This window comes from Heterocephalus glaber, unplaced genomic scaffold, assembly GCF_053883595.1.
Source record: "Heterocephalus glaber isolate CG9 unplaced genomic scaffold, H.glaber_assembly_v1.0 deba00001457, whole genome shotgun sequence".
Lineage (NCBI taxonomy): Eukaryota > Metazoa > Chordata > Mammalia > Rodentia > Bathyergidae > Heterocephalus > Heterocephalus glaber.
In genome coordinates, this window is record NW_028258305.1 from 30,349,270 (window position 1) to 30,637,627 (window position 288,358).

The window sequence follows — 288,358 nt, forward strand, 5'->3', positions numbered from 1 at the left end:
TATGTTTTTGAGACTTTTAAACAAAATGCTCATTATTTCTAACACAAAAGTCATAAACTTGGTATGGGAAGGAAAGGGATTTAGCCAAACAATGTGTACTAAACACTTGTTGCTTGACTCTTTAGCTTCTATTATTTTCTTCCTATATCCCACATTTCAGTTTGGGGATCCATGTCTCTGTGGAATCTGATTCCACCAGGCCTCCATGAGTGTAATTTGTAACCCAGATCAGCATTTTTGTCTCCCCAGGCATCATGATTGGTTCTGAGTAGACATGTGACTAAGCATGTCTTTCCATCACTTGCAACAAAAAAAGATTTCTAGCTTATTCAGGGAAATTGTACAATAATTACCAGCACAGAACCAAGAAAGCAAAGACCACCATCTAGAGCCTCCTCTATGCCAGCTAGCTGCAAGAAATTCAAGTCCTTTGTCTTTTCTCTAGGCTTCAATTTTGTTTCTGATGTGCAGAAAGGAAGAAGAAGGTTGGGCTTGGTACCTGCTAAGATCTGTTCCAGCTTGAAGATTCTTTGAGTTCAACCTTCTATTTTTCTTTTTTTATTTTTGGTACTGGGGATTGAACTTGGGACCTTGCACTTGCAAGGCAGGTGGTGGAACCACTGAGCTAACTTCCTGGCCTCAACCTTCTTTTTGATCCACTTCAAACTTCTCCCAAAATCCATCTTCCTTGAATCCATCTTCCTTACCCCTGCTAGATTAATATCCTCAGACTTCGAAAACTTTACTGGATTCTCCACTAAGATAAAACACAGTCTACACTGCACAAGAAGGCATTCTATGTGCACCTTTCCTTGTAGCTTTCATAACTCTTTAACTTGAACTACCTGTAGGTTTGACTGAAACATAGAAATGGAATGTCTTCTTTGGAGGTGAGCCCTTTATATATGAACTATTTTATAGTCTTTTCCAAGGAATTCTTAAAAGATTTGTTGAAGGCTGACAATAAATCCATTGATGGACCTTAGTGGTAGAAAGTATGTACTGGTGAATGCCAGAAGTCTAGTGGCCTTAAAGCTAACAACGTAGGCCTCATAAGCACCAGGTTCTAGGGAAATGAGTAGCACTTTCAGATATTAAGTATAATTATTAAAGCAAGAAGTACATTACATCTGGTCACTCTGAAACAGGGACTACTTTAAACACCTGTGGATTTAACATAACCAAAACAGATACTGGCTAATGTCTGACTACTATACTCTTAAGATATATGCTGATATATTAGCTGTATGTTTTATTGGGCTATTCTTCAGTAGGAGATCATGGAAAAGTGATTGCTGATGTATTGTAACCTTGGAATTAGTGTGGGATTGTAAGGAGACATTTTCTATTTTTTTTTAATTGACAGAATTCCTGGTCCTTGAAGGGCTGTGTGCTATGAGAGAATGTGCTAGCCAGCCTTGTTTTTCTCCCGTTTCCCATGACAGGGCACTCCTCCCCATACTCTTGCCAAGTCCTCATGCATGTTGAGTCAAAAAATTTGGACATGAGCTCATCACATGTGAAAAAATGGGTTTAAACAACAGCTCCACGTGCAAGTGTACTGTGGGCTCTTTCCAGTTAATGTTTCATTCAGTTCAAGTTTTGTGAGGACTGGAGAATTGTGTGTATTTGTGCAATATCTCAGCATTGCCCCCAGACTGAAATGAGGCCATTGGCTTCCTGATATAGACTAAACAAAGGAATAAAATGCACACCATGTAGATAGAATATCTACAACTTTAGACACTGTCTGTTTAACTGACTGACTTGGAAGTATATTTGTATATACAATGGCCCATTGTGCTGATTCAGTGGTTGAAATAAGAATTAACATTCATTAAAACCAGCTTAGCTGGCCAATTTTGATTTGGTAGAAATTAAGTCAGCTGAAATATCTAAAGGAGAATTACATACAGTTATTGTTTTTTTGTGCGTTCAAGGAGGAAGCGGGGAGGAACTAGGAGTGAATGAGGCTTCTTTTGGGGTCGAGAAAAAACCAGTTGAGAATGTAGAAGAATACAGAAATAGTTTGGGAAAAGGACCCAGAGAGGTGAGTGATGAAGGGGTGGATCTCAACTGCTTTCTCTTGTCATAGATGGGATATTAGCCCCTAGGTGCCATTCGCCTCCTCTCTCTCAGGAATGTTTAACCCACAACCTAGTGAGCACCCTAATCAGGTCCTTATGTGTTTGGTGCTTGAATAATTGAATTTGATCGTTCTGTCTGACCCTAACCTGACTTCCTTAAGTATTGATGATAGGATTGTGAAGAAATATTGCTGGAGATGATCCAAAATTTCAAGAAAAGTAAAGAGAAGAAGATAAGAATGGATAAAGATGAGAGGAGGTGATTCAATGACCAAGGATTCAAACAATATATTCAGTTTAATAGTAGATAGGCTATTCAGTAAAGTAGCTGGATACAAGGTCAACACACAAAAATCAATAGCTTTCCTCTACATGAACAACAGACTCACTGAGAGAGAAATAGGGCAAACAATTCCTTTCACAATAGCATCCAAAAAACTGAAATACCTAGGAATCAACCTAACAAAAGAAATCAAAGACCTCTTCTCTGAAAACTATAGCACTCTGAAAAAAGTGATTGAAGACGATATCAGAAAACGGAAAGACATCCCTTGCTCCTGGGTAGGAAGGATCAACATAGTGAAAATGGCCATAGTTCCAAAATTGCTATATAGATTCAATGCAATTCCAATTGAAATTCCAGCAGCATACTTCATGGACTTTGAGAAAACAATCCAAAAATTCATTTGGAACAAGAAGAGACCTAGAATAGCAAAAGCAATTCTAGGTAACAGAGACATGGTAGGGGGTATTACAACCCCCAACTCGAAACTATACTACAAAGCTACTGTGATAAAAACAGCACAGTACTGGCAAAGAAACAGACCAGAGGACCAGTGGGACAGATTAGAAGATGCAGAAATAACGCCAGACACACTCAGCCACCTCATCTTCGACAAAGGAGCCAAACACCCTCACTGGAGGAAAGATAGCCTCTTTAATAAATGGTGCTGGAAAAACTGGGCTTCAACTTGCCAAAGATTAAAACTAGACCTATATCTCTCACCATGCACTAAACTAAAATCAAAATGGATTAAAGATCTAAATATTAAAACAGAAATGCTGAACTGGCTGGAGCAGAGGTTAGGTAGAACTCTTGAAGACATTGGGGTAGGAAAAGACCTTGTGAACAAAACCTCAGTTGCCTGTGAACTAGCACAAACAATCAACAAGTGGGATCTCTTTCTACCAAAAAGCTTCTGTACAGCAAGAGAAACCACCAGCAGTGTGAAGAGACAACCCACAATGTGGGAAAAATTTTTCACTAGTGGTCCCTCAGACAAAGGTCTACTATCTCGAATCTAGAAAGAACTTTAAAAAAATCACACCTCCCAAATGAAAAGACCCAATCCAAAAATGGGCATCTGAAATGAACAGACATTTCTCACACAAAGAAGTAGAAATAGCAAATTAACATATGAAAAAATGTTCAATATCACTGGTCATTTGACAGATGCAAATGAAAACTGCTGAGATTCTACCTCACCCCAGAAAGAATGGGTGTTATCAAGAAATCAACCAATAACAAATGCTGGCAGGGCTGTGGGGAAAGAGGAACACTGCTTCACTGCTGGTGGGAGTGTCAACTGGTGCAACCACTGGAAATCAGTATGGAGATACCTCAAAGAACTAGGACTGGAAGTCCCATTTGGCCCAGCTATTCCCCTGCTGAGTATCTTCCTCAAAGAATTAAAAGAATCTTACCACAGTGATATATGTGCACCCATGTTCATAGCAGCACAGTTTGTAATAGCTAAAACTTGGAAACAGCCCAAAAGCCCATCAACTGGAGACTGGTTCAAGAAAATGTGTTTTTTTAAATAAAATGGACCACTACTCAGCCATCAAACATGAGATATTAGAGACATTTTTTGCTAAATGGATGCACATTGAGGTGATACTCTTAAGTGAAATAAATAGGACTCACATATGTAAATACCAAATAGTTTCTTTAGTGTGAGAAACTGAAAGTGTAAATAAGGACTAAAAGGTATAATAGATAATGTGAAGTAGGAAGAAAAGGGGCAAAGGGAAAGGGGAAGTGGGAGGGCTAGGGGAAAGGAAAGAAAGGAAAGGAATTAATATGAGAAAATGAAAAAAGGAAACAAAGTCTATAAATAGCGAGGGATGGCAGGGTTGAAGGGAGGGCAGAGAAAGGGGGAAAAATAAGAACCAAGAGAATATGTAAAGGTGCATATCTCCAATGATGAATGTCATTATATTGTACACCTAAAATGTACCAATAAAAGTACATAAAAAATAAATAAAATAAAATAACAAAAAAAATAGTAGATAGGCTATCAACAACATATTTGGTTTAATATTAGATAGCACATACAGGATATTTTCTTCTGAGTCATACATCAGTTTTATATAGATACTGATTCCTTTTGCCATATCTGAAATTTTATTCTCTGATGAGACTTTGAAAAAGTATTTCTCGGTCATAGTTGAACAAGTTCTTGAGTTAATTTTGGAAGAGAGGGATCTGCCCTTCAGAAGGCAGACATGAGCTCAGAACAATGTTGCTTCACAGGTGAAAAGTCTATGAAAATGTGAGATTCCTGGAATATACTATGTATCCTTTGCAGCTTTCAGAGGGAAAAACAAAGTCTGTATTATTTTAGTAACTCTGAAGCAATGCTTATTTCCAAGGTTAGAGACTCTCTTCTGGATACTTGTAGATCTTCCCACAATCTTTGGGAGCTCTGTGTGGCTAATCCTCTTCCAGATGGAAGCTCATAGGCTGAGTCTTCCCTAGGTTATGGAACGTGGTGCATGGAAGGGATGTTTGGCTCTCTGATGCCTAGGTCTCACTTTTAGGTTGAAACTAGATCTCATCTCCTAATGGGAGAGACTGCACACTGAGATGGGCTTTCCAACCTCTGGGATCTCTTCATCCAGACCACATTTACAATCCTCACTGACCTGAGAAACACGTGTCTTTTTATTCAGTCCTAAGCCACCTTCCTAGACAAAAATCTGCTTTCTTGTCTCTCTCTTTCCCAGAATAAACAAGAAAAAATAAACAGCCAATTAGATGAACATATCTTTTCCTGCCATGTTATACAGTTTTCTGAATCATAGTAAACATTGTGGTCTGAATGGTTGAAAGGCAGATGAAGCTTTGAAATGCTTGGACATATTGAAAATTATGGGAAAAAACCATTGTTTGACCTCAGATATATATGCAGTGGTATGAGAAGTGTCCTTCCTAATCCTACGTTAAGGTTCTGGTCTGCTTGCTTTCATGAATGGAGAGATTTGTGTTCAGTGTATTTCTTGTCCATATGTAAATATTTACTGCTAAAATGTCTGAAATCATCTTATCTTCCTGAGTAGTTTAGAATTCCTCTTGTTTACATTAATGTTGACATTATACAACTACATTGTAAATTCTTTTGCTGGCACAAACTTCAGAACAATATGCCTCCAATTCATTTAACACATTTACTGAGGACTGGATTAATCAGACTGTAGCATGGATTTTGAATTGAGAAGTTAAATTCTCCTAAGGAATATTTAGAAGGAGCAAAGCAGAATCAAGCCATTCAGCAAATGTTTGTTTAATCTTTCTCTTTTGTGTCCAAACAAGACTTGATGTAGTAAGCTGGGGTAATATGAGTGCAGTAGCTAAAAAATCAAACCAACCAAACAAAAAGTACCCGCACATTCTACAAACTACACGTTAGCCACAAGCGTGACTTTACCTTTCGTATACCTTAGCCAAAAGACCAACAGAGGGTAGAATAAAGTGTTCTGAATTTCACTTCCTTTCTCTTAGTCTTTCTGGACAGTGGGGATCGGGAAATCGCAGGAGGTAGGAAGGAGAGAAACAATCAAATGACCACAAAACCAGTTGGCTTTCTAAAGCAGACCACAGGAAAAGGAAACTATTAAAATATTTTTATCTGTGTGTGTGATTCTTTCTTTGAATCCCACTTTGTTTTAAAATTCTATCCTGCCTCTTTTTGCATGTATTTCCTTGCTCATCATTCCCTCCACGTCTTGAGTAGACCTCACATTAATCTTCTGCAACAGCTTTTGGACTTGAAACTCAATACTTTTTAAAACTCATCTGAGCTAAAATTGCCACCACTCATAATATTCTTTATATTCTTTACTGCAGCTTCTATTTTTTCCAGCTTAGAGAAGTCAGTCATAACTTCTAACTTCTGAACTCTGTCCTTCCCTTCCTCTCTAGTTTCTCTTTCTCATAGCTCAATTTAGGTCTATTCCTTATGGTATCTCCCTTGCTCATTCTCTCTGTATATAGAGAGATTACTTTTTATTTATTTTATGTTTTGTTTGAAAAACTCCCTCCAACTTTATTGGAGTATAACTGATGGTTAAAATGTATATATATTGGGGTAGTGGTGTAGCTCAGTGGTAGACTGCGTGCCTACTATGCCTGAGGCCTTGGGTTTGATCCCCAGAACTGCCAAAAAAGAGTAAATATTTAAGATGGGCAACTGGATGGTTTTATATACAGATACATTGTGAAATCCTCACAAATCCAGCTAGTTAACATTATCCGTCACCTTGCATAGTTAATGTTATTTTTGTGTTGAAGACACAAGATCCATCCTTGTAGCAAGTTTCAAGTTTGCAATATTGTTAACCCTAGTTACACTAGATCCCCAGGACTTACTTTTCTTGCACAACTTAAACTCTGCATACCTTCATCAAGATTTCCTATATTCCCTTCCCTCTAAGCCCTAGTATCACCATTCTGCTCTATTTTTATGAGCATGGCATTTTTAGATTCCAAGTGTGATTGAGTTTTGCAGTATTTGTCTTTCTACATCTGGGTTAGTTTACCTACCATAATGTCTACCGGATTCATTCATGTTTTTGCAAATGGTGATATTTTGTTTTTTAAGACTGAATAATATTCCATTGTATATGTGTATGTATATACATATCTCATATATGTATGTATATACATATTCATTTATCCATTGATGGACATATAGTTTGTTTCCATATCTTGGCTGTTGTGAATAATGCTGAAATGAACATGAGAAGGCAGGTATGTCTTGGAGATTCTGATTTAAATTCCCTTGGAAATAGAATTGGGATTTCTGGATCATGAGGTTATTTAAAAATTTTTTTGAGAAACTTTAATACTGTTTTCCAAAAGCACACAATAGGGAAAGACAGTATCCTCTCTAAGGGGTTTTGGGATAACCAGACATCTACATGTGGAAGAATAAAATCAAACCCTTGTCTCACACCATATGCAAAAATTAACCCAAATGGATCAAAGACTTAAATGCAAGACCTGAAACAATAAAACTATTAGAAAAAACAGAAGAAAAGCTTCTTGATGTTGATCAGGGCAATGATTATCTGGATATGAGACCAACAGTATGGGAAATAGAAGCAAAGTAGACAAATGAGAATGCAGAGATTTTATCTTTGATTATCCATCTATGGAAATTACTCTGACCCAGAAGTGGTACTATTCCTTCCTATCTCCTCATGGCTACCCCCGTAGCATTCAGGGTCTCTGCAGGCTCTGATGAACACATGGACACACTATTCATCTCTGCTGTTCACATCGCAAAGCAGGTAGCAACTCCCCTTATTAATTTTGGAATTAAAATAAAAGATATTTCCTCACTGGGTCCTGTCTTTCTAGGACAGGAATAAACGAGGTACCAGGGCCCCAATGTCTTCACAGTTTTCCTTAAGACCACTCCTATCAAGCACGTTAACAAAGCATGTGGCTAACACTGTCATATGAACACATACACAAAATAATTGGCAAAGCATATGATTAAAATTATCAGGACCGGGGATGTAGCTCAGTGGTGCCACACCTGCCTTGCAAGTGCAAGGTCCTGAGTTAGATCCCCAGTACCACAAAAAACCCCCACAAAAAACAAAAAGCAAAACAAAACAAAAACAAAATTATCAAATAAAACTACATTTTAAAAAGAATCGACAAAGCATGCATTCAAAAGCAATCATGCTGTAATTTGTAGAAGGAAGACTTCGTTACTAGAAAACGGACTGTTTGAAAGGGAAATCGTGGGCCAGGGATTTAGCTCAGTGGTTCCGGCGCCTGCCTCGAAAGAGCAAGATCCCGAGTTCGATCCCTGGTACCAAAAAACAAAACAAAAAAGGGGAAATCGTTTAGATTCGATTCTACCAAGTCCATGTAAAAAGCTCTCCATGGATTTGAATTTGTGGTGTTGGTTGAGTGGGCCGGCAAGCAGGTCAGCACCTGTGCGCAAAACTTCAGCTGAGCAGAGGGCTAGCTCCCCACACCCTTCTCCCTGCCCTCTCATTTAACCACTCTAAAAGAGAGCAAGGCAGGGGCACAGACCAGGACTGGGGACTTGAGCCCTTAGAGGAGAGAAGGCCTCTGGGATCACTTGAATTTCTACTGCTGCTGCTGCTGCTACTACTGCTCGACATTATTTTATTTTCGCCTATCTCGGGAACTTTACCTTATCTATAACTCTTCCAATAACCTTATAAGAGAAACTTTCTTTTCCCTATTTTGTTGAGCTAAACCTCAAAGTCAGACAAGTCCAAATAAAATCCATGTCACATAGCTGGTGAGCTGTAAAGATCTCACAAAGATGTCTGCCCATACACCGGATCCCTGCCTCCTGTACTCATTACTCCTCAAGGATGGTGAAGGGACCTCGGAACCCAGAGGATCTTTGCAATCGCCGGGTGACTTGTGACAAATTTGAACATATAAAAATATAAAATAAACATATAACTCCATCTGATTATTCAGAGATAGATTCTTATTTCCCTTTGAAGGTACAAAAGGCCATCCCCGTGGCCCTAAGCAACACTGCAAGCTCCTATTGGATTTCCTGTCCCTGTGTTTCTTAGAGCATTTATGGCTCATCTCTGTGGGTTTTTCCATTGATATTTATGCTTTGTTGATTTTTCTCCAGATGCATTGAGGGCACTTGTCCAAATTAAATATCATTTTATTACTTCCTGTCTCTTATTTTAAAATTCTCTTTGTCTTTTACTCTACATGGGCTTTGCATTATATTCCAATTAATATCTATAAATCTTGGCCACAAGCTATTAAGTACACATCCATGTCACTAGGTGATAAGCTCAAGGCACTCAAGGCTACCTAGGGATTAGACCTTGATCATAGGTAATGCTTGAAATTAACCATGGAGCCCCGCATCTAACTTTCAGCTTAAACACCCAATTCACCAACAGCAGCCCCCATGCAGGCCAATAGACAGGGAGGGCATAATTGTCTGTAGCTCATAAATAAGAAAATGAAGGTCAGCGAGGTTGTGAGACTTGCCCAGGCTCATGCAATGATATGACTAGGACTATAAAAGATCAGAACCATTCATGCCTGAAATACATTTTATGTAAAAATGATCGACACTTAAAAAATTAAATTGCACTTTGTTTGCTGGCCTAAAAACAGCTTTTAGGTTTTGATTTTAAGTGAGTTATGCTTTTGTTGGAGTGGATCCGGGTAAAAGGCTGACATCAGCTTTTTAGTGAAGCATGTTTTCAGTGTCTGGGGCTTCTACTTTTATCCCTTATATCATTTCAGTCTAGCACCACATTCCTCTAGAAGATTTAGGGTCTCTAGCTGCTCTTGTCCTCTCCCTCCCAACACCATCTCCTAGGCTCTGATTTTGGAGTTCTGGCCTCTTGATGCTTCTCAAATCACAGCTTGACTATGAAAATCCTTTTCCCCTGAAGTCAAAGGTCTAGCTCTTGTAGATTTCTCAGTCTGGTGTATTTAAGTTCAAAGTTCCTTTAGCAGAGAACAAAGCTTTCATTCCTCAATCAAAGCTGAGATACAAGCATGTGCTTAGGAGAGGTGGCACTTTAATTTAGAGCTATGTGAAGAGGTCTGTGACTGATGCTATATCTGTTCCTAAACTGGTTTTAATGAGCATAGAAAAGGAAAGTATCATCAAGGGCTGGTACAGAAGGATTCCCCTAAGAGCATGGAGGAACACAGAAAGGAGCTGGGAATACTCATCTCATGACTAGTGTCAAAAAAAACTTAAAAATTGTTGCTGATCTTACAGTTACACTGAAGGCAATCTCCCACATGGTATACACTTCTCACATTGATCATTCTTCCCAAGAATTCTCGGTTTTGACTAAAAAAAATCAAGTCAGTTATTCATCACTGAGAGGGTGTGGAGAAATTGACAGTGAAAGTCAGCATATCCCTTTGAAAAACAACTGTAATTTAGGGTGAAGATCATGAAAATATCTTTTCCCTTTGAATCAGTAATTACTCTTCCAGGAAGCTAGCCTAAGGAAAGAATCCCAAATAGGGAACATGGCATATAACCTGCACACCTGCTCTACAATGTAAGAGTACAAATACTAACACATGTTCTAGTTAGTCATTTGAACTTCAGTGCTTTGTTGGCAGCCTAGTGATGACTTTTGAGGCTCTTGCCCAACCACATATCAATCCAATACAAAGAGGATCAGAGAAAGAAGACAGTCAGATTAGTCCACAGTAGAAGCTGCAATTTCCATAACTGTTGCTTCTGCCACTACCACCAGATTCACCATCGAAAGTAGTGCAGGTCATCTGTATCTACTGCCATACCAAAGTCACTGTTAGACTCAGCAAAAGCCACAGGAGACCTTTGAGTCCTCAGGGCTAAGTTTATTAACAGTCTCCACATTTTGGCCCCCAAGTTTCCAGGTCTGAGGTCTGTGTTGCCATGCTTTGCCATTCTTCCAGGACAAGAGCTCTGTGCCAGGGTGGTTGGATCCAGAGAGGCTTCCAGCCTCCGCTGTACCATGGGTCTAATCATCTACCGTGTTCCATCAGGTCTATAGCATGAGTCTTCCTTTCCTCAAGTTTGGTATTTATGAAGTTCCTCAGGTGTTCTTTGTCATGAAAGTATCTTATTTCTCCATCGATTTTGAAAGATAGTTTTGCAGGGTACATCAATCTGGGTTGGAGGTTGTTTTCCTTTGGGGCTTGAAATACTTCATCCCAGGCTCTTTCTTGACTTGAGGGTTTGTGTTGAGAAGTCTGCTGTGATTCTGATGGGCTTTCCTTTGTACGTGATTTGTTTCTTTTCTCTGATTGTAGAATTTTGTTCTTCTTTTGGGTTTCTGGAATCTTGACTATTACATACCTAGGTGTAGACTTTTTTGATAATGGCTAGTTGGAGTCCTGTGCACCACAATTATCTGTATGTCAAGTTCTTTTCCCTTGCTTAGGAAGTTTTCTGCCATTCTGTGAACAGTATTTTTTTAATGTCATTTGCGCCATCTCTTACTTTTTCATTGACTCTGATCGGACTTATGTTATTCTCTTTGCCTCATCTAGCAGCTGCTGGATTGATTTCTTGTGGTCCCTTGCTATTTTTAAGAAATCTTTCTTTTCATTGTCCCTAATTGCAATCCTGTCTTCTATATCTGATAGTCTTTCCTCACATTGGCTTGTTTTGCTGGATAAAAATTTGGAATGCTTCATGAATTTGCATGTTGTCCTTATGCAGGTGCCATGCTAATCTCTGTATCATTCCAATTTTAGTGTATGTGCTGCCGAAGTGAACATCTTCCTTTCCTCAGGGACTGTTGTGTCAAGGGGCATGACCTTTCCTGACCATTGGACCTAGAGAGGGTGGCACAGTGCACTTCTTTTGGTTTCTCTTGCTTTGAGCAGAAGGAAGTAGGTTTTGGATATTGGTTTTTTTGTCTATGATAGGATCTTCTCCTTAGGCAAATTAACCACCTACTCCGTAACAATAAGCTTTGTACTCTGATGGCTTTCACAGAGTGACAATTTTGGTAGAATTCTATTGTACCTGTACAACAGAATAATGAATACCTATTTCTCACTTGTTGTGTAACTAAAACAGCTGCTCAATGATCTTTTCTATGACAACAATGACAAAATAAGTTTCTCTAGTTGAAAAACAAAAATAAAGCAACTATATATCCATAGAGATATACATTGAAAATTATAAAAGTCAAGAATGAGAAGAATCCAAAGATGTAACATCAGGAGGATTGGGTTTTAAAGTAAATTAGGATATAACTACTCATTGAGACAATGTGTAGCTTTGAAAACAATAAGTATGAAGAGTATAAGAAAACATGGGCATTTAAAAAAATTTATCAAGTTAAAATGAGCAAAAGACTCATGAAATCAACTGTTTACATGGAGCTTTCATCAACAAGACTTGCTATGATTTGTTTGGGAAAATGAGGGAGAGTGGTCTTAAAGATGACTTCTAAATGTTTGGCTTGAGCTATGAGATGAATATTGAAATTGTTTACTGACACAAGGAAGGACTGGGGTAGATATTGGGAAACAAAACCTTTATCTCTACCAAGTTGGAGAAACTTCTTAGCTATTCACAGAGTGATAGGAGCAGGAGTGGAGCATTGGAACTTGAGCCCAGGGGAGAGTTCAATGAGATCAAGATTAGAATTTTTAAAATTCAAGAGTCACTCCTAAGTAAACACAGGACCGAAAGAATTCACTTAGGAAGAAGGTATAGATGAACAGCATGAAGCCATCTGGAACTGAGCCTGGAGTCATTCCAACATTTACAGACTCAAGAGAGAAAGGACGAGGGTGGTGCCGAGGAACCAGAGGCAGTGCAACCAATTAGGAGAAAGGAGAAAGTGATGCCATGAAACTGGGAGAGGCCTGTGTTTTATGGAGGATGAAGTATTCAATGAGGGCAAATGATCTTGAAAAGTTGGGTGAGATGAGGACACATTGTGACCACTGGGTTAGGTGAAGGAGGTTGTTCATGACATTGAAGAGAGCAGATTCATGGCCTGGAGGAAAGGCAGGCCTGCCAGAGTTGACCAAGGAGAAACAGTGAGGAAGCATGCAGTGACTGTAGACAGCTCTTTGAGGAAGCTGTGTGTACTGTGAGAGTTGAGAAATGGGCTTGTGTCTGGAGGGGACATGATGTCAAAGGATTCTTTTTTCACGAGACAATAGAACACGTCTGATCGCTCAGGCAAATGATCTAGGAGGGAGGAAGAAATTCATCATGCAGGGCAGAGAAGGGTTAATTGCAGGAGAAAAGTCCTCCAGAAGGACAAGGGGATGGTATCCAAGGCACAAGTGGAGAGACTGCTCTTTTATGAGCTGGGCAGGTTTGTTCTGTGGAGCTATGGAATCTTGGTGTACATACAAAGACGCCTGGCAAACATATTAACTGCTCAGCAAGTGTTTGTCATATTATTACAAGTGTCAGGCTCCTTGAATGACCATGAAGAATACCTGTTGGCTGGCCCAACTCATTGCTCAAAAGTTAAGCCTTGAATGACTTGCATTGGTAATTAGCATATCCTAGACAAAGAGGACAATAATGAACTGACAGTGTGACCCTCCCTTCTTTCCTACAGCTCTACTCAGATGGAGTATCCCGCTACATGCGGGGCACTGAGAGGTTATGCTGGAAAGATGGAAAGACCTAGTAGTGAACATATTACGGATACAATGTTGAATTTGTCATTTCTCTTTTCATTGGCTTGTGTTTAGCTATTAATAATGCTCTTCAAAGCTCCAGAGAGTGGCAGCCTGGGGAATGAGGAATGTGGAGAAAACCACAACCTCCAAACCTGTTATTGTGCAATTGAGATGAAAACTGCTCTCACTGTTGAAACACATACCCCAGAAGAATCATTTCACTGACTCTTGCGGAGAATTCTTCGCCAACTTGGGAAACACTCTAAGGGGACCCAAGTTAGAGCTGTTGCTCCAGAAAGTTCTGTATGTAGGCTAGGAACTCAGTGCTTTATCTACGAAGAACGTTATTTGTTATCATTAGACTTCACTGTTGAAACAGAGTAAGTTGATGTTCCTTGCCAAATAGCTGACGAAAATATCCTTGTCCTCAAAAGTATTGTTAAAAAAGGAAAGATTTGTACAGAAAACACAAATCCTCCACCACTGTTTTAATCAACAAAAAGCTAAATAACCCAATAAAAATTTCAAATAAAAACAACAGTGTATCAGACAGGATTCTTAGTTACAAACAGAAAACAGCTGTAACAGATTTGTGCAGAAAAATCATTTCTTAAGAGAATAGTGGAAATGATCCCAATGTTCATTTAAATAGAATGACTAAATGAGTTGTGATATAGTCATATAATGAACTGTATAATAATGAAAAAAGAAAAAAACAACCAGTACACACAACATAAACATATCTCACAGGCATAATACTGAGTAAAAGAAGCCAGACAGTATGTACTGAATCCATTTATAAAGTTCAGAGACAGGCAAAACAAGTTTGAGGTGTTACTGTCAGCATAGTAATTAACTTTTGGTGACAGAAAGGCTGAAAAGGGACACAAGGAGGGATTCAGAGTGCTAATTACATAGGCGTGCTCAGTTTGGAAAATTCATTGAACTGTATATTTTTGATTTGGCCTCTTTGTAAATAAAGTCACACAGGAGAAAACAACAGAAGTCTTGTTAGGTAGGTCAAAAATTACTGGTAAGTGCTGGAAACACAAGTTTGGGGCTCTAGGTCCAATCATGCTTTCCAGATCCGTCACTAGACACTGCAGCACTGGGTGCTCTTTGCTCTGTGGATACACACATATCATAGCCCACATTTGCTGATTTTATTCCTCCCCAATTGGAATGTGAGCTGACTGCCGGCACAGAGTAGGTCCTTGTGAATATTTATTGAGTGTGGTTGCCTTGTTCACAACTGAGCAGAACTCCTCTTCTTGTGGTTACATTCTTTCTCTGGGTATGTTAATCTCATCAACCAGAGTCCAGCCAAGCCCGCTGTCCCAGGAACACACTTATTGTTTAAAGTGATTTCCTGTATTTCTTCTCTGGTTTATCAGCATTGACTTAAAATTTGATTCTCGGAAGGCAGTCTTATTTCCCATAATTTCAAGTTTATAGCAGTGGAGTTATCCCATTGTAACCCCGCCCCGCACATTCACAACAGAAAGATATAGTATCTTGGTGAAGGTGCTGTTTGACACAAAAATTCACAACCACTGGAGCTGCGGGAAATTATGAGGAAGAGGGTGAACGGGGGATGGGACTCCATCAGTGAAGAGCGATGGGGTGCTTTCCTTGACCTGGACGAGGCCGCACAAGCTCCATCTGTTTAGTTTTCACTTTCAGGCCCACTGACACCATATCATTCATTTTAGGGCCGGTTTCAGAATTCAGCAGTGGAACTGTGCCCTGCGGCCGTGCTTTCTGTTATTTAGGATGTTTTAGGAAATAACTGAATCAATCCCTCAGACGCAGAATCCAAGGAGTGTAGACTACCAGCTCTGAGTCTGGGCTTACTCCTAAATGAGGTGCATGTCTCCCTGGCCCATGTTGGTCCCCGAAAACCTTCCCTGGCCAGCGATAGTGGTGGCTGTCTGGTAGACTGAGCAGGCCTTTGTACTCATATCTTATTGGGGGCGGGGGAAGGACAAAGCGGAGAGGGAGTGGGCTGCCTCTTGTGACTTTACTTAGAATCCTCACACTTCTGCAAAAGTTGCCTCTCTTCCCGCGGTTGGGAAATCAATTATTCTACATAACCATTTTGGTTTTTAAAAATTAATTATGTGTGTCCTATTAGTACACGTTTACAGTACATAATGATTCCATTTATTGATTATACGTGTACATAACACATCTTAATTCCTTTTTGTTCCCTTCCCTTCCCTCCCTGCTCCCTCAAACTCTTGATTCCCTTTCCATTTCCTATTTTCTTCCATTCTCTTCTTTTTTTTTTTTTTGGTATTGGGGATTGAACTCGGGTCCTTGCACTTGCAAAGTAGGCGGTGAAACCACTGAGCTAAATCCCCGGCCCCCTTCCATTCTCTTCTTAAAATTCCTTTTTCCTTTCCTTCCCTCCCATCTCCATCTCTCGTTCCATTTCCTATTTGAAAAAGATCTCCCTACTTCCTTTCCCATATAAAAAAACCCATACAATGTTTAAACTTGTATGTCTGATTTATTTCACTTAAAATTATGGACTCAAGGTGCATCCATTACCAACAAATGCCTCAAGTTTATCCTTCTTTATAGCAAAGTAGTACTCCATTGTATATAAATGCCATGCTTTCTTTACCCATTCATCTGCTGATGTAGATATAGGCTCTTTCCAAACTTTAGCCAGTATGAATTGTTCTCCCATAAACACAGGTGTGCATGTATCACTGTATATGATGACTTTAACTCTTGGGAAGATTCCTAGAGGGGAAATAACTGGGTCAAATGGAATTCCTATTTTTAATTTTTTTGAGGAATTTCCATACTGATTTTCCTAGTGGTGGTACTAGTTTACATTCTCACCAACAATGTAGAAGTGTTCTTTTTCTCTGCAGCCTCACCAGTATTTGTTATTATTAGATTTTTTTTTGTGGTAGCCATTGTTTCTGGAGTAAGATGGTATCTCAGTGTTGATTTAATTTGCATTTCTTTAATGGCCTGGGATATTGGACATTTTTTCACGTATTTATTGGTCATCTGTACTTCTTCTGAGAAATGTCTATTCATTTCGGATACCCATTTTTTGATTGAGTCTTTTATTTTGGGAGGTCTAATTTTTTGAGTTCTTCATATATTCTAGATGTTAGTCCTCTGCCTGAGGAATAGCTGGCAAAATTTTTTCCCAGTCTGTAGGCTGTCTCTTTACTCTGTTGGTTGTTTCCTTTGCTGTTCAGAAGCTTTTTAATTTGACAGGATCCCATTTGTTGATTCTCTGTATTATTTCTTGTGCCATTGGGTTTCTGTTCAGAGAGTCCTTGCCTATGCCTACATCTTCAAGAGTTTTACCTATTTTATCTTCCAGTGGATTAAGTATTTCTGTTTTTAACGTTTAGATCTTTGATCCATTTTGACTTTAGTTTAGTTCAGGGTGAGATATATGGATCTGGACTCAATATGCATTTCTGTGATCATTTTGTAAAATTCTATGCTATATTTCTCCATTTCATTCTTGAACAGGAGTAGATAATTTGGGAGTCCATGGCTGATAAAACTCAAAAGGTGTCTTTATTCTGAGTTGAGAGAAGTAAAGAAAGATCTGGGGTGATTTTCTTTCTACCCTCCTTTGCCTATGTACCCTTCCACTGTTGACACAACATATCCATTTCTCTTTCCAGTTCTATCTCCCGTCCTGTAGCAATGTGGTCATTTTTCCCATTGGTTGAGCAAAATACCTGACACCCACAACTTAGAGGAGGAGAGATTTATTTGACTCAGGGTTTTAGAGGTTTCAGTCCATGCTCAGCTGGCTCCAAGGCAGGACCATCATGGTGGAAGGGAATGGCGGAGCATAACTGCTCACTTCACTGTGGCAGGGAAAGAGCACAGAGGAGAAGAGTGCCAGTGAGAGGTGTGCCCTCCAAAGGCACATGTCCAGTGCCCATCTACAACTGGGCCCAACCTCCTAGCAGCACACTCAGCTGTAAACATCAGTCGATTCATCCACTGATAAATATCATGTCCCCATGATTCAAGCACCTCTCCAGGAGACTTCTAATCCAGTCTTGTTGATAATTGAGATTAACTGGCACACCAGCCAAAGTACATTTCCCATTACCAATAGAAAATACATTTACCAGGCCGTGGCTTTAGCTCAGTGGTGCCCCTGCCCGCCTTGTAAGCACGAGGTCCGAGTTCGATCCCCGGTACCAAAAAACCCAAAAAAAGTACATTTGCTAATGCCATCTCAAATTCGACATAACTAAAAGCAAATTACTAATATTTTATACCATGCCAGGTCATTCTTCTGGGTTTTTATTCAGATTAGTGATAGTATCATTCTTCTTACCCAAGTTCCAAATCAAGGAGCGGTGTAGGTAATTGTTTATTGTCTTGCTAATCCTAGTTCTCAAGTGTTTGATCCCTTTTTTCATTACTAGCATCACCACCTGCCTATTTCAGACCCTTCTTACCTCCCACCCACTCCAGCTCCCTTAAGCAGCAGCCAAGCATAGTGACTGAGAGGGCTAAGTGTATCTAGATGAGAATACAGGCTTGACTGCCTTTGCTGTATGAATTTGGGCATGTGGTTCAATCACTTTAAGCCTCACTTTTCTTATTTATAGAGTACAATAATGATGTCCCTTGCTGTGAGAATTTAGTGAGATCCTGTGTAAGACAGCATGGCAGCTGCAAAGTGCTCAGTGTTAGTACTGACTGTTCCCAGCTATCCCCTCATTACTCCAACTGATTGACTCACCATTGCTAGATTTACCTTCAATAGGGAATCTCTGATTACGTTTTAAAAACTCACAGTAACATATCAGTAAAAACCCCTTAAGTTAAAAAGAAAACCTCTTGATATCTTCACCTGGTACCTACCTAACAAGTAACATTCCCATTTGGGAACCCCAGATTTTTCCATTCATCTTCCAACTTCTTACTCCCTAATCTTTATTCAGACATTGCCCCCCTCCTGCTCCTGCTCCCCACCTTCTCTCTGCATGGCAGACTCTGTGTATTTGGTTATTTTGTATCTTCTTTCTCATTCTCCCTCACTGTCTTTCAAGAGCTGACTCAAGTAGCTTCTTTCTGATGATGAAATGTCTTTTTCGAACATTTCTGCACATAGTTGCACCTGTCTGACATGGTGGCTCACTTCTTCCTAGTCCCGTGTATTCACCTTAACTATCTAGTGGGAAGAACCTCTGTTCCTTGGCCTCAAGTCTCCATATGTTAGGGTGAAAGCTGAAATATGCAAGCAGCCTTTTCCCCTGCTTGCCAACAAGATGCTAAGTAACCAATTTGAGCAAATTCTCCACTAAGCCAGTTGGCTAGATCAGTGTTTGATACACAAGAGCTGGCTTAAATGACAGCCAAAGCTGCAAGAATAATTGTGAGCATGGGGCACAGAAAGGATCTGATTGTTTCTCCTCAAGCAATATTGTATTCACCCAGCCTGTTTCTCTGCTTCCAAGCTTTCTATTGTAGCGATGAGCAATGTAAAATTGTACATATAGGATGGGGTGGGTCAGTGGCAATCTCTTCAATGAAATTCTTGCTTTTAGCAGCAATTGGATACAAACATCACCTCTCATTATTTTCATTTTTCTTCTTTATTGGAATATAATTGAAAAATAGAAATTGTATATTTTCAGGGAATATATATATATATATATCTTGATGTTTTGATATATGTATACACTGTGAAATACCACCATCAAGCTAGTAAACTTACCCCTTTACATATTTGCTGTGTGTGTGTGTATTGAGAACAATTAAAATCTACCCTCCTAGAAAATTTCAAGTATATAATATAAGATAGCTAACTATCATCACTGTGTTGTGTTTGTCCACCAGAATTTGTCCATCTTGCAGAACTGAAATTTGTACTCTTTGGTCAACATTCCCTCATTTCCTCCACACCCCAGTCCCTGGCAACCATCGTTCTATTTACTTTTGTTAGTTTTACTATTTTAGACTTCACACATAAGTGAGATTGTACGTATTTGTTTCCAGTGCTTTACTTCTTTCACTTAGCATAGTGTTCTCTGGATTCACTCACATTGTCACAAATGGAAGGATTTTCTTCTTCAAATATCAGTTCCTTTAAAACCATTTGAGGACCCTGAGAAAGTTTGTTTTCCACTAGTTGTTTTTTTCAGAATCCATGCTAATTTCTTGAACTCCCATGTATGAGTAGCAGTATTTTCCTCCAGACACTGGCCACTGATCAAAGGGTGTGGGAGGAAAAACATGAATCCCGCCAGAAAGCAATGCTTTCAAAATATGGGCTCAAATTCCATTTTCAAAAGCTTTTAACCCAATTTTCCTTCTCAATTCATACTATCTTTCACTCAATTCAAAGTTTTTAATCTGCCTTAAAATTTTTTAAATAAACAAGCTATTGCCAATTTTAAGAGCAATATAAACTTAGGTAGGAAGTATTTTATGGATGGACCCAGGATAGTCTGGCTTACAGGATGATAAAGTGTAGAAATGTTTGTGTGCACAATCTCACTTTTATTACTTTAATATTTTGCATTGAAACATACCTCCCACTACACTACTGACCCATTGTTCCATGAATGGCACTCAAATATATCACATTTGTTTGATGGGCTTACCTGTTGACAAAATATCTTTTATTATTCCTTTAAAATATAGTTCTTTGATTAGCTTTTGCTTTTTCTTAAGATGTCATGAATATATTTGTATTTGCTTTTATCTCTTTTTAAAAGAATTTTCCTAGGAAAAATTTCAAGCATAGACAAAAATAGGGAAAATAATCTAATTAACTTCAAATATCAATTGCTCAAATTCTAGAATTATCAGTGTTTCTCACTTTTACTTCTATATCTTTTTCTTTCCTTCCACTTTCTTTTGGCTTTATTTTTTTTCTTTTGGTATATTAATGTAAATCTCAGAATCATGTCATTTTATCCCTCTGCATCTAAGCATGTGTTGCTAAAAATACAGGTGTTTTCTTACATAACCACAATATCATTATCACACTTATCAATACTAACAATAAGTCATTAGCATCATCTAATATATAGCCCACATTAAAATTTCCCTCATTGTCTTCAGAATGGTACAGTTGGTTTATTCATATATGAATCTAAGCAAGGACAAGGTACTATATTGTTTTCTTCAGGACTGGAGAAGAGTCTTAGGGTGTGGAAAGCCAGAGCCTTTGAAATAGGTGAAAATCAAGAGAAGATTGTGAGCTGGAAGAAAGACTTTTGAAAAGTGTTACCTGAATAATGATCTTTGAGAGGTATTCATCATGATTGAAATAAATTTTACTTATTATTTAGCTGTTAGATAAGATCCCACAAATTTCAGTCTAAATTAAAGAATATAATCCCGTCTATAATCTGAAATTTGTGGGATCCTAGGTCTACTCTTTTTATGGATGTGACTTCCAGGAGAACTGCTCTACCTCTTTCCTTTCTTTCTTTCTTTCTTTCTTTCTTTCTTTCTTTCTTTCTTTCTTTCTCTCTCTCTTTCTTTCTTTCTCTCTCTCTTTCTTTCTTTCTTTCTTTCCTTCTTTCTTTCTTTCTTTTTGGTACCACGGATCGAACTCAGGACTTGTGCTTTTGAGGAACCACTAAGCTAAATCCCCGGCCTTCCATTCTTCTTATTCTAGGAAATATAGAACATCTTCCCAAGGCCAAAAAGAAAATATGCACCCAGAGTAAACATTTTCAAGATTTTTGCTGGAAAACCATTACAAAATTATCTGTCCTATTTCCACAGAAATCTTATGTGTGATCCAGTCTATTTACCTACTACTCTATTCTCAGCAAAGTAGAAATTGTGCTTGATAGTTCTGAAGTTATTCTGTGTTGATAATAATAGCTTCAGAATTTGCTAACCATACCAGAATATATCTCAGCACTTGTGGTGTTAATAAAATAGCCCATAAAAAGCAATTCTAATGCAATTTTGGTTGTGCAACTTACCTGCTCATTAATATTTCATCTGTGGATTCTAGCAAAAGATGGGCCGAATTTAAAAGGTGCAGTTCAATATATTTTCTTTGGCATTGCAGACAAAAGTCATTGGCAGTAAATGTAGAAGGGGCAGCTTCTGTCTATGCACTCCGGGAATAGAGGAAGAACCCTTACCTCCCTCCTACGGCTCTTCCCAGCAGACTTCAAATGAATTTTTTTTCATTTAGCTGCAAGGCCTCCAGGCTCCTAGTCATCAACCCAGTGGAATCTTCAGTTGCTGGGAATTTCATAAAGCAAAATCCCCCATGGAGTTTCAACAGAGGTGCTCAGAAAGCCAAAACCCCACTAGCTTTTTGGCCCAACTCAAAAGCCCAGGTGCAGAATTGCTTCCCACACTCTCGGGTCCTTGCTGCTCAAGGTTCAGCACTTGAATTTTTCTCTTGGTGTCAACTCCAGTCCACTGCAGAGAATGGCAATGGTTTAGATAGGTGTGAGGATAGGGAGACAAGACTATCCCAACCATTGACCACCAAGCCACACATTACTGTGGCACTGTACAGTTGCAAATTATATCCGTGAGTATCATGGTGACCTTACGAGGTAGGGATATACAGACTCTTTCACAGTTTTATACATAAGCAGACTGAGGCTCACTGAAGTTAAGGGCCTGTCCAATGTTCTATACTTGGCAGAGCTGGAACTAAAGTATTGATCTTTCCTTTAGCTCAAGACTTTGTCCTCTTTCCCATAGGCCTCAGCATAAGCTTGGTTTTGCAGACAGTCTTTGACAGGGCTTCTTAACAGGTGGACCCACATCACCTGTGGGGATTTGTCAAGCCTGTGTAGACCTAGAGTAGCCCAGGGGAGCAAACTTTGCTTCAAATGATCTAGTTCTTTTACCTCAGTTCCATAAAGTTTTCATTTTCTGTGTGCATAATGACATGAAAAATGATGAAAATCACAATTTAAAGGAAAGTTTAAAAAATGTTCTCTCCGCTGAACTTAATATCTGAAAGCCAATTAATATGCCTGAGCCTGAAAAGTCAAGCCCATCAATTAGAAGTAGAAAAATAAAATTTAATTTGCCTTTATTCAGTGACTTAAAAAAAATCTACATTTCCCCCAGTGAGCCCTTTGGAACATGCATCGTGAGTCACAGTGATATTTGAATGCTTCTTCAAAATGTTCTGACTAATTGCTGTGGAAGAACTTGCTTCTTTTCCCTGTCCTCTGGTGGAATAATTAAGCTCCAAATCCCTCACCCCCAGTATACATGGGCCTGATTCCATAACTTATACTTCATTTCATGGTATTTAGTTCTGAAATAAAGTGATTTAGCCCCATTTCATGGAGTAATTTCACTGTTTACACTTCAAATCGGATTAGCTCATGTCATTACTCTCACTTGGGTTATTATGAAAAATTTTTCTTCTCTCCGTGGGTTCTGTTTTTATTAGCTTTTTCAATTCTGCTATTCTTGATTAAAGTCCAAAAGCCAATTAAAAAATTAAGCTGTTCATTTTAAATAGCCATCAATTCCTTGTCTCTTCCCCTAGTCCAGCCTCTTAAGGGCCCATTTTAGCATACGCAGGAACCTGCACCCTAAGCTTCAGACAGTACCTGTCTTCCCTCATACAGCCTTTGTTTTCATATTAGAAGGTCAATCCACACTAACTTATATTTATCTTACTTCAAACTGAGTAGTTTACTATATGCAAAGCTGTTTCTCATGGGTAGACAGGATTCTGAGATTAGGATGCATAGCAACGGAGAGCTGTTTTTGCATCAATCTGACCCACAACAGAATCTGGGCAATCCTTTTTGCATGAAAAACCATCCAAGGATCATGGAAATAATCTTGCATTAATTCAGACTCTTTCTATTCAAGTGACAGAAAATCAACTCAAGTGGATTAAATAAAATTATATATTTTCTCACGTAACTGAAAAGTTCACTAGTATGCTTGAGTTGTAGCTAGATCAAAAGTCTCACATGATATCCTGAAAACCCAGTGTCTCTCAACTTTTGCCTCTGCTTTCTTCCCTGTACGTTTTCTTTTTTCCTTCCTTCTGGCCAGGTGGCTGCCAACAGCTTCCTAAGTCCAGAAGTATACAGTCTGAATCTTATCCATTTCCTCAAAGACACTAATGAATTTGGATTGACTTTATTTGGTTCCCACTCACCATCTTTAAGCCAAGGCTAAGGAAAGGTATCATTCTGAATGCCATGTCTGGGTCACATCTTACATCGATTTATTACATATGGATTAAAAGTGGGTAAAATTATTCCCTAAAACACAATCAGATGCTGGGAATACAGAAAGCAATTATTCATCTCAAGTGTTAATGAAAACATTCAAATAATGCTATAATTTAGATCTTAATGTCCCTCTAAACATCCATGTTTTGGAAGCTTGGCCTTCAGAGAGGTGTTTTTGGTAGTTTATGGACACTTTAAAGAGTTTTTAGGTCCCTGGGGGTATGTCCTTGAGAGGGATTGTGGGACCCTGGTCCCTTCCTTTTTCTCTCTTTTACATCTCAGCCATAAAGTGAGTGGTTTTGCTCTGTCACATGTTCCTGCCATGATATGCTGCCTCGCCACAGACCCCAAAACAACAGGATCAATCTGTCATGGATGAAAACCCCAGAACTGTGAGCCAAAATAATCCTTTCTCTTTATAAGTTGATTATCTCAGGTATTTTAATACAGTAACAGAAAGCTGAAGGACACAGACAGTTAGTCTATGAAGAGTATGTCTGGTCAAATAATTCATCTTGAGGTGAGAGAGAACAAAGAATGATGTGTCATAGATTTTATGTGTCAACTTAACCAGATTAAGAGATATCTGGAAAGCTGATAAAACATTATTTCGGGGTGTGTCTATGAGGGTGTTTCTAGGAGAGATTAGCATTTGAGTCAGCAGACTAAGTAAGAAAGATGATCCAATTCATTGAGGGCTCAAGTAGAGCAAAAAAGTGAGGAAGATGAGTTTATTCTCTCTGCTTGAGTGGGACATCTGTCTGCTCCTGCTCATAGATGTTAAAGCTCTTGCTTCTTGGGACTTCAGACTTTGGACTTACACAGTGCTTCCTCTACATCGCAGTTCTCAGGCCTTCAGACTCAGGCTCAATTACATCTTTCCTGGGCCTCCAGCTTGCTGATGGCATGTTGTAGGATTTCTTGCCCTTTAAGTCATGTGAATGAATTCCCATAATTCATCTCCACTTACGTATATTGAGGTATATTCTATTGGCGTTGTTTCCCTGGAGAACCCTAATTAATAGGGGGTATTTAGCAGACCTATCACTTTCAGTGTTCTTGGTACCAAAAAAATTCTTATCCAACCTTTGAGAATGTCTTTTAAGTTTGTGGTTAGGAACACAAGTTCACAAAAAGGAGGAGAGGAGAAAAGAAGGTAACTGTGAGGGATCTGGATGCTTTATTTTTGTTCATGATATCAGAATGCTGTAAAAAGACTGGAGCCCAAAAATAATGTGTTTGGGACCTAATTAAAGAATTGTGTGTTGGCTTGGCAAATGCCTCTCCTATCTGAGGGAAAACAGAACCAGGGATGAGGTGAACAAAGTAGTGTTTGAAAATGTGACTCAACACAGAAAAGTATCGAAGATGTTCTCTGGGTTCAGGGCAGTGGCGGCAGCAGCAGCAGCTGATGCAGCTGCTGCTAATGCAACAGAGCACAGCAGTTCTGTGCGGCTCTGATTCCAGACACACCTTGACTCATTCCCTCACACTTCCTAGTTGTGTCAGTTTGAGGACATTCCACCTTCTGTCAATAAATGTGCACTAAGGAGAAGGGATCCTCCAGGAGGAAAAATCATTTGCAATTCAGATTTATTAGAGTCTGATGATCAGAGCTGGCCCCAGTTGGAGCAATGGGACAGGGAAGAACTACTGATCAATAGAGAAGGGGAATATGAACTGATGACTTCCAGCTTAATATCACAGTCTACCAGCTCAATGAAAATGGTGCATCTTAGGGAAAATTGTGCATGTGCGTGTGCGGGTGCTGAAAAAACTAAAACTAGGAGCCATAGCACTCCTGACTCAGTTTTACTCTGGACACGTGGGGCCTACCTAGCATAGAAGGAAGAATGACCTTCATCACAAGGAAGCAGCACAAGATAGGGCTGGAGTGGAAAAGGATGGGGGACAGGCACCTCCTGGTTTGACACGACTACAGATGTGATCAAAACAGAGGAACCAGGTCTGTCTCACGTTACTCTTCTTCCTTTAGCAAATGAGGTCAGACTTAACATTTCTTACAGCTCTGAAGGTTGGGAAGACCAAGATCGAGACGCTTGTATCTGGTAAGGGTCTTCATGTTGTGTCATCCCATGGCAAAAGCAGGTAGGGAAAAAGGTGGAGGCTGAACTTGACCTTTTGTAACAAATCCATTGCAGAGGTAACAGCCTTAATTTATTCACAAAGGCAGAGCCTTCATGGCCCAATCAAAAAAGGAAGGCACATTTGACCTTATAATCCACCCAAAGCCAAATCTGGGAGTCAATACCAAATGATATTTAATAGTCGCAGAACAAGAGTCTTTTATGAGTCTCTAACTGCAGCGGTGACATATTAACAGTCATTATCAGTTATAAAAACAGGCTTGAGGACTGTTGACTATAATTAATATTTCCAGTGCTGTACTGGCTCTGTAACTAAATTTCAGCGACTGAGACGTCTGCTAATTAGAACACAATGGTTTCCAGCTTTCTGTTGCTTCTTTGACCCATGCATACCACATAAATAAAAAGTTGGAAAAGAATAAAAGCTAAAATTCCTGTGCTAGAACAATATTTAGAAACCTCGGGAAGAATCAAGATAAAAACAAACTTGATGGAAGGCCAACAATCTTCCTCAATAGGTCTAGAGTTATCTCCTTCGCTCTCTTTACTCCCACAGTGCTGAGTAAATGATGGCTGGGAATGAAGTCATGATGAGAACCAGGTTGAATCCTGCCCTTTTGCCCTGCACCAGTCTGAACTGACTCCCACCCTGCAAGCTCAAACTTTTGGAAGTAGGAATAAAACTAGAAGCTAAAAATAAAGTATGGGAGAAGTTGGGGATGTATTCTAAATCCGTGGCACCTCGGAGTAAACCGGGAGTCTTAACAAATATGGCTGCTGGGTCTTACCAAAAACGATTCTGTTTTCACCGACATGGGGTGTGGCCCGAGTATCAGGATTTTGTCAAGCTCACTGGGGGATGCAGCCAAGGTTGAGAACCATTGTTTTCAATTACTTGCACCTAATCCTGGTGAGAGAAAGGGGAATTAACTTATGGTTAACTTATGGTTACCTATTATCTGCCAAGATTTCTTTCTTTTTTTTTTTTTTTTTGGTACTGGGGATTGAACTCAGGACCTTGTGCTTGTGAGGTAGGTGGCAGAACCACTGAACTAAATCCTCAGCCCGTGGCAAGATATCTTAATGGTAGTGTTTCTTCATTTTGTGTGACTATTGAAATGTCTTATGGAATTTTAAAAGTATGCAATGCTAAATTCCCACCACAGTCAAATCATCACAGTACTTTTGAGAATTTAGTGTGAGCAGAGATATTTAAACATTAATTTTCCCATGAGCCAGAGTCGAGAGCCATTGCTAAAGCAATGATTCTCAAACTTGCTGTGTGCATAGGAATCTCCTGGTCAACAGTATATATTCTCATGTCCTATGCTCTGAGGGTAGAGCCCAAGAATTTTGTTTTTAATAGATCCCACAGGTCATTTTGATATAGTCATTAGTTCACTCTCATCCATTGTTCTGGTTGCTTTCTTCTGCACTTTGCTCAACACAGTGCAGCCCTGCCACTGGGTCTTTGGTGAGTGTGGATTGAAGGAGCAGTGAAGGGAGGAGATTAGACGTGAGTGTCTTCTAACAGTCATGACTGGAGATGTAACAGATATTTGGTTAGCAAATGCCAGGTATTCCAAACAGTTCTGAAGCATAGAATTATCCTGTACCAGATATTAATTATGTTTCCAGTGAGGCACTGGAAGGTAGAAAGATTTGGATTATATGTAATTTTAGGTATGAAGGTATAGACTCTGGCAGCAGATGGTCATCAAAGTCGATACACATAAGATGTGAAGAAATGTGTAGAAGTTCAGGAAAATAAGACATACAATAAAGTTTATCTCCCAGCACCTGTATTTCTCTTTTCCCCTTGTCTTTCAAAGGGGGCGATACCAGGACACATCAACCACTCCCCAGTCCTGGCACAACCTCTGTTAGGGTCCCAGAAATGAAGTTGATAGTCTTACATTCATTTTTTGTGAGATCACAGCACAAACCATTTTTTTGTGCTGGCCCCCAGACCCTGTCATTTCTAGCCAGGTATCTTTGAGCAAGTCACTATTGAGCAGGACCTGGAGCCTGGATTTCAATAATCAGCATGTTAACTTGGATGACTTCTAAAGCCCACTTATTTCTGACATGATTTTATTCCAGTCTAGGAATTTTTAGTCTGTGTAGAGAAGTGCCCCAAAATATTATAGTTCACAGTGAGAGCTCAGGCTTACACTGCTATTGTCCTAGAGAAGTGTGACTTCCTCCTCAGGATCTAATGACTGAAACAGGGTCCTTACTTGATTCTGTGAAATATATTCATTTCTTTTGCATTCATTAAGCAGTAGTAAGTACAGACTCCTTGTTCTAGATCAAGGTTTCTACCCTTGGGCCAGATTATCTCATGCGTAGGAGGATGTACAGCAGCATTCCTGGCTTCTATTTATTCAGTGTTAGCAGTACCCTCACCCAGGTATGACCAGACATCTCCAGGCAATTCCAAATATCTCCTGGGGGGCAAAGTCATTCCTAGTTGAGAGCCATTGTATTTGATGTTGGGAATGTGATGAACAATATCCATTCCCAGGTCTCAATGATCTCAGTCTGTGATGAGGAGAGAGCCGTTGCTAGTTACTGTGTCTCAGGCAAGTCAGTCATGCTGCTACCCATCATGGGGTATTTCAGGAACAGAAAGGGCAATTAGGCAAAGAAGAGACTCCTTGGACTGATGTTTGTGATGAGTAGGAGGTAGCCAGGTGAAGCAGAGGGGGAGGACATTGAAGTCTTCTAAGAGGTGACACAGAAGCAAAGCCCCACAGGTGAGCAGAAGCTTGGTACTTGGAAGGATGTCTTCCTATGCACAAGGTAGTAGGCAGGCAGATCAGAAAATGAAAAGACAGAAGGGCTTTGTAAGACTTCTCAGATGTCTTCTTTTGGGGAGAAAGAGTCAGAGCGAGGTCAGTTGAGGAGAAACATGGCCAAATCTGCACTGTAAATATTTTGGTTGCACTGCCGTGAAAAACCTGGGTTTGCACAAGACAGTCCTGGAAGCTGCTGGAGTAGGTAATCCGAGGAAGGAAAATGAGGGTCTGAGCCCAGGCAGAGTGAGGGCTGGAAAGGAGGGAGGAACAGGGCCCTAGGGGAGGTAGAGTGGCCCATTGTGCGAGCCCAAGGCAGGCCATCCCTGGCCAGAGTTCTCAGGAAGGCACATAAATCCTCAAGATTGAACAAACATGTACCAAGAAAAAAAAAATTGAAAATAAAATCAATAGGGGAAGTATTCAGTGAATACTTTTGATTCGATCATACACATCTGTGTCCACAAAGGAACATTTTGAGTTCAAAACCATGGAGCAACAAGAAATCCTAATATTTTGCACCACATCCTCAAGGCCATCTCAACTTTAGTATGTGTAGGTCCTAGGTGAAGGCCAGTTCCAGGCCAGGTTTAGAGAGTAGAACCATTTGCCTAGATATATTCTTTAAAAAGTGGTGCATTTTTACATTCTCTACCTTCTCCTTTAGTCCATTTCATATTCTTCAACATCCTGAAGGTGTGGGTCTCGTCTCCTTCATCAGCAGCAAGACCACATAACTTGGCCAAAGTCACAGCTGGAGTTTCTTTGTACTCAGTGTTCTTCAGAGACCAACTACTTAGCAAAGTGCAGGATGTTTTTTAAATAAGAATCATTTTTATCTCTTGCTGAATGCAGCCAGCACAGTGTTCAGCTGCTTCATGAAAGTTGACTATGTGGCTTAGGTCACTTTTGGGCCTCAGGCTGGAAATCTGGCCATGCTTGCACATGTTATTTTTTATCTATTTATTTTTTCTGGTACTGGGGATCGAACTCAGGATCTTGCGCTTGTGAGGTAGGTGTGGGGCCACTAAGCTAAATCCCTGGCCCCCGATTGTAGATGTTATTGATCAGAGAAGGGCTTTGGTTATTGGACCTTGGACTTGAATAAGGCGACAGTCCATGCCTTTTGGATGCACACAGCTTACTGAGAGCATCCTCAGGTTCCAACATGATGCCCACCAGAAGTCTGTCTGTCAAGCTTGGCAGAAGGCAGACAGAACTACAAAGTGGGCAGCTACAAGATAGGCCATGAAGATTGAAGGTAGAGATAGGAAAGCCAAGGTGACAGATTTTGATTCTTTTAAAGTCAGGAAGGCAAATCCTCTTAAGTGAAATAAATGGGAAACACATGTGTAAATATTGAATAGTTTCACTGGTATGAGAAACTAAAAGTGTAAATAAGGATCAAAATGTATAATTGAGGGCTGGGGATTTAGCTCAGTGGTTCCGCTGCCTGGCTCGCAAGCACAAGGACTGAGTTCGATCCCTGGTACCAAAAAAAAATGTAAAATTGATATTGTGAAATAGGAAGAAAACGTCTAAAGGAATAGGGGAAATGGGAGGGATAGGGGAAAGGAAAGAAGGGAAAAGAAAAAATATGAGAAAAGGAAAGAAATGGAAACAAAGTCTTTGTAAATAGGGAAGGGTGGAGGGGGTGAAGGGAGGGCAGGGGAATGGGGAAAAAATAAGAACCAAGATAGATTATGTAAAGGTACAAGATCCCAATGATGAATGTAACTATATTATATACCTAAAATGTGCCAATAAATAAACTTAATAAAAAAAATAAAGCCAGGAAGGCAAAGCAAATGAGGAACATAAAAATTCAGTATAAAGTTAGGAAACTTCAAAGGGCAGATGTCCTGAAAGCTTCTCCCAAAAGAGCACCCATTGCCAAGGCGGTAGCTGCAGACGCTGCACGACAGTTTCGGCCCAAGATGATCACTGTGGGCAAGAAGACCCTACTTCCAATGCTCCTGCCCAGAGAGCCACAGGACATTAGGCCCCCTCTTCTCTGAAAGCTGAGAAGAGGTAGCAAACACCAGTCTAAAAAAGCACCTGTCCCATAGGCATCTGGCAAGAAAGCCTAAGAGGCTATTATAGAAGTAACGCAAGTTCTTTCTGAGATGTCGACAAATCTAAAATGAAAAAGGGGCCTTTTAAAGAAAGGCTTCAACTTTATAGTAAGCATTTGACCTGCTTTACTGCCAAGAAGATGGGTTGCAATGGGCAGCATTTGGCAGATTCTTGGTCATGTTAGCTTTGTCAGGAAAGGCCTTCTTCACTTTCAGCTTTACTGAAACCTTAGTTCTTTTGCATTCCCCTCCAGAATGGTTTTTTTTAGGTCTACTCACCATGTTGAGAAGAATGACCAGCAGCAGAGTTGGAATCACTCCCAACCTTCCTCAGCCCCCTGCCATGCCTTGCTTGGCCTCCACGATTTTCTCTGCCCTCCAATATCACCATACGTGCATTGGTCTTGTATCCTTCCAACCCCTCGCTGGAGTTAAAACCATGTAAAGCACTGCTGGGCTTATTGCCCACACTTGGCTTCATCAGTGTAGTCATGCTCCGCCAAAGGAAGTAGCAGGGAATAGAGACCAGCAAGAGGTTTAAACAATCGTGGGTTTATTCCTTTTTGAACCGGAAAGCAAACCCACCATCTGTGTCCACAAACACATTTCCAGGAGCCTCAGACATAAGTTCTCCAACTTTAAGTTGGCAATGTTATATGCTTGGCGAGGTTTCTGCAGCTTCCACGGTGAGTAGGAAGCTCTGGAAGACCTTGCAGTATTGCACGTTACCCTTTGAATAACCTATGCATTGTCTCCAACTCTTGGCTTTTTAAGAGGAATTCATTATAATTAATTCCCCATTCCCTCCCTTTTCTTCCTGCTTCGTGGCTGGCTCAGCTCTGCTCATCATGCTATCCTAGTCATCTCAGCTCTTCTGCCTGCAGTTTTCTTTATCAGTCACTATTTCCTGGGGCCAGCTGCTATCACTGAAGCTTTTATGTCAATGTTTTTCCCACACCTGAACTTTGCTTTATTTTATTAATAAATTTTTATTTGAGATTCAATGAGAGAGCTGAGAGGGTAGAAACTGCTTTCCCGAATTTATGTCCACTCCTGAAAAGAGGAACTGGAAAATTTACCAGATAGCTCAGTTCCTAAAACAATTTTTATCCTGAAATAATGAAAAATGAGCAAAATGTACAATGTGAAGGTGACTGAATTAAACAAGAAATTGTCTCATTTGCCATTTTCTTTCTGCCTGTAATGAAAAAGAAAAACAGCAACCATTTCTCCATCTGGACTCCTTCATGTTGACCCTATGTTTAGAATGTGGGGAAGTTTGGAGGTTGGAGTGGGGGAGGCCAGAGAAGTTTCCCATGGAAAAGTTTGCTTTGGATCAATGCACAAATAACAAGAAAATTCAGATCTCCTCTTAAATTCCTGGCATCCAGGCTTTGCCTCATGATTAGGTTTTATAATGGATCCACTGCTTGTGGTATTCTGTGTTCTCCAAACCCAACGCAGTTTTGTCAAGGAGACCCTGTGTGATGTTCTTCTAACATGGACCATGTAACAGTCCATAACCACATAACACAAAACATTCCCCCCATCCTATCATCAAATCCTTGCCATTTCTCCAAGAGCCAGATGCCTCCCTCCCCAGAAATGGCAGAGGCATAGGAAGATGGGGCCTGGTACAGGTAAAGGTGCCACATTTTTCTCCTTTGGGGGATATTGTACCTATGCATGGATCTCTGAGCAGCGAGATTTCCTGTGAACTCTCCAGTCTGCGATCGGTGTTCATGGCTTCCTTTCAGCAGAACTTCATGGTGCTCTCGACACTACAATTTCTGCTGTACATCACACAGCTGCTGAGGGATATCGTGCCTTTTTTCTTCCATTTACTCTCCTCAGAAAACCCTATGCACCCTGTGTTTGTCACTTTCCTCATTGCTGAGACACAACACCCAACACCTATAACTTAATGGAGGAGAGGTGTATTTCTGCTCACATTTCAGTCCATAATCAGCTGGCTCCAAGGCAGGACGCCATGACAGAAGAGCCCAGTGGAGGAAAGCTGCTCATGGCATGGTACCCGGGAAGCAGGGAGTCAAGGGAGGGGCCGGGAAGGGAGATACACCCTTCCAGGTCATGTCCACAGTGACCGGATTCCTTCAACAAGATCCCATTTCCTAACAGCAAGTCAGCTGTAATGCTCCCATAATCCAGTCACCTTCCAGATGCATGAAGCCTTGGGGGCCATTTTAGATCTAAACCACACTCCCCCCAACCCCAAGTCTGCCTTCTTTTGCTCTGAGCAGATGAATCTATTCATTCTGCAGGTCAGGTAGTCACCTAGTAAAGTACTTTGACCTTTGTAGGAATTTAATAAGCTCTAAATGGAATTCATTAAATGGCCAATTGTGGTCCTTGAACAACCAACACAAAAAGAGATTGATATAAGCACGATTTAGTCTTACTTTTCATCAACTTGGTTTCAATTCATCCTTAAGTCCTTGCTCATATTCCCGCATCACAGGACTCTCAAATCATTTCCTTTTGCACCTTGCCTGGTCTATAAAGTTTTCTCTCTCCTTCTACAATAAATTACCAGGGAGCTGCACCTACAGAGCTTAGGTGTTGATGGCTGATGACAGCTTAATTTTATGAGAGCAGTGCATCTTACCTGATGTCTGCATATCAAAACAGAGCTGGTGGGGGAGATTTAGGGGCCATGAAGAGCCGCTGAGGAAGCGGCCTTTGACCAGCGGTAGCTGTCATCAATGATAGCACTTTTATTTTTTGGAGGTTCATCTCTACAGTGTGTGCACAAAGGTACGGCTGAGTGACTCAATGTTTTCTGATGTTGAAAGACAAGTATTCCAGGAGCTGTGTCTACAGAGATCAAACCTGCCCCAGTGGTTGCTCCCATCAGAGAAAATCAACCAAACTAGTCATCTGAGGAAACTGACCTGCTATTAGCAATTCTGAGACAAAGTTCATTGTCAATGATGAGCCAGTGAAGATCAAACCAAGATTTAAGAGTCTAGGACTTGTCGCAGGCAACAGACAGATCAGACCCTCTTCCTGGGGACACAGTCTTGACTTAGCTTCAGGGATCACACTTTGCAGTCTTCTTTTTTACCCCTCCCTCCTCTTGACCCCCATGTCTCTGTGAAGAATGCTCACATTTTAATAGTCGGCATTTGTTTTCTGGGGTAGCTGTAAGAAATCACAAGCTGATACCTTAAAACAACAGAAATTTATTCTCTCACAACTGTGAAGGCCAGAGGTACAAACTGAAGGCATAGGCAGTGTTGGTTCGTGCTGGAGGGTCTGAGGGACATGCCCAACTCCTAGCTTCTGGCAGGTGCTGGAAATACTTGGTGTTTTTGGCCTGGGGCTACATAACTCCAGTCTCTGACTCTATCATTGTATGTCTTTCCTTTCTGGGCTTCTGGGTGTGTTTCCTCTTCTCTTATAGGGGTAGGAGTCATTGGATTTAGGCCCCCATTGCCACTCCCTTAGCACTAGGATGATATCATCTGAAGATATTTTATTACACCTTCAAAGACCCTGTTTCCACATAAGATCATATTCACACATACAGTAGGAGATTTTAGGACATGGTCATATCACAATTCAACCTATTCTTTAGTCTAAGGGAGGCAGTATGAAGGGAAGGTAAGAGAGAAACATGTAACCTTGGGGACACCTATTCCTGGGTTAGGGTCTAGTTCTCCTATTGATTAACCCCGTGGACTTAGATGCTGTACCACTCCATGCCTCATTTAAAAAAGGAATGAAAACCTATTTTTATAGAAGTATGAAGATTCTTTTTCAGAGTATATGTGCTGCCGAAGCAAGCATGATTCTTTTTCATAGTAATAGGAAGTGGTGAAATGTTCTAGCACAGAGGAGTGACAACCAACTGAAAGATTCCTTCCCCCTTCCTTTGATCTTATCCACCCAGCGAGTGAAATTTCATAGAACTCTTGCATCTTGTACTCCTTCAGAGCTTGAGGTCTGAGCCACTCACTGGGTACTCATCCTGTTATAAATTTTTTCCTAAGAAAATATCATATTTTCCCAACCTTATTGTAAGCACATATCTAATTCTCTCTTGCATATTTTATGATGATTTACAGTCAGTAACATATGCATGTTTGTTAATTATTAAATTATTTTATGCAAATTTCACGTTTAAAGAATTCCAGGGAAGGAGACAATGAAACCTACTTGAGAAATTCTTCCTTTGTGTAGGTGAAAAGGCAGGGCTGACAATTTCAGGAGGTTGATGTTCCTCTCAGTTTGAGGAGCATTTTGCTTTCAGCATGTGCCATTTCGGGCTGCTAGGTATGAAGTGACTAGAACCAAATGGTGTCAGCACTGAGGCTGATCAAGATAAGGTACAGGCAGCAGAAAAAGCATGCAATGTGGTTTGGAGTCTGAGGAAATGTGTGCAGGAACAAGGACAAGAAGATTTGGAAACCAAGTGTACCAGAAGCCTGTAGTTTTCCAAGGGACTTTTCCATCATATTTTGCTTTAACAACTCTTTGGGGTAGATTTTTATGCTTTTCTATGCTAAGATCATGTTAATGTGCTTGTCTGATCCATCTGGCCCCCTCCTCCCTGAATCAGCACCAATGCCCTGTGTTCAGGATGGCCTGGGAAGCCTGCAGAGGGCTGGAGACCATCATGAACCTGGGCTTCAGGGACCATAACAACCATCTCTGGGTTCCTCATGCCCAGGCCATCAAGGCACCTAAGTTGCCTCTGAGAAAGTCCCTCAGGCCAGACTTTCCTGTCTCCTGAGAACTGGCTGTGTACTTATCTTCTAAATGCAGCATTCAACGACATCACATTAATAGCTTGAAATCAGCCATGGTGAAAATATTTTTATCATGAAAATTGGAAAAATTTATTAATCAGGGTTATTTTCTCCCTGCTCAATACTCATTTTTTTTCTGACTTCTGGAGATGATGGCACAATTGATCACTCTCTCTTTCTAGAAACATGTCACTCATCTTCAAGAATTCCACACTTCTCAATCTCTTATGCCATTGAAGATCTCTTCTCTGGTCTCTTAATACCGGAATCATCCAGGAGTCCATTCCTAAACTCTTCTGTACCTTTTTTCATTCCATGGTTCTCATTCAGTTTCATGCCTCTACATTCCACCTGTGCTGAGGACTCCAAAACATCTATGACCCCTTGAATTTCTCTGAGTTCTAGCTCTGGACCTCCAGTTGCCTGCTTTATATCTCCACATGGGTATCTAGTAGGCATCTCAGCCTAAAGTGGTAGAATTGAAGTCCTGGTATTCCCTCCCAATCCTGTCTCATATGCAGGTTTATCTATCTTAGATCATAGCAACTTCATCCTTCCAGCTTCTCAGGCCAAAAACTTCAGGGTCCTGTCTGACTTCACTATTTCTTTCACAACTCCACGTCCAATTCATTAGCAGCTACTGTTGACTCTGACTCTGGTATATATCCAGAATCTGACCATTTGTCATAACTGACTAAAATTATCCTCCAAATCTAGATTTTTATGATCATTTTCTAATTGTTTTTGTTTCCAACCTACCTTCTTAGAGTCTCTTATTCATGATGAAAATCCCAATCATTACAATGGACTACAAGGCCCCATGGAGCTGACACTATTACTCCTCTGACCTCATCTCCTACTGTCTCGTGAGGCTCCATTCCAGCAAAAAACCAGTCTCCTGGTTTTTACATGTTTTAAAATATCTCATGTAGCTCACTACATGTCAATGGAATAGAAATAGACTTCTCATATTGTGTACATAACATTTTATCTGTCTTGTGTATTTTTCTCCCCTAGTATATTAAAAATTAAAGCCAGATACCTTCCTTCACATTACATCTAAATTCAAGGCCATAACATCAATTTGATTTAGAGAAGGACCAAATTATATGAATGTCTTACAATGAAATTGTTACTGAATTTTGCTGTTGTTGTTCTGTCATACCACTAGTTTCTGAGGATTTTGCACAGTGTAAAATGACATAATCATAGATTGCTATGGTTTAGGCTGTATATACAGTAAAAACTATGGGTTTCAAATATTTGGGGAAATTCCCAAGGAAAAAGAAGAGACATGTAGAAGAACCTCTAACAAGGTTAATGTGCATGCCCAAGGTCTTTTGAGATTTCAGTGTGTAAATTTCCTTTTAGGTTACACAAAAATAAAATAATTTAAAAGAAACTTAAAAAATAAATTCAAGGCTATAGAATCTGGCTGAAGGGAATATAGGTAAGAGATGAGGCTGAAAAGATGAACAGAAGCAATATCTTGGACCTGTGGGTCATAAGAAAGATTGAACTTCTCAAAATTCAATGGAAATTCATTGAAAGAGAATGATATGATTATTCACTGTTTGATGACGTTAACTGGATGAATTGTATGGAGCCAGATGAATGTAAGGAGGCTGTTTATTAATCCAAGAAAAGATGATGGTGACTTTGACTTGGCCTAGGTACATGCCAGAGAGGATGGAAATAAATGGGTGGGGTGTGTGTGTGTGTGTGTGTGTGTGGTGTTTGCAGTGCTAGAGAGTGAACCCAAGATCGTGTACATGGCTAGGCAAGCAGTCTACGTGAGCTACACTCCCATATAGAAATGGATAGTTATTAGGCATATTTTGGAAATAGACCTGAAAGAATTTGGGTTGAATGTGAACTCAGTTCAGGCTTGAGATCTGAATAAGCAATCATGCCATTTATTGAGTTGGGGAGGAGACAGAATCGAGAGTTTTATTTGGTGTTTCATGTTAACAGTGCCCGTATGATATTCAAACGGGATGGACCATGGGCAATGGGACAAATGATTTTGGAGGTCAGACCAGAAATTTGAGATTTGAGATGCTATTTAAAGCCACAGAAGTGACCTAGTAAGGCAGTATAGAAAAAGAATAGATGAGAAGAGAAGCCAAATAGAAAATCTCTAACATTGGGAGGAGCCTGCCAAAGGACAGCTCTGCCAAGAGTAGTTTACCTAGAATAGCGGATAGAGGCAGGGTAGAAGGAATCATTCTTTGTCCTTTGAATCAGAATTACATTTTGACTGTACTACGAGTTCATGAATAATATCTGTGCTAGGATACCATTCAGGCTTCTTGTCCAAAAGCCCTGCTCACGTGTTCTTTCCTGTTTTATCTTGTTCTTCTGACATTGACCTGAGTCTATTGTTTAGAACTTTAGTAAGTCACTTTCAGTGTTGCTTGATTCTTTGGAACTCAGATATTAAGAAGATATCTTTTTGTCCTCTGAGCAATTTTAAAAATTTATTATTTTATTTTTAAAAAATAATTTTTTTTTTTTAGACAGAGTTTCACTATATAGTTCAGACTGGTCTTGAACTCACTATGTAGCTCAGGCTGGTCTCAAACTTAGGGTGCTTCTCCTGCCTCAGCCTCCCAAGTGCTGGGATTACAGTTGTGTGCCACCACGCCTGGCTTAACAATTTTTTTAAAACACAACCTTTGGCTGTGCTATGTCTTGAGAGCTGCTGTATCTACTGACCAGTTCTTTAAGTGCTGGGCCAGTGCTAGGTGGGTTACAGACATGGAAGGTGGCAAACTGAGGAAAACTATTTATTTACTTTAAGCCTTTCTTGGGAATGGCACTAGTTATCTAGTCTGTAACATGGTAGTTAATGTTTTATAATATTTAAAAACAACCTTGGAAACAACTGAAATATGGTCACCTCCTAGTTATTTAATCTGCTTTGAATCCAGTTTTTACTGAGTTAGGTAGTTTGTTTCCACCGATTTCTATACGACATGTCAGGAAAGCCATGAGTCAGGAGCAAGAATGGGAGTGAAACTCAGATCAGCCAACAGCTATTTATTGTTTAGCTTGTCCTCTCTGTTCCTTGAAAGGGAATTTTTTTGTTGTTGTTTCTGAACAAGAAGACCCAGTTCAGGGGCTTTTAGATGTCTGCAATTTTATTCCTCTTTCATTAACAACAAGTATAACAGCTGTCTATTTCTGTTTCTTTCCTTGAATTTCAGGCTGGATGACTATGGCACTGTCTGATTAGCCTTGAAGAAAAACAGCTCGACTGTAGCATTGTGACATCATCCTTCATTGATCAACTTTTTTTTCCCCCCAATAAACAGTCTCATTGTGCCAGGGGAAGGCTGTGGAAGGACAAAGAGTTTCTCAGGCAAACATTTTTCTGGGAAATTCCAAGAGCAGTAAGAAAAACTCCAGGTCAAAGCCACCCAGCACCAGTTCTAGATCTTCCCGGCCATGGAGGAGCAGAGGAGGCCAGGGCAGGTCACAGCTCACTTAAAGGTTTGGGCTCACAGGAGCCCGGGGTCCTTTTCTGATATCTCAGAAGGACTTATTTCTTGCTGGCTCGGGTCAGCCCTGCATACTAGTTAGCTCTGGGTCCAATAGACTCAAAGAATGGTCTTTGGAAGCAAGAAGAGGTGATCAGGATCCTAGTCAAGCCCATGACTCTGCAACTGAGCCCACTTTGTGGAGAAAAATAAGGATTGTTTAATTTTGGTTATTTGCCTCAATGTGACACATTAGGCCTAGGACTTCCAAGTTTTATGATTTCCAGGTAATTTTAAAGTATTTTTGAAGTGCTCTTTCTGTATGAATTTTAATGATGGGACTTAAATGCCAGGTAAGATGGTCCACCCCGTAGCACCACGGTGAGCAAAAGAAGAGGTCAGAATCTGGCATGAGGCTGAGAATCATGTTAACAAACTCCAGAGGGGCAACTGAGGTTGGGTCTGAAGGGAAAAATATATTCTGTTTATCCAGCAGAGAGGAATCCACGGGGTTCAGCTGCTGACTCTGGGAAGGCGTTCAGAAGCAGCATCGGGTGCTGCTGGGCAAGGATAAGGGACATTTCACCACTGCGAAATAAACACGCTCCTATTTGAAAACGTCAGCCAAGGTCACGCTTATGAAGCAAGGTTGGCTTGGAATATCACTGCAGTTGCCCGAACTTGGATGAAATCAAGATAATTCTCTGCCATCCTGGAGACAACCAGCTCAGGGACGGGGAATAGGTGAAGTGGGGATTTGGGGGTGTTTCCCATGTCCACTTTTAGGGACCCTAGGCTCCCCATCTCACTCCTGACCCTAACTTCCTTAGTCTTCCTTCTTCCTCTCTCCCGTAGTCCCTCCTTTTCCCTCCTCACCTCACTCTTCAAAAATTTATCGCGCACACTCTGTGCGCTGAGGGCATGGCAGAAAGTCTCCTTTCCCACGGGTCCTAGATGCTAGTCATTTCAGCCGTACTACAAACAAACATACCACAAATCATATCAAAAAGTAAAAAGTGCTGGGCTGGGGATTTAGCTCGTGGTTCCAGCGCCTGCCTTGAAAGTGCAAGGTCCAGAGTTCGATCCTCGGTACAAAAAAAAAAAAAAAAGTAAAAAGTGCTACAAGTAAAGAAGCAAGGGAGCAAAACACACAACTATGTGGGGGTGAGAACAGGAAGGGCCAGGCCTTGAGATAGGAGCAGTTGGAGAATCAGTGAGAAGGCCGGCGTGGTGGCAGCAGGTCAGGCAGCAGCAGGTCAGGCAGCAGCAGGTCAGGCAGCAAGGAGAGGGGAAGAGACAGAGACAAGTCAGAGGCAGCGAAGGGCCAGACGGTGTGGTAGTAGTTGGCTCTCTCTGAGAACAAAGGGACCCCTCAGTCCCAACAGTAGATATTTTTTTTGATAGTGGTTTGTAGTTTTTCTTCCTGAGATCAAAATATCAATATTAATTCTCCAGTTTTATTTTGGAAGGCAGAAGCAAGGGAAGCTGATGGCAAAAAATGAACTTACTTTATTTCTGTGTTACTTGATTTTCTTGCTGCCTCAACAATTTCTTCAGTATCTTTCTCTGGTTAGATCATTTGCTTAAAAAGGGAGAGACAGAGCTAAGCATAATTATAACACAGAAGCATAGAAGAGCATTTTTATTCATAGTTCACTGGTTCAGTAAATATTTATCGAACACGTACTGTAACTGAGACTATAAATACAAGATTGAGCAAAACTAGACAAAAGCCTCGATTTTGTGGCGTTTAAAATTCAGAGGAGGGATTATATATGAGTGATATTGTTATGGAAAGTAATATATAATTACAAATGTTATAAGCACTACAAATAAAAGGTATATTGTAAAATTGTGTGCATAAAAAAGACAATTGATTTCAGATCTGGAGGGAGGGAGAGAGTTAACTAGGTGATGAGGACAGGAAAGACAATTTCATGCAGACGGAATAGCACAGGCAAAGACTAGAGGCAGATACACTCCAGGAAATCAAGAATGGAAGCTGAAGGGCTGAGACAGGACCAGGCAGCAGAGACACAGAGCAAGAAAAATATGGTAAGATGAAGCAGGCAGGGAAATTCATGTTAACATTTTTGTTTTTATCCTAAAAGCAATGGGAAACAATTGAAGCCTTCTTGTAATCTCCTCTCTCAATCTCTCTCTCTCTCTCTCTCTCTCAGAGGAACTGGATTTGGGATTATTAGATTTTCAGATTTTTATCTCAAAAATATCATCCTGCCTATGATGTGGAGAATGGACTCTCTCCAGGCAAGATTAGATGTGTGCAGTGAGTTAGGAGCTAGTAATGCTGGTGAGTGGTGGCGAGAGTTAAAAACTGGGTAGAGACAGAGATGGGAATAGTGAGAAATGGAATCATAAAATCAACAAAACTTCTGGGTGGAATGTATTTGGGGGATAAAAGAGAATTTTCAAAGGCCTATATTTCAAATATACATAATTGAAGTAATGTGGTATCATTCACTGAAATGTATATCACAGGAAGAATATCTCAGTGTGTGTGTGTGTGTGTGTGTGTGTGTGTGTGTGTGTGTGTGTGATCTGTCTGTCTTGGATAGAGAGATCACAAGACCAGTTGTGGATATAGTGTATTTGATGTGCCATTAAAAGAAGAAGCAATTAGCCTGGTATCAGTCAGTGAGAGTTCTCATCTGAAATTATATGGTTTTGAATCATCAGTGTGTAAGTAGTAATTGAAGCAGAGGGTTTAGTGTGAGAAAAGACAAGGCATGGGCTTGCACCACGAGGCTTTGTAGCATTTCAAGACCAGGAGAGGATAGCAAATGTTAAAGAAATAGAAAGAGATAAAAAATAGAAGTGAAAAAACAGAAATAGAAAAATCCAAAGATTATTGTGTCACAGAGGCCAAGAAAAGAAAGTTCCAAATATCTATGATGACTGGCATACATAAGCAATTAATAGACATATGCATTAGCAAACAGTGTTTGTCATCAGTAAAATAGTATTAAGTGCTCAAATGTGAATGTAACTGGAGTCCACCATCCCAAAAGAGTATAGAGAGATTGAGATAAAAAATGTTGAAGAAATGATAGGTATATTTTTCCATATTTGATAAAAAATATCAACATAGATCCAGGAAGTTCAATGAACCACAAACAGGAATGGAAAATAATGGTGGCTACCTGATTTTGAATCTCTCCAAATAAGTTTTAAAAAATACTTAGATTTTATAAAGATGAAAAATAGCACCATGCCTTCAGCATTACTAAGATTTGGAGAATACTACAAGTTCAAATTCTTAGCAAGAAGAAACATGAATCAAATTCCAACACAGTGGCCTTTTGCCTACTGCTTCAAGCCTGTGAGTGTGAGAAGTGGGGTAGGAGACTATTAAAGCACGGTATGAAAAAGAGTATGAAAGACTTTCATGAAGCTTTCACAGTCTCAAGAGAGCCTACCTTATTGGAAGCACGATTTGGGACTGGGTAGTTCACAATACCAGCTACAGGGAAATGAATCGGAAGTGAGCGAAACCAGAAGCAGTAGACATGGAGAAGCAGTGCTTCTTGGAGACAATAAGAAATAGAGGAGTGGTGGTGTTCCTTGGAGACACAGCGATACAAAGAAAGACGCGAAGAGGATAAAATTAATAATCCTGGGGACAAAAGGGACATAGCAGCGCCTTTCCCTCTTCCTGAGTTCACCATCCATATCTTCTATATGAGGAAATGCACAGAAAAAGGCAGAGCGGACAGAAATCCAGGAACCTTGTCCTAGGAACTCTTTCTACAAAATAAATAGGAATAAAGAAAAAGGTATCATATCCCAACAACACTTTTGTTTAAAAAATTGTGAATCTCAGCAATTCCTCTGAAGAAAATATTCTCCCCCTCCCTCCAAAAAACTTATGAAGCTTAGGAAAACTGTAACATAAAATTGCAACAAAAGCTAATTCACTTAAAAGAAGAATGTGTGTGTGTGTGTGTGTGTGTGTGTGTGTATAAACATTTTGAAACATTTAAAACCCCAACACAAATTTACTCCAAAAAAGAAAAAAGGAGAAAATGAAATGGTAGTTTTTGAATTTAGAAAGAATATAAAACAAAAGACAAAAGCATCCCAGGAATGCAAACTAAATTATAAATCCCAAGGAAGAATAAATTTAAATGAGAATTTAATAATAAGCACTAATGAAAATAAGAAAAAAAACCCAAGAGAGCAAAAATGGGGTAATGAAGTTAAAAGGCTCAGAGGGAAGGGATTGAAATGAAAGTCAGGCAAAGGCTGTATCACTGGATGACAGCAAAACGAGGGAACAGAATTAAGACTTAGTGTTATAATCCAAGAAAACTTTACAGAACTAAGTCAAGAACTGACTCTACAAGTGAAAGGATCCACTTCCAAAAATAGACCTGTGATGATCATCTCTGAGATGCTTTCTAGTAACACTGATAGACTTTAAAGAAAAAGAAAAAAATCCACAGGGCCTCCTGAAGGAAATGGGAAATAATTTGAAAAAAAAGAGGACTGTACTGTCATCAGATTTCTCAAAAACAGCATAAAAAGCAACACAAGATTTTGAAGAAACTTAGAAAAGAAAATGCAAACTAGGGACTTTATACCCAGCATGTTGTTCTTCAAGCATAAAGGATACAGAAGAGCAGGGGTTTTTTGGTACCAGGGATTGAACCTGGGTCTTTGAGCTTGCGCAGCAGGCTACGAAACCACCGAGCCAAATCCACGGCACTAGAAGGGGAGTTTTGAGTGCACAAGAACTGAGGAATACTGTGTGCACATGCTCCACCCGAGGGGCCCACTAGAGAAGGGGCTTCTTCAGCACCAAGATGTGTAAGGGCACCGCAGCTGGAACACTGAGGGTGAGCACTTCAGAAATTTGATCATAGGCTTAGGACTAATGCAAGGCTGGAGACATGGGTACGTAAACATCATACATTCCAACAGAATAGAAATAATACAATATTAAAATGGGTTTATCACTTACACCTGTAAGTGATATGTGGCAATGAAAAGGCACCATTGGAAATGAACAGACCCGATAGTATGAGATTAATTTTTTAAAAAGGTAACAATTAAACAAAATTTAAAAAATTTCCCTAAATATGAAAAGAAATTTTCCAAAAAGGAAAGAAGGTATACCAATAGAAAAATGAACTTAGGGGTCGGGGATTTAGCTCAGTGGTTGCACTGCCTGCCTGGCAAACACAAGGACCCGAGTTCGATCCCCAGTACCAAAAAAAAAAAAAAGAAAAGAAAAATGAACTTAGTAGATATGACATAATGTATGGAGCAATGACAATGTAAGCTAATATGCCAAAATTGGATCCAAAAAGAACAATCACTTCAATAAATATGGAAAAGGTTAATTTGCACATTAAGAGAAAAATAAAAGATATTTACAGAGTAACAGGAGCTAGATTGACCCTTCTGCCTTTATTATTAGAATACTGGATTAAAATATATGAGACAATGGTCCAGGGATTTAGCTCAGTGATTCCACTGCAAAAAACCCAACCAAAACCCAAAAAAACATATATGAGAAAAATATTTTCAAGCACAGGACAACAGGGAGCAAGGGACTGAAGTCATTAAGGGGAAAAAATGAGGGGAACCCAATGATCCCCTCTGTTCCTGCCTGGAGGTGGTTTACCCTTCCAGGCAGGGGGAGGAAGAGTGCTAACAAACAGAGCTCTGCCATGTTGCTGACATGAGCAGACAGCCTGAAATTTGGCCAAGCCAAGGAGTATTACCAGAGATTAAGGACACCAGCAAAATTGTGTTTCACAATGATAAAACTGCCAATGAACCAGAACAATATAACTTTTTTTTCCACCATTAAGTTTATTGGTACATTTTAGGTATAAAATACATTCACATAATCACAGGGATCTTGTACCATTACATGAGTATCTTGGTTCTTACTTTTTTTCCCCTTCCCCTGCCCTCCCCTCCCCACTTGCGAAGATCCCGTTTCCATTTTTTCCCTTTCTCATATTTTTCCCCTCTTTCCCCTCCCCATCCCCCTCCCCCACCCCCCTAGACCTTTACTTCCTATTACACAATATCAATTACACATTTTAAAAATTAAAATATCAAGACCCAGGAGACATTACCACAGATTTTACGGAATTTAAAAGGATATAGAAAGCATATTACAAAAATCTGTTTTGAAATAAATTTGACAACTTCTAAGAAGTACCTTGGAAGACAAATTAATGAAACTAACTGTGGAGGAAATATAAAATTTGAATAACACCTATTAAAGAAAGTATATTCCTAGCTTGAAAACCTACCTATATGACAACAGCAGGCTCATAAACATTTTAACTGATAAATTATATCAAACATTTAAAGCAGAAAAAAAAGGAACACTTCTCCCCTCATTTTAGGAAACCAACATAAGAACAATATAACTTTAAAGATGCTTGCTACCAATGACAGAGCTTCAAAATCTGTGAGGCAAACCTTGCAGAACTTAAAGGAGAAGTAGACCCCAGGAGGGAGGGAGACCCAGGAGTGTGAGAGAATCCTGAGGTGCAGGCAGCAGAGCTCAGGCAACAGTCTCCCTTGCAGTAGCAGATATTGAAGTCTTTTTTCCCTGATTACTCTCCTGGCAGTGCAGATGGTGAGTGTGGCAGCAAATCTAGGGGCCTTATAATGGATACCGTCTGCCTCTGTAATAGTGAACAAAGCTACAGGTGTGTCACCTGCAAGAGCATGCTCATGACCTCCATCCTTCTTTCTTCTGAAGGCATCGTTAATAGGCATCTGTCGGAAGGATTGAACTTTCCCACCAACTCTCAAAGCCCAGCATAGGAGGAGGAGAATTAAAGATGGTGATTATAGGCAACAGAAGTTTTGCTCTACATACCATAGAAATACTTGCATACCCATGTTTATCTTGGCACTATTCACAATAGCCAAAGAGTGGAAACAGCCTAGATGCCCATCAACATTTGAAAAAAATAAATAAAATGTGGTATGTATACACAGTGGGTGTTATTCAGCCACACTGAAGACTGAAATCATGTCATTTGCAGGAAAATGGATGGAACTGGAGATCATTGTGTTCAGTAAAATGCACCAGACTCAGAAAGACAAGCAATGCATGTTTACTATCATCTGTGGAACCCAAGAAAAAAAATGATATGAAAGTAGAAAGTGACCTAGTAGAGAAGGGGAAGGGGACCAACAGGAAGGGAAGAGGTGTGAGAGAAGGCAGTAGTAAGGATGGATACAATCAAAGTATATTATATCCATCTATGGAAATGTTACGATGCAACTCATTAATCTGTACAATTAATATGAGCTGATGATTATAATAATAAAAAAGTTTTGCTGTAAAAAGAGTAGATAAATGAGGCAGAACCTGAACACATTCTTCAAGATGTGTGTTTGTATTTGGTGTTCAAGGACTGATAAGTGGCATCATGGGCATATTTTGTTAAAAATTTCAGAGACTTCCTGAAGAATAACTTAGACACTGTGAATCACAAAAGCTAAGATAAAAAGGAAAATTTCTAGTGCCACGAAAGACCCATGTGGGCTCAACCTCCCGGGGACAAGCAGATTTTCACTGTGCCCTTCCTTTGCCCTCCATCTGCCTCCTCCAAATCCAAATGTTTGAAAAAACAACTTCTAGGCCCCACATTTGCAATATAATTGGATTTAAACTAAAAGGATGAATTTTCCTTTTTGAAATCCAAGAAACCATATTTGTCCACGTGTTTATAAAGAACATTTAAAAAAAAGGTTTAATGATGAAATTCTGCTACAAAAAAAGAGTTCATTTTTCAGTTAGTTTTATACAAAACAGAAAAATTCAATGGAAGTGGTAGACTCCCACACAGCAAGAGTTCAACCTCTAACGTTAAAACAGCCCTGGGAAATCACTTGTATTTTGCTCACACTACAGTCAGGTAGATCTAATAGCATAGCAGTTCTAGATGAGGGATTGGCCACACGGAATGACATCAAAGCATTCAAACAGCAGCGACTCTGTACCAACCACCTACTATGTCCAGCTGCCTGCTGGTCACTTTATAGTAAGCCTCTTGCAGTTCTGAGAAGCAGATATTATTTTGATAGACAAACAAATAGAAACTCATGGATGTTAACAATTAGCAGTAGATCACTTCACTATAAGTGGCAGAACCAAGGTTTAAGTATAAGTGTGTTTGATCCCAGGGCAATGGCTCTTTGCTGGTACATTGTTTTCATTCCTCATTCCTTTTTTTCACAGCCCAAAATAGTGGCCATTTCTGAGCTATTCACCTCAAATAAGGAATTCATAAATATTAAGTGAATTGTGCACCTGTAGCTAACCCCATAAAGAGATTAGTCAGTCAGCTCTGAAGAATAAAAATTTCAGAAGAGCCAAAGCCCACTTGCCAGCCTCAGCTGGTCATTAAATGAGATCCCACAGGAGGCTTGGGAGTTCAACAGCTGAGCTTTCTGAAATCCCCACCTGTAATTTCAGGCTTTAACAACTGCAGCACAGTGAGAGTCAGCAGAGGGCATGCTGGGCTCCGGCAGCCCCCTGCCGTGTTAACATATTGAGCCAAATCAGATCCCGGGCAATTCGGAAGGGGCTCTTCTGCCATAACTTGTTGACCAGAAGTTGGAGAAGACCCCAGCAGAAAGACCATCCAGCCTGAGCCTCAGACTCTAGCTCCATTCTGTATTCCAAATGTTGCTGGGTGTCAGATCTTTGACAGCCTTTTGGGCATATTCTAAATCCATTTTTCTCCCAGAGATCTCTGATTTCCTTCAGTTTCTTGATGTTATGATGCAAAGAGCATATGAGCATACCCTAACAGCAAATGTCATACCTCTAAAAAGATCACATGAAAACCCATGTTCTCTTAAAAACCAAAAGATTGGAATAGGAGAAGGCATTAGAAGGAAAATTTTTAAAAGAAGCTGACAATTGCATCATTTACAGGAAACACTCAATACTATATAGGTACTGGAATAAGGTCCCTGAACTCTGCACGATGGTGAATTGCATTTCTTTTGGCCAGTCTGCCTGAAATCTTGAGATCCTTGGTTTATGGGGATTTGCTGGATTTTGAAGGCAGATTGGCATTTCTGACTCTTCCATGCTGACATCACCTGGTGTCTTTAATGACCCTAGATTCTCATCTGGTGAAGATTCTCAGAGCAGCTTCACATTTCTCAAGCACACTGCTGTGTACACATGCTGAACTCCGAGGCCTCGAGTTAGTTTTGTGTGCCTCCCGCCCCCTCCAGGCCTTTGTGCCTGCCCTGGCCTCCACCCAGCTCTGATGGAGGCTCCAGCATGTTTGCCACAAACCAGACAGGCTGCAAGAGTTTGGCAAAGTGTCTTGCACACATAGCTTTTGCGTCAGTAGCACCCACCCATGCCCCCCACGCCCAGCATCTGCAATGTTTTGGAGCCCACTAATGGAGTAATGCTTCTTACATATACATAATCGTGGCGAATTCATGCACTAAGAAAGCTTATTTTATGTCTTTTCCAATTTGTTCTCCCACTGGGTGGTTAACCAGAGCCCTGCTGCAGCCTCCTACATTTACTGTGTCAGGAGGGTAGCCAGCCAGGGGAAGGATGGGTCCATATATTGTTGTCTGCACAAACAGCACTTTGAAAAGAAATAATGAGCTTGAAAATGAAGTTAGAGGGCAATTTACAACCTCTTGCATCATTCCTCTAACATTACAAAGACTCACAGTATTTATTGCATCCCTTATATACTACTCACTTGAATGCCACTTCTGCAACCTGTTTGGAAAGGGTACATAATGAAAGAACACACTGACCCCTGTAAAACTTCAGTTTTAGTTTTGGGGCTTTCCCTATGTTATAATCATTCCTTGGCATCCACTGAAGATTGGTTCCAGAACCACCCCCCCCACACCCCCAGATAGCCAAATCTGTGGATGTTCAAGTCCTTTATATAAAGTGGTATAGCATTTGCATAAAACTCATGCCCCTCCTCCTGTATATTTTAAATCATCTCTAGATCACTTGTAATTCCTAATAAAATGTAATACTGGGTAAATAGTTGATACACTGTATTGTTTATGGAATAGTAGCAAGAAAAAGTCTATACATGTTCCATACAGATACTTCTTGTTTCCCAAATATTTTTAATCCATAGTTGATTGACTCATTGGCTGTAGAACAGGTGGATATAGAGGCCCAGCTGTGATAATGAAGAAATTCAACCAAAACTTGCTAAAATGTCTTAGAACATGATAGCTTCAAGGGCATTCTTTAAAAAGAATAGCCTGGCCTGCATGCTGGCTACTTTGTTGTTCTTTAGAACTTGGGAGAAGCCCCGGAAGAGAGGTTTTAACCAGGGAATGTGCCAGCAGTTCAGATAGGAGTGAGAAAGGCAGCCTGAACACAGGGCCCCATGGAGTCATAGGGCTCTTGGGGACTGGTGAGCAGATAGGGTCAAGCAGATTGAAGGAGAGGCAGGAGAAAGAACAGTTGCCTGAATGCAGTAATGCCAAGATCATTCTTTCGTTGCCTGAAGCAGGAGAGGGTCATAGCTTTTCTCTGTTAGAGAGGATAATAATTTGCATCTCATGACATAGTGAAGAAATATAATATTTGAAAGTTGGTGCTCTTTCTTCTGTACTAGCCATATTCTAAGCATCCAAGTGACCACCTTTGCTCATGGCTACTGCCAGGCTCACCTCCAAGCCAGAGGCTCTTGCTTCAAGCTAGAGAACTGAGGATGCTGTGATCTGCTCGTGTGCCAAGCTGGAGGTGGAGGGCTCTGAAGGGCACCTGGTACTCATTCTCTAACTCTCAATCCAATAGTCCTTTCCCTCTGGAGCCAACATGTGGCCTGGACCTAAGACCTTTCTAGAAACTGGGAATAAAAACCAACACAGGCATTTAGGAGGCACGCAAGAGCAAACATGCAAAATTTGGCTTTTCTTATTTCTGGACCAGGGATCAAACATGGAACTCTAGTTCATAACGGGCTTGACTTTCACAGGAGTCAGTGCACTAAGGTCTGTTGGTCAACCATTTGCATTTTGTTTAATGGCTGCTTGCAAGTAGCAGAGTTGATTAGCTGGCTGCAGAAAACAGATTTTTCTTCTCAAAAGTCAACTTCTTTAGATTACACTGATCCTAAAAGAGAATTCAGGAAGCAACTCTTAGATTCAACTTTTTCTGTTTATTGCTACCACCACACTCCCCCAGCCATATGGCAAAAGTAATTTTCAGTGGAAGGGGAAACCAGAAATGACCCAGAGTGCCTTTCTTACCTCTTCCCCATCCTCATCTCCGTGGTAGCCTGCATGGTAGTAAGTGGCCCAACAGGAAAGTCCCCATGTCTCCAGGTATTCTCTGGACCACGGCTTCGGGGATCACTTATCCTTCTCCAACTGTAGCTCATTCTCCTTCTCTCTCCCGACTCCCACAAGGATGCACTTTTAGATCAAAATTTCCCCCATGAGACAGGACCACATGGTTGGCATAAATCCAGCCATGGAAGAAAATCCAGCTGGAGACAAATCAAGGGCAAACCAGAAGGGGGACAGATATTGAGAGCAACCTGGGCTGCCTACAGCCATTATTTCCTCTGTACCTTATTCTAAAACCTTACCTTGCCACTGCTCTTGAGGGGCAATCACATGATCTATGCCTGGGCCACAGATAACTGAATCAAGACAGGACACGTGATCCACTTTGCACCAGTCAGACCTTTTTATCTAGAACTCGGAGTTGGGTTACTGAGTTGTCTGAGTGTGCTGTGCCTGTGGCCCCAAACTCAAGGCAGGTGGTTGTCTTAAAGCTGTGCACAAACAAAAGGGATGGACTGAAGGAGAAGTTGGAGCAGATGCTCAGAGACAAAGACAGCAAAGAGACACGGAGGAGGAAAAGCTGCTGCCAGGGACTCCAGCTCTTCAGTGACCCAGATGTAATTCCCCAAGCTTGGTTTCATAGCATCGCTTTATAAATGTGCAAGTAATCCCCACTTAAGTTAGTCTGTGTGGGCTTTGGTCTTAGCAACTGAATACTCCTCCTACCCTAAGATGAGACAGCTGGGGTGGAGGTGGAGTGGGAAGGACAATAAGGGAGCCAGGAGGACTTTTCTGGAGAAAGTAAATCTGAGTCCAAGTACACATACGATATCCATTCATTCCACATTTTATGAGACAGTCTTGCTTCAAGTGTGTCAGCTTACCCTAATGTCTGTCTAAACAAGTGTAGTTTGTCTTTTTAAATATATGATATTAGCATTGGGAAGGCCTTCATTCTCAATAATACAAATCTGGAAACCATAAAGAAAAAAAAATGGGCAGCTGAGACTACCCCTGAATTTTAAATTGTCTCTGACGAAGGACACCGTGAGCAAAGTCGAAAGGAACCACTTGTATCTAAGTGACAGCTGGGGATGCCTGAACACTGCAAACTGTCTCCCACTGAAGACCAGACACTCATTTGAGACCTCGAGGCAGGCTCAACTCTGGCTTTGTGACCACCATGTCTATTCACAGCATCACAACTGCTGGCAGCAAGACCACGACCTCTCACTGTCCCAGAATGAGGAAATGAAAGAGAAGAAAGAGGAAATAGGATGGAATGAAAAATGGATGAGAACAATAGAGGGAGCAAGGGATGCTGAGAAAGATGAAAACGAAATGAACTGTTTATGTCTCCTCTGGGCTCTCCTCTGTGCTACCCCAGTGACGCATTAGCTCATCTAAGCTGTTGTTGTCTTAGTCAGGGATTTGTGAGGTACAGTGGAGTTGTGGAATCCAACATTAAGTGAGGGGTCAAAACGGTGGTTCAAAATTCAAACTCACATTCCATCTGCTCTCAATCCTATGCTTAGACAAATGAAACAAATCCGTGGATTAACCAAAAAGCTTCTGAGTAGATTTTTTAGTTTAACATTTCCTTCCCTTTTTACCATTTCCTTTTCCCCTAAATAAAATTCCCTTTATTTTTATCACCCACTAGAAGGGACAATTGAAATTAAGTTCTTTTACTTAATAGCTTGCCAAACAATAAACAGCTCTCTCAAACTAAGCCACATCTTATCTAGGGAGAGGGCAATAAAAATACTGATTTATGTAGCCAAGAGTACAGCGAGACATTTTTATAGCATTACAGATGGTTTTCCAAATTACAGAGCAGCTTTATTTCTTTCTGTATATCTCAATTTCTCAGTCCTTAATGTGAAAATAATAATAGCTATTCCTTTCCTACTTCTCCAGTGACTTAGAGAAAAGAATAAAATGGTGAAGTCATTTCAGTTTTCCATCACATGGGAAGTGAATGTAATGAGAAAGCTAGACATATAGCAATGTTTATGGGGAAGCGATCAGAGAACTGACTTCCTGCAGTATCGAGCTGCTGAAGTGGAGATGGGCATATGCAGGGTACCGTATTTCAGGTGTACATTTGATACCTCTGAAGTACTCAGTGGATGTACTTAAAGGATGGGATAGTAAGTGAAATGAGATCTGCAAGTTTACCTTACTCCTCTTACCATTTTTTAAAACAAAACTCCTTGACTTAGGTTTTCCTCATGGTCCCTTTCTGGCTCCACACACAGCCTCTGTTCCAAGTTCAGCCTTTGAGTGTACATCAGGTCTATTCTCAGTGTACCACCTGGGCCCTTTCCCTTCTGCCCAAGTCAGGAGCACTGAGTGCTTGAGACGTGATGACTCAGATCAGAGGCAGGGCTGTGCAGTTTTGAGGACACGGGGCCGTGGGAGGAAGCCTGACTGTGTGTGAATCCTAACAATGGTCTCTGGTGTGGAAAACCTCCTCATCTGTAAAATGGGCAGGCTGCTAATATACCTATTTGCAGGGATCTTGGGGCAATGAAATGAGACAGGGTCCACAGAGCACTTAGGATCCTGCTAAATAAAAGGAATGGTGACACTAATTGTTATAGTGTGTTGTGGGAAACACGGTGGGAAGGACAGGGTAGAATAACTGGATTAGTGGTTCTCCCAGACACTGCACTCAACTTTTTCCTTTGTTCTTATTTATCCTTCTTGCAGCGAATTTTCTCTTTTAAATTTTGGCCAAATTGGAACTGTTATTTATGGGTTTACAATTTACATGGTTGAACGAACATACCTTTGATAGTTTCATTATGTTCCTGATTGTTACAAAAAAATCTTTGTTCTCTTCTGGGATTTTAGTGCACTGCATTAGAAAATAGACATTACACTGATACGGGACTGAGGCCATGACATATATCTTCTAAAACCTATCTCTACATTCTTACATTATAATCCCATATCCTTGAACTTAGGGCAACCATATTACTGCATCCCAGGGTTCTCCAAAAATAGAACATAGAAATTAAATACGTACTGAACATTGCCCACAGGTAAGTATTAAGTGCTTTTCATGAGTTATTTCTTTCAGTCTTGAACATTGTGAAACAAACGCTGTCATTAGCCACATTTTACAGATGTGGAAATGGCCCCTTAGAGAAGTAAGTAATTGTCCTATATCATCCATCTAAGAGATAATGGTGTCAAAATTTGAAGCAAAGACTTCTGTACTAAAAGCCCATATTTTAGCAGTGTTCTGTGGGCTTATGCATCAAAATGTGGCAGCTGCAGGCCTGCACAGACTAGCCTTGGACTCCAAAGAGTAGCTCTGCCATCGCACGGCATCTGACAGGTTCGCATGAGGACGTTAGCAACTGGTGCCAAGGTACGAGGTGTGTGTCTGCTCCGACTCTGAGGCTGGTAAAATCTGTGACCCATGGAAGAGATGAAGAAAGATCCAGTCCCTTGAATGTGTATGTCAAGAATATATCTAGATATTTAAAAGTGTATGATGCCCAATTTTCAAACAAATTCCACATGCAAAGAAAACACCATACATTTCTTTCAGTGGGAATATAAGGTAGTTAATTCTGACAAAATGCTTAGAATTTGCTCAACAATGACTTTTATCATTAAATAAAAATGATCAGCATTAAACTTCTCATCTGCCACCTTCTTTGTTTCTGTTCTTGTCCCTTAAATTCTCATCCATTCCCATCACTGTCTTTGCTTCTTCTCTCACTCTACTCCTTCATGAGAATGTAAGCAACTCATTCAAAAGTCAAGAAAAATTTTTTCCCCTTGGATGGAGGTCTCTTTAGTCCCCTCCATGACTGGATGGGCTTGTTATCTTTGAGTAATAATTTGGCCAGAGATGTTGGAGAAGAAGGAGGTGGCATTTCTTCCTAGAAATCCATCCTGTGTGATATTTACTATCTCATGCTGGTTTTATAACGACTCTCCGGAACAGAGGTCTATGCCAGCACAGTGATCTTGCTGTTCCAAGGTCACTAGTAGATAGCAAATTTACCCAAGTCTGTCTGAGCCTAGAGCCTGAGCTCTTAGCCACTGTACTATATTGTCTTTCTAGCCAAGGTCAGGCCCTTTAAGTTTCTCCAAGATGGCTTTCTCTAGGATTGTAGGCATTCATGATGGAGACACTAGGTGTTACCTGCTGTAGTTTTTAGAAGTAGTGCCAGATTGTGACTGGGATTTCTGTTCCTAGGACAAAGAGAAATGAAGGTGACATGGAAGATTTCATTTTTATAGGCTGAAAGAATAGAAATCCCCAAGATATAGGAAGAATATGATCAAGTCTATGGTCTTCTGTCATTGTATTTTAGAACTAGAATTTAAAGATGATCTCCTCTCACCCCTTTATTTGCTGTTGAGGTAGTCAAGGATCTGAGAAGTGAATTGTCCAAGCAAATACAGCCAGTTATAGACAGAAACAAAGCTGAATTTTTTGGATTCAGAATGAACTGCTTTTCCCATTCCACCTTCATTCTACTTGAGGTATGCTTATTTTTAAGAAGTCTCAAATATTAGAAAATTGAATCATTTTTAGCAACACAATTTCATATTGTGCAGTTCTGCTAAAACTAATTATAATAATAAAGCCAGCAGTTCTCCTAAATCTCCGAGTTACAAAGTGTTCTGTCTTTTACTAAGCTAATATATAGAATTCCAGGGTCATATTAACACCACATAAAATTTCCAAAGAGCTGGGCAATTTCCTGTAAAAACTCAGTTAAGTACAGATTGCCAAGTTGGGAAACTCAGGATTTCCCAGCAACTCCCACTCTCTTGTGCTCTGGGGAATGCACATTTCTCAGCACACAACCTCTACTGACTTACCTCCTCCACCAGCAGTCACGATCAAGTCCCAACAATCCCTCTGTTCTTGACTCCTTTGCTCATCACTTTCAAGGCCCTACAGTCTTTCATCAAATTCTTATCAGCTGAGTAGCCCCTCCAAGAAAACCTCCTAGGATGAAGGATTTATACACACTACATGGAGTTTTGGACTAGAACTCAGGAAAATTCACTTCCAGTCCTGGTGAAAATCCTAATCTGTTCTTTAAATTTCTTGGTTCTCAATTCCTCATAGATAAAATATGGACTACTCCCCGTTTATCTTTCAGGGTTGTTATGAAATAGCCCTGTTTTAAGAGGTAGAAATCTTGGAGACAGAATTATGTGAACAGACTAGGCCTGGTGAACCACTCAGCAACTCAGCACTAGAGTTGAGAAGGTGGAGTCTCAGTGGTGCTGTGATTCCTTCAAGGCCAACAAGGTCCTTGAGGTCCTGATCAATGACAAAATCAAAACCAAGTTTCACGTCCTCCCCAGAAATTCCTCACTAATCTGTATTGCCTGTGATGATAAATACCAAAGCATGCTTAAAAGTACAAATTATGACACAGAGGCAACATGTAATTATTTAGGTATTAGTTAATAGACCGTACATTGAGTCAGAACTAATCAAGATATTTTTCATGCCTTAACATGGCTATAGATTGTCAGGTATTTCTGAAGATGGCAACAATTTGAAGACAAATTTTTTCTTTTCCTGTAAGTGCAAAAAACAGGATGTTTAATCAGAGATATTTAAGCTCACTTTCCTTTAACAGGCATCGCATTACCGTATTACAAAAAAACTATTGTTGAGATATAACTCATATACTATAAAATGGGTTAAAGAGTACATTTGAGTGGACCTCAGTATACACACAGTATTGTGAGACTGTCACTACTCGAATACCAGACCATTCTCATCATCCTGTTACTTTTCAAACGTCAGTCTTGTCAGGTTGAATGTAATTCTCCTCGAGTTTGTCTCCTAGTCCAGGCACATTATGTCTGGCCCCTTGTGTAGAGTTTATCTTGGCTGGGATGATCAGATATCCCAAGTTCAGCCTCAGTTTAGACAACTGCATGTCTACTACAGGTCTGACTCCCTCAAGGATGGGCCAGGAGTAGAGAAGAGAGGGGCAGTAGGCCTCAGAATAAGCCTTGGTAATGAGAATCGGAATCTAAAAAGCAGAACTAAACCATCAAGGGTGATCTGCAAGGAGGAAATTTCTTGGCCCAAGGGTTTGTAGACCTTTAAGTGGAAAGCACGGCTGGTTTAAAAGTGGTGGAGAACTCTTCGGAGTCGTTCTCTCTTGCCTCAGGGACTTTGTGCATAACGAGTCATGCCCTAACCCCACCATGCCCCCATTTTTGCTTTGTCTAAGTGTCCTGGGTTCCCCGAGCACCCACTGTAATAGATGCTTCAATTTCCCCTCCCATACTCCATCTCACCTTGTGCATGCTATGATCACCCAGTGATGACCTACCTGAATTTCCTAAATATACTGCAAGCTTGGAAGGGGTGGCAGCCCTGCCTTTTTGGTTGCCAACCTGCCCTTCATCATCTGGCATCATGTTCAATAAAGATTTCTTGAACAAGCTACTAATTTGACCATATGCACACATTTCTCTTTATATATTTCTCAAATACTCCAATTACAATTGGGTACTACAACTATACCCAAGCACCGCATAGTTCTTCACAAACTAATAACGATCTTGGGTCACAGCTACTTGCCGATAGCTTTCACAAAATACTCCTAGTTCTGGTTCGAAGACCAAGAGAGAAAAAAAATCTTTATTCTTTTCTCTATGATGATCTTTAAAGAATTTGAAATGAATCTCTGTATCTTTTATTTTCTGGGTTAGCCATTTGTTTTCCCTTCAAAAATTATGAATAAAATATGGACTACATTCATTCAATACATTTTTAATGCAGATTCTCTGTATAAGTAAGGCACTGAGCTGGGTGCAGTGGGGACAAGAAAGGCCATGACACAGACTGTGACCTAAAGGCATCTACAATTTGTTCTGGCCGTGCTGCTCCCATTCTCTGGCCTTTCTCTAAAAGGTTAATGTTCCTTTCCAAATGTGGTTTGCAGAACTTGATACTGTATTTCCAAGTGGTCTGATCAGCCCAGAGTTTAGAAAAACTATGACTCACAGTATGAACCCTGGGCTTCCTAGAATTTTTGAACATTCATACTGTTCAGGATTCACTCACAGTGTGTGCGCGCGCGTGTGTGTGTGTATGCGTGTGCACTATAAGAAGACATTTTGTAAGACTGTATGCTCTTTTTTTATTAAACCAAATGTGTAGTAGTATTTTTAGCTATAAAAGTTTAAGTCAAATACATCTTTATTCTAAGCCTCCCCTCTCCTCAGTACATAATAATCCATAAGAGGGAGCAGATTGCAATCTGTATCAGAGTGAATGCATAAGGATTTATAGACTTAAAAAGAAAAACAATCCAGGACGTTTCATACTGTCACTAATAGTTCTTTATGATATTTCTGAAAATAATTGGAAGGGAAGTGTGGATATCTGGCATGCGAATAAAACTGCTTCTAATTACAAGGGGCTGTTTGTCTCCAAAGCAGAGCAGACACTGGGGTGTCCGCAGATGTGCTCTTTCTTGGTTATACTTGCTTGGGACCTGCAGCCTCCCCCCTTTACCTATGGGAAGCATGTTGGAGTGGGCCACCCCTCATCTTCACTTCTGGTCCCAATACGTTTAGTCCTTAACATTTCTTCAGACGTTGGGTTTTCTACTTTTGGATTTTGCTTTGAAGATGAATATGTGAATTTTTCTGGTTATGCTGTTTCTGGGTACTTTCCGTATGTTCAGGAGACAGAGTCTTGAGAGGTCACCAGAAAAGAAAGTGCTATTCCTTGGCAACAACTGGGGTAGATGCAGGAGGGGCCTGCTGGTTGTGGGTGGTCAGGCTACCCAGGAATGATTCCAGAAAAAGCAGAGCATGTGAGAGTCACGCTGTTCTCTATGTCTAATGTAACTTAGAGAAAGCATTGTGCCAAGTATTTATAAATTGGTCATTTTGCTGTTCAATAGTTTCAAATAATTTTCTTGACCCAATATCTCTATATTTATTTAACCAATTAAAATTGGTTAAATTTATTAGTGACATTTAGGTACAATTGATGGGTGGAATTTAGTAGGTAAGAAATATATGCCAGAAACTTTAAACGTCAGGGAAAAAATATTCTTTAGTGTTTTTTAAAGAATCTTTAGGGCCAGGGATTTAGCTCAGTGGTTCCAGCGCCTGCCTTGCAACCCCAAGGTCCTGAGTTCAATACCCGGTACCAAAAAAAAAAAAAAAAAGAATCTTTAATTTCCTATTCTCCACATGATCCCTACAGCTCATACTGGACCTTCCTCACCACCACAGATACTGTACCAGTCTGGGAAGGAAGAAATGTTAGAAACCTCCCAAAAGGTACTCCTGGCCCTAGGATTTCAAGGTGTGGAGCACAGGAATTAGGAGGCTCTTGCCATGACCTCTCAACTCTCATTTGCAGAAATCCCTCCTGGAGCTTCATGCTACCTATAGCTATCTCTGAAGAATCAGTGTTCTTGGCAGAAAGAGACTTACTTAGTCTTAAACATATTTTTTAAACAAATGGTTTCTTTTGATTCTAACATTTCTTGCCAAAGAAATTCTTCACTATATATTCTCACCAGACAAATTAATAGAGACAAACAGCAAGTGGGAAATTAAAGTTGTCTGCAATTCTACGATGCAGGGAAAGTGGCTGGTAAAATTTTGGTGTGTTCATCTTTTCATCTATTGAATTTGTTTTTATTTTAAATTTTTTATTTTATTGATACATTGTAGGTATACAACATAATGACATTCTTCATTGGAAATCTGCACCTTTACATACTCTCTTGGTTCTTATTTTTCCCCCTTCCCTTGCCCTCCCTTCAACTCTTCCATCCCTTGTTGTTTAGAAAGACTTTGTTTCCATTTTTTCATTTTCTCATATTAATTCCATTCCCTTCTTTCCTTTCCCCTACCCCTCCCACTTCCCCTTACCCTTTGCCCCTTTTCTTGCTATTTCACATTATCTATTGTACTTTTTAATACTTATTTACACTTTCAGTTTCTCATACTTGAGAAACTATTCGGTATTTTCAAATGTGTGTCCTGTTTATTTCACTTAAGAGCATCACCTCAATGTGCATCCATTTAGCTATAAATGTCTCTAATTTCTCATTTTTTATGGCTGAGTAGTACTCCATTTTATATAAAAACCCCACATTTTCTTTATCCAGTCTCCAGTTGATGGGCATTTGGGCTGCTTCCAAGTTTTAGCAATTACAAACTGTGCTGCTATGAACATGGGTACACATATATCACTGTGGTATGATTCTTTTAATTCTTTAATTCTTTGGGGAAGATACAGGGGAATAGCAGGGTCAAATGGGACTTCCAGTCCTAGTTCTTTGAGGTATCTCCATACTGATTTCCACAGTGGTTGCATCAGTCTATACTCCCACCAGCAGTGGAGCAGTATTCCTCTTTCCCCACAGCCCCTCCAGGAAGTAACCCTTCGACCACGGAGGTGGGGCCTCGACAGTGGTGTATTGAGGTCCCCCACTACTATTGTATTAGTGCATATATGACTTTTCATGCCTGATAGTATTTGTTTTATATAGTTGGGCACACTAGTGTTTTGTGCATAGATATTTATGATTGTCATCTCTTCCTGTTGGATTGTTCCCTTTACAAAGATGTAGTGTCCTTCTTTGTCTCTCTTCATCAGTGTTGGTTTGAAATCCACTTGATCTGCAAAGAGGATAGCTACTCCTGCTTTTTTTTTTTTCACCCTTTAACTTTCAATCTATGAGTTTCTTTCTGAATTAAGTGTGTTTCTTGTATGCAGCATATTGTTGGATTTTGCTTCTTGACCCATTCTGCCAGTCTATTTCTTTTGATTGGTGAATTGAGACCATTAACATTGATGCTTATAACTTAAACGTATTGACTTATCATTGTCATGATTTTTTCTTTTTGTTGGATTCACCCCCTTTACATTTAATTTCTTGTTGCGCCTGATAGATTCATTCTGCTGTGCTTCCTGGGGTTGTGATCCTCATTGTCTGTTCTTAGGATATTATCTAAAATTTTTGGAGTGCTGGTTAGGTATTCATGAAGTTCCTAAGGTGCTCTTTGTCATGAAAGTATCTTAGTTCTCCATCCATTTTGAAAGATAGTTTTGCAGGGTACATCAATCTGGGTTAGAGGCTTTTTTCCTTTAGGGCTTGGAATATGTCACTCCAAGCTCTTCTTGCCTTGAGGGTTTTTGTTGAGAAGTCTGCTGTGATTCTGATGGGCTTTCCTTTGTATGTGATTTGTTTCTTTTCTCTGACTGCTTGTAGAACTTTGTTCTTCTGTTAGGTTTCTGGAATCTTAACTATTATATGCCTATGTGTAGATTTTTTTTTGATCAAGGCTGTTTGGAGTCCTATGTGCCTCACTTATCTGTATGTCAAGTTTTTTTTGCCTGCTTGGGAAGTTTTCTGACATTACTTCTGTGAACAGTTTTTTAATGTCTTCTGCACTCTCTCATGTTTCTTTGTTGACTCCAATCAGTCTTATGTTATTCTTCTTTGCATCGTCTAGCAGCTGCTGGATTGATTTCTCATGGTCCCTTACAATTTTGAAGCAGTTTTTCTTTTCCTGGTCACTAATTTCAATCTTATCTTCTATATCTGAAATTCTGTCCTCACATTGGCTCATTCTACTGTGTAGACTTTCAGTGCAGTTTTTAATCTGGAAATTTTTTTGTAATTGTTTTATGGATTCCATTTGTTTCCTATGTTGGGATTCCATCATGTTCCTCAGCTCCTTTATTTTTCTTTGTCCACTCTAGATTTATTAATCATGTCTTGCACTATGGGCACAATCTCTGCTGTTATCTGAGAAATTATTTCTGATTTCATTTTTTCGAGATCCTCTTTTGTTGCCAGTTCAAGGAGTCCAGGTGGTTGAGCATCAGAGTGTTCCATCTCATTTCCCTTTTGGATTGCTGTAGGTGATCTGGAAGTCTGGTTTTGAGTCTTGTTTATGTGTCTTCTCATTTCGATGTGTGTGTGTGGGTGTGGGTGTGCTATTGGCACCCATGTGGCTCACCTCCTCTGCACTGGGAGTGGTGGAATGGTGGCCTGGAAGCCCCTTCCTCTGGTCTGGAAGTGGTGGAATGGCAGCTCAGAAGCCCCTTCCTCTAGTGGAGCAGCAGCCCAGAAGCCCTTTCCTGTGGATTGGGAGTGGTTGAATGCCAGAAGCCCCTACCTCTGGGCTGGGAGTGGTGGAACCTGAATTTGTTTTTATAACAATAGTTTTACAGTGTATATTTTATGTAACAATATATTGTGGATGTTTCTGTTACTTTTTGTACAATTTAGTTATAATAGCTGAATGATAATCCATTATATTTATGTACTATCATTAATTTAACCAATTGTATACTACTAGACTTTCATGTTATTCACATTTTTTTGTACCGAGGATCGAACTCAGGACTTTGTGCTTGTGAGGCAAGTGCAATGCCACTGAGCTAAATCTCTGGCTAGTCACATTTTTTCACAAATGTGTCCATATGTCTGTCTATCATTATCTGTCTATCTATCTATCACCTATGATATAGAGATCCATAGATAGGGACAAAAATGTTTATCCATATTGACATACATATGTATTTTTGTTTATAACTCTTCTTTCTTATTCATTATTATTTCTGTTATGGTTTGTGTCTAGATGCCCTCCCAAAGGCATGAAGTCATAGGTTGGGCTTTTTCAGAGGTGGTTGAACCTTGAATATGTGATGCTGGGATTAAGGGTATGTGATTACTAAATCAGTCCACTGATTGGTTTGATGCCACCCTAATCCCAGTAGCCTAGATAGAGTATAAAAGAAGCACAAAGAAGGTGCTCAGGCCCTTGCTTGCTTGCTTTTTCTGTCTTCTACTTACCATGAACTTCTCCTTTTGAATGCTCTTCTGCCAAGCCATCTTGCCTTGGAGCCAGCCAATTATGGACTAAAACGCCTACAAACTGTGAGCTAAATAAGCCTTTGCTCCCTTACCTTGTGGGTGTTGGGTATTTTGTCTCAGCAATCAGAGAAAAATAACTAACAATTTCCTTATAAATCCCCAGATATACACTTTCTTGGTGAAAGATAAGCCAAAATTTAAATTTTTTGAAATGTATTTAAAGAAGCTGTAGGTTCTAAGTAGTAAAATGTTTGTCCCAAATTCTAATGGACTGGATGACCCTGAGCTAATTAATGACTCCATCTGTTAAATGGGGAACAGGGTCACACATCCCATTGTATTTCAAAAGATGATTCTGAAATAAATGTGGTGACACTTTTGAAATATAGCATGTGATGGGCTGAGATGATTGTTTGCCCAGCAGTCCTTTTCCAATAAACTGTGATTTTTTTTCAGATACTTACTTTTCCCTCATTGCAGTCCCCTTACCTCCGGGTAGGCCTAAATCATTGAAGCATAATCTTATCACCCTGTCACTGGTAGGTTCATAAAAAAGCATGTGAAAAAGTTAAGTTTAATGAAATTCAAGGGGAACTTTTCTGAGCCTTCTGGAAAATTCCCCACCCTTAAGTGACAGCCATAGGAAGAGAGAGTCTCTCCTTGGACATTGTCATTTATAAAGGTTAAATTTGGCCATATTACTGCAATACCCATATTAACTGCAGCCTGAGATTCAACCAAATATGGTCAAACCAGAGCTGAGAATCACAGAGAAATGGGGCTGGAACCACTAGGTTAGCCCAACTTGAGACTTGCCGTGTCTCTAAACTTCTATCTATGAGAACTATTTCTGGTGGATATGCTTTTAGAATCAGTTAACTTTAATTTATAACTCCAGTTCGTTTTCTTTCTTCACTACAAGAAATGGGTTTTATTAGTCTCCTTTAGGCTTTCTCTTTCAACATCTTTTATCCTCTCCTTTCCCACTTTTAGGAAAGAACAGTTGCCTTAAGGAAATACTTAAGTGAATAGGAGAGTGTTTATTTCAATAATCCAGAAAAAACTCATTTAAATCTACAAAACTAAAACTGCCCAAGCTAGCCCTGCTATTTAGTCATAGAATCGGAAGGTTTTTCAAGCTGAGAGGAACCTTGGTACTCAACAATTCTGATCCTATTTTGGAGATGAGGAAACTGGGGCTCGGAAAGTTATGATTAACTCAAAATCCATGACAGCTGGGTGCTCTCCAGGCTGCAGCTGCAAGATACTCACACAGTACCTCACCTTGACTCCTGCCACATCTCAGTGGGGGAATGTGAGCCAAAATGTGTCATAATTGATTCTTTGTGCTCTTTGTTTTCTTGTAGATCAAAACTCCCCATCTGCAGCAAGAATCCAATGAGCTCTTGTCCATCACGCTGGAAGTGCAGGCTTCTTGCACTCTTCTCCAGTGATTATTTCTGAATGTCACTAGGATGGAGTCCCACAGATAATCCACACTTCTCCTACAGTGCTCTTAGTCTACATTCTTTCTTTCCTTCTGCTACTTTGACTGTGAATTTTCTGTACTTACTCCTGGGTTACAATTCCTGCTGCTGCCCAACTCCACTGACTCTATCTCTATTCAGCTGCTGCATCATTGTGCGTGTTCTGCAGGCCATACATGCATTGCCAACTATTTCTGCTCTCTGTCTCCAGGACTGGGGTTCAGAGAGCAATACCCCAAAATATGGCACTTTGGCATGCTGGTAGTTTGAATGAAAAGATATTGGAAGGGCTTCAGAGGTAAAGTGTTTTTCTAACCTTCTCTCTACCCTTCTTTCCTCCTACTTCTCTTTCTCCCTCAAAGTCAGGCCATAGAAATTTGAACTCCTCTCACCCAAACCTGGCCATAAAACCTCAGGATAGTATTAGGATCTTCTCTGATTTACTGTGAAAGGGGTGGCTTTTTAGAAATTCTCTGACCTAGCTCTGATAGTAGATCAGGAGACAAGACTTACATTTCAGATGCAGTGTTGTTCCATACCCAGGAGAAAGGAAGGCCAAAGAAAGGCCAGGAAGAATATGAACATACAGACCTTGCTGGATTTCCCTCGCTCAGTCTATTACCATTAGATCATATCCTTCCAATCATAATTCTACATGGCTGTCCATCCCATCTGATCTAAGGTAAAAATGGACAGTTTTGGTTTTCATTTCTGAAGATTCCCATGTCGTGCACAACTTGATTAAATGTTTGTTATGCTTTTCTCTTATTAACCTGACTTTTGTTATAGGAGTGTCAGCCTCAACTCTTATTATGGTCAAGGAAAGACATCACACCTCTGCCCCACACCAACCAATAAGACAACTCTTGCTTTGTATGGCTGCTGATTCTGAGTGGGTTCCCCAGGAAACCTGGGCCTCTCCTGGGTGATTCTTTGCTCTCTTACCCAGCATGCTCCTCTGGAAAATTTTGGCTGTGGCTGGCTCCAACAGAGCATTAGATGTTGTGTAGGGTTGTATCTCTCTCCAGCATCCAGCCTGACTCTGCTCTGCTCAGCTGCTTCTTCACATGTGGTGTTTTTCAGGAAACTCACTTCCACAATATGGGCTGGGACTAAAGCACAAATTCTTCATCTATGATGAGCTGCAGGGTGGAGGGTAAGGTATCCATGAACTTTAAAAAATTACCATATATTCAAGCTATTTAAAATAGCATTTTATGAGACAAAAGCTTCTAACTGGTATCACTGTGGCAAAGGGGTCTGTGTCCCTACAATGGTCAAGGACTACTGTTCTCTAGATGGTCTCTGAACTAGTTGGTCTCGAAAGTTCTTTAAGTTAAAGTGTGTTGTGACCTTGAGATTTTGTAATACAGTCTTGTAGCAAAGGTACCAAAAGCAAAAGTGTTCACTCACTCTTCCAAAGAACTCTATTATAGTCCTAAGTGAGTACAAGATTGTCTGTAAGAGTTTTAGCCGCATCAGCATGGGAGATGCTATGTTACTTTCAAAGAATAACAAAGGATTAGTGCTGACATTTTTTTCAGCAAGGGGTTAGTATTTTACTCTCTATACAACAAGATTATTTATCCCAATCCCCTAGCACTACAAATATTGGGAGATTTTTTTATAGCAGCAAGATTTTGGAAACTATACTGAGTGGAAGGATGATGAAGAAGAATGGTGTTTAGAATTCTTGCTTCTTTTTATAGTTACTTATTCTGTGCAGCAGTAAGAGGCATGGGAAACCTAGCAGTATTATCTTCTCTGTGTAGCTGGTAGTTCCACAGTTGGCCCCTAGAAGGCATTCTTGGGTTAATAAGAGGGATGATAACCAAATTCAGGTGAGCTAGAGGTGGCTGATGGCTAAAACTGTCAATTGAACAGAGATCAAAATCTTCCTATAATACTTATAGTGATCTTTGCACTAGTACTGAAAACATGATTGAAGTGTAATAGTTACAGGAACTTGTCAATTTTTAATTTATTTATTTTAATTTTATTTTATTTTTTTTTTTTGAGACAGGGTCTCACTATGCAGTTCAGGCTGGTCTTGAACTCATTATGTAGTCCACGTTGGCTTTGACCTTGTGAGGATCCTCCTGCCTCAGCTTCCTAAATGTTGGGATTTTTTTTTTTCCCATTAAGTTTATTGGTACATTTTAGGTATACAATACAGTTACATTCATCACTGGGATCTTGTACCATTACATGAGTCTCTTGGTTCTAATTTTTTTTTCCCTTCCCTTGCCCTCCCTTCACCCCCTCCACCCTTCCCTATTTGCAAAGACCTTGTTTCCATTTTTTTCCTCTTCTCATATTTTTTCCTTTCCCTTGTTTCCCTTTCCCTACCCCTCCCAATTCCCCTGCTCTTTTAGACCTTTTCTTCCTGTTACACAATATCAGTTATACATTTTTTAAATTACAATATTAAGATCTAGGAGACATTACCACAGATTTTACAGAATTTAAAAGGATATAGAAAGCATATTACAAAAATCTTTTTTGAAATAAATTTGACAACTTCTAAAAAGTAACTCAGAAGACAAATTAATGAAACTAACTCTGGAGGAAATATAAAATTTGAATAGCACCTATTAAAGAAAGTATATTCCTAGCTTGACAACCTACCTATATGACAACAGCAGGCTCATAAACACCCAAATGCTGGGATTATAAGCATGTGCCACCATGCCCGACACTGTCAATTTTTTTAAAAAAATTAGTTGTAGCAAGATAAACATAGCATAAAATGTGCTACCTTAACAATTATATATAATTGAGGCAAAATACACATAGCATAAAATTTGCTACCTTAACAATTTTATAAGTGCATAGGTTTTTAAGAGCCAATCGTTCAGCTCAGTATTGATAAATATATTCACACTTTTGTGCAACTAATAAGAGAAAAAGTCTGAGATCTCTGAAATTTAGTTGCAGGCTGGAGGATGCAAGAGAAGAGAGATTAGATAGCTATTCAGCTCATTGCTTTGGGCCAAATCAAGAAAACAAAATAAGAACAGAAAACTGCTTCATATTCCTGAGTGTATGTTGAAACCCTTGACTCAAAACCTCAGGAGGATGATCAACAAGGGCCTAACACATTTTGCTTACAACCCCAGCCCACCAAGAAGCAATAAGTACTTGTTGTCTATCCTCCTATCGCAAACCTTTGCCCAGTCTCACTGCACAACAGCCCCTCTCACCTGGAGCCAATGAAGAGTCAGTGTAAGTGTTTATGCTTTCTTCTCTCCAGATTTGCACTATAAAATACTTGGTTTTTAAAGTCCAGTGGACATTTTTCTAACTGCTACCTAGCCACGCTGCTGGTGGCTTAGGGGACAAGTCCCAGGACTTACTCTTTCTTTCTGATGACATTTATTATGGCTGAACAAATCCTTTGATTTCAAGGATCTCCTCATCTCTAGAATTTTTATTTAACACAACTTCCAGAATTTTTTTATCTTGCAAAACTGAAACTTTGTACCCATTTTATAACAGAAACCCAGCCCCTCCTCTCCTAGTCTCTGGTTGCCACCTTTTTATGTTTATGAATTGACTACTGCTACTATAGGTACCTCATATAAGTGAGAAAGAAAAAATATTTATCTTTTTTGACTAGTTTATTTCACTTTGCATAATATCTTCAAAAGGGACTTGCCAATTTTTACTTCAAAATTATTTTTAAATTTGTTTAAAAAACAACCACAAATTGGTAACTAATTTTTAAAATGTGACTGGAATGGACTATTATCTTAGGTTCACGGCTTCACAAACCAGTGTTCTCATTCAAACCTCTGAAAGTCAAAACCTCCACTCACAAAGCCCTTCAGGAGGTCTCCATGGTTCTGTTAAACATGCCAACTCACCAGGCTGCCTAGGTCCTCCCTGGGCTCCAGCTGACTCAGAAACATGCCTAATCCAGGATGCAGGGCAGGCCAGCAGCCCACAAAGCCATCTCCACTGAAGGCAGAAGCCAGGTGATTGCTCAGGTGTGAAGAAATGAGTCACATCAGGAGGTTGTGGAAGCCACCTGCGATAGTTTGGATCTTGGTTGTTCCCCAAGGGCTAATATGTTAAAGGTGTTGTCTCCAGCTCATGGTGCTATCAGGAAGTGGTGGAACCCGGTGGAAGGAAGCAAGGTCGCTGAGAGTATGCCCTTGGAGGAGACACTGGAATGCTCTTCCTCTCTCATTTTGCTCCCAGGAAGTGAAGAGATGTCTTCTACCATGTGCTCCCCACCACACCACAGGCCCAAAAGCAAGATAGCTGACCAACCATGAGCTGAAACCTCTGAAACTGTGAGCAAAAATAAATCTTTCCTCCTATGTTGATTACCTCAGGTATTTTGTTACAGCAACAAAAAGCTGACAAACATATAACCTCACACATACTCCACAGCAGCTAATATCTTTTGGAGGTACTTCATGGGCATGGTTTTCATGAACCTCACAGGACTGTGTCAGTCACAAGGGTCACTGCACTTCAGAAAACCTAACAATGGGACTTCTTTTTTTTTTTTTTTTTTGGTACTGGGGATCGAACTTGGGACCTTGTGCTTTCGAGACAGGCGCCGGAACCACTGAGCTAAATCTCCGGCCCAAACAATGGGACTTCTTATAGGTACAGCTGTCCCAATCAAGATAGGACCTGCTAGTCAAGGTTCATTTTTACTTTGTTTTATCAGGTTTCCAGAGGAACAGAGCCAGGAAGTTAGCAGAAAAATCAAATGCTCACACAAAAGTGAAAAAGGTTTTTCTTTAATTCACAGCCCTTCAAATGATTACATTACAATTTCTAACAAAACATTTGGTTAAATAGAAAGGGCTCAGAAAGGCAAACTGATATGAAGAACTAAATTACACAATAAATTTGCCACTTCTTACAGTAGCTTTGATTTTCAAAATAGAGGGAATTTGCACAATGCCTGGCTACTCTCGGGAAAACCTTTCCACTGGAAAACTTTCTAAGAAGATAAAGTATTTTTGGGGGGTGGATTTACAAACAGTTTGGAGGAGGGTTTCTCTCATAAGTAATTTCTGTAGAGAATACTAAATAAAGGGAAGAGAACAGGTAAAACCAACCCTAAACTCCAGGAGGAAGAAAGTTGACTGCCAGAGGGATGGTGATTCAAGAGAAAGGTGTAAGAAATGGTTTTGGGGAGCTCCATACTCTACCCTTCACCTATTTGGCTCTCCTACGCCTTCTTCTAAAGTTTCAGATTTCTTAAAGGTAAATTTGTTCATTCTACAATAACATGTAATACTTAAGGTGCAAATACCACAAAAGAGACTTACACACTAAGAATAAAGCCTGAGTATTCAGAGTTACTGAAAGAAACTACAGACAACCCAATAAGCTCTTTATCTTATAAATGAAGAACCTTGGGTCTCAAAGAGGGTGAGGAAGACTAACCACATCACAGGATTGACAGTAATGGAGCTATAATTAGAACATCAGATGCCACACAACATGTCCATCAAATACTACATTCTTTCCAAAGAGAAGGAAGAGGAAGCATTTAAAAAGGGAAGAAAGGGGTGCTGATCTATGAAGTGGGCATTAAGTCAGGATGGGGAAGCAGGAATGCATTTCTTCTCTGTTGCAAATTAGCAGCTTTTTGATGCAGGGTGGGGACTCCACATGGGCAAGGAAGGGGATTTGGGCCAGTTTTTTGTTAAATTCAAAAACTTCAATTTACTTCTTTGATCATTCTGGAGGATCATCACTTTTTGGGAGGGGGGTGACTGTGGTGGTGGTGGAGGTGGTGGGAATGGAGCCTGGGGCTTTGTGTTTTCAAAACCCGGGGCTTTGAATGGAAAATAGAAAAACTGGACCTTCCAAGAGATAGTGGCCTTGGGGTAAGATCTTTGGTCACCTGTCCCTGCCCACTGGTCATCTGTAAGGTCAGCTTTTTCAGGAGAAATAGTTTAAATGTCTGTCCCTCTCTCTTTCTGTTTATTATGAAGAGGACTCATTCTCCATACATTATCTATTTAATCTATATGAAGGAATTTCTGAATCTTCACTTATGCTAGGGAGGCCATGATGAGGAAAAACTTGAAAGGTGGTCACAAAACCACTGTCAGACCTGGAACAATTAGAAGATGAAGAAGCAGTTTGTGAGAAGGTAATTGATCCAGGAGGGATGGAAGAGGGAAGTTTGGCCTGACCCAAAGAAGGTCCCACATGAGCAGTAAAGCCAAGAGAAGCTTCCTGTTGGAGTGAACTCAAAAGCAGGGTCTGGAGAAAGCAGGAGCAGGGATCTCCCTTCTCTAGCTGAAGAAACTCAGAGCATGAACATAAATCCCAACTGGAGGAAGATGAAAGAATAAGAAATCAGAAGAGGTGTTCTGTGTTAGAAGATCTGGCATGGAGGAACCCTTGGGCCAACTGAGCAAGGCTGAACTTGCCCTTGTAATCTGGGGTAAGCCATTCAATATGGCTGAACAAACTGTGGGCTGTGGGGAATACTGCTGCTATTTTACCATTCAGAAAACAATTTACTCCAACTTTTTCAGGACCTTCTTAATTTCTGACCTGTAGCCAACTAATGAATCCTGAGTTTTGGTTAAGAGAGTCTGCGTGCTCCCAGGATACAATGAGCTAGGGAGGGTCACAACCATGAGGGTCTGGGAAGGTGGTGATAGGGTGACATTTGAAAAGAGAAAAGACCTTTTCCTATGTGTGCATGTGTGTGCACATACATTTTCCAGGGGCTTCTCCCAAGATTTATTTATTTATTTATTTATTTATTTATTTAACTTAGTGACATCTGGCAGTATTCAGGCTCTCCTTCATGCTAATACTCTAAAACACCGAGGTGACCCTTGTCACTAAATCATCACCAGCTGTACCTAGCCTTAAACATCTGTTATTAATATCAGAATTGAGTGCTCCTTGTTAACCAAACACAGATATTAATTATTACCAGGTATGTGGCGCTAGCTCCCAAACAATGGCCTGGCATCTGAGAATGCACAGGCTTTTACAAAGAATGCCAACAGAATAGGAAAAGTGCCACCTGACACAAAGGAAAGGGCATGGGAGAATACAAACCTTCACACTAAAGCCTAATACATTGTCCTGTTTAAATTGCCTTTTAAAAAGCTTTAGAGGCAAAGCTAGCCAAGTCTTTTGAGGAAAGATGCAGTTATGTCAGAAGAAATCCAAACCTCTGACCATGAAGAGGGAAACGGAAAACTTTAGTTTCAGGTGCCAGCAGCCCAAGGGTGCTCCTTGAATGAGATCCCTGGAGCACATCTGTTTTAGGCCCCAGCCCTCTGGAGGTATCCTAAGTTCTACAGAATGTGGAAACCCCCAGTGAGCCCTTCTATAAAGGGCATCTGAGCAAAGCTGAGGGTCAGCAAACCTTGAAAATCAGCCCCCTGCCACCCCCTAGTAACAGGGAAGACCAGAGGCAAAGTCCCTGGTGGTTCCATCCATGCTGAGCTGAGTGACTACCTCCCAGGAGTTCTCAGGACAAGGTGCAGGTAAAGAACCCAAGACTGTCTCTCCAGCAATGTGGTCTGAATTTCTACCAGAGGGAGCGCTCACCAGAGGCAAAGAATATCTTTGTGGGGATAGAAGGTGTACCCTAGAGCTTAACACACATGTTAGATATCTTGTCCCTCTATCTCTTTCTCTCTATTCCAAAGAGGAGTCATTCTCTATTCATTATGTATTTAATCTATATGAAGGCATTTGTCTTCACTTATGCTAAGGAGGCCATGATGAGGAAAACTTGAAATGTGGTTGCAAAGCCACTGTCAGACTTGGAAAAATTAGATGAAGAGGGGTTTGTGAGAAGTAGCTGGTCCACGAGGGAAGGAAGAGCCAGCAGAAGAGAGGAAGAGGGAAGTTTGGCCTGACCTGAAGAAGGTCTCATGTGAACGGCGGGGCCCACGTACCACACCATGTATCCATACCACAAATGGGTATGGATGTAAATTTGTGGAGAAGAATTCACAATCATGGAACCACTCATCTGGCCATATTCTTCTCAGGATACAGTAGAAACCTATGATCCTTGTGGGAGAAAAAAATCAGAAAACACCAAAAAGTACAAAGAAAGAAAATAATCCCATTTCCACCAAAGGAAACATTCAAGATTTTGCATCTGGCACTCTGGTCTCTGAACTTGGCAGGTTGAAAGGTCTTTATTTTGTCTTTCAGTATTAAAATCTTACTCTACATAGTGTTTTATTTATGTTAAAGATGTACCGTTAACATGTTTTAGGTTAAGGGATGTATTATGCATGTTTCTCCAAGTTTTTATGTACCCAAGCAGACATTTCCAATTTACAGCAATCCAGATAAACATATTGCCTCATAACCATGGCTAAAGGCATAAGTAAAAATAGTTAGATTTCCAGCTGGGCCCTGGTATTTTACTGGGAGCAGGCGGGTAGGGGAGCAGTACTGAACAAGGGTGCTGTATTCTCTGCTCTCTCTTAGGAGTGTTTCTAGGAAGAAGGGCAGTTTTCTTCTCCCCTGTGGCTGTATTGTTTTTCCATCTCTCTGCGCAGTTATGGCCCACTGTTTGCCTGGATTCCCTGTAGCATGTCTGAGTGCTTCACAGCATTTTACAAGAAGGAAAAGGCAGGGCTCGCCTCAGCATTTAGGGAGACCTGGGCCTCTCCAGGAGGGCCTGTCAGACAGCCTACAGCGTCCCCACCCCCAACTTCTCCAGAGCTCGAGGCCTAGGAAAAGCTGACCTGGACTCGGGGAGGGCTGGGATGCCTGTGGAGAGCCTTAAGTTGCTCTTCCCCTCCACTACTTAACACCGTCTGGAGGCAGGAGGTAATTGCTAGCTCTTCATCTGGGTGACCACACATACTCTTTAAAGACATGCTTCTTAGCTTCACAGGAGGGAAGTGTTCTCCTTAGAAAAGTCCAAGAAACATTGTTTTTTTCTGTGTTCTTCTGACTCTCCCTCAGATTTTCTCCTGGGATCCAACTTTCCCCTTTTCCTTACAATTTCTGTTGCTGCTGTGAAATGCCCAGGCAGTACACCCCACCCCCAGCAGCTTGAACTCCCCGAATAATCCAAGGGCCTGCGGTTTCTCAGTCCATGTTTTCATGTCTCAGGTGAGAAGAGTCCTTCACAGCCTCCTTATTCTCCTGACCTTATGGTCGAGGCCTACTCTAAGGCCAGACTGGGTGAGGGGCCGCCACCTCAGGTGAGGAGATGTCCCTACTCCTGACAAGACTAAAAATTGTACATCTGATGGATAGAAAAGCACAGAATCTTCCTTTGTTTGGATTTCTTCCCCACATTTTCTCATTTTTTCCTCTGAGCCAATGACCCAAGAATAAAGCTAAGGAGAAAGAGAATGTGACATAGTTCGGGCCTAGAGAAGATAAGGAAAGGACAGAATAGGGACAAATAACAGACAATAATGAGTGACAACACACTGATAGTCCTTCACAGCTTCGTGGCACTTCCTCATCCATTATCTCATCAGCTCTTGGCAAGAGCCTGAGAGAAGTACACAACAGATGTTATGGCTACCTGGTTCTGTAGATTAGGAACAACGGCAGGTCTGCAGAGGACACTATGTGTGTCACTGTATGTGTCAGACCCCCTCAGGGCAGAGCCATTGCCCCCATCACTCAAACTAGCTGCCAGCAGGCTGGCTGCTGAAGGCACAACTGAGTCCCTCACTGGGAACTGTTTTGTGCTATGAACTTATCTGTGTATTCTCACAAGGTGACATTCTCACTATACATCCACTACAAGGCCACTGTGATTCATTCTTCTCAATAAAATAAAAATAAGAATTATTACTTTGTAAAGCTATTGTGAAGATCAAATGAGATTTTTAAATGTAAAGCACCTCACAAGTTTCAGCTTACTGTTATGGCTTCTATCTAGATGTCCCCTAAAGCCTCATGCATTCATAGGTGGGGCTTTTAGGAGTGACTAGATTATGAGCGTGTGATACTGGATTATTCCACTGATGGGTTTAGCATAGTTGTGGATCTGGATGATAGATTTACTGAAGAGGGATGACCCACCTGAATGTAAGTGGCACCAACCAATAGGCTTGTATCCTGGATAGAATAAAAAGGGAAAGAAGAACGAAGGCTTGGTGCATCCTTCCTGCCATGCCATACACTGTTTCTCCTCTGCCACGCCCCTGTGCCATGCCACCCTGCCTTGGGGCCACCTGGCTATGGACTGAAAACACTACAAACTGTGAGCTAAAAGAAACCTTTCCTGCTTGAACTTGTGGATATTGAGTATTTTGTTTCAGCAATGAGAAAGTAACTAAGACACTCACTGGTGAGGAAATCAACAAATCAGGAGGAGGTACTTTTATTTTTTTCCCATTTTTTCACTTTCTCATGTTAATTTCATTCCCTTCTTTCCTTTCTCCTACTCCTCCCAGTTTCCCTTCTGCTTTACTCCATTTCTTCCTATTTCACATTATCTATTATACCTTTTAGTCTTTATTTACACTTTCAGTTTCTCACACTAGAGAAACTATTCAGGATTTACACATGTGTGTCCTATTTATTTCACTTAAGAGTACCAACTCAATGTGCATCCATTTAGCTATAAATGTCTCTAATTTCTCATTCTTTATGGCTGAGTAATACTCCATTTTATTAAAAAAACACATTTTCTTTATCCAGTCTCCAGTTGATGGGCATTTGGGCTGCTTCCAAGTTTTAGCTATTACAAATTGTGCTGCTATGAACATGGATGCACATATATCACTGTGGTATGATTCTTTTAATTCTTTGGGGGAAGATATCCAGCAGGGCAATAGCAGGGTCAAATGGGACTTCCAGTCCTAGTGCTTTTTTTTTTGGTACCAGGGATCGAACTTGGGTCCTTGTGCTTGCGCAGCAGGCGACGAAACCACTGAGCTAAATCCCCGGCCCAAGTCCTGGTTCTTTGAGGTATCTCCATACTGATTTCCAGTGGTTGTACCAGTTGACATTCCCACCAGCAGTAGAGCAGGGTTCTTCTTTCCCCACAGCCCTGCCAGCATTTGTTATTGGTTGATTTCATGATAGCAGCCATTCTTTCTGGAGTGAGGTGGAATCTCAGCATTGTTTTCATTTGCATCTCTTGAGTGACCAGTGATGTTGAACATTTTTTCACATGTTTATTTGCTATTTCTACTTTTTTGTCTGAGAAATGTCTGTTCATTTCAGATGCCCATTTTTGAATTGGGTCTTTAGATTTGGGAGGTCTGGTTTTTTAAAGCTCTTTATAGATTCTAGATAGTAGACCTTTGTCTGAGGAACAGCAGGTGAAGATTTTTTCCCAGATAGTGGGTTGTCTCTTCACACTGTGGGTGGTTTCTCTTGCTGTGCAGAAGCTTTTTAAGAAGAGATCCCACTTGTTGTTTGTTTGTGCTAGTTCACGGGCAACTGAGGTTTTGTTCATAAAATCTTTTCCTACACCAATGTCTTCAAGAGTTCTCCCTAACCTCTGTTCCAGCTGGTTTAGCGTTTCCATTTTATTATTTAGATCTTTAATCCATTTTGATTTTAGACTAGTGCATGGTGAGAGATATAGGTCTAGTTTTAATCTTTGGCAAGTTGAAACCCAATTCTTCCAGCATCATTTATTAAAGGGGCTATCTTTCCTCCAGTGAGGGTATTTGGCTCCTTTGTCGAAGATGAGGTGGCTGAGGGTGTCTGGAGTTTCTGCATCTTCTAATCTGTTCCACTGGTCCTCTGGTCTGTTTCTTTGCCAGTACCATGGTCTTTTTATCACAGTAGCTTTGTTTGTAGTATAGTTTCAAGTGGGAGATTGTGATACCCGCTACCATGTCTTTGTTGCCTAAAATTGCTTTTATTATTCTAGGTCTCTCCTTGTACCAAATAAATTTTTGTATTGTTTTCTCAAGGTCCCTGAAGAGTGCTGCTGGGATTTCAATTGGGATTTCATTGAATCTATATAGCAGTTTTGGAAGTATGGACATTTTCACTATGTTGATTCTTCCTACCCAGGAGCAAGGGATGTCTTTCTATTTTATGATATCATCTTCAATCTCTCTTTTCAGAGTGCTATAGTTTTCAGAGAAGAGGTCTTTGATTTCTTTTGTTAGGTTGATTCCTAGGTTTTTCAGTTGTTTGGATGCTATTGTGAAAGGAATTGTTTGCCCTATTTCTCTCTCAGAGAGTCTATTGTTTGTGTAGACGAAAGCTACTGATCTTTGTGTATTAACCTTGTATCCAGCTACTTTACTGAATTTGGTTATTAAATCTAAAAGACTTTTGGTGGAGTTCTAGAGGTCTCTGTAGAGTATCATGTCATTTGCAAATAATGACAATTTGACTTCTTCATTTCCTATCTTTATTCCTTTTCTTTCTCTTGTCTAATTGCCATGGCTAATGTCTCCAAAACTATATTGAACAGGAGTGGTGATAGTGGACACCGTTGCCTTGTTCCTGATTTTAGTGTGAAGGATTTCAGTTTTTGACCATTTGGTATGATATTGGCTGTTGGTTTTTCATAGATGGCTTTTATCAGATTGAAGTAGAGACTGTCTATTCCAATTTGTTTGTAGGGTTTTTATCATAAATGTATGTTGCATTTTGTCAAATGCCTTTTCTGCATCTATGGAGATGATGATATGGTTTTTGTCCTTGGCTCTATTGATATAGTGTATTACATTGATTGATTTGCATATGTTGAACCATCCCTGCATCCCTGGGATAAATCCCACTTGGTCAGGGTGTATGATCTTCTTCATGATCTTCTGCATTCTATTTGCCAGTATCTTATTAAGGATTTTTGCATCTATGTTCATTAGTGAGATTGGCCTATAGTTCTCTTTTAAGTTGGGTCTTTCTCTGCTTTGGGGATCAAGGTGATGCTTGCTTCCAGGAATGAATTTGGGAGTATGGCTTCCCTTTCAATTTCACTGAAGAGTTTAAACAGTAGTGGCAGCAGTTCCTCTCTAAATGTCTTGTAGAATTCAGCAATGAAGTCATCAGGGCCTGGGCTTTTCTTAGCTGATAAGTTTTTAATTACGTTTTCAATTTCATTGGTTGATATTGGGTTGTTCAGAATTTTTAGGTCTTTTTCATTCAACTTTGGTGATTCATATGTATCTAGGAATCTGTCCATTTCTCCTGTGTTGTCCATCTTATTGGCGTATAGGTTCTGGAAGTAGGTATTGATGATCCTCTGGATTTCTGCTAGGTCTGTTGTAGTTTCACCCTTTTCATTCCTAATTGCATGGATTTGGGCTTTTTCTTTCCTTTTTCTGATAAGGTTGGCTAAGGGTTTGTCAATTTTGTTGATTCTTTCGAAGAACCAACTCTTGGCTTCATTGATTTTTTGGTATCTTTCTCCTAGTCTCCATTGCATTGATTTCTGCTCTGAACTTTTAAATTTCCTCCCTTGTATGAGCTTTGGGTTTGTCCTGCTCTTCTTTTTCTAGAAGCTTGAGGTTCAGCATCAGGTTGTTTAATTGGGCTTGCTCTTTTTCCTAATATAAGTATTCACTGCTATGAATTTTCCTCGTAAGACTGCTTTCATTGTGTCCCACAGATTCAGATATGTTGTACTTTCTTTGTCATTTAGTTGTGGGAACTGTCTGATTTCTACATTAATTTCCTCTGTGACCCATTGGTTATTCAGAAGTGTGTTGTTCAATTTCCATGTATTTATGAAATTCTCATGGTTTCTTTTGCTATTGATCTCCAATTTAACTGCACTGTGGTCTGATAATATACAGTGGATAACTTCAATTCCTTTACACTTACCTAAATATGTTCTATGAGTGAGTATGTGGTCTTTTTTGGAGAACGACCCATGTGCAGCTGAAAAGAATGTGTATTCTGATTTTGTGGGGTGAAACACTCTGTAAACATCTGTTAAATTCATTTGTTCAAGAGTTTGAGTTCTAGTATTGCGTTGCTTGTTTTTGTCTAGTTGATCTATTTGTGACAGTGCAGTATTGAGATCCCCCACTACTATTGTATTAGTGCTTATTTGATTTTTCATGTCCATTAGTATTTGTTTTATATAGTTGGGCACACTAGTCTTTGGTGCATAAATATTTAGGATTGTCATCTCTTCCTTTTGGATTCTTCCCTTTACAAAGATGTAGTGTCCTTCTTTGTCTCTCTTAATCAGTGTTGGTTTGAAATCCGCTTGATCTGCAAATAGGATAGCTACTCCTGCTTTTTTTTGGCTTCCTGTCACATGGAATATTGTTTTCCACCCTTTCCCTTTCAGTCTGTGAGTTTCTTTTTGAATTAAATGTGTTTCTTGTATGCAGCATACTGTTAGGTCTTGCTTCTTGACCCATTCTGCCAGTCTATTTCTTTTGATTGGTGAATTGAGACCATTAACATTGATGGTTGTAACTGTTACGTATTGACTTATCATTTTTATGACTTTTTCTGTTTGTTGGATTCTCTCCCTTTGCAATTAATTTCTTGTGCCAGATGAATTCATTCTGCTTTGCTTCCTGGGTTTGTGATCCTCATTGTTTTTTCCTAGAATATTGTCTAAAGTTTTTTGGAGTGTTGGTTTGGTATTCATGAAGTTCCTAAGGTGCTCTTTGTAATGAAAGTATCTTGTTTCTCCATCAATTTTGAAAGATAGTTTTGCAGGGTACATCAATCTGGGTTGGAGGCTGTTTTCCTTTAGGGCTTGAAATACATCACTCCAAGCTCTTCTTGCCTTGAGGGTTTGTGTTGAGAATTCTGTTGTGATTCTGATGGGATTTCCTTTGTATGTGATTCGTTTCTTTTCTCTAACTGCTTGTAGAATTTTGTTCTTCTGTCGGGTTTCTGGAATCTTAACTATTATATGCCTAAGTGTAGTTTTTTTTAATCAAGGCTATTTGGAGTCCTATATGCCTCACTTATCTGTATGTCAAGTTCTTTTCCCCTGCTTTGGAAGTTTTCTGCCATCACTTCTGTTTTTTAATGTTGTCTGCACTCTCTCCTGTTTCTTCAGTCTTATGTTATTCTTCTTTGCATCGTCTAGCAGCTGCTGCCTTGATTTCTCATGGCCCCATACTATTTTAAAGAACTTCCATGCAAAAAGAGAACATCAATACCAGACTGAGGCAAGAAAACACCGTTGTAATAAGATCAGATTGGCTGGAAAGTAGTTCGTGAAGAAGAGTAAGAAGGACCTAACTCATGTGGGCTAAAGAAAAGGGGTGAGACTTTATTACAAATCCACTGGGAACACATTAAAGAGTTTTTTGAGATATCCTTCCTTCCTTCCTTCCTTCCTTCCTTCCTTCCTTCCTTCCTTCCCTCCCTCCCTCCCTCCCTCCCTCCTTCCCTCCCTCCCTCCTTCCTTCATTTGGATTAGGGATTGAATCCAGGGACTTCACACTGAGCCATATCATCAGTCCTTTTTCTTTTTTTTTATAAAGATAGATTCTCACTAAGTTGCTCAGGCTGGACTCCCTCTTTTAATCCTCCTGCCTCCATCCTGCAATCTTCCAGAGTGCTAGAACTGCAGGTAATGCTGCTATGCCCAGCTAGAATTTCATTTTAAAAGGATCTCTGAAGCTAACTTGTGTAAATTAAATTTTATGGAAACCTAAACAACTAGTTGGAGAATAGTCTCAATATTTGTATTAAATAATGTGGAACTAATAATACAGTGATGTACTCCTTTAAAAATATCTTTCCTAAAGGTACAGACAGACAATAGAGTATAAAAGTGTCATACTCAAAGTAGAGGGGAGTTACTTGTCAAGATTTCTGAGTGTTCTGATTGCCTATGACACACATTCTGTTTTTTTTTTTTTTAATATTTGGCTTTATTAAAGATTTTTAAGAAAAACCAGATTTATGCCTCTGAAAAAACTTGGCATAGATTCTAAACAAACACACTAGAGCCATATTCTTTAATCTTCTTACATTCATAAATGAGCTATTTCTTTACTTCAGTACAATTAGGAATGGCTTATTTTCTCAATTTTAAGTGAGTTTCTGAAGCATATCACATGACACAGATGATGAGTGGAAATTAGAAACTGTTGTTGTTCTAACAAGGACATGATTCGTACCATCTTGTTTTTTCTTCATATTTTTCTTCTAATAATGTCTGGAATCTAAGACCACCATCATGGATTAACATGTAATTCAATCAGAGGACCTTAGCCAATGCAGAACTGTGGCTAGTTGGTTTGTTATATTATGCATGTGGTGGTAATAAATTAGGAAGTCCTTTGTGTATTTAAGTTTGTCCTAGGCCGGGCATGGTGGTGCACATCTATGATCTTAGCACTTGGGAGGCTGAGGCAGGAGGATCACTGTGAGTTCGAGCCCAGCTTGGGCTAGACAGTAGGTTGTTTAAGTCCTGAACTACATAGTGAGACCCTGTCTCACAAAACAAAATAAAACAAAACAAAAAAAGATTGTCCTCTTAGTACATTTGGATAACCATATAACACTGCTTTTAGGATAAAAATAAAAAGAGAAGGGGGGGGCTAATTTGAAGTTTTCAGATGACATACATTTTGAGTAAATATATATATTACACATGTATAAATTACTCCATCCTCAAATCTTCATTTTTCTTAGGTAGCCACAGGCAATAGAGCTTTTGTATATATACAGACTTCATTCTCTTGTTCCACAGACTCTCTGCCTTTCTCTTTCACTTCCCTTTGAACTTGATGTGGGCATCTGGAATTATGAATTTCTTAGGTTAATTATGCCAGCAGCCTGAGCTTGCTCGGCAATTTATTAAGGCTGTTATACTTTCAAATAAATATTCTTTCCTCTGATTTCTCTAGGTTCAAGATCTCCAAGGGAAGGCTTGAAACCCCCCAAATTCCTCCAAGCCTGGGGGAATCAGAGAAACATTGCTCCTCCAGGTACCTCACCCTGGCAGCCTTTGATCACTTCGAGGAGTTTTGTGGAAATCTGCAAAACAAGGCTAATTTTACAGAGTATTAATAAAACACACTTATCTAATGGAGGTGAAGGGACACTTGCACACATCACAGATTTCAGGCATTTGGGATGACTTTCCTTCTCCTCCCCATCACCCTAAACTCTTCCTATCTCAGGTCAGAAAGAAAAACTGTGCACCCTTCCTGCCACCCCGCACTCCTGCGGTTTCCCCAAAGTTATTTTTGTTGCACTTTCATCTGCCTACTATGATCCACCCATCCTAGTAGGGTTCTGTCCGCCCCAACCAGACACACGCCCTCGCTCTCCAGGGTCCAGAAGTTCTCTTTTCCAACTACCAGTTTCCAATCACGATGGCTTTTCTTATCCCCTTATCTTTGAAAGCCAGCTTTGCTATGTTCATTAACATTTCTGAGGTGCCTTATTGAAAAAAAAAACAAAATCGAACAAAGAAAATAGACCCTTCCTTTTCCTTTAAGCCCACATTCTAGCCAGCTAGGAGGGGAAAGGTCAGTGTGGAGCTGCTTCTCCCCTCTAGGACTTAGATGTCACTCACTTCCCCCCCATTGTGGAGTGTCTCCCTCCAGCCTCCCTGGAGGTAGCAAGCATGTCTCATTTGCTTAGTTTCCCAACTATTTACTATTTAACTCTTCTTTCTTCTCTAGCCTCTTACTCGGAGGATGTTTTCTAAAGCTGAAGTTGTCATGCTGATCTCAGATAAAAAGAAAACTGCCGTGGATTGGATTCCCAATTCTTTCATAGTGCTCGCCCTCCCTATAAGTAGCTTCCAATCCTCTTTTGCAGTTAGGCTGCAAAAAGTGAAACATACAGTTTTCTTTACTATTGGCCACTACAAGTGGACAACCACACAAATTCTTCTTTGAAGTATCTTTGGTGAGATAATACACATTCTTCAAGTAGTTATCTTAGCTTCTACTTGTTTCAATAGTCATATTTTTCATCTAAATGATCAGCATTTCAATTTTCTTTTTCTTTTCCTGAAGAAGCTGTTCAAATTTCTCCATCACCAGCCTAGTCCCTCCTGCTGATCATCAGCCTAACTGGAATTCCTTGGAGGGGGGGTTAGTGCTGCCCACCACAGGTTGTGAACTTCATTCCTACCCAATTGTGATAGAATATCAGAGGGCTCAACAAGTTCATTCTTTCCTGAATGTTGAATGTACACCAGGTGCTAGGGAAGGAAAGGAAGGAGGGGGAGGAGAGGCTGAGCTATCCAGATGACCAAGTTCCTGAGGGTCTCTCTGAGCAGAGATGTATGGATACAAAACCAAAAATAACATGTTACTGCACAAAGTCATGGAATAATAATGCAGAGTGCTCAAGGGACCCTGGAGGAAAAGAAAACATTTCCGTAGTGAAGATGGAAGGTTAAAGGGAAGAGCATTTTCACAGCAGAGATTTTTGACTAAGAGAACAGCCTTGAAATACAGGCTGTATTTAGAGACCATTTAGCAGTCTGGTGTAGGTATGGGGGAAATGTGGTAATTTGAAGGGAAATGAGCCAGATACAGAGCCTTTGCACCAAATCCTATCACATGGGGTCCTCCAGTCCTCCTTGTTTCATGTCAGTTAGACAAAGTATTTTTAAAGAAGAATTTTGTTTTGTTTTGAAGGATTGAATCCAAGGCCTTTAGCATGCTAGACAAGTACTCTACCACCAAGCTACTGTATAATTCCCTGAAAGAAGAATTTTAAAAGAGAAATTTGAATGACTAATGAAATCTTTGGAAATATAGATGGAAATCACTGATAATAATAATAGTAGTCACAATAATACTATTGTTATTTTGTCAACTTGGAAGTGATTAAAGGCTCACATATTTTAGAGCTAAAGTCCTATTTTATAGACGAGGACATTGAAGCCCAGAGAGAAATTCTTTATCTCAAATCTATTAGTAGTTAGGGGCAAAAAGAGGCCTGAAACACAGAACCTCCTTCTTCAACCAGATACTTGCCACTAAAATGCGTCCATTTGCACATCCTCACCACCGACTCATTCCATTTCTTTTTTTCACGGAAGAAAACAGAGGGAATGGAGCTGAAGAGGCTTTCCTGAAGTCTCCTATCTATTGGTGACTCAGATGGGACTGAAACCCAGGATGCCGGGGACCTGGCATAGCCAACACTGGCCCATAAATATTCTTATCAAAATTAAACCTGTTCACGAGGGATGAAGCATGAGACAGAAGAGCGAGTGTGGTGACTCAAGCCTGCAATCCACCTGTTCCCAGTCATGACCACAGGGCCCACAGGGTCTGCTGTGCCTCAGCTGCCACCAGTCTGAGCACACACTAGCTAAGCTGCAGAAAGTTCTCTTCCTTCCATGAAGGGCTTAGCTGCAATGTGGTTTAAATTAGACATTTTTGCCTGAGTAGAACAAATCACTTAAGTTACATGCTGACAAAAAAGGAACAGTCTGCATGCTTGGAAAGCTTAAGAGGAATTAAATTATGTGCTGTCACTTCAGAGCTGCTGCTCTGTCCCCTCTGCTGGCACCTCTGAATTGCTTATGGGAGGGAGCCTTGGAAGCTTGCGTGCAAGCTCTGCTATAACCCAAGGCTTAACATAAACTTTGGTTCTCAGGTCATTGAGAAATAACAGGTATATCCGGTTGGGTCTTTTGTGCTTGTCTACACGCAAATTAAATTAAAAGCTCAGCTCGTGCAAAGCTGAACTCCTGGGAGCCTCTGGTTAGGGAGAGGGGAGGATGCATTGGAATGGAATTCTCACACAGCCACCCTGTTTATTTTTTCAGGGAAAGGGGGATAGAGGTTGTTTATGGGAAGTTCGCACCTCTGGGAGGCTGAGGTCAGAAGGGGCAGGATGTGGAGGTGGCCTCCTGCCAGATGGTCTGCTGGGAGCAGGGTTCCAAAGGACCCCTAAGTCTGAGCTTCAATGGGCTGTCATTTTTATGGGGAGGTTGTAGGGGTTCCAAATATGAAGCTTCCCAGCTGGTGGGAACAATGCCAAGACAGCTTGGTTCTTAGTGGCCCTCATGGGCCGAGTTGGGCAGGGAGGAACCCAGGAAGGGACTTGAAACCTTGGGGGCCATGCACGGGGGGGGGCTGCTGCCTCAACTCCCTGCTTGTCCTAAGTCGTGTGATGTCCCCAGTACAATTTAGCTCTGAATCCTCCAGAAGGCTGACTCTAGTCCTTACGCTTCTTCTGATGGGGAGTAGTAATGCAGTGTAACCACCGCCTCTCACCTTCACTAGACATCTGTACCTTCAGCCCTTGAATGCTGAGGTTTTCTCTGTCAGCAGTGTGCTCACCTGGTGTGGGTGGGAAGCACCTGAAATCAGATTCCAGTTCAACCACCATACAAACCATGTGATTTTGATTGATAACTCTGACTCTTCCTCTCTGTAAAAACAGGATTAGGACAATAGTTACCTCCAAGAGTTGGTTGATTGGTTGAGATATTAACGAAAAGATTTATGTCAAATGCTTGGCACGCTGCCTGGCTCAAAGTGCTCAATACATGGTAGTTCTTCTGTTATTAGTAATACAGTATATTATTCTCATCACACTGACGCTGTTAGCAGAGCTGCCACTGAAAGAGCCACTGTGATTTCAAGCTGTGACTCAGATGCCTCCCGGGCACACACCTGAGCAGGACCCCACTTATCTCTTCTCCCCAGCTAGGTTCTTCCAGCTGCCTGACTCATGCAGCCCTTAGACTCCAGGCAGCTGGGACTTGGGTACCACTAGGTCCATCTCTTCTTCCCAGTCCGTCTTGGGTTTAAGGTGCATCATCTGGGTGGGTGGCTGCCATGGGAAGGTGACCTCTTTCTGGCCAGATATCTGGTGGTGGGCACTGTATACCAGCTCAGTGGGGTTGCAGTACTGTCTGAATGTGCCTGTTCTTGTCTTGGGAGTTTTTCATTTAAAATCAGTAGTTGGGACATTGCTCCTTCGGAAATCCACCCCTACACACACCTGCCAACTTCCTGTGTCAAAGAAACAATCATACTCTTAAGTTTAGACAAAGATTCTCAGAGTGTTATCTAGACCCTTTAGGGAGGGTCTCTAAAACCCCTTAGGGGGTGTGACTGGGATATTTTCAGGGGACCCACAAGTTTAAAACTAGGGCCCTAAGATATTCTTTGTCTTTTTCATTCTCAACCTCTCTCAAGTCTACCAGGGGTTAAATGATGTTTGACATTACAGCATTTGAAGCAGAAGCAGATAGGAGTATTCAGCTGTCTTCTATTAAGTCAGAAATTAAAGAAATTCGTAAAATGTGAAACAGTGTTTATCTGACTAAATATTTTTGGCTTGGAAAAATCTATTTTCTCTATATTATTTATGTTAACATGTATAAAGTTTATTATTTTTAATGAAATAATAGGTAAATATTTTCAATTTTAAGCTTTAATTTCTAACATTGTAAATATCATATATGTAACTTTGATAAATAATAGTTCTTTGGGCTATACAATTAAGAGTATAAAGAGGTCTTGTAAACAAAATATCTGAGAAATACTGAGCTAAGATTTTGGCACTAGGGCCTATGAAATCATCAATTTGCTCACTTCTAAATAAAACAGTCACTATTGGGATAGTGTGAATTTTATGGTAATTTCAATATAATAGGTTTGAGAGAAGCAGACTTAGCCACGAAACCAAGCATAGGCTTCATGCCAACTCTCTACATGCCTTAGCCACTGTTTTAAAGGAAGATCTTCCAAGCTCTCCCCAGATCTGCTTGTGAACTGTGGAGCTTATGCTAGGCAGATGCTAAGATACTTCACATGGGGAGATGGGGAGAGTTTGAATCACCTCCAGCCCTGGAACCAGAATAGCTTTGCCTGTAGGCCCTGGGCCCTTGCAGGGAGTCAGCTCACTTGGCTGGGGAGGGTAGTGGGCAGTTCAGGTCCTTAGTAGGCATAAAAGTATTAAAGAAGTCTCTACTTAGTGTAGCGTTAGAAGGGAGAGGCCTCTGTAAGATTCATGATGAAAGGCAGTAAGTCAATGAATGCTTACTGGTATGTTATGAATGATCTCCGGAGTCTTCAGATCTGAGTTCAAATCTTGGCCCCTGCTAAGGTTTGGGTGTGGTTTATACCCCGAAGATCTGGGAGCTTAGTACCCAGGATGGCAGTGAGAAGATGGCAGAAACTTTAAGAGGTGGAGCCTAGGGAAGATAATTAGGTCATGGAAGCTCCACCTTCATGAATGGTTAATGTTATCTTGAAGGAGTGGGTTAGGCTCTCTGACTGCAGTAGTCCACACAAGAACAGCTTATAAACCTCGAACACCTTGCCTGGTCCTTCTGAATATGGCCAGTTCCTCTTTTATTTCTCTGTCATGCTGTGATGAAGGCAGGGGACCCTTGCCTGGCTGCCAGCACCATACTATTTGGACCTTCCAGCTACTGGAATCAGGAGCCAAATAAACCTCTTTATAAATACAACTTTAGGTATTTTGTTATAGCAGCACAAAACGGACTTACAACCTTCCTTATCTGCAACCTGTGCGACTTTGACAAATAGTTCCTGTTTCTAATCTTCTAATACATAGATTGAAACTATCAATATTTTTAAGATGAGTAGGAGAAATGAATGAAGCAGAAGATGTAAACGATGAAACACAGTGCCTGGACCTTGGGGGATATCAGCTCTTTTCCTTACTCTGTCTCCAACCGGCTTTGGGGTATTAGGGACTGTAAGAGGACAGTGGCACAAAAGCACAGGCCCTAGTTTATGATTATAATATCAGAAAAGAGGACCGTCCCCCCCCCCGTTAGCTGGGCATTTTGTTCTGCATGTGGCACTCAAACTTGTTGATGTGGTTATTCCTTGTTGACCATTTGATCACCACCTCTCTGATCTGCTGCAGGGAGCCTCAGGTATGTGCTCAGAGCCTGGCTGTAGGAGAGGATAGAAATGTGGCCCCCATGAATCCAGAGTCCCTTGTGTATCTTTACTGGAGTGGTTCCATTTTAGCCTATAGCCTTAGGGATTGCACTGGGATGTATTTTGGGACTTGGGACTCAGCGCTCGGGCCCATGCTTACTGCATTGGGAGGTCCCTGGGCTGAAGGGCTTGGCTGCTGGTCAGAGGCAGGCCGTTCCTAGACAGACCACAGTGCCATGGTCTCCAGGCTCAGACACTGACAAACCCTCCTTCTTCTGCGGTCAAACCCAGAGAAAGCACAGTCCACTGGGGACTGACTCAGCATTACAGGAAAAGGAATAGCAGAGGCGTCAGTGCTGAAGTACAGACTGTAGAATCTAATTTTCCATTTTGGGCTGGGGAACATTCTGAGAAATTTTCTCCCTGGGACTTAAGAAGGGAGAGCTGAGGGCCTCCCTGTCCTGCTTCTGGTTCAGGCTCTTGTGAGCAGATCGGCTCCCCTCAATGACCTTTCAATTGACGTGTGCCTCAGGTCTGAGGCTGTATACACTCTCACCCAAAGCTAGACTAGGAGAAAGCAAGATGGCAACTTCTGGTAAGTTGAACAGCACTGTTCCATTCCTGCATATCACTGGGAGGTCCCTCAATGGCACTCCCTTGAGTTTCCTCCCATGCTCACTGCAGAGTGGTATGGTCTCAGCTCATCTTGGCAGGGTGTCACATAGTGCTGTCCTGGAGCCTCAGCTCCATGGGACTGCAAAACATCCATAGAAGCCATGGAGGGACTGGCCAAGAGCCTCACTTGGAGCAAGGAGCCCGGTGTGGCCTAAGATCTGTGGGGAGCAGGCTAACCTCCTGCTGAAGAACCACCTCTGCTTCAAGGGGCCGCATGTGGGTACCTCTGAGTGAGGTGAAATGAGGTGAGGAGAAAGTACCACAGAGCAGCCCTCTGGGGCTTGGAGGAAATCACACATTGGCTATTGATGCTGAGCTCTTCTGCCAAGAGCAGATGGCTGTATGAGATCAGCCTTTTAAAGGCAGCAGCAAATAGCCTCCCATGGAAGAATGGAGACAGCTGATGCTGTCAGAGTACCTCTCAAGTGCCCGGCACCATCCTAAAAGCCTTGTATATGTTTGCACCTTTGTCTTCACTAGAGCTCCAGAAATAAGCTCTGCTGTTATTGCCATTTTGCCACAGCGTAAACTGGACCCACAGAAATGATCTATAGCAAGAGAAATCACTTAGATATCCACGATAGACCCCTGCTCCAGGCTGAGGCACCAGTCCTAGCACCACCTTGGGCTATCAGGAACTCACAGGTAGATAAGGACATGCTGCCTTGGGAGCTATTGCACTGAACCAAGCAGGTCAGGTCTTTATTTCTGTCGAGGGAGACCCAAGTCCTTGCCAAGCCTCTGACTTAACAGGAGCATGGACTTAGTAGGAGTAGAAGCAATGACGATAATGAAGATGATGAAGATGATGATGGCTAACCATTGAGAGCTCAGTCTATCATCAACTATGCTAAACAATTTTCTCATGATCAATATATCATTTAATCCTCACAAACACTCACTGTGATTGGGCTACACTGTCTTTTGTACAAGTGAGCAAACTCAGGCTCAGAAGATTAAATACTATGACCAAGGTTGCCATTTACAAATAAGTGAGCTTAGCCTCACATCTGAGTGCTTGGCTCCAGGAGCCATACCTTGCTGACTGAGTGTGCTGGCTACACTGCTTTAATCTCCCCCTGGAGGGTGAGACAAGCCTGGAAAGCATTGGGTCCAGGCCCATGGGCCTGTGAAGAATTAGTATCATCTCAGAAGGATATGGGTGTGAGCTGAGGTCATTCCCCCTCTCCAGCTTCTGTGCTACCTTCCACAGGGATGCAGAGATCTGGAATTTCCCCCTTTAATATTTTTCTGGCTTTAATTTGGGGATTTCCTTCATTTGCCAGGAAGAGGGGATGATCTGAAGATAAGCACACATATTCTTTAAGCAATAGTCTGAAAGACAAATAATATTTTTGTTTTGTTTGTTTCTGTTCTATAGCTGCAAAGCTAAATATAGGAATAGTTGTATTCTATAGAAGGAAGAATATTTTGCCATATGCTACTTGAAATAGAAACCAAGGTTTGTGGAGATACAACTGGTATACCTTTGTAGATGTCAATGAGCTGATATCATTTCATACACATGTAGTCCCTTGACAAGCATTTCCACTTGAATATTTGTAAATGGGCACAGAGTTGCATGGAAAAGCAAGAGTCTATAACAGAATCTTTTTTTTTATAACAGAGTCTTCACTAGCGTCTATAATAATAGAGTCGAGAGCAACACAAGTGGCAATCTGAGTCATTAGGGGTAAACAAATTATGTCACAGTTAAACTATGAAACAATTTAAAAGCAAGAAGTAGAGCTAAACTTTCTATTGAAGTCACCAAGATAATAGCTAAGTTGGATAAAAGCCATCAAACAGTACTTCTAGTATGATCTCATTTGTATTAAAAATATGCGTATGTGTGCAACCACATGCTTGTACATCAACAGAAGGCACACAGTTCCCATAGTTTGGTCCGGGAAGGAAGAGGGGTGTGGGTTTCTCCACTTTTCTGTGTATTATAGATCAAATGATTCCTTTGGAACAGAAGTCTATTTGTGTACCATGTGTGTTGTGAGAATCTGTATCTGGTCAAAATGGTAAAATAATGAAATGTGCGTAGTATTATGGATGTATAATAATGTGAGTGTACAGGATGACAACCACACCCCAAAGATCTTTTCCTAGAAGTAACCCGGAAAGGGCCAGACATCACTGGCCATGTACTTTCTCCATGTGATTTTCTTGTCTGGTCTGGTCTCTGCACCTCAGGGCAGCAAGAATATCAGCATGTGCTCCCTGGGGCAGAACACTGTCCAAAAGCCTCAGGAGCCACTCAGTAGGAATAAATGTAAAGTCTCTCATTTAGATTTTGAAAAATGAATTGTACAAAGGCAATTTATGACAACCAGACATCAGGTCCTATATTAAGAGATGAGGATATTACTTGATCAAAATCTTGGTGCAATGCTAGTATTTTAACAGTTGGAGGCAAACATTTTGAAGTAAATCAAAAAGTCTGCATTAAAAGAAACGCTATGCGTGATGAAAAGTAACCACATTGCTGGTCAAAGGGGACTGTGACCCTTGGGGTACTGTGGTCAGTTCCAGGCACATTCTTAGATTGATATTTTGAAGAACTTCCTTGTCTGGAAGGCACAGGTAAGCTGAGTAAAGTTCTGGAAACCAATTTATTCAAACAATGAAAGAACTGGGAATTAAAAAAAAAATAACGGAAGGATGGTGCAGAGGTAGGACAATAGCCATCCTCAAACATGTTGCATGAAAGGAGAATTAGTCTTAGTTCCTGTCACTCCAAAGGGTTTCTCTGAGTGCTGCAGAAGACAAGAAAATTCAATGTGGATTTTTCTTGGTGTTAGGAGGAACCTCCTAATATTCAGAGCTTTATAACCAAAGCACTTCAACAAAAGACCAGGCCACAGCTGAGAAAGAATCACTTTGGTAGCAGAAATGAAAATTCCTCTTGAGAATCAACATTTAAAAAGCTAACATAATTATCCTGACCTTCTATTTTCTTTTGGGATTTGTGTAGAAGAAGAATAACTAGTTTTGTTATTTAACTATTAATTATTTTCTCAGACCCTGGACATAACTACAGTTTTTGACTTGAATTTTTATCCTTTTTATGGAAAGAGAACATAATTGTGTGAAAAACAGATTTAACATTAAAAACTAAGGAGCTAAAGGAAGGAGAAAAAAATAAGACTGGAATTTAGATCTTTTGATAAGACAACATCAGAAATCTGGAAGCTGGACCAGCTAACATGTTTATGCCTAGATGCTGAGATTTAGCCAAGTCCAAATGTACACTGTCTTTTGTCGGGGGTGGGTTACTTTACTTGTATGTATTTTCCTGATAGCCTGGCAAATATTTAATGAAAAATGAAAAACACTGTCCTCTACTTTCCTGAAGATTTTTTGTGTCAAAGAATTTTTTAGTCAAAGAATTAGGAAAGTAAACTTATCTGCTGATCAAAGTTGTGGACAGCAAGCTTCTTGTTCCATTGTTAGAAGAGTTAATGTTTGGAACTGGACAAGGTGGTAGTAGAAACTTAGACAACAAATGTGCAAAGACAACTGCAGATCATGGCCTCCTTTTCATTCCTATGGAAACGTCACTGTGCTGAGCTGATGAGAGATTCACCCCAAAAATACTGAGCAGGAGGTACTCATGTATTGGCTGAGACAGAAGATGAAATGACTGGTCACCAAGGTTATCTTTCAGCCACAGGGTTTGATATTTTGTTCACTTTTCTTTTCTTTTTCCTTCCTTCCTTCTCTCCCTTCCTCTTCCTTCTCTCCTTCCCTCCTACCCTGTCTCTTTCTCCCCCCCCCCTTATTTTAGCTGCTTGTCCCTGAACTCTCTCCTTATTTCCTTCACTCCTTTTCTCTTTCCTCTTCTGTGAGAAAGAAAAGGAAAGCAGAGAAAGTAGAAAGGAAAGGAGAGAAAGAATAGAAAGGGTAGCAGCTTGAGAAAAGAATGGTCTCAGCAGGAAAGCAGGCAAGGAAAATGAGCATGGACCCATGGAAATGGAAAATGGGAGAGAAGAAAGAAGGGTGAAGGAAGAACAAGGGATAGAAAAAAGAGGAAGGAAATCAAGGAAAAGGAAGAAGCAAAAAAGGAGGGTTGTGTTTTTTTGGGGGGGGGATTACAGCATTGCCCCGTTTTCTGTGTTTATGAAGAATGTGAAACCTCTAGTGAATGGGTCCTTCAACCAGGGACAGAGTAACCCGAAGGACCCTACGGACATGATGGTGTTTACAGATCATATTCCTTTTAATTTCAAAAGGAATTGAAGGAAGCTTACAATAGAAGGCACAGATACATTAATACCATCCAAAGACCAAAGACAGCAAGTATCATAACAGAGGTGCTGGGGGAAACCATTGCAGCTGAGCAAGCATAAGCTTTTTCTTAGCCTTGAACTGTAAGAGAAAACAGTGTGTCAGATGGAGGATATTAATTAAACTGTGCATCAGTCCCAGGTTTTTTTCACTGTCTTTTCACATAAGAAACTCTCCATAAAAACTGAGAAGACTAAGAACAGTTTTGATATCATTTGAAACTTAAAGAGGAGTTGCAAGGATATGGCAAAGTGCATTTTATCACGGTTGTGTTATCATTCTATGTCCCTCCCCTTCTCCTGGTCTCCACACTTCTCTACTTTTTCCTTAAGTCATTTCAGAGTAACTCGCAGACATTGATGACCCTTTGCTTCTGAATAGTTAGGGAAGCATTTTGGTGGGAAATTAGAAGAATAGAATAGAATAGAAATTAGAATAATAGAGCCTCAGCTCTGTGGCTTTTGCTATGATCAGACACTGTATAGAAAGACCTTAGCAAAGCCAAGTTGGAAGGGGAAGGGGTAAAGAAACATATTTTAAGCTGCATTGTTTTACTAAGCAACTGTTTTCTTAGATTTCCTTTGGGCAATAGAAATAGCACTTTTCTAGTTTTGCACAAAATGGTGCATCTTTAAAATGACAGCTTCTGAGAACACATCTGTGTTTATCAAGCCTGTGTCTTCCAGGAGGAAGCACAAGCAATTTGTGTGACATAGAGTTTTGGTAGCAACTCCTAAGAACCTCTCAATTTGCAACGTATGATGTGCCATATCCTCCCTCTGCCACTCCTTCAGTCACCTTTGGCACTTGGTGTGTCTCATTTTTCCTCTTCCTCCTGCCTACCAGCATGTGCCTGATTCTGGCCTCTTGCCCAGCCCAATGGCGAGGGCTGTTTCTCCTTCATTCTTCTCTCGGTGTACACATTTGTGTGTTTTTGGGGGAGAGGGCTGGAGGATCACTGTGCTTACCCATAACATCGATGTAGGAGTCATGCTAGAGAAAGGACCAAAGAAAGCTGACTTCAATCCTGACAGCTTTCTTGGCTATTGGCTCCAGGGAAAATGTACCTGTCTGATTTTAATAATAATAATAATAATAATAATAATAATAATAATAGGTTTGGGTTTTCCCGTAACCCAAAGTGAACAATGAGCAGAAACACACATGTGGAGTAGACTGGATTCCTAGCATGTTTCACTCACCTTTTTTCTGATGACAGAACCAGTGCTTGACTACTGGGTGGAACCCAATGCCAGCCTGGTCTGCCATAGTGCTTCTAGGACCTTGGAAGACAGATGTTCTCCTTTTCTAGTGCGTGTTCATTAAAGACTGCCCATGGCTGACTTCCCCAGCACATGGAGGGGTGGCAGAACAAAGCCCAAGCAGAGACAAGCAGAAGCAGAGACCAAGTGGAGCAGCCTCGCCTGGATCCTTCCATGCGGTGAGGTGCCACAGTTATCCTTCTCTGCCACATGAGCGAGCACATTCCTGTCCTGATTAAATGAGCTTAAGCTGTTCCTTGGAATCAATACAGCACAAGGCATTTTAAACCTCTACTTTAAACTATCCTCTAGCTTAACTGTTCTTTTTGAAAGTTATTTGCGGCACATAATTCAAGTTTGAGATGTGGGAAGTGAAATCCCCATATTGTGTACTGCTGACTGAAAGGAAATCCTTGGGCCTTAGGTCCTTGCTTTGGTTGATAAGTTGTAAAGATTATTAATAAGCTTGATATGGATTCTCCCTTCTGGGAGAGCCCCATCTTGAGCTGGATCTGGGGCACAAACAGGCTGCTTTGGATTTACCCAAAGTCTTTATCAGGTTCCAAGTGAGCCCTCCAATGAGGTTTGCACTATAAAGCCTGGAAGAACCCGAGGGCTGAGATTCTGAAGACACACCATTGTCAGCAGCTTTGGTTTGCCATATTTGATGAGGGCCTATCATTCTGACAGCATTTGTCTGACAGGTTTGAGGCATGTCTTAGAACAACAGCTGAGCCCAAGGACATTCCTTAGCTATTTGCTGTGGCAGGAAGGCAAGCATCCAGTTGATCTGAAAACTGTACAGCATCATTAAGGAGTTAAACAGGTCTTAGGAACAACCATGTTTTATATTTTTTAAAATAGAAACTTACTAGGTACATAGGAAACTTCCATCTGCCCTCATTCGTGCAGAGATACTGTGATAAAGGCTTTCAGGAATGCTGACAGTTCAGAATTGGCATCAGTCCACTGATAATTTCCATCTATTGAAGTCCGGTGAGAGACTGATGCATGCAGCAGTTCTGAATTATTAGGTAAGAGTCTTGCTAAAGTGGAGCACTGTAAGATTGCCACAAAACTCATTCCAAAGGGTATTTCTATGGCTTGAATATGTCCTCCAAAAGTTCATCCTTTGGAACTTTGATTCCTCCATGCCCTGTTGGGAGGTGGGGCTCTTGGGAGGTGTTTGGGACAGCAAAGCCCTCATGAATGGACTGGTGCCTTTCACCAAGAAGTGAGTTCTGCTCTAGTGGGAGTGCGATTACTGCCCCTCTGCTCTCCCTCTTCCTCAGGTGCCGGCTTCCCTCCTATTTCCCTCTGTGATTTGGGGTCTGAGCAGAAGGTGCACCATGCTCTTGGGCTAACTAACCTCCAGAACCGTGAGCCAAAATAAAACTGTCTAAATTACCCAGACTCAAGTATTTTGTTACAGCAACAGAAAACTGGTGAAAACAGACAGGTAGGCTGCCAGGGCTCTCAGAAAATCATGCTTATCTTTAGCCCAATGCAGCTGCCCCCAAGCTACTTCATCACCACGATGTGTGAAATCTCTCCCAGTGAACCTCTCCTTCGCTGTAAAAGTACTGACGTCCTCCTCGCGGAGGCACTGTCCTCAACCAGTTTTATTGCAGAGGAAGCATACCGTTTCTTTTTTTGGGATCCTCAGAATCCTGTTAAGAAAACAAAAACAATTAAATTTTTCTAGCTGATTTTTTTAAAGGAACAACAACAAAAAAGCATTTGGGTCTTAGCTGAGATTTTCTTCTGTGTAAACCTACAGTAGGACTCTGTAAGTTCAAATCCTACCTTCACCTCTTGGCAGCTGTGTGACTTGGCTAAGTCACATAGCCTCTCTGAACCCGTGTCCTTAGCTGTAAAAACCGCATTAGAACGGGATTTACAGGGCAGGCAGAGCTCAAAGCAATAGTTCGACCCTCGGTAAATGTTCAACTTTTATATTTACACCTGATGACCTGAGGTCAGGAGATGCAATTCCTACTTGAGTAGCTAGATAATCCCGCCTCTTCCCCGGCGTGCCCTTTCCGCAGCTTCGCGGAGATCTATTCTCTTTGGTGTCTCCACTGGTAGGAAAAGGTGCAGTCACTTCCTGGGCCCAGGGCCTCCGCACCCTGTGGAAGGAAGTGCCCTCACTGCGGCGGGCGCACGAGCACTCGGGACGGAAACTGAGCTAGAGCTCTCCAGGGTGGCGCCAAGGTGGCAGCGCAGGCTTCTCTCCCGGCCCGGCGGGCGCGGCCGTGCGTGCGCAGCCGAGGGTGGCGGTAGCAGGCACCCCGCCCTGGGCCGCCTTGGCGTGTCAGGTGCCGTGAGAAGCGCGGGAGGGGCAGCCTCGAGCGGCGTCCAGGGAGATGACTGGAGCAGACTTCCCAGAAGCGGCGCACGCAAGGCCCAGCTCCGCACGCAAAGGGGAGGCGACCTGAAGAAACTTTTCACCCCGGCAGAGCTCGCCGGCGCGTGCAGCTGCCTCCTCCCACTCCCCGCCCCCGAGCTAGTGGCCGGCTCCACGGACCCTTCGGCGCGCCCCGCCCGCCGGCTCCTCCCCGTCCCGGGCGTCCGCCCCTGCTAGGCTCTCCGCCGGGCGCCAACCGCCTGGAAGCCCGGCGTCCGCAGCGGGCGGCGCCACCTGGAGTCGGTTCTCCACGGGAAATCTCTAGGCCAGCTGCGCCCGCGCGTGCCGGCCTTGGTGTGCCCATGGGTAGTCCGGGCCCGGGGAGCGGCTTTTTTCAGGGTTCCCCGATCTCGCGCCAAGAACTGGAAAGAGAACTTCGTGTGTCAAAGGGCCACACGGGAGGGACCAACTTGTTCGTGAGAACTGAAGTTTTAAGTAATAAGGCAAACCGCTCCTATAACCTGAGCGTCCCCTGTTCCCAAATGGACAGGCTTCCCGGCTCCGGCGCCCAAGGCTCAGGAATGGGTCTTTCTCGGGGAATGAAACACAAGACAGGGACGGGAAAAGGAGGCCGAGCTCCTGGGGCGTGGGGCGCGCTGAGACCCGGAGCAGGAGCAGGGCCCTTGGCTGGGTTGACTGTGATTGATTAAGAGCCGTTATCCCGCAGAGTTTACACCGCTTCACCCACAAAAGCAACCGGCTACCGCTCCAGGGCTCCGCGCGTCAGTGGCCCCGCGGTGTAGACCGCAGGGGCGGGCTCCGCCCCCTGTAAGTCCCGCCCCGCCAGGTCCCGCTTCCCCCGCTCCTACTCGGTCCTTAAAACCCGGAGAAGCGAGTGATGCGTGTTGTCTCCGGAGTGTGCGCAAACCCCAGTCGAGAGAGCCGCCTGTAGGGCCTGAAGGCTGGGAATTGACTGCACTCATTGACCTCGCGGTCTCAATCCCAACGCCAGGAGAAAACCTTGGTTTTGCCAGACCCCCAGGTACAACGGGGCTCAGCAAAGGAGGTACCTTTCTCGGTCTCCCTCCCAACCCAAGCACTCTTGGTTCTGACGACGCCAAGACACTCGAGTGGGTGCCAGAGCCCCCCCCCCCCCCCGAGTGGGCAGCAGGGGTCCAGGGAGGGCCTCCAGGTTCCTGAGGACCCTCGGGTTCAGCACAGGCCCGACACCTTCTCGGAGTTCGCTGTCCCGCGCCGCTGGAGACCGTGCCTCCCAGCAGGTCAGTCTGTCCTCAGGGCCGCCTGCCAGCCTCGTTCATCTGGGTTCTTGCAGGTCAGGTGGGGGTGGCGGGCACTTTAAAGGAAACCAGGAGCCACCGCCTAGATGCCTGTGGCGTCGTCCCTGAATCACGGGGACCGTTATGGGCTGGAGGTGGAGAGGCTGTGCTGAATCGGAGGCAGAAGCACGCCTCTTCCCTTCTGCCCACAGAGCTTGGGTCAGGTAGGGGTAGGGACGTCTTCGGCCACTTCTCCAGAGAGCCACCCTGACCCGACCTGACCCACGCAAGCCTCCTGTCCACCTAAGGGCAAAGCGGCGGGGTCTGGACGCGGGGAGCTCACTCCGTTCTCAGCACACCTGAGTGTCCCGTCTCTGCCTTTCTGTCCCCAGCATGGCCCTCAGCCCAGATGATGCGCTGCAGCCGAGCCCGCTGTCCATCCAGCAGACCGCGCTCCTGCTGCTCCTCTCTGTGCTGGCCGCCGTGCACGTGGGTCAGTGGCTGCTGAGGCAGCGGCAGCAGCCTCGGTCCTCGCCCCCGGGCCCCTTCCCGTGGCCGCTGATCGGAAACGCATCAGCGGTGGGCCCTGCGTCGCACCTGTCCTTCGCGAGGCTGGCGCGACGCTATGGCGATGTCTTTCAGATCCGCCTGGGCAGCTGTCCCGTGGTGGTGCTGAACGGCGAGAGCGCCATCCACCAGGCCCTGGTGCAGCAGGGCGCCACCTTTGCTGGCCGGCCGCCCTTCGCGTCCTTCCGCGAGGTGTCCGGTGGCCGCAGCATGGCTTTTGGCCCCTACTCGGAGGCCTGGAAGGCGCAGCGGCGCGCCGCGTTCAGCATCACGCGCGCCTTCACCACGCGCCAGCCGCGCAGCCGCCGCATCCTCGAGGGCCACGTGCTGGGCGAGGCGCGCGAGTTGGTGGCCGTCCTGGTGCGCAACAGCGCGGGCGGCAGCCTCGACCCGGAGCAGCCGATCATCGTGGCGGTGGCCAACGTCATGAGCGCGGTGTGCTTCGGCTGCCGCTACGACCACGACGACGCCGAGTTCCGGGAGCTGCTGAGTCACAACGAGGAGTTCGGGCGCACGGTGGGCGCGGGCAGCCTGGTGGACGTGATGCCCTGGCTGCGGCTCTTCCCCAACCCGGTGCGCACCACCTTCCGCGAGTTCCAGCAGCTCAACCGCAACTTCAGCAACTTCGTCTTCGAAAAGTTCCGGAGGCACCGTGAAAGCCTGCGACCCGGGGCCGACCCCCGCGACATGATGGACGCCTTCATCCTCTCCGCCGAAGGGACGGCGGCCGGCGGCTCCGGAGAGGCGGGCGCGCGGCTGGACATGGAGAGCGTGGCGGCCACCGTCACCGACATCTTCGGCGCCAGCCAGGACACCCTCTCCACCGCGCTGCTGTGGCTGCTCATCCTCTTCACCAGGTAAAGCCTCCGGAGGGCACGGGGTGGGGCTTTCTTTCCTTCTTGAGAACAAAACAAAAGCGGAGCGGGACTAGCGTGTGCCGAGGTCACGAGCAGAGCGCAGAGTTTGAGGCTTCCCTCCAGGTTCCCACCTTCCAACCTGAGATCGCGTCCCCGAAGCGACGCCCAATGAGGCGCAGGACGGGTGGAGACGCGCCCGCCCGCCCGCGTATCTCTCCCGGAGCTGCCGGGATCCCGCATCTCGGATCTTGTTTCCGCTGCCTCTCGCTTGCTAGCGGGACGCATTTGTGAGACCCCTGTCCCCCACGCCACCCCCGCCGGCGCGAAAACATGACCTCTATAACGCCGGCAGATGAGTTCTCGTAATCCCGCTCTCTAGCGCAATAGAAACACAGTTGGAAGGGTTTCTGCGGGAAGGGAAACGCAGTCAGTATGTTAAATAAACACATCCGCGTAATCGGCACGCTTCTTGGGCACCCAGCTAGGACTCTTAAAAATAAGCCAGGGGTCAGGGCTTTGTTCCTGGCAAAAAAAAAAAAAAAAAAAAAAAAGGCCGCGGGGGCGAGCTGGGGGGCTAAGGCGCAGAGGCTTTTGGGGGCCGCCAGAAACCAGCGAGCGGTTCTGGGTTCATAGAACCGCCTCTAGGCAGGAAAGAAGTGTCAGGTCAAAGAATAGCAAAAGAAAAAAGAATAGCAAAAGGGGTCGCTTTTGACGAGTGCGCACAACATCGTTAGAGGAGAGTGTAGGGTAGCTAAGAGGCACCTGCGGCCTCCCGACCTCTTTGCGGGGCTGTGCGGGTGCCGGAAGCCGGCCTTGATTCCAGCACCGAGCTCCGCGGTGATCCTACACGCACGGGTTACAGGCCTCTAGGGTCGGGTTGCCAGACTAAACAAAGAAAAAATAAATTCCACACAGGATATGCTCATCCTCAAAGATGCTATTGTTTACCTGAAATTCAGGTTTAATCAGGCTACCCGTATTTTATCTGGAATTCCTACCCCAGGGACAAAGGCACTCAAGGCAAATCGCAATTGCTTTTGACACCAGAAATCTTGGTTGTGTCATTTCTTGGGGCTCAAATAGTCGGGATATTGAATATCCTGGTGACCTTGGATTTGGAAGGTAGAGATGGCTTCTTCGAACACACTACATCCTAGATTTCCTTAGATTTTTGTACAACTACCTAACAAATTGAAAAATCTTGTATATTAAATAGCTTTTCGGTTTGAAAATCATAGAAACACATTGGTAGGTGAGGAAGGCAGAAATAAAGAAAAGTCAACCATAGTTCAGGAAAAAGTCCACCCCAGAACGGGTCCTTCCCATGCCTAGAGAAGCATGTTATCTCTTGAAATGGGCGTTAAAAAAAATTAGAATGGAACTGTAAAAGGCTCTTCTTATATGCAATTGGGCAGCAAAAAGAAATAAAACAATTTCAGAGTTACATTCAATTAAATAAAGCAGCTATATATTTTTTGCTTCTTTTTTGTGACAAGACAATATGCCAGAGATTAGTAAATTACAGTACCTGTTTCTGGATATCAGTTTGATTGAAACAGCCCTGTCCATTCATTTATGTATTGTCTGTGGCTGCTTTCACATTACAACCGAGTTGAATAGTTTCCATAGGGAGAATTTGGTCTGAAGCATTTTTTGGAATTTTATGACAAAAGTTGGCAGATTTCTGAAATTTGATGCTGTAGAAGCGATTTTCAAAATCATCCGTAATTGGCCAGGGATTTAGCTCAGTGGTTGTGGCGCCAGCCTCACAAGCGTACGGTCCCAAGTTCAATCCCTAGTACCAAAAAAAACACAAAACCACCCATAATTTCACCACATCCATGCTTACATTTTTTTTTTCCGGGGTTACATTAATTTTTTTTCTTCTGACTCTTCTACCTATTGCGGTGGACATTTTCCCATCTCTTAACATTTATTTTAGTAATTTTTGATGGCTCCATATGTTGCCATAATAACTTACAGAAACACTCATCATTTACTTTGCATTTAAAAAATTTTAGCTATTGCTGTATTTGTATATAATTGTACCTATTAAATTACTTCCTGAAAATACATTTCTAGGCATGGATTATTGGGTTTAAAATGAGGAGGGGGAGGGGCTAACCTTGTTTTGTACTAAGATTTTGTTTTCCAAAAGAATTGTACCGTTTAATATCTGCAGTAGTACATGAGTATTACAATTTCTACCGTAGTCTTACAAACGTTGAGAATTTGCTTTTAAGTTTAGAAAATACGTAGATTTATTTATCCTGATTCCAACAATCTTTTATAAAATCAGGACAAGAAATTGTTTGAAATGAGAGGAGGAAAGTTGTCTAGTTTCAGGGCTCATTTTAACTTTTGTGGGTCCTGGATGTTTTGGCCATTGTAGACTGTTAACTCCATACAAATTATATTTTATGACTACATAGATATAAAAATAAATACAACAAAATTACACATTAAAATATTTTTCTCCTCCCTAAAGTTTTTTTTGAGGTCTGAAAATTTTAAAAGACATGGAAACATTTTCATGGACCCTTAAAAAGTATTGTGGGCCCAGGCAGTGCTGGGGGCCTGATGAATAAGTTGGCTTACCCAATATTGTACATTTTTAGACTGAGAAAACTTAAGAGATTTTTGACCTACTGTGAGAAAGAGAGCTTTACCCATGTGAAGCTTATTATAGAAAATATAATTGTTAAAGTACATCTTATAATTTAGAGAGAAATTAACAGTTGATTTAGATTTTCCCTCCAGAATATTAATTCAGTCATTTACTAGACAGGGTATATAAAGAAAAGTGGAATTAAAATAAATTGTAATGTGCTTCTGGATGAAAAAGGAGTTAATTTTGTTCACTGATTTTATTCCCCCCCTCTGCATTAAAAACCAAACAGGTATCCCGATGTGCAGGCTCGAGTGCAGGCTGAGTTGGATCGAGTTGTGGGAAGGGACCGTCTTCCCCGTATGAGTGACCAGCCCAACCTGCCATATGTCATGGCTTTTCTTTATGAAACTATGCGATTCACCAGCTTTCTGCCTGTCACTATCCCTCATGCCACCACTGCCAGTGCCCTTGTCTTGGGCTACTACATCCCTAAGAACACGGTGATTTTTGTTAACCAGTGGTCTGTGAATCATGACCCAGTGAAGTGGCCTAACCCAGAGGACTTCGATCCAGCCCGATTCCTGGATGAGGATGGCTTTATCAACAAGGACCTGGCAAACAGTGTGATGATTTTTTCAGTGGGAAGACGGCGGTGCATCGGGGAAGAGCTGTCCAAGATGCTGATGTTTCTCTTCATTTCCATCCTAGCTCATCAGTGCGATTTCAAGGTCAACCAAAATGAGCCCTCAAAAATGAGTTTCAGTTATGGCCTCACCATTAAGCCCAAGTCCTTTAAAATCCACGTTTCCCTCAGGGAGTCCATGGAGCTCCTTGATAGTGCTGTCCAAAAGTTGCAAGACGAAGAAGCTTGCCAGTGAGAAGCCAGAGGCAAGCTGGTATTTTAGAATTGCTCAGAGCTTGGAGAATAGGAAGGAAAACTCAGAATTTTTTGGATTCCTCTTTGGTGCCTAAGTGGCTTGCAGATGAGGTGTACTCCACACTGAATGGCTCCCTGTGAGCTCTGGACCATTCGGGAGCTTTGGCAGATTTTTTGAGTCAAAGAATTAGAGGGCCCATGGAATTTTTATATACTACCAGATTCTCATACTAAGAATTTCTAAAAAAGCATTCTTCAGAGTTAAACCCCCCACCACACCACACACATGCACATACAGCCATCTAATGAAGGGGTATTTCAGTAACTGACTTTTTAGGTGGTTCCAAGATTGAGCTTCTGTGTGGAGAAATATACTCCATGGAAAATTGCATTAAGCAACATTTCAGGGTATACTGAAGATGCAAAGCCAAGTAATTTCAATGTAAGATATGACTGGGAGTGATAAAGGAAAGGGTAGAGACCAAAAATTACCTTCTCACCTTTTCAGTAAAAGAGATTGTAGCTGTTTGAGTGGATTTATCTTTTTCCCTACTGCTTTGCTTCCCTACTTCAGCATAAATCAAAAAGTCACTTGCTTTTATATTCAGTAATAGCAAACTGAAAAAAAGTCACTTGCTCAAAAAGAAATGAATAGTCAGTTTAATAATTGTGAGTTTCAGACATTTAATATCAGTTTTAAAGTGTCAATTTAATAATTGTGTTTCAGAGATTTATCATGAATTTTAAAGTGTCAGTTGTTAAACTGTAAAATTCTGAGCTGAAATTTTACCTCTCTTGGTTGCCAAAGTATAGTATTTCAATTATGAGGGCAAAAAATTTTTACCAGTCTGGCTTTTGATATGTGATTATATGTACTCATTTCAGTCTCATGGGCTTAAAAAACCCATGTCAGCAAATAGTATTAAGTATCTATACTATACACATATATGTTACATAATTATTCATAGAAGCATGGTAGTATCAATTATTTTCATCAGGAAAAGTTTCAAAAATATTTGTCCCACGTAATATTCTAAATCAAAAAGTAGAACTAGTCCAAGTATATTAAATGAACCATCCATTTTTGACATCATGAAAACCATGTCAAAGCAAGAGGTCTTTTCCTCTTAAAAGACCTTATCCAAGGTTTTGTTTTGTTTTGGTTTTTTGTTACTGGGGATTGAGCTCACGACCTTGAGCTTTTGAGGCAGGTGCAGTGCCACTGAGCTAAATCCCTGGCCCTTCTTATCCAAGTTTTGAACAGTGGACAAATCTTAAAATTATGTCAGTAAGATGTTCTTATTTCATAAGTTAAAATTATATTTATAATACAAATTCTTCTTTCATAATTGGCCCAATTAATGTTAAAATTCCAAACTATTGGCATGGTTAAATTTGAATTTAATTTAAAATCCATGCTGATTGTTGATGCCAGTTGAAGCTGGCAGCAATCTGACCGATATATAGAAGGCGAGACATCTAACCTGGACGATAGTGAAAAATGCCATGTATGATCTGGCTGTTCTCTTCACTGAGTAAAGGCGGGAAGCGGGCGGGGGGCTCTCATTGTAACTGACTAGTTTCTCTTTTAAATGATTAATGAAAGTTCGGCATTAATGTCTGTTTTTAAACATCAGAATCAGAAGATCCTTTTGGGAGGCTGTTTTGCAAATAGAATTGTGAGACAGTGGACTGGTCATATTAGGTATTATTTGTGAGCCAATATTTTGATAGTTGAGAAAGAATAAAGCTGGAACAAAATGTATGTATCTGGACTATAGAAATACCCTGAAAACCTTTAGAAAAGTGATGGAAGAATGCAAAAATACAAAGGGAGGTTCCATATTTTTATTTTCATTGCAACTAAACTCCCCAAAGATGTTCTACAGGATCCACAGAACTTAGTTTGCTCTGTTTTATTAAGAATTTTGGAATTTTTGTGTCAATATTTCCGAGGAAGGAGTGCATGCTGGTTTTGTGTGTGGGTGGTCAGAGAAAAAAGGGGCAGAATGAAAAAGAAGAATGACTAAATATTTTCCTACCCATTCCAAATTAATTTAACTGAAGCACAAAATTTGAAGCATGCACATTGAGAAAAACGTTATTTAATGTACCAGAGATGAATCTCAAGTAGATTTCTAAAAAATCCATAACATAGCAGAGCTGTTTCGTTTTGGAATACTGAATTAATACACATTTCATCTAATTTTTATTTTTAGAATTTAATAGTCTTACTTCCTGAATATGAAAAATTGTGCCAGTATTTTTAAAGGCATTAAAGTCAACTATAGAAATGAGGCATATCGCTTCTTGGCCTTTTGGCAAAGATCAAGTGTAGAAATGAGGCATAGCCAACACATATAAGTGTTTTAGGCACTGGCTATTCCAAAAGGTTATGGCCCAGCAGGGCTCACAGTGATGTTGGGGTCCTGTAACCTATTTACTCTGAGAGATGTGTAATAGCAAAAATAATCATTAATCAACAAGTCCAGATGTGCTATAGTCTGTTTTTATGCATGTAGGTTTGATTGCCATCTGATGTTTGAGGCAAAGAGAAAGCTGTGCTTAGAAGGAAAGAAGTAGGTGGATGTGTGGAGGTTACCTGATTTATTTAATACGTTTATTACTTAAAGGAAGAAAAATAAAACCAAATATGAAACAATAACCAAACTTGTAGGCTGCAGTAATTGGATTACTAGCTTAATCAGAAAACCTCATTTTTTATTCTGCCAGAGATAGACTGTGTTTACTGATCACCATTAAAGTCAGAACATCACTTCAGCTTATTACAATAAAGAATATGGTTTATTACATATGTCATTTATATATTAAAGCTTTGACTGTTTAAGAAAAGTGGTTTTTTTCCAAGACAAAAAGATATCTCAGGTATGTTTTGTGGATTATCTAAAAGCTTTCATGTCCCAGAACTTAGCCTTTACCTGTGAAATGTTACTATACCCTTTTTTCATACTAGATCTATATTAGATCAAGTAGTTGTGTAGCAGTATGTATTACTTGTGTGTTTTTAGCTGTGACACAACTCTGTGATTAAAAAAGTATATTTTAGTAGATGATTATAACTCAAGAATAACTTTTTGTTTAGCCATTTCTTATTTTTGTACTTTGTCACATATGCTTTTAGTATGTACATAGCAGCTACATGTACGTGGTTGTATCCAAAATCGAGTCCGAGGGTACAAGATTAATTTGTAGCTTTTATGGTTTGCTATATCAAATTTACAAAATTTGTATCTATGCTTATCTATAATGGAACACTATTATGAAAATAATAAAGTCACTTTTATAATTTTATGAATTATAATTTCATTTTACATTATAACAAATATTGTCTAATTCATCCATTTATTTCTACTATTACTGAATGTTCTTGAATTAAAATATTGCATCATATGATTTGTTTGTGGTTCACAAGTATGATGATCAGGTTTTCATGCCATTGAGTGAGATGTTCCTCTCTCAAACCCTGTCACAGGCCTGGGGATGTAGCTCAGTGGCACCGCCCCTGCCTGGCAAGCACAAGGACCTGAGTTCAATTCCTGGTACCGGAAAAAAAAAAATCAAACCCTGTTACAACCTATCTTATATGTGGGGAAAAAAAGTAAAAACAAATTGTATCATAAACCTGTTATTTAGACATTCTAAATTTTAAGTTCTTGGCTTCCTCTTTTTGTTTTCTAGTAGTTTTTTGGCATGCAGTTTTCTACCAAATTCCTGATGTCTATATTTTTTAATTTATAAAAATCAATGAGGAATTGAATTTTAATGGCAAAGAACCAAAAAATAATAGGAGTTAATTTGGAAATTTTGAAAGATTGAATGGATTACTACTTTAAGATGTTGACCTAATATTTCTGCTTCAACCAAAAAATACAGGACACATTTTTCCTGTTCAGTAGCATACTAATCTTCTAAATGTTTCACTCATTCATTTTTTAAAAAATTTTATTTTATTGGTAAATTTTAGGTATACAATGTAATGACATTCATCATTGGAAATTTGCACCTTTACATAATCACTCGTGGTTCTTATTTTTCCCCCTTCCCCTGCCCTCCCTTCAACCCCTCCATCCCTCCCTATTTAAAAGGACTTTCCAATTTTTCATTTTCTCGTATTAATTCCATTCCCTTCTTTCCTTTCCCCTATCCCTGCCACTTCCCCTTCCCCTTTGCCCCTTTTCTTCCTATTTCACATTATCTATTATACCTTTTAGTCCTTATTTACACTTTCAGTTTCTCACACTACAGAAACTATTTAGTATTTAGGCATGTGTGTCCTATTAATTTCACTCAAGAGTATCGCTTCAATATGCATCCATTTAACTATAAATGTCTCTAATTTCTCATTTTTTATGGCTAAGTAGTACTCCATTTTATTAAAAAACCACATTTTCTTTATCCAGTCTCCAGTTGATGGGCATTTGGGCTGTTTCCAAGTTTTAGCTATCACAAACTGTGCTGCTATGAACATGGGTGCACATATATCACTGTGGTATGATTCTTTTAATTCTTTGGAGAAGATACCCAGCAGCAGAATAGCTGGGTCAAATGGGACTTCCAGTCCTAGTTCTTTGAGGTATCTCCATACTGATTTCCACAGTGGTTGCCCCAGTTGACATTCCCACCAGCAGTGGATCAGGGTTCTTCTTTCCCCACAGCCCCACCAGCATTTGTTATTGGTTGATTTCATGATAGCAGCCATTCTTTCTGGGGTGAGGTGGAATCTCAGCGTTGTTTTCATTTGTGTCTCTCCAGTGACCAGTGATGTTGAACATTTTTTTCATATGTTTATTTGCCATTTCTACTTCTTTGTGTGAGAAATATCTGTTCATTTCAGATGCCCATTTTTCGATTGGGTCTTTAAATTTCAGAGGTCTGATTTTTTTAAGTTCTTTATAGATTCTAGATAGTAGGCCTTTGTCTGGGGAACAGCAGGTGAAAAATTTTTCCCACATTGTGGGTTGTCTCTTCACACTGCTGGTGGTTTCTCTTGCTGTGCAGAAGCTTTTTAATAAGAAGAAATCCCACTTGTTGATTGTTTGTGCTAGTTCACGGTCAATTGAGGTTTTTCACTCATTCATTTTTTAAGGTACATGTGCCTTAATAAGTGCGGTTACTGGTCAATAAAATAGAATGGATGAGAGAATAGTGTAATAGCCCAGGTGGAAATATTTTACTGCTGACCTTTTTACTTGGTAAATTACTTGATGCCGCAGGACCTCCACATTCACAGATGTTAGGGCTATGCAGTGCCACTGCCCTTTATTTGTTCCAGACTATGGCTCCTATTACTGTCAAAACAGGAAAAGAAGCAGTGGAGTGAAAATTGCACTCAATATCATTGATACTTTGGCTTGGGAACATCACTTTTGCAGCCAAAGGGATGGCTACGAATTAGTTTTCGGGAATACTCACTTCTTTTCCAGATGTTCTACAGAAAGATCTTGGAAATGGTCAGACAGGATCAATTTGAATGAAAGAAGTATTTTCATGGGGAAACGTTCCTTTAAAAAATCTAATCAAATTTTTGCAAAATTGTCAAACAGGGTTGCATTCTACCCAATTAGTCTGGTACTGTATTGTGTAAGGTTGTATGCAGGGGGGAAATGAATGCAGCTTTGGACATAAAATAGGTGTGGTCATTGGAAACTCAGGGCTCAGTACTGTAATCTCAAAGCCAGTCCACGTTTCTGCATGGGTGCCACAGAAGTTCACTGGCTCTCAGTTCTCTCTGATTTTGGCTTGGTGACTATCACTCCCTGGTCTCCACTTTCAGCCTCTTAATTATCCTTCTCAGAAAAAGGAGGAAAAAGAAGAAAAAATTATATATATTTAAATACATTTAAAAGCAGTCTTTTAAAGCTGGAATCTTTTGGAGGTGATAGTCTAGTTTAGATATGGGCAAACAACAGGTAACAGGTTGTGCTTATACACTCCTTCATTTGCTAAGCTATGTACAGCATTGGAAGAGGAATGCTATGGTCTTAATTAATACTTTTCAACATGTGTCAGGTGAGGAAGAGATGAAACTAAAATGTTAAGCGTGTATGATTTGGGATCACTGTACTAAAATAAACTCTTTAACACATTATCACACAACAATCTTGTGAGGGAGGCAGTTAGTTATATGTTGAAATGAATCACTTAGGAACATCTGCGTATGGATCCTCCCAAGAAATGAGTGACTGCCAAACGCACCGTCCTCATACCACCGCTTGCCTCTTCCCAGTCTACCCATGTTTGCATATGCAGGGTAGGCTGTCTTTGTAAGACTGTCATCCCCAGGAGCTTCACAAGTAATTTACCTTTTCTGTGCAGGGGACATTCCACACCGCATTCAGGGAGCAGCTGACATTGTAAAGTTCCAGGAAGAGTCACAACGTCTTTCTGAGAAATGCCTTCTTGATCTATCCTTTATGAAAAAAGTCATGCTTTATCTTATAATCTTAAAACATCTGTCTTAGAGCTTGCCTGGACCAGGGATCCTTGCCTGAGTTGAAGGCCATCTGCATGCTCTCTGGTTGCCTGGGATGTGGTCTGATGTGAGAACGCTGTCCTTTTGTTAGGGGTGCACCTGCATGGATGTGACCAACCACGTGATCAGTCAGAACCTTTATGGGAGCCCATGGGCAATACCTGAGGGAGAGGGCAATACCAAGGCATGAATCAGGCATGTGGCTGGGAAGCCTGTCTTTGCAAACAGGATAACTGGAGCTCTGGAACTGATTTTGCACCACTTGAGATCCCTTTAGGGGGACAACACCAACAACCCAGGATGTCACAGCAAAATCTGAATAGCCACTAAGACATTTTGTGGTCAGGGCTACCAGTCACCGTGCAAGCCTGAAAAATCAGCCTAGCCCCTTTTTATTCTTGTTTTTATTCCTGTTTTCCCACCCCCCACTCTCTCTGCTCATTACAGTGTGTTTAATGTATACTCTGCCTGTTCCAGCAAAACTTGAATTGTATTTTTTATACATGCATTCTTAATTTATGTAAATACCATACCCATCTCATCCTATGGTTCAGTCTTTTCTTAGCATAATATTTTAACGTCCCATCCCTGTGTAATCCTATGGCTTCTAACTGCTGCTTCATATTCCATGGTATTCATTTACGTTTTCCCTGTCTACTCTCTGGGGAATAGATATACACATGGCATCCAACTTTAGGAGTTCCCAAATAATGCTGCAAGGAGCATCCTTGTATGTGTGTATCCTGGTGGACCTATGTAAGATTTGTAACATATGCCATACCCAGGTTTAGACATGCCAAGTCAGCAAGTATATGTAATTTAAATACTACAAGTATGTTCTCCAGAATGCTACATAAGTTTATCCTCCCTTCAGCTGTGCATAAACATTCCCCTGCACCTATGTCCCCACTGACACATGACATGACCTCTTTACATGATATACATCTTCTTGGTAGAAATTATGCACAAAATCAATTTTTTAACCAGGTAAATAAAGAGACATCTGTGCTCATTTTTGAACACTTCCTATAGCTGTATTTTATACTTACATCACCTCTCTTCTTTTAGACTGAAAATCTAATTCTCATTTATTGAAAATCAGGTACACCACATTTGCTCCTGAATGATCTTTTGCATATAGAAGCAAGAGTGAAGAAAAGTGGAGTGTGTTCTGTGGACTTGCTGTGGGGCACTGATGAGATATCCACCTTCACCATAACTCCATTTTAAATTGGTGACTGTTACTTGGTGTTCCATGACTGTGATAAAATACCCAAGAAAATCAATGTGAAGGAGGAAAGATTTATTTTGGCCTACAGTTTTGGTGGTTTCAGTTCATGGTTGGTTGGCCTGTTGTCCTTGGGCTTGTGGTGCAGCATATAGTGGAGCAAAGTTGCTCATCTTGTGGCGACTGGAAAGGAAAGAAAAAGAGAAGAAGGGGCCAGGCTCCCAATATCCCCCTCCAGGGTACACCCCCAGTGACCTAACCTTCCATGTGGTGCCTCCTCCTGATGGTGCCCCACCTCCAATAGTGCCACAGGCTGGGGACCGAGCCTTTAACTCCTGAGCCTCTGGGTGCAGTCCAGATTCAAAGGATAACGGTTCCTGTAGGTCTAATCTCAATTGATTTCCCCTGTCATACCACTGAACTTATTTGAGGTTTTTGTTTTTTGTTCACTTGTTATGCACGAATGTGTACTTACATGCATCTAAGTGTATTTGTATATGCCAACAGTATTTACTATTTATTGCTTTGGGAGATACAATTTATTTTGAAATCTATTTTATTATTTTTTTCATTTAAAATGTACCACTGTGAAATACCTCTACAAAACTACTCGAGTGAGTAAGTTTAAAAAATGCAAACTAACAGATGATACCAAGTGCTGGGAAGGATGTAAAGCTTCTAGAACTTTCGTACGTTGCTGAGAAGAGTGTGGCATGGTACAGTATGACCTCACACCTAGGTATTTATCCTCAAGAGACAGAAACATTCACGTAAAAGCTTTGCACGAATGTTTATGGCAGCTCTATTTGTGATTGTCTCAAACTGGAAAAAAAAAGTCTAAGTTTCTTTGAAATGGCAGTTGGCTAAACAGAAGATGGTACATCCACACTATGGAGTGCTGCTCAGCAATAAAAAGGAGTAAACTGAATGTGTGCAACAACATGGATGACTCTCATAGGACTTATGTTGAATAAAAGGAGTCATTCTCAAAAGGTTCTGTGCTGTATGTATAGTACATAGTATATATCAAAGAGTTAACATTTTAGTGATGGACAACTGATCCATGGCTTTAGCTGCTTTTGCCGAGGGTTAGACTGGAGGGAGGGATAGGAAGATGGAGCTTCTGGGGCAGTTCCGGATGATGGCAGTGGTTACGTGATGTATACTTGTGTAAAAACTCATAAAACAACACTAAAAACAGTTTTAAAGTTTGGGATTAAAGTAATTAAAATTTGGGGGAAAAAAGCTTAAAAGTGGTTGGTGCAAATGAGTTTCAGTGTAGCTGAATCAAGTTTGGCAGACAGCATTGAGGCTGCTGGCAGACATGGAAACACTGACAAGGAAGGTCAAGCTCAGACGTGTGAACAAGGGTTGTCGCCTGTATTGCCGTCATGTCGTTATAGGTTAAACAATGGGAGGTGGTGACAGATTTTAAAGGCACAATAGGAAACAGACCATTAGCTTTTGGAATGAACAACAGCAGCTAAAGCCATGGGCTGAACCTCCCAACCAAGGCAATTTTAATTCAGTGTCATAAGTGTTAATCACGCACTTAGTAGGTGGAGGTATTGTCCTGGGTACTGGAGAAATAACAATGAATGTCCAGAGCCTGAGCTCGTGAAACTAGTTAGTATTCCAGTGGGATGGGTGAGGGGAGAGAAAATACATATGATTTCAGGTAACTGTGAGTGCTATATATAAAGTCAATGAGAGAGAGAGAGAGAGAGAGAGAGAGAGAGAGAGAGAGAGAGAGAGACAGAGAGAGAGAGAGAACTGTTTAGAATGAATAGTCAGATCTTTCTGAAGGAGGCAACACCAAGGAATAGGGACATTATGGACAAACATAATCTTGCACCCTATGTGAAGGAAATACAGGTACCAAGTTATCAGACAAGAAACTAATAACCAACAATGGTAACAAAAAAGCTGGTTGCAGTTCCATTAAATTGATTTCATGGTTCATTCAAGTCTGGGCAGTCTGAAGTAAATAATCTTAGCATATCTCATGACAGATGTGATGGGCAGGCCCTTAATCTGCCATGGCTTCTGGCTTTGCCAAACGGTTTGCATGGTTGTGACCATTTTCTATCCTTGACTCCTAAATTCATTCCCCATCAGGATCCTCCTGGAGCACAGAAGCAATTCTTGAAGAACCAGAGAGCATGCTTTTGGAGTGAATGTACTTTTCAACAATTAAAAATATGAGTTATAGTTTAACTTTATGTGCATCAATTTAATTCTCTGAAGTCCTTAGTGGATCTTCTGGGATATTTCATAGCCTCTGCTTTCAGCCTTTGAATACAGTTTTTATTATATCTAGTTGAAAAGGATCTCTCCCAGAATCTCAATGGGGTTGGTAAGAGCAGGCAGCTTGGAGTTACTTGGCTGGGATTTCATACTCCCTGTGTGCTGTGTGTCTAGTAAGCTGTTCTTGCTGGTGATTTGCTTTATTGTTTCATCACACAACTCTTGCCATTGTCTGGGCTGTGGGACACTAGGAGTTGGGTTACACCTAGCTTTTAGAGGCCACATGTTTCCCTCAGCCACTCTGGTGAGAGTTGTTCTTCTGGATCTGGTAGAAACTCATGAAATGCAGGATGTTCTCTGCTTGCCCTTTCCTATGCCCCTTATATTTCTCTCTCGGCTCACATTTCATTGCTGTTCCACTTCAGTCAGGCCAAAGGGCCTCCTCTATTCTCTCATTGCCCTTCTCATCCATCATCATTTCAATTTAAGATAGTGCTTCTGCAATTTTCAGAGGCCCCAAACAAATCCAGCTGGCACACTTCTATGAGAGCTTGGCATTGATACTGAGGAGGAGAGTGGGAGAAACTCACTAGAAAAAAGCAGTGCAAGAGGTTGATTTTTCCCTGTGTTTTCCAGGAGCCTGTTGCTATACAGACAGGGCAAGTATGCCTGCCATCCTCTTGTTTTAATTTCTAACTTCAAGAGATGGCTCTGGAAGCATCTATTTTTGTTAGCAAAACCTGTTTTCTTTGCACAGTGCCCCTCAAGGGCGCGTCTTCTTTGTGACAGTGTGTTGGGAAAGTCAATCATACAGTTGCGCCCTTGGCTCAGCAGAGCACAGCACCATTCCCACTTTCGTTGCCCAGCCCACTCATCTCTGTCTGGCTTGGATTCAGGTCTCACCTTCCTAATAAAGCTCTCTTGACCTCCTTGCTTATTATTCAGCCTGCTTCTCCAGGCTCTCTCAAAACCATCTACCTTGGTCTGTTTTTCTGTTCCTCCACCTCGACTGTAGTATTTATCTCCTGTTAATACAACATAAAATTAACCTTGTAATTTTGTTTATGGTTTATTGTCTGTCTCCACTCCCAGCCTGCTCTCAGAATGTAAATTCCACAGGGGTGGAATTTTTACATTCTTTGAAAAAATAGCATGTCCAATCATCCTGCTGGATTTTCTACACAATATCCAACCACAGCTTTATATTTGTGTTTTAAATTCAGATGGTCTGATCACTGCCCAAGTGAATAATAAAAAATTAGTTGAATGTGTTGTTTATTGTCCTATAGGCATATGCTCATACAGTATACTAGCATATGTGACAATTTAAATTTAAATTAGAATTTCTGGGAAGATGGCAGAGTGGTGAGCAGCAGCAAATCAACCTCTCTGAGATCTGGAGTCCAGATGCTGGAATATAACAATATGGGGAAGAGAAGAAGGAGGGAAGTGGTTCCTCAGGACCCAGTATGGATCTGGAGAAAGAATTGGAGCCCTTGGGGAGAGTAAAGAGAGGGACCTCAATGCAGAAGAGCAAGGTAGCAAACAGCACTTTCTCCATGAATCCCAGCTTGTCGCATGAGAGAGGTGGCTTGAACCTACAGAGTTGTGGTGACCATGGGTGACTCCAGAGGCCTCCATGCACCAGTGGAGATGGAGCAGTGGATGCTGCAGGCTGCAATGGCTGAGTGGTTCCAATTTAAACATCCCCAAGAGAGGGTGATTGGCTGGTCACCATTTTAGAAAGGGGTCAAATGAACCTAGGACTCAGAACAGCGATGGGTTGGCTCCATCTTGGGACTCCCAGCGTCAGAGTGAGGCACAGCTGTGAGAGATACTTAGCCTAGGGTAAAGAAGCTGAGTTCAAGTCAGAAAGAGGCCCTTTTTTTAGTTATCGGAGTATTCCAGGCCTCATACAATGAGTTGAAAACTATCTCCTCTCTTTTGTTTTTCTAGAAAATTTTGTGTAAAGTTGTTAATATTCTTCCTTAAACATTTGGTAATTCAATAATGAACTCAATTCAGTCTGGAGTTTTCTTTGTTGGGGAAAGTTTTTAGCTACAGTTTCAATGCCTCTGTCTTGGATGGCCTTGGACTGTGCAAAAGCCCTAGTAGGTTAAGCTGCTTCATGAAAGAGACACAAAGCTGAGTGTGGTGGCTCATGTCTATAATCCCAGCACTCAGAGGCTGAGGCAGGAGGATTGCAAGTTTAAGCCCAGCCTGGGCAACTTGGCAATGTAGCAAGATCCTGTCTCAAAATACAAGGAACTGGCATTATAGCTCAGTGAGAAAGCTCTGGGTTCAATCGAGAGGGGGGGGGGGGATGAATGAATCCATAAAGCCAAGACCCCAAATGAGAAATTAGGAAACAGGAACAGGTCAAAGGCATTTTTCAAAAAGGCAATATTCTAGATTGTTTTAAAAAATGTAGGCATTTTATTGTAGACTAGAGAACACAGCAGTAAGATGGAAGGCAAATTCATAGTCACTTAAGAAAAATTTAAAAATGACTGTGGCTTCAGGTCTTGAAACCCTTGCTTAATCATTTTCTTTTTCCCAATTTAATCTCCATAGTATTTTTAAGTGCTAATTTCCTATTTTATCATATTTTTTGATTGACACAATTTTGTATGTGCTGTAGTAACAAATATCAAAGAATACCTAATTCTCCTAGGGAATGTGGAAAGATAGGGTTAAGAAAGTTTCCACAGAGAAGATCTGGAAAGATGCTTAGGGATTGGCCAGAGACACACAATATTGGGGGAAAAAGATAAGAGGAAGGTCATGGACAAAGCCCCAAGGGATGAAATGTCATAATCCCTCTGAATTTCTGGTGCATAGTGCAGTGTATATGTGCTCTGTGAATATCTGTTGAATGAGTGAATATGATATGCTGGATGGTGGCAATAATCTAGGTGGGCTGGGGAGTATGTGGGTCCATTTGTATACAGTGTATGGGTGTGTGTGTGTGACTGTGTGGGCATTTGTGTGTGTGCTGGGGTGAGAGCATATGGTGGGTATTGTTGGTGTCTACCCAACATCCAACTTCATAATTTTTAGAACCTTGATCATAGGCCTTATAGACTTACTAAGACTCTTCAAAAGTGTCTAAGAACCAAAAAAAAAAAAAAAATGTGATGGGCTAGTTACACTATTTGCTTTTCCATTAGATAATACCTGAGAAAAATTATAAAAAAATCATCTGAGAATGATATTAATTTAAGACAAAGCAGATTTAAAAATAAGGCAAACTATGAGAGATAAAGATGGGCATAATTTTAAAAGGCTCAGTTATCCAAGAAAACATAACAATCTTTAATGTATTGCCAACTGCCAACTGAATGTCAAAATACATGAAAATCTGATAAGACTATGAGCAGAAATAGACAAAAAATCCACTCTTACAGCTGGGTTACATTTGGATTGTTCAATACCCCTCTTTCAACAATGGATAAAGCAATCTGAAAATTAGTGAAGAAATAGCCTGGACAACACTATCAATCATTGGGATCTAATTGATATTTATAGAATACTCCATCTAACACAAAAGAATATACATTCTTCTCTGAGGCACACAGAATATCCACTAAGAGAGACCACACTGTGGGCCATAAATGTACCTTAACAGAGTAAAAAAGAATAGAAATCATTCAAGTATATCTCATATCACGATGGAATCAAACTAAAAATACGCAAGGGAAACATAACTGAAAATCCCCAAATATCTGGGGACGAAACAACACACGATAGCACAGGGATTAAAGAGGGCATCTGAATAGAGATTTTAAAAATATTTTGAACTCATGAAAATGAAAATACACCTTATCAAAATTTGTAGGCCATTAAATGTGCATAGGTCCCAGCCAGAAGCCCAACCAGACAACAGGTCAGCTCAGGGATCCACAAGGCCACATTTCTGAACCCAGGAATTAAGTGTACTGGTGAGCAGAAGAGAAAAGGCAACTCTATGGCTTGCTGAGAACTGAAGACCACTGGATGAGCAAAAAGTTGCCTCAACAAAAGCACAGCAGGCTGCATCTGTTGAAGTGAGAAGACCCATAACCAAGTCTCAAAACCAGACTTCGAGATCACCTAAGGTAACCCCAAAGGGAAATGAGATGGAACAATCTGATACTCAACCATCTGGACTCCCTGAACTGGCAACAAAAGAGGATCTGAAAAAAATGAAATCAGAAATAATTTCTCAGATAACAGCAGAGATTGTGCCCATAGTGCAAGACATGATTAATAAATCTAGAATGGACACAGATAAAAAAATAGAGGAGCTGAGGAACATGATGGAATCCCAAAATAGGAAACAAATAGAATCCATAAAACAGATGCAAACAGATTTCTAGGAGATTAAAAACTTCATTGAAAGTTTATGCAGCAGAATGAGCCAATGTGAGGACAGAATTTCAGATATAGAAAATAAGATTGCAATTAGTGAACAGGAAAAGAAAAATTTCTTAAAAATTGTAAGAGACCATGAGAAATCAATGCAGCAGCTGCTAGATGATGCAAAGAAGAATAACATAAGACTGATCAGAGTCAATGAAGAAACAGGAGAGAGTGCAGATGACATAAAAAAACTGTTTACAGAAGTAATGGCAGAAAACTTCCCAAGCAGGGGAAAAGAACTTGACATACAGATAAGTGAGGCATATAGGTCTCCAGCTAGCCTTGAGCAAAAAATATCTACACATAGCCATATAATAGTTAAGATTCCAGAAACCTAACAGAAGAATAAAATTCTACAAGCAGTTAGAGAAAAGAAACAAATCAGATACAAAGGAAAGCCCATCAGAATCACAGCAGACTTCTCAATGCAAACCTTCAAGGCAAGAAGAGCTTAGAGTGATGTATTTCAAGCCCTAAAGGAAAACAGCCTCCAACCCAGATTGATGTATCCTGCAAAATTATCCTTCAAAATTGATGGAGAAATGAGATACTTTCATGACAAAGAGCACCTTAGGAACCTTATGAATACCAAACCAGCCCTCCAAAATATTTTAGAAAATATCCTAGGAACAGACAATGAGGGTCACAACCCCAGGAAGCCCAGCAGAATGAATCCATCAGGGATGACAAAAAATTAAATGCAAAGGGGGAAGAATCCAACAAAAAGAAAAAGTCATGACAATGATAAGTCAATATGTATCAGTTATAACTATCAATGTAAAATGGTCTCAATTCATCAATCAAAAGAAATAGACTGGCAGAATGGGTCAAGAAGCAAAATGCAACAATATGCTGCATACCAGAAACATACTTAATTTAAAAAGAAACTCATAGATTGAAAGTTAAAGGGTGAAAAACAGTACTCCATGCGACAGAAACCCCCCCAAAAAACAGGAGTAGCTATCCTCTTTGCAGATCAAATAGATTTCAAAATCTGAAACACTTCTGGTCCCAAGAATTTCAGATAAGGGACAGTCAATCTGTATGTACAAATCTATTGTGAACATGAGTTTTCATTTCTCTTAAGTAAAAACTTAAGAACAGAACTGTTGGTTCTTAACAGTAGTACAAGAAATTTATATATTGTTTTCCAAAATGGTTTCATCATTTTACATTCACATTAGCAGTATTAGAAAGTTCTAAGTGCTTCACACCTAAGCTGACATTTGTTCTTTTAAAACTTTTAACTTAATCTCCCTAATGAGTGTATAATACAATCTTGTTATTCTACTGATTAGTATTTTTCTGACTCTAGTGTTGCACACCTTTCCTTGTGCTGTACTGGGTATTTATCATCGTCCCGTGTCTGTTTTTTAATTGGGTTGTCTATTCATGAGCTGTAAGAGTTCACTATATTTTCTGGTCATTGGTTATATGTATTATAAATATGTTCTGGTTAAGGACTACTTTTCATTTTCTTAACGATGTCTTTTAAAGTTCTAACTTTTTTTTTTTTTTGTACCAGGGATTCAACTCAGGTCCTTGTGCTTGTGCAGCAGGCGGTGAAATCACTGAGTTAAATCCCCGACCCCTAAAGTTCTAAAGTTTGATGGAATCTCTTATCAATTTTTTCTTTTATACATATTTTTTGTATCCTAGGAAATTCTTGCCTACCCGAAATTCATGAACATTTTCCCTTATAATTTCTTCTTAAACTTTTAGTCTTTCATATTTAGGTTCATAGATCCTTTCAACTTATTTTCATGTATGGAAATAAAGGGTTGAGGTTAATTTTTTACAAACAGATACCAGGTGTTCTAGTACCATTTGTTGAAAACACTATCTTTTCCTCTGGTCTTGAGTTTATGTTCTATAAAATGTTAATGTTAAATAATCTTTCAAAACTCAGTGGACCATATATGTGTGGTTCTATTTCTAGATTCTCTGTTTTATTCCATTGATCTATATGTCTTTCCTTACACCAACATTGCCTTGATTACTGTAGCTTTAGAGGAAGTCTTAAAATTAGGTAATAAATGTCTCCCAACACTGTTATTTTTTTTCTTTTTACTTTTCTAGGTCCTCTGTACTCCTACATAACTTTTAAATTTCAATATCCAATTCTTCATTTATAGGAAGTATACATAGACCTGAATGTTTATAGATACCTTGTGTTTTCTAACCCTGCTTAATTCACATACGAATTCTAGGGGGTCCTAGAGATTTCTTAGTATTTTCTCTGTAGATGATCATTTCATTTCATCTACATTTCATCTACATATAACAATTTGACTTCTACCTTGCCAGTCCTATGCTATTTGTTTCTTTTTATTGCCAGACTATTTTGGTTTGGGACTATGTTTCAAAGTTTAATGGACAGATGAAGAGTAAGCATACCTGCCCTTGTTCCCCACCTTAGGGAGAAAGCATTGTATCTTTTCCATTCATATAAAGTGTTTTTGCTGGAAGTATGGAGTACATGTCTTTTATCTGTTGAGAAGGTTCTCTTCTACTTCTAGTCCCCTGATAGCTTTACCATGAACACCTGTAGAATTTAGTCCAATACTTTTTCTGCAACTACTGATAGGATCATATGGCTTTTTCCTTTCCTTTGTTAAAATGATGACTTATGGTTGTGGATCTTCCAGTGCTGAACCAACACTGCCAGCCCTATAATAAAACCACTTTCTACATACTGCCAGATCTAACTTCTAATAGTTCGCTTTGTTAAACAAATTTCTGTCTATGTTTATACTTTTCTCTTCTATTATCTTTATCCAGTTTTAGTGTTAGCACAATGTTGATATCCTAAAATGAGGGGAGAAGTGTTCCTTCTTTTTTCTGCTTTAAATTTTTGATATAATTTATCAGTTAAAATGTATACGAGCCTTTTGTTGTCATATAGACAGGTTTTCAAGCTAGGAATATACTTTCTTTACTAGGTGCCATTCAAATTTTATATTTCTTCCAGAGTCAGTTTCATTAATTTGTCTTCCAAAGTACTTCACAGATGTTGTCAAATTTATTTCAAAAAAGATTTTTGTGATATGCTTTCTATACCCTTTCAAATTCTGCAAAATCTGTGGTAATGTCCTCTAAATCTTGATATTGTAATTTTTAAAAAACTGTATGATTGATATTGTGTGATAGGAAGAAAAGGTCTAAAGGAGTAGGGGAAGTCGGAGGGGTAGGGGAAAGGAAAGAAGGGAAAAGAAAAAATATGACAAAAGGAAAAAAATTGAAACAAAGTCTTTGTAAATAGAGAAGGGTGGAGGGGGTGAAGGGAGGTCAGGGGAATGGGGAAAAAATAAGAACCAAGATACATCATGTAAAGGTACAAGATCCCAATGATGAATGTAACTGTATTTTATACCTAAAATGTACCAATAAACTTAATGGAAAAAAATTTGTAGGGCATAGTAAAAGCATTTATTAGAGGAAAATTTATAACATTGACATATACATTTGAAAAGAATAAAGATCTAAAATTAGTAATATAAGTCTCCACCTTACAATATTGCAGCAATCAATAAAAGCCTAATGAGAGCAAACAAAAGAAAGCAATAACATTTAGAGCAGAAATCAATAAAGTAGTAAAAATGAAAATAATAGAGAATATGAATGAAACCATAAGCTCGTTTTTTGAACATGGAAATAAAACTGATAAATCTCCAGCAAAGAAACATAGAAGATACACATTACGGGTATTAAAGTTCAGGAAAGGCATCTCTGTACACTTCAAGGACTGTAAAGATAGGAACGACTGACTCTATGCCTACAAATTTGGTAACTTGCATGAAATGGACTAAGTCTTTAAAAAACAGAAACTACAAAAACCCATACAAAAAGAAATGATAATCTAAGAAGGGCTACACTTATCAAAGAAATGGAATAGCCAATAATCTTTCAAAACAGAAAGTATCAAGCCTGGATGGTTTGATAAATTTTACTGAACATCCAAGCAAGAAAGTAAAGTTACTTTGTACAGTCTCTTTCGGAAGAAAGAAGAAACCCTTCTTAACTCATTTTATGAGGTCAGCATTATCCTAATACCAAAAGAAAAGAGCACAAGAAAGGAAAATTACAAACCAGTACCTCCTACAAATAGAGTTAAAATAATCCTTACCAAAACATGGAAAGATCAAATTGAACAATGTAGAAAAACAATTATATATCACAACAAAGTGGGGTTTAGTCAAGATATGCAAGGCTGTCTCCACATTTGAAAGTCAATTAGTGTAATCCACCACAACAGTATATCAAAGAAAAAAAATCATATGATCAAATCAATGCAGAAAAAAGGACTTGACAAAATTCAACAATGATTCATAATTTTTAAAAAAACCCTCAGCAAATTGGGAATAAAAGACAATTTTTCTCAACTTGATGAAGAAGAGCTACAAAAGAACTACAATTAATATCCTAGTTAATGTATTGTTAACAATTCAAAATGTATTGTGGACCAAAATGAAACTCAAAAGTATAAAATTTCTAGAAAAAAAGGAAAAAGTCAAGGAGGAGATGCTGTAGTGGGAGGGGAAGGTGGGTATGGGGGGACAGTGTGCACTTGTGACCTGCCGGGCACTTTTGCATTGAGTTTGTCATCTCACTTAATCCTCAGAGTGAGGTCCAATCCCGTACATCTTACGGCAGATGGGGAAACTGTAGGGATTATGTCCACAGAGGCACAAACCAGTCCCACACTCTTCCCTGCTGTTCTTCCCTACCCAGTGCTGTCCTGCACTCACTGCAGGGAACCTATGCTTCAGCCTCAGACACTGGAGGACCTCCTGGCAGGGCAGTGAGAGGGATCTTTTTTCCTGCCTTCAAACTGCATTTCTTTGTACTTGAAGGCAGATCCTTCTGATTAATGACAGAGTGAAAAAGCAGACACATGACAAAATCCAGGTAAGCGTGAGAGCTTCATCAAGCAGATATGATATATCAGAAGTGCTCATGCTTTCTCAGAGGAGCAGAGGGTATAGATAGCAGGGACTGTGCTGCTTAAGTAAAGAAAGTCAGGGACTTCTGGAGAAGAAATAAAATATCTTTCTTTGGGCCTGAAAAACCTTCAAACTGCATATCGGCTCCCACTGGTGGCCAATCTGTGGACTCTGGAAGCAGCCAGGTCTGAATAGAGTCCTGCTTCTGTGATTCACTAGTTGGATTCAGTAGTTGTGACCTCAAGCAAGTTACTTAGCCTCTGAGCCATAGTTTTCTTATTTGTAAAATAAAGACATGCTCAAACAACTCAAACCACTAAAATCTTAGAGGACAATCCTAATAGAAGAATTGCCTTTGCAAGACAATCATAAAGATTAAAATTAAATAAATAATATATATGGCCATATATATGACACGTTTAATAGTATTTGGCTTTTAAATATTCCTCTCATTAATTACACTATCATTTGTTAATCCCAGAGCTGTACCCAAGGTAACTCTGCACCCTGTTTGGCTGCAGGGGTACAACTCAAGGGGGCACTCCTGACTTCCTAGTAGCAAAGGGCAGAAACTCTTAGGGTAGTGCTGGTGTGGGAGACACTGAGAAGTGAGCGGTGGACTTTAGGGTCAGGTCTGGCAAGCACAAGGTGTCTCTGCCCCTACCTACCCACAGTACACCTGTTAGTCCCAACCATGGGGGCTGGTGAGAAGACTCAACTCTCCTTCCATTCTGATTCCGTAAGCCTTTCACTAGGCATCTGCCACATGGCAGGTTTACTCTAGGTGCTGTAAATGCAAAGACTGAAGATGTGTGATTTTCATTTGGCTATAGTATAGTCAGGAGGATAAAAGAATACAAACCACACCTCCAAATGCTGAAGCATTGGCTGAAGGAGCAGCCAGCTGCAGGTCTGGATGCAGACAGCAGTAACCAACCTTGAACCATGCAGGAGACATTTCAGAATTTCCCAGAAAATAGCTTACTCAACATGGTTATCAGGTTTCTCCTTGGCTCTTTGCTGCATGTATCAAGATAATTGAACTAATAACACAGAACTTAGCTTATTTGATTGTTGGGAAAACCCGAAAGTCACAATTATTGGTCCAACCCTGGACTGGATCCTCCCTTGAACCCGGGGGACACTGCATCTGGCTTCTGTAAGAGCTCCCTCACCCAAGACAGAGACCCTCTGTGGAAATTCCCCAAGTCCTGCCTTTGGGCTTGAGATAATAAGTTGGCTGAAAAGGAGCAATCAGGCCTCTGCCTTTTTATGGTATAGATGGAGGAGGAATGGAAGAAAGAAAGGGAAGGAGAAATAAGGAAGATAGGGAAAAGAAAGGGGAAGAGGGATGGTAAGATTCCTTGGGGACAGGGATGCAAGTATAGTGAACAAATGCCAGGCTCCACAGGCTTTTCCATATTTACCAAACCCGGGAAGGCACTGCACTTTCTCTCAGGGTCTCATTCTCTCACACATCATTCTGAACTATCTGCACATGCCTCTCGCTCTAGCAGTCAGTACCTCTGACACCCTGTGTGAGTCACTTAACCTCAGGGAGCTTGGGGCCATCATCTGTAAAATGTATCTGTGGGAAAGATTAAAAGAGCCAAATTTGGGGGCTGGGGATTTAGCTCAGTGGTTCCACCACCTGCCTTGCAAGCGCAAGGATCCAAGTTCAATTTCCGGTACCAAAAAACAAAAAGAGCCCAAGTATGCAAAGCTTTTTCCATTCTCTCTTCAACAGTTTGGGTGCTTCCATCCTTGAGTTTCTTTCAAGCTCTCAAAAGCTAGTGAGAAGCTGAGACTGTTATCACGTTAAAAATGTGAATTCAGGGCCATATTCAGAGGCCTTATCAAGTCAAGAAAGTCAGCATGCACAGACTGTGCACAGGGTGTGTGCAGTGTGCTCAATCGGGGAACTCAGTGTATGAGAATTGACTGACAGCTCCTCTCCTGGGAATCACAGTGTTTTGGTGGTGCCACACACTCTGGGACTCTGGGCAGTGAGCCATTGCTGATTGTGTTTCTGTAGACACTTACTGAGTATGCAAAATCTAGGGGAATAGTCAAATGCGTTTGCCAGGTTCTTGCATGTGGGCAGCTTCAGCTGAACAGCAGGAGGTAAAGCTGTGCAAAGCAATGTGGAAAAGTCTGGGGAGAGTATAAGAAGCCAGGAGAGTGTTCCTCAGAGAGGGAAGGTGAGAAAATATTCTCCATTTCAATGTGCCAACTGTTTTATGTACACTTTAAAAATCTTTTAACAAAACCTCTCATGGCAGGAATTTTTAACTCCATTTTTCAGATGGAAAAAACTAAGGTTCAGAGAACTTAGGTCACTTACCCAAGTTCATATAGGTAGCAAGTGCCAGGTCTGGATTTGAATCAGGTTTTGAATCCAGGAACTTTTTGTCTTTTATATCATGCTGCCTTTCCCCAGAAGCCTAGATTTCTAGGAAACAGATGGACTCCAGCGATAGAGCGGCAGCTCTTCCCATTTACTTTGCTCTTCATCCCTACTTTTTCCCGGAAAATAGACACTAAAGCCACCAGGATACCTAAGGGAGCCTTGGGCATCCTTGTGCCAGAGTCAGGAGAGTAGATTTTTGCCCTGGTTATTATCCTATTAGATCTCAGCTGAGAAAACACTGCATTTGGCATCTCAGTACAGCACAGCTCTGGGGCTGTTTCTCCCCAGCAGACACCTAAGGTTTTTCTCTGTATGTTTCAGACCCACTAAAGACCTGCAAATGTCAGCACAGAAGAACAGAGCTTTGATGTGTGTTGAACATCCAGTAAAGCCCTCACTGCTGTGGTGCTTGTGTCTTTGATCAGGTTCCCCAAGATGCATCTCTTCCTGTCAGTATGAAGCAAATGAAATGGAGGCTCCAAGGTGCGACTCTGCTTCCCAGGACCTGCATTTGGACAGGGGAACAAGATGCCTATTACTCCATGGCTCCCAGACTTTACTTCCTCTGGTGAAAGTTACTGGGACTCTTGCTGAGTCTGCATCCATCCTCTCTGGACCACATCTCATATAAGTTGTGTGCCCTGCCTGAAATAAGTTCTTTTTGGCAGAGACAGGGTGGGAACTGGCACATCTATTGGCATTAGGCAAAGGGTGGGAAGGACCCAGACCTCATAAAGACCCATTTCCCTGCATTAGCACAGTTGTGACTTCCTGTTGGAACCACTGCTACGGTCTTCCTGAGTAGATGATCCTGGAAGGTAAAGAAACACTAGGATTCTTCATAGTTATAAAAAAAGGAAAGGATAGTTGGGAGGATAAACATTCCAATCAACAAATTCTTTTTATCTAGGTTTATGTAAATTTTTACTGAACCAAGACATATGTTCTTTTACAATTAATATAGCTCAGTGCAACAACTCAAAACAATATGCTGATATAATCCATTAAGATCATTTCCAGGCAACTGATGTTTGTTTTACATTGTTAACAAGAGCAGGAGGTGGGGGAGGAATGTCATGAAGTCCTGGAGATGAAGTTTAGTTTCCAATGGAATGACTGCTCAAAAATCTACAGTAAATATGATGCTGAATTCAAATTCTCTGTCTCTGTCTCCATCTCTGGCTCTGTCTCTCTCCCCATTATACAGTAAAAAAAGCAAATCCAACTTTCAAATTATCTATTTATGGAATGAATATCTGTCTATATGGAGTGGATAAAAATTCAAAGAAACATAGAATTAAATAACAGAATAGGAAGAATAGACTGTATTGTAAGAGGTCAGACAACTCAAGGCTGCTGGTTGGGTTTATATCAATGCAGGCAAGAAAGGAAGAGGGATGTATGACTCACACATCCCTTCTCCTGACAATGTTCCAGGGCCACAGGCTCAGTCTACCTGCTCCACTTACATACAGGGGATTTCTGAATGTCTCTTTTGATTATTTGACCCTGAGATGGGAAAGAAAGGAGAGCTTCTGTGTTTTGTTTATGTGCTGACAATGTTAAATCAAGAAATAAAAGTAACAATCTACTAGCTGTAGGGAGCAATTCCACATCATTTTTGGGAAAAACCATTTGGTTAGCCTAGTTCTCCTGCCTACAGCCCAGCTGTGGCTTTCCGAGACATAACTCCATTTTGGCCTCTGGTCACAACTGAGACCTCAATGGTCCGGTGATGCTGTGATGCTACAGGTCAAGATTACACCAGCTGAAGACATCCTGGGAGGGACAAAATCTTCATCTGCATAGTTCCTCATTGTTCTAGGATTTCCACCATCCCCCAAGTCATCTGTTACATTTGTTTCTCCCCATGTACTGAACTCTCTGTCCTGAGTCATTTGTCACATTTGTTTCTCCACATGTACTGAATAAAGGTATGGCAAGCTTGGGACTTGTTTGCCACCCAGAGCAGCGTTGGTTAGGCCCAAAGCTCAGCTTCTTCTCTAAGTCTCATTTTTTCTACCTTCCCTGTATAATAAGTTAATTCGCCTTGTGCTGTCGTGGCTTGCAGGAGACTAGGACTTACTGCAGAGGTTCTAGTAACGTCCCCTTTCCCTGTTCCCTACAACTAGCAATTAATAAGGATGCCTCTGGGTGCTGGGTTATATTTTTCTAGTCATTACAGTTGAGTCAAGGAAGGAGATGGCTAATAAGCAAATGAAATTTGATCAACATCAGTAATCAAGAAACTGTGAATTAAAGCCACAATGAGATACCACCTCACATCCCTTAGAATGGCTAAAATTAAAGCCAGAGACTGACCATACCATGTGGTGGTAAGAATGTAGAGCAGCTGGAACTCTCATAAATTTCTTTTGGAATGCAAAATGGTACAGCCATCTGAAAAACAGCTTGGCAGTTTTTAAAATAAAGCTAATGCATACTTACTATATGACACAACAATGGGCTTCTGGGTTTTTACTTCCTCTGCTTGTCTCCCTTCCCCATAAAACTGTGTCTGAAGAGATTGGTATGTGAATGTCCAAGTCAGTTTTAGTTATAGTAACCTCAAACTGTAAATAACTCCACACAAGTTAAAAAAAAATTGGCATATTTAAACTATATGATATTACTTAGCAATAAAGTTGAATAAACTATTGATATACCCAATATCATAAATGAATCTCAAAAGAGCCATGCTTAAAAGACCACATATTGTATGATTCCCATCCACATGGTATTCTATAATTCAAGGTCCATTTGTATCTGTGAAAGTTTGCAACGTGAATGTTCCTAAGTCGGGGACTTACTGTAATAGAAAGCATATCTGTGGTTGCCAGGCTAGGGTCCAGATGGGTGAGCGGGGACACAAGGGAACTTTGTGGAATGTGGCACATATTCTGTGTCTTGATTGTGGTAGGGATTACATTTCTGTCAGAACTCATCAGACTGTACAATTAAAATATGTGCACTTTGCTATGTGTAACTTGTATCTCAATAAATTTAATGGAAAAAGGAAAAGAAGCACTCTTTCTAATGAATGGATTTTAGGGACAATAAGAGACAACACTCACTTCTGAGAGAATTCCTTGAGGTGCTAGGACAATGAGGGTCCCCAAATCAACTAGAAGAAGACTGAAGCTGAGTCATAGGCTGAGCAGTGTGGCACACAGCTGCTTTGGTGGGTGATTCTTTTTTGAGACCTGACTCAACTCGCTGGCCTCTACCTTAGACAAGAAATTGAAGTTGGGACCTACCTATGTGCGGTCACTACACTTCTCAAGAGCTCTGTGTAAACTGAAAAGGGACCCCAGTCTGAAAGCATATCCTCCTTGAGACCAGGTGGGAAGTCAGGAGATGTGCAGTCATTGTTTCTGTACCACACCAAGTTATTCTCTTTGTAAGGGTACTGGATGTTGATAAACCCAGATAAACTTTCCCCCATTCTCTGCTTTGTCTGGCCAATTCAGGGAGCCAAATGGAATAGTTCATTTCTCGCAGCCCGGGGTGGGGTGGGTGGTGTTAACTGTTCAATAGATCATAATCTCATAACTAAGTTGTTATGAAATGTAAATTATAGCTCTGTGTCAATGAAAATCTCCATCTTTACATCAAAATAAAAAGGAAAACAAAGTATGACTGAACAACAACTTGTGGAGAAATTACCACCACCGTGTGCAAGTAAATTGTTTCCTAAGTAGAGCAAGGCACCTTTCTAGGCCGTTCTCATGAATTTATCGTGCATGGACACCAACTCTCTATCCAAAGGCTATCTTAAATTACTGTTTTCCCTTCTAGTGAACTATTCCCTCATCTTTGCCATATGCAGCCCATGGGTGATACTTGTTCTTGGATAAGTTAGCAATTACACAAATTTCAAGAAATCTATCTTTTAAAAATAGGTTTATCTTTTTTTTAGCTGCCTTAAACATTTTTTTTTAGAAAAATGGAAACAAAGAATTAGTCCCCAAGGACACATTAGTTCCAAATACGGTTTCTTTCAATGCTGTCCAGGTCAGGGCTAGAAAATCAGGCACAGAATTCTACTCTCTGCACTCATATTAACTATGAAATTTATCAAATCTAGCCTTTGCTTCAGTTTTTCCCCTGATCAAATGAAAACAGTATCATTTTCTTAATCTAGCTCAGTAACTAAAGGTTTCACTGAATTACTAGATGCGATAAATGTAGGGATGAGCCTTGGTATTTCCTCACTCATTTTCTCATCTCATTTGGCTTCTGATCTGCTGGGCTTCCCCATTTCCTTTCATGCCCTAAACTCTTGGTCTTTCTGTTTGCCTCTTTCTGTTTCTCTTTGTCTGCTCTTCCCATATCACAACATAACCAAGGGTAGAAATGACTTCCAGATTTCTCTTTTAGAACCCTTAGGAACATACATTTTTGTAGAGTCATTTCATTGTAGAGTCATTTCATTTTGTAGAGTCATAACATTTTACAAATGTTAATTGAGCAACTCCACTAGAAAAAGGTAAACAATAGATGGTCTTTGGCATCACTTTGCTGAAGATCTTGCGGTGGGCTGGGTCAAAAGACACAAAAAAGTACCTTGATATTCTGAGGTGTGCCAGAACACAACTGATTATATAGATTTGTTACTGGGTAGCGTAGGTACTTAGCCACATGTAAGATGGAAATCAAACATGGGTGCATCGCCATTGCTGACCACAATCACCACTGTCCTTCTTCTTTTTTAGGTTTCTCTGAAAGGGGGTCCATATAAGGACTGGCAAGATGTTACCAACTGGCTGAGGGTTCTTTTACTCAATTTGTATAGCAATCATAATTGGCATAGGGTAGCTCTTTTAGTGATAATGGCCCTTTGCTTTGAATGTCAGCAGCTATCAGCTCTTAGTGTTGGTGGCCCTCCTTGCTGCTAGGAGTAAGCAGATACTGACAGGCCTTAGAAGCTCTTCTAGCCCCACAGATGGCAGCCCCTGGCAATTCTTTACTGTTTTCTGTCATTCCCTGACTGCCTTCAATATTACCAGTTTCAGCTACTGGCTTAGGCACAATGTCAGATTTTCTGTTTCATTGTGGGTAGGGGAAGGGCCTCTTGTGGACCTCACTGAGGAGGGCTGCAAAAGGGCAGTCATTCACAGAGGCAGCAGGGAAGAGTCTTCTGGAATAGGTCCAAGACCAAAGTCTGCTTCAGCTAAATCAAGTATCTTCCAGAATGGTCACTGGGCACCTGATGTAGCTGTGGCTTGGTACATGGGATTTGGGGCAAGTGCAAAAGACAAATAAAAAGTATCACTTGGGGAACATCAGGCCTTTCTCTTTTGATTCAGATTGGCAGGTTTTGTGGCAGAACTTCCATCACTTGGACCAGGCTTTGTTTAGGAGGGAGAGTTCCATGAGTGGGCATAGGTATAGGTGCTTTATAGGTGGGGAAAAAAATATGAAGTCAAGGGACAGGACTGTCAGGCACTCCAATCAATCAAATCTGTCTGGAATGCAGACTGTGTGTGTGTGTGTGTGTGTGTGTGTGTGTGTGTACATGCAAGGGGTGATACTGGAGGTCTGTTGGAAAGACAAATGTGGCAGGAGCATGGGGTATGTTAAAGTCCTTCTGATGACTTTGGCTTTTATGCTGTATGGAAGAAGAAAGTAAGGTACTGGTATTATTCTGCTGTTATCCAGGGGGCTTCATTTACATGGCTAAAGTGCCCACCACATCTCTTGTTCATTGCTCCACTTACCCACTCAAGCATAGTCTCAAGCAGCAGGAGGAAGACTTGGAGGCTATCTAGTTCCAGCTAAGAGGTCCCTGCATATACTTTGGTGAATCTGGTGGTGAGGCTGGTCAATAGGTAGTTTCCAACTTCCACATCAGCCAGCCTCAATAACAGCTTATTTCTGAGAACTAAACTTCAGTCCCTGACACTGTCAACCAAAGAGGATATAAACAAGATATTACTTGGTGCCTTGTGCAGGGCCCACTTACAATTCATGACTTACTGGGACTTACTCACAGCTGGAAGGGAGATGGGATGGGCACCAGAAATGCAGAGACTATGAGGAACTGGACCACCTGTTGCAGTAGGGCCATCCAGGCCCAAGCCAATGTGCTCGAAGAGCTGAAGTTCTCCAAGGGCTCACTTTGAAGAAGGGTGGCTAAGGAAATTACTGCATGCCAATGAGAAGTGAGGCTGACAGGAGCTTTACCAAATTGTTCATAATGAAATGCAAATGTAACTGAATCATGCTACAGCAAAGACCAATATTTCATCCTCTATCATCTCAATAGAAAATGACATTAAAAAATTAATGCCATATGATGAAGTACACAAAGAGTATGCGGCAAAATGTTGAGGAAAGTACTCTGGAGGCCTGCTACACAATAAATAATAATATATTATTTTCCTGGATTTTGTGGTATTTATAACTTTTAAAATTTTATAATTTGTAATTTCATTTTCATTCTAAAAAGTCATTTTAAGCCCGACTTTATATTTGTATATTTGCATCCTTTCTCCTAAAGATTCTTCAAATTGTGTAAGCTTCAGGCTCCCAATTTGGATCAGCCCCACATAATTCTATAATATTAGCTCAATAAATACTGATCAACTACAACTGCAAAGTACACTAAGCTCCTAGAAATAAAATAAAATAAAATGTACCCTGAACAAAGAGTAAAATAAATATCTGAATTGGTGGCTTGACTGTAAAATCACTATTTTTATGACTAGAGCCTTTAAAAAAACTGACAGTCAATATTGGATATCAGATGAATTCCATGCCCAACATGGCAGGGTCTGTCTGCCTACCTAGAAGAGCCTGTCCAATTAAGGCTCTGTTGGGGCCATAGTTATATAACATTAATAATTTCTATTTCTCAATAATGAATTAGGCTTCCAAATTTTTAATTAGTTGGGAGTATAAACATAAAGTATACAAGTTAAAAGGATAATTTAACTTCTTGCATGCACTTCAGCCCTTTGAGCACCTTGGGTTGGGCCTGGACGGCCTGACTGCAACAGATGGTCCAGCTTCTCCCAGCCTCTGCATTTCCAGTGTCCATTCCATCTCCCTTCCAGCTGTGAGTAGATCCCAGTAAGACTTGAACTTGGAGTAGGCCCTAGCAAGGCATCAAGTAATATCTTGTTTATCTCCTCTTTGATAGTCAGAGCAGGGCCTGAAGTTTAACATAGGTTCTCAGAAATAAGCTGTCATTGGGGCTAGCTCATGTGGAAGTTGGAAACTGCCTACTGACCATCCTCACTACCAAATCCTATTGAAAAACAAAAAAATTATCTTAGAGTTCTAACCAAAGTCCAATTTAATAAGTAATTTCATAGTACAGTTGGCTCAACTTGCTTTATTTTATAGAGTGGATACATTTGAAACCTCATAAAAGCTTGTTTAATAAAGAAATTTAGTACTTTTTACAGTGCCATGGTTTATAGGCCTGGAAAGTGTGTTAAGAAGTAGATGACTAATATATTACAGTTACAACTTCCCAAAGTTAACTTCTGGCTCCAAAATCTAAAATATGAGCAAAATGTATGAATCAATGGTTTTTAAGATTCTAGACAGAAAGAAAGGAAAGACAATGATGTCTGAGAGATGGGTAACAAATAAGAGAGACCCTACAATTGCCCTAGCCAACTGCCTTGAGAGTTTCTGGCCATAGGGTATACAGGAGGACCCCCAAAAGGGTCTGCAAATCTCTCTGAGTCTTGAGACAGAGCTGAGAATATGGGGAGCAGTGTGTGGAGCAGCTAGAAGACTTGAATAACACTACTAACCAATCTGACATAATTTACCTTTAAAGAACACACAATCTTCTTAAGCGTACATTGAACAGTAATCAAAATAGAAAATATTCTGGACCACAGAATAATTCTCAGTAAATTTAAAAAGATTCAGGTCATGCAAAATACATTTTCTGATCACAGTGAAATTAAATGAGAAATCAGTTACAGAAAAATATCTGGAAAATTCCTAAATAGGTTGAAACTAAAAAGATTTCTAAATAATCCATGTGTCAAAGAAGAAATACAAATAAAATTTGTAAGTGATTTTTCATTGAATAAAAATGAAAACACAACATATAAAAATTTGTGGAATGCTGCTAAAGCAGTGCTCTGGGAGAAATTAATAGCGCTAGGGCCAGGGATTTAGCTCAGTGGTTCCACTGCCTGCCTCACAAGTGCAAGGTCCTGAGTTCAATCCCCGGTACAAAAAAAAAAAAAAAAAAAAAAAAATTAGTAGCACCAAATGCTTATTTTAGAAAACTAGAAATGTTTTAAGTCAATGACCTCAGGTTTCACCTTAAGAAATTAAGAGAAGAGTAAATAAGACCTAAAGTAAGTAGAAGAAAGATCAGAGTTAAAGTAAATGAAATAGAAAATTAAAAAATAGGGAAAATAAATGAAACCAAACGTTGTTCTCAATAACATTGAGAACCCTCTAATTAGACTGAATAGGAGAAAGGGAAAACATCAATATCAAAAATAAGAGTTGTATCATTAAAAATATTACAGATAATAAAAGAATAATAGATATTATTGTGTCAATAAATTTGACAACTTAGGCAAAATAGATGAATTCTTTGAAAGATATAACCTACCAAAGCTCATTTAAGAAGAAAAATAATCTAAATATTTCTGTGTCCATTGTATTTATTAAAAGAATTGAAACTGAAGCTAAAAACTTTCCCCAACAAAGGAAACTCCAGGCGCAGATGAGTTCATTAGTGAATTATCAAATGTTTAAGGAAGAATATTATCAATTTACACAAAATTTTCAAGAAAAACAAGAGAGGAGATAGTTTTCAACTCATTGTATGAGGCCTGCAATACTCCAATAACTAAACCCAATAAAGACAATTACAAGAAAACTGCAGGCAATATCCATTGTATATATTTATGCAAAAATTCCAAACAAAATTTTAGTAAATCCGAAAAATATATAAAAAGGATGATATATTAGGTCTAAATTAGGTTTATCACAGGAATGGAAGGTGGTCTTAATATTTAAAAAATCAATGTAATTTATCATATAAACAAATTAAAACAGAAAAACCATATGACCATATCAATAAACACCAATTTGACAAAATTCAATATTCATCCCAGAAAAAAAAACTCAGCAGATTTAGGATGAAAGGAAACATTTTCAAACCAAGAAAAGGTATCTACGAGAAACCTACAGTTAAAATTATTATCAATGGCAAAACACTGAATGCTTTCCCTAAAGATCAGGAACAAAAGAAGTTTACTCTCACTACTTCTATTCAACAGTGTATTCCACATTTTAGCCAGTACAATAAGGCAAAATCTAAACAAAATCATCCAGATGAAAAAGAAAGAAGTAAAATGTTTTTATTCACAAAAGATACGATTATCTATGAAGAAAATCAAATGGAATCTACAGAAAAGCTACTAGAAATAAAGAGCAAAATAAAAGAGATCACAGGATGCAAGACTAATGTACAAAAATCAATTGCATTTCCATATAAAATAAAAAATATGAAACTGAAAACACTGTGTTAAAATATGAAATAATTGGGGGTAAGGTTAACGAAAATGTAGATCTACATTGAAAATTTAAAAACATTGCTGAGAGAAATTACAGGCCTAAAAAAATAAAATAAGTAAATTATATTAATTGGCTGAAAGACTCAATGTTGTCAATTCTCTTCAAATTGATCAATACAATGCCAATCAAATTCTCAGCCACTATTTTAATGGGGGGAGTGAGGCAAATATAAAAACATGATAAAATTCATATGGAAAAGCAAAAGACCTACAGTAGCCAAAACAAATTTAAAAAACAAAGTCAAAAGATTAACACTACCTTATTTCAACATTTTAAAGCTATGGTAATCAATAGTATGGTTCTGGTATTAAGGTTAGTAACTAGATCAATGCAAAATAATAGAAAATCCAGAAATTATTTCACACATACATGGAAAACTGACTTTTGACAAAGGCACAAAGGCAATCCAGAGGAGAACCAAGAGTCTGTTCAACAAATGGTGCTAGAATAATTACTTATCCAATGACACAACAAATGAACTTCAAACTACATCTCAAAGTCTATGTAAAAACCCCAAACATCCCAAGTTAAATTATGGGCAAAAATATGAATAAGCACTTCACTAAAGTAGTGTAAAATGGCAAATATGTGCATGAAATAAGCCTCAACATCATTTGTTATTAGGGAAATATAAATTAAAACCCCAATCAGGTATCACTACAAGTGTAGTACATGGCTAAAATTTAAAACAGTAATTATACCAAGCGTGGTTAAGAAAGTTGGGCATGTGGGACTTCATACACTATGGCAGCACCACTTTGGAAAGTTTGAGTCTTCAAAATGATAGACATACATCAACCGTACTTTCTACTTGTGGGTATTTATCCAAGAGAAACAAAAAAATATATATCCAAAGACTTTATATGAATGTCCATACAAGATTTATTTGTAACAATCAAATACTGTAAACAGCCCAAATGTCCATTAATAGGTGAATTGGGAAAGAAACTATGGTATATCCATGAAATAAAACACAACTCAGAAATAAAAAGGAATGAATTTTTAGTATATGCTACAATCTAGATGAATTTAAAAATAATTTTGCTTAATGAAAAAAGTCAATCAGAAAAGAATACATAATGTAGAATTCCATTTATATAAAATTCTAGAGAATATAACCCATAGTGACAAAAAGCAAAGCAGTGGTTGCTTGGGGATGGTACAAAGAAAGAGAGGAGAGACAGAATATAAAAGGGCATGAACAAAGTTTTTTAGGTCACGGAAATGTTTATCTTGATAATGGATACACATATATGTAAAAATTTCTCAAATTGTATACTTTAAATATGGGCAATTATTTACAGGTCAATTATTCCTCAATAAAACTATTTTTAAAGCTCAGCCTTAATTTTGGCTTTAAGCATCAAAACATATTTAGGTTGAGTTGTTCCAAAATCACAGGACTTCAAGATATTAGCTTTACTTGCTTCTAAAATGTACCTTATCTTTGTGAAATAAGCTTGTCTTGCTAACTGCACAATCAACAGGTCATAAAGTCCATAATGAACCTCTCCATATATACACAGACAAGGTTAAGTAATTAAAATTAGCCTTCACCACCCTCTTTTTTCCCTCTTTCCTTATCTTGATTGAGGAAAGAGAGGTTGGGCACGAGAAAGATTTAATACAAAGGAAGACACATAATAGGCTGCCAGATATTTATGATGTGAAACTAGACAATGCTTGCTAAATCCAAAAAATCAATACGGCTTTTCTTCACAGTGACTTCCTAGCTTACTTCTCTTTTTCCTTAGGATCCTTCTCTAATTTTAAAATATCCCCCTTCCTCTCTTTCCCTTCCTTCCTTTTGTCTTGCTCTTCTTCCACCTTATTTACTCGCCCTAAGTCCCCGCTTTGCTGACAAGGTTACACAGTGGTTCAGACCACAGCATGGACTGTGGAGCAGCCTGCCCAGCTTCACATTCTTTGCTCACTGTGTTAGGAATGACCTTTAATATCTTATCCTTTTAGCTCCCCTACCTGTAAATACAGTCAAATCAAACATACCTTCCCCATAGAGTTAACATGAGGATGAAATAAATTGGTATGGTTACCTTTCTCAGAGCCCTCATTTTATTCCAGGCACCTTAGACTCCAAGCAGTCAGATGCAAATACCCTAGGCTCAAAGTAGAATGCAGAAGACATGAAGTTCCAAAGCCTGGAACCTAGGTAGTCTCGGCTAGTATAGTTCTCTTAACTTGATTGTGGTGCTTGTACATCAGAGCTTAAATTATTTATTGGTAAAATGAGAAGTCTGGTGCAGAAGACTGTATTTATGATCCTTTCCAACTTTTCCACTGCTTTTTGTAATTCAAAAGTACAAAAATTATAAGATGGAAAGCTTTTGACAGCTTTTAAATGCAACTGAGAAACGGCATGGATTTTTATATTACAGTGAACGCCATGTGTTATTTAACAAGAAAGAGAGGTAATAATGCAATCACATGGACATGACAATTCTTAGAGTTTTAGTGGAATACTAAGTTACTTCTTTAATTTTTTATGAGAAATTGCAAAAGAGTTTGATTCTTATCTTCTGAAGTTGAGCACATTCAAAGTTCTGGTGCTGAACTCCTTTCCAAAGTTGTGCATGATGTCTCTTGAGAGGTTAGCAGCTGGTATACTTCATCTCTGAGTGGAAGGTGCAGCCATTAGGTTGGCCTTAGTGGCCCAGCAGGAGAAATCCTCATTTCAGCATTCCTTGGGTATTCTGTCTCCTCCAAGGTCAAGCACCCTGAGTGGTGAATGAAGTAACCACAGAAAATTAGAGTCCACATGGCTCACTTTGTGTGAAATTCCCTGGACTAAGTATAATGTTCTATATACAAAGCTGTCACTTAAGAAAAATATTCAGCTTTTATAAGGAGAGGAGATATAATGCAGAAACTGGTTTTAGTTGGCCTCATCCACATGGCTTTTTAAAAGATGTAACTAGATGTGACTATGGAACTGTGCAGACAGCAGGGCTTTAGCTCTAGTTTGAGAGTGTGAAAAATGACAGGAAGGAGGCTCACTATTGGGAGAAATTGCCAAACATGACAGAAATTCCCAACACTCCAAAGATTGATGCAGAAGGGTCCCATTTCTACTGGGTCAAGTACTTATGCACAAACCACTACACAGATTATCCTATCAATGGATGCCAATCCCTCCATTTTATTATTACTTTTAACCTTATTAATTTTTAGCCTTTTAGCTTACTCTATATTATTACTATTATTAATTATTATTATTATTTTTATTCTTAAGTTCTTTTATTGGTACATTTTAGGTACACAATACATTTACATTTGTCATTGGGTGCTTGCACCTGAACATGATGTATCTTGGTTCTTATTTTTTCCCCATTACCTGTGCGCCCTTCACCCCCTCCACCGTTCCCTATTTACATAGACATCATTTCCATTTTATTTTCTTTTTTCATAATTTTTCCTTTCCCTTCTTTCCTTTCCCCTTCCTCTCCCATCACCTCTATCCCTTTGGACTTTTTTACTCTATATTATTAATTGCTGATTTCTATTGTTAATAGTGGTATAGTTGCTGTTTTTTTACATTGCTTTTTACTGTATGTCAATACATTTTTTATTTTTTTATTTTTTTTAATATACCGAGAATCTAACTTAGGACCTCGCACTTGCCAGATAGGTGAGGTGCTATGCTGCTGAGCTAAATCCCCGGCCCACTTTGTCTTTTTGTTGTTGTTGTTATCCTTACTGTGATTAGTTTTCTCCTTTCTGGGTAGTGTCGAGGATCAAGCCTTTGAAAAAAGGCTGGACACTAAGAAGACCTTCAAATAAGAGTGGAAGAGATATCTATCCCAATATATGCACAAATCTCAATATAGAAGCACAATAAGTATGAAAAAACAAGGCAACATGATTCCTCCAAATGTCTATAGCTCATCAGTAACTGAATGTAAAGGTATCAAAGTAGATTAAAAGCAAAAGAATTCAAAAGACTGATTTAAAAAAAATGATTAAGGACTTTAAAAAGGATATGAATAAACAACTAAATAAATTAAGATAGATAATGTAGGATATGAAGGAGCAATTCAACAAAGAGATAGAGATTCTGAAGAAGAACCAAACAGGAAATTTAAAAATGTAAGGCACAAGAAGTCAATTTAAAAACTCAGTGGAAAGCCTTACAAACTGATAGGATCAAGAAGAAGATAGAATTTCAGGGCTGGAGAATAAGGTTGAGGAATTATTACATGCAGATACTAATAAAGAAAAAAGCACAAGAAATTATGGAAAAAACATCCAAGAATTGTAGGACATGAATGAAAGACTAAATTTACAAATTTTTGGTGTACAGAAGGCCACAATGTCTCAGACTAAAGACACAGAAAAATCTACTTAGTGAAATAATTACAGAAAACTCCCCAAATGTTGGGAAATTTTTTAAAAAAAGTTTGAGATGCATTTTGTTTGTTTTTGTTTTGTTTTGTTTTGGTTTTGAGACAGGGTTTTGCTATGTACTCCAGGCTGGCCTTGATCTCACTATGTATCTCAGACTGGCCTCAAAATCACAGCGATCCTCTTGCCTCAGCCTCCTGAGCGCTGGGATTATAGGCATGTACTACCACACCCTGCAGGAGGCATTTTGAACCCCAAACAGGCATGACCAGAAAATAATCTTTCCATGTCATATTACAGTTAAAATAAAGAGTACAGAACAAGAAAAATTTATTGAAAGCTGTAAGAGAGAAAAACCAAGTCACTTACGGCAAACTCACCAAAATAACTTCAGACAAACCCTAAAAGACTAGGAATGCATATAACAATGTATTTCAACCCCTAAAAGAAAATAACTGCCAACCTAGATTATTACACCCAGCAAATCTGTCCTTCAAAATAGAAAGAGAAATGAAGACCTTCCAGGATAACTATAAACTAAAGAAATTCATAACCACTAAGGCAGCATTGCAGAAGATACTTTTTTTTTCTTTCTCATAATTTTTCCTTTCCTTTCTTCCCTTTCCCCTTCCCCTCCAGCCACTCCTCCACCTTTGGACCTTTTCCTATTTCAAATTATCAATTATTTGTTTTAATCATTTTCATCCTTATTTACATTTTCAGTTTCTCACACTAGAGATACTATTCGGTATTTACACATGTATGTCCTATTTATTTCACTTAAGAGTATGGCATCTATTTAGTTATAAATGACTCTAGTTTCTCATTCTTTATGGCTGAGTAGTACTCCATTTTATAAAGAAACCACATCTTCTTTGTCCAGTTTCCAGTTGATGGGCACTTGGGCTGTTTCCAATCCTTAGCTATTACAAATTGTGCCGCTATAAACATAGGTGCACATATATCGCTGTGGTATGATTCTTTTAATTCTTTGGGGAAGATACCCAGTAGGGGAATAGCTGGGTCAAATGGGACCTCTAGTCCTAGTTCTTTGAGGTATCTTCATACTGATTTCCACAGTGGTTGCACCAGTCTGCACTCCCACCAACAATGGAGAAGGGTACCTTTCTCTCCACACACCCGCCAGCATTTTTTATTGGTTGATTTCTTAATAGCAGCCATTCTTTCTGGGTGAGGTGGAATCTCAGTGTTGTTTTCATCTGCATCTCTCAAATGACCAGTGATGTTGAACATTTTTTCATATATTTATTTGCTGTTTTTACTTCTTTGTCTGAGAAATGTCTGTTCATTTCGGATGCCCATTTTTGAATTGGGTCTTTGAATTTGGAGGGTCTGATTTTCTTTCAATTCTTTATATATTCTACATAGTAGACCTTTGTCTGAGGTACAGCTGCTAAAAATTTCTTCCCATATTGTAGGTTGTCTCTTAGCTCTGTTGGTAGTTTCTCTTGCAGTGCAGAAGCTTTTTAATAAGATGAAGTCCCAGTTGTTGATTCTTTGTGCTAGCTCCATGCTACTGAAGTTTTGTTCATAAAGTCTTTTCCTATGCCAATGTCATTGAGAGTTCTACCTAACTTATCTTCCAGCAAGTTTACTGTTTCTGTCTTGATATTTAGCTCTTTAATCCACTTCAATCTTAGTTTAGTGCATGGTGATAGGTATGGGTCCAGTTTTAATCTTTGCCAGGTTGAAATCTAGTTTTTCCAACACTATTTATTGAACAGGCTATCTTTTCTCCAATGAGGGCAATTGGCTCCTTTGTCAAAGATGAGGTGTCTGAGTATGTCTGGAGTTGTTTCTGCATCTTCTAATCTATTCCACTGATCCTAGGGTCTATTTCTTTGCCAGTACCATGCTGTTTTTATCACAGTAGCTTTGTAGTATAGTTTCGTGTTGGGGATTGTGTTACCTCCAGCCATGTCTCTGTTGCCCAGAATTGTTTTTGCTATTCTAGGTTTCTTCTGCTTCCAAATGAATTTTTGGATTGTTTTCTCTAGTTCTGTGAAGTATATTGTTGGAATTTCAATTGGTATTGCATTAAATCTATATAGTAGTTTTGGAAGTATGGCCATTTTCACTATATTGATTCTTCCTAACCAGGAACAAGGGATATCTTTCCATTTTCTTATATCCTCTTCAATCTCCTTCTTCAGAGTGCTGTAGTTTTCAGTGTAGAGGTCTTTTGCTTCCTTTGTTAGGTTGATTCCTAGATATTTCATTTTTTTAGATGCTATTGTAAGAGGAATTCTTTCCCAAATTTCTCTCTCAATGGGTCTGCTATTTGCATATAAGAAGGCTACTGACTTTCGAGTGTTGACCTTATATCCAACTACACTACTGAATCTGTCAATTAGGTCTAGAAGGCTTTTGAGTCTTCTATGTAAAGTATCATATCATCAGCAAATAATGACAGTTTCTCTTCTTCTTTTCCTATCTTTATTCCTTTTATGTCTTTCTCTTGTCTAATTGCTATGGCTAATGTTTCCAGAACAATATTGAACAGGAGTGGTGATAGTGGGCATCCTTGTCTTGTTCCTGATTTTAGCATAAAAGTTTTCAGTTTTTGACCATTTAGTATGATGGTGGCTGTTGGTTTTTCACTGATAGCCTTAATCAGGTTGAGATAGACCTTCTATTCCAATTTGCTGTAGCGTTTTTATCATGAGTGGGTGCTGGATTTTGTCAAATGCCTTTTTTGCATCTATTGAGATGATCATATGTTTTTTGTCCTTGACTCTGTTAATATTGCAGAAGATACTTAAAAGAATCCTGCACATAGAAGGGGGAAAAGTAGATAAGCTATTGAAAATTAGTAAAAAAACATTAGAAAAATGGATATCACTAGAAAACACATATACAGACTGAAAGTGAAAGGATGGAAAACAAAATTCCAAACAAATGAAACCTGAAAGCAATCAAGAGTAGCTATATTTATATATGACAAAGCAGACACCAAATAAAATTAATTGGATGACAAAAAAGGCCACTACATATTGGTTTGGGTAACAATCCACCAAAAAGATATAACAATTGTAAATATAGTAGACCCTCAAGTTATGACTGGGCTGACATACGAACAAGTTGGGTTAATTAGGCTAATGGAAGATTCATCTGCCTCTTGTTATGTATAGCATGTACCCAGGTAAACATCCAGATCTCAGATGTATTGACTTACAACCAACATGAGTTACAACCAGCCGTTGGGAACTGATCAAATTTGGAAGTCAAGGGTCCATTGTATAAATTCAATAAACACTAGTGCACCCACTGTTCATAGAATAAACACTCCTCAACATAAAGGGGCACATAGGTGCCAGCACAAAAATATTAAGTATATTCAATACTCTAGTCTCACCAACAGATAGGTCACCCCCTCAAAAAAAATCAACAACAAAAAAAATCAAAAACAACAAAAAAAATCAAAGTTAAACTACACCATACAACAAACAGACTTAACATATGTCTACAGAACATTTCATTCAAAACTACAGAATATATATTCTTCTCAGCAGCTCATGGAATGTTCTCCAAAAGAGATCATATTTTAGGCCATGAGGAAAGACTTAACAAATGAAACAATTAAAATAATTTCTTGCATCTTATAAGGTCATAATGGAATAAAACTAGAAATCAACAGCAAGAGAAACTATAGTAACTATATAAGCACATGGAGATTGAACAATTCACTTCTGAACAATCAGTGTGTCACTGAAGAAATCAGGGAGGCAATTAAAAAATTCCTAAAATCAAATAAAAATGGAAACACAACATACCAAAATCCCCGCGACACAGAAAAGGCAGTTCGAAGAAAGAAGTTTATGGCTATGAATGCCTACATTAAAAAATCAGACAGCCTTCCAATAAATAAACTAATGATGCATCCTAAGGTCTTAGAAAAACAAGAACAAACCAAAACCAAACTCAGGGAGAGAAATAATAAAGATTACAGTTGAAATTAGTGAAATATAGATTGAAAGAAATCATTAAATGATTAAAATGAGTTGATTCTTTGAAAAATAAACAAGACTGATTCATACTTAGCCAAACTACCCAAAAGAAAGACAGACAATCCAAATCAATGCAGCTAGAGATGAAAAAGGGAATGTTATAACAGACACTCCTGAAATCCAGAGGATTAACAGGGATACTTTGAAAACCTATATTCTCACAGGAGAATTTAAAAGAAATGGATAAATTTCTAGACACATATGACCTACCAAAATGGAATTAAGAGGGTTTAAAAAAAATCTGAAATGATCAATAACAAACAATGACATTGAAAGCAATTACAAAAAGTTTCCCAACAAAGAAAAGCCCAGGACCAGAGAGGTTCACTGCTGAATTTTATCACACCTTTAAAGCAGAATTAACATCAAGCTCCTCAAATTATTCCATGAAATAGAAATGGAAGGAATGCTTCCAAACTCATTCTATGAGGCCAACATCACTCTGATACCCAAACTGGACAAGGACACAACAAAAAAAGAAAACTATATATCAATACCCTTGATGTACACAGAGGCAAAAATTCTTAGTAGAATACAAACCAAATTCAACAACACATTAAAAATATCATACACTATGATGAAGTTGATTTCACTGCAAGGATGCAAGGGTGGTTCAATATAAATAAATCAATAAATACACTACATAAATAGAACCAAAGATAAAAATGACATGATCATTTCAGTTGATGCAGAAAAAGCTTTTGACAAAAATTCAACATCCCTTCATGGTAAAAGCCCTGAAGAAATTGGGTACTGAAGGATCATACTTCAATACAGTAAAAGCCATATATGACAAACCACAGCTAACATTCTTCTTCTTCCTCTTCCTCTTCTTTTTTTTTTTTTTTGTGATACCAGAGATCAAACCCAGGACCTTGCACTTGCAAGGCAGGCATGGTGCCATTGAGCTAAAACCCCAGCCCATTCTGAATGGGGGAAGACTGAAAGCATTTCCACGAAAATCAGAAATGAGGCAAGTGTTTCCACTCCCATTACTCCTATTCAGTATAGTACTTGAAATTTTAGCTTAAGCAAATAAGCAAGAGAAAGACATAAAAGGGACAGACAGGAAAGGAAGAAGTCAAATTATTCTTGTTTGCAGATGGTATAATCCTACACTTAAAAGACCCTAAAGATTCCACCAAAAGACTTAGAGTTGATAAATGAATTCAGCAAGATAGCAGGATATAAAATCAACACTAAAAGTCAATAGATTTTCTATACACTAACAGTGGGTTAGCTGAGAAAGAAATCAGAAAAACAAGTTCATTCACAATAGTTCCCAAAAAATCTATGGATTAATCTAACCAAGGAAGCAAGGGACCTCTATAATGAAAATTTCATAACACTGAAAAAACTGAAGAATGCACTAGAAGATGGCAAGACTTACCATGTTCGTGGATTGTCAGAATTGATTTACTAAAATGGACTTATTACCAAAAGCAATCTACAGATTTAATGCAATCCCCATTGAAATACCAATGACATTCTTCACAGAACTGAAAAAAAAAATTCTAACATTCACGTAGAAACACAAAAGACCCAGAGTAGCCAAATAAATCCTAAGCAAAGAGAGCAAGGCTGCAGGCATCCCAATATACAATTTCAAATTATACTACAAAGCCATAGTAACAACAACAAAAAAAGCATGGAACCAACACAAAAATAGACAAATAGACCAATGGAAAGGAATAGAGGACACAGAAAAACCCACACAACTATAGCCATCTGATTCTGGACAAAGGAGTAAAAAAATGTATTGGAAAAAAGATAGCCTCTAACAAATGGAGCCAGGAAAATTGGAAATCCATATATACAAGATTGAAACTAGACCCCCTTTGTTTCACCAAAAATAAAAATCAATTTCAAAATGGATAAAGTGCCTAGGTGTAAGACCAGAAACTTTGAAACTGCTGGAAGAAGAGAAAAATCACTTGAAGCCATAGGCACAGGCGGAGACTTCTCAAATAGGACTCCAATAGCACAGGAAATAATATCAAGAGTCAGTAAACAGGACTACATCAAATTTAAAATGAAACAACCAACAGAATGAAGAAACAACCTATGGAATGTGAAAACATCTTTGCCAGCCACTCTTTTTTTAGGTACTGGGGATCGAACTCGGGTCCTTGCACTTGTGCAGCAGGCGGCAAAACCACTGAGCTAAATCCCCAGCCCCCCAGCCACTCTTTTAACACAGGATTAATAGCTAGAATATATAAAGTATTAAAAAGCAATCAAAACAATTAAATAGTCAATAAATAAATGAGCAATGGAACTGAATTGACCCTTCTCAAAAGAAGTACAAGAGGCCAACAAGTATATTAAAAAAATGTTCAACATCTTTCGTTTTTAGGGAGTTGAAAATCAAAACTATATTGAGATGCCATGTCACCTCAGTTACAATGACCACCAAGAATACAAAAAAATAAGTGCTGGGGAGAATGTAGGGGTAAAGGATCCTTTCTATATGCTGGTAGGAATGTAAATTAGTATAGCCACTAGGAAATCAATATGGAGGTTCCTCAAAAAACTAAAAGTAGACTATCATTTGATGTAACTATACTACTACTTGGTATACATTTGAAGAAGTTAAAGCCAGCATACTAGGGCCGGGGATTGAGCTCAGTGATTATGGCGCCTGCCTCACAAGTGCAAGGTCCCGAGTTTGATCCCCAGTAACAACAAAAAAAGTCATCATACTATAGGGTTCCCAGCATACCAATGAGTACTGCAGCACAATTTATAATAACCAAGATATGGAACCAGCCTAGGTGCCTATCAACAAATGAATAGATAAAGAAAACATGGTTTATATACACAATTGAGTATTATCCAGCTGTAAAGAACAAAGTTTTGGGGCCGGAGATGTAGCTCAGTGGCGTCATGCCAGACTGGCAAGCACAAGGTCCTGAGTTCAATCCCCAGTACCATAAAAAAGAAAAAAAAAGAAAAAGAAAAGAAAGAATAAAATTTTGTCATTTTCAGAAAGATGGATGGATCTGGAGATCAGGATATTGACTAAGATAGTATCACATGTTCTCCCTAATATATGGAATCTAAAAATGATGAGATGAAAGTAAAATTTAGACTAGTCTACTTTAATAGAGGAAAACAGCAAGTGGGAGAGGGACTGAAGTGTAAGGGAAGGTGATGAGAGGATGAATGTGATCAAAATATATGCATCGAAATCCAGCATTTGATAAAATTAATAGGTACTTATAAGAAATGAAAAAATTTTGAAAGTAAATAAAAATACAGTATGGAAATACAGTAAATAAGATACAGCCTCACAGAAATATAAACTATTATCATTTTACTGTATCTCCCACTACTTTTCTGTACATATTTTCATATAGTTGAAATCATATATTGTACTATTTTGTTGAATTCTTAAGATGTTCCTTACACTTTCCTATATCATTTTTATAATTATTTTCAATGTCAAAATAATATTATATTATAAATTCTAATGTGATAAATTGCTTTCTTATTGTTAGACACAGTGTTATGTTCTTATGAATGTTTGCACACAAATATTTATACTTTTTTCTTTATTTCCATGAAGTAGAATCACAAGATTAGAGTTAACATATTTTTGAGACATTAGATATGTTTTATCAAATAGTTATGCAAAAATATCCTCTAACAGTATATAAGAATATTTCATCTTATGGCAATATCGCCAATATTAAATGTCTCATGAAAGAAGAGAAAAATTTATGCAAACTTGGTAGTAAAACAGTATTTTATTCATATTTGCCCAAATAATAATTATATTCATCCTTTTGGTTTTGTTTTTCTACCAACAACTGTGGTCATTGTTTCCATTTTTCATCCAATTAATGAAACGATTAGGTTTTATGGTCTCCATTAAAACAATAAAATATTCACTAGAGTTCATTTTATTGGACTTATTTAAATGTTTTCTTTAAAATATTCTGAAAGCTACAGTTTATTGATAGAAAAAACATAAAGCATATGTGTTTATAAATCACCATGTACACATATTATAGTAAATATATTCTCCAAATAACATAATTTATTCTGTTATGCTATTAGTGGAATGTATATCATAGAAATACGGTTTTACCTTCAAACTTAAATACATTTCCTTTACATTAAAAGGAAAACAGGACAATAAAAACAACTCTGATAAACTTAAATTTTAGTAGATTGTTAGATTTGTTGAAAAGTGAGTTCTTTCATTTACCTCTTCAAGGACTTGATTATTGCTTTCACCTCTGTCTGTGCCTCTTTATCCTATAAAGAAAATATAAATACATAATGAAATCTCACATATTTATTCCCATAGTCTGGGTCCTTTGAAAAGGATTATGATTGAGTGCAGGCATATTTTTCAAAGGTCACTACAAAGAAACAGTGGATTTCTTAGGACAAAGCAGGATTCAGATCTGTGAGAATGTGGGTAATGTGGAGAGCTATTTCCAGACTCTTCTCTACCAGATCTGGAGTGGTGGGATGCAGGAAGGGGAAAGCCTTTCATGTAGGCGGACACAATGAAAACAGCAGCATGTTAATATTATTGTTTTTCTCCTCAACTATTATATAAAGGAGTCCTAGGTGCAGCAGCAGAAATTTGAAAAAAATCTAAGATTCCACTGTCAGAATCCAATTTTGTTATTGACTTTATCAAAATACCTTATACTGGAGATTACTATAAGTCTGTTTGTCATAGAAAGATGATTAATTTCACTTTAAAAGATTACAGCAATTTTAAAATATAGTTTTCCCCAAACTAGCACATCTATCACTATATAACAAAATATTACACAATTTTTTATATATTTAAGGTTTCTCAGTACACTCAAGGCCAATGAACAAAGGTGCCTCCAGTTAAAAATTTTCAGGCCACTGACAAAGTCATTATTTCATTTAGCAATCATTTTATACTGCTTTAGACATAAGAATCCTTTTCATTTTAAAAATGATATGTTTCTTAGGATCTGAGACTATCACCCCAAAGTTAAGAAAAGTCCATGTGAACAATAAAAATACTGTAGTTTCAAATTCTGGGAATGTAAAGGTGCTTACACACATGAACCTGGGCTCTAGAGGCTAACTAGGTGACACTCCCAATATCAAGTGGCAGTGTGATGGGATTAGAGCTCCCTAATGAGGGACAAAAGTTATGTCTATAAATGACTAATGCAAGAAAGAAGTCACAAATGGCACAAGAAAGAGGCAGGTATATCAGACAAGTTCACAGGAGGAAGACAAAACTAATGGCTATGCTGACTTCCTTGTAATTTGTGGCACTGGTAGACATTTTGGCAATGAATAAATTGATCAGCAAATCATCAATCAATCTGAAAACCTTTGTAGAGATATATGGTTCTACATACAACTAACTTCACTCTATGTTCTCATTAAAAAAGAAAGTGAGGGCCAGGGATTTAGCTCAGTGGTTCCGCCACCTGCCTCACAAGCACAAGGTCCTGAGTTTGATCCCTGGTACCAAAAAAAAAAAAAAAAAAAAAAAAAAAAAGTGAAATATTCCTGTCTATACATTTAGTACTTAGAATTGTTAAGAATACAAATAGAGACAGCACTAGAAAAAAAAAGAAGATAAGGTAAGAAATATTTGCTCAGCTTATATTTCTTATTACAGAAATAGTTCCACAGTATGCAAATTTCTTAGTTACATTTATTACAAATCCTGCTTACTGTTATTCACACTATTTTTTATTTGTATGGGATAAGTAGTATTTTAATTCTTTCTATGAATCTTTATTGAATGGTACTATGCTAGGTGATATACTCAGAGAAATAAAATGGTGAATGAAACATACTTGGTTGCTACTTTAATGGAATAATCACAACTATGCTAAATGACATCAAGGAAAAGTACTAAGGACAATCAACCCTACTGGGAATTCCAAACATCAGAAGATACATATCTACAGCCCCAGACCTTGTGCATGTGTTCAGGGAAGGGACCCAGTGGAGTCCTAGTGACCCTCTTTAGAGACACAGGCGTGGATGCTTCCTCCATGTAGAGATACATGGCAGATCTTGTTGCACTTCCCTTTTCAACCCTATTTCCCATGACTGCACAGGCAAACAAATCTTTGTTTTCTCCCCTTTGTGCCCATTTTTAACCATGTTATACAGAGCTTTCAGTCCACCTCTGATGCCATCTGATATCAAATAGGAGGATGTAATTTCTCCCTTTTCAAATTCCCATAACCAATTATTTGTATGTATCTTAGCACTTCATGCTCTCTACCTTGAGCTACAGTTATGTGGATATACACCACATATGCTCTTCAGTTGTAAGCTCCCAGAGGGCAACAGCATGTCTTGTTTACATAAAAGATCACAACAAATGTTTTATGTACTATGCCAACAGAGAACACAAGGAATGCTTTTTTCTGAGGCATTCTTTCTTTGTTATGAATTAGAGGATGATAATATTTGGTGGTATAAGAAGGGGACAGTAATAAGAACCAAGATATATCATGCACAGGCACAAATTCCCTATGATGAATGCGATCACTATGTATACCTAAAATGTACTAATAAACTCAATTCATTAAAAAAGGAGGGAACAATAAAACATTTTATCTATTTCCATTGTTCCCACCATACCAGTGAATAGCTCCTACGAGCGCTGACTGAACCATTAACCCTGAAGAAAGCCTAAACTGTGTAGCACATCCAGAATCCTGAATTACTAAATAGAAGGGCAAGAGGCAATACAATAGTTTCTTTTTTTATTAACAGAAGGTGCCTCCAAATCAAGAGAATATTAATACACATTTTTAATCTTTTTCATGGCATTGGAGAGCCATATCCTGCTCTGAGCTGGGGCCTGAGGATAGTAATTCCATCTGCATTTGCCATGGTCTAATCAGGCAAATTGTCCAGCTTGTTTGCTGCCTACGTAGTTTAATCACCAGCTCCTCAGAATTACACTGTTCTCCCTCCTTCCAAGTAGGGCTTGTCCCATTCCCTGAACTCTTACACCTACTGAGCATCGGGATATTTTATCTGCTAGCCCATGATTTGCGTGTTCCTTAAAGATCCAAGTAGCCTCCTAGTGCTAGTTTATCTTAGACATAAAGCAAAATTTAAGACTTCACATACATGAAAAATCAAAGTCAAAATATTTTAATATAAAAGAAAATACCATCATGGAAGGAGAAAGTAGGTGATTGTCAACGCTGCCCCATTTTCTTCCAATGGGTGAAGGGTACAAACTTAAAAGATGAATAAATTCTGGTGATCTAATCTACAGCATGATGATTATAGTTAATAATACTGTAACATATACTTGAAATTTGCTAAGACAGTAAATATTTAGTTTCTCAACAGTCAGAAAAGGTAACGACATGTGGTGATGGACATATCAATTAGCTTGAGTGTGGCAATTACTCCACAGTGTATACATATATCAAAATATCATATCTTAAAAAAATCATATCTTACATATCTATAATTTTTTTTGGAACCAGGGATCAAACTCAGGACATTGCGCTTGTGAGGCAGGCGTGGTACCACTGAGCTCAGTCCCCAGCCCCTCATATCTATAATTTTTATATGTCAATTATACCTCAATAAATCTGCAAAAATAAAAGTAAATATAATTTAATAAAGAAAGAAAATTCAAGTATACTAAGCCACTTCAGATTTTAAGCCTAAATGAAATTGATGAGAGTAACACTCACTGCTACTATCTAGACTTACCTCTTTGGTAACAGTGGGAAGTGATAATGCCAAATTACAGAACTTCCAAGCATTCTGATTTTCCTCAAGATCTACATAACACTAGAAATGAAAAGGAATCACATTAAAAGGAATCACATTTTAAAGTAATGGATTCAAAGTAATATTTAAAGAGAGGTTTTCATTACCTTGGCCAAGTACATGTAATTGAGTAGAGAATAACCAGGATGTATTTCTTCAACCTGATTGAAGAGAAAAAGGACAAGTGAATGACAGGGAAATATTATAAGAATAACAGCCACAAGTGAAGAGGATATATTTCAGAATATTAGATACTATTATCCAAACTGGCCCCATGAACTTAGGTAGGTTGTTTTCCATTGAATCGTTTTAAGTATCTTTTGGGTAGAAACATAGCTTTTGCCATTAAAATGAAATTTATCAGTGTGGTCATAAAGCTTACAAAGCACTGGAAAATTTTAGGTTTTCTGATTGCTTTATATAATCATTGTCCTCAGACTTCCATTTTTATCCTTTCTCTTTTGTCCTTCAAAAACAAAAAAATAACTGTTGATTTACTGTTCCCAGGGCAGGTACTATCCATTTCGCAATCTGTTCAGGAAATGAGGGTACAGAGGGACTGATACTCCATAGCAAGCATCTTCCACTAGATTAATATTTATTTATGATTTCAACAAATTATATATGAGTTGAGTAACATCAGAGGTCCTTCTTGTCAAGTACTTTCAGAAGAAAGGCAGACCCTAGAAACTAATTCAATCAGATATAAGTATTTTGAAGGAACTTTACTTCTCATCTAATATTCTTTTTTATATCAGCTCCTTGTCTCTAGGAGATTAGAATTTTTTAGTTGTGGTATCATTCTTAGAGAGCTCTTTTTAGATTCCAAGTCAATTTCTGCTTCAGAGCCAGATTTTGTTGCTGTGTAATTGGAAGCAAGTAAGCTCTCAATCTGACTGTGATTTCTTACCTAGAGGGATGCAAAACATAACAGAAGAGGGACACTTTTAAAAATTTAAGCTCAAAATGCTTGTTTTATAAGTTGCAAAAAAGCCAGACATTTCTAAAATTAAAATGTGAAAGTTTCTCCTTTCTACTCTTTTTTTTTTGGTACCGGGGACCAAACTTGGGTCCTTGCGCTTGTGAGGCAGGCAGCAGAACCACTGAGCTAAATTCCCAGCCCCTCCTTTGTACTTTTATTCTCAACTTCAATCTCATTCTCCAGGAATAACCACTATAAATAGTGTGACATGAACCCTATCAGAACTTTGTTAAGTATGGAAAAACGAAACAAACAAAAAAATAAATAAATAATTGGATTTTGAAAGAAAACATATATTGGGATCATTTTCTATCCATGGATCCAAAACTTGTATTTTCCCTATAAGGCATCATAGACATGGTTTCATGTTAGCCTGCACAGATCTGTATCATTGTCTCAGAGCTATATTTCATACTATGCAAGAAGAGCAATTAAATTAAGCATTTCCCCATCAAACATTTAAATTTATTCTTAATTTTCTCTACTACCAATAATTATCAAATCACATATTTGCTTCTCTATGCTTCTACACATGTGCACTTGTATCTGTAGGAGAGATTCCTGGAGGTGGTAGAGACAAGAGTGAGCCAGATAGTCTGGTTCCAGAGCTTACACTCCTTAATTCTCTACATTACTGTGCTACTTACTATGTTTGATTTCATCTGTGTATTATTTCAGGCATGTGAGCATCTCAAGAACTTTTATACAATGTTTTGAAACCCCAATCCTCAGTTATAACTGTGATATTAAGAGGAAATGAGTTTTGAGTTCAAATACCATCTAAAAAACCCCTCAGTATCTCTTATTTAAATCATTTCCCTTAAATATACCATGATCTATATTTTTACAGAATTTAAAGTGAAAGAATAAATTCTCATTGAATAAAAAAAGGTGAAGAAAAGAGGATGCTTAGACTTCACTCTTAAATCAAATATATTGTTTTGCGAGATCGAACAAATTAGTTCCTTGATTCCCTTTTTATAAGTCAAAACATCATATTAAATAAAAAACACAAGAAATGTATGGCCTTTATGATCTTATTTCCTGCATTCTTTTCTGTTGGGCTTGTGCTTTGTATCAGGACACTAATTTGCACACAAAGTCCTCCAGGCAACCACTGGCCATTGGACAGAGGAAGTCTATTTGTCACCTGGGACTATATGATCTCTAAATTCCCTCTCAGTTTTGCAAAATCAATCCCTAAAATACAATGGAAATATTATCATCAGAAAATATGATTCAGCCTGATTTTGCCTATATTTTTATAAATCTGAAATAAGTAAGTGGGAGAAAAAACAATTTGACACATGTTGAGTATCCTGTGTTCAAAGTATGAGACCCAAAGTGTTTCAGATTTTAGACCTTTTTTTTTCTTAAATTTTGGAACATGTGCATGGACTTAACCTGCCATTCCTAATCCAAAAATTTAAAATTCCAAATGCTCCAAAATCTAAAACTTGATGTTCAAGAGTTTCAGATTTTGCAAAATTTCAGACTTCAGATTTTTGGATTAGGGCTGTTCAGCTTGTAAATATAACACCTTATATTGGTTTCAGAGAAAAGAGATAGGATTAGACCAACAAGAAGTTGTTTATATGAGGGGATATATTACACATTTACATGTGTGCACACCTATATATTGTTTAAAGTTTATTAGTAAAGCAACTATATATTTTACAGTTTTTATATATATTATATATTTTAAATGTATTTATATATTTTATATATTTTAAGATCATAACAATACTGGTATGATCTGATGCTCCAAGAATCTTCAATACAAATGTCTATGACTTAGAAGGTGATTTAAAAAATAACTCTTCCTTGTGTATCTTTTAGTTCTAAAATTAAACTAGTTCTGCAGCATGTGATGGCACTCCTGTAATCCCAGCTACTAGGGAGGCTGTAGTGGGAGGATCACAAGTTTGAGGCCAGCCTGGGCAATTTAGAGAGAGCCGGTCTCAAAAAAAGGGGTAGGGGTAGGATGGGGATATAACTCAATGCTCCCTGGGTTTAATCCACACACACACACACACACACACACACACTCTCTCTCTCTCTCTCTCTCACACACACACACACACACACACACAAGATTAAACTGGTCCTATATTATGCTTATGAGTACAGTATTGGAAACAAGTCTGATACAAGGGTGTGGCTGTTTCTGCACATGCTCACTTGTGTTGGGGAGTTTCTCTCACACTGGTAGTAAGGGTTGCTATAATGAAACTTTATATAGGCTGCTGAATTATTTTAAAAAAATAGCTTGTTATTCCTAGGACTTAGGGTGGTGATGGCAAACCTATTGCATGGGTGTTATTTGTTTTTCTTTTAAGACAAAATATGTTGCTTTTTTAAAACTAAAATCTCAGTATTTGTGTTTAATTGCAGTATTGGCACTTTGTGATAAATAAGTGGGTTTTGGGTTGCAATTTGGGTGGGCATTTGTCTCTAAAAGGTTCTCGATCACTGACCTAGGGAATAACTAGCTGTTATAGGAAGTGTAAATTTGAAACACAAATTATATTATTAAAGGCTTAAAGAAGAACAAACCATTCAGATGTTGGCACACCCTTCTGATACCAGCTACTCAGAAGACTGAGGCAGGAGGATTCCAAGTTTAAGGCCAGCCTGGACAACTTAGTGAGACTGTGTCTCAAAAAAATTTTTTTTAATTAATAAAAGGGCTGAAGATATAGCTCAGTACTCCTTGGATTCAACCCTACTACTACAAAACAAAACACAGAACGTGACAAAATTAAGATCCAAATGAGCATCTCAGTTAGAGATCTACACATGGAAAAGAGACAGATTTCTTTGACAAGAGTAGCAAGAACCAGTACAGTTGGTAGTCAGTCTGATATGAAAATAATGAATTGACAAATGATACAGCTTATGTCTAGATGTCCCCCCAAAGCCTCAAAGCCTCATGCAGTTATAGGTGGGGCTTTTCAGAGGTGGCTGGATCCAGGGTATGATGTTGGGATTAAGTGTGTGATTACTAAATCAGTCCACTGATTGGTTCTCAGTGTGGATAATGGGAAGGCCCATTCTGGGTGTGAGTGCTACTTGCCCTAAGGCTGTGTAGCCTGGATAGAATATAAGGGACAAAAAGAGGGCTGCTGTCATCATTTGCTGCTTCCTCACTACTTTGCTGCCTTCTGCCTGCCATGAACTATTTCTCCTCTGCAATGCCCCTCTGCCAGGCCACCCTGCCTTGGAGCCAGCAAACTAGGAATTGAACGCTCAACAAACTGTGAACTAAAATGAACCTTTCCTCCCTTAACTTGGGATGTCAGGTATTTTGTCTCAGCAACGAGAAAAGTAACTAAAACAACAAAAAATACCTTAAGGAAGTTACGCAAGGCTTCTTGTACCGTTGAAGATGGTATTTTTCCAAATAGAGTAGTAGCCATTTTTTTCTCAATCCAGCTGAGCTTTGAGACCTGCAAATACAGAGCACCATCACTCTTAAGAAGCTATTCAACTTTGAATGGATTATCTCTCCTCAGAGAGGTGTGTAGATACATATGTATGTATGTGCACATAAATACCACATATATAAATAAAAATACTTGTCCTTAAATATTAACTTGAGAGTTCAGAGGGCCCAGTATATATATTTACAATCCAGGAGATTAAAAAAAATAAATAACCAACAAAACTAAGTTTCATATTGCCATTTGTTTTTTACTTTTAATTTTTTAATTTTTTAAATTATGAATAGTATTGGGTGTTCATTATAAAAGATTAAACTGATTCCAAAATGAATACTTAAAGGGGATTGATACAGTTGATATCCTCCACCCACATCAAGTGTCTTCCTTCTTAATCCCATCCTCAAATTTTCTAGGTAGCCATTATCCTCTAGTCTTTAGAAATTTGCATTTCTATGTAACTTTACTTATTGATGTGCTTATTTTTGCTTTGTTTTGAACTTTGTATTATCTCCTTTGTGATGTGTTTTTTTCATTTAACATTATAGTTTTAAGATTTCTTCCAGGTTGATGAGTGTAAATGAAGTTCAGTCATTTAAGTAACTTGTTAAATGTGAAGTTTAATATGCTTTGAGCTCTCTAATCTGCACATGCTGGAAACAATCTTTATATTTGTTCATTCTTGCTTTAATACCTTTGCTAAAACCTATTCCCCATGCAACAATGAATTCCAACTTCTTCTCATACTTCCTATTTTTTATTTCTACTTATAATTTGTAGGAAGAGAGACTAGTGAAGAGCAATGACTTTGGAAACAAACTACCTGGATTTGAATCCTGTTCTACTACTTAACAGCTGATTGACCTTAGGCAAATCATTTACTTTGTAGGGTTATTGAAAGAATTAAGTGAGCTACAATCTGTCAATGTCTACAATCATATAAAATGCTTACATGAGCCATGCACATGTTAGCTATTATTACTACTGCTTTTCATATGCTTGATTCTCTGTAATTTTTCTCTATTTTCATTGTGTTACCCGAGCAACAATTACTTTTAGAGATTCTTATGGAAAGTGCAAAGAACTGAGCTTCATGCTGAATGGTATACTAAGTAGTGTAAAATATGGACCTTCTCCAAGAGCTTTCAGATAAGTTGGCATTAACAGAAAAAAAATAATAAATGAAAAATGTGATCTATTGGAAGGTAATACAGCCTTAGCAAATGAATGGTATAGTTAACTGCAATATTTAAGAGAATGGAGATATCACTATGTATTTTATAACTCTGAATAGATAATTAAAAATCTGAGTGCTATAATTATTCTATTATTTAACATGGCAGTATCATAACCAGGACAAAAATGGGAGAAACAGATGATATGACTTTAATCTTTTTCTCCTTATAAAAACATAAGTTCCTTTCCTATGTGACAGAATGGAAAGAGTATAAATTCTGGAATTATGAAAAATTGAGTATTGATGCTGGCTTTTTCACATACTAGTAAATTGGGGTGCCAAGAAGGTTGTTATCATAAAGAGTCAGGTTATTTTAAAACTAGAATAATACTAAATAACTTTCTCACAAACTATTTCAAGAATTAAATTCAAGAAGAAATATAAAGTGTAAAATGCACATGTGGCCTATAATCGATGTTTAATAAAAGCAAACTTCTTTCTGTATCTCTAATCCTCTTTCAGGCTTAATGAAAAAGTTACCTCTTTTGCGCATCCTAATTTTCTCATTTACAAATAGCATTTCCTTTTTATGGTAACTTTTTAATGCATCTATTCAGATATACTTTTACATCCTGATATTCTTCTGGAAACTAACACTGCTATTTAAGACACTGGGTCTTAGGCTGACCAGTTGCCCTTATTTGAGCTTTATCCATAAATCACATATCCCTTATAAATCAAGTTCCTTAAAGAAAGAATACATACAACACAAATGATATTTTAAGATATTTTGTGGCCAGAAAATTGAAGTTTATCTTCTGACCAATTAGTTAGTACAGAATTTATTTTCAATAAACACTGCAAGGTGAAAAGAAGTCCTTCCACAGAGCCAGGGATAGTGTACATTTACACACACACAGACACACACACACAGATAATACTCTATGTAATTTAAAATATAAGCATATAAATCACAAAATAGATACTGTAAAATTTAAAATTATAGTTATAAACTAAAAATTCATATTAAATTATAATATATACATCACACATTCAAAAATATACACTGATTTTATAATACTTCTTAGAGTAATATGTTAATAAAATGTATCATATATTCATAGTCCATTAAAATAAGATTTATGAATAAAGGCATTCAACTTACAGTATAACAATATCTTCCATTGAGGTAATACAAAAAGGGTTCTTCAGGTAAAAGTTGGATTGCTATATCTAGATGTTCCTGAAAGAAAAATTCAAAGGAAAAGTCACTTTCCAAGTTTCAGATTATTGCTGAATGAAATCATACCAAAGCTCAGTAATCTCTAAAGTGGTTTTACAATGTCTCAGGAATATTGAACTAATTGTGTCATTAATATAACTGAATATTATCAATAATTTAATTATCAAAAATGATTGCTTATGCCAGGATTTAGCTCAGTGGTTCTGCTGCCTGCCTCGCAAGTGCAAGGACCCAAGTTTGATCCCCCATACCAAAGAAGAAGAAGAAAAAATGATTGCTTACCACCAGGACCAAAAGTGTGACTATGATTCAACAAGTATATATAATTTAAAGCCAAATGCCATTACAAAAATTGAAAACATCCAACCTAAATATTCATCTGTTCAAGACTTGCCTGGTGAATAACAAAGAGGTGACTTTACATGTATCAGATATCTTGGAGAAGAGTGTAACAGAGGAAAAAACAGCAGAGCTAGATGGGATAGGAATCTATTCTGGCACTGCCAGGATGATTACAGGAAGCTAGGAAATAAGAAACTGATTTCTCCTTCCTGCCATTATGGAGTCTGAAGAGTTATTCATTGGCTATTATAATTGGAGGCAAATAGTAAGTGGGATTATGTGAATTACTGATTTTGTTCATCTATCGTGATGAGTTTAAGCTCTAGATTGGATCCTACTCCTTCTACCAAGTCGATATGCAGAAATTTTTAACTAATCCCAGTCCTAAGTACAATACCGGTGAGCCCATGACCAAAGGGCTAATCTTTGAAAACATAATACTCATCTACTATAGGTTCAGGATCTGAAATAATAATATTTAATTACCCAGACAGTTTCATTCTTTTTGTCACAGTACTATTTGGAGTACCATTTCATTTCTTACCATTTACATGACAAAAATAAAAAATCCTTAGTGCTTACCTTGCCGACCAATCTGTTTTATACCTGCTAATGAAATATATAGCCACATTAAAACATTTTTCATTTCAAGAAATACCTTGAAGTGATGTCCATAGTTGATTTTGTTTTGTAAGCCCTCAAATTGAGATACACAGCCACACAAAACTGCATACCTGAAAAGATAAAGATAGTGTCTATCACATAAATTTTTAAATACCACCAAAATATAACATGTAAAAATTATCTAAAGCATTCATTAATATTTTACAAAAGCAGTAATATAGACGCAAGGGCCCTAGAAATAAATATTTGTCATTAACATGAGGCCAGTTTCGTCATCTATAACTGGGGATACTAACACTCTATTCCATATCTATGTTGTGAGGGTGAAGTGGGTCATGCAATGTGCTTGAACAGTGCTTAGCACACAGGAAGTTTTTTTGGGGGGGGATACCGGGGATCGAACTCGGGTCCTTGTGCTTGCGCAGCAGGCGGCGAAACCACTGAGCTAAATCCCCGGCAGGAAGTTTTGAATGTGAGCGGCTACTACAACTGCCATCATCAACATTAAAGTCATAAAGAAACTCTAAGAAAAAGTCTAATCATAATCAAAGTGGAAAACACATTGTCAACAGACTTATAAATTGAAAAACACTATTAAATTCTAGGTACTTTGTGTTTCTGTTGGCAGTCTCTGGTTTCACTCTAACGTGGTGTGAGAACTCACTTTGCAGGATTTAAATTTCTTTGAATATATTGTTTTTATTGTTGTTATGAACACAGTCTATTTTGAAAAAAAACCCAGAAATAAACAAATTCTCAGAATAGGAAAATCTATAAACATAGAGGGCAGTTCAGTGGTTACCTAGACTTAAGGGGAGGGACTGGGAGATGAGAGCTAGTAGATACAGTGCTTTGATTTAGGATAATAAAAATGACCAAAGTTTGACTGTAGTTATAGTTCTAGAACTCTGTCAATGTGCTAAAAACTATTGAATCTTACATATTAAGCTTGTAAATTATATGGTATGCAATGTTTAGTACATAAAGCTGTTTTCTAAAAAATTCATATATATCCTAATAGGGTAGTGCTGACCTCATAGAATGAGTTGTAAAGTATACCCTCTGCTTCTGTCTTCTGGAAGAGAGTGTAGAAAGTTGGTATATGTGGTACCAACTTAAATATGTGGTAGAGTTTACCAGAGTTTGCCTGATGATTTTGGAAAGTTATTATTCATTCCATTTTAAAAACAGATATAGCTCTATCCAGCTTGTCCACTATGTTCTTTTGAAATGCCTTCTGACATTTTGTTAGATATTATTTCTCCCAAAGAGTTCTAGATTGTAGAATAACTCCAGTTCTTCCAAAATTTCCCACAACTACCTTCACAAACTCTCTATTTTTGTTATGGACATTATAATTTTCCAACTTATTTGGACTTAAAACCTGAGATAATTTTCTGTTTAAGTACACTTTTCTTTTGGGATAGACTTAGATTCATGGAAAAGTTGCAAATGTACCAACAATTTCCATATATCCTACACCTAGTTTTTCCTATTGTAACATTACTACAGGACATTTGTCAGAGTTGTACCAATAGTGATATACAACTGTCACAATGAACTCATGTTAACATACTACTATAAATTAAACTTCATATTTTATTCAAACTCTCATCTGTTTTTCTCTAATATTTTTAGGCATTCCACATTTATTGCTATTAATTCACATATCGTTCAGCATCTTTTAAAAAATGTTAAAATATTTTGAATTACTATTGTTCCCCCATTATGTAATGGTTCCTTCTAATATTGTATTAATTATAACTTTTATAAGCATGTTTTCTGTTTTCATTCACTGTCAAAACTGTTGAATACACTGGGGTCTAAGATAGACTTGGCTCTAGAATCAACCCCAGGATGACAATGATCTGTTGAATAGCCAAGGCACAAGCCCTTCAGGCAGCATGGGAGCCCATTAGCTTGCTTGCATTTCTACGTGTGGTCTACAAAGATGTTACAAATGAAGCTTCCTCAATGTTTTGCTTAATTTCATGCTATGCCCTTTTCCCCACTCTGTCTACCAGCAGAGAAATAAAAAACTGACTATGTTGCACTTTTAGAAATATCTATGTTGGGTCTACTTAAACTTCTTCATCTAGAGATTCATAAAACAACCCAATTAACTCTGTGCTACAATAAAAGGAAGAGGTGGACAAAATACTGATGGGATCAATCTTCTGTTTTCTGAAAAACTTATCCACATTTTTAAGCTTTTAGTTTGCTCTCTCCACATATTCGAAGTTATTCTGAGTGAAGAAAAATAGAAAAATAATCCCATGATTTACTAATATTATTACACAAAATACAAAATTTTTCTGTTTAAACAATCTCTCACTAGTCTTACATTTTTCATATTTTATGAAATCTGTTTAAATTGAAATTATTTATTTTCTTATATGCCATAATTCAAAGATCACCTGGCTACTTTCCCCTAAAAGATCATCACTTTTGTTCCAATCAGTTTATACTTTTGTGCATGCTTGTGTTTTAATTTTAATTTTTTTGTATTGTTCATTTAAAAGTATAATTTAGTGTTTTATTTCTCAAATTCTCAGCTTGATGGGAACTCTGAAGAAAGTTAATTCACAATATGGTGTATTAGTTCCATCTACAGGTCATTCTCACTGTAAAAATTATGACTACAGAACTATAGTTCTGTATTTTCTTTGCATTGTTATTGGATAAACCCTTACTAGTTGGCAATACTATTTCAACAACTACTAATTTAACTTCATTAGTTTCCCTGCGGTAGTTTTTACTCAGTGCCAACACTACTTATATAATGAGAAAGCAGAAACAGCATACTCAAATAGAAGAAGAACTGTGCACATAAGAATACAGGACTTGAGTTCTGGCTTTTGTTTTTCCACTTATTTTGTGGCCCTAGTTAATAATCAACACACACACACACACACGCATGCAGTGGGCTTTGCTTATTTCTAGAAAATGGAAATAGGCTGGTGTGTAATACATGTGGATATAATTTGCAAACAGTAGAACAAAACAAATATGTAAGACATTATTTGTAATTAAAGCCAGCCCTGTTTGGCCAACAAACTGCAAACCCATTGGTGACTTTATGCTCTTGATTCCAAAAGTATGTTAGGCTGGTACAACAAAAACATCAGGATCTTACAGAAAGCTTATGCAGCCTTAAAGCTGCAAAGCAATTTCACTTTGGAAAACACAAAGATGAAAACTACATATTTAAAATGATATTTTTTCCCAATTTTCCCATAAATATCAACCCTTTGTGAAAATTATTGTTAAGAGAGTACATCTTTTATTTCAAAGTAGTTTACAAGTCTGTAAACTTCTGCCCCAGGGCCAGATAGTTACTATTTTAGGATCTGAGGCCAAGACAGTCTCTTCTACAATTCTTCAACTCTGCTACGAACAAATGCATATGCAGATGTGCTCTAATGAATCTTTATTTACAAAAACAGGTTGTCAGATTTGGTCTGAAGGCCATAGTTTGTCATTTATGTTAAATGAAAGAGAAGTTTTATTAGTGTCTTAGCATACTGGAAAAGATTCCAGAAGAAAAAGATTTTATGTCAACATTTTATTGCAATTGATTACGGAATCAATTTACCTACATTTTACTCTTATTTCTCAGAGTTTAAGTTTCTCTTTTTTCATCACCTTAAACTTTACTATTTAATTGAATATATAGAATACTTTTGAATATACTGAGTACTTTTGTATTTAGTAACAAATTCTAAGAATTAAGATTAAATTGATATTCAAATTTATTACATTTCTATTAATCTATTGATTGTAATATTTTAAAATTAAAAACTGATAAGAAATCATGTAAAGCACAACTGGGTCATTACTTTGTGTATATATTAATAAGATTTACTCTCAGAGCTAAATCTCACCGTTATAAACAAGGCATGTAGTTCACAGCAAAAAAGAAAAAAAGAAGAAAGAAAAGATAAAGAAGTAGCCAGATTAATGGAAGACAGGCTGGGAAGCCTGCTAGGAGCAAGTTCACATGATCTATGCTTACAAGATTATGAAACTCTCAGAGAAGATTCGATATTATTTCTCTATGAAATTTGAAAAATCACATCAATAAATCTCCTCAAACTGAGAATTAACATCAAGTAGACTGTTTAATGTCATTTTTCATGGGTATAGATGAATGTAGGGGAGAAGAGGACAGCAGAAGGATAGCAACGGGGAGGAGGAGGGACAGGTGGAAAGAGGAGAAAGGAAGCGGGAGGGGAGCGGGAGCGCAGAGTTAAGAGCAAAACATGGATGTTCTTTCTGCATCCTAATCTGGATAGCCAACTCCTAAAGACCTTCAATTTCAAAAGAGATGCAGAGGAAGTATAACGTGATCAGCACAAGTTAATTATACATGCCCCTAAAAGCAGAAGACTAGAAGACCTTATTACATACATAAATTTATTAGTATATATATTAGCATTATGTACATTAAATGATTTAGGTAAATTTGATTATAGAAATAATAGCCAAGACCCTTACATAATTGGGACGTGATCTTAAAAATCTGTACCAGGATATTAACTGCAAAATTTTTCTTAGTTTTTACATAAGTGCAAATGGGAAGAATAATACTTTCTCTACTTTAATTCCTAAATCAAGATATTCTACTACCTACGGGTGGCGTGCTAGGGAAATGATTCATAGGTTCTTCCATCCTTGCCCCTTAGCCATTTCCAGGCTACATGCGAGAAGGCAGACTTCACTAGAAGGACGTAGAGACTGAGGGTCTGAGAATTTTGATAGGTTTCACCTCACACCAGCCCATAAAAGAAGTCAGGAGCTAGGCTTACTCTCATCTTAACTCAAGTAAAGGTAACTTCCAAAGACTTTTTCATCTTTTGGGTGTGTGTGTGTGTGTGTGTGTGTGTGTGTGTGTGTGTGTGTGTGTGTGTGTGTGTGTTTAGAACGTGGGGGATCAAACTTTACCCGATTCCTGCCAAGTCTTTGTGAGTGGAGCTCCCCCTGCTGACCACAGAGTACGAAACAAATCTGTTTGGAAAATAATTCGGTGGACAAAAATGAGTTTCCTGAGGGACAAATGGGGACCAGTAGAAAGAAAGCTGTAATGAGAGGGATTTTCGCCTGAGTGCTTGTAGGGGAATAAAACAGTTCCAAAGAAGGGCAGATGTCATGCAAATTAACACTGAGGAAACGATCATAAATTACTTTATTATTGAATCTTCCTAGCCTCTTGAGTTATTTCTACTGCTGGTGAGGGGGGGAAAAAACTAAGGAACTAAATCACAATGTCAAAATATAATCACAAGGAATAGTAATAATTAAAAAAATATTTCTTCTTGTTTGTGTTTTATAGTCCTAAAATAATATAAGGGTCCAAAATATAATCATGAATATTTTTTTCTTATTCCAAGGATATTCACCTATGCCCATCCAACTGATTAAATGCATTTTATTTGAGCTTTCTTGTAACCAGTATTTCTTTGGCTTGTGGAATTTGTATCCCATGACTCCTCAAATCAGAAGAAAATGGCTAATATGCTTATTTTTTGGTACCGGGGATTGAACTCAATGTGCTTTTTATTATTTGAAGCATTCTTTCTACCTCATGTTTGGAAATATGGCATCAGTTTAGTAAGTGTTTTTAAACAAAATGGTATCTTAAAGTTATTTAATTATAATTTGTCATTTTCAAAGCCACTAGATTTGGTAGATTCATTTGTGAAAAGTGCAATGAGAGTTTATCTTAATTACATTTAAAATACATCTAGAGAAAAGTACATAAAAATAAACAAGAACAGCTGCTGTATTATTTACTAAATACATTTTTCTACCAAGATCAATGATCAATCATATTTTTAGAAATCAAGCACAATAGATAAAGAGGCATATTAGAATTTTTTAAACTTCACAAATCGAGTCTCCTTACCACATATGACAGTGGCCATTCAGAGGTGCTCTAGTAATAGCTTTTTCACCTAATGTTTTTCCTGAAAGATAAAGATAGTTATGCTTAGTACCTTCTTGTGAGTTGCTAGAAGGTAAATTCTTGAATTCAGTGGTTCCTAAAATATGGTCCCAAGACCAAAAGCATCACCCAGAAACACGTTAGAAGCACATTTGAGCCACAGTCACAAACTTGGGAGTTCACTCAATCATCAACCTGTGTTTTAATGTATCTCCAGTGATTCTGATGAACACTCACATATAACATCCACTGAATTAGCTGATTCAACCAAGTGCAAGAAAGGTCATTCAGTTATTACTTCAAAACATACTAGGAATTTTTTTATCAAGTCAAGCAACAATTACTGAGTGCCTAAGTCCCTTACTTTTGTGAACATATGGGAATAAAAAGTCAAATAAGAGACATTCCTTGACTTCCAAGGGCTCACAGTTCAGGAGGCAGCAGACTGATGAATAAGTAAATTACATGCCAAAAATAATAGTAAAACAGAAAATGGGCACAGGCTAGTGAGCGCCTCTGTCTAAATGAGCAATGAAGGCTCCCTAAGAAGCTCTTGTCTAATGATTCATAATACTGGGCAAACTCAGCAATATAAATGATTTTCCCAAATCATTTTACTTGTTTTAAAATAACTTTTATCATCAAAACTTACTTTGGACAGAGGCTTGTCTAATGGATGGAAAAATCAAAATGCTTGCAACAAAAGAGAATCACATTCTGAGACTCAAAAATGGCCCTACTTTGTTTTATGCCTTTTTTCCCTCTGCTCCATTTTTTTCTTGAAGAAACTATCCAATGATTCATATATATATATATATATATATATATATATATAATGTCTTTATACATAAATCATTGATACAATCTTCATGAATAATGATCATTTACTCTAAAACCATAATCCTATTTGTTAATTTGTTAAGAATGCACTATATAGTCCATCCATTAAGTGAACTATCCCATGGAGAAATCTACATAAATTAGAAAAATTAAAAAGTATTTTAATAGTAACTGTTATTACATTGATGACAAATATTAAAGGAGTTAGTAATTTTTTAAATGTTTAAAAACATACTAATAGTAAAAACATTAAAAATTAAGGCAAAATTTTAGATACATTGTTAGATGAATAAAGCTTTCAATGTCCTAATACAGGCTTAAAATAGAGGTAAGTCCATCACTATCAGAATATAAAAGGAAGTTGGACAATATACAGACTGTTTTCCCAGGCTCCCTTATACAGCTGACGCCCCAAAGGAAAGACATTTCTCTTACAGAACAGTATTTTGTGATCTTTTTGAGCCATTCATATTGCTTACTTAATTATGAATATAGTAGTGTAATGTTCCTTTAAATATAAGATTTATATTTCATTTGGAATACAAGTAATGGCCAATTATAATATTTTAAAAAAGTACTGAATAATCATATACTCATTGTGGGTTTTTACTATTATTTTCTTTTTGTCCATTGATATTTAATTGTTAAACACTTTTTTTTTCAGTACTAGGACTTGAACTCAGGACCTTGCACTTGCCAGGCAGATGTGTCATTGTGAGTTTTTAAAAAGAATTCTAAACTCTCTAGTGTGCAAAATTTTCCTTAGCATAACAGTTTCAAACACTATTATGAGAAAAAACATTCAGCACTTCTTCCTCATACTGAATCCAGCATTCAACACTGGTCTGGATTCTTGTTCTCAGCTCCAGTACTTGGTCATGGCCTTACTACGCACATGCTCCTGATATACAGAATTATAATTGCTTGTTTCTTTATTAATCTTTCCATACTTGGGTTCCTTAGTGTGGCACTATCTTAAATCATATTTATGTCCTTCTTTATCTCTCTCTGTCTCCCTCTAAACCTTATTTTAACATTGCTCTTGGACACAATAATTTTGAATTAATATTTCTTAAATGGATGAATAAAAGGAATCCTTTTAAATTTACTTCAATATCTGCATGACTACATCTGAGGCACTTTTCCTTTTTCTTTGGTACTATAAACTGTCTTTTAAAAAATATATTCTATTTCAATACTATGTTTCATCCTTGTCCCCAAATTTCCTCTAGACTTTTCCATTTTCACTACTTGGTTTCGTAATTAAACTCCTAACTCATTTTAAAATAGAGATTCAAAATAATCTCACCTATGGGCAACTGTTACATCCATAAGAAAGGCTTCCCTGCATGAACCTCCAGCTTCTGCTTTTATATCCTCCTTTCCATTATATATGTTCTTATGACCCTCTATCTTCTGCAATAATAGACTCATTCAGTTTATTTCTTCCATATGGATGATTATTTGAATAATATGGCCCTCCACACAAAGTCATAAGTTTCCCCAGTCTATTTTGAGACCGTGGCTATTTTGGTATCTTATTCTTTTTGTTTTGTTTTGGTTTTGAGACAGGGTCTCACTATATTCTTCAGGCTGCCCTTGAACTTATTACGTAGCATAGGCTCGGCTCAAATTCACAATGATCCTCCTGCCTTAATCTCCCAAGCACTGTGATTACAGGTATGCATCATCATGCCTGGCTTTTGCAATCTTATTCTACCTGCTAATATAATGTCTAGTGGAGGGCAGGTGCTTAAGAAAGAAATGTAATTAATCTTGATGAATATCAAACAGTTTTACATAAGGATACTTTGATTTTCTCAGTAAATCGGCAGACAAATTCCTTTGTTCTCTTTGGTTAAATGTTTATTTTCCTTGAAGCTAAAAATTATCCTTTCTAGAATTCCCGTGTGTATATGGGTTACAAAGTGGACTGCTACAGAACTGTCCCATAAAGCTGATGATGAATGTGTAAAGAACAAGAGGGGAAGTAAGGAGGGCAGAGGTCATTTAGCAAAGAAATCTCGAAGTGGAAGGAAGGAGTATCACAATGAGTTTTCTAAAACTTTCTCTGCAGAGGTGAAATTGATAGGAAACTAGACTCTTCTTTATTTCTCATGGTATCTTAGAGAAGAAAAACTCTGAAATATGGAGGCTTTGGAATAAAAGTAGGATTAAAAGGATTGTGATGTCAAATTATTATGTTGAAGTTCAGAGAGATGGTGGTTAGGGGCTTTTGCATGAAAGCATTGTGACATTCATTGAGAGTCAAGGTGAAATGCAAAAATAATACCACGAAAAACAAAAATTGACATTCTGGCTGTTTTGTTTTTGTTAATATGGGAAATTTCAAAAACATACAAAAAAGTACAGATGACAGTAAAATGGGCCACCATGTACTCATCATTTAGCTTAAACAATGATCAATTCAAGCTTAATCTTGTTTCATCAACATACATGTTGAAAAAACATGAACTGAACTCTGAGAGGTTTTTTCTTTGTGGACCCTGGAATTATTTCAGGAAGTAAGATGTGTTAGGTAGGTTACTACTGGAGACAATGATCTTCTGCCTATTATTGCTCTGCAAATACCATACTACCAAGTAATGACTTGTCTTTGTGCAATTTTATAAATTCTAAAGGATAGTATTGAGTTTTATCAGTTGCCTATTCTCTTTTTTTTTTGGTACCAGGAATCGAATTCAGGTCCTGGCGCTTGCGAGGCAGGTGGTGGAACCACTGAGCTAAATCCCCAGCCCTATCAGTTGCCTATTCTAATATGATACTGTATTTTTAAAATTTATTTATTTATTTATTTATTGGTACCAGGGATCGAACTTGGGACCTTCCGCTTACAAGGCAGGTGACAGAACCACTGAGCTAAATCCCCGGCCCTATCCGTTGCCTATTCTAATATGATACTGTATTTTATTTATTTATTTATTTATTTATTTATTTATTAATTGGTACCAGGGATCGAACTTGGGACCTTCCGCTTACAAGGCAGGCAACAGAACCACTGAGCTAAATCCCTGGCCCCTTGATACTGTATTTTAAAAGAATATATACTTTAGTCCTAAAAATCTTTCTGCTCTGAGACTGTATATTTTTTGGTACGGGATATATTGAAATAGATTAAACATATTAGTTTAAGATAATTTAGGTTTAGTTAAAATTAATGGTTTTATAACAGAGACTTAGAAGCTGGCCCTCAAAATGCCCAATGGATAACTAAAATCTGCATCTTCATTTTTATATTTGTCTCCTTTATTACCTTAAAACTATGGGTCATATCCTAGATCTGCTCTGCACATATGCATGTTAATCACTTAAGGAGCATGTGTCTAAAAACTGATTCTAAAAACTAAAACTGATCACGGTTTATTAGCTCTGAATTTACCTAATCTATCTCAGCCTCCTTCAGGACTGAGGCACCAAGATAACAGTAATAATGTATTTTCAAGATTTTTCAGGGACATTCAATTGCCAGCTTTTACAATGTCCTGTTAAAGATCTCTTATGGTGATGCACAGAAGTTTCCACTCATTGTCCTAACATTTTAGTTACCTAGGCTTCCAGGAAAAACACAGCCTCACAGATGGATCACTCCATGACAGAAATGAGGCTGGCTCCTAAACAAGAGCAATCATGTCATGGGAATGAGGTTGCCCCCTCAAGACATAAAGATTATTCCAAAGGCACTCAGAGAACCAGTCCTGAGATAATAATCAACCGGAGGATGGCTTGAGCAGGATTACCTACCTTGTCAGCTATGTAAGTCTTTAGTTATGCAAACCTCCAACCCTCACCTTTATTCTCTATAAAGCCTCAAAGTTTCTGACAGCTCCTCAAAGATCTATCTTGAATCTCTTTATCTGACCTTCCTGGTATGGTCATGCTGATTAAAATTCTTTTCTTGTCCTTTTCCCATTGCTCATTTCATCTTGATTGATGGTGTGGGATCAATCAGGCCAAGTCTGATCTATTGGTACCTCCAGAGCAGGGGCATTTGCCATGAAATACTGGTAACAAATTTGACGAGCCAGCTAGGAGAAAGCACACACCTTGGATGTTACAGTAATCACTCACAGCTAGATGACCCTAGATGAAGGGGAAAGTATGAATAGGTCCCACACTTCTGTTAAACTCAGGGCAGGACTGGCTGGCTGCTTTCTACACTGGTGAAGCAAAAAATGAGCCTTAGAATTTACAAGCCTTTAGATGAAAATCCCTGGTAACTTGTTTATGATTGTGCACACTGGACCTTGCTCTTTCTTATTTCTTTGCTGTCTGGGCTCTTTGGGGCTATTCTGGAATTAGGCCATATGTTTTATTTAAAAAGAAACTTGAAATTCTGCAGGAACTATGGTACAAAATACAAAATATGGTAAGAAGAAACAAAGGTATGTTAAGGAGCCAGTGTATTTGTGAGATTTCTACTGTAGCTTGTATAACAAGGGGAAATACTAAGTCTGTACTATCAGGAAACCCCCTAGGGAGAATTCTGGCTGACTATAGCTACAAACCTTTGACTAAGAAAAAAGATGATTTATTATTATAATACAATACGGTCTATGTACCTGAAAGTACACTCTGATTTAATGTAATTGTTTTATGTGTTCTTATAGCTTGATCATTAATCTGTGTTTTTGATATTGTTGTTTAATGTAATCATTTTATGTGGATTTTTGTCCATTATTCTGTTTATGCTAATTGGCTTGATACAGGCTACAAACAATTCTGACAGCTGGTAGCAGTGGTCCTTTTGGAAACTTAGCTACATGAGGGTCTCCCCTCTCTGGGTGACCCCAGGTGACTAGGGTCTTAATGGAGGTATCAGGGTAACTGACTTATGATATATCATAAGGAACAACCTCAGTAAAACATACATTGTTCCCGGGTTAGGAAGAACTGAGCTTATCTGGGAGGTCTGTGTAAGGGAGTGGTCACTACACACTTTGAGCTACTTTATACCCTTTGGTGTTTACAGCTTTCCAATACACATGAAAAGGGAATATCCAGCCCATTGGTGCTGCTCAGAGAAGGAATCCTTATAAGCAACACATTCTGACCCAAAGTATACCCCGGCATGGACACTTGCTTTAGTCAACAGACAATCCCCTAACAAATTCAGTTCTAAAAACAGCATTGGGAAAAACTTAATTCAAAATTGGCCAAAGTAAACCGCTCCCAAAGTCCTAAGATAACTGTGACCATTGGGAACATCAAAACCCACTACTCCCACTTCACAACTGGTAGAAATGACCTTTGTGATGTTCAATAATCAAGATGTGGAGGCCGAAAGCAAGGTGGGTGAAAGGGCTAAGAGGATACATAAAATTTTGGCCCTAACCCTCCAAGGTCATCCACCACCCAGGGGATAACAGGGTCCCTAAAAAGGGGGCTTGCAACTCACCCGAGTCACCTAATTTCTGAATCAGGGGGATTTTGGAGACCTCAGAGAGTAGGAGCTAAGCAGTTATATTCTACAAAGAGCTAGGGTAATTGGGAGGGGCATGTCCCCAGCACTTTCAAGGAAAGTCACCTGGTCAGCAAGACCCAAACTTATCTCGACAGATGATACAATGTGTAGTGGGAAAAAACTAAAGAAGCCAACAGGTTACCATCAAGGCACCAAAAGTAACCTTTATGAAAAACACTGATTGACCCTAATAGTAGAAACAAAAAAGGCTAATTTTTTCCCCTCATAGGGCCTACCTATTGGGTCTTAAACACTCAGTAGAGAAGTATAAACAAAGGCAAATGTGCTATTACCAGGGTAAAACAAACATCATACACACACGATTAGAAGGAAAAGACAATTGTCCTTTAAAATAGAACTCTAGATGTGACTAGGCACTCTAGGAACTCAATTCTCATTTCATTCTCTTCTTTCACAATAGTTTACCAGAAAACTTGCAAAGCCCGGTTGGCCAGAATTCTCATTCTTTCCAGGCTGAGGAACAGACTAGACAGTGGGGGATTTATAACATGGACTTAGATGCTAGGCCTCCACATGTACAATAGGTAACAAAAAACAGGATGGAGCTTGGCATGTCTACATTCATTTTTATATCTGTCTCCTTCAGTATCTCAAAACTTGATCTTTGCTCAGCTCTGTATTTATGTAGGTATGTAGGTAATCCCTTAAGGAGTATCTATTTAAAAACTGTTCATACAGATTTCTTAATCCTGATTTTATCTAACATATCTCATCTTTCTTCAACACTAGGACACCAAGATAAGAGTAAAGTATTTTCAAGATTTGCAGGACATTCAATTGCCAGCTTTTTTTTTTTTTGGTACCAGGGATTGAACTTGGGACCTTGCGCTTACGAGGCATGTGATGGAACCACTGAGCTAAGTCCCCGGCCCTCAATTGCCAGGTTTTACAACATCCTGTTTCAGAACCTCTGGAGCACCACCTAAGTCTCCAGTCATTGTTCTAAATTTACAGTAACCTAGGATTCCAGGAAAATCAGAACCTCACATACAGATCGCCTCATGACAGAACTGAAGCTGGGCCCCAAAATAAGAGCAATCATCTCATGGGAACTGGATTGTTCCCTCCCCTCAAATCATAAGGACTTCTCCAAAGCCACCTCCCAGAATCATTCCCAAGATAATGATCAACCAGACTATGGCCTGACCATGATTTCCTACTGTCCTCCTATCTAAATTTCTCCCTAAGCCTCATGTGCTCATAGTTGAGGCTTTTGGGAGGTGGCTGTATCATGGGTGTGCAATAACTAGATTAGTCCTCTGATTGGTTTAGCATGAGTAAACCATGGTATGGGTGGATTAGTCCTCTGATGGTAGTACTCTGGATTAGTTCTCTGATTGGTTTAGCATGGGTAAACCCATGGTATGGGTGTGGGTAATGGGGTGAACCACCTGGGTGTGGGTGACACCAACCAATGGGCTTGTAGCCTTAGTGGAATAAAAAGGGAAAGGAAGGCTCCCTGTTTTGCTACCTCCTGCCTGCATGCCATGAACTATTTCTCCTCTGCTGTGCCACCATGCCTTGGAACCAGCCAACTATGGACTGAAACTTCTATAAACTGTGAGCTAAAATAAACTTTTCCTCCTTCAACTTGTGGGGGTCAGGTATTTTTCCCCAGCAATGAGAAAGTACTGTAACTAAGACACCTGCCCTGCCAGCTATGCAAACCCCCAACCCTTGCTTTTGTTCATATTTTCTGTAAAATCTCAAAGTTTGTTAGTTCCTCAAAGGCAGATCTTGAACCTGTTTACATATCATTCCTGATATGGCAATGCTGATTAAAGCTCTTTTACTGTCCTTCACCACTGCTCCTCTCATCACTCTGACTGGCATTTTGGGATAGAGCCTGGTCTGTGGGGACCCCCTGAGCTGGGCTTTCACCCTAAAACTCCAGCAATAGTTTACTGGAATTACTGCTTGAGAATAATCTATCTTGAAAAAATACTTACCAATATTAGCATAATGTTTCTTCTCCCATGTATTTGTGGACAGCTCAAACATGTCTCCGTAAGCTCGAGCAAACCGCCACACAAATTCTATTTCATCCTTAAACTAAAAAGATAAAATTACATCTTAGATTAAGTCGGTAATGTATAGTCAGTCAGACTATAATTGTCTTCCACTATGCTTTTAAAAATTTGGGTGGAGATTTTTAAGTTTTAAAAAATTTTATTAGTAGGCAATAATTGTATATCTTTATGGGTTACCATGTGATGCTTTGGCACATTTATAAAGTATGTATTGATACTTAGGATACTTAGGGTTTAGGCAATGTGTTTGGTGTGGCTAAGTTCTTGAACAAATATTAATTTAAACTGTACATGGGAAAGAAAGAGGCTTATTTCTTTTTGGGATATTGTATACACCCCATTCCCTTTTTAAAGTGGTGGTGGTGAGAGGAAATGGCTTTTCAATTCAGATCCAACATTAAACACTGCAAAATGACCACTAGGAGAAATTGCTTTACACACTGATAGCTATTATACTGATAATAACGTAGAAAATTTAAAATACCTTTTTTTTTTGCTCCCCACAGAAGATGCACTATATGCCTTGGCCTAATGTCTTCTTTATCAGTTGTAAAATAAGTCTTAATTACACAAAATAACAAAAAATCAGATAAAAGTAAATCTGTAAGGTTATAAGCCTAGTTCCTATTTTTATTACCTTAAGTTAGTCTAACTAAATCTTATATTTACTTTTGAAAAGTTTTAGCCATTTTACAGAAAAATTTCACATTAGTTTCTTAGGTTATGTGGACATAACGTCATTAGTACGGTCGTAATGCGAATGGGTTAACAGATTAAGTAAAATAAAAACTAAATAAACATGCTCTTGTCACGTGGCTCTTACCTTTTCTTTGTGCTCACACAGTAGCTCAAAACTCTCCATCTTGCCAGACTGAGTCATGCGTAAATGATCTGCCTTCTGAAGAAGGATATCTAACTTTAAGTCCTCTATCTCTGTGTTAAATGGCTTAGGCACTGAAAAACTCTGTTCTTCTGTGTCAGTATTAGCTGTGATGTACCTAAAATTGCAGAAATAATTATCAACTCCTTTGAAAGCTATGCATAATGAAGAGAGCGATCCTTTTAAAATGCCAGTGAAATTATGCCTCTTTTATACTTGAAATTATCATGGCGCTGTCACACAGAAAAGAAGATAATCTACAAGCCCGTGTGCCAGTGATGGCAAATCTTTAGATACAAACAGCCCGCTGCAGCATGCATACCACAGGTTTCCCACTATTGCTTATACAATTTACTCCCCAACTCACTTTTTGCCATTCTCACTCATTCAATGTCAGTCTGGTCTCATACCTATTCTCTAAGCCTGATAAGCACACTCCTACCTGAGGACCTTTACTTGCTTTTTTTTCTGATGTAATACTCTTCCCTCAGACAGGCACATAATCCATACCCTCACCTCCATCAATGGCATTTTCTCAGTGTGGTCCACTGAGATCCCTCTGTGTAATGTTGCAACTCCTACACTCCCTTCACCTGCAATCTCCCAAATCATGCTTGACTTTTTCCCCATAGCATATATTATCTTTTGATATGTTATCTACATCAGTAACCTACTACATGTGCTGTTATTTTGTTAGTGTCTGCTCTACTGGAATGCATGGTCTCTGATGTTAGCGCTCACTAATTGATGTACCAAGGGCCAAGAACAGTACTTGGCACAAAATACTATTCACTAGAGCTGAATGGATGATCCAGAGTTATAGGAAATCGCTGGTACTCAAAACTATGTGTGTGCATTTACATATGTGTATTTAATTTTTAAAAATTAATACCACACTTCACACTTCATTTTTGGTGGCATACAATGCAAGGAATTTATATTTATTAAAACACTGCCTGTTTTAAGGAGGTATAAAAAGATATGCAACATATAAGACAAAAAGGCAGAAATACTGAGAAAATATAAAGGCAAAAAAACCCAAAGGAGGTCAATAAAAAAATACTAAAAAAATACAAAAAATAAAAATATTAAAAAAATGTTTTATATCTATATCCTTGCAACAAGGGACACAAATGTAGCTCTTAGTTTCCAAGCAGCTAATGCAATGAGTCACATAACCTGCAGTCCCCATTAGTTAGAAAGAAAGAAAGAAAGATGAAACGAGTTCTTGAGAGAAATGCAATCATTTCCAAGTACCAAGACTCAAAAGAAATTTCAAAGGACTTATAAAGAATACACTGATATGAAATTCGTATCCAACTTCTTCTTTTTTTCCCATTAAGTTTTTGGTACATTTTAGGTATAAAATACAGTTACATACATCATTGGGATCTTGTACCATTACATGAGTCTCTTGGTTCTTATTTTTGTTTCCCCTTCCCTTGCCCTCCCTTCACCCCCTCCACCCTTCCCTATTTACAAAGACTTTGTTTCCATTTTTTCCCTTTTCTCATATGTTTTCTTTTTCCTTCTTTCCTTTCCCCTTCCTCTCCCACTTCCCCTGCTCCTTTAGACCTTTTCTTCCTATTACACAATATCAATTATACATTTTTAAAATTACAATATCAAGATCTAGGAGGCATTACCACAGATTTTACAGAATTTAAAAGGATATAGAAAGCATATCACAAAAATCTTTTTTGAAATAAATTTGACAACTTCTAGGAAGTACCTTGGAAGACAAATTAATGAAATTAACTCTGGAGGGAATATAAAATTTGAATAGCACCTATTAAAGAAAGTATATTCCTAGCTTGAAAACCTACCTATATGACAACAGCAGGCTCATATACATTTTAACTGATAAATTATATCAAACATTTAAAGCAGCAAAAAGAAGGAACACTTCTCCCCTCATTTTAGGAAATCAACATTGTGCTAATCCTAAAACTGGATAAAGATAATAGAAGAAAAAAGTATGAACATAGATAGAAATTTGGTTAACAAAACAAACTGTTAGAAGTCAGATCTGGCAGTATGTAGAAAGCAGTTTTAGTATATGGCTGGCAGTGTTGGTTCAGCATTGGAAGATCCACCCCCATAAGTTATCATTTTAACAGAGGAAAGGAAAAAGCCATATGATCCTGTCAATACTTGAAGAGAAAGTATTGAACTAAAATTTTTAGCTGTTCATGGTAAAAGCTATCAGGAGACTAGAAGTAGAACAGAACCTTCTCAACTGATCAAAGACATGTACTCCATACTTCCAGCAAAAATGCCTTATATGAATGGAGAAGGTACAATGCTTTCTCCCTAAGGTGGGGAACAAGGGCAGATATGCCTACTCTTCATCTGTCCATTAAACTTTGAAACACAGGCCCAAATCAAAATAGTCTGGGAATAAAGTGACACAATTAGGATAGGATTGGCAAGGTAGAAGTAAAATCTTTATATGTAGATGAAATGATCATCTACAGAGAAAATACTAAGAAATTTCGAGGACTCCCTAGAACTTGTATTTGAATTTAGCAGGATTAGAAAACACAAGGTTTATATAAAAATTCAGATCTGTGTATACTTGATATAAATAAAGAATTGGATATTGAAATTTAAAAGTTATGTAGGAGTACAAAGGACCTAGAAAAGTAAAAAGAAAAAGGAAAAAAAAAGTGTTGGAAGACATTTAGTACCTAATTTTAAGACTTCCTCTAAAGCTACAGTAATGAAAGCAGTGTTGGTGTAAGGAAAGACATATAGATCATTTGAATAAAACAGAGAATCTAGAAATAGAACCACACATATATGGCCCACTGAGTTTTGAAAGATTATTTAACATTAACATTTTATAGAACATAAACTCAATTCAAGAGCAGAGGAAAAGATAGTGTTTTGAGCAAATGGCACTAGAACACCTGGTATCTGTTTGTAAAAAATTAACCATAACCCTTTATTTCCATATATAAAAATAACTTGAAAGGATCTATGAACCTAAATATGAAAGATTAAACTATAAAACTTAAAGAAGAAATTATAAGGGAAAATGTTTATGAATTTAGGGTAGGCAAGAACTTCCTAGGATACAAAAAACATGATGTATAAAAGAAAAAAATTGATAAACGAGATTCCATCAAAATTTAGAACTTTAAATGACATTGTTAAAATGGAAAATAGTTCTTAAACAGACCATATTTATAATCCATATAACATATGACCAGAATATATAAAGAACTCCTACAGCTCATTAATAGACAACCCAATTAAAAAGTAGACACAAGATGATGATAAATAGCCAGTACAGCACAAGGAAAGGTGTGCAACACTAGAATCGGAAAAATACTAATCAGTACAATAACAAGATTGAATTATACACTCATTAGGGAGATGAAGTTAAAAGTTTTAAAAGAACAAATGTCAGCTTAGGTGTGAACCAGTTAGAACTTTCTAATACTGCTAATTTGAATGTAAAATGATAAAACCATTTTGGAAAACAAAATAGAAATTTCTTGTATTACTGTTAAGAACCAACAATCCTGTTCTTAAGTTTTTACTTGAGAGGAATGAAAACACATGTTCACAATAGATTTGTACATACAAGTTGACTATCCCTTATCTGAAATTCTTGGGACCAGATTGTTTCAGATTTTCGTTTGAAAGCCACTTTAACTGCAAAGAGGAGAGCTACTCCTGCTTTTTTTTTTCAGGTTCCAGTTACATGGAGTATTGTTTTCCACCCTTTAACTTTCAGACTACGAGTTTCTTTTTGAATTAAATGTGTTTCTCGTATGTAGCATACTGTTGGATCTTGCATCTTGACCCATTCTGCCAGTCTATTTCTTTTGATTGGTGAATTGAAATCATTAACATTGATGGTTATAACTCATACATATTGACTTATCATTGTCATGACTTTTTCTGTTCATTGGATTCTCCCCCTTTGCATTTAATTTCTTGTTATGCCTGATGGATTCATTCTGCTGGGCTTCCTGGGGTTGTGATCCTCATTGTCTTTTCCTAGGATATTGTCTAAAATTTTTTGGAGTACTGGTTTGATATTCACGAAGTACCTAAGGTGCTCTTTGTCATGAAAGTATCTCGTTTCTCCATCAATTTTGAAAGATAATTTTGCAGGGTACATCAATCTGGGTTGGAGGCTGTTTTCCTTTAGGGCTTGGAATATGCCACTCCAAGCTCTTCTTGCCTTGAGGGTTTGCATTGAGAAGTCTTCTGTGATTCTGATGGGCTTTCCTTTGTATGTGATTTGTTTCTTTTCTCTAACTGCTTGTAGAACTTTGTTCTTCTGTTGGGTTTCTGGAATCTTAACAATTATATGCCTACGTGTAGATTGTTTTTGATCAAGGTTAGCTGGAGTCCTATATGCCTCACTTATCTGTATGTCAATTTCTTTTCTCCTGTTTGGGAAGTTTTCTGCCATCAGTTCTGTGAAGAGTTTTTTCATGTCGTCTGCACTCTCTTTTTCTTCATTGACTCTGATCAGTCTTATGTTATCCTTCTTTGCATCTTCTAGCAGCTGCTGGATTGATTTCTCATGGTCCCTTACAATTTTAAAGAAATCTTTCTTTTCCTGTTCACTAATTGCAATCTTATCTTCTATATCTGAAATTCTGTCCTCACATTGGCTCATTTTGCTGCATAGACTTTCAATGGGGCTTTTAATCTCCTGGAAATCTGTTTGCATCTGTTGTTTGGATTCCATTTGTTTCCTATGTTGGGATTCCATCATGTTCCTCAGCTCATCTCTAGATTTATTAATCATGTCTTGCACTATGAGCACAAACTCTGCTGTTATGAGGGAAATTATTTCTGATTTCATTTTTTCCAGGTCCTCTTTTGTTGCCAGTTCAGGGAGTCCAGATGGGGTTGTGCATCAGAGTGTTCCATCTCATTTCCCTTTGGGGTTGCTGTGGGTGATCTGGAAGTCTGGTTTTGAGAATTGTTTGTGTCTTCTCATTTAGACGGGGGTGGTGGTGGTGCTGCTGCTGCTGCTGGTGCCAGTGCAGCTCACTTCCTGTCTGCTGGCCAGGGTGGTATGGTGGCCCGGAAGCCTCCTCTTTGCACTGGGAACAGCTCACCTCCTATGTGCTGGTGGGGGTGGTACAGCAGCCCAGAAGCGGTATCCAACTTTGTCAAAAATATTATTAATAAAAAAATCTCTTCTTCCACTTGCTTAAACTAAAAACTTGGAATCATCTTTTATTCTCCTTTTTTCTTGTAAGCAACATCCAGTCTGTTGGCAAATCTTTTTGTCTGTCTTCAAAATATATACAGAATATAGTCATTTTTATCACCTCTCCCTAAAACTTTCCTGGTCTAAATCATCAATACGTCATCAAATTACAGTACTGTAATGGCCACCTCTCACAACTTCTTAGTTTAGTTCTTGACTCTTACAGTCTATTCTCAACATAGTAGCTAGAGGAATCCTTCAAAAACCCCAATCAGACCATGTCACTTCTTTGATTAAAATCCTCCCATAGATGCCCAAATCTGAGCAAAAATCCTAAGCTCTGGAACTAATCTACAAGGTCCTACATAATCTGGTCCAATATCTCTGACTTCATCTCCTCCCACTTTCCTGATTTCTCAAAGCATTCCAGGAACTCTGAATCCTTTGATATTCCTTGAATACATCAGTTACTGTCTTGCTTTAAGAGCTTTGTATATGCTATTTCTTTCTGACTGGTGCTTTCTTCCCTGAATATCCATATAGCTTACTTCCTATTTCATATTCTTGTTTGTTGAAATGTAATTTATTACTGTAGATGACATGGCTATTTACATAGATAACACAAATTTTCTACAAATTATGAGATTAATAAGTGAGTTTAGCAAATTGGCAGATACAAGATTAACATAAGAAAGTTTATTTCTATACATCACCAGTTAGAACAAAGCCCAAGAAAGCATAAAGAAAATATTCTATTATGAAATGACCTAAATTCATGAAGAAATATATCCTGTATATAGCTAAGAAGACCAAGTATCATAAATATGCAAATTACCTCCAGAGTAATATACAGATTCAATACAATCCAATTTTAAAGCCCCAAAGGAATTTTAATGGAATTTAATAAAATGATTCTAAAAGTTACATAGAAATAGAGTCCAGAATAGTTAAAGCATTTTTGAGGAAAAAAAGCAAGGAGAAAAGACTTATCCCAACATTCACTGGAACCTACTATTAAGATGCAATAATGTAAGTCAGTGTTGTATTGGTAAAATGCCCAAACTGAAAAGAAAACAGTAAAGTTATCTCTACTCATAGTTGACATCATCTCTGTATGTAAAAATCCTAAGGAACACACACACACACACACACACACACACACACACACACACACAATATTCCCTATTAGAACTAACAGACAAGTTCAGAAAGGGTTGTAGGATATAAGATCATATCCAGAAATCAAGTGTATTTCTACACTGTGAGGGACAAACCAAAGATGAAGTGAATAAAACAATTTCAATTGTGATATAACTTAAAAGAATATAATTGTTAGAAATACATTTAACAAGACCTGAGGACCAGTGGAACACATTAGAAGATGCAGAAACAACTCCAGACACACTCAACCATCTCATCTTCGATAAAGGAGCCAAACACCTTCACTTGAGGAAAGAGCCTCTTTAATAAATGGTGCTGGAAAAGTTGGGTTTCAACTTGTCAAAGATTAAAACTAGGCCTATATCTCTCACCATGCACTAAACTAAAATCGAAATGGATTAAAGATCTAAATTTAAAATAGAAACGCTGAACTGGCTGGAACAGAGGTTAGGTAGAACTATTGAAGACATTGGTACAGAAAAAGATTTTATGAACAAAACCTCAGTTGCCTGTGAACTAGCACAAACAATCAACAAGTGGGATCTCTTCTTATTAAAAAGCTTCTGCACAGCAAGAGAAACCACCAGCAGTGTGAAGAGACAATCCATAATGTGGGAAAAAATCTTCACCTGCTGTTCCTCAGACAAAGGCCTACTATCTGGAATCTATAAAGAACTTTAAAAGATCAGACCTTTCAAATTTAAAGACCCAATCTGAAAATGGGCATCTGAAATGAACAGACATTTCTCAGACAAAGAAGTAGAAATAGCAAATAAACACATGAAAAATGTTCAACATCAATGGTCATTTGATAGATGCAAATGAAAACAATGCTGAGATTCCACCTCACCCAAGAAAGAATGGCTGCTATCATGAAATCAACCAATAACAAATGCTGACAGGGCTGTGGGGAAAGAGGAACCCTGCTCCACTGCTGGTGGGAGGGTCGACTGGTGCAACCAGTGTGGAAATCAGTATGGAGATACCTCAAAGAACTAGGACTGGAAATCCCATTTGATCCAGCTATTCCCCTGCTGGGTTTCTTCTCCAAAAAAATTAAAAGAATCATACCACAGTGATATATGTGCACCCATGTTCATAGCAGCACAGTTTGTAATAGCTGAAACTTGGAAACAGCCCAAATGCCCATCAACTGGAGACTGGATAAAGAAGATGTGGTTTTTTAATAAAATGGAGTACTACTCAGCCATAAAAAATGAGAAATAAGAGTCATTTATAGCTAAATGGATGCACATTGAGGCAATACTCTTCAGTGAAATAAATAGGACACACATGTATAAATACTGAATAGTTTCTCTGGTGTGAGAAACTGAAAGTGTAAATAAGGACTAAAAGGTATAATAGATAATGTGAAATAGGAAGAAAAGGGGCAAAGGGGTGGGGGAAGTGGGAGGGGTAGGGAAAAGGAAAGAAGGGAATGGAATTAATATGAGAAAATAGAAAAATGGAAACAAAGTCTTTGTTAATAGGGAGGGATGGAGGGGTTGAATGGAGGGCAGGGGAAGGGGGAAAAATCAGAATGAAGAGAGATTATGTAAAGGTGCAAATTTCCAATGATGAATGTCATTATATTGTATATCTAAAATGTACCAATGATGAGAATGAATAATTGATAATGCAAAATAGGATGAAAAGGTCCAAAGGGGTAGGGAAAGTGGGAAGGGCAGGGGAAAGCAAAGAAGGGAAAGGAAAAATTATGAAAAAATTAAAAAAATGGAAACAAAGTCTTTGTAAATAGGGAAGGGTGGAGGGGGTGAAGGGAGGGCTGGGAATGGGTTAAAATAATGAGAACCAAGTTGCATCATGTAAAGGTACAAGTTCCCAGTGAGGAATGTAAATGTACTGCATACCTAAAATGTACCAATGAGAGAATTTAAAAAATACATTTAACAAAGAAGTGTAAGACTTAATTAAAAACAATTGAAATTAAAGCTCTAGTAAGTCTAAATAAATTATAAGAAATCTCTTATGGATGGATTAGAAGAGTTGGTAATGTTAGGATAGCTAAATTTATTTACAAGAGTCAAAGCAATTCTTATTAAAATTCCAGCTGTCTTTTTCCACCCAGAAATTGAAAAATTGGTTTTAAAATTCATGTAGAGCTGAGTGAGGTGGTGCACACCTATATTTCTGGCAGTCAGAGGGGTAAAGGTGGAGGACTGATGTGAGTTTGAGGCCAGCCTAGGCTACACAGTGAGTTCAATGCTAGGCTCAACAATACAGTGAGACCCAGTCTCAAAAAATGAAACAAAACAGATTCCATCAGTAAGTGCTCTCAGATCCCAGTGAGAAACCCATGTGCACTAGACTTGGGTGGGGGCACAGAGATCCCAGCCAGGACCCCACCATGAAAAGAGCTCCACAGGTGCACAAGCAATAGGCAGAGGTACACCCAGATTCCATCTGTAAGGGCATGCAGATCCCAGCAAAAAGACCCGAAGAACAGAGTTACACTGGTGCACACAGGTCCCAGCCAGGGCCCCACCCACACACCAGCAGCTTGGGCCCAGAGGGCACAGCCAAAGACCTGCCTGGAAAAGAGCTATGCAGGTGGGCAAGCAACAGCCAGAGGGCTGCCCAGATACCATTGGTAAATGTGTGCAGACCCCAGCTAGAAGCCCACTCAGCCCCCAGCCAGAGGACTTCCCAGACAACAGCTATGCAGGGGGGCAGGCCCCAGCCAGAGGCATGCCAGATACCATCCCAAGTGTGCTCAAGACCCAGCCAGAACCCCTCCCCAACAACAGGACAGTGCAGGGATTCAGGTGACCACTCTGAACCCAAGAATAGGTGCATGGTGTGTAGGAGAGAAAAGGCCGGTCAGTGGCTTGCTGAAAATTGAAGACCACTGGGTAAACAAAAAGTTGCCTCAACAAAGGTACAGCAGGCTGCATCTGTTGAAATGAGAAGACACATAAACAGGTTTCAAAACCAGACTTCCAGATCACCTAAGGCTACCCCAAAGGGAACCGAGATGGAATAATCTGATACTCAACCACCTGGACACCCTGAACTGGCAATGAAGGAGAATCTGGAAAACATGAAATCAGAAATAATTTCTCAGATAACAACAGAGATTGTGTCCATAGTGCAAGACATGATTTATAAATCTAGAGCAGACACAGATAAAAAAATAGAGAAGCTGAGGAACATGATGCAATCCCAACATAGGAAACAAATGGAATCCATAAAACAGATGCAAACAGGTTTCCAGGAGATTAAAAACTTCATTGAAAATTTATGCAGCAGAATGAGCCAATGTGAGGACAGAATTTCAGACAGATAAGACAGGATTGCAATTAGTGACCAGGAAAAGAAAAATTTCTTAAAAATAGTAAGGGACCATGAGAAATCAACCTAGCAGCTGCTAGATGATGCAAAGAAGGATAACATAAGACTGATCGGAGTCAATGAAGAAACAGGACAGACTGCAGATGACATGAAAAAACCTGTTCAGAGAAGTAATAGCAGAAAACTTCCCAAACAGGGGAAAAGAACTTGACATACAGATAAGTGAGGCATATAGGACTTCAACTAGCCATGATAAAAAAAAACTACACCTAGGTGTATAATAGTTAAGATTTCTGAGGATGGAGCAGTTGAAGGGAGGGCAGGGGAATGGGGAAAAAATAAGAATCAAGATATATTATGTAAAGACACAAATCTCCAATGATGAATGTCATTATATTGTATATCTAAAATGTACCAATAAAATTAATTTAAAAAAGAAAAAAGATTCCAGAAACTCAATAGAAAAACAAAATTTGATAAGCAGTTAGAGAAAAGAAACAAATCACATACGAAGGAAAGCCCATCAGAATCACAGCAGGCTTCTCAATGCAAACCCTCAAGGCAACAAGAGCTTGGAGTGACATATGCCAAGCCCTAAAGGAAAACAACTTCCAAACCACATTGATGCACCCTGCAAAACTATCTTTCAAAATTGATGGAGAAATCTGTCATGAAATTGTCATTTCATGACAAAGAGCACCTGAGGAATACCAATACTTCATGAATACCAAATGAGCACTCCAAAAAATTCTAAACAATATCCTAGGAAAAGACAATGAGGATCACAACCCCAGGAAGCCCAGCAGAATGAATCCATCAGTCATGACAAGAAATTAAGTGCAAAGGGGGAGAATCCAACAAAAAGAAAAAGTTATGACAAGGAGAAGTTAATACATATCAGTTATAACCATCAATGTTAATGGTCTCAGTTCACCAATCAAAAGAAATAGACTGGCAGAATGGGTCAAGCAGCAAGATCCAACAATATGCTGCATACAAGAAACACGCTTAATTCAAAAAGAAACTCATAGACTGAAAGTTAAAGTGTGGAAAACAATACTCTATGCAACAGGAACCTGAAATAAAGCAGGAGTAGCTATCCTATTTTCCAGATCAAATGGATTTCAAACCAACACTGATTAAGAGGGACAAAGAAGGTCACGACATCCTTGTAAAGGGAAAAATCCAACAGGAAGAGATGACATTCATAAATATATATGCACCAAATACTAGTGTGCCAATCTATAAACAATGAAATATTAGAACTCAATCAAACTTGTGAACAAATGAACTTAACAGATGTTTACAGAGTGTTCCACCCCACAAAATCAGAGTACACATTCTTTTCAGCTGCACACTGGTTGTTCTCCAAAATAGATCACATTCTTGCTCATAGAACATGTTTAAGTAAGTGCAAAGGAATTGAAGTTATCCCCTATATATTATCAGACCATTGTGAGATGAAACTGGAGATCAATAGCAAAAGAAAGTGCAAGAATTTCATAAACACATGGAAATTGAACAACACGCTTCTGGATAACCAATTGGTCACAGAAGAAATTTAAGAAGAAATCAGACAGTTTCTACAATTAAATGACAACACCAATACAAAATATTGGAATCTATGGGACACAATGAAAGCAGTCTTACAAGGGAAATTCATAGCAGTGAATACTCATATTAGGAAAACAGAACAAGCTCAAATAAAAAACCTAGTGCTGAACATCAAGCTTCCAGAAAAAGAAGAGCAGGACAAACCCAAAGATCATACAAGGGAGGAAATTATAAAGATCAGAGCAGAAAGCAATGTAATGGAGAATAAGACAAAAAAAAAATCAATGAAGCAAAGAGTTGGTTCTTTGAATGAATAAACAAAATTGACAAACCCTTAGTCAATCTTATCAGGAAAAGGAAAGAAAAGACCCAAATCCATGCAATTAGGAATGAAAAGGGTAAAATTACAACGGTGATCCAATGGTGAAATTACAATGATGATCCAGAGATCATCAATACCTACTTTGAGAACCTATACACCAATAAGATAGAAAACACAGAAGAAATGGACAGATTCCTACACACGTACAAATTACCAAAGTTGAACGAAGAAGACCTAGAAATTCTAAACAACCCCAATATCAATGAAGGAAATTGAAAACGTAATTCAAAACTTACCAACAAAGAAAAGCCCAGGTCCTGATGCTTCACTGCTGAATTCTACAAGACATTTAGAGAAAAACTATTCCCACTATTGTTTAAACTCTTCAGTGAAATTGAATGGGAAGCAATACTCCCAAATTCATTCCTGGAAGCAAGCATCACCTTGATTGCAAAAGCAGAGAAATACCCAACTGAAAAGGAGAACTATAGGCCAATCTCACTAATGAACATAGATGCAAAAATCCTCAATAAGCTACTGGCAAATAGAATGCAGAAGATCATCATGAAGATCATATACCCTGACCAAATGGGATTCATCCCAGGGACGTAGAGATGGTTCAACATAAGCAAATCAATATATGTAATACACTACATTAATAAAGACTTTGTAAATAGGGAGGGATGGCGGGGTTGAAGGGAGGGTGGGGGAAGGGGGAAAAATAAGAACCAAGAGAGATTATGTAAAGGTGCAAATTTCCAATGATGAATGTCATTATACTGTATACCTAAAATGTACCAATGATTAGAATGAATAATTGATAATATGAAATAGGAAGAAAAGGTCCAAAGGGGTAGGGGTAGTGGGAGGGGCAGGGGAAAGGAAAGAAGGGAAAGGAAAAATTATGAGAAATGGAAAAAATGGAAACAAAGTCTTTGTAAATAGGTAAAGGTGAAGGGGGTGAAGGGAGGGTTGGGAATGGGGAAAAAATAAGAATCAAGATACACCACGTAAAGGTACAAGTTCCCAATGAGAAATGTAAATGTATTGTACATCTAAAATGTACCAATAAGAGAATTAAAAAAAATAGAGCCAAGTATAAAAACCGTATGATCATCTCAATAGATGCAGAAAAAGCATTCGACAAGATCCAACACCCATTCATGATAAAATCCCTAAGGAAAATTGAATAGATGGTCTCTACCTCAACCTGAGAAATGCCATGTATGAAAAAACAACAACCAATATCATACTAAGTCGTCAAAAATGGAAATCCTTCACACTAAAAACAGGAACAAAACAAGGATGTCCATTATCATCCCTCCTGTTCAATATGTTTCCTGTTGGAAACATTAGCCACAGCAATTAGACAAGAGAAAGAAATAAAAGGAATAAAGATAGGAAAGGAAGAAATGAAATTGTCACTATTTGCAGATGACATGATACTTTATGTAGAAGACCCCAAAAACGCCACCAAAAGTCTTCTAGACTTAATAACTAAATTCAGTAGAGTAGCTGGATACAAGGTCAACACACAAAAATCAATAGCTTTCCTGTACAGGAACAAGAGACTCATTAAAAGAGGAACTGGAGAAACAACTCCCTTCAGAATAGCATCCAAAAAAAATGAAATACCTAGGAATCAACCTAACAAAAGAAATCAAAGACCTCTACTCTGAAAACTATAGCACTCTGAAAAAAGAGATCAAATAGGATATCAGAAAATGGAAAGACAACCCAGGGCTGGGGATTTAGCTCAGTGGTTCCACCGCCTGCTTCGCAAGTGCAAGGACCTGAGTTTGATCCCCAGTACAAAAAAAAAAAAAAAAAAAAAAAAAAAAAAAGACATCCCTTGCTCCTGGGTAGGAAGAACCAATATAGTGAAAATGGCCATACTTCTAAAACAGCAATATAGATTCAATGACATCCCATTTGAAATTCCAGCAGCATACTTCACAGACATTGAGGAAACAAATGAAAAATTCATTTGGAAAAAGAAGAGATCTAGAATAGCAAAAGCAACTGTAGTAAATAAAGACAAGGTAGGGGGTGGTATCACAATCCCTAACTTGAAAGTGTAATACAAAGCTACTGTGATAAAACATCATGGTACTGGCAAAGAAACAGACCCAAGGATCAGTGGAACAGACTATAAGATGCAGAAAGAATTTCAGACCCACTCAGCCACCTCCTCTTTGACAAAGGAGCCAGACACCTTCACTGGAGGAAAGATAGCCTCTTTAATAAATGATGCTGGAAAAATTGGGTTTCAACTTGCTAAAGATTAAAACTAGACCTATATTTCTCACTAGGCACTAAACTAAAATGGAAATGGATTAAAAATCTAAATATTAAAGCAGAAACACTAAACTGGCTGGATGAGAGGTTAGGTAGAAATCTTGAAGATATTGGCATAGGAAAAGATTTCATGAACAAAACCTCAGTTGCACATGAACTAGCACAAAGTATCAACAAGTGGGATCACTTTTTATTCAAAAGCTTCTGCGGGGCTGGGATTTAGCTCAGGGGTTCTGGCGCATCCCTCGCAGGCACAAGGTCCCAAGTGCAAGGTCTTGAGTTCAATCCCCGGTACCAAAAAAACTTCAATAAAGAAAAGCTTCTGCACTGCCAGAGAAATCATCAACAGTGTGAAGAGACAACCCACAGTGTGGGGAAAAAAAATTTTTTTGGTATTGGGAATGGAACTCAGGACCTTGCACTTGCAAGGCAGGTGGGGGAATCACTGAGCTAAATCCCGGCCCAAACTTTTTTTTTTGGTACAGGGGACCAAACTCATGACCTTGCAACTGCCAGGCAGGCACGGTACCGCTGAGCTAAATCCCAGGCACTGGGAAAAAATTTTTACCAGCTGTTCCTCAGACAAAAGTCTACTATCTAAAATACATAAAGAACTTAAAAAATTAAGACCTCCCAAATTTAAAGACCCAATCCAAAAATGGGCATCTGAAATGAACAGACATTTCTCAAAGAAGCAGAAGTAGCAAATAAACATATGAAAAAATATTCAACATCACTGGTCATTTGAGAGATGCAAATGAAAATAATGCTGAGATTCTACCTTACCCCAGAAGGAATGCTATCATGAAATCAACCAATAACAAATGCTGGCAGGGCTCTGGAATAAAAGGAACCCTTCTCCACTGTTGGTGGGAGTGTAGACTGGTAAAACCACTGTGGAAATCAGTATGGAGATACCTCAAAATACTAGTACTGGAGGTCCCATTTGACCTAGCTATTCCCCTGCTGTTCATCTTCCCAAAAGAATTAAAAGAATCATACCACAGAGATATATGTGCACTCATATTCACAGTGGTTCAGCTTGTAATAGCTAAAACTTGGAAATAGCTAGCTAAATGGATGCATATTGAGACTATACTCTTAAGAGAAAGAAACAGGACACACGTGTGAATACTGAATAGTTTCTCTGGTGTGAGAAATCGAAAGTGTAAATAAGGATCAAAAGGTACAATAGATAATGTGAAATATAGGAAGAAAAGGGGCAAAGGGGAAGGGGAAGTGGGAGAGGTACGGGAAAGGAAAGAAGGGAATGGAATTACTATGAGAAAATTAAAAAAAATGGAAAGAAAGCTTTTGTACATAGAGAGGGATGGAGGGGTTGGAGGGAGTGCAGCAGAATGGGGAAAAAGTATGAACCAAGATACAGTATGTAAATGTACACATTTCCAATGATGAATGTAATTATATTGTATACTTCAAATGTACTAATACAATTTTTTTAATAAACCTATGTACAGAAGTAATAGCAGAAAACTTTCTGCACAGGGAAAAAGACAACATACAGATAAGTGAAGTATGTAGAACCTCGAACAGCCATGATCAGAAAAAAAAGCCACTCCATGCCATATAGTAATTAAAATACCAGAAACACAACATAAGAACAGAATCACAAAGCCTGCTACAGAAAAGCAATGAATCAACTTTAAATGAAAACCCATCAGAATTATACTACAAACCTTAAAGGCAAAGACAGCATGAAATGAAGTGTTTCAAGCTGTTAAAGAAAACAACTTCCAACCCAGACTCCTATATCCAGCGAAATTATCTTTCAAAACTTATCCAGAAGTAAGATTATTTCTATGACAAAAAAAAACACAAAACACAAATTCACAACCACCAAATCAACCCTTCAAAAAATTCTCAAGGACATCCGAGAAAGAGACAATGAAGCAAACAATGCCAAAAGGTCCAATAAAATGAATACATCAGGTAGGGCTAGCAATTAAATAGAAGAGAAAGAAAACAAAACAGCAACAGGAAATTAATACAATGGCAAGAATAACTCAATACTTATCAATTATAACTATCAATGTAAATGGATTCAACTCACCAATCAAAAGACACAGATTAGCAGACTGTATCAAGAAAAACCCCCAATGGTATGCTATATACAAGAAACATATTTAACACTAAAAGAAATTCATACACTAATTCATACACCCAACTTCATAAAACAAACTCTAATGAACACATAAGATCAGGTAACATTAATACTATTATAGAGGAGATCTCAATATCCCACTATCACAAATAAATCCACTAAACAAAAATTAACAAAGAAATATCAGAGTTGAATGAAACCTTTGAACAAATGGACATCACAGATATATACAGAATGTTCTAGCCAACAACAAAACACACAGTTTTGGCTGCACACGGTACTTTCTCCAAAATAGACCACATACTAGTTAATAAAGCATGCCTAAATAAATGCAAAAGAATCAAATTTTTACCATGCCCATTATCAGATCACAGTGCAATGAAACTAGAAATCTATAGCAAAAGAAACCACAATAACTATGCAAACATATGAATATTAAACCCAACACTCTTGAATAATCAATGGGTCAGAGATGTAATTATGGAAGAAATAAGACAGTTTCTGGAATTAAATGACAATGCCAGTACAACATATGAGGACTTATGGGATACAATGAAAACAATCCTACGAGGGAATTTTATAGTGTTGAATGCCCACATCAGAAAAATAGAACAAGCCCAAATAAATAACCTAATGATTCATCTCAAGATCTTAGGAAAACAAGAACAATCCAAACTCAGAGCTTGCACAAGGAAGAAAATTATAAAGATCACAACATAAATTAATAAAATGGAGGCTAAGAAAAATACAAAGAATCAAATCAATGAATCAAAGAGCTGGTTCTTTGAAAAAATAAATAATACAGACAAATACTTAGCCAATCTTACAGAAAGAAAGAAAGAAAGAAAAATTAATGCAACTAGAAATGAAAAAGGTGAAATCACAATGGATACTGGTGAAATCCAGAAAATTATTAGGAATTCACAAATCTAAACATCAAACAACTGGAGAACACAGAAGAAATGGAGAAAGTCCTAGATACATATGAATTGACAAAACTGAACCAAGAAGAGGTTCATCAAGAACTGAACCTTAAAAATCTTGAAAAATCCCCAAACAGGCAATGGAATTGAAGTCGTCGTCGTCATCATCATCATCATCATCATCATCATCATCATCATCATCATCACCATCATCAAAACTACCAACTAAGAAAAGCACAGGACCTGACGGACTCACAGCCAAATTCTACAAGAACTTCAGGGAAGATCTAACACTGATATTCCTCAGACTTTTAAATGAAATTGAGAAGGAAGCAGTACTTCCAAAATCATTCTCGGAAGCTAACATTATCCTGATCCTAAAAGCAGATAAGGACCCAACCAAAGAAGAGAACTATAGGTCAATTTTTGTAAAGAACATAGATGCAAAAATCCTTAACAAATATTGGCAAACAGAGTGCAACAAATCATCAAAAAGATCATGCTCCATGACCAAGGAGAGTTCATCCCAGGGATGCAAGGATGGTTCAACACATGTAAATCAATAAATGTAATTCATAAACAAGAAGACAAATCACTTGATCATTTCAATAGATACAGAAAAAGCCTTTGACAAAATCCAACATCCATTCATGATAAAAATCCTAAAGAAAATAGGTATAGAAGGTTTTTATCTCAACATGATAAAAGCCATTTATCACAAATCTACTGCCAACATCATATTAAGTGGGGAAAAGGTGAAAGTCTCCCCTATGAAATAAGGAACAAACAAGGATGTCTATTATCATTATTCCTGCCCAACATAGTCTTTGAAACATTAGTCAGAGCAATTGGCAAGAGAGAAAAATAAAATAGATTCATACAGGACAGGACAAAGGCAATATATCATTTGTAGAAGAAATGATCCTTTACTTACAAGACTCCAAAAATTCCACCAAGACTCCTAGAATTGGTAACTAAATTCAGCAGTGTGGCAGGATACAAAATAAATACATAAAAGTCAATAGCATTCCTATACACTAGTAATGAACTCACTGAAAAAGAAATTAGGAAAACAATACCATTCACAATAGCATCAAAAATTAAATATTTAGGTACTAAGTGAAAGACCTCAACAATGAAAATTAATTAGCCTGAAAATGAAATTGAGGAGAACATAAAAATATGGAAAAATATTCCCTGCTTCTGGATAGTTAGAAACAACATAATTAAAAATGGCTATACTTCCAAAACTAATTTACAGATTCAATGCAAACCCAATCAACATACCAATGTCATTTCTTACAGAGCTAGAGAAAACAATCACAAAGTGCATATAGAATCAGAAGAGACCCTGAATAGCAGAAACAATCCTGGGTAACAAACACAAAACAGGTAACATCACAACCCCAGCCTTGAAGTTATACCATTAAGGTAGAGAGATCAAAACAGCATGATACTAGCATATTAACAGGCATATGGATCAATGAAACAGAACAGAAGAAGCAGAAACAACCCCAGGCACATATAACTATTTGATCTTTGACAAAGCAGCCAAAAACAGACACTGGAGGAAAGATAGATTCTTTAATAAATGAGCTGGGAAAACTGGATATCCACATGCAGAAGATTGAGTCGAGATTCATGTACAGTGGCACCTCGGTTCATGGACTTCTTTCCATGATTCTGGTAGCAGAATTTGTTCCATGATTCTGGTTGCAACCAAATACATACTATGCTTGCAAATCATTTGCAATCAGAATCATAGGATGAATTCTGCAACCAGAATTGTGGAACGAATTAAGATTGTAAACTGAAGTACCACTGTATCTCAGCATGTACTAAACTAAAATCAAAATGGATCAATGATCTAAATGTTAAAACAGAAACAATCTGCTGGAAAATAAAATAGTATGTACAACTCTTAAAGACATAGGCATAGGCAAGGACTTTCTAAGCAGAATCCCAATGGCACAAGACTCAACAACAGGATTATATCAAATTAAAAAGCTACTGTACAGTAAAGGAAAGAACCAACAGACTGAAGAGACAAACTATAAAATGGGAAAAATACCTTGCCAGCTCTTTTACAGACAGAGGAATACCTACAAAGAACTAAAAAATTAGATCCCCCAAAATAAAAGACCCAATAAAAAATTAGGCAACTAAAATAGACACTCCTCAGAAGAAGTACAAATGGCCAATAAATACATGAAATAAGGTTGATCATCGTTGGCCATCAGAGAAATGCAAATCAAAAATACACTGAGATACCATCTCACCCCAGAAAGAATGGCTATCAGCAAAAAAAAAATCTAACAATAACAAATGCTGGTGAGGAGGTGGGGAAAAAGGAACTCTATTTCACGGTTGATTGGAATGTGAATTAGTACAATCACAACTGAAATCAGCATGGAGATTCCTCAAAAAACTAAAAATAGAAATTCCATTTAACCCAGCTATCCCTCTCCTAGGTAACTTCCCAAAAGAGTTAAAATCATATTACTGGAATACATGCATACCCATTTTACAGCACCACAATTTATAATAGATGGATCTTTGAACAGCATATATGTTCATAGATAGATCAATGGATAAGGAAAATGTGGTATTTATACACAATGGAGTATTATGATGCCATAAGGATAAACTTGAGGCATTCTTAGGTAAATGGATACAAGTTGAGAACAAAATGTTAAATGAAATAAGTCAGACATAGAAGCTCAAATATCACATCTTCTTTTCTATGAGAAATACAACACACACACACACACACACACACACATACAAATAAAGAGCAAAAGAGAAGAGATAAATAAGTAGGGAGAAAAAAAATAAGTAGGGAGAAGTTCAAATACTTCCTCAAATTACATATTCCATTGTTTTATAAATATTTCAATATATATGCTAATTTGTTTCATTTATACTACTAGTTTATCTTAGAAAGTTTGTTATAATATTATGTTTCTTTTTTGTAAAAATCTTTTTTTATTGAGTAACTAATTTGAAGATAATGATACACAATGTAATAACTATTGTTATTCTCTTACTTGGTCATGAAAATGTTTTATTTTTTCATAAAAAATTCAAAAAAAACCCCAATTTTAAACAACATACATTATTAACCACATTTTAAGATAAATAAATTCAGTTTTAGATAATAGATGTTATATAGTTAGTTAACAGCTGGGCTAGGATTCATAATTGTGTGAGAATGATTCCAAACCTATCAACTGTTCTTGAAACCTTGTCCTTTTTTTGGGTTCTCACACTGTTGTTCTCTGGTTCCTCTCCCACTTCTTTGACCAATAGTTGGCTTTCTTTAGCAGATTCATCCACCTTGGCCAACTCGAGTACTGGTTCCAGAATGGTATGTACTCTGTTCTCTCTCCCCACACTATATATTCTGCTTCAGCAGAATCCATTCCCAGAGCATTTGGCTTTGTACACATACTGATGCTACACCCAGCTAATGAACAACAGTCCCTTGAGAAATGCTTCCCTCAGACCTGCTGCATCCCTTCATAAGCTGAAGGTGGGTAAGAACTCATTCTAGCAGTGGCTTCGATCTCTTAGTAGGTTGTTCTGGCATCTGGCTTCAGGATGCAAAGGTAGTAAGACTTGTGGCTTTGTTCTTGGCCTTTGGGACTGAAGTCATCTCTCTTCAAATCCTGTTACATTTTTTTAAAGAAAATGTTCAAATTGTGAGACTTTGTTTTGTTCCTGGCTGTATCTTCAGAGCTGGTACACAGACAACACACACTCAGAGAATAAGGGAGACTGCAACTGTTTATGATATGATCTATTTCCCCTCTCCTTTTTAAAAGAAATTCATGGAAGAGAAGACCTACTGGAAAATATATTAGGAAAAGATGCTCTATCTTACTACTATTCAGTGAAATATAAGTTGGAAAATGATTCATTAACATTTCATTTGTATCAGGTTGGCTAAAATTAAAAGGTTGGACAACATATAAATTTGTATAAAGAAATAAAATACACTGTTGTTAGGATTGTGAAGTGGTATACTCTTGAAGAATGACTTAGTAACTTGTAATAAATCTCATCTGTATGTCAGCACTTCAAATACATACTTTTAAGCAATTTTCCTATGTGTGCCTAAGGAATTATGAACAAAGGTGTTCAGTTAAGCTTTGATTATAAGAACAAAAAGTGGTGACAAAATATCCATCAATAGGGAAATAAGGTATATTCCTTCATGGAATGCAGCCAAGTAGTTGAAAAGAATGAAATAAGTTTACATGTACCAATATGGAAAAACCTGAAACAAGCATTTAATACAAAGGCAAGTTACAAAATATTATGTACCATATAATGCTATTTATAAGAAACATTAAGACTTTTAAAGGAAGAATGCACACCAACTTTTAAGATAAAGGTTACCATCGAAAGGAGTAGAAAGAGGATGTCACAAGGATAATGTTACTTTTTTTTAAAAAAGACTTAAACAAAAAACATTTTCTTTTTGTAAATTTTGACCTCTAAAACATTAAGCAATTCAGAATCATCATATCTGAATCTATTTATCTCAATGCCTTGAGTAATTTAAGTTCAACAACAAAACTGACTTAACAGAAGTAAATAATGGTAAGAATAAAATGCAAATGAACAGAAAGCAAAGTGTATATTTTGGTTCTTAAAAATGAAAGCTGAAGGAGTTTCGAATGAACCCTCAAAAGCTGTCTATCTGTGGTCTTGATTTCATCCTCCTCTATTATTTACGAGGTAATTCCATCCGAGGTACAAGATATTATGCCTTATATTATGTTGCTGTGATGGGGGTAGGCTCGAGCCGGGGGGGGGGGGTTCTTTTTCTTCTCAAATAATCAGCGCTCTTTCCATTAATATTATCTGAGGGAATCATATGAACCTAATGCTAAATTGAAAATATCTAGATTTTTTTTTAAAGGCCTTTTGGTCACTGTATAATCCTGCATCTAATTTTGAAATACATTTGTTCTTCCTAAAGCCCACTACGTAATAGAAGAATAATAAATGTATGACTTTAAATTAAAAGAAGATTTAACATTTTACATGGAATTTTCTAAAGCTTTACATAACATTTATCACTGAAATAATAGTTTTTGAGCCTGTAGTTTGACACAACAATATAGGTCAATTATGACAGAGAAAAAAGAAGGTAGCTTTAAAAAAATAAAGCTAAATTTTCAGAAATAAGGACTTAAATTTGAACTGTGAACTAGTGATCTTAAAAAGATTTTAAAAAATTATACTGTGTCCCTAAAGGGACCCAAACAGCCTCTAATATTATCCATCCTGTGTAAAAACAGTATTCTTCCACATACTCAGATTTTTCCATATACACAGAATACTGTGTAAAGACAGTACTCTTCCACATACTCAGATTTTCTCTAAAACTATTCTCAGCAAAAGGAACTAAAGTGGCCCTTGGAGTAGCTGATTCCATGTCTTGGAGCAGGGACAAAAACTGAATCAGTCCAACATCATTACAAAGAAGTAAAGATACTGTCATAGGGGTTAATGCTAAAGCTAAAAGGGTAAAGAAACAACCTTACAGGGCCTCAAAGGGCATGGGATAAGAATTTCAGCGACAGTCATTGTCACTACCATACCCAGATAGATGCAATTACTTGAGTCCAAATAAAGCATAAACCTGTAAGGCCATGATGTTGCTTGTGTAAGAGAAGCCATGCAAGAGATTCTAATAATCCTTACTGAAAATATATTCCACTGATCTTTATCAGGATTGTTTCATGAGTCTTAACACTTGAGTTTTTGTCATATTAATCATGTAATTATATTTTTCTTTTCTTGTGTAAAACTAATAGTATTAGGAAATTGTGACTGGTATCTATTTTACAAGTATAAATCCTCCCCAAAAGATAAATTTTATACATGAACACATAATTGTCATCTGATGTTTTAATTATGCCACGGACACTATGTATGAAGAATACTTCCCACTCAAAATGTGGGAAAGGGGTTATAACTGCATCTCACCACAGTTAGCCATCTCAATACCATGGGAAATTTTACAAAATGCAGACCATCTAAAATACATTTCACAAAGATCTTGCTTTTAAAAATTATTTATTTATTTTAAAAGTTTATTTCTAGGTATTTATTTAGAAAGATGTACTAAATCTTTCTATATCTTATTCATTTTTTTTGAAAAATTCAAATTAAGGGTATGTCTGTTTTGTTTATTTTTCTAAAGGAAGGCTAAACAGGAAAAGTTCCTCTCATTCTACTTTCCTCTCACTGTAGTCTAGTCTGTCTAACATCTACTTCAGTATTTAATTCTAACCAAAACACCCAAGATTCTGATATCAGTCTTTGAGTTCTGATGTCGTTTTTTTTTTGTTTTAGTGGCATGTGACTGTCATTCATAAATTTCAAAATTCCTTCTTGAGCTCATATTAAAAAACATATGCTTACTTCATTATTTGAAGTTGAATTAAGTCCTGTAATTTCTTCTATTTGTCCTAAACTTAACAAAGGTTTCTTTTCTTTCTAGAATGTTGGAATTTCTTGAACAAGCCTATGCTCACTCACTAAGCCAGTGTCTGACTATGAGGATCACTCATCCACTGGGCCCATACTACATCACCAGGTTGCTAGTAAACCTCTAGGTCTAGTGGATCTCTGATCTTCTCTGGCTAGTCTCTGGTTCCATCATGTTTTTTCTATGATGAGATTGCTGAAAATGAACCCAGGACTCCTGATGAGGAAATGCCACAGATTCACACACAGATAGGGAAGACCAGCTGATTTGTCTTCAGTAATTCTTGATGCTCCATGATATGATTACATTCTTGTCATTATTAAGTACTAGGGTGCTGTTATCTATACCTATAAAAACTACCAGGTCACTTTCTGAGGAACATTTTTGAATGATCTAGATTCCTTCTAAAAATTACCAGATCAACCATTTATTAAAGAAATCTTTATTGGCACCTACTCTGCACTAGGCACAGAAATAAGGTGTTAGAAATACAATAATGAAGACACAGGATCTCTGCCCTCGGGAATTTCAAGCTATATCACATTCACTAGTGCTCCTTTTTTTTTTTTAACCTGTTTATTTTATTCTTCAAAAACATTAGTCAGGCACAATTTTTTAATTCATAAATTACTTGTTTTTCCCTAAAAGAATATTATCTATGTTCCTGATATTAAAATTCAATGAGTTAACTCCCATAAGGTTTAAACTGAATCACTTATATATTTTCCAATCTTTTTAGATCTGTGCTAAAATTCAGTAGCCACTATCCTTAAGTGACTATCTAAATTAAACTGCAATTAAATAAAATTACAATTTCAATAAAATTAAATTAAAAATTCAATTCCTCAGATGCACTAATCACATGTGGTGACAACACTGGGCAGCACAGATATAGTCTATTTCATCACAAAAAGTTCTCTTGGCCAGCACTGGTCTAGACAGTTCTTACAATAAGGGGTTACACAGAAACCACATTTTAAAAATTACTTATTTTGGCAAACAGTTGCTGTCTTCTTCAATACTCATGTGGTGCCACCTACTACTATTTACAAAGCTTTTGTCAATGTAGTCTAAATGATCTAAAATAATGACAATAGTGAATATGGTTTTAATTATAATTTAAATTAAAATAATCATTCTGGGAAACCTATTCGGGATCCCTCTCTGAGAAAACTTTCTTTTCTCTGATCTCATTTCTGATCTTTTTCTGTCACTTTGTACTTTCTCCCATTTTTTTTGGAGGCATGTTTCTTCTAAACATCAGAGAGAAAGAAAGACTGCAAAGGTTTTAATTCCAATCTGTCTCGACGTTTCCCACCTAACAATTAAAAGCTTTCAAATTGAGCCCATAGAAAATGAAATGTTTTTGTTAACACCAAAGACAGGGAAGTCATCTTAGATGAGGAACACATACCTTGTCACTGGGTCAGATGAGATATCAGAATTTTGTCCATCTAGGAGAACACATATGAAGGTGATGTCCCCACCTAGGGTTCTAGGCACAATTTCCCATCCAGCAGGTACAGGAAATTATATGTGCTGCCAAAGCGAGCACAAGGTACAGGAAATTAAAATCTGAGACCCAATGGAAAGAACCAATTTCTGGGTGACACCAGAAGGAGTTATTTCTTAAGGATTATACTTAAGGGACCAAAACACATTTAGTTCAGGAGAAAATTTCTAAACTAATTTTTTTTTTTTTATCTCACTTCCTCACATGCTCAAAAGGGCTCCAAACTCCTGGCTGTCTCTCTCCTCCTAAGCCTGGTTCTCATAATTTATATGTGTATGGGAGAGAAGTACTTTTGCCAATGTGTAAATTGTGGTCGCCAGACAATGAGCACAAGTTTTAATCTGTAGGTTTCATAAGTGTGTCACAGATATAGAGACATACAACTGTAGAATGGAGTTTGAGTAAAGGGTAGCCTTGTCTTGCTGCTAAGGAAGATTGTCTAGGTGATTAGGTAGATAACACAAATGTCTCAGTGACTTCTTTGCCCAAGGGCCCCAGGCAGGATTTTTCCATGCCATTATTTGCCTCTATCTATCTCTAGAGGTGCCCTCTTTTGCAGGCTGAGAAGTGTTCCAACCACTTCCAATCTGCCCTTCCACTCCCCGACTCTCTTTCAAAGAATTGGAAAAGAATTGTTCAGGTCTCTTGATCACTGGTTTAATTTTGCTAGCAATGCTTCCTTTAAACATGGCCATTATAATGGTAATCAGCTGTAGCTTGTGCTTTTGGAAACATGCTTTGGAGTTTGGAATTTGAGTTTCTGGAGAAAGTAGGGGTGTGCATCGATAAGGGTGAATAGTCTGGCCCAACCTATCTTCTGGTCACTCTCCAGATAGTAGCTATCTGCTCTGGAGCAGGTCAATTAAGGCATGCCTTCAGGGCACATAAAAACCAAGTTGGGATTAAAAGGAATACCTGTTTTCTCTTGTTTTTGGGAAACTCAATGTCAAATTCTCTTACTCTGTTGGAATGTAGTCTTAAGCACCGGAATGTGTTTGACTCTCATGTATTGAGAATGAGTGGTTTAATATTCTTCTACACCCACACATGGCCTGCCTACTCCCTAGAGACAAAGTAGAATGCAGAGGGAAGTATTGATTATGATACTACTTTGCAACTAGAGTTGTACTGGGGAAGTGGTCAGAATTACCATATGCTCAGACTTTCTTTGCATTAAGAGATGTTGCTCAACTGTTTGGACAAGTACTGTCCCATGACTTGCCCTATTTTAAGTTATCCCAAGTCACAGTCCTGCAATATGTAGATGATATACTGTAGTTCAGTAATGATTTTTCTCCTCAATAGACAAACAGATGCCTTACTAAAAGATGTCACCTCACCGGCTAAATTCCTACAGACTTTTCAACAGGTAACACAAACAGGTATTAAAGGATAGCCATAGCCTCAGTCCCCATAGGACTGCCTCTTTTTTGTTATGATTTCTCTCCAGAACATCTTGCCAGGCCAGCCACCATTCTCAGAGACATGCTAATTGAGGTTCTAAAAGAGGAAATCCTGAGGCTAAGTATGGTCCAAGGGTCACAAGATCACAAGGAAGGGGTCCAGCTGGACAGTAAGAGCCCAGCTAACCCAGCTCTGGCCACTTTCTTCCACTTCCAATTCACTGCAGCTGGCACTGGATGGACACCTTAGATTGGGCACACACCAAAAAGGATAGACAAGGACATCTTCTTTCCCCTTATTTCTTTTCAAAATGGGAAAAAACTGTCATAGGTAGACATCTGTAGCAGGGCAGACTGGAGCCTTGGCAGGCTTCTTCCCCTACTATTTGGAATACATATTTAACTCCAAGAATGCCACCTAGTCTCTTTCTACACCCAAACCTGGCCTGTGCACCCACCCTGGAAATAGTTAACATTACCTTTAACAGCCTGCTCCTTTGGAGGGAATAGTTACACGTGGCTATCAAAACAGCAATTTTGGCTATCAGCTGTGGCTATTAAGTCACTGTGGCTATCAAAGCAACAATGAGAAGCCTGTATAGTTGGATATTCCAGTCAGATAAACCATCAGCCTAGGGTCCATCTTAAAAACTGTTCACTTTCACAGGTGTAAAATGTTTTTATTCCTTCTGATTCTTATTACAAGAGATCTCTAAAAAGATCTGACTACTCTATTTATAGTTACAAACCTAAAAACTATAAAAGGATTATTCTAATTCAACATGGTTAAATATATGAGTGCATTCTAGTCTGTTAACAATTGTCTTATGTGTGCCTGTCTGTCTGTTCAATTTGTGACCAGTTCCAACATCTACAGCTGTTTCATTTGAGCTCAACAACTTTTTCTTCCTTTTGCTTTGTTTGATTTTTAAAATATTTATGTCTACAACTTAAGTTGGCTTATAGGTAACTGTCATTAGAGTTAAGAACATGCTTCCACCCAGGTTGGTAGCTGGTTGAAATGATGTCAAGACTGGGTTTACAAATGCATTGCATATTGCTGTCTGTGTACAATAACTTGGGAGTGTTTCAGTGGTCAAGAATAATGTGTTAATTGTTATGATCTAGTTCTCATAGGTCATCTGAAAAATTTGTTAAGATAATTAAATGAGGACCCCATAAGCATGGGGAACTGCTGGATTAGACTCCCATTGGTGAATAAAGAAGCAGCTGCCTGGAAACATTTATTCCAGTCTTTACTCACTAATGGGACCCGAATAATTTCTGTAGCCTTATGAGAGACACACTCCAAGAAACACTGCTAAACATATTATTGCAATATGTTTACAGTGGTTATCATCAAAAGGTTAAGTTTTCTGTGGGTAAAACAATAAAGTTTCCTTATTAAAAGATGCTCTTGATACAAAACTAAATTAAGAGACAAAGGTTCCATATAGCTATGACAATCATTATTGCTAATTTCATGTCTTCTGAGTAAACATATTAATGCCTTCTGAGTGTACAGGTATTCTAAAATATAAAATGAGGATTGTTTATGGTGATGGCCTTTTCTTTTAGACTCAGATGGGGCTGGGGATTTAGCTCAGTGGTTCTGCTGCCTGCTTTGCAAGCGCAAGGACCCGAGTTCAATCCCTGGCACCAAAAAAAAAAAAAAGAAAAAAGAAAAAAAATATTAGACTCGGATGTCTGCCTTTCTCTTATACTCCTGCTACTTGTGATAAGAGGTATATCTCATGCCAGCAGGAAACCAACAGTCAAATGATAGTTTTTTTAAAAAGCTTATGTGATGTGTATGTTATATAGGTGTCACTACAGTTAGAGATGCTCAGGCACTCAGCAGTCTAGAGAATGTCAAATGCTTATTCGATGACATCCTATTAAAGGATAACAAATTGTGTACTAGATGGAAATGATTGATTAAAAAGGCTATTCTATATTAAGATAGACATTTAAATGTGTTTCAAAGATAATATCATAATTGTCATGCTGAAATACTATGTGTTGCTCTTGATCTCAAGTTTTCTCTGTAAAACTTTATAATTTTTGTCTGTTAACATTCTGTAGGGGTTCAATGTCTAAAACAACCATAACTGGTAAGAAATAACAGTCCTCTGGCTATATTCTATATTTCAAAGTGCTTAAGATGCAGATGAGATTGTAATAGTTAAACTCACGGCTTCCACTACAGTACTGAGATCTTCTCTTCTGGATGTTCAACAACTGAAGTTTGGAGACCAGAACTAGAAAGGTGTCTTAGTCACTTTTCTCATTTTTGAGACAAAATACCAAATACTCACAAGTTAAGGGAGGAAAGGTTTATTTAGCTCACAGTTTGTAAATGTTTCAGTCCATAATTGCCTGGCTTCAAGGCAGGGTGGCATGGCAGACAGGCATTGTAATGCAGAAAGAGTTCATGGTAGGCAGAAAGTAGCAAAGCAACAAGGATCAACCACAGCTCTTTCTATCCCTTATATCTTATCTAGGCTACTTAGGGCAGGTAGCACTCACACTCTTAATCCTAGTGCCCTTGATCCTAGCACTGCACCATGAATCAATCCCAGCATCACACATTCTAGATCTAGCCACCTCTGAAAAAGCCCCACCTATGACTGCATGAGGCTTCGGGGGGACATCTAGACATGAGCCATGACACACAGTAACTGGCATAAGAAGACAGCCAATATTTTGGCCCTGGCCCTCCAAGGTCATTGAAGACCTAGGACATGAGGGAACCTTTTCTACAGGATCCTGTAACTTTGGTGAGTCACCCAAACTCCTGAGCAGGAAGACTGCTGGACCCTAGAAGACAGGAATCAACAAATGTACAGTGTGCCAAAAAAGAGGGTCACCAAAGAGGGAAAAGTCTCCCATGCTTTCATAGAAAGTAACATGGTCAAGCAAGACTATGACCTAGCCTGGTGGCTGACATTGACAGAGGAGCTGAGAGGCTCTGTATATGGTTCCAAAAGTAATGCCTGAGGAGACTTAACTGACCTTGATAGACAGCAGGAGGTTAATTTTGATTAACAGGAGTCTTACTTTAACTTGGTTGTAAACACCGAGTAGAAAAGTATAACCAAAAGATGTATAAAAACAATAATGTAGTAATAAAAGCTAAATACAAAAGGGCCCCAAACACTGGCCCCTTCTGGCAGGTTACAACTACACCAGTAGCTGACCACTGTTATGGTTCAGTGAGGCCAAAAATACTATGGTTGAAATTATAAAAATTCAACAAGAGTCTCTAAATTCCTTAGCTAAAACTATCCTTCGAAACCACCAAATTCTCCATCTTCTTACAGCTAAAACTAGAGGGACTTATGACAAGAAATATCAGACTTATACATAACCTCCATCAGTAGAGGGGTCTAAGAGCCAGCTGGTTACAATCACTATTCCAGTCCCTTAAAAGCAGTGTCTGGATGTAGCCCTTTCCCCAAACTAGCTTTCTGTTCTAGTGTTCATGCTTTTTTTTATACATGCTTTAATTTCTTGGAAAATTTGTTTATTCTTGCCTAGAAGCTACCAAACTCCAAGCGATCATGCTGATGGAACCAAAGACAAATGTGCCAGACTCCTTTTACTGGAACCCACTAGATCGACCTTATGAAGGGAATTCATAACTACTAAACTACAACATGATTTCTACCCAAGGTCCATTCGATTAGCTTTCTGGAGAAGGGCCCCAATTTCAATCTTTCCTACACAGACCCTTCTCACCTTGAAGCAGCTAGATGAAAACTATGCCCCTTCTCCTTTAACCATAATTAAGGATACCTCTTCAGAGGGGATGATATTATAGACAGTTAAGTAGAAATATTATGTAGGCAGTCGGACAGGGTTAGGCCCGTGAGGCAGTCAGTGCAGAAGATGAGAACAAACCAAAACTGTGGCTGGAGGAACATCTGAAGAAGATTAAAATCACAATGACCAGATTTACATACTTCCCAAAGGACTAAATACAAGCTTGAGATTATTGGTACCACCCTTTTAAGATTTCCCATATAAATAAGCCATTATCTCATTGGGGTGGACCATCCTCTCTCACCCACTAAGACTAAGACTAAAGGCAAAACTAAGATATAGAGTATTGACCAAGGTTAATGATGTCATTCATATGCTCTTGCTGCTATTGAATCACTATTAGCCAAGTGGCGTTACTTATAATCTAATTATTATAGTTTTGATCCACATTGTACCCACCTTGTGATTTTGCTCTATAAAACTTTCTCAGAGAAGTGGGCTCATCAGCAATCCATTCAGGACCCCTCCTGTCTCTCTAGAGCTATCCTTATTTCCCAATAAATTTTTCTAATCTTAAAAAATAATAATAATCATTTCTTTTCATGTCTTGTTAATATCACAATATGTGACTGGAAATACATAATGAGATGGCCTACATAATAGTAATAATGCAATAAATAATCAATTAGACAGGGAACAGATCTTAAGCAAACTTACCCTCCTTCACTTTCTGCTTCCTCTGAACTATTACTTGTTGCTGAGTTTTGAACTGCAGTCGCCCTTCTTTTTCTAGCTCTGTGCTGAGGACTTATCCTATGAACTGTTATCTTCCCTCCAAGTTCATCTTGTATATATTCCTCTAGCTTTGGAATAGTTTCTTTAAGAAATCTGATTTCCTCTTTGAGTTCTTCCATATTTGCCAGCAATTCATTTAACTTGTCCAGTATCTGAAGCTGCCTTCTCTGAAAGATTGCGGCTGTTCCTTGGCCATTATGTGTTTTATCCTGCAAAGTTGTTGAATCAAACGTATTACCCAGAGAAAAAAATGTTCGCAAATTCATTGCTGTCCTTGGTTTACGAACCTTTTGATACCACAAAACCAGCAAGCTGATACCAGCAGTTCCCACCATGATGGCAAGTATCAGTTCTTTGTTTGTGGAATGATGCATTTCTTGACCTTTGTTCCTAAAATTAAAAGCATAAAATGTAAATGAATTGTTTTAGTCTTTGCCCAAGACAAAAATATTAGTGTTTTTTCAATCAATAAAAGCCAAGTTCTGTATCATCAAAAAATTTGTGGAGAGGTTGAAGGGAGGGCAGGGGAATGGGGAAAAAATAAGAACCAAGAGAGACTATGTAAAGGTGGAAATTTCCAATGATGAATGTCATTATATTGTATACCTAAAATGTATCAATAAAATTTTAAAAGAAGAAAAAAATTTGACAATTTATAAACTAGAATACTTTACCAGTAAATACCTCTATAATTTGTATGATCTAATGGAAATATTTACTTTAAGGATACTACTAAAGTCTACTGTAAAGTATCAGCTTTAATTCAGAATTAATATTCTGCATGGCCAATCTGAAACTTACCCTTTATTTATATTTTAAGAGCTTGTTAAATAGAATAGAAAATATTATTATAAATTTCTTAGAAAATTATTTATGAATTCAAATTATTTTGAACTCTCTCTGACATTCTATTCATATGCTAGATTTTTCAGTCTTCTCTAGTTTTTAAAGAAGGACAAGAAGGAGCTCTTCTTTAGCAGCTAGCTCACATTAGAACTTAAATTTAGTGATTAACAGTATTTTAAAGCCCAGAGCTTAGAGATATCCAACATATTACAGAGCTTTGTTTACAATTCACCCTATCTCCATCTTACACAACATGGAAAGCAGAAGTGATAACATATATTCAGGTGTCACCCTTCTTCTTCCGAATCGGAATCTGCTTATCCTCACACTTCTACTTGTTTGAGGTCTCAACATTTTTCTAATTTTCACTTTTTAAAAAAATAATTAAGTCATTTCTTTGACTCCTTTTTCTTTCTGACCTGTGAGCTTTTCACACTTAAGGCTCAATCTATAGCCTATGTCATTTGGTACTAACTCAGCTATTTTGACTAAATGCATCATAATCTTTCTTTAGTAAATCGTATCTTCATTAGTTCTATTGCTTATTTCCTCTCTTAAAGTTAGAAGATGGTTAAAGAAAAATGATACATGTGCTTCCTTCTGAGACTTTAAAATGGCAGTAAGTAAATTAGGACTGTGATAAACTATTATAATTAGAGTAAAATATATTTGTTTTTATATACTTTGAAGTTTCAAAATTGTTTTCCCTTCTATTTCTCCTATTTAATAAACAGATAAGTACCTGTAATAAACTTTACTAGACACTTGGAATAAATATTACAAATAGTAGTAAGTCATCCTTTATAAGAAATTAAATTTGTAATTTTTTTAAATTTGTAATTTTTAAAATTTAATTTTTCCTGAAACTTTCTCAAGCACTAGATTATTGGAGCTCTGCCACTTCTGAAGCTGAGAAAAGAGAAAGAAATCAGTCCTATGATGTCTCTTGTTTTTCAACCTGGTTTCTGAACCATGGCACAAAGAGGGGAAAAATCAAACAGCCTGAGCTGAACCAACAGAGGTCATAGTTCACAGAAACTTAGGCACTTAAAATTTCTGCGACAGAGCACTGAGGATGAGAGAGTCACTGTATTAGTAAAAGGAATACACACTGAAAGCCCATCAAGGCAGGCAAAGAACAACGTCTAAGGAAAAAGTAGTCAGTAGGAAACTATAAACTAAATTTTTCTAAAGATTAAACAGAACTGGGAAGCATTCAGGTTCTAAGAATGCTTATAGAATACATGAGAGTTTCAGCAGATATCCCAGAAGGGTAATGCTTTGTTAGTGAGGCTACAGTAATCTTAGAGTTAAGGCTACTAAGGCTTTCCTAAAACAGACTAAAAATAACACTTAAAGAAATAAACTGATTCACAAATAATTTAATTGCCACGAAGATGAAAATCTAATACTATTTAAAGTATAAACTGACCATGGTGGCACATGCCTGTAATATCAGCAGTTGGGAGGCTGAGGCAGTAGGATCACCATGACTTCAAGGCCAGCCTGGGCTACTTAGTCAGTTCAAGGCCAGCCTGAACTACATAATGAGACTATGCCTCAAAAAAAACCCCAAAATTAAAAATAAAAATAAAGACACAAGTAGAAAAATCCAAAACTCAAACAGCATAAAGAAATTATGTCCAGCATCCAATCAAAAAAATGATTTCACATGCAAGTAATAGGAAAAAGACAGAAATGGGGCAACATCAAGAAGTTTAAAAAGAACAAGAAGTGTGTGTGTGTGTGTGTGTGTGAGTCTATGGAGGTGATCAAAAAAATTTACAAGTTAGATGAAACATAAATTCAACACAATCCAAGAAAAATAAAAAAGCCAAACCAAGACATAACATTATTGGACTGATAAAAATCACGATGAAGAGGATACCATAAAAATATCCAGGAAAATAGACACAATATGCACAGAAAAGAAAAGAATACAGAAGATGTTTTCAGGAACAATTCAGGTACAAAAAACAATGGAATAACCTCTTTAAAATGCTGAAAGAAACTGCCAACTTACATGTATATACTTAGTGAAATAGTTTTCAAAAGTAAAGGTTAAAATTAAGATCTTTGTTTTTTTGGACAAAGAAAAGCCGAGAGAATTCATTACCAAAAGATATGTACTATAATAAATTCTTTTTTTTTTTTTTTTTTTGGTACCAGGGATGGAACTCAGGACCTTGTGGTTTTGAGGCAGGTGGCTGAACCATTGAGCTAAATCCCTGGCCCAAAGTAATTTTTTTTTTTTGGTACCGGAGATCGAACTCAGGACCTTGTGTTTGCGAGGCAGGCAGCGGAACCACTGAGCTAAATCCCCGGCCCCTGTATTATAATAAATTCTAATGGAAGTTTTTTAAGCAGAAAGAAAATGATAACAAAAATTTGGGATATACAAAAAGGATAAAGAATACCAGTACAGCAAACATGGGAGTAAATAGAAAAGTAATTTTTTCATTTTAAAATTTCCTTACAATTGTTTATTAAAGTTAAAATGATAATAATGCCACACAGGGTTTATAACATGTATATTAGTAAAAAGTAGGACAACAATAACTCAAAGTATGGGAAGGAACAAATGAAAGTATATACTCTATTTGTAAATGCCTTAATTATAATGGAGTGTCATAACATCAATTTAAAGACGCATAATCATAAGCCCTAGAGCTATCACTAAAAAAACAAAACCCATAAATGTACAAATAAACCAGTAGTAGAGATTAAAATGGAACACTAAAGACATTCACTTAGACCAAAAGGAGGCAGAAAAGGAGAAAAAAAAAGGCAAATAGAAAAGAAATAAAAGATAAATGATGTCATAACCTTATGGAAAATTGATGCCAAAAGATCAAGGAATAACAGTATCTTTGTTTGCCAATAAAAAGATCATTAGAAACAAAAATTGATGAAATAGAAGGAATACTAGTGAATTATACATCATAAATTTAAGAAGGCAAGGACAGGTTCTAATGCACATGCACAAGCTTCGATCTTTGATGAAAACACATTCATAGTAATAAAAGAAAAGGCAGATTATATGAACAGGGATTCAGGCAGGAGGGTAGATGCTGTGGTGGACATTTCTGAAGTTTTCATTGCTTTGTGCTCTAAGGGAGGGGAGATAGGAAGAGCTAAGAGAACAGCAGAAATATTGGAAGGATGAAAATTATGAATTAGGTTGCATACAGGAAATGTGGCTTCCTATAGCCTTTATCCTATGATTTCACATATTCTAACAAATTGCTATTCTCCCACACACTAACTAGCCAACTAAATGTGTTGTTTCAAATGTCCTATGTAAGAAGGTCTGAAAGAATATGCAGCAAGAATCTATTTCTGAGAAGCCTGCTTTTAAAAGAATGCCTCCCTCAGTGGTTCTGCCACATGCACCATGGGAATTATCCTGTTTGAATGCCCTATTTTATTACAGGCTGAAGTGTGAATGAGAAGGAATGGTAAACCGATCTTCCAAGAAATATCTCCTATCTTCAAGAACTTTAAGAATCCTTTCCCCTAAACCAAGGACTCCAGGAAAAAGTCTTGGTGCTTAATCTGGCCTGCCTGACCTCTGAGTATTTTGCCTGGGATTAAAAATTTGTTTTTGTTTGTGGTGAACAGAACCCAGTGTCTCAGGCATGCTGGGCAACTGCTCTATCTCTGGGCTATACCCCCAGCCCCAAGGATTAATTGTTTTTAACTGAGGGCAAAATAAAACCCTTTACCTAACTGGTATAACTGGGAACTACAAATCTATCTGTCCACTCCCATTCCATCCCATCCAGGAGACATGACAGCAGTACATTATGATCAATTTGTAATTATAGCTGTTTAATTTTATTCTCCCAAAACATATAGTGTACACACAATGCAACAGACACAAGAAAAGTCATTATAGGCCTACAGATTTATCTCTGCATCACAGCTAATAATCATGCATCAAGCTTGACGATCTTGAGGTATTGTTTGGCTTTGGTCAATAAAATGATTAGGGCTGGGGACATAGCTAGGTGGTAGAGCAAAAATTTAGCATGCTTGACACACTGGGTTAAATGCCAGCACCACACACATATACACACAAAAAAGACAAAAATTAATCCAAGATGTCCATATGCTGATCTAGAGGTCTATTAAAAGGAATCTTCTTATACTGATTGTTTTCTTTGGCTTATTTCTACTAAGCCTTCTTGAAACAGGCTGGTTAGAAATTTTTTTTCATTTAAAAAGTAAATAAACAGTTGTGAAAAATCTGAGAATAAGACATCCTTGAGACAGAACCAGATTTAAACACGTGAGAAATTGTCATACTTTGCCTAGCTTTACTGTAGGAGTTACACCAATTCCAAATTACCCTTTTGAGCCAGATCAAAATAATGATAATAATGCTATTACTGTTTTGCAAATAAGCAAACTGAGGCACACAACTGTCAAATTATTTACTCAGGCCATCACCCAATTAGGAAGACAGAAATGTTAACCCGGACATCCTGTTACTAACTTCTGGAGACATCCTCCGGTCGCATGGGGAAGGTCAGAAAGCATTAACAAGGACTTGAAGGACAATGCTGACGGAGCAGAGGCGAAACATGACTTCAGAACTATGAAAGTTAATTGAGGAAGAAAACAGAATCAACGGAGCTGGTATTTGTTTTAAATAACCACAATTAGAAACTAATAGCTCAGTATATGTTGAACTTTATATCAATGTAAAACAATTGTGCTTCTATTTCAATAATTTGAAAAATGACATTAAAAAGTAAGGTACAAAAGTAGTAACTCAGAATATATGCTCGTCTGCAGTATCATTTCAAAAGTTGTCATTTCTATAGTTCTTATCCTTTTAATTATATTAGCAGTATATACTTATGGTATAAAAACACTAATGAAAAATTTTACTAATTTGACTTTAGAACTCTAATATTTTAACAACCAGATACAAAGAATAATTCGTTGCAAACTTCAATTTTAAGGCATTAGGAATAATAGAAAATGATAAACATTATTTTAGTATCTTACTAGCATCTAAAATTAATGTGTTGTAATTGAAAGTTATTTGCAGAGAATCATTTAAATGAAAGGATAAAGTGTTGAGTAAAGAAAACTAGAGCATTAAAATGAAATAATGCTTTCTTGAAGAAAAATGATTTCATTTTCATGTTCCTAGTTTTAATGAAATTTTGCTCCACCAAATTAGTAATAATGCTTATAATACATATCTAGCATATATACTCACTTGATTCATCAGCTGATTCTTAGGGGAAAAAACATGTAACTCATAAACTCAAAAATAAATGAAAAAGTTTTGTATCAAGAGGTAAGAAACATTATGGATTACAGAGGTTTAAGTTTTCCAAAGGAGTCACCCTGAGACCTTGAATACTTGAACAGATTCTCTATAAACCCCGAAAACCCTTTATTTGCAAAGTGAATTCTAATGTTCTTATCTCATCAGATTTTAACCATTTTTCCTATTTAAAATTTAAACTGAGAGCGCCCTGGTGTTTGGTTTATTTGTAAATGTTGGTACTAATAATCTGGCCTTTCTTTCTGTGTAAAATAGTTACAGAATCCAAATCTATACAAAAACCGGGAGCAAACACATCGTTTCCGAGACAGAAGGATTAGATCCAGGAGCCGCAGTGACAGCTGTGTGTGCGTCCCCGGAAAGTTCCCCCGAAGGGGACAGGGTCCACTCCCACGACCCCAGGAAGGGGCGTCCTGCCTGGAAGAGCCGAGACCTCCGGGCCGTAGCTTCCGGGACGCTAGCTTTGGGAGACCCACCAGGAGCGGCAGCCGAGTCCGCAGCGACCCGGAAGTGCAGTCTCTGCCGGAAGTGCTGCCACTGCCCTCCGCACGCCCCCTGACTCTCGGCCCTGACAGCCCCGTGGCCCCCTCCTCTCCTAGGTACGCACCTGAGTTCGCCGCGCCGGCCTCTCGGCCTAGGAAACCCGGAACCCGGCCTTGCGAGCAGGCGGGCAGCTGCGGGTGTCCAGCACTCCGAGAGGCCTCGGGTCTCAAGGTCCGGCGCCAGGCCCGCCGCGACCTGACCCAGATAGCGGAGGCCCCGGGGGAGGAGTCCGCGGCCAGGACTGGCGCGAGTGTGCTTTTCTCACAGAAAGTAAGTGGCGCTCCGCCTGGCCCGCACCGGGTTTGAGGGTCAGATGCCTCCTCCCCTGGACGCGTCCTCTCTGCATCGCGGCACCTGGGCGCGGGTCCTCTCGCCCATCAGTGCCGACCCCCGAACCCACTCCCACTCCGCTTCCATCCAACTCCCAAGCTCCCCCTCTCCCCGAGATGACCCTTCTGGCCGACTCCTCTTTAGGCACAGCCTTGAACTTTGTTCTGCATGACAGTCAAACGCAGACGTCACATTTTCCACCGATTACTAACCATGTCAACAGCCCCGTTTTCTTTACTTTAACTCAGGGTCCCTGTTAATGAGAAATATACCCAGCTTCTTTGGCTTCGCTCCAGTCTTTTGGATAAAAATCGATAGCCTCTCAGATGACTGGGATTCAAGTTTTTCTCCAGCTTCACTTTCTGGTTTGTATAATCAAAATAATTGTGGCAAATAAACAGTGAAAAGCTGTTCACACATCCGTCCTTTCTGTATTTCTCTTACCTTGAACAGTGCCACTAGTTGTTTTAAACGTAGGCTTACATAGAACTTAGTCTTGATTACTAAATTCCCCACCAATGTACTGGACAACTAGAAAACACAATACTTGTACAATCCATATACTATTTCTGATGGAGATTTGGAGATTTTATTGCTTATGTGTTTTTTTTTAGTGTTAAGCAAGCTGCATTGAATAAGCCTAGCCATTGTCATTTTATTGAAAGCAGAGACTAATACTTAACCTCTGAGATACAAAGGTAGTAAACATTCCCTTCTGCAAAACCACTCTCATTCCTATTTTGTTACACTTTCCACTGTGGCAATCAGTATGGAGATACCTCAGAGAACCAGGACTGGAAATCCCATTTGACCCAGCTATTCCCCTGCTGGGGATCTTCCCCAAAGAATTAAAAGAATCATACCACAGTGATATATGTACATCCATGTTCATAGCAGCACAGTTTGTAATAGCTAAAACTTGGAAGCAGCCCAGATGCCCATCAGCTGGAGACTGGATCAAGAAGATGTGTTTTTTTTAATAAGATAGAGTACTACTCAGCTGTAAAGAATGAGAAGCTAGAGACATTTATAGCTAAATGGATGCACATTGAGGCGGTACTCTTAAGTGAAATAAATCCACACGTGTAAATACCAAATAGTTTCTCTAGTCTGAGAAACTGAAAGTGTAAATAAGGACTAAAAGGTACAATGGATAGTGTGAAATGGGAAGAAAAGGGGCAAAGGGGAAGGGGAAGTGGGGGGGTAGGGGAAAGGAAAGAAGGGAAAGGAAAAATTATGAGAAATGGAAAAAATGGAAACAAAGTCTTTGTAAGTAGGGAAGGGGGGCTGAAGAGAGGGCAGGGAATGGGGAGAAAATAAGAACCAAGATACATTCATGTACAGGTACAAGTTCCCAATGAGAAATGTAAATGTATTGTATACCTAAAATGTCCCAATAAAAGAATTTAAGAAAAAAAAATATCATGCTAATACTTGCTTCTTTTCACCAGAATACGATACAGATCAGTCATGCAAGGAAACAATAGGTTTCTCCTTTAACAAGATTTTAATACAGGAGAAACCCTACTGTCTCTTATATAATATTTTGAGAAGCTTTAAATACTTAAAAATAAATTTTAGCTTTTCCAGGAGTTCACTGAGATAAATATCTGAAAATGTTTAATTGAAAGTAATATGCACACTTGAGGGAAAAGCATTTAGGAAATTTTACAGTCTTTCCAATAGTAGTGTGTCGTGTCGGTGGTTTTGTTTTTGTTTCTTGGGTTTTATCTGAGTGGTTTTATTTCTAGTTTCAGCCCTGTAACAATCACCAATACACTACAGAGTTAAGTATCTGTTCTTACCATTCCTTGTTCAATTATTTCCATATTCTTAACTATCTGTCAAATTACCCAGTAAATAGATCATCAAAGGAAAATGACTGCTTAGTTAGAAGTTGATCAAGTGTTTTGTCTCCCTTTCCTTCACATGATACACACTTTGTTGTTGTTAGAAATTTGATATGGAATTTACTTGAAAGCTCAAGGACTGTTAATGGTCAGATACCACTCACATTCCAGGATGCTTTATTCTTTTTTGCCCTTCAAATTTTTAAATTTACAGCTTGAATTCCTTCATTTATAAACTTAGGGCAGCTGTTACCTATGTATTCCTAACTGAAACAGCAAAATCAACCTTTATATCTAGGTTGGAGTTAAGGAAGTACTGTAGTTTAGAGCTAAATACAGTAGATGAAGTCATTGTTTTAAAATTAAGAATGTCTGTAACCTGCTGCCAGAGATTGTGTGTGAGGATGGGGAGACCCAGAGGAGAAATAAGATACAGAAGAGAGAGGAAGAAGGGGAATAGCTGGAGAGCTCCTTAAATGTATAAAGAGTGAGGGTGAGCGATGAGCAATCCAGAGGTAACTGAAGCCCCAAATCAGATCTGTAAACTGGAGGGGGAGTAAACAACAGCAACAGCAGCTGTAGCAAAAACATTCATTGAGGCTTATATCCAGTTTTCCTGCTCCATTCTGGGTTTTTTTTGGTACCAGGGATGGAACTCTGGACCTTGTGCTTGCTAGGCAGGAGGCGGAACCACTGAGCTAAATTCCTGGCCCCCTGCTTCATTCTTTTTATGAATTATCTTATTCCATCTTTTCAACAATCCAGCGAAATAAGCACTCCTGATGAGGAAACTGAGGCTTTGAAAGGTGAAGAGACGTGTCCTGAACTGCAGTTAGTTAGTTTCAGAGATAGTCATCAAACAAAGCTCTGTCTGAGAGCTTTTCCTTTTACCACTCCCTGTGATCCTACCTGGATAGCCAGGCCTTGCTGCCTTTTGTAGAGTGCTTGAAGGGACCATGTACTTCATAAGCACATCAGAGCATGTCTTACATGATATGGTATGTCTGTATCCCCCACTTCAGCTATTTAGGGCTCAGACTTGACTGCTTCTGTTGGAAGAAGGGAAGGACTCCATGTCTGAGAACTCTGCTACCCCCATATCTAAGCCACAGTGTATAAAATTACTGCATGGTCAATGTATTCAAGTTAGACTAGGAATATGTGTTAGTTACTTTTCTTGTTGCTGAGACAAAATACCCTACACTCAAAGTTAGAGGGAAAGGGGTTTATATGCCTCACGGTTTATAGAGGTTTCAGTCCATAGATGGCTGTCTCCAAGACAGGGATGGCAAACAAACATCACAGAGGAGAGACAAAATGGCTCACACAAGGTAGCAAAGGCAACGAGAAAACCTCTTCCTGCCTCTTTTATCTTATTCAGACTACTTAGAGCAGGTAGTACTCATGCCCTTAATCCCAGTGCCTTCGGCTCTAGCCCTACCATGAATCAATCACACACTGTAGATTCAGCCAGTTCTGGAAAAGCATGAGGCTTTGGGGGAACATCTAAACAGGAGCAATAACAGAATAATTTGGGAAAAAGAGGAAAAATAATGCTGTGTCTAATATAAACAGTTTAAAAAAAATTTAGAGGAAGCTCTAAAACAAGAAAATTACAAAGAAAACTTTCTTACATGATAGTGACTAAATTGGAAATTCTAAGATTGCTTTCTTTGAGAAACGTAAAATGGTACTCTATTAAATAGTTCCATTAGAGTAACTGAATAATTGATTAGTACAAACAATATTAATCACTGAAATACAATAAAGTGGTTGCTCAATATTTTTGTATTAAATCAATAAAGAATAGTATTTTAGAAAGCTATGTATGAAAGACATTAGCAGTATATTCGTAATACTTCTTAGCAGTTCAAAGTTGAATCAGTTTATTAAAAATATAACTACCACATTAAGATACATTAAGATATTAGAAACTTTTTGTTTTGCTAGAGAATTTGTTTTTGTTCAAAGAAAAACAATCATTTTCTGAAAGGCATAAACAGTACCTGGCCTGATGGATACTTGCACGGTGGTTATTAACAGTCATTCTGTGACAGTTCAGGACAAGAATGAAGTTCCTTCAAATATTGCAGAAGACTTTGTAAATCACATTCTTACACTGATTTTTTGATAGCCTGTTCAAAGCACAGCCTTGAATATACTCTGAAATGGAATTAAATAGATTCAGAATAAAGAATAATGTTGTTCCTCCCTTATTCTTTCTTCATATTGAGAGAAAAACAGTAGGACATCCTTGACAGTACAAACATCAACTTCGCAGGTCAGTTTCTTAGGGGAAGATTAAAAATAATTGAATGTTCATCAAACAAAATATCATTATAATACATGTAGCAAAAATTAGTTAAAATAACTGGATAGTTTTATTTATAAGAAAACAGGTTTCATTTTAAACTGGTGGGGTAAATCAATTTTGCATGATGTTCTGGTGGGACAAATTAGGCTTAGCAGTTTCCTAGAGTCACTTTTCTTAGATTATGTGAAAAAACTGCTTCCCTTAGAAGCAGATCTTGTTCAAGAAATTATTTAGTTACAGAGAGAGCCTCTTGGTGTGCAAATTAATGTGTAGCATAAATCCACTCTCAAATATCGCAGTAGAAACGAATTAACCAACCATTGTTAAAATTTTGTATTTTATTCAGTTGTATTCTTGCCATTATAATTAAGACACATACATGGACTCTGGTTCAGAGAATGAATCTAGGAAAAAAAAGAAAAAAAGAAAGAAAAGTGAAACCCACCACTGGAATGATTTTAGAAGAAAGCCCATCTCATAAAGTGAGAAGCCACCCCATACACATTGTGATTCAACATAATAGCAGCTTGATTGTTTAGAACAGGAGACATATGGTATTAGGAAAGTTATTCCATCCTAAATAAACCCATAAAATTCTTTTTATCTATGTGATAACATGCAGTATGGCATTTAGCTGAATTCTAACAGACTGCTGATGTCAGGATATCCTTTATCTGTTGTTATGGCCTTGACTGGTTCCATTTATAAAATAAAATAAAAAAATCTGCTTCTCAGCCTTTTGGCTAAGATCAAGTGTACAAAAAAAAAAATAGTGGACTTGTCCTGCTAGTTCCAGCAGCATCTGATAACTGTCCAATGACCAAAGAAAAGAGAAACCCCACTCTCCAGCTATGGCATCTGCTTACCAACTAGTGCAAAAAAGAATTCTTCCTCCCACTAGCCACTGGCTCTGCCAGATTTCCAACAAGAAAAGAACTGTCCATTCAGCAATAGGGCTCTGACTTTCTCAGGAGGCAAAACAAACCTACAACACTCCTTAAAAAACAGAAAGCAAGCAAGGCATTTTAAACAGTAATGACTTCACACTTCTCTTAGTATCAGAAGGAGCTAAGGGGAATCTTTCTTGTGCACATAGTAGGCAGCCAGTCATAGTATAACGCTAGGGATATCTTATTTAAAGAATGAAACACAAGGGCTGGGGATTTAACTCAGTGGTTCTGCTGCCTGCCCTGCAAGCACAAGGTACCAAACAAAACAAAACAAAACAAAACAAAACAAAACTGCTAATAAATTAGTTTGAATAATTTGGGTACTTACATGCAGAAATGCGGTAAGACTTTACAGAGGGACAATCAGTGGTTTAAAGGATTTTCAGAAAATATTTCATTGTGAGAATATATCTTTGCATCAAGGTGCTTTCATTTTTTTCCTTTGCTAAGTGTTTGAAATTATGAGATTATGACCATAAATAATAGTATTAGTTTTTCTATTTTTTTAAGGTAGAGAAAGTAAAAAATAATACATTGCTATTGTGGCTTAGGATATAACTCAAAGACATCATACATTAAATGAAAAATGAAATTTTCAGTTGATTCAAATACGTTAAAATATTCTGGTATGACCAATTGTACTTTAAAAAAACTTCTACTAACCCTGCCTCCACTCTTGTGTTATTACTTTAACATTCTTCTCTACCAAAAACTTGGTAAGTTTCTTATCTCAGGCTTCGCTGCTTGATTTTCCACCCAGTGTAGCTCATTATAGAAACCACTAAGAGTGCTCTAACCATAGAGGACAAAGGTCTGTTCAGTTCCCAAATAAATAGCTTTTGATCTCTTTGGAATAATGTTTCTCAATCTCAGTCTATTGACCTTTTGCACCAGAAAATTACTTATTACGGGGAGAATTCTATGTTGTAGAGTAGTCGTTTCTAACCACTAGTTTGGTGAGATAGATCTATAAGTTAACATGTAAGCTTGCAGAAACTAAGTCCTTAATTAACAGTAAATGATAAAACCATAGGAATATTCTACAGAATTAAATAATGCTTGGGTAGGCTTCTTAAGCAGTGAGCTAGCTTTGCTAGAATATGCTACAAATTCTTAATTTCCAACTTCTGAACAATTTGTCTTAAAAATATAGACAATGTTGTATTCATTTTTGTACTTCTACTCTTGACCTTCAATAACATGTATCTTGAATGAATGAATAGATGAATAAATAAAAATATTTAGGTACCTGGATTCTTTCCAACTAGATTTGGCAAGTTTCAAATATGTGACCACCCTGTATGATTGATATTTTTTCTTTTTAATTGGTTAATGCCAGGTAAGATGGCTTACAGAGGAGAAAGACCCAAGTGTTGTGGAACAAGGAATTGCAGAGAAGCAGAGAAAGGAGAAATGAAGTTTCTGAAAATAAATGGAAAATTTGACTTCACATTGGAAACTTAAATTTTCCCTAAAGCCAGTCCTGTTTATCAAACTAACTTTTCTCATCAGAATTTACTATCTAGTGTTTGGAATTTTTTCTAAATATATGTATACGGTACTTTAAAATGTTTTAGTGTTACTAGTTTTGCTTTGTAAGGTCTATTAAATCTTTTAGACAGTATTTGTAATTAAGCTGGCACACTGAACGATGGGGTATTTACATGCATATAAACCAACTAGATTGCATGCTGATCATGTAGATCCTTTGCCCACCAAACCTTTGCATTTTTAGTTCTGAGATGAGACCCAAGAATTTGCATATCAAAGACTATCCTGAGTCGATATTATACAGATCACCCCTTGAGATACATTGCTTGCAGTTTGTTGATGATCTACTGACAAATTTCTAAAGTAAAGAGATGAGGTGGCATCATCTAGAGCAGTGATGGTGAACCTTTTAGGGACCAAGTGCCAAACTAACCCCAAACCTATTTATTTATTGGAAAGTCCCAACACTATAATTAAAACTGAATACTGAGTTTTTAGTTTAGAAAAAACAACTCTACATTAACATCTTTTGTCTTAAAAGAAATACACAGTAATATGCGTGCCATACATTCATCACTATGGATCTAGAGGAACCACTGTTGAATCTGTTCTTCATTCATTCATATTTAGATTTTTTTTTTTTAATGTGAAAAGGGATTAAAAGACCTTGTTGAAAGGAATAAAACTCTTGTTTTGGAACTTTGCAATTTTTGTTTCCCTAAAGAGAGTGCTATGATCTGAATGTCACCCACTGAAACTGGCATTGTAATTTAATCCTCACTGTGAGGTATGAAAAGGTTAGTATAATGGAGACTTAAGAGACTGGGCCTGCAGATGCCCAGTGGGTATCTGAAAGCAGGATAAAGCTTGACATTTCTGTCTTCATTTTATATCTGCTTCTTTTATTACCTTAAAACTTTGGGTAAGATCTTTGCTTAACTCTGCACATAGGCAGATTAGTCACATAAGGAGTTTTTAAAAACTAGTAATACACAGTTCATTACCTAAAATTACCCAACCTATCTTGTCTCCCTTCAAGATTGAAGGCACCAAGATAAAGGTATCTAAAGTATTTTCAAGATTTGAGGGTACATTCAATTGCCAGCTTTTATAATGTCTTGTTTCAGACCCCCTGGAGCAATGCCTAACTGTCTCTAGTCATTGCCTTGAGCCTGCAGTCACCTAGGATTCCATCAACACTCTTTACACAGATCACCCCATAATATGACTGTGCCCCCACAAATGCACTCTCACCCTGGACCCCTGCAAGCATTCACCCCATGACAGAACTGAGGATGTCCCCCTAGGCAGAAGGAATCGTGTCATGAGAACCAGATCGCCCTCTCAAGCCAAAAGGACTTCCATGGTCGCAGAACTAGTCCTGAAATAATGATCAGCCAGGCCGTGACTTGACCAAGATCATCTATTGTGCCAGGTATGCAAACCTCCCAGCTATACAAACTCCCAGCCCTTGCCTTTCCTCCAGTTTCTATGAAACCTCAAAGTTCCTGTCAATCCCGTGAAGACAGATCTTAAACCTCTTCATCTATTCTTCCAGGCATGGCCACACTGATAAAAGCTCCCTTTTTCTGTCCCTCTTTATTTGGCACTTTGGGACAGGTAGATAACCCTGGTCTGTTGGGACCCCTGGAACTAGGTAAGAAATTTAAGATGTGATTAGATCATGAAAGCTCTGTCCTTATGTACTGATTGATCCAGTCATAATGTTCATTTCTGAAATTTAGGTAGCAAACAGGCTCAGACAGCAAGGGCACAGAAAAGTAAAATAGGGCTAATTAATTTTTAATGTGCAAAATAAGTTCATTTTCAGTTTCTTCCTTGTGCATTATTTATTTAACTTAGTGGAAGAAGAAAGCTTTAAAGAAGAATTAAAATGCTACCCTTTATTAATAAATGAGTAGCAACACATCACTAGCCTATAGAGATGCCAAGTTGAGTTTTGTTTTTTTTTTAAATTTTTGTTTTTTTGTGAGATGTCTTCGAAGTTTTGACCCTGAGGACTGGTAAAGGCACTTTTATTATGCTCAACTAGCATTGATTTCAAGTTACTTTCTAATAACCAGTCCAGTGTGTTTCTGGGAGACACAGTTTGCTCATATCTTTGCTGTAAGATTCTGTGATATGTTTATAAATGCATCGATTTGGAGTTAGAAAGGTCATTTAGGTTTACAAACACTTGAAGGAGTATTCCTAGGGTTCTGCTGATACAGTAAGAAGCCTTATAGAGGGTGGATGTGCTTGTGACCTTTATTAGGGCAATTCAGGGGGAAAATCCATCACACTCGTACCAGGTACTTTAAAGTGATAACTTGGAATAACTAATGGGGAACAGATCATTGAAGCAAATCACATGGGAAGTAATTATTGAGAACTGTGGTAGAAAGAAGCAAATGTAGAGAATGAAAATCTAGGTGGAAGGGGATCACGAAAAGTAGTACAGAGACTGCCACCCTGTCCACATGCATGTTTACAATATCTAAGTATCCATGATAATAATTAAGTCTTTTATTTGATCTATCATGGTGCACTGCAAAACCATATGAAAACATGAAAGACTGGGTGCCAGAGAAACCTATATCAGCAGTAGAATTAGAACAGGAAGTAAGGCACTGAGGGGATGGTACTGACCAGACAGAAGAGAAGAGAGCAAGGCTTGTGAACCCCCAGAAAGAGCAAGATATAAAATGAGATCAGTTTTGTTTTTCCTGGAGTTGGTGATAGACCTTTAGCTGAAAGCAAGAAATGCTAAGAAGCCCACATTCTAAGTTGAAAAAACATCTATTTTCTATTGAGTTTGTGAATAGGACTCACTTCAACAACTACCTGCAGCCTGTGCCCATCTTACAAACACAGTCCAACTCGGTTTTGGGATATGGACAGGAAGAAATAGCTTCCTGGAGAGTGTAGTGCTTGTAAAGAAAAACAAGGTACTCCATGTCTTTCCATACCTCTGTGGTTTGAGAAGGGATGGGGGTTTGCCAAGAAAATTGCTCAAAATATAAGCAATAGGGTAGTTTGTCCTTCAGGCGGAGGGTGTTATGCTGTGCCTAGATGTCCACCCCCCAAAGCCTCATGAGGACGTAGGAGGGTTTCTCAGAATAATGATAATGATATTGACTAGCCTTCCCCATTATTACATGTTACTATACAGTAGATACAATTGCACAGAGCCAATGCAGGGGTTATGTAATTAATGGAAGAAACTAGAGTCCAATAATAGATATGTATGTTATTAAATTCAGCAAACAGTGATGGCACTGCTGACTAGCTTTAGATAGCTAGACTTCTGCTTCAATATACTAAGAAATTCTACACAAATTAAGAATTTGACCATTAAAAGTTAAACATATATTTAGGAAAAACATTTTATCATGTCTAGCCACTTTAATATTAGGTTCCCAAGATTCATCCAGGTTGTGGCATGATCAGTACTTCATTTCTTTTTTATTACCAAATAATATTCCATTGTATGGCTATACTGTTGTTTTATTTATCTATTTATTGACGGGTGTTTAGGTTGTCCATTCTTTTTCGGGGGGGGAGGTTCCTACTTTTTGATTCTCATGAACAGTGCTATTACAGAATACTCATTTTTGTGTAGATAAACAAGTTTTTGTGTGGATGTATGTTTTCATTTCTAAACTTTCTTTAAAGAAAAAACAATTTTATTAAGGTATAAGTTACATGCTATAAGATTCAATCATTTTAACAAACAATTCAATAATTTTTATTAAATTATCATAGTTCAAGACAGTTCTGACCATCAAGACAGTTCTCCAAAAGATTCCTCAAAAAGCTAGAAATGTAGCTATCATATGATCGATCATATATATCCCACCACGGATATATATCCAAAAGAAAGAAAATCAATATGACATCTGCACTCCCATGTTTATTGAAGCACTATTCCCAGTAGCCAAGATATGAAATCAGTCTAGGTCTCCGTAGATGTATGAATGGATAAAGAAAGTGTAATATATATACATAATGGAATATTATTCATTCACAAAAAGAATGAAATTCTGTCATCAGCATCAACCTGGGTGAATCTGTAGGATATTACGTTAAGTAAAATAAGTCAGGCACAATTCTGGATTATCTCACTTAAATGTGGAATCTAAAAATTTGATCTCATAGAAGTAAAGAGTGACACCTGCCTCTCAAGCGCAAGGTCCCGAGTTTGATCCCCCATACCAAAAGAGAGAGAGAGAGAGAGAGAGAGAGAGAGAGAGAGAGAAGGTAGGGCTGGGGGCTGGGGATTTACCTCAGTGGTGCCGCTGCCTGCCTTGCAAATGCAAGGTCCTGAGTTCCATCCCCTGTACCAAAAAAAAAAAAGAGTGAAATAATGGTTACAGATGCTGAGAAAGGCTAGGGTGACTGACAGGGGGTGGTTAATGGGAAGAGGGGTGCAATGTATCAGAGTAGTAACTTCTGAAGTTGTATAGCCCAGCAGGGTAACTATGGTTGTTAGCATTTAATGAAATACTTCAAAATAGTAGAGCTTTGGAATGTTCCCAACATGAAGAAATGATACGTATTTGAGATGATGGATAGATCAGTTATGCTGATCTGATCATTATACATTGTATACATGTATTGAAAAATTATATTGTACTCCATTAAATGTGTTAAATAAAAATAAAAATTAAAAGATACAACTCACAGCAAACATTCTTGTTTATGCATTTTTCCATTCTTTAGAAAATATTTTAGCTTCAATTATACATTATTGTTCTCCCTATCCAAAAAATCTATAACTCATTGTTCGCGCTCTCTGAGACTGGATGTTGTTAAGACTACAATAAAGAAAATTTGTAAAGACCATAAAATGGAACAAGGATTTATCTAAATAATTTTCTGGACCCTAATACTTAAAACATTCCATCCTTATCTGTTAGCAAATTCCTCACTAGTTACTTAACACATTGTAGATTTAAAGTCAACTTTGTCTTGTCTCAGCTGTCAGGATTAATTATACATTTTTAAAAAATTCAGTGAAATGTAGAGGAGAAAAAGTACAAGTTTAGTGAGAATTTAAAAACCTTAAATGTTGCTGAAATTAAGTCATTATCAATATTTTATGCTCATAACTTTTTGTAACTGTTAGTGTGACAACACAGCCAGTGCTGCTATCTCTAAATCCTCAGTGTCACTCCCTGCTACCTCCAGCGGTGACTAGGGATATCCTACCTGCAAGACCTGACAGGCTAATTACAACCCGGACTCTTATGAACCCTGGCCCCTATCCGTGTGTGCTCCTGTGCAAAGCTGCTACCAACTAATTCAATGTAAGCTCCACCAACTCATTTTGCAACAAGAGCAAATCAGTAGGCATCACAATTCTGGATTTGAAGTTATATTACAAAGCTACAGTGATTAAAATCTGCATGGTAGTGGCACAAAAACAGACATGTGAATCAGTGGAACAGAATAGAGGATGCAAAAACAACCCCAGACAAATTCAGCTACCTGATCTTTGACAAAGGGGCCAAAACCTTCCCCTGGAGGAAAGATATATAATAATATATATATATATCTTTCATAAATGGTACATGGAAAACTAGCTAGTCACATACAAAGGATTGACTCTAGACCCATATATCTCACCATGTACTAAACTGAAATGAAAAGGGATCAAAGAGCTAAATGTTAAAATAGAAACACTTAATCTGCTGTAAGATAAAATAGGTAAAACTCTTTTTTTGGTACCAGGGATCGAACTCAGGACCTTGTGCTTATGAGGCAGGTGCTGGAACCACTGAGCTAATCCCTGGCCCTAAAATAGGTAAAACTCTTGAAAATGTAGGCGAACTTTCTGAATAGACTTTCTGACTAAACAGAAACCCAGTTGCACAAGGAATAGTACAAGAATCAACAAATGGGATCACATCAAATTAAAAAGTTTCTGCACAGCACAGGAAACAACCGAATGAAGAGACAGCCTACAGAATGAGAAACTTTTTTTTTTTTTTTTGGTACCGGAGATCGAACTCAGGTCCTTGTGCTTGCGAGGCAAGTGGCAGAACCACTGAGCTAAATCCCCGGCCCTGAGAAACATTTTTTTGTCAGCTATTCCTCAGACAGAGGACTAATACCTAGAAAATAAAAGAACTAAAAAAAATTAGACTCCCCCACAAGTAAAAGACCCAGTAAAAAAATTGACAATTTAAAGGAATATACTTTTTTTTTCAGAGGAAGTACCAATGGCCAATAAATACACAAAAATATGTTCAACTACACTGGGCATTAGAGGGATGCAAATTAAAACAACACTGAGTTTCCATCTTACTCCAAAAAGAATGGCTATCATCAAGAAGTTGAATATTAACAAATTCTGGTGAGGCTACACAGAAAAAGGATGCCCTTCCCATTTGTGCCTAAAGCAGATGTGTCCTATCCACAGTCCATGGGCCACTGATGTCATACATATCTTAAGTGCTTTAGACCATGGATCTCCAAACGGTGACTGTGAACGGAGAGTTAGCACTGTGCCCTCCTGTAGTCTGCGTTCAAAGCACCTCACGATGGAATCATGAAAAACATAATAGGCCATAAACCTGGCCTTGGGAGATCAAGGCAGGAGGATCAGAAGTTCAAGGCTAGCCTGAGCTACACAGGGAGTTTAAGGCCAGCATGGACGCCATAGTGCGACCATATTTTAAAAGAACAAATAAAAAAACCCCCCAAAACTGTTGCCCTTTTTAAATGTTATAATAAAAAATATACAAAAGGAAGTTTTGTTTTATATATATATATGTTTATATATTAACTGTATTATACATTTTATACACAGCTCAGACAAGCCAAAAGTTTGGAGACCCACGGTCTAAAGCACTTAAGATATGTATCAGATCAGTGGTTCCCAAGATTTTTGGCACCAAGTACTAGTTTTGTGGAAGACAGTTTTTCCATGGACTAGGGCAGGGGTGTTCAAGAGCATTACATTTATTATGCACTTTATTTCTACTATTATTACACTGTAATGTATAATGAAATAGCTGTACAATTCATCCATAATGCAGAATTAGTGGGAGCACTGAACTTGCTTTTCTGTAACCATCTGGGGGCGATGGGAGACAGCGGCACCCAAAGTATATGGCTTATGTCCAGTATACTGTGTACTCTCATTTCGGTCGCTGTCACTGTTCATAACGACAGCTTGTTGGAAATGGAAGCAGGCTTTTCAGTACTTTTGTGGCAACCTAAAGACAATCTGCCTTCACTTTAATCCAGAAAGTATGAAGATTTGAAGTTGCCTTCTACTTTTAAGGCCATCATCATTTGTGATCTCAAGCAGTTGATCTTCTTCTAGTACAAAGTCAGTTTACTTTGCTTGGTCACAAATGGGCCACAGATCCATTCCTTCCCAGTTCAGGGGTCTTCTGTGATTGAGAAGTAATTCTCAAACACTTTCAAAGCTGAGATAGTTATCATGCACTAGGTAGAAGAAAGAAGGCCCTGGTTCAGTCTCTTTCAAAATCTCTAAAACTCCAGTATTCACTTGTTGCCCCCATAATTCCAGTTTGGCTTTGAATGCAGCTACTTTATCTGCCAACTTGAACACAATTGTCATTCTCTACTGAAGTGAGAGATTAAGTTCCATGAGTAGGTTGAAAATGTTACAACAATAAGCAAGTTTTGTGATTCATTCTCTGTCACTGAAATGTGCTGCCAATAGTGACTGTTTTGTAAATGAAATCTCAAGTGGCTCTCATAACTCAAAACCTTGGCCAATGATTTATCTTTAGAAAGCCATCTCGCTTCTGTGTATAAGGGAAGAAGTGTGTGTGCTGTGTCCATGTCCTCACAGGGCTTTGTGAACAGGTGTGAGTTAAGGGAAGGTACTTTAATGTTGTTATTTTTAATCCCATCCTACATAACATCGTTGAGTGCTGGTGACATTTTTACATTAGACAGCTTTCCTTTTTCTGGGACAAAATACTTGACACTCCAACGTAAATAAGGAGAGATTTACTTTTGCCTCCCAGTTTTAGAGGTTTTGGTCCATGGTTGACTGACTTTGAGGCAGAAATATCACGGCAGAAGGGCATGGTGGAGAAAAGCTGCTCAACTCACAGCATCCAGGAAGCAGAGATCAGGGAAAGAGCCAGAGAGGAAGGAGCCAGGGATCAGATATCACGCCTGCACGGACACACTCCCTCAAACCAGGCCCTCACCTTCTGATAACTCATCAGTGGGCTAACCAATTGATGAGGTTAGTGCCCTCACAATCCAATCACCTCTAATCCAGTCAAATTTAAAATCAAGATTAAGTGGCACATCCCTTTAGCCTGGGGGTGGAGGTTTCTTGGTCCATGTGGTCTGCAATGACCATCAGACTTTGTGTATACTTTCTGTGCATCACAAAAATTGAGAAATAGAACACAAAACTTGAGTGATCCCTTGACTAGCAATTTACTTTCAGCATACCAATATCAAGCATCATTAACTTAATGTTATTAACTAATTATACTATTTATATTTAACTAAATTTATATTTTCATTTATAACTAGGAAGGGACAGTGAACACAAAAATTCTGTACCATGTTTGTATTCGTACCTACTTAGAAAACGTAATAGAAATAAATCAACATAGGAATTCTGTTTATTTTTCTTCAAATCTTGTCCAAATGTTACTTGAGTATGAGAAACAAACTCTGCCTAAGGGGTCCATATTAGGTGTATTGATCCATTCTATTATTTGATACTGTAGGGAGGAAAAATATTTTCCTCAATTATTATGAATTCTTAGTTGGACTATAACAAAAGAGATTAACAAGAGGAAAAAGAGGTTTATTAACATGTATTTTTCATGTACAAATGGGAAATGTCCAAGGCACGAGTAATTCTCAAAGAGATAGAGTTTTGAATTCTAGTTTATGTAACATCTTCAACAAAGAAAAGTACAATTGTAAAGATGTGATGAGACAAAGGAACAAGACTTTGAATCTCTGGAGGCAGCAAATTGAGGGGGAGGAAAATAAATGTGGATAAAGAAGAGTTACCAAGGCTTGTTCATGCGGCTTGCTCTGGTGCCGTCTCCAGCAGATGAGGTCTGTTGTCTTCAGTGTTGATCTTTGTCCTCCCTGGTGGTAGTGGTGCAAGCAAGGAGTGGGCAGGATACCTTTTACCTCTGTAAATCTGTGTACTGCTTTTAGGCCAACAAAGGGAGGGCCAGAGAGTTTTCCTGCATCTTCTTCTTAACTGGCATCAGCTCAAAATAATCCTTATGCAAAAAGGCTGTATTTTGGGGTGATAGATTCTGGTCTGCACAGTATTTCTTAGTAATAAAACCTTGATTTTGTCAAAGACAAGTGAGAACCAGATGCCTCAGTGAAGGTGAAAGCTGTTTGTGAGCAGTAAAGCCACCACAGATGTTCAAGTGGTAATGCTGTGTGCTGAGAAGCTTTGAAGAACCCACGAACCTAAAAGATAGTGATGGCCTAAAGGTGGTAAGGAGGACCCTGGGGACACAGCAGCCTTTGTCAGTGTCTTTCAGGTCAAACTAAGTAAACTCACCCTGTTCTCATTCCAAAGGGCCAGCAGCACAATGCTGGCTCAAAGTTATTTTCTTTGGAGTCCCTCACGTTTTCTCAGTTGTGGGAGAAAAGACTGAGTTTGACAGGAAGTGAGATGGATAGAACTTTCCAGAATCTTCTCTATGCCAGAGTTTCTGTCCCTGCATAACCTGAAGGAGGGTACCATCACCTGGCGATCAAAGGGAGTTGGGGTGATGGCCTTTCTGCACTACAGTTTCATGTCTCTGGTAGCTGTGACACTCGAGCAATGTTGGAAAATGCAGGGTAGCTAAGCTCCCTGCCCTTCTCCCTGCATCTCCAGCCCCCACCCTTTATGTGGCCCGCACTAGAGGTGCTTTATCACTGTGTTCCCGCTCCTGCTATCATTAGCTCTATGTGTACTCCTCCTCTCCCTCCCATTTGCACTGCAGCAAATCCAAAGGTATGTAAATTCCAGATGTTTTCAAGGCTTTTGGAACCAACTCAAAGGAATGATGGTTATTTTAGGTGCTATGACTTATATTTATATAGAGATAGTTCTGAACCATTCAAGCTCTTTGATACCCAAATCAGGAGCATTCTGGAATTTACTAAATTATGTTAGAGGATAGCACAGGTATTAGAGTATTATTGTATACAAATTACACTTTTACTTGATTTTATTTCATTGATGTACATAACCAATTTCCAATAAAATGCTAGAATGAGAAAAAGAAACAATTACCCTATTATGCATCTGGATGAGAAGCACAAAATACGCAGACGCTATAGAAGCTATAAAATATGCAGACACTGCCTTTGCTTTTGGGAGGGGTTAAAATATAGATATTTACTAAAACATCCCTCAATAAAATGAAATATTGTCAGTATAGCAAGTTAAACCTTCACAGTCTCAAGATTCATATATACAGAAATGTTGCTTGCTTTATTTATCTGTAGCTGAGTTTAGTAGTGAAACCCTTAATTCTAGCCAGCAAAACAATGGGGGAAATTAAATGGCTCATTCAAGGTAACTCAATTGCCTGGAGATTTACAGTTCTATCTTTACTGGGCAACCGCTCAGTCAAGTGTGGGATTCCTCCCCTCCCCACCTTCTGTCCTTGTCCCCGAGGGTGAGCTGAGCTCCACTGTGGCTGCGTTTTATTTCCATTTGCTTTCCACGAGGGGAGTTTGTTTCTGCTCCCAACTCCTACCTCCACTCCTGTGTTTTGGTTCGTGCCCTGGCTTTAGCTACTGACGTTTGGCCATTCCGGTGGCCTCAGGTTCAAGATCTAGCATTTTATTTATTTCTTGTGCCAACCACACGTCTTTTTCTTGTCTCTGGCTCTCTCAGCCCTTCTGCAATCCCCACTCTCAATCCCATCCATAGAAATTTCAGAAACTCTTGCCCGATATCATTTCAAGGTGAAGTATCTAAAAACTGTGGTGACACAATTCAGCATAAATATTTAACAAGAAACTTCCTGGCCATGAGCATTTGCAAAATCCTAATTGATTTTTGTGAAATTGCATGAAAGCTGTGATTATCATATTGCTTCCAACAGTACAAATACTATTTGATCTCCTCTTAGATAAGAGAACAAAGTCAGAGATAAGAACGTTGCCTTGGAAAAAGATGTTTACTTTCATTGGTTTTCCCTCCTGGCAGCCTGACTGGCACTGGGAATTTAATACTCAGGGCTGAGCTAATGTTAGATTTTGGGTCTGTGAGCTTTGCATATAGATCATACAGTTTCTGAAATGAAAATCTGCCAAATACTAAATACTCCATATTGAATGAATGCCACGTGGCATATGGGCATCTATCTAAACCAAAGTTTCTGGTTAAAAAACCAAACAGGAGGGAGAAAGACTGATATATATATATATATATATATATATATATATATATATATATGTGGTTTCACAACAATTTCCAATTGGTTTTTCATGCAGATTAAAGGAAGAATTTTGAATGGTGATGGTTATCTGTTTAAATATGCCCACATTTGAAAGTTAAATTTTATCTTAAAATAACGTTTTGTGTGGATTAAAACTTACTGTTAAAGAAAAACTTTTGAGCTGAGATATACCTCAGGGACAGAGCACTTGCCTAATATGCTGGAGGCCCGAGTTTAATCCTCAGCAACACACACACACACACACACACACACACCAGACAACAAACACTTCAGACAGAAAGACCTTAACAGAGTTTGGGTGTTAAAGAATTTTAGGGTTGTGCAACACTCAAAACCAGAAGAAGTTCTGTGAGCTGTGCTTAGCAGCCTGAGCAGCAGGCCTTTACATGCCCAATGAGGAAGCAAGGTAAAGAAATTGCTTCATTTTTTCAGAAAAATGAGCCAGGCTAGAACACTTAGGACTTCAACAGAAATAATAGACAAACTAGTGGGTTCTAGGTGTTCTGTTTTGGCATCTAGCCCAACTACGCAGGTCCTCAGAGCCACCAGCAAACCCAGACACACTACTGCCTCCGAAACACACTCAATCTCCTCCCTTACTCTTGTGGTGTATTTGGCCCAGTGTGGGTAGATAAACTGGCCACAAGAGGGCAGCAGAGAGTTACTGGCGCTTCCAGGCAGTCACTGTAGAGGGCTGGGGGCTCTAGGTTGGGCCAGTAGATCCAGATGGAAAATGACAGGCAAAATAACATTGATTCTTCATCCTCACCCAAGGCATTTTGACTCTGTAGCCTGTGCAATGACTGGAAGTGTGCCTTTTAACACACACACACACACCCCATGTGGAAATACCTCCCTATAGAATGCAGAATCTTTCCTTCACCTCCTGTAAACTAGTATGACAAATATGATCGTTAACAGAATAACACCTGTTAAAATGTTGCACTAAGACAACAGATCATATAATAATGAGTATTCAAAACAAAGAGTGAAAAAGCAAATAGCTTTATGAACATCTCTTAAGTTATACAGAATGTCACCAGCACCTTAGAAGCCCCTAAATACCCATGTGTCTCCCACCTCATCTTCCCAGAGATAACTTTAATCCTGATGTTTGTGAGTATCACGCTCTTCCTCTCCTTGAACACTGAACCCTTCTGCTCTTATCTCTAAAAATAAATTATTTAACTGAGGTCAATTTTTAATAAAGGATTTTTTTCAGTTAACAGTATGTTAATATAGGTGCATGTGCTTGCTGCTGTTCCTTGTCTTCTATGAACAAAATGATTTGCTTATATCTCTTAGTTGATTGACACTCAAGGAGCTTCCAATATCTGCATTCCCTCCACCAGTAGAAGCAATGCTGCCATGTACACTCTAGCACCCAGAGAATTTTTCAGAAAAATTTGAGGAAATATATCTAGAAGTAGAATTGCCAGGTTGGTGTATGCACGATATGCTCTAACTCTTAAAAAAAAAGACTGATGAATATAATCATATCAAAATTAGGAACTTTTAAAAGATAGTGAAAAGCCAAGCTACACACTGGGATATTTGCGACACATATTAACTGATAAAGGACTAATATCCAGAGTATATAAAGAATCATGAATCAATAAGGAAAAGGCAAACAACCCAGTAGGAAATGAAGGGGGGAGTGGGAGGTTACGTACGTATACTTCACCAACAAAGCAATTCAGAAGGTCATTAAGAGATATCAACCTCATTAGTTATCAGGGAAATGCAAATTAAAGCTATAAAGAGATACCAACACATAGATTGGTCAGAATTAACAATCAGCCAATATCTAGTGTGGTTGAGGTTATGGAACAACAAAAACTCACTCATTGCAAAGTGAATTGACAGAATCATTTTGTGAAACATTGAGATCAGCTGACGAATCCCTCTGGGGCCCAGTGTGGAAGCACAGGCTGGAGGATGCACTGACATCGGAGCAGTTGGGGTCCAAGGCCGAAGAAGGACTGTGGAGGGGAGCCCGTGGAGAGTCTGTGAGAAGTTGCTGCACTACAGTTCACAGCCAAGCATCTCCGGTGCCTGTTGTTTGTCAGCAGGGCCAGCAATATGGAAAAAGGACTGGGCAGGGAGCAGAGGGCAGGGAGCAGAGGACAGTGAGGCCAGTCCTGCCTCATCAGGTCTCAAAGAGCCTCAGAGCAAAATGGCTCTGGCTCCAGCCTCACAGCCCAAATCTCATCCATATTTACATTTTGGCTCACTGTAACCAGAACACACGGGAAAAGGGATCTCAGGGAATGTGGTTTCCATTGTATTACTCTCTGATTGATGAGGTAATGAATCATAAGCCTAGTGGTTAAAAATGCCAATGTATTGGTCTTCTCAGTTCTAGAGGTCGGCAGTCTGAGGTGGGTTTCAATGGATTAAAACGAAAGTGTTGTTAGGGTTGGCCTCCCTCTGGGAGCTCTGGGACAAATCCCTTTCTTTGCTTTGCCTTTTCAACGTCTAGAAGCTGCCTCTACTCTTGGCTTGAGGCTCTTTCCTCCATCTCCATAGGGGGTCACCCCAACATCCCCTGCTTCTGTCGGCGTATCTCCTTTCTGAGTTGGAGCCTCCTGGATCCCTACCACAAGGACCCTTGTGATAATTCAGGATAAAGTCCCCAAATCAAAATCTTTAACTTAGCTGCATCTGCTGAACCCCTCTACCATGGATGTCACAGGTTGCAGGGATTAGAACATGGGCATTTCCAGGGGTCAGTTATTGAGCTTGCTGCCTCATCAAGACCAAGTGGACAGTCCACAGTCCAGCCACTTTCTGATATTTTTCACTTTGTTCACTTAGGTCTTCATACCGTGCACAGCCTTCTTCCAGGGGTGAGTTTTGTGGGTAATGTATAGATTCTGTGGCCAAACTTCATTTTCTCTCTCAGGCCCTTTACTGTCTCACATTTTGTCTTATCCATTACTGTTTTGGGGTTGTGTGCATTTCTTCTCACCTAGTTTCGCTAAAGTTATCCTCAATATTTTTCTTTCGTGATCCTTGTTGCTGTGTCTGATTTATTTTATAATTTTGGGAAATTAAATAAAACTATACTGCTACCAAATTCTTGATACTGGAATGATCATACTCTTTTGAACAAAGGTACAGAGCAGTATTTTTTATATTAAATTTTAAAAACAGATGCTGTAATAAAGAGTAATGAAGATTTTTCAAAAGACTTCTTGAGAATGGATTTCCTAGCCAATCTCTTCTCAAATCATCTCCTAAAATGTGACTCAGCATTTACTTCAAAACAGAGTAGTTACTTATGCTACTAGAAATAAAACTAGACAGGAGGGTGATGTGGCCAAAGCATCCCTGTAATATGGTCAGTAATGGAATTTCAAAGATTCAGGGTCAGGATATTTTCTGCTAAAATATCAGTTCCAAATACCTGTTTTCAAGATTCCCAAACAACGTGGTCTGAATTCTTATTGCTTATAAATGTTTGGCTTCACTTCATCCCGCATGAGGTTTCAGACCATGAACCACACTAAAGGGTTCCCTTAGACCACCCACCTCAAAGCTTCTGCTCATAACCACAGGACACACACACCCCACAACCATGTGAATGTTTGCCCAGCATGTGACCCTCTTCACGGTTATAATTTTCAAGTATCTATATCTGTTCCCTTTTATGGAGAATTTGAATCTCTAGTAGAAAGTACTCCAAACAAAACCTACCCATTGGATTTGGGCAGCCCGCAGGCCACATGCAGAATCTTCAAAGACCAGACTCTCAGAAACTGTCATTTAGAGCACAGCAGGAATCATGGTGTCTTAAGTTGTGGAGAATCAAAATACACTGGTGTAACCTCTCCCCCAAATTTAAATAAGTACAGTAAGCATTTGATATTTGGTTAAGTATGTAAATTGTCTTAAAGATGTCAGAGAGGGCCTCCCTGCCATTTGGGGATTTAGGAAACTTTCTGAAGAGATGCTTCAGAAAGGGGATCTTGTATCATGAATGCTGTTTTGTCTCCCCTCGAGCTGGAAACTGGGGCACCTCACAGGTTTCCGTAACTGGGGCTTTTCCTCAATCATCTCACAAAGACAGAAACGTCCCCCACCCCAGGGAGGGGTGTGTGTCATGTGACATGACACTCCACGTTCTGCCCGCTCCTTGTGCATCTCCTTCCTCCCCTACTTGAGTCCAACTTCTTCATTTTTAACTTAATTTAATTTTTCCTCATTAGTACATATTTGCAGTATATAATGTGGACATTACTTCTGTGGAGTTGGTACACGTACATAACACACTTTAATTCGATTTTTCCTTCCTTTTCTCTCCCATCCCTCCTCCTCCCTCCATCACTAGATCCGATCCCCTTCCCGGTTGAGAAAGATCCATCTCCCTACTTCCTATTATCTGTCTCTTATTTTTATCTACAATTACTTTTACCCATCCACTAGGGAGCAAATGATCCTGACCCCAATTCTTTCTTTCCCTTGGTTGTGTTATCTTTATTTTTCTATTGGTATATGTTTGAGATACATAGTAATTGTATTCATCTTAGGGAATTGGTACATGTACATTGCACTTTAATCATTTTTACTTCCTCTTTCCCTCCTGGCCCTCTGCTCTGCCCCATCCTCTGATCCCCTTCCCATCTCCACAAAGTCTGTCCCTGTTTTCTATTACCTCTCTTTTATTTTGTTTTTTGTTTATATTTTGAGTCTCATATAAGAAAAACTATGTGATGTTTAGTCTTCTGTGTCTGACTTAATTTCCCCATTGTCCTGCAAATGACTCATATATATATCCTTCTTCATGGCTGAGTAGTACTTTATCATGTACGTATGTGATATATCATACATCACATTTATAATTGTTACCTCTTCCCACTGAGTGGCTTTCTTTGTCTCTTCTGATCAATTTTGGCTTATAGCCCACTTTGAGAATAGGATAGCTACTTCTGCTTGCTTTCAGGCTCCAGTCACATGGAATATTATTTTCTATCCTTTTCAGTCTATGTGCTTCCTTTTTTATTATGTTTTTTGATCCAATCTGCCAGTCTGTGTCTTTTTTTTTTAGTACCAGGTATCAAACTCGGGTCCTTGCGCCTGCATAGCAGGCAGCGAAACCACTGAGCTAAATCCCTGTCCCTCATCTGTGTCTTTTGATTGGGAAGTTGAGACCATTAACATTGAGAGTTATTATTGTAAGATATTTACTGAATCCTGTCAGTGCACTATTTTCTAGTGTTGATTCATTTTTTTTTCCTTTTGTTTAACTATTCTACCAGTTAGATGAGTACTTTCCTTTGGGCTCTTTGGTGCTGGTCATCTCCCTGCCTCTGTCTTAGAACCTTCCCTCATGGCACTTTCTGCCCTGGAGCCAGCTATGGACTGAAATCTCTAAAAAAACATGAGCCAAGGGCTGAGGATTTAGCTCAGTGGTTCCGCTGTCTGCCTCACAAGCGCAAGGTCCTGAGTTCAATCCCCGGTACAAAACAAAACAACAACAACAACAAAAAGTGAACCAAAATAAACTACTCCTTTTTTAAGTTGTAAGTGTTGAATATTCTGTCTCAGTGACAAGAAAAGTGACCAGGACAACATTTTTATAAGTATGGCAGACAGATCATATGATCATGGGATGATATGAAAAATAATTTCTCCCCAGAGAGAAAGATCCATATGGAAAAACTCAGATGAGGATAAATGGCTTTACCTCCAGAACTCTGCCCCTTAGGGAATGCAGCAAATATTCTTAACCTGCATTTTATCCCTCTCTCTGCTACAATCAGAGTAGGATGCTTTCTTTATTTTGCATTCTTTTTTCAATCCTGGGAAATCCTTCTTCACCATTAACTAAATCTACTATCCTAAGTATTTGTTCTTTTTATGAGTATATGTTCAAAAAGTAATCTTTCTAATGTTGGATTTTGTATTTATTTTACTTCCAAGGGGAGGGCAAAATTGGAATGAACTAGACTCATTTGTTATTTCCTATGTAGAGAAGTTAGTATATCCCAACAGTAAAAATAAAATGGGCTCTAATATTTTCTTTAAATGTTTCATGTGTGTTTTATTGACCGAGGAGAAAACTCCTGGGACTGTGTCTTGTTTTTTCTTTCTACCTCCACCTAATCTAGCACACTGTCACCTTCTTCATTAGAAATGAACATAAATCATTGATCTTCACTGGGCTGCTTGGTACTATGTCAAACAGAAGAGGGCACTGTGTTTATTTACAGGACATTAGGAAGCAACATGATATAGTTGGATATAAAGTCTGAGGGACTGAGTTCTACAAAGGTGTGAGCAAATTACAGAACTTCTCTGAGTTTATTTGGTTTCTTTCTAAGAAGAATGTAATAATCATTGCCTGGAATGGGGCTGTTGCTGAGAATCAAATATAATTATGTATGATAAAGCTCTATGGCAACTGCAAAACATCTAATAATATTAAGATACCAAAGCATGATGTAATAATAAAAATGAGTGCCTGATATAAGTACATAATGTGAAAGGAAGAGTGAATCCAATCAGTTCTCTGAGGTTTTAGTGGATTAAATCCTTCCTCCTAGTCAATATTTCATACAAAACTTTCTTTTATCTCTAACAATGCCCTTGGGTTTGTGGAACATTTGGACACAGTCCAAGTCAGCTGAATGAATCACAGCACACGGCATAAACTTAGTCCTTTTGAGGAAGGTCCCACTGTCTAGGGCTGCAAGCTCACATCTGTCCTCCTGCATTGTGCCTTTTCCTGTTTTCAGGCCTCACCTGGGCAGCACTCTTGTGCATACATAGACACACAATCTGGACAACGATGCCAGATAATTCAGATCCAAGCAAATCTTTATTTCTGTGGCTCAACCCAATTCTTCCAAGACATTTTCCTCCCTTGCGGATTCTGGGATGCAAATTGCCAAGCTTGGTTAGAGACCCAAGCAGAGTGGGGACAGCAGTGACTTAGATAAGCAATGGAGCTGAATAGATCTGAAGTTTCCTACTGGACTGAGCTGAAATCTTTTAGTTGCTAGATCATGGAGCGATCCAGGGAGAAGAGAGGAGCCGATGCAGTTCAGACACTGAGGGTAGGGAGCAGGAGGTTGGAGGCGAAGCTTTAGGGGAGTTGAGCCAGCAGCTACTTGTAAACCAGCAGGAAAATACTTCAATGTGTTAATAGGTGGAATGCTCCTATGAGGGTGCACAGACTGAATTAGGGTTTGTGATACATCTAATTTGTCCTCCTGGCTTCAAAGAAGGAAAAATTGGATAATTGGTTCAAGACTACTTTTTACCAGAAATGACCTCTACTTTCTGGCTAATCTTCTCAATTGTTTGAGTTTCAAAGCACTGAGACTTGGAAGGCAGCCTGGTTTCCATGGAAACCATACAGCAGGTCTTATGGTGGGCAATTCTATTTCATCAGTTAAAGTTTCATTATGGTGCCTCCTTTTTGATTTCCTAGCACTTCCTCCTGTTCCTTCATTGGTAATTCATACCCACAAAATTTTATTAGTTAGCTACTATCTAGAAGACATACAGAGAACCAAGGTGGTCACAGGCAGAAGCTGATAAAGATGTCGTCTTAGCTATTCCAGAAATTCTGAAGACCTGAGGGAAGAGTAGGGTCAGGGAGCACCCTAGACTGATGTGGAGATGGACAAATGGAGCCTGATATAGATGCATTCATCTGAGAAAAGGCTTGTCTTTGCAGACTTATGGCTAATATTAGATGAAGCCAGAGAACTTAGCATTAAAGGCAGATGTGAATGTGAGCAATAAGGTAAGGCAATAGTTTTCCAACTTTTCCTGGAAGTAAATCTTATGTCACAGCTGAAAATGTAAAATATATTAAAACAGAACTATGAAGTAGGTTTGGTATGGGATGGAGAACACAGTGGAAAGGCAGGGCTCCAGGAATACAGTTTCAGAACTGCTGGTTTAAAAGAAGGCATTTGGTGGCTGGTTCCTGACAGATTCCCAAAGGGAATCTGACAGAATCCCAAAGCCTCACATGCAGGGGACCCTGAGAAATTAACTTGACCTGGTCTGACTGCAGGAGACTGAGGCAAACTACTCTGTTCTCAGTGAGAAAAACTTACTGGATTATTTACACATTTTTCCTATGGTTAACTACATGACAGACTAAATCATCATCAGAAATCACTTTATTAATTTAGCATGAGAAATCATGGCCATAGGTCTGGAAACATTAAAAATCTATATCATCAACATTTTCTTTCTATATATGACATGTGATCAAAAGATCTAGTGAATGTTCAAATTTAAAGTATTTATTATATTAAAAGGCATATTGCCATTAATCCCTTTCTAAACACTCCTCCTTCACTTGAACACTCTTTTCTTATCCTTCTTGCCACTCTCTGAAGCAGTTCTGGAAGTCTTCTTTCATGGTGTCCTCATGAAGTATGATAAAACGTACTGTGGGTAACAAGTGCTGTCCAGTGGAAAGTCAGGCATGTAAGCATTATGGTGTGTCCTCATCTACCTTATTCACAAGATTTGGCACTGTATGACTTTCTCAAAGTAAAAATGACCATGGAAGGGAAACGTTTTAAATTGTTTCATGTTATCGAGGTGATCATGACAGCACAACTAAAGACACTCATGAAAGAGTACTTTCAGAACTGCTTCAGAGAGTTGCAAGAACAATGGGATACACACGTTGGAAGTGTGGAGGAGTATTTTGGGAAGGATTAATGGGATGTGTCTTTTACTGTTGTAATTTTTTTAAAAAAGTAAACATTCACTGTATTTTTAGATAACACTTCATAGACATATATATGGAAGAACATAACCAGAAGGCATCAGTAAAATGAAGAATTAAAGAAGTTAAATTTTTAACCACTCTAGGATAAAATAGCCTGGTACTTTAATTTTCTAAATCAGTGAATTCCAAATTTTTTGATTATTCACTTCAATCAGCAAAAACTGGTAGAAAATACAGCCTTTAATATTTGTATATTTATAGATTATACAAATCTCCTTCTGATACTTTGACTAAATATTGATAAAATTCAATTTAAGAATGAAAGTTCTAGTATTTTCTTCTCTCATTACAATGGAATATTTAAATTATCTTTTAATAAATGAATGGATTCTGTATCCATGAATTTCCTATGTATGAATCTTCTTTTGATGGGAAAATCTAAAGCAGTGTGTAAAATATTTGGTGATAACTTTCCCTCAGATATTAAGATTACCATCTGTTAACTGAAAGTGTAAATGAGGATTAAAATGAATAATTAATAATGTGAAATAGGAAGAAAAGGTCCAAAGGGGTAGGGGAAGTGGGAGGGGTAGGGGAAAGGAAAGAAGGGAAAGGAAAAAATATGAGAAAGTGAAAAAATGGAAACAAAGTCTTTGTAAATAGGGGAGAGTGGAGGGAGTGAAGGGAGGGCAGGGGAAGGGGAAAAAAATAAGAACCGGGATACATCATGTACAGGTACAAGTTCCCAATGAGAAATGTAAATGTATTGTATACCTAAAATGTACCAACAAAAGAATTTAAGGAAAAAGAAGATTGCCATCTGTTTGGCGAGGCATGGTGGCACATACTTGTAATCATGACACTTGGGAAGCTGAGGCAGGATAGTCATGAGTTTGAGGTTAGCTGGTCTACTTCATGATTTCAAGGCCAGCCTGTACTACACAGCAAGATCTTGTCTCAAAAGACAAAGCAAAATAAAACAACAACTAAAATATCATCATCTGCCTCACTGATAACTATTTCACAAAATGTTGAAACTCTGTATTCCTACACTCTAAACTGTTGTGTTTGCCCTTTGATTTTAATACCACTGAAGAATATATTGCTTTCCTTCCTTGCACGAGAGTATTACAATCATCAAAAATGTTGAAGACCTCAAACAGGTAAGCAAGTCTGGCTGTCCAATTCACATCTACAAGAGTTGGGACCAAACTGGTTTCCCTTTTTGCAGAAACCCTGTAAGTTCATTTCATAATCAAGCATTCTTGATTCGATGGAACAACCCCCCCCCCCCCAATAGCCTTCATACCTCATTAAGGAATGATGGCTGTTGTCAGGGATCAGCATAATACAGAGAATGCTTTGAACTGAACATATTGGCCTTGATGTCATTCAGTTTTCACTAAGCATACTGTGTAGTTAAATGATTTATTCAAAACTTCAAACAAGATTTTCTTGATGAAGAAAACTAGTGAAATTATTAACTGGTGCAATGTCTTCATTTAGGTAACTACTCCAGAAAGTTTTCCTATCATCAGAATTCACCACCAGAACATATGTCTACATGAAACTTAAACCTTCCACATTTATTTATACCACAACCCTTTCTGGCTTTATACAGTTGAGAGCCAGTTGTATTTCTCAGTGATGAAGTTACTAAACAATTTTTCCTTTATATCAACATCAGGTTCAAAAAAGTGTATATACTATATACTAAAGGAATTCCCATGTTGGCAATATCTTTGCATTCATTAAGTTGAACAATATTTTTACTAGCATACTATAAAGATGAAAGCCTGTACTAAAGCTATATGAGCAGGGATGTAGAGAAACATATATTCCAGCAATATTTACCCAACAAAGTTGAAGGAGTGGCATAAGGATATACAGGGGAAAGAGGAGGTGTCAGAAATTGCTTTCAGGTGTCTTGCTTGGATGACCAGCTGGATTATGGTACTAGTAAATAATGGAAAGAAGATAAGACTTGAAACAAAGTTGATTAGTTCCTTCTGTGTCACATGCTGAAGTTAAAATATCTGTATAGGTTGGTCATTCAGAATGGTTTGATTAAACTATGCTAATTAATGCTTGTTGGCCTAGAATAATCAGTAATAGCACCTTTTTACCCCTCTTAAATCAGTAAAAAGAAAACTACTCAACTAGCCTTATTTGCCTTTACATTTGGTCTTTCAGATTATTAGCCATTTTCTGAATATGTCAAGATACAGAGCCATTAGAAGGTGATACTTGAGTTAGTTCTTCCTTTCAGATTCATCTGGAATTCCCAAGAAACATTATTGGTGCAATTTTTTTACTGCTTTCTTAGCTATTGCATATAGAGTTATAGTGTCACTGTCCTGACGTGCTATTTTATATGTAGCATGAAAAACACTAATGTCTAAATGATAGATACTGAGCATTTGCTTCTGTTTGTTCTGACTCAGTACTTTTTCTTTCAAGCCATTAATTTGGTTTTGAAGATCTTGTTATGTTTTATTTCTTGTACGTAAATCTCATTAAAGTTTGGGGGGTTTCTTTGCTTCATTAGCTAGCATTTCTTTGCAAATGACACATCATGAATTTAGCACTTTATCTTCAATGTAACTACAAACTCTATAGATTATACTTAGTAAAACCAGTAAAATATATAAGAAACTGTTTTTTGTTTCTTTGAAGTTGTTTCCATTTTCATTATCTGGTTTTATGTCTATTACCATGTTCAGTAAGTTGTCGCTTTTCTTGACCCAAAATGACATGTAACATATGGGAATGTAAAATTTTATGTATAGAAAATAGCAATTAGCAACTGTGTTGGATTTTGGGAAATCTGCCTTTTTTGTATTTTCCAAATTTATAAATTATCATTTATCAACTAGAGGCAAAAATAGGTAATACCAATTTAATTCCTTAAATTTAGTTAATAACATCCAGTATAATTTTTTAAATGCAGTAGATTAAGAAACTAAGAGTTGAGATTGAAGTCACCATCGCTAAGTTAACTCTTTCAATAAATTATCAGTTGTTTAAAAAAAAGTAAGATAGTCATAAAAACAATAGCTCAGAATACTCAAATGCTGGCATTTTTTACAGAACTTTTTGATTAGTGACTTCCTGTCAGACACTCGTTTTACCCCAGAAACTACTATGCACTTTATGGCTCCTGGGGCTCAAAGAGGGAGTGTTTGTGACAACACAGGAGCAGGGTTAGTGAGATGACTCCATAGATCACACACTTGGACACTGCAGTAAGGTCCACTTACCATGTAAGGCGACTCAACTGCCACTGTCAACTTCTGTACTTGTCAGACAGTGCAGAGAGCTCTGCAGGCCCTAACCGAGTAGCATTGCCCTCTGGTTTCAGGCTCCCTCATGCTGGGGAAAGCATACCACTCTTCGCACGCTCTTTTATCTGGGTGGCTGTTTCGGCAATACCTCTTTTCCCAACACGCACGCACGCACGCACACATATGCCAAGATTGATGGGGAGAATGAAGACGCTTGCTGTCCGACCTACTCTATTCTATAAGCTTCTTTCTCCTTCCTTTCACTTTTCTGGGACTAAACGGAAAGGCTTTCATCTTTCTTATTTCCTGTATAGATTTTTATGATTCTGTCTGGAATTTCATATGTAAAAGAAGGAGATCAAAGAATTTGGATCAACATTCTTTGCTACAAAATCCTATTTTGAATAGCTAAAGCTGTTGTTCAAAGTATCATTTTGCCCCGCAAATTGGATTCCTGCTACAACAATTTTAATCTCAGAGACAAGTGACGTCTCAGGCTGCATAGGGTGAACAGCACATACCCCACAAAATGGAAAGAGAAAAGCACATTAGCGTTTCTTTCCGAACTCCTTCTTTACAGAGTTCTCTAAGCTGACTCTACCGAAGGCTCTGCGGTACACTCTGCACATTGCACTCTCCCTGCCACGTGTTTTAAAAGCACTGGCCATCCAGGCTGCAGCTTGTGGATCTCCCAGGACTCTGTCGGGACGTCTGTCATGATTAGTGTTTCCCCCATTAGTGCTGCAGCTCCAGTAGTTCCGGCTGTGCTTTTTAATCTCTTCCTGCCCTTTGCCCTCAGGGACACTCTTATCCACCACAGGAAGTCTCCAATTCATAAATGGTCTGTGCTCTGAATGTCTGTAAGTGTAGCATTTGAAACCCAGAACTCATTTTTCTATAGAGAGAATATTATAAGTGTGTGTTGGGTCTCCAGGTCAACCCACAAAGGCTCATTCAAGTCCTAGTACAAGTAATGCATTTTCCCTTTGCTCCTTTTATATATCACAGAATTATAGACTGTCAGAGCTGAAAGAGAATTTAGAACATCGCTGTACTTCAGCAACAGAGTTGTATTCCAGTGTATTCTATTTCAAATATCCCACATTCCATCTTCCTTAGATGCTAAGTAGAGTTCTGTGGTCCAGCCTGGAAATTCTGCACCCTTTAAAACACTGTAAATCAAACAGTCATGAAACAGGAGTGGCCTTGCCAAAAAGAATTTCACCTTGGCTACTTTGGTCTTTGTCAATGATGTCCCTACATCCAAATGCACAGACACGGCCAATACTTGTGCACCTTAAATCAGTGCAATCATGGGGGCCACCATCAAGAAGCTCAAGGCTCAGATGTGGAAGTAGGGGGAAGGAATGCCTCTTGGGGTATTTTGAGCCAAGCACACACCCATCCTAGGCACCCAGTTTCCAGTCCCTTCTGTCTGAGATGCTTTTCTCCAGATATCCCCACAGTGAGCTCTTGCACCCTATCAGTTCTTTGCTCAGTGGGGCCCTTGAGAACTGTTCTATTGAAACCAGCACCTCCTGATGTGCTTGGCCTCCCACCTCTACTTTGCTCTACGTCACGAAGCACTTTTCATTTGCTTGTTTGGCAGGTTCTTTGCCTGCCATTGGAACCCTTTCATATAAACTTCATAAGGGTAGGGTTTTTATGTCTGCTGTTGGTTGTACCCTTAGTTTCTGGAACAGTATCTGACACATACTTGTATTGGGACCTAGAAAACAATACTTATTTATGGCACTTTTGCATGCTGAGGTCTGTGAAATAAAGGAGATGAGAAGCCCTCAGAAGCAACCTCAGAAACTAAGTCTCTCTGACTTCTCCTGACCTCCTGTCTCCCACCCTTTCTTCTTCCCCAGAGTGAGTCATGGAAACTAGAACTCCTCTTCCTGGAAGCCAAAAAGGTCACTCTTTCCCTTCTCCCTTCATTGAAGACCTTTACTCCAGAGTGTCCTGCCCTATATCCAAGAGGGAGGGTTGCCACACAGAGAGGCCAAGAATTCCAGTGTACAGACCTCAACAGGGTCCCCCTCAGTCTATTACCATTAGATCACCCCTTTTCAGAGTTTCACATGGCTCCCATTCTTCAATAAACCAAGGCTAAAAAAAAGTTTTCCCTGGGCTTTTGGATCTTCATCCTGAAGGCTCCCAGGTCATATAAAATTGGTTAAATAAAAGTGTGATGCTTTTCTTATTAACCTGTCTTTTGTTACAGGAGTGTCCCCCTATGACCCTTATGTTAAGAGCTCAGCAAATATATTTTTGAGTGAAAACATGAAGCGATTGTATACTATGCTAGATGTCCTACGTACATGACTTCATTTAATACTCCAAGCACTTTTGTGAAGTAAGCTTCTCCTTTAAAAAATTTTTTTTGGCAAGTGAGTGGTAAAACATCCTCAGATTAAAAAACAACTTTAGCAATACAATTTTGTGATTTATATGTGCATCTTATCAGTTTCTAATGATTGATTTTTTTGCATCTTATTATAATCTTCTATTTCCCAGAGAAGAAATGTGAAGTAAAATAAATTCTCTTTGATTTTGCTATCTAAAAGAGAAAAAGGATGGTGCTTTAAACTGATTTGTCTTTAGGAAGTAGTTTGAGGGTAAATTTTAGCCAACCTAATTCAACTCATGCCAAATGAATAATCACCGTGTGCTGGAATAGAAAATATTTAAGGTTCCTGTCTTCACAGAGATTATGGAGGATCATTTCCTCATACTGGGAAAAGTATAATCATTTTTTCATTCATCAACTTATTTAACAAGCACGACTTCTGTCCTTGAGGAATTATATTCCAGAAAGAGAGACAGATTATAAAAAGTAAGGAAAAAGCAATGAGATGACAGTAACAGAGAGGTCTGTAGAAAGACTATGAGGGTATGTGGAACCATACGGTTACCATCTTTTCCATCCTTGGTTATGACCAAGGTTGCATATTGCACTCTCTAGGAGAGATCCTGAGCTTACTATCTTAAATATAGCATTGTTATGCAAACTTGGCACAGATATCCAATATGACACCTGCATCAGACCACAAAGGATAGAGCCCATGTCAGTATATGAAAAGTAGCTCTTTACTGGTGGCTCCAAAGGGAGCATTCACAGGAGTGTATCAGAAGGGGATTCAGAGCCCTGTTTTGGGATGTAACAAAAACTATAAGAGCTTTAGAACCATGTAAATACTTCAACTGGACCCTTGTTGTCACCTAGCTGTGTTATGCTTGGCACAGTACCTGCTGTCTCAGTGGCTGTCCATCTCACAGGATAGCTAGGGAGAGGATCCAAGCGCAGTCTAATACCTAGTGTGCATCCAGCCAATGTCATAACCATAGCTACCATTCTGTTAGAAAATATGTAAATTTTACATATGTCATTTAATCAAAATGCCTCATAAGTATAATTACATCTCACAGATGAACACACTGATGGGTAAGAGAAGTCATGTAGCTACCATGCAGTTTTTTACTCCATTTTAATTTTCTTTCAAAATTAGTGTTTTATGAGTTACATTATGATAAATTATATTTTAATTTCATCTGACAATTTATATATGTTGGTTAAGGATATTATAATATAAATAATACTACGTATACAGGAATCTATATTTATTGGTAAGTCCCAAAGCGTTCCTTGTCTTTCCCTAACAAAGCCGCCATTTTCATTGTTACTTTATGATTTTACTTGGCAGTAGATGGCGCTGCTGATTATCAAAAGAGATTTTATTCCACCATATAGGAGCCCCTTAGCCATTAAGAAACCCAACACAATAAAACATCAAAGATGATGAAAGGAATGTAAAGATTTTCATTCCAATGAAGAGTTTAAATTCAAAATTTGGAAATACCATGTAATTGAGTTGGACTTATACATTATCTATGTATATTTTATTTGGGATGCTAAGGGAAATCCCCTGAACTATTTGCAAAATTTGATCATCAGGGTATAGTAAAATATAGTAAAGTCAAAATGTAGTAAAAATATAGTAAAATCAAATGATATAAACAATAAATTTATAGTTCTCTATTATGCATAGTTCATTTCTATACAATAATTTGGGAAGAGATGGCTATTAAGACAAATATGAATTTAGTTGGCCAAAACAAAACAAACACAAAAAATCCATATAGGATTTCCAGAGTCCTTCAAATGGTCAAGATGAAAACTAAACAAGTTATATAAATCTTGGGTAAGTCATTTAATATGGGCATGAATTTTCTCATCTGTAAAACTGAAACATTTCTCACCCGATTCACATGATAATAGCAAGGATCAAATCCAACAATGTAGTGTATTGTAATGTTCTTTCTTAAACCTTTTTCATCTTTACCATATCTCCTATAGGGAAAAATCATGAAACAAGAAAACTAAAATTAAGGGTAAGACACTGGAGTGTTCAATGTCCTCATTTGTCCAAGAACAATTCTATTACATTCAATGTTATTAGATTCATGTAAACAAAACAAAACAAGGAACTAAGATATTTACAACCATAAAAGGAATGTGATTAGTTTAATATTCAGCTCCCATGAAAATTAAAGAGCACTTGAATCTAAAGCCTTCAAGTTAATTGAGATGGTTCATGCTTTCGAGCCCCATGTCTGCTGTGTGTCCTTGTTAGCAGCGTGTGTTGCCTGGGCATGGAGGTGGCAGAGCAGATGCTGAGGGACAGATCCCAGGCAGAGTTAGCTGAGTATACTCAAGCCACAGAAATGCTCGTGACCCTAACAAAGTCTGTTTGGAAGCTCTCTGTTGGCTTTCTTGAGAGGCACAGATGTTAACACTGCTGCTCTTTTAACAAAAGATTCCCAAACATTTGCTAATGACAGTGGGGTATTGCCTTTGCTGCTTCAGGAGCACTGGGCCTCTTGTGGCACCTGTTGCTGCTGCCCCAAAAGCAGAACACAACTTCCATACCAGCAGCCCTGAGGCCAGGGAGAATCTGTTCCCCAGCTCCACTACAGAGTCATGGCTTTGAGGACTGAAAGCACCCCCATGGCCTAACAGTGACTGGCCAACTTTTATAAGCACCATAGGATTCCTTAACCCTGCTTTGACAGATTCTATCAACACTCCCTTGGGAAAGACTCCCTGCCTGGCCTTTCTCAGAGCCACTGTCACGTGCTCCAGGGCATGTTCCCTTATGGCCGTATCACATTTGTGATTATGAGCTGTTTGAAAGGTTTATTTAATTTCTCCTGCTGGACTGTAAGTTCAGGGGCACGCGGAACAAATTTGCCTTTTCTTTCCGCTTGCTATGTCACTATACCTGGCACATGGCTTTGCATAGAGTAGGTGCTCAGCAAGGAATTGTCGAATGAATGAACAGGGCTTAGGTTAGTCTTTGGGAAGAGTTGACAGGTGTGAAAGGGTTCAAGTAAATCCCAGATGTTTCCTTTTGACATCTTTCAGGCCTTTTGCATGGAGCAAGGGAGGACAGGCTTGTAGAGGAAAGAGGTGGGTTTGTAGTTGAGACAGGGTCTGTGTGCTAGCAGCCCACTGGCCTTAAGCTCTTGGAGCCTTTCCTGCTAAGCTAGCGTCTGGGGGTCTGTGGGGTCCCTTCCTCTTCCCTCATTGCTTCCTGTGGGAATGGGCTGGCACAGAGTTGGAGCCTACGTAAAAGTCTGTGCTAACAGGAAGCAAGTAATGTTTCCCTGCCTCTTGTAGGTGTTTCCTTCTAAGAGAAGTTACAAAGGGCTCTTTCAGAGAGAAAAGGGGCAGGGAAGGGTGTATGGCACACTGCTGTCTGCCCTGCATGGAGCCAGCTCCTTCTGGAGCCAGGGGCTTCCTCTCTGGGGAGGGGCACTGGGCAGACTGTAATGGAGTGTCCAGCCTCTCCAAGCCTCTGTCCCATTAACCTGCTTGATACAAGCACCCTGAGCCAGGTCCAGTGGTGCATACCTGTAATCCCAGCACTCAGGGAGGCTGAGGCAGGAGGTTGGCAAGTCTGACCTTGGACAACTTAGGGACTTGCCAAAACCCTGCCTTAGAATGAAAAGGGGCTGGAGATGTAGCTCAGTGAAAAGGCTTTGGGTTCAATTCCCAGTACCATACCTCACCCCCCTCTGAAAAACAAAACAAAATAAAACAAAACAGAAGGAAAACAAAACAAAAACCAAACTTGATACAAGCAATCTTTTGAATCTCTGAGGTAACTGTGAAGCCATTGCTTTCTTTTCTTGGCTGTCAGAACACAGCAGTTTGCAATTTTCTTTCTCCTTTCTCTCCAGCTCCCTTGCTGGATCCTTTTTCTCTTCATAATCTCTTCATCCCTCGCTTCCGCAGAGCTCTGCCCTGAGCCTCTCTTCTCTAATCACACTCATCCCAGATGAACACACAGAGGTTCTTGGTTGTTGATTTTTCTGTGTGGTGAAGAATGCCACACGTTTCGTTCCAGCTCTGGCCTTGCCCCTGATTCATCCAGGTCTTTCTACCTGGCTGCTGACTCTCCATTCTCCACATGGATACCTAATGTGTGTTTCCCAGTTACTACTCGAAGGCAATTCTTGATCTTGTCTTCTCCATCCACTGACTGTCTGTCTTTCTCTTAGTCATTCCCACCTCAGTAATGCACTCAGTCCCAAACCTTGCAGTCGCCTTTGGCCCCTCTTTTCTCTCAGACCATATCTAATCCACAGCAAGATCTGTTGGCTCCACCTTCAAAAGGTGTCCCTCAGCCAGATGCGGCGCACATGCCCATAATATCAGCACTTGGGGGGCTGAAGCACGAGAATCCTAAGTTCAAGCTGAGCCTGGGCAACTTAGTCCTATAGCAAGTCTATGCCTCAAAATAAAAAATACAGATAAAAAGGACTAAGGGGTGTGGCTTGGTGCAAAGTTCCTGGGTTCAATCTCTGGTACCCCACACCCATGTAGTCTTCATTTTGCCTGTTCTTACCACCTCAGCTCAAACGTCCGAGGCCTAGGTGGAGAAGGACCCTCTCCTGGACCACTGTGAGTCTCTGATATTTTTCCTTCTACTCTTATACTGCTCTAGAAATTCTCCCAGAAGAACCCAGGGTGATTTTTTTAAACTGCCAAATCATGACAGACCTGCTCAAAGCCAGCTGGGGCTTCCTTCTTGCAGAAAATGGAGTTCAACCTCCACACAGAGGTCTAAACCTGACTTCAACTTCTATCTCTGCTCCAGCTACACTTGCCCTCTTGGGGCAAGAAGTTTTAAATTACTTTCTTTTGCCTGAAGACTCAAGGGTTTTAGTCCATGAAATGAACTGAAAATAGGAAGATTATCTCCAAAATAACCCCATGTTTTAGTATGTGCCTCAACACAGGAGACACACACATACAGTATAAGACTCGGAGGAGGGCTAGTAGTTCAGTAGAGAAGAGCTCATCTTGTTTGTAAACCAAGTCTTCCAGGTAGCACTGGCACCTGTGGTCATATCTGTCTGGGCAGAGCCTCAGACTCCAGGCTCTCCCTATGAGAAGAGCTTTCCTAGGCAAACAGGGGAAGACCAGATAGAAAGCCTCTATACCTGCTGTTTACTTGACTGATGTAGACATAAATTTGTTTGTTTGTTGTATAAAGGAGCACTTCTGAGGGCTGTCCCTGTGCCTGCAGTTTCTCTAAACTGCCATCTCAAAATAAACCAAAGGCAGGTACAAATTTCAGGTGGCAGATGTGGGTCCCACATTGGTGGTTCTCTGGCATCAAGCTTGTTCCTGCTTTAACTTTGCAGTTGTGTCCTCCTCTGGAGTTCTCCTCTGCAGGTTTCCATATGGCTTTGCTCTTTTGCCTTCTGAGGGGTCTTAAAGGTCCTATCCCCAGATTGGTGGAGTTTTCCCACCATGTAAATATGCCTCTCATCACCCCTCCCCTGTCTTTGCTTTGGACACCGAACTTGTTGCTATCCACATCAGGTTCATGGACGAAAGCACAGGACTCCCTAGCTAGTGTAAGGAGCAGAAGGGTTTAGCAATATAGCTAAGAACTATGTATGAATTGTACCCATTGGTGGTCACTCTGCTGCCCCTGCTACCACTGTTTACATCATCCCAACCTTTTTGGCACCAGGAGCTGGTTTTGTATAATACATTTTTTCCATCTGGGTGTGGGGGTGGTTTGTGGTTTTAATTCAAAGGAGCTTGCAACCTAGATCCCTCACATGTGCAGTTCACAGTAGGATTTGAGCTCCTATGGGACTCTTAGGCCACTGCTGATCTATCAGGAGGAGCTCAGGCTGTAAATACTGACAAAAATTTGCTCACTTGTGCCCCACCCCTGCTGTGTGCCCTTGTTCCTAATACACCATATTAGTCTGTAGCTGGGGGCTGGGGACCCCTACCCAATGCCACTGACCTGGACACTGGCTTTGTTGCACCCTACTCTCAGCAGTGCTCTGGAACCTCCGTTTCACTGTGGCTGCTGCCACTACCAGTGAGGATTTTTTTCGGGCCTCTATCCTTAAATATCTGGTTCCTAACTCAAAGTATGGGCAAATGTGTCTGATTGGCTATAGCATGGCCACAGGCCTTGCTCATTCTACAAGGATACTGATAAAACCACTATCTGGCATTTTGCATTTCTCTGTAGTACACCATGGGCTCTGGATGCCCGTAGGACTCCACAAGGTAGGGGATCTTTAGCCATAGAACGGAGGTTCAGATTCTGGGCCATCAAAACCAATGTAAACATCCATGGTTCAGCCTTATCCAGTTTTCTGTTATACCTGTATGTGTTTGTCTATTGCCTATCTCCTCCCTTAGAATACAAGTTACACAAGGTCAGGGACTTTGTCTTTTCCTTTCTTTCCCCAGAGTTTAGAGCAGTGGTTGATCAGGGTAGACTCTTGGATGAATATTTGTTGAATGACTATTAGACACTGTTGAAAATTTGATAATTGCAAAGATTAAACAGTCCAGTTGTTATCATTTTCCCTCTTTTGGAAATAAATACTCCTGGCTCCTCTTCTGGCTATTTTCTCATTCTCCTAACTTCTAAGGAGTCTAGATCATATGGTTTGCTAGTGAGAAAGCAAAGAGGTAGAATAGAGCCAGGTGTTCTGTGCCAGAGAAGGGAAGGCAAAGGTGATAAAGAAGAATCCCAGGGAATTTCAGGAAGGGAGGACATGGCTACTCAAGGGGAAAGGGCTAAAGCATGAGCTAAAGAGATTGCTGAGTAAAGACTACCCTGTACTGACAACACCTTCCTTGAAGTGAAGGAGGAGAGTCCCGAGAATTAGGGCTTCTTTTAATCACACCGACCCTTTCGATTCAGAGAGCCTAAGGGAGGATGGGGGGGGGTTATGCTTAGTGGTTGGAGAGCTGGATATAGCAAACAGAGCACGTGTTGGAAAAAGGCTTCATCACACCTCCTTGGGGTTCGTAAGCTTTCTACTGTTTTCCAAGCCTGTGACTGCCTCAGACATGAGTCTCCCAAGAGCTGAAGATTCTGAGGGAGAGGACTGGGTTTGGGGTTGAGCAGGTGGAGGGTATCAGATCATCTGGGCTTGGTGTCAGAGAGATGACATTTTTGCACTCTACCTAGAGTTGCATTCTGCCCTAGGCTCTACATCTAATGCCCAGTTGTTCATCCTCTCTGGTCTGTCTAGCAGTTGACCTTTAAGCATTTTGAACAAATATGTAACTAGTGATGGGAATGACAGGCTCCACTGTCTCTCTGTAGCTCCGGTGGAGTGGTGACTGGAGCATGGATGTCATAAGACTTCAGGGCCACTTTTCCACACCAGTCTTGATGTACTGAAAAAGGGCTTGGGGCCACACGGTGATGCTCTAATGGGCCGTGGGCCTTCTGTCACCTGATGCCACCATTCATTCTCCATATCCTTGCTGTGACTCCTCACTTCCTGCCTACCCCTCCTGCATCACAGCACAGGCATCACAGTAAAGAAGTTCTGGGGTAGTTTCTGGTATCTGCCTCCCACGCCAGCCCTTAGCCTTAGGCCTCCAGGCCTCCTGAGCCCAGTTGGCCCCTGCAAGTTTGGGGCACAAGGACAACTGGATGTCCTTTAGGGAATCCTAAGAAAGAGGACAATGCTATTATTTAGTAAGTGTGTGGCAGGGGCAGATTTTTTTCTCTTTTAATGGGAAAGAGAAAAATTGAGAGGAAAGGCAAAGTCAGAATTGGATTGTCTGTAGTGGAAGGAAAAGGAAGAGGAAGGAGCAGAAGTGGATGTGGGAATGAACAGAAAAATAAGGAAGGGGACTCTGGAGGCAGAATTAGGTTGAATTCCATGTCAGAAAAATGTTGAATATATTCTATTTATAGATTCTAAAGAACTTCTAAGGAGAGGCAGTGTGAGTTAGTTTAGCTGTGCTAAAAGACAGCTAATTACAGTCATTTATGGGAAGTGCTGCTTAGCACGTCTAGATAATCATCCTGCAGGCTGGATTGCCCATGTTGCGAACAGCTGCCAGAGTCTCTTTTGTTGTGATTTTGATTTGATTGTAACACCTGCTCATGAAGATTCTCTTTATTTTTATGCAGCAGAGTTACCTACTCAGAACTAAAGCAAAAGAGCTCAGAAGGATTTTTTCCAAGAAAAAGGAAAACAAAGCATATTATATGCATATATGGAAATGTCTCAGTGAAAACCATTGATTTGTATAATTAATATGTATTAATTATAAAAATTATACTGAAAAAGTAAAAAGATGCTATGTAAGCTCACATGTTAACCACCCCTTTGAGTTACTCATCATCGAGTGCTTCTGTGTGTATTTGTGCTACTCTTGTTAATAAACTTTTGTTTTTCTCTTGTTAAATAAAAAAAAGGAAAATAAAACAAAGGCTTATGAATGTCATATGATTATTTTTTATTATTTGGTGTGAAGATTGATCGAAGGAGGTCAACGAAACACTAAGAAATGTTTTTTGCCACTTCCTGTACCTTCATTCTGTATCCTAACCACCATCACCATATGTGCATATGTATGAAAGACTGTGTGCATCTGCATCCACACACATGAAAGCAAACACACACACACACACACAAACACACACACACAAACTCATCTTTGAAGATGAGTTTCAAAAGTGCAGCACCTAATATGCAGTCATACCCATTGTTCTGTGGTTCTTTGCGCGCAAACAAGTTGCTTTTCTCATTTCATAAAGGATAAAAAGTCCTAAGAGGCCTGTTACTAATGATGCCTGGGTCATTTGAGAAATCTGTATCATATCAAGTGTGGGTTTGGATTAGAACAAAAGACTACATTAAAGCCAGACAAAAACATCTTGCCTCTTAGCTTACAAGTGTGTATGGTTCCCTGCACCAGATCTGCAAGTTAAAAGATGACTCTCTCAAATGCATGCTATGGGTACAGGTAGATGTAGAACACTCCGAGCAGTTTGGAAAGAAGCAGGTCAACATGGCCCGAAGCTCAGCCCCAGCCTGCCACCATCTTCTCTGTGCAGAAGTGATGAACTAGAGCAGCTGACCAGTGCTTCGCTGCCAATGTTGCAATGCAGACAGGGAATGGCATACATAGGAAAGGAAAACAGACTTGAATCACTTAGTTCCTATAAAAATTCATCAACTTCTGTCCAGCCAGCATTTGGCATCATCACAGGGAGATCGGTCTTTACAGGCCTGTTTTTCAGAGGAAGACATTACAGAATACAAAAGGCATGTCAAGTCTCCAACATGGAGTGGCCTGAGATAAAAATCAGACCATGGAGTCAGAGTGGGAACAAGCTCTACTGTTTAAAAATGTTACTTATTGTTACAAAAAGCAAAGGATCAAGAATCAGAAAATAAAGTATAGGGCAAGGCATTCAGCTTGCTTTTCCCTGAGGAAGAAGTCAGAACCTGCTGTCACAGCTTCCTCGTAGCTGAGGTTTGGTAATGTGGTCCAGACTCCCTGACCACATACAATCAGGTGCATGAGGTTGCAGTTTGTGAGCTATGGACATGAAGTATCATGTCTGCTAGACCCACTCTGGGAAGATGGGTGAAGTAACAGTCAGCATTTCAGAGACAGAGGTTGTGAAGCCCTGGGTGCCATGTTAGATAGAACAATGGCCTCCCAGAGATGTCCGTGTTCACAATCCCAGAACCTGAATATGAATATATGCTTCTCATGGCAGAAGAGCTGTGTAGATGTGACCAAGTTAAGGATCCAGGGAGGGAAAGATTATCCAGGATTACTTGGGTGGGACTGATGTAATCACAAGAGAAAAGAAAGGAGGACCAGAGTTAGAGAAGGTGGTATGATAATGATAGTGGAAGAAGAGGGAGAGAAGATGTGATGATACAAGCGAAATAGAGAGAATTTGAAGATTTCATACTTCTGGCTTTGAAGATGGAAAAGGGGCCATGAGCCAAAGATGTGAACAGCTTGGTCCAGTGCTTGGCATCTAGAAGGTATTTAATTATATCTATCTATATGTGAGAGTGACACCACAGGTGAAAGTTTCATGAATTGCCATTCCCTGCTTTGTACCATCAAATAGTCACCAGGTGACTCTGCATTTTCATGCCAGTACTTCTTTAATCTCAAAACCATTATCCCCTTTTCTTTACCCTGGCAAACTCTTGCAAGGTGGAGTTTAAATGTCATCTCCTTGTCCGGACTTCTCTAACTCCCTCAAGCACAGGGTTGATCACTCCCCTGAGTGCCTCTCTGATGGCAATTACCCGACTGTACTGCAAGGACTTTCTTCCAAGTCACTGCCTCTATCAAGGGTCTTTTTCATTTGGGGATTGATCAGGTTTAGTGTGGTGCCCCACAGACCGGCACACCCAATAAATGTCAGAGAGTGGTGGAACTGGAATTGTCACCTGCTCGTTATAGGAAGTGCGGCTTGGATGATAGCACCAAAGCTCAAACCTGAAATATAACATGAGAGAGCTTGATGTAGGTGTTCTAACGAGGATTCATGGAAAAATACTTTGAGAAAATTGAAGATTATGGAATTGGAGAAAAAGAATAATTACAAAGGGTTTTTAGGCACACAAAAGGATTATTTTACAAAAAAAATGCTTTTTAAGGAGGAAAACTCTTATGAGCAGTTATTTATTCAAGTAAGAGTTTCATGTGTGGTCAGGGCAAAGCTTCTCTGACAGAGGCTATGACCAGATGAAGCGCTATCTGAAATTAAGACAAAATACTCTCAAAATGAATGTGCACAGAAAAAAGAAGATTGGCTTTGTGTGGAACTATACATATTTTTGTGTATGGTGAAGCACATCTGAGTGATATCTGATCTTTTTTTCACAAAGATTAGCAAGAAGTTTCAAAGTATCCAATGTACTAGATTTTCAATGTCAAATCACAATCACAAATTGTAAGTAGGATCGCTGAGAAAAGGGTTACTGTGTGAGTAACCGGGACTCTCAAAGGAAACACAAAAATGGCATCTTCCAGACCTTCCAAACTGACTCTACAAATGTAGTTCACAGCTTCCTTAGGTTCTCACCAATGAGAGGCTACATTTCTCTGCCAGGAAATATTTCCTATAGGTGAAAATTGTTTCTAGAATCACTGGTCACCTCTCACTCTCACCTGCTGACATTAGCAGCCGAACTGTATTCACAAGTCTACAGGCAACATGAAACTTGGCTGGATCATGGAGGTCACTAAGGCCATGGAACATTTCAAGAACAAACCCCCAAAGGGTATGACGTTGGTTGCCACTAAAGTAAAGCCTTTCCTGCTTTCCACTAGAAACTGGTTGGGATGGAAACCAGCCCATGTGTGGACAATCTGGTAGGTTCAACAGGCTTTGCAACCTTTGTGATTATCTCCTTCCTAAAGTAAATGTTAGCATAACCATTGACATTTGATAAGTTGCTCTGTGCTACTCAAGGCAGAAGCTAGATAAATTTTTATCGCTATTTGAGCAGTTAATATGCATTTCTTATTTTGTTGATTTGATGTACAGAAATATATTCATGTGTGTACATGGTTACATTGACACAATTTCAAATGGATGCCCATTTCCCTGTTTTTTAGCATGTGTGTGGTTTTTTTAGTATGTGCATAACACTCCTAGAATAAATGGTAACTTTCGCAAATCTGAAGCTCAGGCAGTGATGATGGAGAGGCCGGGGAAGAAGTGGTTCTTTAGGGACCACAGAACTCTGGGGGTGCATTTTTGCTAAGACTGATTACATGTTGCCTCCCTCCAGCATCGTGCATAGCACCACTTTTCAAATTAGTGAGAACAATCTTTCTCAAAAGATAAGAAACAGGCCATTTCTCAGTAAGGAGACAACCTGTCAAAATTAAACATAAATAAAACCATAACGAGAAGGCCTTAGTCATTCACAGCCATTAATTTCTCCTGTGCTCTTTGAAATAGCCCAGGGAAAGAGGCGAGTGACAAGCAGTTCACACACTGAGACATGGGCATATGGGGGACTCCTGCCAACTCTACAAGATCTAAAATAGGCCTTTGGCAACTGAGCAGGGAATGGATTCCAGGCCCTGAAGCAACTACGCACATCAGAGGAAAGGGCCTCCAGTCTGGCCCCAGCTAATCCTGCGGTCTCCCCCATCAGGCAGCTCAGCTTGAGGGCAGCCAAGCCTGCACTCACACACTGCTACCGAAAATGTTTCAAAGACCCCATCACATCTTATTTACCCTCCCCAGCAAGAGAAAGTATCAATGTCCTCCCCTCCCTCTCACAACAGGGAATACGGACTTCCCTTTGGGAATTCTTCAAAGGCTAATGAATAGTAACTTCCACCCTGGACATGTGGAAATTGATAGAGCCTGGTTAATTTTACAGTCAATAAATATTTCTCAAACACTCACTGTGTGCCTGGCCCTGTGCTGTGCCTTAGGGAAAAGTTCAGAAAAGAGTAATAAAATTCCTTTTAAAAGGATGGCTCTGGGAGGAGTAATAAAAACGAGAAGTGCTTCGATGTCTTGTGTTTCCTACTGTGTACCAGGCCCCGCACTATCATGTTATATGACTGTGTTCTTTGATTCCCAAATCAATCCTTTAAGGTGTATGCTGTCAATAGTCATTCCTATTGCACAGGTAAAGAGATATTAAGGGACTTGGTGGAACTGAGACCATCAGTGTTGTGAAGGGATTGACTCGGTGGTGGATGGATGTGGGCTCCTAGAGGGTTTGTGTAGCAAGGAGACCTAATCAACTCTAAAGAAAGGTACAAAGGCCAGGGATTTAGCTCAGTGGTTCCAATGTCTGCCTTGCAAGTGGAAAGATCCGAGTTTGATCCCTGGTACCAAAAAAAAAAAAAAGAAAGAAAAAAGATATGAAGGCTGGGGATTTAGCTCAGTGGTTTCGCCACCTGCTGTGTAAGCACAAGGACCTGAGTTCAGTCCCCAGTAATCAAAAAAAAAAAGTACAAAATAGTGGTAAGATAAACTAAGAGGTAGGAAAATTAGCCCACCTTTTGGTATCCAGTGAAAAATGTGATGAAGATTGACATGCGAATTGAAACAATATGAATAAATGTTTTCAAGAACACAATAAAAACAATAAAGAAAAGCCAATGAATTGTAATGCAAAATGTCAGGTCAATAATCACTTCTAGGAAAAGTGCTCAATAAGAAATATAATTAGGATGGAATCTCAGGGGGCAAACACTATTTAAAGGTTCTATTCTTGCACTATATTGTAGGTACATGGGTAAGTCATTATGTCCTTCTTTGGAATCCATATATCAGAGGTTCACAACCTGTCTCAGTCCACAGTGCCTTTGGTGTCTCAGAAAATTCTTCAGTGTCCTGAAACAAACCAAATATCTAGGAATTTTGTTTACTAAATAATTAGATCTGAATAACTTAAAAGTAGTGGATTGTGGATTGTTACTTGAAAATCAAGATATTCCATTACGCCTCTTTGCTTTCTCTGCGGGTCTGGGGTGCAGCAGTACACAGACTGGGAACGATGACACTTATATTCATGTGTATGAAATGTTTCATGAGATAGATATCAATGTAGGTAATAGACATATAAACACATGCACATTGTTACGGTTTGTGCCTAGAAGTCCCCCAAAGCCTCATGTGGTCATAGGTGGGGTTTGCGAGGTGGCTGTGTGATGTTAGGATTAAGGGTGTGTGATTACTAAATTAATTCACTGATTGGTTTGGCATGGTTCTGGGTAGGTAAAGGATGTCCTACCCTGGGTGTGAGTGCTGTCCACCCTAAGGGTGAGTAGGCTGGATAAAATATAGGGAATAAAAGAGGGTCGCTTGTAGCTTATTGCTGCTGCTGCTGCTTGTCTTTTGCTGCCTTCTGACTGCCATGAACTGTTTCTCTGCAATGCCCCTCTGCCATACCACCCTGCTTTGGAGCCAGCTGATTATGGATTGAAACCTCTACAAACTGTGAGCTGAAATAAACCTTTCCACCTTTAACTTTGGGTGTCAGGTATTTTGTCTGAGCAACAAGAAAAGTAACGAAGGCACATTCATATATTGTATTTAAATGTCACAAGAGCTTGTTCAACAACAAGGCACGTGGAGCTAGATAGGAGGTATAGATCTCCTTGGCTTAGATGTTGGGTAGGAGGAAGGAATCAAAAGACCTCAATAGAATCTTGCTTTTTCAATAATTGTTCTTTTAAAAAATTTGTTTGAAGGGATCAAGAAGGTCAAAGGACTTTTTGTTGTGTTTTGTAAGCAATGGAACACCCATGCCCATTTATAGGCAAAGTGAATAAGGCCAAGGGAGAAGGAAGCTTTGAAACAGAAAAACAGGAAGGATAATACTGGAGTAAAGTTACAGGAGGGCATAGGACCAAGAGCATAGGACAAGAAGAATGAATGTTTCTACCTCAGAGATAAGGAGAAATGAGAATTAATTTAAAAAGGAGAGACACCAACAGTGCTCCTATGTAGAGCCCCAGGGGTTGCATGGAAGCTAGAGGTAGGCCTGAAACAGTGAAGTGTGGTTTGGGAGCTTGAGGAAAAGGGAAAGACTCGGAAAAGTCAAGATAAGAGATATCTGAAAATCCACAAGAAGTATTCAAAGATGGCTCAGCAGCGTGGGGACCACATGGAGTTTCTGCCCGTGCCTGGTGTCTTCAGGGAGCACAACTACCATCAGGGTTCTTCTCAAAGTTCCTTCAGTCCTAGAATCCACCCTGGGTGACTCAGACACTAATCTCTCTATTACCTATGAGCCACTTCCCATGTTGAAATATCTAGAGTGCTTTCTGTCTTCTTCAGTGGACTTTCACTAGTACATTGTAATAGAATGAAACAAAAGTAAATACCTCCCTCTAGATCTTCTCCTATCTCCTTACTTTTTGCCTCAAAACAAGTGAGACACATTGTATATAGCTTTAATATTACCCAAAAGAGGGTAATAAAGTACAGGTACAAGTCTTTCCTGGATGGGGAAAGAGGAGGCCTCATGGCCTTCTAGTCAGTTGGAATAGCCAGTACCAACTTCCTTGCAGCCTTTCTGAAAAAATGGCAGCGTGGACATAGACTTAGATCTGAGTATGTGGTCCTCTCCATAGCCTTCTGACCTCAATATAAGTCCTCTACTACAGGTCTTAGTATGTGAAATTTCCTTAATCACTCCTGTCCACTGTTACAGTTTATATCTAAAATGTCCCTCAAAAGCCTCAAGTGTATAATTATAGGGCTTTTAGAAGGTGATGGATCATGGGGATGCTATATTTTTCAGTGGATTAATCCATTGATCCACTCGGAGCTGAAAGTGATGTTGGGGAAGGGGTCTGGTCAGAGGAGACGGGTCACTGGGGTATGGTCTGGAAGGGTACATCTCCCTCTCCAGCTCCACCCTTCTCTCTCCACCTCCTGGCCAGCATGATATAAGCAGCTTCCCTCCACTATTACCCCTTTGCCATACTGTTTCTACATTTGAGCCTGCCAACCATGGACTGTAACTTCTGAAAACATGAGCCGAAATAAAACTCTCTTTTAAGTCATGAATGTTGCGTATTTAGTCCCACCAACAAGAAAGTGACTAAGACACCCACCTTTGAATCAAATTACTGCATCTCCAGGAAATTTCTGTTAAAATAGAATAAACAATATAGGAAAGCCATTTTGTTAGATTGGGAGGGGCTGGATATGTTGGGGATGCTTTAGGGAATGGAATTGCAGTACAGAACTTGGGTTATTGAATGGACAGATGACAAGGGAACAAAGCCTTCTGGAGATGAGTTCTTGAAAGGTAGTCATGGGGAGCAATAAACAGAGAGAACAGGTTTGCTTGACATAGACAGTGAGTCCTTCACTTGGCAATGAAGGAAGAGAAGGTCAGGCAGGTGGGCTTGACCTGAAGGATCTAGGATGCAAGACTGTGTACCTGAACTTCACCCAGAGGGCAATGGGAAACAGAATTTGAGCAGAGATAGAGCATATGGAAGTGCTAGGATAATGCACGTGCTGGAAACAGTAAAGCCCAAGATGCTGGCACTGTGGTGAGTAGATCAAAGGCAGGGAACTTGAACTTGAAGACAGTAAAAGTGATGAGGAGGCTGTTGTAATAACCCAGGCATGAGGTGAGGAGGACCTGGACTGAGCAGTGGCAGGGGACTAAGGAAATTAGGAAAGATTCTTCTATAGGATTAGGGTGATTGGATAGGAGGGTTGTAAGAGATAGATGAGATTCAAGCAAGGTTGATTTGTGGGAAGCACTTTCAAAACGTGCATTTTGTTACTTATTTTGAGATATTTATGATTTTACCAGTGTCATTACCTAATTCACTTACAATCTGGGAACTCTCATCCACTTTATTTATCATACTCTTACTCTATGGATCTTCACAAATAGATTAGCTTGACCCTTTAAAAAAGCCTTTATATCATGAGAACATGTCATTAATTTTTTTAAAACCAAGGTTTACACAGTCCCAACACTCCCAAATATAGGCTTAATCAAAAAATTTCTAGAGAAATTCAGAACTGCCAACTAATAAATTTGAAAAAAAAAAAACTTGTTTGAAAGGATCAAAGAAGTCAAATGACTTTTTGTTGTTATGTGACCAGTGGGACTCCTGTGCTCACTCATAGGCAAAGAGAATGAGGTCAAGGGAGAAGGAAGCTTTGAAATAGAAAAACAGGAAGGATAATTACTGGAGTAAAGTTACAGAGGGCATAGGACAAGAAGGATGAATGTTCTTACCTCAGATATGGGATGAAAAGAGAATGAAGGAAGGCCTAAAGGAGAGACTCAGAGAGCTCATGTTTTGGGGCCCAGTGGTCTCCAGGAAGCTAGAGGTAAGCCTGAAGGAGTGAGATTTAGGTGGGCCTGGAGGGAAAGGGAAGGAGAGGGACATATTAACTCAGAGTTTTCCTGACTGGGGGACAGATTGCACTGCTCCTGTGAGCCGTGTGACAGGACGGTTCCAGCACAATCCAGCACTTGTTCCTCCATTACAGGGGAAGATCTTTCCACTGGTGAAGAAGGCACCCTGTCACTAAAGAAAGGCTTTATTCTGACCTTACTTTGGTGGTCAATAGAGCCCTTCCTAGAATCTTCCTTTGAGTTTCAATAAATAAATCAAGGCACTTAGATTTCAAGTGTGAATTAAATACACATTATATGCAAAAATGTAAGATTGTATTGAGAAATAGACAATATAAATGGCAATGGAAGAGAACCAGTTTGGTCCAATCTGTGTAAAGGAGAAGGCATTGTATTGCCTTTGATGGGAGATCGTCTTTGGTGAGCTATGTGAGATACATAGTCATGTGAGATTTATAGTCATGTGATTGCTGCTGCTTTTGCTCTGTGTACAGTGTCCCCACTGTGCATGAAAGTGTCCCCACCTTAAAAGCAGGATTTCTACTTTAAGAATTTAAAGCAATTGAAGACCTATGAGTAGCAGTTAACATTCAGCCTGGTAATCTATCCCCTAAACCCATTCCTCATAATAGATGCTAGGCCTTAACTCTATGGAGTGCTCCAGCCTGACTCCTCAGCCATAGATTCAACTCTCAACCACTGCCTCAATCCACTACCTTCCCCCCCTCCCCGTTCTGTTTCTCAGCCCTCACATTATCAGCATCATTCTCCCATTTCTGTCAATGTGTTCCCTTCTAACTTTGACTTTGTAGCTTCTGGAAGACATTCTGACACTCTACTCTGGCCATGCTTTCTACTTTCATGAGAATTTTAATGTATTCAATACTGAAATAATAATAGCCGTCCTTGATTTACATACACACTTCCAGAAAGGTTCCAGTTGGGGATAATTTGTTCATTTAGTAAATTTTAGGGAGTACCTGTTAAGTATCAAGCACCATGCTAAATGCAGATACTGAAATGAAAGCCTTGTTCCCTCAAGGAGCTATTAGCCTGAAGGAGGCAGAAAATGAACACACAAGCACACACTAGGTACAAGAATTCCTCCTGATTTCAATAGAAATTTTCTGCCCTTCTAACTTGCTGTCCAATCCCAAAACAATGTACTTAGGGCTGGGGATTTAGCTCAGTGGTTTCGCCACTTGCCTTGCAAGCACAAGGACCAGGGGTTCGATCCCCAGTACCAAAAAAATAACCAAACTTAATGCCAAAACAATGTACTTAAAGTCAACCAAAAGGAGTAGTACTTCCCACAAGAACAATAGATCGTGTTTTGGAGATTAGGCATGATTTATACTCTTATTTAAAATTTTCTTAAATGATAAAATAATGTTTATGCAATAAATACAAATATAAACTTTGGATAATGTCTCTGTGACTCAAGAGCCCACTACCCATCTGCCATGTAGGTGGAGATGTCTTATAGATGAGGTTAAACCAATGGGCTATCTCAGCACCTTGAACAGAAGCAGTGGACGTTTACCTTACTGGACTCAACTGCAAGCTCCCCAGAAAGAGCTAAAAAAGGAGCAAGTGAAGAGTTGGAAGCCTTCTTTCTTCTGCTTTTCTCTGCCTTCTTGTCTCTCTTTCACTCACCTTCAGTATTTGTACAACTGTTACTTGTCTACCTTTGATAAGCCCAGCAGAGTTTAGTGTCAGGGCACATCCAAAGCAAGTGGCCTTTCTGGGATGCCTCAAAGAGGGACATGAGGCATTGCCACTGCTGTGAGAGGGTGAGGAAGGGGGAAAATGCTGGTGCAAGGCATGAGGTGTGGACAGTGTCTATGCTCCACAAAGCCTGGTCATCAGCATCACTGGAAGGGTCAGGGGATGGATGACCAGGAAATTGTAACTCTTTCCAGAATAGAGCCAGTCAGAAGAGGTGTTACAATCTGCGTGATTCCCACAGGGAACAGTCATCAAATCCCATTGCTGCCTGTTGCCCAGGCTTCCCAGGGATGGCCCCTCATGAAGGCTGGTTAAAGCCATTAGCACAGCTCTCGGGACAAGCCCAGCTTTATTCCAGTAAATGGGGTGCAGGCTGGGTCAGAGCCTCATTTAGGGGCATTGGGAGGCCTTTGTGTGTGTGTGTGTGGGGGGGGTTAACTGAGGTTCCTGTTGTATAACCAGAGCTGGAGGCTGCCTTACAGGGAGTTCACAGCAGGACACCACTTGCTCACTGTCAGGGTTTGCTCTGTGGTGACTTCCAAATTAGGAAGACTGGCTAGCCTGGAAACCCAAGAATGCAAGGAAAGAAAAAAAACATGTCCCAAAAAAAGGGTTGAGTTGATCTTGTCCTGTAGCCTGGAGAGGAAAGGTCATTGGGTATCTCCTTGTGTAGCACTCCAATCACCCCCTTCTCAATGACAGAGAGGATATTTATTCCCCAAAACTCATTTGGTTTCATATCTGATGGTGAATATATTTATCTTTATTAACATCATCAAGAAAGAACACTTGCAGCTTCATGGCTTCTAAATCTGCCCACAGTCTGTGATAGAAGATGATGTTCTTTGCTTATTACCAGAGCCAGTAAAGAAATTATAATGTGTTTGATTTTCCCTGCGTATCAGGGACCCAGGCTCAGGCAGTTCTGGCCAATGATTCACATTTGTGGTAGAATTTCGAAAGAACTTTGATTCACGAATCAATTGTGAGCTGTTTGCTCTTAAATGTGTACCTGCATTTTATCTGGAGACTCAAAGACAAACAAGTGCCAAGCTCTTGGCCTCAGCCTCACGGTAGCTAGTAGGTTAGGCATGCCGAGGAACTGAAGGCAGGCCACCACGAGATCTGTCCTAAGGCCACATGGAAAAGACCAAGGTGGATCAGAGGCCCCAGGTAACATGTCTCAGCACTCTCAACTCATCCTCCCTCCCATCCTCTGGTTTACTGGTGTCCTGGCTGAAGGCCCTTGGGCACTGTAAGGGTGAACGCGTAAGGCAGGGTCACTATGTCCTTAGGTCCCTGAGAAATGCTTAATTGTCCCCCTAGAGAAAGAAATGCAACGTGACTGAAGAATATGGGGAAACTTTGCTGACATTCCTGGACCTACTCCATCGGTGGACCCCAGCCAGACTGTTTTCCAGCCCATATTTTCTTCCTTTTTGACCTGCTGCACACCCACACACCAGGGTCTACCCTGTGTAGTACCTCTGTAGTACCAGACTAGGACACAAGATGAGAGGCAGAGGGCAAACAGGAGAGTTCCAGAACATTACCTCATCCCCCTCCCCCACTAATGGTGGAGGGGGTCTTGGAGAGGGAGAGAAGTTGACAAGACTGATTTGGAGCAAATGTCCAAATTGTTTTTTGGGCCTTCTACTAATTAACTCATAGCCTCTTCCAACTAACAAATATTTGTTGAGTGTGTGTGAAGTGCCAGGCCCAATAGCAGAAAAGCTGGCATGGTGCCTTGTGGCACTTAAGGTCCAGCAAGCTTGGAAGAGAGGTGATTGCTGGTAACTCCAGTAATTGTGCTTCACTCTGGTGAGACCTTCATGGGGGCCTCTGAGTACTGTCAGAGGGGCACCTGGCCTCCCTTGGCTTGGGGTGGAGAAGGCAAACACAGAAGAATGAATAGGAGTCAATCAAGCAACCTGTACATTTGTGGGGGTGAGGAGATGCTGTTGAGGTGTTCATAGCAAAGGGGGCAGCAAGCTCAAAGCAACCTCCCACAGGCAAGAGGAAGCATGATGGACTCTAAGAACTGGCAGAGGTGGGTGAGCCTGGCACATGAGCAGTGAAGCAATGCTGGAGAAAGAGCTAGTGGGTGCTGACTGTGAGAACTTCAAAGCCACGCCACAGAGTTCAGGGCTGATTTGGAGATCTCAGGGAACTACTGCAGGCGTGAGTGGAGTAGCAATGTGATTCAATCTGTGCCTGAAAATGCTCTTTTCGGCTGCAGGATGGAGACTGGGTTGGAGGAGAGCAGAAAGAGAGGCAGTCAGCTGGATAGGAGGGACCTGACACAACCCAGCCCGAGAGTGAGTGTGGAGGACGTGGGCTCCAGGCAGTGGCTCGTGGTCACCCTGCCTCCAGTCTGTGTCCAGCTGGCAGCCAGGTCATCACAGACATGACAGCTTGGAATAGAGAGAGGGACGAGAGAGACCAAGGCACTGAGTCAGAGAGAAGCAGCACAGTTTCCCCAGGGACTGTGTTCGTGTCCTCCTCTCTATGGGTCACCAGGGCCTTGAGAAACTCTTGCCACTTTTCTTGATTTTCCGAATGCCTTAAAAAATGCCATTTTATCTCAGGAAATGAGGGGGGAGTTTTGCAGACACACCACCCCCAGGATGCAGAGGCACCCTGGCTTGTCTGAGAGGGCTTCTCTCTGACCCGGCCGCAGGGTCACCATCAGGTCTCCTGGTAGACTTCGGCACTCCCTGGCCATAGCACTGTGGCCAAGTCATGAAACCTGGCGGCTTTTTGTCTAACAGATTTGTTTTTCTGTTTCAGACTCTGAAGGAGGAAACCCTTTTGCTCTTTTTGGCTGTGTCACTTGTCCTCTTTGGACTCCAGCCCACAGCTTTTCCCTGTGGGGCTCCCACACCCACAGAGGCTGCCCACCACCCAACCCTGACATCTGGCTGCCAGCAGGAATGGTGTGGGCTGGGTGCAGCAGGTCAGAGCTGAAATGCTTAGGCAGAGAGGTGGGAGGTAGCTTTTCTGGCCTCAGTTCTGCTGTACCGACTTTGAGCTGACATTTCTTTTCCTTCCTTTTACAATCTGCTCACTCACAGCACTTTGCCAAAAGATAACTCATTTACTTAATGAAGAATCAGGTGATAGACATGAGGGATTGGCCTTGGAATCCAAGTGATGTGTTGACCTCAGAATCCTGCTACCTTGTGTGTAGCTTCTTACAGGAGCCCTGGGTACATCCTCTCTGGCTCCTGCCCATGAATAGTCAACTCCATGGCTCCAACGATAGACATTTCTCCTGCCAAGGAAAACTGGCTGAGATCCTGGAAGGCAACACCCAGCTGCTCCCACCTCTGGCAGAAGCCATGGACGGGCAAAGGCTGTGTAACCCACAAAGAGTCACCAGGCTCATGAGTACTCAGCGATATTCATCAAGTTCAGAGGGGTTTGTCTTACCCTGGGCACACGTCTTGCATGCTGATTTAAGTAGTATAAGATGCTCTGTATTCTAGTCCTGAACTGTGTACAGAGGCTGAATGGGCCAGAAGAGTGCTGAGAGACAGAGGGTGACATGAGCTTGAATTTCATGGGCTGCATGAATCAGGAGGGCTGAGCTGCTTAGATTCATGCATAGTAAATTCAAAATGTGGAAAAATACCATTATTTTGCCTCTTTTTAGTCACGAGCTAGTAGGCTCTAAGGCAACTGTTATCCATTACTCTTCTCTGCCTGCTCCCTCAGTCACCAGCAGACATTTATAGAGCACTAATTCCATGCTATGTTCTGGCTGGATAGTAGGGAAGTGCAAGGATAGAGGACATGGTGTTGTCCCTCAAGGGCCTCACCTGAGTGTCGAGCCTTCCAGGTTTAGGGTCATGATGTCACTCAATTATTCCAGTGACCTCTTGCACAGAGAACACGTTTATGATAGGATTGGATGACACAGGTGAACCTTTTTATAATGTATTGATGGCAAGCTTCTTCTGAAATCCTGTCCACAGAAGACTAAGGAATCCACATTCATCCCAGTTACCTCCACCTACTCGCTATCATGTCCCTTGTCACAGGATAATTAGGAAGCCTAGGATTAAGTTCTCCTTCTCCCAATTCTGGGCAGACCACTACTTTTTCGAGTTTCAGTTTCCCCATTGGGAGAGAAAATATAACAAGATCCCCGAAAGAATAAAAGTAAATGTATATACCACAATGGCAAGGTATTAAGTACTAATAGTATGATTGCATGGGAGAATCGGATACAAACTTGATACAATGCCACAGGGTAATTCAGTTTTAGTATAGAGTTCCCGGTCAAATAATAAATCCCTTAGAGAATATTAGTTTCTAATGTAATCCAACCCAGAAATTTCTCAGCAAGTTCATACAAAACCACATTAGTTACCTAGACAATGACCACCTTTCCTTTAATAAATGCTGTGGCTTGAAGTCCTCTTGCAGCAGGAGCTGGAGTTTAGCATACAGGATGCTTTAGGGGGAGAGCTTTTAAATCAGCACATGTTGAAGGTAAGGGAAAGGAAGGAATTAGGAGCAGCCAGAGGGAGGAGTGAGGCTGCAATGCAGAATCATGATGATCTATGTTGTGCCTAGATGGTCAGGACTTCATACTCTTACATTGCTCCATTATTTTACTTTGTTTCTGTTATATTTTGCCCCCAAATTGAAGAAACAAGCATAGAACTGGGGTGATTGGGCCAACACTAGAAGACATAAAGCCAAGATTCAGAACTGAGATCTCTAATATCCTGTGTCATGTGACATGACAAGGACGTGGTAGTTGAGTTGAATGAATAAAGGAGGATCTGTATGGCAAAGACAGTACCTACCACAAAGTGTCTCAAGTCCTCATTTCACCCACTCATGTAGTCGATGAATATGTCATATGCTTACTTTTCTACAGGCACTGGTGATTACAAAATGAACCGGGCTCCATATTTGCCTTCCATAAGCTCATATTTTCCAGACTTACTTTTTCCCAAAGTTTGTTTAGAGGATGTACAAAAATCAATGAGTGCTTTAATAAGCACTTCATCCTTTAATGAGCTTGTCCCTCTCTCTGATCTTGTTAATATGCAGGCTGAGTCAATACATTCAGGGTGGCCTCAGATTCTAAATCAAGAAAGTGGTGTGATGGTGTTGATGCTGGACTGCTTTGAGCAGAAAACTATTCTGCAGGAGTTTCTACTTTGGTCTCTTTAAGTCAATCCTACCTCCATACTCTCCCCCTTTGGAAAAACCTGGTGGCTGCTCCTGAGGAGACCCATGCCATAAGAAATGGCATCATTTAATTAGTGAACTCCTGTTGACAGTACTTCTGAGCAACCATCTGGGACCAGGTAGAGCCTTTTGGGCTCTACCATCAAGGAGGCCTCCTGAGCTCTGTCACTTCCACAAGGATACTGAATGGCATTGCTTACACTTTGAATGTCAGAGGTGGCTGGTTTTCCATCTGTGCAAAGCATTTAGTTCAGGAAACCATGCTTGTTTGTATGGATACTAATGACAGGAACTGGACAGGGAGCTGACCACTGAATTTGCTCAAGATAGCAGGATTGGGACAAGAGAGCATTGCAATGGAATCCATTCATTTTTCTGGGCCAGAGTCAATAGGAAAATGAGGAAATTTCCCCAAATTAGCGCATAGCTCCTTTCTGATGCTGTTGATGTGACTACCAAGCACTATGTTTAAATGTAATTTCTTTTCTCCAGTTCAACAGTTGCTACTGATGCTGCCAAATTATAGTTTGTGTCAATGAACATTTTTCCCCTCACATGTAGGTGTCAGGCATGTCACCAACCTAATATTTGGGATATGTCCCAGCACACTGAGGCTCGTATCTGGGAGGATACACAGTGCGGGGGAATAGTTGATGTTAATTTGGGGTTTGGTTTTGCTTTTGTCTCAGTAAGGAAATAGGCTGCAGCAGTAACACATTTTTGGGGTTTTATCTCATGGGGAAAGTAGAAAATTGCCTTGTATGGATAACTCCATCCAGTAATTATTCACGGAACTTCAGGTATTGAAACTTACCATTTCTGTGGTTTATATTAATGGCTTCTGTAAGGAAAAAAAAAATATTTCACTTTCTCTCTGCCAAAGCAAGCAAACAGCAGCAGGAAAGACCAAACTTAGAAGATAATTTATTTTGGATTCTTTAAATAGGGGAAAAGAGCTTCCACATTCATGACTCAGGACCTTAAGAAACAAGATTTAACACATGTAAGGAGAACAAATTTAATTACTCTGGACACAGAAGAGAAAAAATGTGGAGGGGAGTCTGACCCTACGACATAGATAAAGAAAAATTCAACAAATAAGTTCATTAAATAAGTTCACATCCTGATTAGGACTGTACAGGAAATAACAGGAAATGTGCTAAAGAATAATACAGGGCGGGCACCACCTACTTTGGATAGGGTGGCTCACATAGGCCTCCTCAAGAAAGGGATATTTAAGCTGAGACCTGTAGGAGAAGGAAGAAAAGGCCATGTTATCTTTCTCTTGTAATTAAGCTGATGGTCATAAGAAGGGTAGAATTGATAACTTACTACTTCCTTGGCCAGGCCGCTTTTCCATCTCCTCAGTGTCAGGGAATTAGCACTTAAGGGCTTTTCCCCAAGGTTTCTTAGCCCCAAATGCTATAATATAAGGTTACCCCATCTTCAGAAGAGGAAAACAGTTCTGAAGGTAAGGAAATTTTCCCAATGTGGTACAGAGAGTATAACAGGCTTGAGTGAAGAGTACCACATCAGCAATACAGAAGTATTGGCTGCTTTCATTTTTCCAAATAACTGATATGACCCCCACCCCCCATCTTTTTTTAACCAGTGTCTATCTCTACTTGCTGGGGTGGGGGGGCGGGGAATGTACAGCAGAATTTTAATGGCATCTCAGAGCATCTACATACATTTAGCTTGGCTTGGTGAATGTAGTCTGCTCTGGCTGTTAGGTTTTTTCTTTCATTTCTCTCCATCCTCTTTATTCTGAGGCTCTGCAGACCTGATGTTGGTGCCTGGGGGCAGGAGGTAATGGCCCATTGTCTTGGGGGTGTCCTCTTCGGTATGTTAGTGCATAGAAGGTGGCTCCCTGTGGGTTCCAGAGGAGAGCTCTCTTCTGGGTTTGTGTATTGGCTTTTTGGCTGGTGACGGTAGAGGGGAGACAGCGATGAAGTATCTTCTCTATCCTCACTGTACATATGAAGTGCATTCCACCATGGCCCTTTGCCTTCACCTTGATGAGTAGACTTTGGAGTGGCCATATCAAGTGGGCCTAGGTCCCAACTAATCTCTACACTATCTCCCTGATTGGTCCATGCTGGAAACATTACTATCTTTGTTCCCACTTTGAGTAGTAGGAAGTCAGGTTGTTTCTCTTTATCCTATCCCAACCTCCCACTTTTTATTTTAACTCTACTTTCTCCCATCCCTCTGCACAATCCTCCAGTTTAGGGGCTCAGTGCTAAGCCACGCCTGCCCCTGACTAAGCTAGAAGGGTGAGATAGGTATATGCTGAGCGGGAGGGACAAAGTCAGGAGCACTTGATTGCATGGAAGGAAGGAAGAAGCCCCGATATCAGCTCTCAATTCTTTCTTCTAGATCCTTAATAAAGATGAAAAGAAAATTTTAATAACAGTTCTGTTGGCTCATTCTCCCTTAGACACCTCACGACAGGGTGACAGGGTGTAACACCTTTGTTCTTAGCTGCGAGCTCTCTCTGCAGCCCGGCACTGGGTTGAATTGAAAGTGTGGCAATCCCTCCTTATATTCCCATGTTCCAGAAACAGATGGTAAAGTCTAGGCCTAGGTGGCTCAAAACTTCATTTTCCTTTCTCCACGTGATGCTGCCTCCACTGTAGATCCTTTACTACATTATGAATGTATCTATCCCCCTAAAATTCATATGTTGAAACCTAATCATTACTGGTGTTAGGAAAAGGGTCTCATAAGAAGAGATTAGGTCATGAAGGCTCTGCCCTCATGAGTAGGATTAGTTCCTTTAGAAAAAAAGAGTCCAAGAGAGTTTCCTTGTACCTTCCACCGTGTGAGGATGCAGTGAGGAAGTGCCATCTAACAACAAGTAAAAAGACTCTCAACAAACTCTGCTGGTGCCTTAACCTTGGACTATCCAGTTTCCAGAACTGTGAGAAATAAATTTCTGTTATTTGTATGCTACCTAGTCAATAATATTTTCAATGGCAGACTGAAAAAATGAAAACACCACATGTTAAAAGCTGGAATATGCTTTGGAAAAAAAAATTCCAGGCCAACAGAAAATACAAGTGTGAGTGTTAAAGAGGCATGGAGTGGGAGGAGGGAGATGGGTGAGTGTATTTTAAAATCCTTGCACAAAATCTAGGTAGAGAAAACAAATAGGGTAGGTTTAAAAGAGCTGAAATATCTAAATTTCTGAAAGTACTGCCATATGATGTGCCTGGGGGCTTTGTGCTGACCATCTCCTCAAGAGAGTGCAAACTCTGCCTGTTTCCCGTTTAGCTTGGCCGCACAACATGGTGCATGGGAGCAGTGTATGTACTCTCCTTGTGGGCCTTTAAAGTTCCGGCTTGCATGAGAGCAGAGACCTGGACAAGTCTGTAGCAGCAATGAAGCTGCTAGGACTTGGCACTGTGTCAAGAAACTTTTATCTATCATACAAAACCCAAAGCACTGCACTAGTCATCAAGTAAAGGCTGTTTCTGAGAGCAGGCATGGGGAGGGGTGATGGGTAAGGAGACAGAGACCGGGCAGAGTGACTGCCAGCAACAGAAATGAGGTTATTATCCTCTGTCCAGTCGGGATCCATTCAGATATTTCTTTTCACTCTTGTCATTAAATATTTCTCATCCAGGACGTGCAGTTCTTTCACACATCTGACTAATGCACTTAGATTCTTTGCAAATTCTTCTTGGGGTGTTTAAAGCCTGAGTAGCTGCCTCTAGCTAAATTAGTCAGTTGATGAGAGCATGACATATCATCTGAGTAAGAGACTCTTAGGTCAGTGTGTGATCTGAGCTCAGACCCACACGGTTAGTCATATTTTAAGGCATTCTGGATGTATCTTGCCAGGAAGTCCAGAGGCCCATTGCATCCTATTTCAGTAAGATTGGATCTTTTATTTAGGGCCATTTAACTCAATTAGTTAAAAGAGTCCTTTCCAAATACTTTGTTTTTCTTTTCATTTCATTTTTTCACTTACGCTTTGTGAATATCTAGTGACAATAGGAACACTTCTATTGCCAAGTGGAAAGACTATTTTATGTGACACAATCTCTGTCCTCCAGAGGCAGGGAAATAAGATTATATACATAGTAATACCTTGGTTCACCGAATTTTTCATGAACAGAAGCGTTTGGCAGATATTTTGCTTTTGTTTGTGAACTCTGCATTGGGTTATGAACACGACCTCAACCGTCTTCCCCACATGAACACAAACAGCCATTTTCCCTGGTTGTGGCTTCCTCTAGTCAAGACAGCGGCTGCATCAGATCTGTGCACACTTGCTGTGAAGCTTTTCTGTGTGCTTTTTAACACATACAGTACTTTACAGTGCTATTCAATCCAGCATGGCTCCAGAGAAATTGCAGAGCAAGCATTAAAAAAAGTGCAAAGCAGTAATGGAGGTGAAGAGAATGTGCAGAGCAATAATGAAGGTAACAGAGTGCAGTAAAAGAATGGAAAGAAAGTTTTGAAGAAAATATTGAGTTGAAGAAGGAAATTGTAGAAAAGCATGAGCATGGTATTCATGTGACTGATCTGGTCTCGGAGTACAAGATGGCAAAGTTGACAATCTCAACTATTTTGAAGAATCAGAGGAGGTGATCTGGGAAAAAGAGTAACAATGTTAACCAAGCCAAGGACACTAGTGCTGGAAGAGGTGGGAAAACTCTTGTTAGTGTGATTGAATGAGAAACAGCTGGCAGGTGATAGCATTAGTGATGCTATGGTCTATGAAAAAGCCAGGAAATTGCATTGATTTAGTGCAAGAAAATTTCTGTCCAAGTGCAACAAGTGATTAATTTAAAGCCAATAGAGGGTGATTTGATAAATTTTGCAAGAGGCAGCCACGACATGGTAAGATATAGCAAGCCTTCCAGTTCTGACAAGGCCACTGCAGAAGCCTATAAAAAAGACTTCTCAGAATTCATGAACACAGAATACATCACTCAACAAGTGTTCAACTGCAATAAAACAGGGCTCTTTTGGAAGAAGATGCTGAAAAGAACCTATACCATGCAAAAGGAAAAGACACTACTAGAGCACAAGCCCATGAAGGATAGATGGACCCTTCTGCTGTGCGTGAATGCAAGTGCTGATCTGAAGATTAAGCCACAACTGGTGTACCATTCCCAGACCTCTCATGCATTCAAAAAACAGGATGTGGGGGCTGGGAATTTAGTTCAGTGGTTTTGCTGCCTGCTCTGCAAGCGCAGATCCCTGGTACCAAAAAAAAAAAAGCCAAAAAACGAGGATGTGAACAAGGCCAGATTGACCGTGGGTCACAAGATAATACTTCATGGAATGGTTGCATGAGGTATTTACACCCACCATTAAGAAATGTCTTTCTGACAACCAACTGCCAGAGAGATGCCTTCTACACTGAGTATGACCTCATAAAGGTCAAGCTCCTCCCAGCCAACATGACCCCTCTTTTGCAACCCATGGATCAACAAGTGATCTACAACTTCAAGAAGCTGTACAAAAGGCGCTCTTCCCCAGTGTTTTAATGTCACTGAAGAGACATCTTTGACTCCCAGAGAGTTCTGGAAGAAACATTTCAGTGTCCTCCACTGCATCAAACTCATTGACAAAGCCTAGAAAGATGTCACGTAGCAGACTCAGCCTGGAGGAAATCATGGTCAGAGTGTGTCATTGGATGTGACTTTGAAGGGTCTGTTGCACAGGTAATGGACAAGACTGTGTCCATAGGCAAGAGTATGGGTCTAGATGTCGATGGTGTAGACATAGAGGAGCATGTTCATCACTGTAAGGAGAAGCTGGTGATGGAAGAACTTGCTGAACTCCAGAGTGAGCAGCAGGAGGTGCTAGTTGAGGAGCATTTTGCTGAGGAAGAGGAAGACGAGGAGGTTGACAGTGTTTCCATTAAATCCATTATGGAAAAGTGGAATCAGTGTCAGGATTTCTTTGAGAAGCACCACCCTGACATAACTGTAATGAACAGAGTGCTGAATCTGATAAATGATAACATGGTTTCTCATTTCCAGAGGGTTTTGCAGCACAGGAAAAAACAAGTGATATTAGATTTTTCATCAAAATAGATCCTGCAGTTAAGAGGCAAGAAGAGGGGAAACCCTTGAAGGAGCTCTCCCTGATGCCCTTATGGAGGGTGACTCTCCCTCCAAACAACCTCCTCACCACCCACCTTCCTGTCCTCTACTCCAGAAGTCGCCTCAAGCAGCATTAGTGTTCTCTCTCTCTTTATACTGTGCTGTGCTTTACTGTATTGTACTTTGTTTCATATTTTTGTGTTAAAAATATATATGGTTCAGAATAGATTATCCTTATTTAAATTGAACTTTATGGGGAAATTTGATTTGGTTCGTGATCAATTTGGTTCATGACCAGAATCATGGAACGAACTATGTTCGTGAACCTAGGTACCACTGTATGTAACACAGTTAAGACCACAAGTGACTTAAGAAAATACTAAGAGTTATAAGAACTGAGTTAGTCTTTAGGATGGTGATGATGATGATGATGAAAACCAAAACAACTAACACTAGAGTACATTATGTTTTACATGGTGATTAGGATTTAAAAACCAATGTGGAGAACAGTTTTCCAGGGAGATAGACCACCAAGAACAAAAGCAGAAAGACAGGAAGGTTCAGGGCCCATATGTGCACAGAGAGCACTGTGGCTAGAGTGTAGGATACATGAGGCCAACAAGGGGACTGGAAGGCAGAAAAAGTAGCAAGAGCATTTTGTGAAAGATTTGCATTCTATAGATGAGAAGAAGCCATGAATAGATTTTTGAGTGATTTCCACAATGGCTCGCACCTTCCCGCATAGAATTTATAATTTCTTCTCTTTCACACATTGCACTTCATATAGTTTTATAGAAACTTTGGTAGCCTGTGTATGCTTTCAAGTGTGCTTTTTTGCTTGACTACAAGTCTTCTTGACAGCAAAGCCTGAAGCACAAAAAGCTCCCATATACGATTTATGGAGTCATCATTGTTGTTAGCACAAGTGCCTGCACTAGAGAGAATGGCCAGAGGGTAAGATGGCCCAAAGTCCAAGAAACCAGCAAAGAGGCACAATGTGGGAAAATGAAGCATGGCTAGAGATGGGGATAAGATAAACAGAGACTGGAAAGCCTGTGAAACACAATTTAGAAGTTAATATTGGTAAATTTCAGCAACAGTGGTTTGATCACGTTGGAGATAAGATGGAATGGAGATGGGATCAAAGGATTATCAGAGGCTCCCAGGGGACATACTGCCAAAGTAGTCAGGAAGAATCCTACTCAAGGGAAAGGCAGAACTAACCAGGAAGACATGCTTCTTGCTCATTTCCTCCCTCTTCCTGGAGTGTCCACTCAACCCACCTGAAGTATCAAATCACCACTGTCCTTGAGGAACATCTTAAAGCCTCTGCAGCTCAGGTGCCCACCAGAGTCTGGAGTCTCTGTATCTAAGTATGACTTCTCCCTTAATTCAACCCTTGGAGCATTTGCCATCTCTCATTTGGTATGTTTAGTTTTTTCTCTTAACTTCCCTAATTGAACATAGGCTCCCTTTCCTCTGTGTTCACACCGTTTTTTTTTTGTTGTTGTTGTTGTTCACATGAGTGAATCCAGAGGAACAAAATGAAGAAGATAATAGTGGCTCTAAAGGTTTTTATCTAAACAAACAAAAGGATGGAGTTGTATTAACTAAGGCAGGAAGGGCTGAGGGTAAAACGTGATTGATAGGAAAGATCAGGAGGTCAGTTTTGGACCAGAGATGACATATCTATTAGTCTATTGGAAATATCAGGTGATCAGTCTGACATGTAGATTCAGAATTCAGGAGTGAGATATAGACTAGAAGTGTTTAATTTGGAGATGTTAGACTACAAAAGACATTGAAAATCTTGAGACTAGACGCAGTCATCAATAGTCTTAATCCGGCTAAGAAATGATGATGACTGAGAATTGAATTAGCAAATGTAAAAGTCATTGGTGACTTGGAAAAGTGTGCTTTTTGTGAGAATAATGGTTTTATTAGAGAGGGTGTAATAAAGAAATAGGGGACAGGAATTAGAGGCAGAAACTCAAAAGTTTTCTGTAAAGAGAACATAGAAATAGGGATATATATATATATATATAAATAGGGCTCTCTCTCTTTCTCTCTCTCTCTCTCTCTCTCTCTCTCTCTCTATATATATATATATATATAATTAGGCTTTTTAAAAATTAATAAAAGCCCCAGCATATTTATGCTGCTAGGAGTAATCCAGAAAGAAGAAGAAAATTAGTACAGGAAAAAGAGAGGAGAATCACAGGACTGATGCCTTGGAATAGGTGAGAGGAACAGACCTAGTGCACAAATGGAAGGGTTGAACTCACAGGCACAAGTGTTCATCCATAGTAAAGGAGAAAGGCAGAACACAGCTGACAGTGGGCGAGCGGATGTGGGATGGAAGCCTGTGGGAGTCTTATGTCTGCTTCAATTTTCAAGTGAGAATGAGAAAAAGTTGCTGTCAAAAATAGAGAAATTTCAAACTAGAAAAGTGAATATTTTTTGTTGATGCTGAAGTCAGTGTGGGAAGGACTGGAAGATGGTCCGGTTTTTTTCTGGCTTGCGGTTCAACTTGGGACCTGCACAGGTACTGATTGCTATGTCTGCATGAACCGTCAACTCTCAAAGGGCATCAATTTAAGGTTGAACTGGAAAATGTCCTGTCAGTGGCCCAGGGAGGTTGTGGGAAAACTCATCTAGTTCTCCCTGAGGTTTGAAGTAAATAAACGCACCCAGAAAAATGGAAACCTTAAGCCTAAGTGCCTGGTGTGTTAGTGATTCAGATATATCCTACCCATCTGGTCCAGGAACACCAAAGCTAGAGCCAGTGATGCCCATGAGGCATGTTAAAAACAAATGAAAAACATCCTTTGAAGGGTTGCTCCTGAACCCAAGGCTGCAGGTGATCCTTTCAGAAAAACAAGCTCCACTAAGAATGAACTTGTGGTAAAATGTTATAAACTATAAGAGGTTAAGAAAATTCAACATGACTAAGAACAAGTAGACTGACTCAGGTAGTAGGAGAATTGCAGGTTCAAACACTTCAGAAAATACAAAGGTTGGCTAGACACTCTAAAATATGTGTATTTAATTACCACTTGAAACTCAATATTTTGTAAAATAAATAGGCATAATAAAAATATGTTGAAAATAAAATATGTGTGCTTAAGTAATTAGGGATAAAAAAGAAGGAACCAGAAGCACAAAAAATAACAATTACAATGAAAATAAAAGTTCTAGAAGTAAAAAAAGAAGAAAGAAAGAAAGAAACCAATTAGTATCACAAACTCAGTGGACAAATAAGACAGATGAAGAATCAGCAAATGAGAAAAATCTATGTGAAGAATTGTTAAGGATTAAAGTAGATAAATAGAAGCTGGGACTAATAAATAGGTATTAAAACCATGAAGAAAGAAATGTTACACCTATGCCTAAGAGGAATTTCAGAAGAGGAAAAGTAAAGGACATGGGGAAGGTTGTTTAATATTTTAAAAAATCAATAACTAGTAATGTTCACAACTGATGATGCAAGTCCAGAAATAAGAACAATGAGGCCCAAAGAGGAAAAATAAACTTAAACTACCACCTCTGTGCACTAGTGTGGAAATCCAAGATATTACTGATAGAGAGAAAAATCTTAAGTTACTCAAGATATAAGCCAATTTATCTTAAAAGGAATACTCAGACTTACAATGGATTTCTCAACTACATAAAGACTAGATGAAAGTAAGTTAATACATTAACATGCTGAGTAAAAATAAAAATCACACTATAATTACACAGTCAGGGAATTATTCAAGAGTGAGCGTAAAGTGTAGATGTTTTTAGGAAAAAATTCAGAGAGTGTATTTAGTATAGAGTGGTGCTGAAAGAACTACTAAAGGATGTTCTCCAGAAAGAAGGTATGGAATAAAAAAGCAGGGTGTCTGTTTTATTATTTTCTGTGTACTTCTTGCTTTGATATGTTTGGAAAGTAAAATAAAAATTATCTATATCTATCTATCATGTATCTATCAATCAATCAGTCTAATTACCAGATAGCTTCTGGCTGTTCTCTATATCACAAATCTCCAAAGAATTAAGTCTTAGGCTTGGATTAATTCTAAGTCACTTTCTTACTTCATAGAAAGATTGGGCTCAATAAAAAGGGTCTAGACACATTCTCTTAAAAAATAGATATGAAGAGAAAAAGCAGAACTTGACATTAAATCTCTAGAGAATTATTTTCTGATGAAAGCTTGTGATACTCTAAACTTTAGAAAGATATGCTTTCTAAGGCTACCTCTGGCTGAAGAAAACAAGAAAATTATTGAAATTCTCTACCAGCAGGTGAATTATCTATTTAGAAGGCAGCTAAAGACTCAGGAGACCTTTGTAAAATAGATGAATGATTTGAAAAGAATGCTGAGCCTTTGGTCCACATATTTCATCACTATGATCAGATACTTCTCTAGGGGTAGAGGAAAGGGTCTTTATGGGACAGTAAAAGTTTGTAAACATATGAAATTAATGCGATATTCCTAAGGGAAATGTGAGAGCAGAAATTTTGTGTGGAAAATGAAAAGGACAGCTGTTAAAATGATGGATGCTGGGAAACTTATTTTTAAAAACCTGCAAGGAAGGAAAAGGTACCAATAAAGAGAATAGCACTATACTGGGAGACGGAATGTGGCAATAAAAATCTCTATTTGGGAAAGGAGCTTTCCAAGGAGAGAGTCTATAATTCTATCATTTGGCAAATGCTGGATCTTTCTATTGGATTGCCAGGAAAGATGCTTAAATCACAATTTTTTATAGTTTCCTTCAATGGAACTTAAGGAAAAATGGCCAAATATATATGATTGAAAATGGATTCAGATCTGACAGGCTGAGTTGTATGCTGTACAGGGTTTTGAATTCCTGTTTGGCTCCTTCCTCAGGCTCTTGGGTCATCTTTCTTCCATGGAAGCTGTATCGAGCCTGGTTCTGTGCAAGGCAGTGTGAAAGGTGTTCAGAGGTCCTACTTCATTTTTCTGGGTCTTCATTATTTTTGGCAATTACTTCATAAATCTCTCTTCTACCTTTCAATACTTCATCTACTTTCCTCTCTCTCAGTGCATGAGTTCTCCTCATCTCAATGAGCAAACAGGAGTTAACAAGAAAATGTTCACAGGTTCTACCCACTGTATCTACACTTCCCTACTTGAATCACTGGACTCCTCCTTGGGGTCAGTTCTTCCACTGGATCATTGTATCCCTTCTTCTCTCATCTACTTAAAATAGGGCACCAGCCACTGCTCTCTCTTTCTGTTATCTTGTTTTTTTCTCTGCCCTGGGATAATTTCCAGCATCACTCAAGCATGTGCCCTAATGCCGCGTGTACCTCCAGTCTCATTTATCTGCTTTTATTTGAATATGATAATAATCAAGATAATAATAATAATAATAATGAATACATAAAGCTTTTACAAAGAGTTATCTGTATTTACAGTTGCCACTCCCTTTTCTTTCATCCTTCTTCAAAGATTTCCAATCAGGTTTTCATACCTACAACTCTAAAAGAACAGCTCTTGCCAAAATCACTGACAGTCTTTGTGTTACTAAGTTCAATGCTCATGTGTCAGCCTCATTATCTGACACAGTTGATTACTCCTTTCTTTTGAAATGGTTTTTTCTCTAAGCCTCCAGTTACTACTTCTGTTCCATCACTTCTTAGCTCATGAAGAACCCTTCTCAATGTCTTTGCTTCATAAGGCTCCCATTCATGTGCCCTAACTAACTACTGAGATGCCCTAGGACTCAGTCCTTGAAATGCTTCTATTTCTAGCTTGTTTCATTTCATTTCATATCATGATTTTAAATACAATCTCTCCATCAATAATTTCCACATTTCTAAATCCAACTCAACTTTCTCTTCAACTCCAAGCCTTATCCAGTTTCCCACTTGATGAATGTCATACTTTTCATTTCCAAATAACAATATGCAATCAGTTTCTCCTTCAGTCTTCTTCACCTCATTTAATAGTGGCTCCGTTCTAGGAAGGTTAGTTGTTTATGTAAAAAGTCCTGGAAGCATCTTTGGCTCTTTCCCACTTCTTAACCTCCTTCCAATTTTTTGGCAAATCCTATTGGTTTATCTTCTAAAAACATTTTAATTCTGCTATCTTTTTTCTACTTTTGGTATTACTAATCTAGTCAAAACTTTCATCAATCCTTGTGTGGACTTCTTACTGGTTCCCCAATAGTCTCACTCCCCTACAGCTGATTGTCCAGAGAAACCATTATTCTAAAATGTAAATCATAGCACTTTTATATTTTGTTGTAAACCCTCCTTACTTTCATCTCATTTAGATAAATGATTAAGTCTTTATTAAGTCCTACATTTCCTGGAATATAATGGGGAGTTACGCCTATGATCTCATCTCCTCCTTCTTCCCTCTTTACTTTGTGGCCCAAGGGCACTCCTACTTCTGCCTTTGTCCTGTGTCCTCTCTGCGTGACTGCTCTTTCCAAGATATCCACATTGCTAACTCCCTCCCTTCGGGTTTTTCCTTGTATCACTCCATCCAAGACCCTATAAGTTGCCACCTACTCTCCATCACTCACTTCCTTTATTCACGTGTCCTGAGGACACACAATTTTTCCTGTAAGTATTTTTGTATCATTTACATTTTTTTCTAACATAAATGCAAAAAGATGTGGGGGACTGTTATATAGGATGAAAAGGAAACTGGACTGAGATTTAGGTGAGCTAGGCTCTATCTCAAGTCTACTACTGAAGACTGTACCATGGCCATAGGCTCACCTCTCAGGGCTGAGCTCCCCTTCCTTCCCTACTTCCTGGTACAATGAGGAAGTTCAACAGGTCTATCACTAAGAAATCAACTTGGCGAGGAACTGTTCTGAATTATCACCACTTGCGATAGATTCTGTTTCATTCCAGTCAATAAATACATGTCAAATAATTACCACAACCAAGGCACTATATTATTGATAAAGTGAAATAAAATGTACTCCTTGCCATTAGCGCATAGATAGTATGGGAGAGAATAACTTGTATATTAGAAATAGAATAAATATAGTTTTAAAAGATGATAATAGTATAGTTTTATACCTTACACTCACTTTTAGATAAGGAAACTGAACAGAGGTTTAGCAAAGGGAAATGATTTATATCAGAAAACACTGTTAATAAGTAGTGGAATTAGGGCTTGCAAAAGAAGTCAATAAACATGATTACTTCAAAGATGAAATTCAACGAACTTCTCCAACAGTAGCCCCATTTAAGAAAGTCAGAGTACAGATTCTAAAGCTGAATGTTTCTTTTCTATTTTGATAACCTTTGAACAGCTATATGAGAGGGCTCATTGGGAGATGATCTTTATATTTTTGCAGCTTGATAGTCTATACCAATATGCAAAAGCAGTCTGGATTTAAATGTCTAAAATGAATAGCCTGTCCATCTGTGTAGACAGTCCAGTGTTTGGGCAAGATGAGCTATGATTAATTTAAATCAATAACTGAAGGCAAAGCCCATTACCACAGCACCCATCCCATAAGAAAAGAGATGAAATGGGATCATATAATTCACAAAGAACACCTACAATGATCCATTAAAAACCTAAAATGTACCAATAAACTTAATAAAAAAAATGGACACAGTTAATGTCTGGTTCAAAACAATACATCTTTGGTTCAATTTTTAAAAAATCTTATGAAAGAGAAAGCCACAGGGGTCCTGACACACCCATTCTAACTATGAAGTAATTTCTCCCAGACAATCAAAGAATCCTTGTCCAAGGAATTCCCTTTCCTGAACTTGACCTTGTTCAGTGACTTTGGAGTGAAGAAGAAAATGATTGCCAGATTGAAAGAAAAATCTTTTGTTCTTCAGCCAGACTCTGATCAGCCCAGGAATAAGATAATGATGCCTATTGAGAGAAAGCCCCTGAGGACTCACCCCTCCAGCTATGACTGTAAGGAATAAGGAGTAGCCACATGGAGTGGTAGGGCTGCTGGAAGCTTTGCGAAGCCCCTCTCCCCTCAATAAAGTCACTGAGTCACATTATAAAATATGAATATATCTTAGCTCAAAGGGACCTGCCCTTCGTCTATCAAGACTTTCTCTTCTACATATGTCTTAATGTTTACAAAGCCTGGCCCTAGGATTGTCACACTGCTGCCTAGGACACTCAGTAAGATAAGCTAGGCATCAGTATTTCCATTTTAGATAAGGAAATGAGCTTAAAAGATGTTCAAATCTTTGTCCAAGGTTCCACTGTCCTAGTCTTATCAGGGAGGAGGAGCCTGAACCATCGTTGTATCCTCTGAATTTGGTAACTGGTCATTGCCAAAGTTACAGAACAGAACCCCAAACTCATCTAGGTGAAGCAGCTTTACATGGTTAACCAGGGAAGGAATAACAGAGCTAGGACTTGACACAGCACAGGGCACTGATTAGTTAGCAGTGTCAAGGTGAACATTCATTGCCCAAGGAATGGACCATGTTACGTAGGGCAGCATCTTGGTTCATTTGTTCCTGTCCCAAAATGTCTCAGGGAATTGGTCACCTGCTCTTCTACTGCTACCACTTGTTTTCCCACTTGAATTCCACGGAATGTAATGCCTCAAAATTCTAACACACACACACACACACACACACACACACACACACACACACACATCCTTTTTCTCTCTTTCCTGGCTGAGAATCAGGGACACCCTTTCAGTTTTATGGCGTTTGTTGCTGCTGTTGTTTTGTTTTCAAGTTTAATAACTATGGGGGGAAAAGAAGATAATGAGGTACCAATGCTTCCAGTTACTAGGAAATTTTAAAATGATGGTAAGCATTTTCTTAACATAATAATTCTTAAATGCTTCAAAAAGGGCTTAGCTTACTAGACTGGTAGATAGACTTTTTTATTATTATTATAATGACTCTTGGCCACTCAGCTAATTAGAAGCAGAACCAACATTTGAAGATACGCTACAGATGCCTGCTGGAACTTGAGCTTGAGCTCAAAAAGGGCTGCCTCACCGGGTGATATCCCAGTAAGGGAGCATGGATAAGAGATCACGAATTTGGGAAGATCATGAACTTGGGGCTGAAGCTGGGCTAACAAAAGTGAGACAAATTTTGACTTCTCAGTTGTTTAGGGAGGGTCATCTAGGGTCCTTGTTTCCTGCATGGATGCCGGAAAATGAGTGTATTTACTGCCTGTTTCATTCACATGAACAGAAAAGCTGAAGGCTTTATTTGGTTGTAGAGGAAAAGGTTGATGGGTGGGTGGGTGGTACAGCATCTACTTGCTTGTGCTGCAGGCTTTGCCAGTAGGGGACAAAGGTTTTTTCCCTTCAGATTAGGATAAGGGAGATGGAGGTAGAGAAAGAATTTGAGAAGCCAGAAGGGATTAGAGGCCTGGGGAAAATGGAAAGCTGCCTTAGCCCCGGCACTGCTTCTAGACTATGTAACAGTTTTTTAGACAAGCCAAGAAGTTCCTTCCAATAGCAGTCCTGCCCATATGACAACCATGCATTTATTTGTGTGTCCATCCCAGACCACTGCAAATCCCAGGGATCCAGCAAACTCTTTCCAGACTCCCTCCCTAAGTGGGATCCAGCATTCCACCAGGCAGACCAGGTGGACTCTATCTTTTTCCTCCCATCTCCTTACACTTGTGCACTTGGTCTTTGACACAGGGGCGGACCCCACATATTATATGGCCACATGCAAAGCACATTCAGCAGGCAAATGAATTACAGCACATGCTTCATCTTCTGTTCTTTCTATTAGGGCGTGATTTAAAGAGGACTGTTTATGACATGATTTAAGGAATTTCATTCTCCTCTGGAAAACTGTGTAGGAGTGAATCCTAATGGCAAAGAACAATGCCTTCTGGGTTCTGGCCAAATGTTTGGACTTGTTTTTAAAAGCCTCTACACTCACCTTCTGTTTATTCTAAGCTCACTACTTCACTACAGTCTTAAGGTGTAGAGAAGAAGGTGGTGACAAATGAAGGAGCATTTGGTTCGTGGAGAAACCACTTTGCCGTAATGATGTGCTAATTCTGCATGAAGCTACTTCTTGACCTGCCCCTTAGAAGACTATGTACCTCTCTGCCCTTGCATCGCTCTGGGGAGAGGGCTGGGTGGGAACCTAAAAGGCAAATGAGATCGAAGAACTAGGGGCACCAGCTCTTCTTGCCAATGGAGAAGAGCAGCCTTGTGCCAATGGAAAACAACTCACCCCTTGGGAGGGCCTTAGAAGAGGACTGGCACTGTGGAATGGCACAGGATCGATCCCGATTCAGTCATAAAAGGGAGTGATATAACCACTGTGAGCTTCAGTTTCCTCATGTGCAAAAGTACCTCTTGTAAAGAAAAATTAGTTGAGGTATGTATAAAGAGAATTATAACTTAAAAGTACTTTCTGCTGGGTGTTTGTTTTGTTTTTTGGCTTTATTTTTGATTATCATTATTGGACTAATTTCTTACTACCAACATGATCCTACAGAAGGAAGAGCGTAGTTGTTGCTTCAGGAAAGAGGAAGGTATTATGCAGACAAGAAGGCAGGTTGAAACTCCGGAAAGGATTCTGAGAAATAAAATAACTTTAGATATATCTTGTACAACAGAGAGGTTTTTCTGGCCAGAGGCTTGGAAAATGTTAAATCCTTTTAAAGAATTCTTGCACTAAATACAACATTTCTTAGGTGGTGATTTGGAAAAACCAAGGTGGTATCATAATAATCTGGGCTATGGCATAGATTTTCTTCAAAAATAAGGTTAACGTGTAGGAATTCCTAGGTTTTTTTTGGAGACTAGAGATTTACAGCTCCAAGTAAAGCTGCCTCGTGGAGAAAATGAACCCTCACAATGGCTACAGCATAGGCCCTACTTAGGTATGGGGAAGGGAGAGAGTCATGCATCTGCGTGCCAGGAAGCTCTGTAGTGGTTATCTAGCTAGTTGTTCAAAGACCAGTCAACATGCTGCCTGACAGAACCAGCAATTGCTGACACTCAAAACCAGACTGTTAGATGTGACCAGCAGGTGGGGCCGACAGTGGATAGACCATGTATTTCATTGGCCATGAACTTACTCTACAGCTATCAGTCAAGTGCAAGACAGCACACAGACCTACCCAGGCTCAGTGGGAGATTCAGCTGGTGAATCATCTTGTCCATCACCACAAAGACCCATGAGCTTCCCTCTTCAATCAGATGCCATCTTGGCTTAGGGGAGAATCTAGAGTATTAAACATTTTCCCCCAAATACTAAGGTTATTCTAATGAATCAATTTAAATTTGAAGAGACTATTTTGAATCCAAAGACTCTTGTAAATGGAAAACTTCCTATACCCTTTCCATCCCCCACCATCTGGCCCAGTAAGATGGGGATTTAGGAAGATTTGATGCAAAGATTAGTTACACAAAAATAAAGAGGCTAACTGAGCTGTAAACTTAACCTAAAATAGCACCACAAATAGGAGACAATCAATGTATGTGAGTTCTTTTAAGTATAATTGAAAATATCAGACTGGGTAGAATTTTCCAATATGAAAAACTCCTTATTCCTGATATATTAAGCATTGCTAACAGATCAGGAAGAAATCATGCACATATTTATTGGTCACAGGTAGATTTTTATATGTAACACTGAAAGAAAAGAAAAATGGAAATAGTTTGTTATCGTTCAGTTAGTTTTTTATATCAAACATAATTAAGACTTTTTTCCTTGTACTCTAGAAGTCTGAAAGGAGAGGAGACATTGTAGCAATGTTCTTGTCTAGCACAATAACATAGTGCTATAGGGCTTGGGTCACCATCTTAGCTGATACATTTTTATTACTGTTTGTTTCCAACTTTATTCCAAATTTTTTCTAATTATTTTGTCATTCTTCTTCATTTAATTTATATAAATTCCAGCTGTTAAAGATAGTACTGGCTCTAATTTATAAATTTAATAAACAATGGGTCAGCCCAGATTTGAGAAGCTATTCTTAAATATTTATTGAACATTAAAAATGGCAAGAAGGTTGGTATCTAAAAACAGATGTATTTCTGGGAACTCCCACTATAGATAGTCATTATTAAAAGTATGGTTCTTAGAGGAGGCCTGATCACCACATCTACATCTGGTGTTGAAGGTGGATGTGAGTGCTCTACCTTGGGCTCACTGGTTACAAGCCTCTAGGAAGAGGGCCTAACATTAGGGAAAAGAAATATGGCTGCCTGTTCTGCCCTTGGTCCCTCAGAAATTTCTCCAGAGAAGACCATCAACCAGGGGCAATAAGTGAACCATTTTTGATATCTGAATTTCACATCGGAGTGAGAAAAACACCTAGGAGTTCTGTTTCAGAAGGTAGAGTAGGGAGTCTTTTTTCCTGCCCTTGAAGTAGACAAGGCTTCTCGAGAGGTTTCCTCAAATAAGAAGAAAATCACAGATCCACACCAGTACTTAGGTGTCTGTCAAAACTCCAGGTTTTCACCAGTTCAGAATTCTACCTCAGTTGTTTGCGATGTGGGTTGGGGCTTGACAGGGATAGCGATGGTGAGAGTGATAGTGACGACAGTGTGGTTATTTCCCTTTAAACCACAACTGTGGAGAGTTGCAAGTACATTACTTCCAAATCCAACAATTAAATCTTTAATTTTGATGCTTCTTTCAAATCTACTTCACCCAGAAATTCATTATGTGAGAAGAAATGTGGACATGATCATACTCCCCACCTGTCTGAAGTGACCAGGAAGTGGCTTAACTGATGGTTTTTAAACTTTTGTTTTCCTCAAAGAAAAATTATAGGGAAGTTTAGTTTCCAACAGCAAAAGGAGGACAGCTCTGGATGAAATAGAGGCTGACAGAAGTTCCAGCCTCTTTCTCGTTCTTTCTACCCTCCCACACGTCCCTGGGACATCCTCTCGGAATCCCACAGGCTCCACAGAGTGTAGTTTGGAAATCACTGCATATATGAAGAATGTGAACAAGAAAACCACACGTGAAGAATTATTACCAAGGGCTCCCATAAGCGTCATGCTTATACTTTGGAGAATTATGATTCACTGACCAAATAAAAACTTGCCACCATTTCTAAAGGGTACTTTATCCCAGGCACATTGTGTACACAGAATAGATTTATTGCATTGCCATGGTGGCCATTTAAAATTTTAGCAAATATTGTCCTGTTCTACTTAGATATTCAAATTCAATAAATTTTTATTTACCCAGAAACTGTGCTAGATATACTAGGAATCAATAAAATGTCTAAAAACAGATGCATCTCTGGGAACTTCCACTATGGATTATAGAAAAAGCTATAAATATTATATATATATAAAGTCAAATTTAAAAATTGTGCATAAACTCAAGACAATGGAGAAATACTGCAGGACAACAAGGGATTAAAGCCCAATCCCATTGTCCCGGAAATAATTTATGTATGGATGCAGTACTAAGATTGCCTTGTGCATCCTAATTATGGAATACAGACAAAAGAAGGAGGTCCAGTTATGTTCTCCTTGGCTCTGGGTGTGTCTCACCTGCAATGCTACCTTCTTCCCAGGCACTTCACTTTAAGAGGAGAATGGCCCCACCAATGGGCTCTGGTGTTAAATCAAGTCCTGTGAAGAAGCGTTGAGACAATTGTACCTTCTTTGTCTGGAAAAAGTGGGGTATTTGTGTGATTCTTCCTTCATGAGGGATTTTCATGAAAAAGAACATGGCTAGTCTCTCTGCATCTTTCTTTTCCTCAATTTCCCTCTTCAGGTCTCCAGTGAGGCTGACACCAGGGGGTGCCATTGATACAGATTACAGGGTGAAGTGTGACCCTTACAGCAACACAGGCAGCAACCTAGTCACTGCCATTATAAAAAGGGACTTGAGTTTTATCATGTGGTTCCAAAAGGTAGATAAGAATTAAAAGGCCAGAAAATAAAGATGTTAAAGTTTTGGCTTAAGATAAGGACATTCTAACAGCAGAAAGAGATAGAAGGAGGAAGTCTAGATGTTGGAAAAATCTCGTGTAGAGCAGAGTCTGCCTCTGGAGATTCATTGTTATAACAACTACTTGTGAATTTTGCTTTTGTGATGTGGTATTTTATGTTTTTTACAAATGTTCTCCTCCATCATCACAACAATACTCTCAGGTAGGAAATGTAATTACCTTTAGTGGACAGAGAAACCAAAGCTTAGGCAAACTGTGTTACTTGCCTAAAGTCACACAGAAAACAAAAGAACTGGCACTTAAACTCAAGTTTCTCTGATTCCAAAATGTAAATAAAGTCTTAACCATTATGCCACATTGCCTCTCAACAACAAATCCTCATACGTTCAACTGTTCAACTGCCCTGACCTTTTTCATCAAAGGTTAAAATCATTTCTGCAAAACGAGGATGGGCAACCTGTAATGATCTTGCTCCCATACTCTCTGACATCTATGACTAGGATTCAGGGGTGAACCTGCACAGCTGGGCTCCAGATGAGGAAGGCTGTCCGATGCATACCATATGCCTCCTGATCCAATTCCATCCATCCAGTACCCAATGCATGAAAGATGTGCAAAGGTGCATGATGGATATTTTGGCTCTGTCATTTCCCAAATGCCTTCTCCAAAAATAACACTTTAGGGAGGCAAGATGTGGCCTAATAGAGCTGCTGGTGCAAGCTGACGGGAGCAGAGCCCATCAGAACACTCAGTGCCCAGTGTCACTTTGGAAACAGATGAAAGGAAGAGGCAAAACCCTAAATCCTGCAGCTGTGCCATTGCTAGGGCTATGTCTGTGCAGGGAAGACCACGGTGAACCCTCTCTGAGGCTCTGTTAGTGCTAAAACAGATGTTCCTTCAGCACTCACATCTTAGGTGGCCACTTTCACGGGGTGGAAAAGGGTAATCTAAACCTTCCTGTTTCTGCCAAAATAACCATGTGTAGGTCTTTGTTCTGCATGTCTCTGGAACACACAGATAGATTTCCAAGCAGTGGAAACCTCCTGTCCCGCTTGGGCTTTGGACAGACTCTTGTTCTGCCCATTTCATCCTAGTTTCCTGAAACCCTGGCAGTAGGGCTCCCATAGCTAGCCCCTGTGAGAGGCTTCTTTGTAGGGAGAGTTTTCACAGCAAAAGCCATCAAGGCACACAGTGAGGAACATTGGGCATCTAGCCAGTTACAGCAATGACAGGTATTGCCTTGGGACCCAGGCTGAGGGATGGCCCCTCTGCAGGTTTGCTGGCCTTATCTGGTTCCATTTCAGGGGAAAAGTGAAGAGACTCCTGTCTGTGGGCTGTAGTGGGCTCTTCCAGGCTGTGGTGGAGAGTGGCGGAGGACTGAACTATTGTTGGATCAAAAACTTGGAGACTCCTTTGCCCTTTTGCTGATAGAAAAATAAATTGGGAAGCAATGAAAACAATCTTCCAAAACAATCCAAGCCTGGAAGCCAGTTTATATTCAAATCTTTCCTCCCACTTTCTTTCTCCATGAATTTGGGACATTTTCAGCAGGGAAAGATAATAGAATGCAATGGATTTATAAATAAGAGACAAGTAGATTAGAGAGGAATATGATAAAGTAGAAAGAAAAATGGATTTGGAGCAAGAACACTCAGATTCAGGCCTGTCTTTGCATGCCTGTGTGGCCCTGGGCAAGTTGCCTTTTAGCAAAGAGCTGGGTCTCCAAGGTTTCTTTCCACTGTAAGATTAAGACCTGAGAGTTCTTGGTTACGTAAACAGAATTCTTCGAATGCCATAATTATTCCTATAATCAAGAACTATTTATTAAATAAGCACCAGTGTGTGACTTTTCTGAAGATAAAAGCAAGAAGATGCGTTCCTCACAGGCTCCGTAGCTGTGTCACAGACCAATGACAGATCACATGAGGTCTAAAAAGTTGACTAATTCATAGTATGAATTCACAATATGAATATTGTGAATTAAACGAGCTGCCCACCCACAAAAATTCATAACATATGCCAGTGAGTGATATGGTTCCCTGGAGTTGTGTTTTATACAAGGGAAGCTCAGCTCCTGACTTTAGGACGATACCTTCTCTTTTGATTGCTCCAGAGCCTGACTCACACAGGGATTCTGCAGGAGGGGACATAACCCAGGCATCTGTACACCAGAGCTATGACCCGTTGCCATTTGCTGCAGACAAAAAGGGGTGATGGAGCAAACAGAAGGTTGGACTGAGGCACGATTGAGACCACAGGCAAAGTCTGAGCAACATGCGATGAGTTTTGCCATCTAGGTGCAGGTGGGCCAAGGGTGAGAAGGCCGTTGGCACTGAGGGGAGGGTGCTCATGGTTGATATGGGGCATTTTAGGTAGGGGAGGGCGCACTGCTCAAGAGGGTGGAAAACTTTAGAGTCCCATGGGTGATGGCCTGGGGCCGGCTGATAAATAGGGCGGTGATGAGAGCAGCAGGGCTGCTGCTGGCTTCTTGTCATTTCTGGGCTCCTGTAGATGCAGTAAGTGGGTCTGCTTAGGCCAGGGTCCAACTTGGGGGACCTGTCAGAACCCTGCTGGGTTGACTACCCCAAATGCTGAAGGCCCAGTTTGCATAGATGCATTCACTAAAATGAATTTTCTTTTATGGATGGCCTTTGGTTGCCTTGAGGAGACAAAGACTATTTCAACGACATAATCAACATTCAGTAAGGAAAGGAATTAGGATTTAAGCCCAGTCCACCTGACTCCAGAGAAAGTAGTTGTAACCACCACCATATACTGCCTGCTGC

General features: G+C 39.2%; 3 protein-coding genes, 1 non-coding gene and 2 pseudogenes across 21 annotated transcripts; 4 read left to right on the forward strand and 2 right to left on the reverse strand.

Annotated features, from left to right (window-relative positions):
* Positions 1–11,533: 11,533 nt before the first annotated feature.
* Positions 11,534–11,637, reverse strand: LOC147827017 (U6 spliceosomal RNA). Its single transcript, XR_015453309.1, has one exon. It is a non-coding gene; the product is annotated as a U6 spliceosomal RNA (small nuclear RNA).
* Positions 11,638–29,477: 17,840 nt separating this feature from the next.
* Positions 29,478–30,716, forward strand: LOC110348015 (large ribosomal subunit protein eL14-like; annotated as a pseudogene).
* Positions 30,717–95,826: 65,110 nt separating this feature from the next.
* Positions 95,827–104,433, forward strand: Cyp1b1 (cytochrome P450 family 1 subfamily B member 1). Of its 2 annotated transcripts, XM_004839312.4 has the most exons (3): positions 95,827–96,212; positions 96,602–97,633; positions 100,534–104,433. In XM_004839312.4, exons 2-3 carry the CDS (start codon positions 96,603–96,605, stop codon positions 101,120–101,122), a joined length of 1,620 nt encoding a protein of 539 aa, XP_004839369.2. In that variant the 5' UTR covers positions 95,827–96,212; position 96,602; the 3' UTR covers positions 101,123–104,433. The 2 variants fall into 2 exon arrangements, with proteins under 2 accessions (XP_004839369.2, XP_087072588.1); XM_087216462.1 differs by lacking the exon at positions 95,827–96,212 and having other exon boundaries at positions 96,359–97,633.
* A 101-nt stretch (positions 104,434–104,534) lies between these two features.
* On the forward strand, positions 104,535–104,654 carry LOC147827018 (small nucleolar RNA U13; annotated as a pseudogene).
* Positions 104,655–106,386: 1,732 nt separating this feature from the next.
* On the reverse strand, positions 106,387–209,319 carry Rmdn2 (regulator of microtubule dynamics 2). 17 transcript variants are annotated; one of them, XM_087216471.1, is made up of 13 exons: positions 209,186–209,319; positions 202,350–202,817; positions 171,513–171,687; positions 170,609–170,711; positions 162,278–162,338; positions 156,407–156,482; positions 155,329–155,406; positions 152,897–152,995; positions 148,672–148,725; positions 148,505–148,585; positions 145,008–145,057; positions 107,445–107,551; positions 106,387–106,430 (listed from the first exon to the last, which is right to left on the reverse strand). In XM_087216471.1, the coding sequence occupies exons 2-13, from the start codon at positions 202,799–202,801 to the stop codon at positions 106,402–106,404; spliced, it is 1,365 nt and encodes a 454-aa protein (XP_087072597.1). In that variant the 5' UTR covers positions 202,802–202,817; positions 209,186–209,319; the 3' UTR covers positions 106,387–106,401. The 17 variants fall into 17 exon arrangements, with proteins under 17 accessions (XP_087072597.1, XP_087072596.1, XP_087072595.1 ...); XM_087216470.1 differs by lacking the exons at positions 106,387–106,430; positions 209,186–209,319 and adding an exon at positions 209,055–209,113 and having other exon boundaries at positions 106,991–107,551; positions 202,350–202,636; positions 202,715–202,817; XM_087216469.1 differs by lacking the exons at positions 106,387–106,430; positions 209,186–209,319 and adding an exon at positions 208,996–209,051 and having other exon boundaries at positions 106,991–107,551; positions 202,350–202,636; positions 202,715–202,817.
* On the forward strand, positions 207,795–216,809 carry LOC110347948 (uncharacterized). Its single transcript, XM_087216258.1, has 3 exons — positions 207,795–207,803; positions 208,834–209,391; positions 215,905–216,809. The coding sequence occupies exons 1-3, from the start codon at positions 207,795–207,797 to the stop codon at positions 215,980–215,982; spliced, it is 645 nt and encodes a 214-aa protein (XP_087072384.1). The 3' UTR covers positions 215,983–216,809.
* The last annotated feature ends 71,549 nt before the right edge of the window (positions 216,810–288,358 follow it).

Coding starts and splice junctions, on each gene's coding strand:
- Cyp1b1 (XM_004839312.4), top strand. CDS start 96,603: ATGGCCCTCAGCCCAGATGATGCGCTGCAGCCGAGCCCGCTGTCCATC. Junction 97,634..100,533: donor CTGCTCATCCTCTTCACCAG/GTAAAGCCTCCG, acceptor AAAACCAAACAG/GTATCCCGATGTGCAGGCTC.
- LOC110347948 (XM_087216258.1), top strand. Junction 209,392..215,904: donor GTGTGCTTTTCTCACAGAAA/GTAAGTGGCGCT, acceptor GGTTAATGCCAG/GTAAGATGGCTTACAGAGGA.
- Rmdn2 (XM_087216465.1), bottom strand. CDS start 202,801: ATGCATCATTCCACAAACAAAGAACTGATACTTGCCATCATGGTGGGA. Junction 171,688..202,349: donor GAAGCAGAAAGTGAAGGAGG/GTAAGTTTGCTT, acceptor CTGCAATTTTAG/GTACATCACAGCTAATACTG. Junction 156,483..162,277: donor AATGGCCACTGTCATATGTG/GTAAGGAGACTC, acceptor TTATCTTTTCAG/GTATGCAGTTTTGTGTGGCT.